The sequence below is a fragment of the Pristis pectinata genome, chromosome 30 (genome assembly GCF_009764475.1).
Source record: "Pristis pectinata isolate sPriPec2 chromosome 30, sPriPec2.1.pri, whole genome shotgun sequence".
Taxonomy (NCBI): domain Eukaryota; kingdom Metazoa; phylum Chordata; class Chondrichthyes; order Rhinopristiformes; family Pristidae; genus Pristis; species Pristis pectinata.
The window spans coordinates 9,140,652-9,346,535 of NC_067434.1; the positions used below are offsets into that span (position 1 = coordinate 9,140,652).

The following is a 205,884-nucleotide window of genomic DNA, read 5'->3' on the forward strand; positions in this document are numbered from 1 at the left end:
GGAGGGATTGAGTAGGGCTAGAGTTTAAAAGAATGAGAAGTGAGCTCATTGAAATAAATAAAATTCTTAGAGAGCTTGCAGGGAGGACTGATCAAGGGGGGGGGGGGGTCACTCTCTCAGAAAAGGTAGGCCATTTAGGACTGAGGGGGAGACGTTCCCTTACCAAGAGGGTGATTAATCTTTGGAATTCTCTACCACAGAGGCGGTGGAGGCTCAGTCATTGTGTTTATTCAAAATGGATGGGTAAATTTCTGGATATTAGAGGAATGAGAGATAAGGAAGGAAAATGCTCTTGAAGTAGAAGATCAGCCATGATTTTGTTGAATGGTGGAACATGCTTATTAATCCAAATGGTCTGTTCGTGATCCTATTTCTTCAGTTGTTATGCCAGTAAGATCTACTCCATTGAGAAAATTATGTGGGACTTGGTTTGGATGGCATGGTGCTTTTACTCAGTCCATCCACCTTCGAGCTCAAACCCAGCCTTTGGGTGATGTGATGAAATCGTTTTATCCCCCAAGAATTGTTTGCTGCAGTTCAGAGTTTTATTCAGATTTTCTAAAGGCTCAAAATAGTTTTAAAAACAGATTAATTAGCCTAATAATTTGTGTCAGGAAATGTATGATTGCAAAAGTCAATCAAATCCCAAATTAGAGAGTACAGATATTTTGAGGATGCAATGGATGTCCAAGATAATCAGGTGTTGAAAATTGGAACTGAATATGCCTTTAGGTGAATGCAAGATCTCCTTAGTCAGCTGGACTAACGCAGAGGACTTTGTTTAATTGTTCTGCCATCTATTTTAATTTGGTGCCATATGAAAAGAAAGTCTCCAACTTTTTTGGCAAAATTATCCTTCGCTGAGTTGTTGTGAGGAGAATAATGGGTGGTCCTATGGGAGAGGGGTGGGGGATATTTGTTGCCCAACATCATTCCTTTCCACCCTACTGCTTCTCTTCACCATCACTTTTTATTTATTTTACTTTGGAGAAAGGAGAACTGGAGCTTCAGGAATCCAAGAAAATTACACCAGAAAAGAAAGAGCTTGGACAACTTCCCTGGAGAGCCGGTACCGATCCAATGTATAGCCTTATGTCCTCTTTGACCTTTGGTATCTCCTCCACAACACGACATCCTTCCTCGTCCTCCTGGGAATAGGAAATCAAATACCACCACAGCAGTTTGAGAATTAAACTTAGTAAAAGCATCTAAGATTTAAGAAATTACCTTTTGTTTGAAAAATCTCATCTGTTTTCCCTCACAAAGGTAAGGGCCAATTGGCCTCACCAAGTCTGATCCCAAGCACACTGAGAGGACAATCAGGTCTAATGCTCCCACCAACTAGTTGAAAGTGATTGATTCAGAACAAGGAGAGATGACTGTGCATGTTGGAGGCTAGTGATCTCAAAATAGTTGCTTCAGGAGTCCCTCAGGACATATCATCTTTAGCAATATCTTTTACTCCATATCATAGCCAGAAAAGGTTAACTACTAATGTCTGCCCATTATTTAAAATGTATTCATTTTTTGGAATGAAGGCAAGGGTAAGTATTTATTGTCCATCCCTATTGCCCTGAAGAAGTGGCGGTGTACTGTCCACTTGAATCGCTGCAGTCCTTCTGATGAAGATGTTCCCATGGGGAGGAAGCTCCAGGATTTGGACCCAGCAATGATGAAAGCACAGAATAAAGGAACATGGAGGGAAACTTGTGGCGGGAGGGAGGGCTGTTCCCATGAGTCTTAAGACTTCTCCCTTTTTGGTGGTGAAGGTGCTGGATTTCAGAGGTGCTGTTGGAGTAGCCTGCATGTGTAACTGGAGGGTGTTTTGTAGATGGTCCACATTGCAGCCACAGTGCACGGTGGTGGAGGCATTGCATGTTTAGCATTGTGGGTGGGGTACCATTCAAGTGAGCTGCATTGTCACAGATGCTGTCAAGCTTCTTCAGAGTTGTTGGAGCTGCAGAGTGGAGAGTATTACTTTACACTCCTGACATGTGTGGTAGATTGTGGAAAGAGTTTGTGGTGTAAGGAGCTGAAATGTTTGCTGCAAGATATCCAGACTCTGACCTGCTCTTGTAATCACAGTATTGGTCCAATGGAACTTCAGTGGTAACCCCGGGATGTTGATGGTGGGATACAGGAGCCTGAGGGCACGTACCAACAGACTTAAGGACAGCTTCTACCCCACTGTGATAAGACTATTGAACGGTTCCCTTATACGATGAGATGGACTATGACCTCACGATCTACCTTGTTGTGACCTTGCACCTTATTGCACTGCACTTTCTTTGTAGCTGTGACACTTTACCCTGTACTGTTATTGTTTTTACCTGTATTACATCAATGCACTCTGTACTAACCCAATGTAACTGCACTGTGTAATGAATTGACCTGTACGATTGATATGCAAGACAAGTTTTTCACTGTACCTGGGTAATGCCAAGGAATGTCAAGGGCAGGAAGTAAATTCCCCATTGATTATGCCTGGCACTTGAGTGATGTGAATGTTTTTGGCCCTTATCAGCCATGCTTGAATGTTGACCATGTTTTGCTGCATGTAGGCATGAAGTGGCTCAATTGCTGATAAGGTGTGAATGGAGTTGAATGTTGCATAATCGTCAGCAAATATCTGCATTTCCAACCTTATGAGAGAAGCAGCTGAAATGGTTGAGCTTAGAACACTGCCCTGAGGTACTCCTGCAGTGGTGTGCTGGGATGGGATAACGGACCTCCAACAAACACAACCATCTTCCACTGAGTGACATGTGAAGTGAACTATTGGAGAGCCGTAGCCCCTTGAAGCCCATTGACTTCAATTTTAACTTGGTTTCTTGATGTCACACTCAATCAAATGCCACTTTGCTATCAAAGGCAGTCACTCTGGCATCACCTCTGATACTCAGCTCTTTCAACCAAGGTGTGATGATGGCTAGAGAAAAGTGGACCTGGCAAAATTCAACTGGGTGTTGGTGAGTGGGTTATTGAGGAAGAAATGTTGCTGGATCACACTGTCATTGAAACCTTCTGTCATTTTTCAGTGTAGATTGACTGGGCAGTAATTAGCTGGATTGGATTTGTCCTGCTTTTTGTGAACAGGACTACCGGACAATTTTGCACACTGTTGGGTAGGTACCAGTGTTGTAACTGGAACAGCTTGGCTGGAGGTGCAACTTGTCTCAAGTGTGGGTCTTCATTCCACAGCCTTTCCTGTATCCAGTGCTCTCAGCCCTCTCTTGATATCACATGGAGTGAAATGAGATTGACTGGTTTCTGAGATGATGGGAATGTCAAGAGGAAGCCAAAATGAATCAGCTACTTGGCACTTCTGGCTTAACATGGTTGTGAATGATTTAGCCTTGTCTTTAGCACTCATGTGCTGGTCCCCACCATCGCTGAGACTGGGGATGTTTTTGGAACCTCCTCCTCCTGTTAGCTGTTTAATTGTCCGCCACCATTAATGACGATGTGGTGGAGCTTCAGAGCTTTGATCTGATCTGTTTATTGTGACCTTAATTAGGGTAATTGCAGTGTTAGTATGCATGTAATCCTGTGTTACAGCTTCACACAGTTGGCACCTCTTTCTTAGTCAAGTCTGGTGCTGCTTCTGGCCTTCTGCACTTTGTTGAATTATGGTTGATCCCCTGGTTTGATAACTATAGAAAAGTGAGCGATATACCGGGCCTTGAAGTTACAGGCTGAGGTGGTCTACATTTCTTCTGATGATGATGGTCCATAGCGCCTCGTAGATGCCCAGTTTTGAGCTGCCACAACAGTTTTGAGTCTATCCCATTTAGTGTCACAGGTATAAAGGAGGGTACCTTTTGCCTCCACAACTACTGTACGATGGTCACCACTAATGCTATTCAGATGAAAAGAGTCATAGAGTAATACAGCACGGAAACAGGCTCTTCGATCCAACTCGTCCATGCTGACCAAACTGTCATCTAAGCTAGTCCCATTAGCCCTCTCAACCTTTCCTATCCACGTAAAATGTTATGATGCAAAAGCCACAGTTTATATGAACTATTTTTAAAAAAGAACTGAATACTCAACTTGGCATAGAGCAGAGCTTTGAATTTGGACATGACACAGGGAAGTTGATATTACAAAATCGCATGAACATAGGGGGATGTGCCAGATTTGAAATATTGTCCCACTGGTTAATCGACCAGAAAACTCATACTCAGTCATGCATTTCGCTGAACACCTCAAACTCCTGATACCCTCCACCAGCTTGACAGTTTCGACTGCCTCACTTTCACCATGGATATCTTCATTCATCTCCTTTAACTTACATTGTATCCAGACAGATCAACTGTGACTAAGAGGCCTTCAGCAATCTCCCTCAGCCAGCACCACGAGTTATTGTGTAATTTAGTCTCTCTTGGTTTCCACCCATCACATAGACTTCCTTTGTTCTCTCCTGGTTCTCTACAATTTTAAGTATGCCTGTTTCCTAACTTTTCCAACTTCCAATGAGAGGTCATTGATCCGAAATATTAACTGTTTTACTTTTCACTTATGCTGCCTGACCTACTCAGTATTTCCAGAAAACACCCTTATCACTGTTTCTTGGGATGTCCTATCTCATCAGAAGACAGAGCTAGCAGAACCAGTGACAGGCATTGACTCGTGAATTCTCAGTTGGTCAGGATAACAGATCAATTGTGACTAACAAACCTGGGCGTGGAAACCTTTCAATTCCACCTACCACCCACCTTTACTGATGTGTCAGTACCTTGTTAGACTTTGATTACTGATGTAACCCTGAATGACATAACTCCCAGACTGGGAATGAGGTGAGAGAGCCAGCTGAGGAGAAGGAAAACCTATTTTACCTCCAAGTTATCTGCCTGTGACGGCATTGTAGGAGTGTACAGAACACCGCACAGTCAATGAGAAAATAATTGCATCGTAAAACTAATAATGCCTGATATGTTGTGTGGCGCCATGAACTAGCTAGCTTTTATTGATTCAGAACAATATCAAGGAAGCTGATTGTGTCTGTTGAAGGTCAATCATCTTAGTTCCAAGACTTTGCTGCAGGGATTTCTCAAGGCAGTTTGAAGCACAATCACCTTCATCTGCTTTGTCAAGAACCTTCACGGTGCTAAGTTCCTTTGCAACCCTCCGATGCAACAAAACCAGCAAAATGCTCTGGTTTGGGATGAAAAGAGGTACTGACATTCATGTCACACGTGGGGCAACGATAATCTCCAACATTATTTTCTACCTGTCCCCTCTGACATTCAATGGTGTTACCTTTGCGGTATCTCTCTATCAATACCTAAAGGATTCACCAACTGGACAACCCACATAAATACCTTGGCCAGAAGAGGTCAGAGACTGGATATCCTGCCCTGTGATTTGCCTCCTAAATCTCCAGTTCCACCAGCCTCAAGGCACAATGCACACCCACCGCCCCCCTCACAACCCTCCCCTGCATTATTCCATGGCAACTTCTATCAGTTAGGAAGGGGAACTAAAGATGACTTGTAATGCATTAATTCTACCTCCCCCTCCTCCTTTGTGGGAAGATTGGAAATAAAGGAGGTGTGTTTACACTTTGTCCCAGTGATTCAGTTGGGATCAAGAATTCCAGGTGAGTAAACATACCACTGAATCCAAATCTTAATACTGGAACCTTTCCTGCTATAATATTTTAAAGATATGGTTCATATCTTACTCTTTCATTTCACACGTATAGTAACATTTATCAAAGCTACTCAGACTTTTCTATGAGCAACAGGCAGACTGCTTGGCCGAGTCATTCTCTGAATTGGCTGAGAACACATGTAAATCACAATGCCACTAGAATAGATTCATTCTCAGACAGATCTGCGGAGACAAGATTCCTGCATCCATTCTGTTGTGTAATTGGCTGAGTAATTAGTATCACAGCAGTAGCCGAGTGTTTGAGTCTGACTCAGCTGCTGCCCCTCCCTACTGACAACACAGGAAAAGCACTGCGAGAGGTGAAGGAAAAGAAACTGTGGATGCAGACTTTTGAATTGACTGGAGGTTTGATACACTTGTGGAGTACATTTTATTAAAAAAACTGAAATACAGCAACAGCCACAAAATAGTAAAGGTGGTGCACTCTCGACACAGCAGTCTCTATTAAGTCCTTACATCGGGAGCTCCAAATTCTGGGCCCTTGACACACATTGAAAATAAGTTTATAATCTGAGTTTAGGCACAAGTGTAGGAGGTAGGGGCCTTGTGAGTTTAAAGAATGCAGGAGAGAGGCCCCAATGGGACCAAGGAATGGGGTCCTCTGGATCCAGTGACTGTGCAGGAGACAGAGCCCTTTCCTTACATACATATGGTAACATTTATCAAAGCTATTCAGACTTTTCTATGAACAGCAGACAGACTGCCTAGCCAAGTCATTCTCTGAATTGGCTGAGAACACACTTAAATCACAATGCCACTAGAATGGATTCATTCTCAGACAGATCTGCAGAGACAAGATTCCTGCATTCATTATGTTGTGTAATTGGCAGAGTATTTAGTATCAGTAGGGTGTTGTAGAATCTGATTCAGCTGCTGACCCTCCTTGCTGACAACACAGGAAAAGCACATAAACAATTTATGTTTATGTTTTTCTTGTCAATGCTGCTTATATGATAATATGTACCTGTGATGCTGCTGCAAGTAAGTTTTTCATTGTACCTGTGCATACATTTATTTGTGCATATGCCAATAAACTCTACGTTGACTCTATGGGTCTATAGACAGAGAAGGAATCAGGCCCTGTGAGTCTATGGACAGTGCAGGAGATGGATCTAGGGTCAGGGAACATGCTGAGTGATGACAAAGCCGAGCAAGATGCTTCTGTTCTCACAGAATGAATCTGCCTTCACCGGCTGAGAAACGGGGCACTGGGACCCAGCAGCCCACCTGCAGAGCACCAGGACGCCCCGAACTGTCAGCACCAGGAGGGTGGGCGAAAATTCTCTGGAACTTTAAGGCAGTTGGGCGTCTACGCAAAACCACAAGCTCTAGGGAAGGTGGGGCAGGAATCAGAGTCATACAGCACGGAAACAGGCCCTTCAGCCCAATTCATCCCTGCTGACCAACATGCCCATCTAAGCTAGTCACACTTGCCTGCGTTTGACCCATATCCAGCTAAACCTTTCCTATCCATTTATCTGTCTAAGTGTCTTTTAAGTGTTGGTATTTTACCCACTTCCACCACTTTCTCCAGTAGATTGTTCAATATATGTACCATCCTCTGTGTGAAAAAGTTGCCCCTCAGGTTCCTATTAGATCTTTTCCCTCTCATCTTAAACCTATGCCCTCGAGTTTGATTCCCCAACCCTGGGAAAAAGACCATTTGCATTCACCTAAATGTGCCCCTCATGATTTTGTACACCTCTATAAGATCACTGCTCAGTCTTCTATGCTCCAATGAATAAAGTCCTCACCTGCCCAACCTCTCCCTGTAACCCAGTCCCTTGAGTCCTAGCAACATCCTCGTAAATTCTTCCTGTATTCTTTCCAGCTTAATGGCACCTTTCCTTTAGCAGGGTGACCATAACTGAACACAGTACTCCAAGTGCAGACTCACCAACATCTTGTATAACTGCAATGAAACATCCCAACTTCTATATGGGTGGGGTGGAGCAATCAGTGGTCAGATAGATTTCCAGTAGCAAAGGTTGGTGGGTGGCCTCACCCATGGACAGCAAGTACCTGGCTGTGGAGAGTGAGTAGAAGCCAGGGTGCAGGCAAGGAGAAAGCAGGGGAAACCAAGAAGGGGATTGAGTTAGGGGGAGGATGTCGAGAGGGAAGATAACTTAGACATTGAGGACACTGAAGGAGGGGGCAATGCATGTACCTGCTCCCTGTACATCAGAACCTGATCTTTGGTCATCTTGGATTCATTGGCATTGGATCAAGCATGTTTGATACCAAGTGTTTCCTAGTTCTAAGGAGAGATCATCAACCTGAAACATTACCCCTGGTTCTCTCTCCTGTAACGTTACCTCTAGTTCTAGTTCTGAGCCTGGTGAATATTTTCAGCACTTTTTTCATCAGATTTTTGTTTATTCATCACTGCAGCTGTAGTCACTGAGCTGCAGTACATGAAGGATGCCAACATACACACAGGCTTGAACTATCATTGCCTGTCATCCATCTGTGAGTTTGGCTCAGTTTTTCTCTTTCCATTAGAATATCCTGGAGTGCTGGGTATGTCCCATAGCCCTGCAACTGGCAACATGTAACACAGACAAAACTGCATGATGTGCTTCCAACAGCCACATTAACCCATTTGGTCTCAGTGATATTCCCTTTGTTCTACCCATCACACCCTCTGCTACTCAAAACCAACTTGTTTTCTCCCTTTCCCAGCTTTTATGAAGAGTCTTCAACTTGAAACATCAACCATTTCTCCTTCCACAGGTGCTGCCTGACTTGCTGCAATTTTTGGCTTGATTTCAGATTTTCAACACCTGTAGTTTTTTGTTGATTTTGAAATACCAATGCATTCCACTCCACTGACATCTGCATTTAACATCTGCAATACCCTGAAGAGGAAGGGACAAGATCATTAAACTGGTCACACACACCACACACACACACACACACACAGTTTTCAGTTCAGCAACAGGAACTCATTGTTGAACTATACACCCAAGCAAGAGAGAAAACCTGCAGAGCAGGAGAGTTGTCCAAAAACATATACAAGAAAGACATAGAACCAAAGTGGAATTAGGTAGAAGCAGTCAAGAATTTTATTTTCTAAAAGACAAGCCATGACCTTTGACCCACACAATACCAGCAGCTAAAAGACAGTAAATGTCAATCAAACTTCACCATATGCAAACACAATAAGCAACATGCTGGGCATCCCCCAAAAATAAAGCCTACCAGGTCAAGCAAATATAGGACATTTAACTTTTCCATTCTCCAATTGTTAAGTGTTAAAAAATTGCTGTTTTTCTCTCTTGTATAAAAATGCTTTTTGTTTAGACAGAATTTTTAATGCAAAGATTATAATGCAGAGTAGTTTGGAAGGATCAAAAATGTACTGTTTATCCAGACATTATGGAAATACTGACTCAAACATGAAATGAATTGGCAAATTGGTTACAAATTTCAGAATCCAAATTGCATTCAACCAAATGCATTACCTCACAAATTACAAATGTCACCCTCACCTTCGCCATACAGAATATAAATAAATGATGATGAGACTACACGGATAATGCACCATATTCAGTCTCAGAGTCATGGCCTTGTTGTAAAGCAGTCAATCTGCTTCAGTCATCTTCATCCTTTCCACAGAGTCGCAGCAAGATCTTCCGATAATCACCTCCCACGTCATCCTATTGGGAAATGAAGTCACGTTACCATCTCTTGGTCATCACCTACTTGACACATTTAGACAATCAAGCCATATAAACACAGATCAGTAGGTACTGACAACCACTTCTAAACTTTTTCCAACTGCCTCCTAAACCCAATCTTCTGCATTATTTTTGGTTCTGCTTTACTTGCACAAAAGCTGGACCTAAAAATATAACAAGCAGGTACATTGCCAAACCTGTTTCCTACTAGGCTGAGCATGGAGAAATCCCAGTGCTTACACCGGCTGTAACTTTCTAGGGAAAATAATGCATTATCACAAGCCTTTAATTTGAGCTGTGCCATCCTGAAACTACCAACTCAGCCAAAATAGGGAAAGGACTAGGCAGAATAAAGAACAGAGACCAAAATGCTCATAAAAGTTCGAGTGAGTAGCCAACTTCTCAACTACTTGAGCTTTGGAACCAGACGGAGGCCCAAGAATGAATGACGGTCACTTTGAAAGTGCACTGATATGGATGATACAGTAATCAAAGTGAGATTGAACACCAGCTTTACAAAGTTAAAATAAGCCAATTCAGGTGTCCCTACTTCATTGCCCTTTCTACAATGAACACAATCTAGCATGGTTCACAGACACCCCAGAGCACGACTATTATACAAATGAGCCAACCTTCATGAAGCTTGTTCATCTTAGTCCCCAGATCCTGCTCTGACATTGGCTGAGCTGGAGTATGTTTTGGGCCCAGATCAACCTCATTCAAATTTTCTTTTAGCTGGAATTTTGCACAACATGAAAGAAGCTGTGAATAAGTTTCAGCCTCTGTGCATTTCAGAAAATATTTTGCAAGTGTATTGTATGGATCCTATGCAAGGTCACACCTCCTTGCAAATTTCCTGTTATTGTGATTTTATATTGTTTTGCTTGCCATGACTCTACATTGAAACTTCCTGAATTTTGTAAATAGTTATTATGGTACAATAGGCATTGCAGATCAACCCAATCTTGTTTTCATCTAATGTCCCATCTGTTCTGATAAAGGGTCTTTGACCTGAAAGATTAACTTTGTTTCTCTTTCCACAGATGATGCCTGACTTGCTGAGCGTTTCCAGCAGTTTGTTTCCATCTGCATAATACAACCTTGGGAAAGGTGGGAGGGCCAATTTATTATGACTTCTAGCCTCTCGTTCTTCAGCAATTCTCCACACTGATTAAGTCCAGTACTAGATAAGCACATGCACAATCAAACAGGAAAGCAGTTGTGTAAGATATTGTTAATGCAGAAGTAAATTACACAGAACTTGTTTTACTTTTTTGTCCATGCTTGGGTAGCCTGGGGCGGTGTAGCACACCATGTTCCCTGGTAGATTTGATGCCCTCGTCAATTGCTGTACAGGGTCTGGAATGCTTTGGGGACACTAGGAATAATTTTATAGATTTCTCTTTGCAATCCCAAAACAACAGTCCACAAAATCATTGTAGATCGATATCTCATTTCTTGGCCACTCATTATACAGTTGTTGCACTAATAACTAGAAATGTAGTTTGCGTGGTACAGCAGTGTGCACGGCCACAAACACTGAAGTGTGTGGATAGAGAATACAGAATCTTCAAAAGCTTAATACATTGTCCTCTACTTAGGGAACAAGGAGAAGGAAGAGAGAACATTGCTCAAGTTTATAAGATGTCCTCAGTTACTCAGTCACAGAGTACAACAATGACAGAGCTAGTATGTGGTTTTAAGAATATATCAGTTTGGAACATACCTCAATGTATGAAAATAATGATTTTCCATAAAGTTTGGAAAATTCAGTTTTGATATCCATCATGTCTACTTCACTCCGAGAGATTACGATTCGAATGAGGCCTCTGTCGTCTGTACCAGCGCCCTGGTGGAAACAGAATAGTTAAGACTGGCTGATTTCAGTGGTTAGCATGGCCAGATGAGACAAACACACATAACTAGACACAACCATTTGTGCTCATAGCAATGGGTGTTATTTGGTGTAGAACAGCTTATCTCGCAAAATAGATGGGTTAGCAGTAGGACAGAGATAGAAAGCTTTTAAAAAACCCTCAGACACAATCCCAATCTGTCTCCATGACTCAGTCCTTGATTCAGCAGAGGCAGGACAAGGTCAGCAAGCAGAGGCAGGACAAGGTCAGCAAGACAAGCCTTTCCATGAAGATGGTTAACATTTAAATATTTCGATGAACCTAGCAGCCTCAGAAGTAAAATAAAACCAGAAAGTGCTGGAAATATTCAACAGGTCAAGCAGTATTATGGAAGGAGAGAGAGTTAACCGTTCCATGTGATTACTTCGTAACCTCAGGGTGGAACGGCAGCACAGCAGTTAGTGCTGCTCCTCACTACAAGGACTCAAGTTTGACCCTAACCTCAGGTGACATCAGTGGGGAGTTTGCACATTCTCCCTGTGACTGTGTGGGTTTCCCTGGGTGCTCCAGTTTCCTGCAACATCCCAACAGACATGCAGGTAGGTTAACTGGCTGCTGCCAATTACCCAAAGTGTGGATGGGTTGTAGAAGAATTAGTGGGGTATTGATGGGCATTGGGAAAGTATAGTTTACATGAAAATAGATGGGGGGGGGGTGGGGGAAACAGATGGGAATACCCTGAGAACTGGCATAGACTTGATGGGCTGAATGGCATCCTTCAACATAATGAGAAAATTTCAGAGATGCAATTCTTTCCATGGATAACTATGGAGTATTCAGTACTTTTTGTTTGAACTTAAGATTGCCAGCAGTCACAGCCTCAGATTTAACCAGTTTTACCTTGATGATTGCCAACTAGATGACAGGAAATCAGCATTTTCTGCACAACAAGAGAAGCAATGTATTCCTCAACCTCACCACCCTTCTCTATTGACTGATAGATCAGAGCGACCTGTTGCTGTGGCCTGCTCCATAATGTCCTCCCAAGGCTAGAACCCAAGTCTGACATACAGGCACACCTCAGGCAAGAAACATCACCACTGTAGAACATGCAGGGAGACTGATAACTCTAATGTAACCCACCTATTAACATCTAAGCCCCCACATTGGTACCAATGACTCTCTAGTTGGTAACCCCATAGTTAAGTAAATCATGACTTGTCACCCCCATAACTTGCAATGGTCTTAATCCATGCATGCCACCTGACAGCATAGTTCTTTCAGTTCCCAGTGTAACCATGAATCAGATGTAGCACTAGGTAATTTGGGATTGCCAAACATAGTTCACAGAGTCAACATAGGCTATATTTAAACCAAATGTCTATTGCTATAAGTCAACCGAATGGAATGACAAGTCTAACCCACCATGCACCTCCCAACAAGTCTTTGTAAACACTGTTTGTAGTGATAATGTTCAAAAGGTCCCAGAATCAACCTACTGCCTGTAGCCATGCCTCTTAAAATGTACACACTGGAAATAGAACAGGGAGCATAGAAGCTCGTTTGAATTTAGGAATATTTACACAATTGACATTTGATTATTGAAAAGGCACTTGATGAAATTAGAGGATAAATTTTTTTTTCTTCTTCTTCATCATCCATCCCGCAGGGTCCCGGATGACTTGCTTCCACTCTATTTTGTGGGTTTGGAGGTGGTTGATGAGGCCGATGTGAGAACCACAAACTCTGTCTGAGGCAGGAGTTGCTAAATCATTTGGGCAGGTGGTTAGGTAATTTGGGAGGTGGTGTGCTCTTTCTATTGTTAATCTGGGCTTCTGCATGTTCTCAAGAGAGACTTGTGGATCTCAACACCTTCCTAAATGCTCCTTCTTCATTATGGGGTCAGGGATTCCCATGTGTCAGTGGCAATGATGCACCTTCCCCAAGAAGGCTTTGAGAACATTCCTGAACAACAATAACTCTCCTGGTAATCCCTTGCCATGATGGAGCTCAGAAAAGAGTGGCAGTTTTGAACATCTGGTGTTGGGTATATGGACATCATGGCTGACAGAGTGTAATGTTCAGTGTTGGGGATGTTGGCCTAAGAAAAGGCACTGACAGTAGTCTGCTGCTCCTGCCAGTGGATTTAGAGCATTTTGCAGAGGCTGTGTTGGTGGTATCTCTCTGCTTCTGTTGAGATTCCTGCTGTAGATAGTCCATGTCCCAGAACTATACAAGAGGGCACAGACCACTGCAGATTAGTAGACCATGAACTCAGCGCTGGGTTTCTGTTCTTGATCTTAGAACACACTTTTCCTCAGATGGCAAACAGCTGGAGATGATGTTTCATTACCAATGCCCACCTTTTGAGTATCATGCCCATACCATTGCAGAATTACTACAAGATAAGGAACATGGTCCATCTTAGCCAAGATCCCGTTGCAGTTGGGAGGGTAGTGTTGTGTAGATGTTTACTGCAAGGCCCTTCCTTTATTAAACTTCAGGGAAATAGTTGATGACGACTTGGGGCTTGGTCTTGTGGTCCTATACAAGCTTTGTCTCTATATACCAGCTCAGAGACTGAAGTTGGAGTGACATTGGTTCAGGAGTGATGGTGAATAGATTGAACAATTTCCCATTTGTCATTGTAGATTAGCTCATCTCCAGTGGGAAACCATGAGAAAGAATGATAAAGCAATGGGCTAATGATGCAGCCTTGTTCGACACAAGTCAGCACAACAAGTCTGTTGTGGACCCATTAGGTAAGATTACAGCACACATGCCATTACGGTGCAGATTTGAAGTAGAATTTCAGGGGACAGCCAAATCAGTTAGGTATGCTCTGCAGTCCCTGTTGGTTGGCTGGGTCAAATGCGTTTGTGGGTCAATAGAAAGGCCATGTATAGTGTTTAATTCTGCTGCCTGGCTTTGTCTTGGAGTTGTCATGCAGTGAAGATCATGTCCAATGTGTCTTTAGATGGAGGGATGTCACAGCTTTTAAATGGCATTCTAACAAGGACATTTTACAGATTTATAAAGCAAATACTGAAGTTTAAAATTAGGTTGTTCAAGACAAACTCTAGAACAAAAAGAAGGTCCCACTGTCTTTACTTGGCTGAGCTGTATAACACAAAGAAAAATAGTCAATCGTCTGAAAGGCATAGTTCTGAGATGTGAATAAATACTCCGGGGAGGTATTCCAGAGCTCTCCTTGTTGACTTTCCATCTCGTCAGAGTATCTGCTGCCCTTACTCTACAACAGATTGAGCCCTGCTTTCAATACTCCCATACTTTGACCTATAGTTGCTCAGTCAGAAAAAACTTAAAGTTCCCATCCTTGTTTGGTATTCCAATCCCTCTACGGCCTTACCCCAAGATATTCACCTTTCACCCCTACATCCTCAGTTTCTCTAAATCTCTCCTCTTCTGCATCCCCCAATTCCCTTGTCTGACTTTTAGTAGTTATGTCTTCAGCCAGTTACACCTTAAATTCTATAATTTCCTCCCTGAACTAGGAGTGTCTGTATTCCTTTGTAACACTATTTAAAATTTACCTCTTTGACCAAACTTTTTGCAATAATAACTCTAAGTGAGAATTTTTGTTTGTTAATGCATGCGAATTACACTGGGATGGTTTTACATGTTAAAATGTGCAAGATAATTGCAAACCATTAAGTGCAGAATAGAGTTTCTGACAACATATTTATGTCGTCACCAAGTCTGTCTATATCAATCACTAGGATATTGCCTCAGCTTACCCTTTGTGAAACATCAGAGAATAAGAAACAGAGGCAGGAGTAGGTCAGTGAGCTCCCTCTGCCTGTCCCGCCACAAAATGAGATCATGGCTGATTTTTTTTTAAAAACCTCTATCATTTTCCTTCACTAATTTGCAGTCCTCGATTCCCTGATGTGTGCTTTTGTAATCGCTGTTTGGCTAGTCCTACATACTACCCTCAAATAGAATCAACACACTGAAGATCCTAGAGGGTACAACCCAACATTATACCCTCTGTAAATCTGAGATAATTCAGAACTCTGCTTCCAGTACCCCTATTTGCAACAATTCTCATTCCGTCATCATCCTCCAGTTCATAAAGTTAAATTGATTTTAAAAATCTCATTTCAAATTCCCCACTCCCAATCTTGGGCATCTCATCCAACCCTTTAGACATATTTGTGCTTTTTCATTTCTGACCATTTGAGCATCCACAATTTTAATCACTCCATATGGATGGCGTATCTTTAACTGTGAAGGGATTCCCTAAATTTCCCATATCTCTCCTCTTCTTCTTTAGTTGGTCCATGCCCACCTCCTATCTTCCTGATGGGTCAACTGCTCTAACAACACCTTACATGGATATTGCTTCTGTGAGTTGCCTTGGTATATTTGACTTATAATAACAATGTTATTTAACTAAAAATTGTTGTTAGGATTCATTTCCAAAATTGTGAAAGCAAAATAATTCTAAATTTCTCTCTCATTCCATATTTTAATAAAAAATGTCCACTTGGTTTATCAAACTAAATTACTGGACAAATACACAAGTGCAGAATAGTCCTCCTCACCATTACTCAACTGGCATCCATTTCTACCACCTATTGGTCCAGGTACCAAGAGATCTCCATCGTTCTCAGGGCAGCTGGATTCACTGATGTAATGGTAATATTTGCATTACTGTTCTCATTTCCTGCCCACTGCCTCCTGCACAATTGTATTAACTAATAATGTAAACAGTGTCGTCATTAGGATTTTTCACATACACAGAAAGTGTAAAGATAATTTACATAATACACAATCAACTGGATGCACATTATTTGAATTGCTGAGTATATTGTTTTACATATTATGAAATTTGACTGCAAGCCCAAGTCAAATGAGCTTTGTTTACATTTATTTGTTCATGTGATGGACATCACTAACAATGCTAACTTTTACTGGCCATCTACAAATGGTCCTGAAGTGGTAATTAAGAGTTTAACAACACTGGTTTGGAGTCAGTGGCAGAACATTAATGAATCAGTTGTTTTTTTTTAAGAAACAGAAATTCAGTTGGCTTCATGGTCACCTTTACTGATACGAGTTTTTGAATTCATATTTACTTAATTACAGGTGTTCCTCGATTTACAATCAGTTGATTTACAGACTTTTCTTATGACTTCATTGACTCAGAGGACATGCGTCTTTGGTTTATGAAGTTTTTTTGCTTTAACTAATGACTCTCCATGTCAGAATTTCAATAACGCATTTTGCCCAGTTCTATCCATTATAACATTTCACAAAGTGAAATGTTTTCTGAGGCATTATCCCTTTCATAAATCAAAGAATGGCTATGATGGAATTTAAATTCCACAGCTGCTGTGTAGGATTCAAGCTCCAGGCCTCCAAATACTAACGCAATTCTTAACCAGTGTTGCTGTATCCATAATAGAATCATTCTGAAGACCTGAGATGTGGCCTCGACTGTGATAATTCAATTCTCTTCAACACTGATATTGAAAGAGGATGAACAATTGAAACTGGGACAAGTTAGTCTGGCTGAAGATTCTACTTCAACCATTATTTTGATGCTTTGCAGTTAGTAAATCCATTTATGGTTCATTTGTTCCACAAGAATCCAAGTTTAAAAAAAAAGTATACAAGTGTACACAAATGCTGATTGATTTCAACAATCCACCAGCTTGCATGTAAATGTTATTACAGCATGCAATTTATAGTAATTCCAGTATTTATTCCTGCAAATAATGCTATTATTTAACTTATGGGTCACTATTCTCCAAGCCCAAAAAGATTCAGTTTCCAATCACAGGGAAGGCAGCAAATTCACAGGAACTCCAAAATTGAGAAAATGATCTTACAGGAGTCTAATAAATGGAAGTTAAATAAAAAAGATCTTTCTTTGATGCTTACCGACATGGCTTCATAAAGCTTATTTGCAAAATAGGCAGCTGGATTCTTCGCATATTGAACTGCAGTGAACAAAGGTGAAAATGCACAATCACTACTATGGAAAATATACAGATAATACAAAGCTTTCGTGTATATGGCATCTCTTTGTGTAACTTTATGTTCTATAGTGGGATTGGAGATTGCAAAAGATCAGCAAATTTAATCAGTACATTTACAGCCCAAGTTGGCATTGATCTAAAAGGTTGGAATGGGACAAGTGGCCAGGATTGGAGATATGCAGATACTTGCTAGGTTTAGAGAGCTTCAGTAATGAGGAGGAGGAGGAAGAATTTTGAAGCAGAAAAGAATTTGCTGACATAGGCATAATGTAATGTTTGAACAGGAGATGGTAAGGGTTAAAAGACAACCAGTGGAATTTTAAGTAATGTCTTTTTTCTTAGAGGATGGATAGTAGGCCAGCCAGGACTGCATGGGAAGAATCAGGTCAAGAGGTAATAAAGGCACAGGTGAAGACTTCAGCAGTAGATGAGGTGAAGCAAGACTGAGTTACACATTTGTTTGCTATGGATCTGAAATTTGGTGGCCTTAGTGGTGGTCCAGATAAGTGGTCAGGACTTAATCTTGAGACCACATACAATGCCAAGGTTATGAAGAGCCTGGTTCAGCTTCAGTCAATTGTTGATGAGAGGGATGGAGTTGATGCCCTTAGCATTGTAGCTGAACACAAAGAATTTTGGATTTCTCAATATTCAAATGAAGGAAATTTCTGCTCATCCTTACTGTATGTTAGACATCTACCTTCCTGCAAAGATACAGTCTTATGGATCACAATTTTACCCGAGTTTGTACCATTTACAATTATAGACATGGCATGAAATAAATACATCCTTACCTAGACCCAACATTCCCATTTGAAATGTACCAGACATTTCATCCTTAATGCTGTCTTCAACATCTTTGTTAGTTATTTGATAATATTCTTCAAAAACTATAAGCAAAGAAGAATCCTTTTAGAAATTTGGAGTGAAGTCCTTACTCTCACATCATGGAACAGTTATGCTATTGCAGCAGCAATGGTGAAGAATAAATGCATTTTCAAATTATCCAAGGATACATTGATAGAAAGAGCACCAAGAGAGTAAATTTTACAAATTGGCACTCACAGCAAGAAGCCTTAAACAACAAGTGCACAAAATGAGGAATCACCTGTAAGATTAGCATTTAGTACCCAATTACAACATTCTAAGGAGTGGCTGAGTTAGGGCAAGTATGGAAGAGGACAAAGAAGAGATTACAGATTTTAAGGCTCAAGCAACATCTTCCAATGGTGTAGAGGTTAACATTGGAGATGTGCCAGAGTCCAGAATTGAAAGGCACAGAAATCTCTGTAGACTGCTGGGCTAGGGTAGGTTACAATATCAGGGAGACAATTAGAATGTAGGCAACTGTATTAGTATAGTGTTTCAGAATTCAAGGATTAGTTCTCTGTCTGAAACTCAGGAATATAACAGAAGAACAGAACAAGTAGAAACAGAAATAGAATATTCCACCCCAACTGGCAACACAGAGGCCTAGAAGTGTGCTTAAGTGACTCCAGCCGCACCTCATGTGGTTAATCCCCAAAACACTGAGCCAAGCCACTTAACTGTAACAGCTATTTTTCCCAAGGGCAAACAGGGATGGACAATAAATGCAGGACAATGCCCAGATCTTCCCCAAATAAATAAATTATATAGAAAAAAAAGAGTTAAAACTTCAAGGTCAGCCACAAGCAGTCCTGTGGGTAAAGAAACTGTAAGAGTTGACAATATTGTGTCAGATACAGATTGCTAAAGTGTAGGGAAGACAAAAGACCCAAAAATTATGATAAAGTAAACATGATGCATTCATGTTTTAAAACATGCAACTTAAAAAGCCAAAAATGAGTATAAATATTTTGCTACATTTCCTTACACCACAAGATGTTGTTTAGTTATCAAGTCTACACTGGCTCTCAAAACAATTATACAAATCCCATGCCCCCACATTTCACTATAACGTTCTCACACAGCCATCAACCGTGCACCCCCGCTTCTCACAAATCTCCAGTTCCCCCCACCAACCAACTAGTGGCCAATTAACTTACCAACTTGCACAGGGAATGTGAAAGAATATGCAAGCACCAGAGGAAACCCACTCAGACACAAGGAGAGTATATGAACCCCACACAAATGAACCACAGAACCTGGCTCACTGGAGCTGTGAAACCTGCACTCTCTGCAGCACCACTGTGCTGCACAAAGGACCAGAAGGATATAGATGGCAAGAGCTGGTATACTTGGAGTGGCTCTATGCTAGTTTTGGTTTAGCAATGAATCTTTTGTCTGATCCATTCAGACAAACCCACCTTTGTCTCAGATCACATTCTCACCCCAGAATTTGCTTTGCAAGACTTAATTAAATTGAATGTTTTTGGAAACTAACATATATTATTGCTATCAAGTACTACAGAGCCTTCATAAAATACCAGGCTTTGTACTTCATAATACTATGGAGAGATTGAAAAAAGTCTCTATAGGTTCTTGAGCACAGGGGCCGGTTGCTAGTTAGAATGCAGCCAGTAGTTTTAGCTGGGCTTGTTTATAGTCAGATTGTTTGTTCCCATGATCTGCCCATCGAACTCTCTCCTCAATTTTGACACGTTATCCTGAGATCAGCAGTTGGGTTTTTAGAAGGCTTTTGATAAGGTCCCACCGAGAAGGCTACTGAACAAAGTTAGAGCATGAGGAGCTATGAAGGTAATAATTGCTGACTAGCAATTACCCATCTAGAGCACTTTTTAAACTTTCTATGCTTTAGTGATTCAAAGTCAGAGCCATAAGGTTGTACAGCACTGAAATGGGCATTTTGACCCACCACATCCACACTGACATATCCCTCCCCTCCCCCCCCCCCACATTAATTCCATTTGCCTGCATTAGAACCATAACCTTCCATGCTTTATCTATTTAACTGTCTATCAAATGCCTCTTAAACATAGTGTTTGTATCTGATTTCACCATGTCCCCTGGCAGCATGTTCCAGCACTTGTTTAGATACTTAATTGTTGAGAACATCCACTTTCACCACCCACAGTGTGCTCCAGATTCCGGTGACCCGCTGTGTGAAAAAAAATTCTTCCTCAGTTCGCCTCTGAACCTCTTATTTCTCACCCTAAACCTATATCCTCTAGTTTTTGACAACTCTTTTGGGGGGAAAGTTTCTCTCCATCTACCCTGTCTATGCCCCTCAATTCTGCATACCTCAGTAAGGTTCCCCATCCACTTCCTCCACTCAAAGGAACACAAAGTGGTGTTGTGTTCCTAAAGGCAGTGCATATGCTCCTGTTTACATCAATGATGGTAAGGTGGAAAGGGTTGAGAATATCAAGTTCCTAGGAGTGAACACCACTAATAGCCTGTCCTGGTCCAACCACATAGACACCATGGCCAAGAAAACTCACCAGAGCCTCTACTTCCTCAGAGGCTAAAGAAATTTGGCATGTTGACCCCCACCAATTTTTAATCGATGCACCAGAGTAAGCATCCTATCCATGTCACTGTCAATTTACAATTCTACACTGTCATAGTATTACTAATCACAAAACACATCAAAAGCACTTACTACTCCTTGAAATGAGAGTTATCTACTTATATTGGCAAACATTCCAGCCAATAACTTCCCTCAACAAGGATTCTGCTGAAGTTCTTGAGGTTGAGTGGTATTGATTTGAGGAAACTTCTGGCAGGTAGAACTTCTGTTTTTGTTTTAAAAATTAAAATGTGATATTTTCAGGATACACCATATAGTTATATTACATTGAAAATAAGAACTTTTGATATTTAAAGGACAAGCTCTGTGTTTTAATTAAAAAGTTTACATCATTTAGAACTGCTGTGTAAAGATAAATATGTATGATTAAAAATATGAATCATTTGACATTAGCCTGTTTGATGTCCCTTGGTAAAGCAGCAGAGCATCAACTTAACTACCTCAAACCAAACCTCAGGTTTTAATCTGAAACCTGCTTATCCAGGGATAAGAACAAGTTCAGCTACTATCAAAGCAATGTCTTATGGATTGCCAGTGGATGTATTAACCTAATATTAGCACCTTGAAACTACAACCTGGACAATGTAGACAGGACAATATTTTTGGAAACTTTGAAGCATTACAATCAGCCCTTTGTAAAGAAGTCAACTTAGTTTGCGAACTGAAGTTTAAATTCTCCAAATTTGGTTGGTAGTTGACTTCCTCAAAACATAAATGAATTGCCAATATTTCCACCACAATTAAAATACTTTACCAGAAAAGTGCAGTCCCTGTTTATTATGCACTTATTTTAAGTAATTGGTTAAAATCTTGTGACAAGATGGGTTACATAATGATTAGGAATCACTTTCATTGTCAGGCTCAGTAACTCAGAATGAATAGAAAAAGCACTCTATAAAAGTAAGGTGGAGTGAGATCAAAGTTGTGACCTCAAACTAATCTATTTCAGCTACTGGGGTTCAGTTGTAAAACTCACACAGAAAACCTAGCAAATTTAGCTGTAAGGAAAGAATATGCTAACAGTGTGAATCCAATAACATGGCCCCTGAACACTGCCAATACTTCTCAGGTGCTATATGTGCCACGACTACATGGGCTGACCTCATATTATTTTCAAAAAAGGTTCTTTGGACGCATCACATCTTGTAGTGAGTACATGCTGCTTTGTCAGGTGTCAGAGGGAAACATTTAATGAAAAGCATTAAGATAGGTAACAAGTCAGTTGAACAAGTTAATCAGTTTCAAAATTCAGCACACTGCACACTACCTCTTTGTAGATGAGCAAAGTTCCGCCTGCAGAAGACCTTAATGAATTTTGTCTCATCAGTTCCCCACTTGTCTTCTCCTGCGGCAAACAACTCCTAAAGCGAAAACACATTGATCATTTACGCAGTATGAATAGCATAATTGTAAATTAATCCATGTGATCAAATCTCAATCATAAGATCGTTACAGGAAGAACAATTTGCTTTTTATAAAGGTTTAAATCTTAACTGTGAACTTGGCTTCGATAGTACTTCTACATCTGAGTCACAAAGTTCTTGGAATAAACATATTCAGGAATTTAAACACTAATGTAATATTTTCAATCAGTAACTATGGCTGAACTGATCAATGACCCTTTGACCATATGAATTCTGCATTGTTGGACGTGTCAGATTTTAATAGAATTAAAAAAAAGTTTTCAGGAGAGCCTAAAAAATGATCTGGATTACTTTCTAAAAATAGAGCAGAGAGTACTATTGTAATCCTTGCCAACATCAATCAGTCAAAGAGTAATACTGCCATTTGTTCACTTGAGCTCAATGTGCACACATTAGCAACAGCAGTTGCCTCACATCAGTTCATGAGTTTAATTTTAAAAGCAGCAATTTCTCCTGGAAAGAAAACACCAAACTTTAAGAGGATTAAGAGAATAATGAAAAAATATCAGGTCTATACACTGCAAGTTTTAATCTTTTTTTAAAAAAAGGTGCAAGTCACAATTTTATATTTAAGGAGATTTCATAGCATGCACTCAGTTGCTGATGAATTTTTGAAAAATTCACCCTTCTGCCTGTGACAATGACTGCATAATGCTTTGGGAACTCCCAAGGAATAAGGTGGTATATAATTTCCCTCTTCATATTCTTTGACAAGTATTAATGCATATTTTCTAGAGTTTATAAAATGATGCAATATTAGATCACTAATGCAATCTGACAGGTTTAATCCTGTATTCTACAAAACATTCCAGTTGGAGCTGTGCGAGTACATGAAAACAATGAGTGAATGGATATGACAATGACAGAACAAGATAGTTAAAACAAGTTCAGAGTAATCCTGGTGGTGGACTAGGAACACGTTCTCCTGGAAACAGTTAGTTCACAAACTTGGGAAGATGGGCAGAAACTCATTAGGACAAAATTTACAATTTTAGGTCAGCTCTAAAACTGAGCAGAAATAAGGAAAAATGTAGAAACTTTTTACTGAGAATAATGAGTATCTGGAATTAATGAATATTCATCATTCAGGATTGTCTGTCATTCTAATACCTTTCTAGTGAGTATCTGAAGGCAGAGAACATTCAATTGTATTATTACAAAATTAATAATCACTGGAGTACTTTTAATGACATTCACTCCATTTCTGTTTGCATCATTGAAAAGATGTTATTTGGATCAGCTGTCTGTCCACAAGTAATACCTTGTTTGTGATTTAATACAGCTACAAATAGATTCTTTAAAAAAAAAACATCGAATTTATATGCTCATATACATTTACTCTTGACATCAGAGTTCATAAATAGATTTGACTTTCTATTCACTTTTAAATGTCAAAAAGACTTGTGTTGGAGGGCACCTTTTGCCATCTGAGAGTTTGTTCTTGCAACCTATTTAACCCACATTTAATCTGAACTTTGATGTAAAATGTGCAGTGCTTACCTGAGCATCAACCTTTGCAAGACTTGCATCTACGTGTCCACTTTCATCTCGTTTTCCCTAAAGAAGCAGATCAGTTAGAGTGGCATCTTAATACACAAATAAAACAAAATCATAGCACAATTATTCAAGGGACTTGCGTCACCATGTAACAACACAAAGTGGTGTAATCTGTTAAATCTCCAAGTTGCTTTATCAAATTTTGTTCTCCTTTAATGGCACGTGTTCACACCTGAATACCAGACCTTCAAAGTATCTCAACCAAATATCCATTGTTTACAGAGGAGTTTGGAAACCAATAGCTTACTGAATGGCATCCCAACCAAGCTCATGTCTGTGCTTTCTGTTGACTTATGTACCTATACTGATGTCAAAGGGTTACTTTATCTAGCAAGAGCAATTGACCTGGCTGATCTATTCCTCCCCAATAGAAGAGCGTTGAAACCAATTGTCCCAGTTTGATTGGCCAGTCACTACAAACTATGCATCAAATCTCAGACCTTATAGCCTGGCACTAAATTATACCTTTACACTATCTGATACCTTTTCAGTCTTCCTATCAGGAGAGGAACATACTAAGATTTAATGTTTTGTTTTAATATGAAGCTATATGGGCATTGCTCGCATTTATTGGTGGGATTTGAACTTCTGTCTCCTGGTTATCTTCAGGCTTTGGGATTGTTATACCAGGAAAATAACCACAGTGTTACCATACCCTTAGAGTGAATGTGGCAACACCCAGGTTGTTGGCGTTAGGGAATTTGTAATGGTAACACATTGAATATTATGAGTGATTAGACTTTCTCTTGCTGGAAATAGTTCCCCAATAGCTGTGACGTCCAAAAGGTCTCACAATGCAACATTTTCCTGATACTTAGGAGACCTGACTTTTCCCTTTATTGTAATGAAATGTCAAAATAATGCGAGAACACAGTTCCATGGAAATGACATGAACACAAAGCAGACTGACCTTTTGCAGGGACACAAGAAGATGTTCAAAGTCACCAGCATTCTCACTCTGGAGGGATTCCTTTAAACTAACCCCATTCTCTATCAGAAAGAAATAACACAAATGTTGCTCACATTCAAAAAGTTTCTTTTCCTGCCTTATAAATTCAGAATACACTTTTAGCTTAATCCACTTCAGAAATACGTTATACACCTGCAGTAACGCAAACACTAAATTTGAACAAACTTAAGAGCACATTAAAAATTGATGCAACATACACATTTCCTTTCCATAGGAACAGGCTGTTAAATATACACATTTTATTTGACAGTGGCGTAATGGAATATTGGATAACACTTCCAACGTAACCCCCCATTACATTGGGGGAACACAGACTGGGCAATCGCTTTGCTGAACACCTGCGTTCAGTTCACAGGAATGACCCCGAGCTTCTGGTTGCTTTGACACTTTAATTCCTATCCCACTAGCACTCTGACCCATTTGTCTGTAGCTCCTGTGTTGTTACAACAAGGCCCAACACAAGCTTGTGGAACAGCATCTCATCTTCCGTCAGGGCACGTTGCAGCCTTCAGGACTCAATATCAAATTCTCCAATTTTAGATAACTCACTTTTTCTGTCTGTTTGCATCAGAACTGGCCATTTCTGCCCATCGTTTTGGCTCAGTTTTTCCCTTTTCTCTCTTATGGCTGGACATGTCCCACAGCCTTATCATTAGTAACACATTACACAAAGAAGCTTAATCTGAACCACTTTAAAACTGCCACATTAGATCATCTGGTCTCACCCCAGAGGGATTCCCTCTGTTCCATTCCCCCCTCCCCCCCAAACACTTTCTCTGCTACGTCTAACTAACTTGATTTCTCACTTTCCCAGTAGTGATGAAAGGCTTGGATCTGAAACTAACTATTTCTCTTTCCACAGATGCTGCCTGACCCGAAGAGGTGTTTCCAGCATTTTCTTGTTTTATTTCAGATTTCCAGCATCCACAGTTTTGACTTTCACAATAATAGCAGAGTTGATGCATTAAGTAAAAGTATACATTAGAATTATCCACTGTACATACGTTGTTAAATGGAGAAATTACATTGAGGAAAAGTACTGTTGCAGAAACTTAAAGAAATTTGGATTGTGTCATTCTGTGTTTTATCTAGAAACAGTTCCCAATGTGATGGATAGTATAAACTCTTAAACTTGGGCCTTAAGGTAACAACCCAAACCCACATAATGTGATAACTACAAAGACAACAGAAGCTATCAAAATACCAGTAGAGTAAGGCCTCTGATCACACGTACACGGCAGTGCACAATGAGGATGCAGAGTAGGAGCATTAACGATCACTGTCACCAGCCGAGGAATCATTGATCTAGTCAGCAGGCTTGAGAAACTTTATTTGGCACAAAACTGACTATCTGAGAAACATTTGCACACAACAACTATCAGCTAATGTGGGATCTGAGAGAGTTGGTAGCAGCTCAGTGATTTGAGAGATGAGGAGAAAAAAAAATTGTGGTCTTAAAGGAAAAGTGAGTTACAACAGAGTATTGATAATCAGTCTCAAAGCCACAAAGTAAAAGATTCTGGTTATAAATCTGCAGAAGGGCCGAGACAATCTCAGATTCCACAGACTGGTGAGGCAGCCAAGAGTTTGCATTTCAAGACAAATATTGGAAACCAGAAGCTCTTTAAGGAGAGGAATGTGCATAGGATATCAGAAGGAAAATGCAACTGTTGAAATTGTATCAGCAGGTTGACAGGAACTCACTGCAAGGTTGGAGAGAGGATTGAAGAGGAGAAAGTAATAATTAACCTGTCACTGAAGGATTTTGAAGGAGAGACAAGAGAGCACTGTTCAGTATTTACAGTGCAAGTACCCAAAAGTGCAAGGAATGGCAAAGAGAGTGTGAGAAGTAGAAAGCCAATCACCAAGTGAAGGGGATAATGAAAAGTCGGTTTTTAGGGTTCTACAGAACTAAAAAAACATGAACAGGGCAGGAAGGAGGAGCGCAAGAAGTAAACTGTAGAACTGAAAGGGCAGGTCCAGCAGCACAGGGGAGTGTAATGGGAAGGAACCCTGTGGAGTTTGGTGATTGACAATTTGCTCGATGGGGCAGATGATGGAATGGAATAATGGGAATGCCTATCCACACATCAACCTGATGCAATATTGCATGCACGCTCTAGGGCCCGTACAGAGCTGATCTGTGCTGCCATATACCATACTTCAACTACAACAGTTTTCAGAAAAAAACTCAATGGAAATCAGAGACATTTCTGGAAACAGAACTTGGGCAATGCGAAATAGCAAAAGAGGCAGGCAAATAGGATTAGTGTAGATGGACAAAACAGTTGGCATGGGCGTGGTGGGACAAAGGGCTTGTTTCTCTGCTGTATTACTCTACGACTCCAAAAGAAAGCAAGTCATGTTGTTTTCGCACCCAAGGTATTTGGGATTGCTGGCACTGACAAAAGGAGGAGGGAACATCTCCCAAGGTCTAAAGGACCAAGTCTGAGGAGCAAGTGCCGAAAAGTCCTTTAGCAGAACTGGAGAAGACTCACCAGAAACCAGGAAGAGAAACTCTGAGTGTTTATGGACCACCTGTGGGATCTGTATGAACAACCACAGGGAGAAAAGGCAATGAGTAATGGTCCACAGGGATGCCCTTAAACAATTGGCTTAGAACCCATTTGCCCATTACCTCCAGTGGAGGTTGGGGGGGGGGGGGGTGGAAAAATAAAGGAACAAGAGACCATAAGGGGCCATTTGGCCTATCAAGTCTGCTCCATCATTCAATTCTGGCTGATTTTTTCAACACCATTCTCCTGCCTTCTCCCCTGAACCCCCCTTACCAATCAAGAACTTATTAATCTCTGCCTTAAATACACCCAACAACTTGGCCTCCACAGCACTCTGTGGCAATGAATGCCACAGATGTGCCATGATGAAGAAATTCCTCCTCATCTCAGTTTTAAAAGGTACATCCCTTTCTGAGACTGTGACCTTAAATCCTAGGCTCTCCTACTACTGGAAACATCCTCTCCACATCCACTCTATCCAGCCCTATCAGTATCCAGTAGGTTTCAATGAGGTCCCCCCTCATTCTTTTGAACTCCATCGAGTACAGGCCCAGGGACATCAAACGTTCCTCATATGTTAAGCCTTTCATTCATGGGATCATTCTTGTGAACCTCCTCTGGACCCTCTCCAGGGCCAGCACATCCTTCCTTAGATATGGGGCCCAAAATGGCTCACAATATTCCAAATGCAGTCTGACCAATGCCTTACAAAGCCTCAGCAGGACATACTTCATTTTATATTCTTGTCCTCTTGAAATGACTATTAACACTGCATTTGCCTTCTTTACTATCAACTCAACCTGCAAGTTAACCTTAAGGGAATCCTGAACTAGGACACTCAAGTCCCTTTGCACCTCCGATTTTTTAATTCTCTCTCCATTGAGAAAACAGTCTACGCCTTTACTCCTCCTATCAAACTGCATAACCCCACACTTCCCCACTTCTTTGCCCACTCTCCCAACCTGTCCAAATCCTTCTGTAGACTCCCTTCATCTATGACACCACCTGTTCCTCCACCTACCTTGGTATGTCTACAAACCTGGCCATTATGCCATCAGTTCCTTCATCCAGATCAGCAGAGGGGGTTTAAGGGATAAAACCGAGCTTTGCTTCAGTCTTAAGAATATAAATGGCATTAAAGTTATTGCTGTGGAAGGATATAATGTGAAAATGAAAGGGTAAAAGGAATCCACATTCAATTAGTGTGAAACAGGTTAGTACATGAATGTCTACCTGGGCGTTCCTTCTGTGAATGTACATCTTCAAAAAGTACCTGCTGCTTGTACTATGTCTCGTTAACTTTTTGTACAATTACTTTTGTTGTTGGAAGTGTTAATTTCTGTGTGCATACATTTTTTGAGATCCTCTGTCACAATTTTGGTCTTTTAATCAACTTAAGTGGTATGAACATTTAGTGGGCTCACAACCTCAGATATACCTTAAAAGGTTGATACACCCATGAGCTAACCTATTACATGGATGCATCTTCCTCATTTAGAGATATGACCAAAATTCAAAGTTTCTGTGCCTAATTTAAATTAACTGAGCTTTAAAGGTTTAGTTCCACCACACTCAAGAGATTATTTTTCTTTCACGCAGATTAAATTAAAATGCATGGTAGTGTTTAGTATACTTCAAAGATTCATTAAAATACAGTTCAATTCAATTACTGAAGGTTTTCAGATTAACTCCTACACCCATGTACCAGGATTTTAATCAAGCAAGAGGAACCTTAAACTTGATTGGGAAGGAGAAAGATGCATGAAGTGAAACTGACAAAGAGATAAGAAAAGTATTGTTCCTTTCCAAAGATGCAAGTCAAAGAATTTCTTTTACATTTTAAGGGGTTTTCTTTCTAAATGTTCCCACTCTTTCCAAAGAGTCCACAAGTTGTCTGAAGTTAGACCCCTTTTTTCCAAAATTGACTTATACAATGTTGAAGGTCTTATTAATGGAACAGTTTTCTTCAGTTTCATTTGTTTTATTTTCTAATTATCTGAAGAAGCCAAAAATCTATCTGAAGAGACAATGGCAACATACTGTAAGTTCTGAGTTTGTTTACAGGTGCAGGCAACCTCGGCCTTACGGGGGGGGGGGGGTGAAGAGAGGTGGGAGGAAGAGGTTCTTTCTAGAAAATAGTTCATATCACAATTTTCCGTAACACGGTCAGGTCATCTGTGAATGTGTCAAGAAATGTGAGTTGAAGCATTAATAGATTTTGTGCTGATTTGTTTCTTCCCCACCCCCCACATAAAAATTCCATGAGGGCAAATTTTAATCCGAATCTCAAATTTTTGGGTAGTGATTTGTGAATTCTATAAAGATGAATTTCCGTAACCCAAAAGGCCATAACTTGGTGGTCACCTGCACGTGCTCTGTATCTCTGTACTTGTCATTCTTTCCTAACTTTCTATCTTAAATATATAAACCGTTAATGAATATTGATCTGATTTAATAGAAGATGGAATATGAACCCCATGATCTTTGTAATTCCAATCTGTGTTGAGAGTTATGTACAAGTTTCTAAGTTCAGATAAGATTCCCACATTTTAAAAATCAGGAACTGTAAATTTTTAAATTGGCAATTTAGAAAATATTTTGGGAAGAGCTGGAGCATAATCTTAAATATTATCTTCCTTAACAGACAAATGTGCAATCTTCCTATGGGCAACACTGTAGAGCTGGTAGAGCAATTGCCTTACAGCTCCAGTGATCCAGGTTTGATCCTGACCTCTGATGCTGTCTGTGTGGACTTTGCATGTTCCCCTTGGACCATGTGGGTTTCCTCCATATATTCCAAGGATCTGTGTGTTGGTAGGTTAATTGTTCACTGTAAGTTGTCCCTAGTGTGTGGGCGTGTGGTAGAATCTAAAGCATTAATGGGAATGTGGCGAGAATAATATGGGATTAGTGTAGCATGGGTGCTTGGTCAGTGTGGACTCATTGTGCTGAAGACCATTTTATACCGTGTCACTCTACGACTCTGAAGTATGCAGTAAAAAGCACAGGAGTGGATCAAAGTAAGAACACAATGCTGAAGTGTGTGGTTTCTATACCAACAGTTATGACAATAAACATCTTTAGTACTGTAGAAATCAGAGAGCAATTCCCTTACCTGCCTGGTAGGCTTCAGTCAATTCAAAAATTTGTTTGTTTGTCCTTGTAGTTAAAATCTCTGCAAGGACGTGTTCATCAGTTCCAGCACCCTATTAAACCAAAGAATTCAAAATGTATCCACCCAGATTTTAATAAAATTTAGAAGCAGAAATTATGCTTCCATCCTGAAACAGCATGCAAATATTTTTGACCCATTATCTCTGCTAACTACCATGATATTTAGGCAAAATGAAATTCATTTAGTTTTTTGTGGTAATCCAGAAATAATATTGTCAATCATTCAATGAGGTTCATAACTTACAGCCCTTGGTAATAATATAGCAAGAATTATTCAAGTATTTATTTTCCCATTGGCTCCAATTCATACTGTGGGAATATTTGTACTCACATACAGGCACCACTCACTAAAGTTTAATCTGGATTTGCAACTGACAGGTGTCCATTGAAGTTTGTCTGATTCTGTCTTTCGGCTGCTCACACATCCACATCTTCATTAGAGAACAATCAAATCAGAGGGGGTACATTTATCCCTCTGTAGGTTGTACAGATTTAATGGAAGAATTAGTGTACTTGAAGAGCACAATGGATTTTTGAAGTTCATGCCTTCTCTTCTTTTAGATTTAGACCAAACATGTGGGCCTAGAAATTTGAGAACACTTATTTTTGAGCATTCTCCCTCAAGCAAGACTTTCTTTTTAAAGAAAACACAAATGGAGACGTCTTAAGATCCCTAGGCACTGTCTTTCACATTCAAAAATGCAGTGCTGCTAGGAGGGGCCCTAGATGCGTGGAGGAAGACAGGCCTTCAGCAGGTGCTGCAGAGACGTACGGATAATTCATGGCTTTAGAAGGGCAAAGGAGATAGTAAGAGGTAATATCAGCCTCCCAGAGGTCTCTGAGGTCAAGATTCTCAGGATGAAAGTGGGGCTGGCACAGTGAGAAGTTGTGATAACTGGAGCTGGAAGAGGATGGTGCAGGGGATGACTTATTAGGTGGTTGGGATGAACACATCTGCTCCTCAAAGTACACATTCAGAAATAAGTGGCTATTTTGTTTTGTACAGACATTTTCACTGATGACTGCTTCATGGAAAGTCAGTCTAGCACTGGAGAGTTTGACCAAGCACTTGGTCCTTGTATGTGCAAGGATGTCACCATTTGCTTCTGACAATGGCAAGGGATGTCACTTATTAAATTTGGCAGATGCACACCTCATAATTTGTCTTCATGACACAGAAAGAGGCCATTTGGCCTGTCAAGTCAATGTTAACTCCAAGCATTCCCATCAATCGCACTCCACCATTTATTTCCCCATAATCTATTCTCTCTCACGTGCACATCAACACCAGCCACCCGCCTACACCAGGAGTAATTTACAGGAGCCAATTAGCATACCGGCACATCATTAGAATGTGGAAGGAATCCAGACTGCCCAGGGGAAACCCACATGATCACAGAGAGGACAGGCAAACTCCGCACAGGCAGAACCCAAGGTCAGAATTACACCCAGGTGGCTGGAAGCTGTGTGGCAGCAGCATTAGCTACCATGCCACTAGTTAGAAAGTTTGTGATTGAGGACTTCTGTGCAGTTGATTTTCAAGCCATGAAATTTTTCCTGCAAGGAGGACAAATACGAGTGTGACTCACCTCCATTGCATATGCTAGTTGTTGTGCATCAAATTTTGCAGGAGTCAGCATTAATCCCTCAACCACAGCTTCAAAATTCCCTCTGAGCTCCGACTTCAGTTCATCAATTAGGTTCTGCATCATAATAATGCATTAATCCAAAGTTTTGTTTTAAATTGTACACAATGTACGTTCAGATAAATGAACTAGAAAATATTACACAAAGGTTGGTTTTGGGCCACAGTTGCAGTCAAACATGGAATGGAATAACTTTCATAATATTCTGGCATATCTAACAGCAGGTGCTGTCAGCACTCTGTTCTTCCAACCATGGGGATGCACATTCTGTTGCTTTGTTCCCTCTCCAATTTGCCAAATATTTACAGCTAACCACCAAGTCTTTGTTATCTGCTGACATTATCAGTGGATCCATTTACTCAGGAGGTCGAATGTGTATTATTTGGAGTGTTGGCATATATTACATGTCCCTTCAGAGCCCTGTATTGTACTGTCTGGTGCATCCTGTTTACCATGAAATGGATTGCACATGATGTCTTGTGCTGCTAAGGAGTGAAATATCAATAGTCAGTGTGCAGTTGGAGCTAGGGTCCAGATTGTAGGCTGGGTGAGGGGCTGGAGCCAGGGTCAGGAACAGGAGCACCAGGATTCAGGAATGTGGGCAGTTTTATGGCTGAAGTGGGGGACTGGACTGCTTGTTCTGATAAGGTGCAACATATGTAAACATCGTTACATGCATAGAGGGGATAACTGTTGTATATTATCATAGCCTTAACTTCATTGACAGCAGCCTGAGTGATATCTGTGCTTTTATATTATCCGGAGGAAGTCCTTAACTCACTGCTTCATGAATAATGACTTACTGTAATGTGCCAAGGGAATTATCTAGAAAATTTATCCAACATTGGAATAATTTGAATTGAAAATAATTTTTAAATGAAGTGACAATCCCAACTGGAAGCACTTCTATTTAAAATAAGTGGTTGCATGTTATTGATAATATTTGTGGTATCTTTAAAGATAAACCAACAAATTTATAACCCCAAATATTGGAATTATTACTACCCAACAGCACACCAGACTTCTGCTGTTTTTGCACAAGAAAATGCAAGTACATTAAGAATTTTTTCATGCTGCCTCTACAATCCAGTACAATAACTATTTGTTTAACTTACAAAGGAGCCCCTATTCTAAATGTGGCATGAAGAAAATAGTCCATGATACAATTTAGCATGTGTCTATTACTATTCTATTATCAGGGTAAAAATTCCAAATATTTCAATATTTAGTGATTTCAGATCCAAAACAAAACTTTCAATTATAACCCTATATTTTAAAGATATTTTTCAGTATCAAGATTTAAAGGCCCATGCCTGTGACTATGAAGCATGCCACATCATTCCACAGGTCTTATATCTTCAAAGTTTACAGATTTGAAACAACCTAGTTAGTAGATCTATATCTATCTCCCTGGTAGTTGAAGGAGAATAAGTTTGTAAGCTATCAATGGTCAAAAGGCAAAACATGACAATACACAATATCTTATTGTTTCCAAATCTAAACTATTTCATCCATCTGAGGCAACACTTTCATTGCATTTATATTTGATGTGAAGGCTAAATTGAATTTGCTACTGATGCATTTGCAGAGAGCAAAAAAAAATCAGAGATACATCCACACAGATTTAATGTGATATATTAAAGACTAAATATTAAGACATTTTTATTACCTGATCATAAGCTGACTTGAAGGCTTGAATGATCTGTTGCCTTTGAAAATTGGATCTACTTGAAAGAAGATCAATAATGACATCTTCATCAGTTCCTATTGGAGTTAGTGCAAGAAAATTAATACTTCATTAAACACACCATGGGTAACTGCTTTAGCAAAGGCAACATCAACTTTCACCATCACATTCTGAGGAAGTTAGTTTCAAATTACAATACATCTCATCAGTCCTGGAGGTCCAAGTAATTCTCCTGCCCAACTAGGTCATCCAAACAGATAGCATTTATTTTTGTCTGGTGTTATTCTTCTACAGATAACTCTGTGGCTTGGACATTGAGCTACCTATCATACCCCAAGAATGACAGGCTATTCGAGCAGGAGTATGCCACATGGCAAACTGCTCAAGGATGAGTTAGCGGCATTCTTCACTATTGTCTGCACTGGGCACCAGGTCCTTGGGATGGCAAATATGGATTACAATTAATTTTTGCACAAAAACGTTAAAACACGTTAGGATCAGGCTCTTTCTTCTAGAGAAAATTGAGATGACCACAAAGATATCTTTAAAATTATTAAAAGGATGTAATAGAGTAGATGGTTCCATTTTTGGAGCATCCCAAAGCAGCAGCCTATAAATACAAGACAGTCACTAATAAATCTAATAATGAATTCAAGAGAAACTTCATTATTTAAAAAGTGCTGTGCTGTATAACAATCATTACAACTATGTTTTGGGGTCTGTCAGTAGAAGCCTGGCACAGCAATATTGTATCCATGAACCAAAGCTACCAGCTAGACTTGTTGAGTAAATGTGCACTTTCAGAAGAAGATTATGTTATGTGGTTGCTGGGGTGTGTGGTGTCTTTTACTTATCGCCATGGGCCCTTCTCAGATACTGTTGTGCTAGTGGGAAATCAGAACAAAAGTGGCAGCAGTACCCAAGTGGGTTGGAAGTGCGCATCATGTGACTGTGTTCTATTGACAGCAATTGATAGCAGGTCCAAATAGGGCTTCACTTCTGCGCCACCTGCTGTGGGTACGGTAGACGGTGGCCCTGACTCCTTTGCACCTGTGGTTCCTATTGCTCCTGCTCTTGCTGGAAGCCCTTGGGCAAGAGCTCTACATGCCAATTTGTAAAGTTGTGTAGTAAGCACTAGTGATGAAGGAGACCCTGTCTGTAAGGCAATTCTGCAGTGTGCTGTGAAACCTCATTTTGATGATGTCAATAGCAGTCTGCAGGAAACACCGTCTACCTTTGCTTCCACCGTGGTTGTGCTCAGCTGCAGCGACTGGACAGTGCAGAGTGAGAAGTCTTGTCATCCCAAAATCCAGTCACTGGGGCAATGTGCCCTCCAAAATATGAAAAGCAGTTGCCTTACAATAGAGGGGTCAGGCGAGCTGCCAGAACTCCTCTCTTGGGTGACCACAACCACCGTGCTCTGGAAAGGACTGGGAAGTCTTGCGATTCATAGACAGCTGAGGGGAGCCTGGAACCTCAGCAAATCAATGAGCCCACCTCACCTCTGTAGAAGTTACTTCTGAGTGTAGAGAATCATTGACCTCACAAATATAACAGTGAACAGTAAACTGCAAGCCATGACCCATCAGCCACAGTCACTGGAATACTCCCAAAGCCAGGAAGTGGTGACAGTAGCCTTGGTCTCAGTTGTCAGAGTTGCAAGGCAAACCTGGAGTCCAGGCTGTTGAAGGTCACATGATGTCACTCTTGATCAATCTTAGCCTCTGGATACATTGCTCCTCAGAGAGGTTATAATAGGACCATGGGTTTCTGTAAACCCAGGGTGGTGGTGAGGAGTATGCCTGGGATGTTTAATCTTATAGCTGAACCAGCAAGAACAACATGCATAGCATTGTGAGGAGTTGCCAAGTTCTGAAATGCTAGTGGAGATCAGAAGAAGCCCCAATGGTGTTTAGGAGTAAAATTCAGGATCCAGTTTTATTCAAGGTGAGCTGCACAAATTAAAGACTTTGTTCTTACTCTGGGAAACTTGAGAAAATAATCTTTTCACGTCAGCAATCTGTATAAAGTTCCAAAAGTAACAGTATTTTTTTATTTGCATGCTCTAGTCATAGGATTAATAGTAGTTATGACTTACGAACAGTTTTTTTATTATGGTATGTTAAAATATAGGATTATACTTCAACGGTTTAGATATACTGCATATCAAAACTTAGCGTTTAACTCTTCAAAAATTCTGTTTCTATCAGAAAGGGTATTATGTGCAAAGCACAGTGATCTAATTAAACAGAAGGCAAAGACATTTAATTTACACATACTAAAATCTTATTGTCATCCAAGTCTTCCAAATACCACAGATAAAATGTGGAACTTATTGTGGATATGGTGTGGAAAGTTACATTTCTTTCAATCTTCTGCTTGATTTCAAAACGGCCAAATGGCACCCATCATATTCCTTTATATTGAGCTGATGTGTCTGCAATATGAACAAGGACTTTTTAAACTTCAAATGTTGAATATCTTTCTAGTTGCTCACTTATTGGAGAGAAGGGAACCTAAAGCATAAAAGGTAGTGTGTGCAGTAATAGAAGATGATGTAATTACTAAATGAGAATGGAAATACCACAGACGGAAGATTTATGCTCTGGAGAATGAAAGACTCCTGACACACTATCTGATGCACCTTCTGGGATTTTTCTAAATCCTTTCATTATGTCTGACAGAATAATTTTTCATCTGGGGGTGGGAGATTTAAAAGGTATTTTAAATACAAATGATCTACAAATCCATTTAAGTGTGAAATTTTATTCATTGTAATCCAATTGCTAATTAAGATATTAGTTTGTGAAAAAAAACAAAATATACCATAATTATCAATCCAAATGAAAGCATATTCTACATTCTCAAGTAAAAATAAAGTCTCATTACTGCATTCCTATTCTGACAACCCAGGGGCAGTGAGCAATCATCTTGACCAAGGAATGCTTGATGTGATTAAGTCATTATTTTAAGTAACATAAGGATTCAATAATTGAAACAAGATTTTACGGTCAAGCTGAAACATTAACTCATCTTTAACCCTTTTAGAAACTGATCAACATGAGCCTTTTCCAACAGCAACATGCATTTATATTATGCCTCTAAAGTCGAAATGCTGTTCCGGAATGGATCCAAACAAAATCTAACTCCAAGCCAAAGGAGACAATATTAGGGCACTTTCACTAATCTCTAATGATTAATCCAATTTTGCTTTATATAAAGTAGCCATGTTTTTAAAACTGTAGCAAAGCTAAGCTTAACATTGGAATTCCTATACCACATTCTCATAGCAGCCTGACTTGAATAGAACATATCTGGCATTCAAGCAATGAAGAATAGGAGAAGCTTCAAGAGCAGTTCATGGATCTTTGAACATACAGCCCAGAATGAAGATAAAAACAAGAGACACTAAAACAATCTCTGAAAAAAAAATGTGCCATTGAAAATCCAGTTTAACCTACAGTACAACCTTCTGTGTTGGTTTCTAGATGGTTCAATGCCAGTCTTCATTTTTTAGTTAGGATTTTTGCTCTCCTGGCATTTCCCCCCCCCCCCCCCGGCATAAAATTCCCTTAAATAATCCAACACATAAAATTTTGGTCTGCAACTTTTAACCTCTCTGGTCTGAGAAACAATCCTTATTTATGCAATATTTACCCAATATTTATTGGGCCTTGCTACTTAAAGGCCCAATGTTCAAATTTCAATGTTGTCCCCACTGGGATCTGTGACCCTACACGGGCTCATATACAGCCTCTCATGTCTTAACTGCATTACCCCAGGTGCTGAGGATGACAGTGACTCTCGAATACATGGCAGGATCATCCCAGGCTGCAGCTGCTGACCTCTGCCACCTCTCAGTTTGCTGCTTACTGCTGCATTGAGAACAGCCAAACTCCACACACAGGGAAGAGATGTCATCTACTTTCCATTTGGCCCACAGGAGCAGACAAGAGCATGTGTGGGTATTTACCTATATTCTGTAGGCATCAAAATACTGCACTTATGTCTTTACTGAAACTTCTATGGCAAATTCCCCAGAAGTTTCTACTGTAGCCATAGAGGGTCTCTGCAGCCTCCATGTAAAGGATATCTCCTCCTGGCATTATTCTTCAATAGCCTGCCCAAGTTCCTCTGAACGCTGGAAGAACACTTCCATTCCTTCCAAGACTGCCCTAGTAGACCCATTGTTTCTACTTGCTCTTGTGAACATCTCTGCATACCTCAACTCCCATCCTGTCCCCCCCCACCTTGTCCAGTCCCTTCCCACCTACATCCTGGACACCCCACATGCCCTCTACCATTTTAACAACTTGCAATTCCCTGGCCCCCACATCATCTTCATCATGGACATCCAGTCCCTGTACACGTCCATCCTCCAGCGGGAAACCTTGGGGCTCTCCACTTTCTAGAACATAGATCCAACCAGTTCCCCTCTACCAACACTCTCCTCTACCTAGCAGGACCTGTGCTTACCTGGAACAACTTCTCTTTAGATTCCTCCCTCTTTGTAGAAATCAAAAGTGTAGCCATGGGCATTCACATGGGCCCTAGCTATGCCTGCCTTTTCATTGGCTACATGGAGCAGTCCATGTTCCAAACCTACCCCAGCACCAATCCCCAACTCTTTCTCTGATGCACTGATGACTGCATTGGTGCCACCTCCTACACCCATGTGGACCTCTTCAATTTCATCAACATCGCTATGAAATTCCACCCAGCCCTTAAATTCACCTGGCCCATCTCTGACACCCATCTCCATTTCAGGAGACAGACTATCCACTGACATCTACTACAAACCACCACCCCCGACTCCTACAGCTACTTAGACTACACATTCCCCCCCCCCCCCCCCACTGTCTTTTGTAAGGACACCATTCCTTTCTCTCAGTTTCTCTGTCTCTGACACATCTATTCTCAAGGTGAGGACTTCCACTCCAGGACATCTGAGATGTTCTCCTTTTGCAGAAAACGGGGTTTCCCCCATATTGTGGGGGTGGTCCCCCCCCCAGGCAGATCAGGGATTAAGTTCCCTTGGTCATTACCATTTACTCCACTAACCTATGCATCTAGCACATGATTCTTCAACATTTCTGCCAGTTACAATGTCTCTTTTTTTCCCTCCACCCCTTCACTTCATTGCAACATCCATTTGTTTAGTGTTGACACTCCCTTATGGATGTTTGTAATGTGATACATTACTCAGACCTGCCTGTAAAGATTACATCTGCAGTGCTAACAACAGCAAGAAATTGCAACACATGAAGGGATATGCCATCCCGATACAAAAGATCTCTTTCTTTATGAGACTTTCACAAGCACAGTACTGTATCTATACAAAGAAAAGTACAGTTATTTTGAAGGGAGCTTCAAAGTTGTGTCCTACATATTCCCTTTCACTGTCAACAGTTGGCAGGACTGTGGCAGCTTGGTGCCCGTCACTCTCTGCTGAAGACCAACCAGAGGAAGCCAGGGACTCCCCTGCCTTACCCGGTCCCTTTCAGTTTCCTGTATTGTCACAGAAAAATTGATTAAATGCTTTGTAGTTACCTAGTCCTTTCATGGAATTACGAAGATTCTCTGCATCGTGATAAGCATTAAAGCCAGGACATGGTTTGACAGTGCCTCTTGCCTAGAAAATGAGAAAAATAAAATTAAAATGTTAACAATTATTTCATTTTCAGAAAGTTAAAATGCTTTAGAAGCTTTTTCATGCTGTAATAACTTTTAAAAACAGATTGCATATTTGTGCATGGCTAGGAACGAAAATTTTCTGGAGTGTGTCACAGATTAGAGTTTTAATCTATTTGTGTCCTGTATTTTCATTATGCTATCTGCATATTTTGGTTCTTAACATATATCTCTTTGCTAACTTAGCAATATTTCACTTCCAAATCTTGATTTGTCCGCAATTATAGTAGGAGGCTTTTGAAACCCTTTCATCTTTTTGAAGACAAATAGCAAAGCCAAAGCCAAAGCCAGTTTTGTTACACAATCCAAGTGAAATAATATACAGAAAGTAATGATGATTCAATAAACAAAGCTCTTGCCGTGCTATCAGCAATTCCTACTTCAAGCAAATTATGGATCATGCCACTTCAGAATGTGGGTTGCATGAAAAGATCCAACTTACTAGGCCTGCTATCAGGATGTCCTGCTCCACAAAATGCTGGTCCAATGTGCTTTCCAATTACAAGCAAGCATGGTCAGAAGCTTTTAGACTACTGCTCATGAAGAGCAATTCAGAAACCCAATTTGGACAATGCGACTAGAAATATCATATGCCCATCAAAGAACCAATAACTTCAGTTCAAAGACTTATTGCACCACTTGTAGTTAAATGAAGAAGCAAACACCAAGTTAAAGCCAGCCAAAATAAGAGGAAAGTGCTGGAGATATTTAGTAGGTCAGGCGATATCTGTGGAGAGAGAAACAGTTGTGATACTTCACATCAATGTGACCAAGGATCATCGACCTGAAACATTACCTCCACTGCTTACTTAGCTGCTTGAGCTTCTGAGTATTTCAGCATTCTCTGTTCCCTCCAGATTTGCACAGTATTTCTTTAGGGAAAAAGTTATTATTGATTCTTAATCCACTGAGGTTGAATAAAAATCATACTGGAGGCAAATTTTAAACATTGCCTTTCTGTTGAAGTAATTTGGAGGCACCATTATACCAAAAGTACACTGCAAACGAAACTCTCACCAAAAATTCAGGACCTGAATTTCCCAACAGTCACTGACACTTCCAGAAATGGGTGCAATATTGTTCTATTCAGGGCTGCTGATTTTTAACTGCACATCATTACTCTTTTTGGATTTGTGCATAGGAAATTGTAGGCCATTTTGTGCATTCATATACCTCTTTCATGACATCATGATGTCACAGAGAGCTTTACTGCCAAAGGAGGACTTTAGAAATGCATTTCTCCCAAAAAGGTTTTATAGGGAAGCAAGTCAGCTAATTTGTATGTAGCAATTCCCACAATTAGTAATTAGCTACAAGATTTGATCATTTATTTCAGTGATTTTGCTAGCAGATAAATATTGGCCATGTTGTTGGGAGACTGTACTGCATTTTTACAAATGGAGCCATGTATTTCTCACCTTGTTTAACATCTCTTCTAAAAGGACAGATGAGTACACTTAAATATGATCTCAATGTCAATTCACTTTGAGAAAACAAGTCACTTAAAAGGCACAAGAGAGACTGCAGAAACTCTGGAGCAACACACAAAATGCTGGAGGAACTCAGCAGGTCAGGCAGCATCAAAGACGTTTTGGGCTGAGCCTTCATTAGGACTGGAAAGGAAGAGGGCAGAAACAAGAATAAAAGGGTAGGGGAGGAGCACGAGCTGGCAGGTGATAGGTGAGTGCAGGTGAGAGGGGGAAGATAGGTAAAAGGGAATGAGGTGAGAAGCTGGGAGGTGATAGGGGGAAAGAGGCAAATGGCTGAAGAAGGAATTTGATAGGAGAGGACAGTGGATTGTCACAACCTGCCCACCTCCTTCACTTTATTCCATGATCTACTGAACTCTGTCAGATTCCTACTTCAGCTTTTTGCCTCTTGCACCTATCACCTCCCAGTTTCTCACATCATTCCCTTTAACCCTACCCAGATACCCTCCCCCTCTCACCCATCACCTGCCAACTTGTGCTTCTTCCCCACCCTTTTATTCTGGCTTCTGCCCTCTTCCTTCCCAGTCCCGATGAAGTGACTTGGCCCAAAACGTACACTGTTCATTTCCCTCCATAGATGCTGCCTGACCTGCCGAGTTCCTCCAGCATTTTGTGTGTGTCACTCAAGAGCCAGCTTGATATTACTAAACCATGAAGGTATTACAGACCCAAATATTATGGAAGATGTATAATCACTCAGGCAAGTTGACAGCCATTGGCAAATCCTATCATAACTTAGTTAAGATCTTTGAGGAAATAATAAAAGCAGTTTAAAACTTGTTCTATTTCCTAATTTTTAGAAAGCCTTTGTTAAAAGTAGCACAGAAAAATTTACTGGGACATTAAAATGGTATTGGTAACCAAATGGTATACTGGATAGAGAACAGTGGGAACCCCTGGTGCAGAAGACCATGATCAGAGGTGGGAAAGTGGTAAATATGCAAAGTTTGAAATTGGGTCCATTCTATTCATTGAAGTACTTATTTCCCTCTATTCATCCTGTTACGGACTCAGTGAAAGTCCCTTTAAGATAGAGAGTGTGTGTGTATGTGTGTGTGGGGCGTGCTTACGTCAATAGAAGATAAAGGATGTAATGACGTTGTTGAGGGGGGGGGAGGGGGGGGGGAGAGAGAAGTCTGCTAGTTTTCTCTATCGATGGATGAGAAACAATAACTGTGTCTGCCACTGAAATCCATGTATGGAAGTTGGAAGTAATCCAGTGGAGTTCACTTTGTTGCTGACCTGTAGAAGGAAACAGGTATGTGTGTGGACGACCACGATTCGGATGCTTTTCGGGGTGAGGAAGTCACTACCGAGTAAACACTGAAGTGTTGCTTGGGTTCCATCGTGGAACATTTGGATTTCGTATTTACTCTCTCTCTCTGTTTCTCTAGGTCTACGTCTTATCTTCAGACAACGGTGGTTGTTGAAGAAGCCCTTGCTCATGTTTCACCTTATGGCTTGCGGAACTGAACTTTAAGAACCATTCCCTGAACTTGGAGTTTGGGACTTTGCCACACACACACGCACGAAGAGTTTAGTTTTGGGGTTAACGTTCGAGGTTTAACATTTTTGAATTCCAACATACTAACATTTTTACTTTTATTTTACGTATTATCATAAGTAGTGATTAATAAAATAGTTTTTAACACTGAATCATGCTCAGTGTGTTTCTTTTGTTGCTAGTTCGTGACAATCTGAATAAATCTGTTGCATTCACAGAACAGGGTAGTGGTATTCTCTCACAAACCAAATATAATTCTTTTGTGCATTAGATTTCTATATATTTATGACAAATGTGCATAAGAGTTGACTCTGTAAGAAATCAACAGACTTTACAAATTACATAAGAATCCCTGCATGCATACTTTTTGTTAGAGAAAATGCAAAACACTCATTTACCAAGAGAAATGGCAGGTGTGCCATATCCCACATGCTTCATTAATAATGCGCCACGGCAGGGGCTCCCACCTCTGAATACTTATACAGATATACATCCAAGTCTTAAAAAAAACCAAGCTGCTGGATGGTCCCCTCCTCACCTGGATCCACCTATTGCTTGCTGGCTCCTGCCTCACTCCTCACTTCTTTATTTTGGCTATCCCAGTCCTGATGCAGGGTCTCAACCTGAAATGTTGACCATCCCTTTGCCTCCACAGATGCTGCCTGACCTACTGAGTTCCTTCAACAGCTTGTTATTTGCTCCAGATCCCAGCATCTGCAGTCTCTTGTGACACACCCAGGTCCCTTCATTCCACCAGACCATCTCCCTTGTTCTTTCTGCTAAAATGTTTCTCCTTACATTTCTCTGAATTAAATCTGATCTCCTGTTGTAACACATTCCCACAATAGATACGGAAGTACGTCCATGCAATTCATTGACAACACACCGAAGTCCCTTAACACCTCCACTAAAAAGATCAGTGCGATAGCACACAGATCCATGTACAAATACTCTTTACACTTAATTTTTTTTTGCATTAGGGTGTGTCAATGAAGGAACTTAACCTGATTACTTACAATACAAGTCGTAAATCCAGTTTTTAAAAAATATATTGCACCCAAAAGGCAAACAAAAAGTCAATCCGGTTTGTTTAGGCCCAGTGTGGAAAAATTCATTTCCGTGAGCGTAGTTGTCAGACACTCAACAAAATCCTGGTTACAAACCATGCAGAAGAGAATTGCTAAAACAGTTTTCCATCTACTTCCTGATATTATCACGCCCAGAAGCCAGCGTAAGCAGATCTTTCTGAAACTGTAAACCTACAGATTGTCCTAGTACTGTCCCCTCGACAAAGGGACGCTTTATAAAGGAGTTTTGGTGTCGCTAGAATTTAGCGCTACTTAAACAGTTGAAGATGATTTTACATCGTATTTCTCCCTGACGTGACACGCCCCAAAACAAATTATCTACATTAAATAAGAGAACTGGATTATTTGTCATATTGATACAATGTTTCCCTCTACAAGATAACAAAATGATTGATAAGAGAATTGAGACAATTTGTGAAACTTGTTTTCGGCTAAGTCAGTAACTTGAACAACATTTTACTCGCAAGTATAATTCACAAAACACCCGAGAAACATTATACTGGGAGTTTGCACTCGCCGCACTATTTACTTACACCATATGCCCCCCAAGCAGCCATTCTCTCAAAATGGGAAATTCCAGGGGACGAAGGGTACGGAGAACCTTACTCTGTACCTTAACCAGCCAAATGAGGTATAATTGATGCAGTGAATGGTAATTCACTGAATAGTAGGTGTGTCTGTTTTACATATTTTATTCATGGCTTTGTTGCATAGAACGCATTCTGGGAGTTACCAGTCCTGTCTGACGATATCTTCCTGTACACCAATGAAAAGACGAGTATTGCTCAACATCGGGGTATGAGCCATTGGCGCCCGGCCAAGGAGACCCGGACGTCCAGGTACCATTCCCTTCAGCTTCCAAAAGCCGTATGTAAATATCCAGCACATCTTTCTTCAACATTTCCGCCAGTTACATAATCCCACTACCAGTCACAGCTCCCCACCCCTTTCTACTTTCCACAGGGTCCACTCTCACCATGGCTCCCTGGTTCACTCATTCCTCCCCACCCACTGTCCTCAGGCACTTTCCCGTGTAACTGTAGGTGGTGCAACACTTGTCCCTACACCTCCTCCCTCACCACCATCCAGGGATCTAAACAGCCCTTCCAGGTGAGGTAGAGATTTTCATGCGCCTCCTCCAACCTCGTCAATTACATTCGGTGCTCTCCATGTGGCCTCCTCTACATCGGTGAGACCAAGCATAGAGTAAGCGACTGCTTTGCTGAGCACCCGTGCTCCATCTGCCACGGCCATCTGGAGCTCGTTGTAAACTATTTTAATTCCCCTCCCCAATACCACACCTCACGTTGCTCTCGGAAAGTCCGCAATCCAACAGCATGAACACTGAATTCTCGAACTTCGGGTAACCTGCTCCCCGTCTATCCCTTTCTCTCTCCTTCTGATCTATCCAGGTCCTCTCTCACACACCCTCCTTTCCGACCACCAGCTCCCTATCAACCAGTTTCTTTCCTCTGCCCCACATATTGCATCAGCCCATCCCACCTCTTTTATATGGTTCCATGCTCCACCTTCCTTTCTATCAGATTCTATCATGGACAGTCCTTTGTTACCTCCACCTATCATCTCCCTGCTCTCTGTCGCTATCTCCACTCTATCCTCCCCCACCTGACACCATCTGCCAATCACCACTCCTCACCTGGATCCACCCATCGCTTGCCTGCTCTTGCCCCACCCCTCCCCCTCACCCCTTTATACTGGCTATCTCTCCTCTACCCTTTCAGTCCCGATGAAGGGTCTTGACTCGAAACATCAACTATCCATTTCCCTCTGCAGATGCTGCCTGACCCACTGAGTTCCTCCAGCAGCTTGTTTTTTTTGCTCCAGATTCCAGCATCCCCAGTCTCTTGTGTCTCCACTTCATAAATTATTGACTTGATTGTTATAACATTTTTCGTTAATTAAAAAAAGTTACTCTCTGGTTCAGAAAGATAAATGTCTCCTCGTTGACTCTCATCGAGAATCACAAGTTGCCTTCCATTCTGTCAGCTTGGAAGTCTAGCAATTATGGAGAAAATAAAGTCTTTTTCAATGTTTAAGTGTGTAATCAGAATCTGCCGTTTCTGCTCGCAGGCCTTCTTTGCCTGTTAATGCCTATTTTTCCGGAGGTGGGCATCTCTGGCTCACTGCCCTTCTGATGGTGGTGGGTCACCTTCTTCAGTTGCTGCAGTTCTTCTGCTGAATGTACTTCAATTGTGCTGCAGGGTAGGATGTTCCAGGATTTAGAATGAATGGGAGGAAGGAATGGTAATACATTTTCAAGTCAGGGTTATGTTGATTTAAACCCCATAATCTGTCTACATCCAGTTGCAGACTTACTGTGCCCTCTTCACCCTATCACCAGTCATTGTATTAGTGATAAACTTGGATACAATATGCTCAGCTTTTTATCCAACTCATTAACTGTAAAAAGCTGTGGCTCAAGGATCGATCCATGTGGCATCCCACAAGTTACAGCTTGCCAAGCTGGAAATGATCAGTTCATCTTTATTCGTTATTTTCTCTCAGGTAACCTCTTCCCTCCTCCATCTGCCGATCACCCCTCCTCACCTTGGTCCACCTATCACTTGCCAGCTCTTGCTCCACCCCTTCCCCTCACCTCTTTATACTGGCTATCTCCCCTTTATCTTTCAATCCAGATGAAGGGTCTCAACCCAAAAGTTCAACTGTCTATTTTCCTCCACAGATGCTGCCTGTTCCTCCAGCTGCTTGTTTGTTGCAACCAATCCCTATCCATGCTTATATATTAATCCCAAGACCATAAGTCCTTATCTTATGAAGTAAGTTTTATATGGCACTCTATTGAATGCCTTTTGGGAATCCAAATGCACTGATACCACACTATCCACTTTGCTGATTACATTCTCAAGGAACTAATACATTTGTCAAGTGCAATTTCCCTTCCACAAAACCACGTTGCCTCTGTCCTGATCTTCTGCGTGTCTTCTTGTGACTTTCTCAATAATGGACTAAAGTATTTTTCTGACAACAAATGTAAGGTTAACTGGCCTTTAGGACTCTGTTTACTCCATCCTTCCGTAAATACTGTGATTTTACAATCAGCCATGACTTTACCAGAATCTTGGGAATTTTACAAGCTCACAACCAATGCATCCACCATCTTGCAGCTACTTCTTTTAGAACTATGGGGTGCACACCATCAGGTCCAGCAAATTTATCAGACTTTACCTCCATTATTTTACCTAGTACATTTTCTCTACTGATAATGATTGTTTTAAATTGGTCCCTTCCATTTTCTTCCCTATTTGTTAAAATTTGTGGTATGTTTTCGTTGACTTCTATTGCAAAGACATATTCAAATCATTGTTTACTGTTCTCCCATTTCTGTATTCTCTATTATTAATTTTCCTGTCTCAGCCTCCAAGGCACTAATGTTTGATTTTCGCTACAAAATTGTAGAATAGTGAAAAACCTGTGATTACTTATATTCAATAATATGATTAATGAATCCCAAAACCAATTTCCTATTGTTAGGGATTCAGGAGTTATGGAATTATGTGAATTATACCAGTCTTTGTTCTTGATGTAAATTGCAAGCAATAATCAGTTTGAAATTAAAAGGGCAGCTTTTCAAACAAACAGTTCTGTCTATAGAGCATAGGCTACTAGTCCACAGCAGGAGGCTGGCTGCTCGAGAGATATGGTTTGTAAGTTGACATGATTATGAGACATTCTCATATGCATCAGCCAACATAAGACAATGGGGGTTATGTTAATTGGCTTACATCAAACCAGGCAATACAGGCTACGTTATTTTGCACCATTGTGACTGAGATCAAGGAAGCTTTTGATTCTGTCACTTCGCACATCAAACATGGTCTTAGGCATATTTGCTCTATCAATAATTGGGATATCTGTGTACTCAGAGAGTCAGCCCTCACAACACCGATCTTGGATGTCTGGGTGCTCTGTCCTCAGAGGCTTTTAGACCATCCACGTAAATTACTTTGTCCCAGCAAAGGTGTTTGAGCATTCAGAGGTGTCTTGTCAGTTACAGTGTGCTCCCATTGTAAATATGCAATTCAATGGAACCATTTGTCAGACTGAAAATATTAAAGTAAATGATGTAATTGTAGCTATTAATATTGCATTGCATCACCTGCTGTTACCTTTGTTCTTAAGAGTATAAAAACGATGTACTTTGAGTTTGAGGAGACTCTACTGAGAGGGTCTCCAGGAGGATCTCTGCTTGCTGTGATGAATAAAGACCATTTATATCAACCATTTATATCTCTCCAGGGACTCCGTTCACAGTCACCACATTTGGGAGCAGTTCCAGGATATGTTCATGGACCATTATGTGGCCAGCAACATCAGCAGTCTAAGGGGGTGAGTATTTTTAAGTGCAGCACCCCATTATCACGATTACTTACTCTTTTATTCCAAGGTTTTCAATTTTTTTAATTAACTGTTTTTATGGAACTTCATCAAGCACCTTCTGGAAGTCCATATAAACTTGAAACTCCATATACAGTATATCCAAATACCACAAATCCATTTCACCAAAACTCAATCTGGTTATACAAACAGGACTTGCCTTTACTATCTATAATTTCTCACTGGTTCTCCTTTATTAATTCAAATGAATCCAAGTGACAATTTCTTCTATTTATCGTTTGTAAAAAGCTCACCTGGCCCAAATCTGAGGACTTATAATTTTTCTGACAGGTCTCAATAGACTTGGATCAGATAGCCAGGACTTAGTTTCAAACCAGGGAAGCATCCTCATAAAATTTTCCCTGTTAAGCATTCTCAAGATCTTGTATGTCTCAATGGGATTACTTCTCATTCTTCTAAAGCCCTTAGAGATTTTTCATGGTAGGATGACCCCTATGGTTCTAGATTATCCAACCTTTGGTGCACCACCTCCAACATAAGTATATTCCCTTTTTTTTAAATAGAGACCAAAACAGTAGGGCAAAGTCTTGAAAGTCTTCCCAACTCTTGCACTCTGTCATCCTTGCAATAAAGTTAACATTCCATTTTGCTTTCCTAATTACACACTGTTCATGCACGATAACTTTCAGCATTTCTTGTACGACACATAGATATCATTGAACACCAACATTTTATAGAGTCACATAATATAGTAAATGATATTCTGTTTTACTAATCTTCTGACCAAAGTGTTAACCTCACATATTCTCGAATTACTCTGCCAAATTTTTGACCACACATTTTACCTAATAATGTCTCTTTGCAGACTTTTTGTGGAATACTTATAGAGTCACAGAGTTATATAGCATGGAAACAGGCCCTTCAGCCCAACTCATCCATGCCGACCAAGATGCCTATCTAAACTAGTCACATTTGCCTGCATTTGGCCCATTTCCCTCTAAACCTTCTCTATCTATGTGTCTGTTGAAATGTGTTTTAAACATTGTAATTGTACCCACCGCTACCACTTCCTCTGGCAGCTCATTCCATATACCCACCACCCTCTGTGTGGAAATACTTGCTCCCTCAGATCCCCTTTAAATCTTCCCCCTCTCGTCTGAAACTTGTGCCCTCTAGTTTTCGACTCTCCTATCCTGGGAAAAAGACTGTGACAATCAATCTCATCTAGGACCCTCAAGATCTTATAAACCTTTATAAGGTCACCCTTCAGCCTCCTTCCCTCCTGGAAAACAGTCCAACCTATCCTATCTCTCCTTATAACTCAAGCCCTTCTGTCCAGGCAACATGCTTGTGAATCCTTTCTGCACCGTCTAGCTTAATCACATCCTTCCTACAGTGCAGCAAATGGAGCCTCAGAACTTGCCTTCACAACTATTACTGTAAGATCAACAAATTTCAATTCATTGCACTCAATATTCTCATCCAAGTAATTAATATATATATGATAACCATCTGAAGCCCTAGCACTGATCTTACTAGTTATGACTTGCCAACTTGTAAACCACCAGATTAGCTCTACTCTCTGTGTGTTAACTAGTCGTATACCTAATACTCTCAAGCCATGAAGCCTTATTTTGGACAGTAAATTCATGTCAATTAATGCCTTTTGAAAATCTAAATACATTGGCTGCCTTTTACCTTCCTTAAGAACATTTTTACCACTTAAAAATCTTACATCCTTAAAAATATTTCCAACAGCTGATTTAGACTAACTGGCCTGCAGTTCCCAGTGCCTTCCTTCCTGAGCAGCAGTATTACCTTTGCCATTGTGCAGTCCACAGAATCCATAACCTAGGGAAGTTCATCAAATTACCAAGAATGGATTCATGGTTTCTTTATCCTTAACTCATGATAGTTTCTATTGTATTTCTTCTTCAATGCAATTTTTAAAATTCCCCACTTTAGTTCCCTGCTATGTTGGTAGGCTTTTCATGTCTTCTGCTTTGAAAACAGGGGAGAATATTTGATTACAGCCTCTGCCATTTCCTTATTCTCCACCTTTATCGTTCCTTTTGCTGCTCTTCTTTTTGCAGTCTTTGGAAGCTCTTATAGTGAGTTTTTACACGTTGCTAACTTATTCCCATGTTCCATTTTTTCCCTCTTTATCTACTTCCGGTTAACTATTTTTGGTGTGTAAAATTCTCCCAATTATCAGGCTTACTATTATTTCTTCACAACTTTGTAAGTCTTTCCTTTCAATCAAATACCAAACTTTACAGCTTTCAATAGCAACAACTTTATTCTTTTTTCCCATGAAATCTTTATTTCTCAATAGCATTCATGTTTATTGAGAATTATGAAACCTCAGTTGCTGCTTATCTAATCTTTTAATCTAATTTCCCAATCTACCCAATACCTATGTTTTGCCTTTGTTTCTAAGATTCTAGTTTTGCACAATTTGTCATTCTCAGATAGGAGATGAGATTCTATTGTATTTTGATCATTCTTCTTCAGAGCATTCTTTACTGTGAGAATACTAATTAATTCCACTGCAATTCACATGTCAGATCTAAAATAACCTGCTCTTTGTTTCAATCTACAAGGTATTGTTTCAGGAAATTGTCTCAAATACATTTTCCTGGACCTTTGCTATTTTGACGAGCAGCTTTTGAGGGTTAAAGTTATTCAGGGATATTGTATTATATTTGTTAAAGCCCTTTCTCTCATTGCTTTAAAGTCTGCCCTGCTCTCTCTGGCTCTTGCTGCTTTAAAATCTCAGCCTGCACTCTTAGTCTCCACTGCTTTAAATTCTCAGCTTCTTTTTGAATGTCTTGCTGCTTTAAGCTCTCAATCCATTCTGTCTCTCTCACTGATTTAAACTCTCAGCCTCTACCCCAGTCTGTCTCTTTAGACTCTTGGCCAGCTCTGTCATTCTCTCCCTGCATTAAAATCTTGGCCACGTCTCTTACTCATCACTGGTAATAAACTCTCAGCTCCTTGTGTTGCTGCAATAAACACTTAATTCTTTTTTTCTCTCTCACTACTTTAAACTCCTGACCCATTCACTTGCTTTTACACTGCTTGTAAGCACTTGGCTTCATCCCTCACTACATTTAACTTTTGGCTCAGTCTCTTGCAATCTTATTCCTTTAAACTCTCAGCCCATTCTCTGCAACCTACGTGCATCTGCCCAGTCAAGCCCTGCCAGAATTTTGTATGTAGAGTATAAGGACATAAAAAATTGGAATAAAATTAGGCCAATTGGCCCTCAAGCCTGCTCCACCATTCAATAAGATCTTCTACCTCAACACCATTTTCCTCCTATCCGCATATCCTTTGATTAATTTAATATCAAGAACTCTACTAATCTCTCTTTTGCATGCAATCAATGACTGAGTCCTTGCAGCCCCCTGGAATAGGGAAATTCCAAAAATTGACCATCTTTTGAAGAAATTTCTCCCCATTCCAGTCCTCAGAACCTTCTCCCCTCCATCACGCTCAATTCTTAACATCTTCCTTAATTCTCCATTAACTGTTGGTCTCCCCTCAATCCCCCATTTAATAGTGTCCTCCTCTAATTCTCCCCAGTTGATTTGTGCCTTCTCCTCATTTCCACATTTACTGATGTCCTCTCCTTATGGGGATATAATGGTAAACAGAGGAAACAGAACGAAGTAAATTGTGAATAATGGTCAAATAAATGTATTATGTTGATTATTCCACTGGCTGAGAATGAGTTCTATGGTTAAAAACAAAGCTAAATATGTTGCAAATGCAAATCAAAACAGAAAATGCTGGAAAACACTTTTCTCTTCACATTGCATCTCTAGACATGAAAAATTAATTCTGTCACTCTCCCCATAGATAATAAAGACAGAAAATGCTGGTAACACTCAGCACATCGGACAGCATCAATGGAAAGAGAAACAGAGTTAAGTTTCAGTTCTAAGACCCTTCATCAGATCTGGAAAAAAAGAAAACAAGTTTGTTTTAAGTTGTACCTAGGCTAGGCGATGGATGGAAAGGACAAAGCTTGCTATGGGGATAAGTTGCTAATGAAATAACCTGGTTGATTAATTAATGAGGATAGTTACATTTACTGATTTATTCATCAGTTTATTTCAGATTTTACTTTTGTTTTGCTAGTGTATAAGCAGCCTAAATTTTTAATCAGGAAAATAAGAGTAGGATCATCATAATTTTTACTTTGTTTCATCTTAACTTCAGTGTTCATGCTTGAGGAAGTTTCAAGCAGGATTTAGTGAGCAGACAGCGCCTCCTAGAGACTATTTAATGATATTTCAAATCTTGACTATTAATTAATAAATTCAGTATCAATCAATTAACATCAAGCAATCCTGACTGAATTCTAATTGCAATAATTTAGCACTTTATTCAATCTATATCTTCAAAATATACTGCTAATTGATAAGGAATATTGTATTTTTCATTTAGAATATTGTATTTTTCTGTCAGAAGTACATGGATATTTATTGAAAATGTACATCAATAGCTGGAGTGTAACATGTTGCCGGAGCTTCAAACCAGACACTCAGTTTTTGCATTCTAATTTACTGAAACAATAATTTTCCTGAGCCAGTCATTGGCTGGAAGTCCATCTTGAAATTAAAAATGCAGTGACAGTTAATCAAAAGTATAATTAATTAATATAAATCAAATGAATATATCTGTCACAGTCATCAATGATCTTATTGATTTGGTCTGAAGAGGACACAGGGAAATAAATGGGGAATGGGACTGGTGGGATTGCTCTGAGAAATAACATAGGCTTGATGGGCTGAATAGCCTCCTACGTTGTAAGGAAATATATGAGAGGAGGGGAAGGCCAGATGGAAGAGGTACAGGTCAATACACAGCATTGACAAACCGGCAGCAAGGCAGTAATTCAGTTTAACAAGAAGAATGTCTGCTGAATGAACTAGCAATTCCATAAGGATGACTTAACAAAGCCAGAATGAAGCCATCTTGGCCTTCACCAATAAAATGAAGAACAAAATAATTAGCTAAATTGATGAAGAGTTACCTCCTAAACTTTTCTAGTGTCCTTAAATCAGGGAGTCCTCAAGGATCAGGACAACAGTGTACTCAGTGAAACCTTATTGCTGGAGAAAAGGTTCTGTATGTACAGTATGTATTAAACTCCTTATGGAACTAGGAAGAGATGGAATGTTTCATCAAGGCTTACAAGGAAAGTCTGGGCCTCAGCTACCCTGAATGCTTGAAACTTATTTCCCATCCTGTGCTTTACATGAGTGTCAGAAGATAGCTCTGATCGCAAGTCATTAACTCTTAGCAGTGAGTTAGCAACTTCTGTCCACCCTATACAATTAGTAGCTGGCTTTTGCTGTATCTTCAAGGCAGGTTTCTTGTACCCTATTGGTTTCTTATCCAGGGTTTAAAGCTCCCCCTCATGGATTTATAAACATCTGCCAGCTTGCCTTCAGCAAGGCTTGAAATGAATTTTTGGTGTATGACCTCAGTAAAGCACAAATTAATGCTCCTAAGCTAACTGAAAAATCTATTGGCCAGTAAATTGGTTTCAGAAGTATCCCCATGGATTGAGGATGAATGCTAACAAGAATTGTAAATAGAATCTGTTTTGCTTTGAGACGTATTCAAATAAATGAATCACATAGAGAATTGTTGCTGCAGGAAAAGTATACTGTCCTGTAGTTAATTTAATTACATTATAGTTTGCATTTAGTATCTTAGGAATTATTTAAAAGCCATGAGGATTTTAAATAGGAAATTAAAACTTGGTTCCATTATGCTCATCCCCGGGAATAAGAAAAATATATTTATGAGCAATCTCTTGGAATAGAAAAACTGACTACCCACTTAATTATTGGTTAAACTGCCTTTCAGTAATCTTGTTAGTGCCATGACTTTCTACATTTAACTCAGAATGCAAAATATGAAAAATTGCTAAGTTTTGTATTAAATTTCTGCTATAAATTGAATTTTTAATCTCAGGAAATATTTAAAATAATTTGCTTGATCTTAAGGTCTAAAATGGTGCATCTTTAAAAAGTTCATTGTCCATAAAAAAGGATGTGAGCAAGAACAGTACATTGGTGTCCGTATAAAGCATTCACAAGATAATAAATGATCGATCATCAGTGAACTTTGCACTTCTGAGCTGATTTCAGAACAGCAGCTTTATGCTTGTTTTATGTATATAGCTGAGATTAAGAAAATAATTTAATAGAAAAATCATAATCTGATTTTTTTTGAATCCAAAAGTTTTATCAATGGAGCTTTGAAAGCCTTTGAATCTGGAAAAATAAGGCACATTCACCCTCTTTCTTTATCTGCAATGGCATTCTGCACTGTGTATTTGTCTAAATGTGATAAAGAACACTGTAAATGTTAGATTTCGTTACAAGGACATATTAACTTTGGTCAGTCATTTGCATTTGTCCTAAAGTAAAATTAAAAAGGCGCAGTGATTTACTAGTCTGAGGAGCAGTTTGCAGTTGACTCATAGCTATTTTTTTAAGTATAAGGGAGAACAGAGTTATTGTTGAAATTTGATTTTAATTATTGTGAAACTTGAAATTCTTGTTTTTAAAAATAATATCGCTACATTAGTTGTGAGTGATACATTGTGAGGTCATGGTTACGCATGATCAGAATTAACTAAATGGGAGAAATCTATTGATTGACCAATGAAGTCCCAGCAGAACTTAAACAAAATATTTCACAATCAGATTTTTTACTATATATTGTATTGTCATGCCATTTAATCCTGAATTTTCTCACAATCTACTGCCATAAATTCAATAGGAAATTATCTGAAATGCTTATCCCTGGTCACCTAGCCAAGAGATTGTTGAATCCGTCACCTTACAAGCTGTGGAGCTTGCTGTGCACAAATTAGCTGTAAAGAATGTTAGGTGTCCTTGGTTATGAAAGGTACTACATAAATTCAAGTCATTATTTTTACATCAGTTTTCCATAGTATTTGATGATCTTCTGCTGAAGTTAGTGTTGACAATTGGAAGGACTCTTGCTAAATGTTAACCAGTATTTTTGTTTCACCTCACAGTGTGTGTAAGATGTGGTTGTGAGATGCCAGTGCCCCTTAACTAACCAACACTGAAAGTCAGTCATGTATCATTGCTTTTATTCCTTGCATTTAGGAGTATCCAGCTGTGATACTCAGTTACAACAGAATTTAATCTTGATACTGGGCCACTCTAGGTCATCAAGATATTCCATTATCTGAATGTAGCGCAAGTTCATAGTATTTACAGTAACCAATGACAAAGCCAAGGTGACACATTCTTATAGTTTGTAGTTAAAACACATAAGTTGCAAAATTCATGCATTAAAGCCTGAACATAAATTGTCAAAAATCATTTTTTAGTTTGATCTCTCAAGCTTTAGGTGTAAAATACAGTAAGCATAGGAACAGGCCCTTTGGCCCATGAATGCTTTCATTAAAAAAATATTTTTCATGGAATATTTGTTTTTATCAAAACATGGTTTGGTATTGGAAAACAGAATCAACAGTTGGTTTAAATCTCTGACTATGTGAAGCTGAATCTTCTGGAATCTTTATTCTTTGACTATATATAAATTACATGAAAGTGAATATTCCTAACAATATAAAAGAATTAGTTATGCAATGTGATGATTTAGAGTAATCTCGATGAGTTATAACAAATAAGTGAAGTCTGGAATATTTTTCAAAGACATTTAATAATAACTCAAAATTAATTACCTTAACTTTGCATGAATCTTTGACAAAGATATATTTTGGATTACTTCTTGCAATTTATTTGATTCATTCACTCTATACTGGTGTTGGTGGCAAGGCTAGCATTTATTACTCATTCCTAATTGCGATGAAATGAATGGATTCAGAGACCATTTCAGAGGGCAGGAAGGTCTTGGTAAGAATGGTAGATTTCCTTCCCTTCAGTGTATTAATGAACCAGATATGTTTTTAAATAGTCTCATGGTCACCGTTGATGATTGGCAGCTTCGTAATTCCATATTTATGGAATTAACTGAATTTAAATTCCTCACTTCCTGTTGTAAAATTCAAACTCATGCCTCCTGGCCTATGGATTATTGGTCTACTGTGAGACTTTTGAAGACAATCTTCAAAATACAATTCCTTCGATACAGAAAAAGGTTAATTTCTTAAAGCACCAAATTATGAAGAGAGGCATAGTGAGCAGAGTTTATTTTCATTTTAGAGGTACAAAATATCTTTGCATGAAAATGTCAACAATTTATTCAACCTCAACTGTGATCATGAGTATTTGTACAAAATCAGTACTGACACAGTATGTGGACAGGCTGTCTAGAGGAGAGGCCATACTGGACCTAGTACTGGACAATGAACCTGGCCAGGTGACAGACCCCTCAGTGGGTAAGCATTCCAGAGAGTGACCACAATTCTCTGACCCTTAGCACAGCCATGGACAAAGATAGGAGCAGATGATATATGAAAATATTTAACGGGGAAGGGCCAATTACAATGGTATTAGGCAGGAACTTGGAAGTGTAAATTGGGAACAGATGTTCTCAGGGAAATGTACAGCAGAAATGTGGAGGTTGTTTAGGGACCACTTGCATGGGGTTCTGAATAGGTTTGTCCCACTGAGATAGGGGACAGGATAGTAGGGTGAAGGAACCATGGGTGATAAGAGAGGTGGAACATTTAGTCAAGAGCAACAAGGAAGCATACTTAAAGTTTAGGAAGCAAAAATCAGACAGAGCTCTTGAGAATTATAAGATAGCCAGGAAGGACCTTAAGAAGGGACTTAGGAGAGCTAGAAAGGGACAAAAGAAGGTCTTGGTGAGTAGGATAAGGGAAACCCCAAGGCATGCTACATGAATGTGAAGAACAGGAGGATGACTAGTGTGAGGGTAGGACTGCTCAGGGATAAAGGGGGAAACATGTGCCGGGAGGTGGTTGAGGTAGGGGAGGTCCTTAATGAATACTTCGCTTCAGTGTTTACCAGGGAGAGGGACTTTGACAAATGTGAGGTCAGTGTTGAAAAGGCTAATGTGCTGAAGCATGTCGTGGTTAAGTAAGAGTTAGTGCTGGAGCTTCTGAAAAACATTAAGATAGATAAGTTCCTGGGGACAGATGGGATATACCCCAGGTTACTATGGGAAGGAAGCAAAGAGATTGCTGGGGCATTGACGGTGATCTTTGTGTCTGCCATGTCCACAGGAGTGGTACCAGAGGATTGGAGGATGCTAAATGTGGTTACATTGTTTAAGAACGGTAATAGGAATGATCCTGGGAATTATAGACCAGTGAGTCTTACATCAGTGGTGGGTAAACTATTGGAGAGGATTCTTAGCGACAGGATTTATGAGCATTTGGAGAAGCATAGTCTTATAAGGAATAGTCAACATGGTCTTATGAGGGGCAAGTCATACCTCACAAGCCTAATTGAGTTTTTTGAGGAGGTGACAAAACAAGTGGATGAAGGTAGACTAGTGGATGTGGTGTATATGGATTTTTGTAAGGCATTTGACAAAGTTCCCCATGGAAGGCTCATCCATAAAGTCATGAGGCATTGCATCCATGGAGACTTGGCTGCGTGGATTCGGAGTTGGTTTGCCCACACAAGGCAGAGGATAGTAGTAGATAGAGAGTTTTCGACCTGGAGGTCAGTGACTAGTGGTGCTCTGCAGGGATCTGTTCTCGGACCCCTACTCTTTGTGATTTTTATAAATGACTTGGATGATGAAGTGGAGGGGTGGGTTAGTTAAGTTTGCAGATGACACGAAGGTTGAAGGTGCTGTGGATAGTGTAGAAGGTTGTTGTAGGTTACAACGGGGTATAGACAGGATGCAGAGTTGGGCGAAGTAGTAGCAGATGGAGCTCAATCCGGAAAAGTGTGAAGTGATACACTTTGGAAGATCGAAGGCAGAGTACAAGGTTAATGGCAGGATTATTAGCAGTGTGGAGGAACAGAGGGATCTTGGGGTCCAAGTCCATAGATTCCTCAAAGTTGCCATGGAAGTTGATAGGGTGGTTAAGAAGGTGTATGGTGTGCTTGCCTTCATTAGTCAGGGGATTGAATTCAAGAGCCGCAAGGATATAATGCAGCTCGACAAAACTCTGGTTAGACCACACTTAAAAGTACTGTTCAGTTCTGGTTGCCTCATTATAGAAAGGATGTGGAAGCTTTAGAGAGGGTGCAGAGATGATTTATCAGGATGCTTCCTGGATTAGAAAACATGTCTTATGAGGAAAGGTTGAGCGAGCTAGGGCTTTTCTCTTTGGAGCGACAGAGGATGAGAGGCGACTTGATAGAGGTGTATAAGATTATGAGAGGGATAGATAGAGTGGACAGCCACCATTTTTTTCCCAGGGAAGCAATGGCCAATATCAGAGGACATCTGTTTAAGTGAGTGGAGGAAAGTTTAGGGGAGATGTCAGAGGTAGGTTTTTTTGTTACACAGAGAGTGGTGGGTGCCTGGAACGCACTGCTGCAGTTGGTGGTAGAGGCTAATACAATTGGAACATTGAAAAGACTCTTAGATAGGCACATGGATGTAAGAAAAATGGAGGGTTATGGGCTGTGTAGGAGGGAAGGGTTAGATTGATCGTGGGGTAGGTTTATAAAGGTCAGCACAACATCATGGGCCGAAGAACCCATATTGTGCTGTACTGTTCTATGTAAAATCAACAGACTTCGCATAAAACCAGAGAACGGTGAAATCCTTTTGAGATTTTATTTAAGGAAAAGACTCACAGTAATAGTTAAGGAGTACATTTCTTGAAAAAAAATTTAACTTGGTTTCATTTGTTGCAAAAAAGCCAATGAGAATCAAAATAATCACATGAGGTGGACATGATCCCATTTTGACAAAGTAACACACAAATCTTTCTGTTCCCCCTTTCTCCAAACCAAGAAAGGGATTGCTCATTTAAAACCATGATGAATTTTTTTGAAAGGAACTGGATTTGTTAAATTAGCTGACGTAACAAAGAAAATCTAAACTTTCTGTAGAACATGAGTCAAGAAATTGGTTAGCATCTTCAAAGGTATGGTGGTCAGCCAGTTTGCAGTGGGCCAATGAAAATTGATTTGTGGCCAGAAGCTGTGAAATCTAATTGATGAGGCCCAAGATGTCATCCCGTACTGAAGAGGCCTTGCACACCAATGGGCTTTTTCTTCAAGTGGTTCGCCATTTGCCAAGAGTGCAATGGAAATCAGATAATATTGGGCATCAGAAATGGTGAGTAGGGTTGGTGGACAGAGGAATTGAGAGAAGGGTCAGCTACCAAGAGTTAATGAGGTGGTAGACTTGCAATAGCGTTGGTAGTCAGGGGATATAGTTGGTGATTGAGAGGTCTATTGATGGGAGTTGAGGATGATCATTGGGGTTCGTTAGTGTTAATGGAGAAGATTGGTAGTGGGATCAGTACATGGGTTGGATTGCATTGGGTGCAAGACTGGGAAATGTTGAGAGCTTGGGAGTGGAGATGGGGGTATTTGAGAGTTATTGTAATCAAGGGAAGAGATGGGTTTCTTATTGGCTTCACAACGTTGGCCTGGGACCTCCACAGACAAGTCCTTTTAAGTGAGGCAGAAACAAACCTCACTGGTACTGTAAAGGCCTGCTTCTACATGAATATCCCACAAATGGCACAAGCTACACTTGGTACATGGAAAATCTTAGAAGTAGCAGTAGATGTGTATGAATGTGTTGGATTCCACTGCGCATGTCAAGGTTGCTTATGTGTCTGATGTGTCTAATGTGTCTGAATCAAGGTGAATTTGAAATAAAAATAATAGACCAATAAAGTTCCCAATTTTCAATTATGTTCTGCTTTTCAGTGAATTTGTCTAGTCCTGTACCTTCTATTCATTCTTTACATCCTATTTTTTCAATAAAAGTGTGACACTAAGTGATTCAGCATCATGGTCAATGACTCCTATGCTTCTATAACTATGGGTCTGTAATTTGTGGAAAGGTACCTGCCAATGTTTGTTGAATAATATACACTTCAAAAAAAGGTATATTTAAACAGAACTCAAAAATTTATTAGACTAAAGGTGGATAGCTTTATGAAATAAAACAGCTTCATGGAGTCAGGTATTCAGGGAATTCAAAATATTGTTGGCCATCAGTTTGGATAAATCAGAATAATAAGGGAAATAGTTTCTCATTTTTTCCTAATCTTCAAGTACTTGGAAACATGCACAGCCAGTTTAAGAAGGTACAAATAAACAGCCAACTTGAGGAGGAGGCTGTAAGAACAATTCCTATTCTTAATAAAGACAAGGTCCAGCAGGGGCATGTATCCATCCACCATTGGAACACAAGTACTGCAGTGTGTGCCATCTACTAAATATATTTCAGTTACCCATCTGGGCTATTTCAACTGTATCTCTCAAACCAAAGTGTGCCCTGACTTGAAAATATACTAGGCTAACCCCGGAACTTCCTATCCCAAAGCACATCCACAAACTCTCCTGCAGAAGTATTGCAGCATTTCAAAAAGGCTGCTCTCTACCATCTTTTTTTTAAAAGAGTTAGATTTAGTTAATGCTCGTATCCGTATACAAATAAAAAAATTCTCTGACTTCATTGGAAATAGCAATTCACTCAGTCCTACAATGATGAGAGTGTTGGGTTAGTGTATATGGGTACTAATACCTGAAAGCATTGTAAAGCATGAATATGGTAAGTAACATACCAAGAATACCAGATACACAAGAGACTGCAGGTGCTGGAATATGGACCAAAAAACAAACTGCTTGAGGAACTCAGCAGGTCAAGCAGCATCTGTGGGAGGAAAGGAATTATCACCGTTTTGGTCGAGTCCCTGCAGGGGCCTTGACATGAAATATCAACAGTTCCTTCCCCCCCACACATGCTGCTCAACCCACTGAGTTCCTCTGGCAGTTTATTATTTTGCCAAGAATGCCAATTGATCTTGGCTGCATAATATAAACTGGATAATCAGAAAAATGTATAATTCCATTATGTGGCTTGCTGTTAAATGTTATTTGACAGTTGTTCCTATGAAGCAGTTTACTGTGTTAAGTGTGAGATTTAACTGTAATAGATAATGCTGGAAATAAACAGCAAATTAAGCAGCATATCAGGACAGGAATACAAAGGTCAATAAGCTTCCATCAAGTGCCCAGATGTTCATGAGGAGCACTTAGCATGTAAATGAGTTACATCTACATAATGTTTTTCTAATTCTGCACTCTATGTTGTGTAAGCAGGATGAGTTAGCTTTCCTGGCATGCTCATTACCTGCCCTATAATTTTGATAGTTTAGATTACAAAATATTCAAACTATCTGGTTTTAAGTTTGATTAAGCACATTAATTATGTGTCTAGTTCATAGAGCCAAATGCTCTGGAGGAATTTAAGCCTTCTGTTCTTAATTCCTGCCAATAAATTGTTAATTCCATATTTAAATTCTCAAATTTTGCTTTCAAAGTTCACATGCAATAACTGGCTTGCATATAATTTTTTCAATTAGCAGTACTTATTTGCTGCCCACAGTCTGTCCCACCCTCCTTCTCCCCAGTTGTATGACCTGATTTTCCACATCAGGCACTGGAGTGCTGAGGCCTCCGCAGCAAGTTGGCCTCAATGGGAAACAGGTCTCTGCCCCCATACTAATGAGGTACCCCCCATCCCCGAATCCCAACTTCAAAGTCCCCAACAGTCTTTGAGAAGGCAAGGTTGAGTTAAGTTTCACCTCTGGTCAAAGCTAGTATGCATTTTGTTTTTAAAGGGTTTTTAAATATTTCTGATATTGAGATATTTGAACTAGTTAAAATTGCTGTAAATAATTGAAAAAACAAAATTGATTATGAACATTAAAACACAAGATGTAATTAAAAACATTAAAATAAGATAAAGAAGTGAAAAAAGAAACAGACCTTTGTCTTTCTAATCTTCAGGCTGAAAAGCCTGATTCAAATATCTGTGAGCCTTTGCCTAGTCTGGCTGGTAATGATCAGAGAAGCAATGCCAACATCATGCTGGGAAATCACATGGCATTTGATGTCCTTTGCTGCACTCCATATAGAGTCCAGTGGAGCAGAACTACAGATGCTTCTGTATTGGTCACTCAGTTTGTCCCAGACATTATGAGACCAATTTAGTCCTGCAAGTTTTCACCTCTAAGCTGGCAGTTTCTTTAAACTGATGGCCATAGTCACCATGATTTTAATGTTTATAGGATGCACGTCGCAAGATGGGAGCAAATGGAGAGCATGAACTTGATATTCCCATCCTTCTGTTGCATGATCTAGGGACATTAGTTAGAAAATATAAGAATTTAAGCAACTGATCCCACCTTGTCTCTGACCAGGGACTGAAATGAAATATAACCATCATAGAGGAGATAGGGTGAAACTTGCATACAGTATATTCTTTGTAATCATGATTGTTGTAGTGCATACTGCCATTTAACAGATCCTTCAGATCTGACAGCTACCATTATACAGAGATCCTAGTTGTGGTGGCATTGCAAGTGTAGACCTATCCAATTCTCAGAATTCCCTCTCTTATGAAGGCAGTGCATGTTTATGTGGAAGACCAATAACTCTCAATGGTAATACTGTTGTTTTATATTAAACACTATGCTGCTTCTCATAGACATTGAGAAAACTGATTCAATACTACACCTAACCTAATCACATCTCTTTGGAGAAAAAAAAAGTCTTCACTTCAGGACAGCACCACATGCCATGTCATTTCAAAGTATAGTACCAGTGGACCACAGAAGATGATATCAGGCCGCCAAGATTCATCACAAAGTAACTCCTCGTCAAAAGCAAGGTGCCATGATTAAAGACCATGAGGGTGGTGGTTTGGGGAGTTGTGAAGGTGAATGACATAGGTAGCCAATCTGTGTTTTTAAAACTGTAGCCCTATGGTTGAACCTATAGAAGAATAGAAGAGATAAAAGAAAGAGAAGACATTACTAGGGAAAAGTAAGTGGGGTTGGTATTCACATTTAATATTAATGTAACAAAACTGAAAATGCAATAACATTATGCTTTCCTCTTCACAAATGCGAGGGTCATGTTCAACAGGGTGCATTTATTTAATGCCAACTAATTGGTGTGATCTTAACTGATTAGATTGTGGGTGGATAGAGAGCATTCGTCACTTACTGCTAGTGCTCTAAGCCTGAGGCATGAACTACCTGACATACCTTTTTAAATCAGAGGCATTTCTTTCGCCAGCAATCAGTCCTCAGGCACACCCTCCATATCTAATGGATGTGGCCAAAACCTCTGTCAAATCCTCTGAGATTTTGTATAATGTACCAGCTTTATATTTTTAACCTATTATATTGACTTATCTGTATAAGGATAGATGCATAATGTCAGAAATTTTTAATAATGTTGGTACTAAAATAGATTAAGGTTTATTATGTGTTACCGTTTAAGAACAGTGATTTTGTTTCAATAATGCTTAGTTGGCTACAAATCACTTTGATACATCTCATTAGCTACAGAGAGAGTAGGACCACTCAAGGATAAAGGAGGGAATTTATGCTGGGAGCCAGAGTTACAGGTACTACTTGAGGTACTAAGTGAGTTCTTTGCATTGATATTCATCAAGGAGCAGGACATGGAGGATAGTAAAATCAGAGTGGGGTATGCTAATGATCTAGGGCATGATGAAATCAAGAAGGAAGTGGTGTTGGGTCCACTGAAGAACATTAAGGTGGATGTCCCAAAGGGCCTGATGGGATCTTTCTCAGGTTATTGAGAAAGGCAATAAAGGAGATCGCTGGGGCCTTGACAAAGGACTTTGTATCATCTCTAGCTACAGGCGAGGTCCCAGAGGACTGAAGAGTAGCCAATGTTGTTCCTTTGTTTAAGAAGGGCAATAGGAATAATCCAGGAAATTATAGAACAGTGAGCCTCACATCAGTGATAGGGAATCTATTGGAGAGGATTCTTAGGGATAGGATTTACTCACATTTGGAAAAGCATGGCCTTATTAGAGATAGTCAGCATGGCTTTGTGCGGGGCAGGTCACGTCCTACAAACTTGATTGAGTTTTTTTTTTGAGGAGGTGAGGGAGATGATTGATGAGGGTAGGGTAGTGGATGTTGTCTGCAGGGACTTTAGTAAGGCACTTGACAAGGTCCCTCATGGTAGGCTAATCCAGAAGATTAAGATGCATGGGATCCATGGTGACCTGGTAGATTGGATTCAAAATTGGCTTAACCATTGTAGTGGTGGAGAGGTGTTATTCTGATTGGAGGTCTGTGACCAGTGGTGTTGCACAGGGATCATTGCTGGGACCTCTATTGTTTCCTATATACATATATAAAAATGACTTGGATGAAAATGTAGATGGGGTGATTAGTAAGTTTGCAGATGACACAAAAATTGGTGGAATTGCAGATGGTGAAGAAGGTTGTCAAAGGACACATTCACATATAGATCAATTGCAGATATGGACAGAAAAGTAGCAGATGGAATTTCATCCAGCCAAGTGTATGGTGTTGCACATTGAGATGTTTATCAGGATGCTGCCTGGATTGGAGAGTATTAGCTATAAGGAGAGCTTGAATAAACCCTTTTTTAAAATAAAAGAGTGGTAGGTGCCTAGAACATGCTGCCAGGGGTGGGGGTAGAAACATACATAATAGTGGCATTTATAAGGCAGTTAGACAGACACATGACCATGCAGGGAATGGAGGGATATGTATCATGTGCAGACAGATGGGTTTGGTTTGATTTGGCATCATGATGAGCCCAGACATTGTGGGCTGAAGGTTCTGTTATGCTGTACTGTTCTAAATTCTATCTTGAGACTATGAAAGGCACAATGCGAGTGCAAACTCTCTTCTATTATCCCAATATTGTTTTTAAGACTGTGCCTTTATTGACTGACTCATTCCTTGTTTAACTCTTTGTTAGGATTATTGTAAATCTCTTTGTGATGTTTAGAAGTCATGGAAGGTACATAAGAGCATAAGTAATAGAAGCAGGAGTCAACTATTTGGCCCCTTGTATCAGATCTGCCATTCAATAAGACCATGACTGAACTTTCACCATTAATGGCACTAATCCAATATCCCTAGAAATCTACTGATCTTCATCTTGAATATATTCAGAAGTGAGCCTCAGTCCACTTATTGTATGAATGAGCTGGGTGCATGTAACCCATAGAAAGGGGATTATCATCAAGAAGCAGGGGGGCTGGAAGTTCTGTTAATAGCAGTAAGGATTTATTTTTATGGAAGCTCGAAGCTCTGGGAGATAATGTTCAAAATCACCAGGCCTTGGTAATCTTGGCATTATCCAGGGAGTGCACAAGATGAGGCGCCTGGTTTAAGAGAGAGAGAGAGTGTGTGTGTGTGTATGTATGTGTGGGTTTGTGTTGGTGGGGGGATGCTCAATGGGTGGGTAGAATGATGTTAGGGGAGCAAAGGGAAAAACAGCACTGGTGGTGAAAAGAAAAACTTGCCTGCCTGGCCCCAATGCTTAAACCATTTGGTCACATACCTGCTTGGGCAAAATAAAAACAGAAAATGCTGGAAACACTCAGCAGGTCAAGAAGCATCTATGGGTAAAGAAACAAGCGTTAACATTTCAGATCCTTAGTCAGAAACCTCACCCAATCAGGAATATTCCCTTTGTCCTATCCAACCCTCTCAACAAATTAAAATTAACTTTTCTCCCTTTCCCACTTCTAATGAAGGCTTCCCAAACTGAAGCCGTTTCTTCTGCTTGAGTATTTCAGCATTTTCTGTTTAGATTTCAGGTTTACAATATTTGCAGTTCTTCCCCCCCCCCCCATTTCACTATCTGTCCGGGCGACTGAAGGCGAGGTCCCTAAAGGTTGGTGCCAATCTGTACCCAGCATTTAGAAACATAGAAAACCTACAGCACAATTCAGGCCCTTCGGCCCACAAAGCTGTGCCGAACATGTCCCTACCTTAGAAATTACTAGGCTATAGAAAACATTTGAATAGTTATCCCTCGCAGACAGCAGCCATTTGACCACGGTACCAGCCGGGACTCATCTGGGACACTGGCACATGGCAAAGTCACCTTGGTCTCTCTTGCTCACCTGAAAACTGTTACTTGTTCCTCCCCCCCCCCCTTTAAATTACTCCCATTGACTATATTTCGTTAAGTATAACCATAACGTTCCTTATAGCTTATCCCGGAGCCGGATGGTGCGCTATCGGGGGTGCTGAATGGGCGAAGTTTGTCTGTGTGTGTTGTGAATGGACACTTCCGCTTCCGGGAGGGGCGGCTCCGGCTCCAGCTCCGGCTGCAGGTTCCCCTCACCGCCTCAGTCTGTCAGGGATGCGCTGCCGGTCAGCGCCAACGTGAACCGAGCGCTCGCCCGCCTGCCCTTCCGTCATCTTCAGAGTCGCGATGCGGTGGGGCAAGGGGTGGGTGAAGTGAGGAGGGGGGAGGAGAAAGCCGGTGGTGGCGGCGGGGGACACGGCGGCGACATTTTTCCCCCATTTACCTCACGACACGATGAAGAAGTTTTTTGATGCTCGGAGGGAAGGCGCGGCCGTCGCCGCGGCAGGGGGAGGCCAGTCTGGAAACGCCGGCGGGTGGTCGTCCTTCCAGGGGAAGGTGTACACGGTGGGCCGCTACCAGGTCACGGTGGAGGAGTTGATAGCCGAAGGTGAGAGGCAGGGCGGAGGGCGGGAAGCCAGCAGCCGTTACCCGGGCGGCGCGAGGCGGGCGGGCGCGCGCGTTTAAACCCCGCCGACGTTCCAAATCCGCGTTCTAGAATCAGGGGTCGTTGGGTGTTGTCATGGTGGCGGGGGCGGGCAAAGCCGCGACCGCTGTCAGCACTGACCACTCCCTGCTGCCATCAACGCCGCTGATGGTCGCACATGGAGTGCAAGAAACTGACCAGGTGTACTGTTTGTATTTAGGAATAGTACAAGGTTAACGAGTGACCTGGTTGAGGTCTTTTGAGAGGCCAGAGAAAGTGTTCTTATTTGGTGGAGCAGAAGAGGTGATAATCAAATCTGGGGTCTCCTGATTAAATCCAGCAAATTTCGGATAAACTACTTTAGAATATGAAACTTACTACCATAACCAGCAGTTGAGAGGTAGTTACAAGGAGAATGTGCTGAGAGGGTGAGGTTCGGGTAAACTGCACGTAAACAATGAACCAGACTGTTTCAGTGCTGTGAATTCTATATAAGCTTTGTGCATTAAATATTGCCTTTTTCCAAGCTTAGAATCCCTGAAGTGATCTTTTTTATACTTAATGATACTTTCAAAGATCTATTTCTGTCCTTTAATGCCACTAGCTAACAGTATTTATTGGTGCGAGTGAAAACAACTGTGCATTTTTGTCAAAAAAAGTAATATTAATAAATTCAATGGGAACAATCCATGCCTAAGGTGAAAGGGCAGTTTAAAAGCAAAAACTGGAAATGCTCAGCCTGTCCTTGTAACCAGTGTTTGACTGAAGTTTGCATTTTAACTTCATTTGTTGGGCTCCAGGTGGTTCAGTGCACTTTCCTTTTGCTTGCCTGCTGCTTTACTGATTGTGGTTTTATTTTGTGTAGCTGCCACAAAAAAGTTACAACAAAGAAAATGGAGTCTGTAAGCACATGTGATACCACATACAACTATGACAAAACAAAATTAAAAGAAAACTGCAGGTGCTGGAAATCTGGAACAAAAACAGAAAATGCTGGAAAAACTCAGCAAGTTGGGCACCATCTGAGGAAAGAGAAAGTCGATGTTTCAGGTCTGCGATCCTTCACCAGAACTCTGTGAACTATGACAAAGGGTTGCAGACCTGAAATGTTGACTTTCTCTTTCCTCAGATGCCATCCGACTTGATTAGTTTTTCCAGCATATTCTGTTTTGATTTGCATTGACATAGCCCACTTTTGCAACTATAGATAATCCACTTCTTTACAGTCAAATACTGACTTATGAAGTATAGTTAATACTGCATTAAAGAAAGTGCATCATTAGCAAGTTGCCATTAACTGCATTGTGATGATATCCAACTAATCTTTTAAGCAATTATGGTTAAGAGGAAAAATACTGGTCATTACACAGATGATATTTTCCCTATTCTTCAGAAACAATGCCATTGGATCTTTTGCATCCATCTGCGAGAGCAAGTGTGATCTGTCTTTTAACATCTTATCCCAAAAAAAGACAGCTCTAATCAGTGCAACCAACACTCCCTTGGTATTACATTGGAAGTGTCAGCCTAGATACTTGTGTTTGTAGGGGGACTGAAGCCACGTAAATCTTGAGTCAGAAGCAAGAGATCTACCAACTAAACCATAGCTGACAACTGGAAACCAAATCCAAAAATTGACCAAACTTGTTGAACACCTTTTATTTTGGACTATCAGATATGCTGTTAAAATAGTGTTTTCGTTAATTTAAAATTTGTGAAATAATTGTTGAAATCTGAAATTTGGGAGCATCATTTTTAACAGGAACAGGATCATGTTTGTGTTATAAATTACTTTCGCAATGTTTTTGAGAATTTTTTGCGATTATAGAATCTAGTAAACTAAATATCTTCACATTTTCCTCATAAAATATTAACAATTCAGCATTATTTTTTTCTTGGGTAAATTCACAGCTATTGTCACCAACAATTGCTTTTTATTATTTACGTTATTGTTAATTGCATTGCTTACGATAAATGTGTAATTTCACAAGTATGAGAATGTGGATTTTAGCAAGTAAACAAGAAACACACCCTTTCAGTTTGCCACAGCAGAATAAGTTAATGGTGACTGTTAACTGCTAATGAATGTTTCAGTGTATTTGATCAGCTCACTTTCTTGTTCCAACATGGAAATGCTGAAATATCAGACCATTGTTTGAAGTTGCATTTACCTTGCCTTGCTGCCTTTATAAGGCCCTCCTATCTCTTGGGCAATTTAGAACCATGTTAAAATGGTTTCTCCAGGATGCTTGAGAATAATAATTTAAACAACAAGCTCTCTTGCCAATAGTAGGCCAAATGCTCAGTTCTCTTGCATTACTCAGCGATTGTCCTTGCACACTTGGCCCTTTGCCTGGTAGAGATAACAATTGTTTTGGATTTAAACAATAGTTTGTTGCAGCTGTGAAACTTTGTTTCATCGCTTCCTGTCAGGCAATCAAGATAACAATATTGGTGCTAGATAGGCAAGGTCAGTAAATTATCTTGGAGGGTTCCCCTGTCAGATGAAGGTCCCAAATCATTGATCCAGTAATATGCTAGTTGACGCAGGGCAAGAGAGAAGATTTCATATCCTCTTTAGCACTGATACTCAAGACAATAAAATTGAATGCAAAGGTTATTCTATCAAGCATCCCTAAAGAAGTACTTTTCAGTCAAAATCTGGCAACTTCATTTTTAACCTTTGATATGCTTCCCCATTTGTCCCCATTCTTTCTTTCTGGTATGTCTGAATTTTATGTGGTAGAGAATTGAAAAAGATTGCTGGTGCACTTATGCTTCTTAGTTTCAGGAGAACTATAAATGCTATAATTGGACTGTTTTCAAGAAAAAAAATGTTCTTCATAATCCCTGGATATCCCAAAGAACTTTATAGTCATTTAAGTACTTTTTGAAGTGTAGTCATTGTTGTGAGGAAGGAACAGTGACACAGGCTCCCTTAAACAACAGTGCAAACAAGATCAGATAATCTGCTTTAGTGATGTTGATTGAAGGATAAATATTGGCCAGAATTTTGGGGATAACTCCTTAGCACCTCTTTGAGATGGGCATAGAACAATCCATACCACTGAGAGCAGATAGGGTCTGTCATAATGTTTGTTAACACTCAGAGTCATACAGTACAGAAGCAGACCCTTCAGCCCACCATGTCCATGCTGACCATCAAGTATCTGTCTACAGTGAAACTCTGATAATCTGGCATCTGTTGTTTGGAAATCTTGATTGTTTGGCGTCTGGTTGACTCATTAATCTGGAGTATGAGCCAAGGGTCCAAAGTGTGAGTGAGGTGTGCAGCTGGAGCTGAGGTCTGGAGTGGTTGTATGTTTCCAGCTCCCTCTAAACTCACTGGGTTTATTGGGAAATTTATTATGTTACTGTGCAACATGTAAAAATAGTGAAATAATAGGGTGTCTGGGTGTTAATAGGACCACAACTGGCACAATCTAGTGGTCCATACTGTCCAACTCAACACATGCATTGCCTATTACCTTGAACTTGTGCTGATCCAGATGTGTCTTGCTGAGACTTGAAGCTGAGTAGTGAGGCTATGTGTGGCTCATGAGCCTTGAATCAATGTCCTTCTGGATGCCTTTGACTGATACCAATGCCAAGCCCCAGCTCGGCTACCTGTTGAGGTTTTCTAATGCTCTTGAATATTACGTTTGTACGTGGGTGGATACCTGCAGTATTGTATAGAATTGTTGGAAATGCTCAGCAAAAGCTTCACCTAGTCTAGATTATTTTCGAGTCTTCTTTAGAACCAGGATGTGCTCATGGTTAAAATTATCCTATTCAATTTGCACCATCATTACAACTTCAAAATTGCTCAATTTCTCAAGGTATTCTACAGAGCCAATTAGGTCATAGAAACTTGAGAGTTGATGGAAGATGATCTGCATGAAAGAGATTTGTAATGATTGAATTGTGGGTTAGAGGCAAGAAGAGCATTTTATGGTTCAGTCTCCTAAAATTCTGTTTAACTTGGTAGCACAAATGTTGTTGCATTATTAAGCAAAAATACTGCTACAAAAAAAACTTAAGTACTTTTGTTTTAAGCCCTGCATTGCGTGTATTGGACTGGTTGCTGTCTTTGAGGAAATGCCTGGATGAAAATATCACAGCCAAGTAATTGAAATGGTTTTTAACAATGTTGGTCCATAGGATCTTTGAACTTCTGTGTTTTCCATTCAGGTCACGTTAACTTCATTAGTGATATTGCCATTGCAACCTTGTAGGAAGGAAACTTGAAATAGTGAGATTTTTTTATGACTTATATTGTGACTTGTTTTAATGACTTTTTTTGTTTTTGAATATTTCTGCTTGGTTTAGGGCATACAAGTATCAAGTATTTGATCTTTTAAGTGTTGTTGGACTAATTTGTCATGAATGAAACCACAGCTGAAACTGGCTTTGCTTCACCCTATCCACTTGTCCAGCAATTGCTTCATCAAAGAAATCCTTGAATGAAAAGTACAATAAAGCAGCACAATTGAGGGATCAAACACTCCCTGGAGAAATAAACAGAACCTGCTGGGGAAAAAAAACTCAGGAGGTTAGGCAGCATCTATGGAAAGAGAAACAGTTAATATTTCAGGTCCAGGATCCTTCATCGGGTCTGAGAAAGAGGAGAAAGTTAGTTTTAAGCAGCAGAGAAAGTAGGGGAAGGTGACAGGTGGAATAATAGGAATTTCTCTCGCAAGGTGAAATAATAGGGCAGTTAAGATCAGGTTAAGCTTTTGTCAGTGACATGCCCTGCAGGGCAGACCCTACAAAATAGGTATTTTTTTTATTTAAAAAAAAGGATGGCAGGCAAAAATGTCCACTTCTCATACAAACAGAAAAAGAGCAAGTTAGTTGAAATTACACCGAGTCCTACAGGCTGTAACATGCCCAGATGGAAGATGAACTGTTGTTCCTTGCACTTGCATTGGGCCCTGTGACAGCTTAGGAGGCCATAAATAGAAAGTTCAGAGAGAGGGTCGGATAGGATATCAAAGTGGTAACTAACCAAAAATTTGGGATCACTCCTGTGGACTGAGCGCAGGTGCTGTGCAAAGTGATCACCCATTCTGCGTTTGATTTCTCCAGTGTAGAGGAGGCTACACCGTGAACACCAAATACAGTTCATTAAATTGGAAGAAGTGCAAGTGAATTGCTACTTCACCAGGAAAGTGTTTGGGTCCCTGGATAGTAGGAAGGGAAGAGGTGAAAGGGCAGATGTTGCATCTTTTGCAGTTCAGCACTTGCATGGGAAAGTGCTGTACAATGGGGAGTTGCAAAGGGAGTAATCTATTTAAAATATAGTAAGGCAAGGGGAATATGTGCCTGATGGTGGAATCTTGTTGGAGCTGGTGGAACTTAAGAATGATCTATTGAATGTGGAATCTGGTGGGATGGAAGGTACGGAACAGGAGTATTCAGTTTTTGATCTGTCCAGGAAGATTGAGAGCAGAGGTGTGGGAAATAAATGTGGTCAAGGGCACTGTGATGGAGGCAAACCATGGTTAAGGAGGAAGGAAGACATTTTGGAGAGTAGGACTGAAATAAAGACTGTTTCACTTGTGCATGTCTTTTAATGGGATAACTTGGGCCCATGTAAGTGCCCATAGTTGCACTTTGAACTGGACAAAGTTGATTTTAAGAAGTTGTTTAATGCGAAGACAAATACAACAGTCTTGGATAGTGCTGCCTGGATATTAAACGAGCTATTCTTATATGGAGAAATAAAATTTAACATTTTGAATAAAATGTTATATTTGTTCTGTTTGGGATACTGAAGGATTACAAAACAAACATTGTTTCCTTTCTGAGGGAAATAGTTCATTTGACTTCTTCTAGAAACCTTGCTTTAGCAAGAATAGGAATGCAGTACAAGGTAGTTAATGCTATAATGTGATAGTTGTGTTCCTAAGAAAACTTATGTTATAGAAAATTGTGCTACAAAAGCAATTGTGTCAATGTGAAAAATGGGTTAGCAGCTAGAGAGTTTCAGATTTGCAATAGCAAAGTCATTTTTCTCAAGATTTTCAAAAATAAAGGTTTTTAATAGCCATAATGTTCTTTTGTTACTGCAAGCTAAAAATACTAAAGGCTGTATATTACATTGTATAATAGTATGTTTCACAAGTGTCAATTGAAGCAATTGCTTGTCAATTTCCACTGGCCTCCCCTGGTGAAACTAGCAGCCTGTGTTCTTTAGAGACAATGGTGTCTGATTACTGTGGGACGGTTACATGAAAAGTTTTTTTGTCCCCAAGACTCTTTTTCCCCCAAGCCAGCTTCTTTTCTGCTTGTCAATTTCCAAAGTAATTCGTAAGTGGTTCTCTGGTTCCCAATCTAAATCATGTTATAACCAATTAAGCCCATGTAATAGAAATAGTTTTCCATAATTCATCAATCACAATGTATCCAATTTGTGTTATGGAAACTCGTGTTATAGCAGAACTACCAGTATTATTAAAATGGAGACTGGTGCCTTTGTACAAGAAAAGTTACCCTACAGGTTTAGCAGGTGATTAATAAGGCAAATGGAGTGTTGGTCTTTACTTCAAGGAGAATGGAATGCAAGGATAAGGAAGTTTTACCACAACTGATTTAGTGGGTTAGCCTTATCTGGGGAAGTATACTTGCTTTGGAGGCTGTCCAGTGAAAATTTATTGGGAGGAGGGAGATATCTTATGAAGAATAATTGAACAGAATAGATACATAATTGTTGGTGTCGGGATAAACAAAACATCCCATTTAAATGCAAGGTTCTGAGATGACGTGTCTGGATAGATGGTGTTGAAAGGATTGAGGCTTTGAGTAAAATACTGAAATGAGGAACGATTCCTTATATCCTCTATCCACAGAGCTGTGGATGTTGAGTCATTAGATATAACCAAGGCTGAGATTGATCTTTGGTTTCAACTCCATTTTCCTTATCCCAGAACCTCAATTCCCAAATATCAAATTAGCCATTATCTTTAAGTAGGAAGTATAGTTAAACATATCTTTTGTGACTGTGTTCATGTAACCTTTCTAATCAGGTTCACAAAAGTATAATTGGACTATTGATCTGGATTATTGTAGAATTCTGATAATCCAGCATACAATGCTTCAGCATCTGGAAAGTGAGTCAGTGGTCCAGAGAGTAGGTGGGGTATGCAGCCACGGCCAGGATCTGGAATGTGGCTGTGACTGAGGTTTGTATTGTGGGCAAGTGTGCTTTTGAAGTCAGGGTTGGGTACTTGGACCCAAGTAGTCAAGAACCAAGTTCTGGAGAGCTTGTATATTTCTTGTTCCCTTCAAACTCAATATGTTCACCAGAAATTTTATTATCTGACTGTGTAACGTGGAAAAAAGTGAAATAAAAGTGTAATTTGTATTAATAAGAATAATATCCAATAGTCTGGAAAATCTTGCTAGTCTGGCACAACAAAGTCTCAAGGGTGACTCCAGTAAGAAGGTTGTGTTGAACTTGTATAAAACACTGTTTAGACTCCAACCGAAGTATTGTTAAATTTTGGTCACCTAAGCTTAAGAAAGATGGGAAGGTCCCAGAGAGGGTGCAGAGAAAAGATATTAGAAAGGTCTAATATCTATGGGGATGAGATTTCAGCTGAAAAGTTAAATTGGACAAGTTGTAGTTGGAGCAAAGTAGGTTGAGGGGACATTGGATAGTGGTGTGTTAGAGAAAAGTTTTTCCCATTAGGGTATTGTTCAAGGACATGGTGTGGGAATAGGTGGACTTGTGCCTGCTTCTGGTGGTGGGCTTGTATGGATTCAAAATCTTGACAGGACGTAACATTGTTATATGAAGTGTAATTATAAGCTGCAACTTAATGCCTCTAAGGGTAATTGAAACATAACCAATCAGAGCTTTCAAAAGGGAATAAGTGAGGCTGGACCTCCACCTGCTATTAAAACCAAAAGAGAGCAAGACAGATGTTGGAGTCAAATTTGAGAATTTCAATAATTTTATCATGTTTGTTGAGGATTAAAATCTTATCTTGACTACATCAGCCCATTCTCCTGAAGCAAAAAATTGTGACATGGAAGAATTCTCGAGTATTGAGAGAGGAAATTGCATGTAACCTCATTTATATTGTTGTGAATGTAAATTGGAAGACTGGAGTGTAACTTGTATTAGCTGCTTGTCAATTAGAAGAGAAAGAATACAATCCTTTTCAAATGAATGTAGGTGACCTGGAGAGGATTTATTTGAATAAATCAATTATTACATTTTGCAGTCTTGTTTATTGGCCTGTAATATTCTCTAGATGAACATTAATTTGTGCTGTGGTCTCCTTGATTTCAGAACAAATGACCTCCTACAGAAAATGACATTGAGATAGAAAATCAGCCATAACCTTATTGAATGGTGGAGTAGGTTTAGTGGCTTCTTTGTGCCTCTTGTGTTCTTGCATGTATACTTGGAGCACAAATCACAGTTGGCTCAAAGGGAGAAAAATAGCTCTTGAGACACCAAGCACATTACTCAAAACTTTTTCCAGATTTTGTCAGTTGCCATATTCATCAACCCCGAGCAGTAATCATATTACCTATCTACCACCACCTGCCAGCAGCTGTATAACTACTGACTTGTCTTGAGAAATACTATGAGAGCTGCTCATTTTGTAAAAAGCTAGAGTGGACTATGTACAGAGTAGTCTAAGTGAAAGTTTTTGATCTTCCAAATTCACAGGAAAGCAATCTAAATCCTAACAATATCTGTGGACGTTAATTTTTTTCTTCTGATAGTTTAGAGTGATCATCATTAGCACCAACTAGATACTCTGATAATTTATTGCAACAATAAAAGGCTCTCTGGTTTTGTTGGGGTCATAATTCTTCTGAAAACTTGGTAAGGTATTTATGTGGAACAAGACTTAAAACACTAAAGGTTAAAGTTGTTACAAACTATAGATGACACTGAATATGTGACATTACTGGCACAGATTTAGCTGAGGTATTTTCCATGCCAGTTAAAAGGCAATTGTTTGAGGCATATCAACATTTTAGAATGGTGCAATATAAATTCAAAAGTTTAGTCACTTTCTGTAAAAACTCATCTTGTCATGTTTTGTCTTGTTTTTATGCTCTTTTAGCCATTGAATAAATCTCCTCCCGCAAAGGGAATCATAAGTTTGTATTATGCTTTTAGCTTAAAATGTGTAGCTTTTGTGTTCTCTTTCAATCAATCAAGATGTTTTCTGTGAAAACTGTTACTGTGAAAAATAGCCTGGCTTCACAAAACATGCTGAAAATATGGTGTTTCAAATGCTCTCACTGTTAAGAACAGTAATCTAAGTAGAAGTATGCATGACCCAATTGCAAATTTAAAAGTGGCTGCATTGGAAATCAGTAATGGGGGTATTTTGGGTTGAACACAACCACTCAGGCAAGAATTGAAGAAGTGTGTTAAAGTTAATGGAAGTTTTCATTTTGTAATCTACTTTTCTTTCAGCAGAATGGAATGATATGCATATTTAATAGTAAGCAGTTGCTGCACTTTAATCCCATTTATAGCTTTCTAAACAACATGCTTTTTTCTATTCTTGATATCAGATTACTTGTCCAAATTGTGGCTAAAAACAGAACTTTCCCACCTGAATATAAGTAAAATCAAAGTGGTTTTATTATGCTTCTGCTCTTGGCTGCTACCATGTCCTTTCCTGTTTACTTTGGTTCGGCATGCTGCTATGCAACCAGAACTATTCTTCAAACCCCACATCCTAACCATTATCAAATTGGATATTTCTGCAATATTGCTCAACCTCCTGAACAAATTTCACAAAAACTCTCATCCATTCTTATGCTCTCTAAATGCTCTCAACTTCTTGAATGCTCTCCACATTGACCTTCCTGAGCTTTCTCTCCAGCAAACTCCAACTTTCCCAAAATCGTTCGTGTTTTCATCTGTCGTTCAATCATGGTTATCATTTTTATCCCGCCCACTTGTCCCTTTTCTCCCAAATGTTTGTAGAATCTTTGGTCCTTGGCCTAGTCAATGGTGAAATAAATGTTTTACTTCTACACAAACCCCAAAGCGTGCACTTTTTTTACTTTTGGAAGGCTGAAAATTAAATAAAATTGTGAATTAAATATGAAATTGAATGTGGCAATTATTTTAAATAATCTACTTATAGGTTGTGCTCATTCCTCCTATATTTTCCCCAATCTTCAATCGGTACATTCTGACTTAGTAGTGTTATGAACTAACTAACAACAACCTGCTTTTTAATTATTTTTTAAATAATGGAAGCAGCAGTTTGAAATATTTGTTTCTATGTACTTTAGCTAAGCCCATTGGCTGTTGTCAAAATAGACAATAGTCTGTTTATGTGGTTGACTGTCAGAGGTAAGTGTAGACAAATGTAAATTGCAGCTTTGTGTGTGGAAGATTCAATAGTAAGTGACCTTTACTGTGAACTCTTTAGCAATTTATTTAATGATATATCTTCATAGAACGGGTAATTACCACATACTGCCATCAGGCTTTCACTGGTGACAACCTGCTGTCTTGGTTGTTTTTGTTGGATGGTTCTTTGGGGTTTAGGATAATTTCCACTTCATTTCTGAGCAGTGGAATGTGCCTATGTTTATTTTTAACATGTGTGACTGTTGTATCTCATTAACCACATGGACTGGACAGAGAATGGTCTTGGTTTAATAGTAAGGAGGTCAGCTGATCAAGGAGATTCATCCTATGGGAGCATGGATATTTCACTTAGCAGTCATTAGAAGTGGACGCAAGAGACTGGAGATGCTGGAATCTGGAGCAAAAAATGAGCTGCTGGAGGAATTCAGCAGGTCACGCAGCATCTGTGGAGTGAAATGTACAGTCGATATTTTGGGTCGAGGCACCATCTGGATTGAAAGAGTAAAGGGGAGATGGCCGGTATAAATAGGTGAGGGGGAGGGGTGGGGCAAGAGCTGGCTAGTGATAGGTGGATCCAGGTGAGGAGGGGTTGATTGGGAGATGGAGTCAGGTGGGGAAGGAAGGGTGGAAATGGCGATAGACTGGGAGGTGATAGGTGGCGGCAACAACGGGCTGCAGATGTTGGAATCTGATAAGAAAGGAAGGTGAAGACAGGAATCAAATAAGGGAGGAAAGATGGGCAGATAGGAACAGTGGGGGGAGGGGACAGGGCATCAGTAGAAGTAGTGTGTTGGTGATGGGCAGGTGGAGTAGGTGGGGAGGTGTTGTGAGAAATCCACATGGCTGTCATGTGACAGTAATGCCAATGACCCCCGCTGACCAGAGGACAGCATTGCTCCTCTGATCGGAAGTGATACTACTGTCAGTCAAGGTGCGGCTCCACCCACCCCTCAGGTGTGAGAGTACCTTTTGTCTCTGAACCTGCCTGACCATTGGCTGTGGCAGGAACCTTTGTCTTTGACTCCCACACCATTGGCTCATTTAAATCACAACAGTGAGGCTCCACCCAGCCTCCTAGCACCATAAAAAGGGCTGCATCCCCTAGCCCTTCCTCTTTGACGACCTCAGGAGTAGTGAGACAACGCTGCAGAGATCATTGGTAAGAGTGCATCACCACATGGTCAGGGAGCGTTTCACTCATGCTCAAGGAGCGTTAAGGGCCAATGCTAGTGTGGGTCAGGCATTGAAGTGTTATATCCTGAAGTTGTACATTGTTATTGTGTGTTTGTTTGTATCAGTGTGTGTGAATGTATTTTACCCCAGTTGCGATTCCCCTCTCATGTTCGTGGTATCCTGTGCGTGAGTGAGTGTGTGTCTGTTCCCATCCATTCTGTCCCGCGTTTGCCTTTGTTATTAAACTAGTTTTGGTCTACAAAGCTTGTGTCCAGAGTCCTTGATCTTTAAGACAGTAAAGAAAGATTTTATACGACAGGAGGGGACAGAGGTGGGGAGGGTTGGAAAGAAGGATGTGTGTAAGAGGACCTTGAGTAGATCAGAAGGAAAGAGAAGGGGAAGCAGGGTTCCCTGAAATTGAAGAATTCAATGTTCATACCATTGGGTTGTAGACTACCCAGGCAGAAAACAAGATGTTGTTCTTTTTTGTATTTGGCTTTGCTTTGGTGGTGGAAGAGGCCAAGGACAGGTGTGGGAATGGGAAGGGAAATTAAAATGGCTGTTAACTGGGAGCTCCAGATGGCCATTATAGACAGAGCACAGGTGATCAGCAAAGCAGTTGCTAATCGAGGACTTCCAGAGAGAGTGGTCCTTGCAGAAAGGGATGGGTAGGGGAAGATGTGACTAGTGGTGGGATCGTGTTGTATCTGGCAGAAAACGTTGAAGAATGACTTGCTGGATGTGAAGGCTGGTGGGGTGATAGGGGTCATTACAGGTTCTGGTGTCTGATTTAATAGTAGATACTTTGACTGCTGGTGTTCCTATGAATCTGGTTGTCCATTGCCTGGACTGCAGGTGGAGGACTGTGTGAGGTTCTATTCACCAAATTATACAAAGGATATTGATGCACTGAGAATGGTTCAAGGAAGTTTTGCAGGAGTGATACAAGATTTGTGAGTTAACACTTGTTCGGTAAGAATGAAGAGGCCAATTTTTGTTCCCTTCCTAGGGAAGAGATGCCCAAGAAAGTTCTTGTAGATTTTTTCAAAATGCATGGGGTCGGATGGGGGGGAAGAAGAGGGATGTTAATTCTGACTTTTTTTAATCTGACAGCCTACTTCCACCCAACAAGTATGGTGGATGTCAGAAATGTGTTCTATCAAGGAGTAATGATTACTAAATGCATTTTGGGGAAATTGTGAAACTAATATGGTTTAGCTACCAAATAAACCAGTACAAATTAGATTTTGTACATGTGGTGATTGAATACTTAGATTAATTGCTGTTTTTACATGCTTTTTTATAAATCAAAACATTCTTTATTTCCCTTGGTAAATTTCCTGTAATTACAGTATACCTGGTCTCATTCCATCTGCTACAAACCAAATGAGAATGTACTTTTCCTCTTTGTGCCTCTTTTTAGTCTGGTTTAAATCTGGACCTACTTAGGGGTTTATTTGATGCTTCCCAGAAGTATTGTAGTAATCCCACTGCTTTGGGAGTTCATTTACTTGTACCACTGGTACAAATATGCAAGCGATGAGCAAATCACTGGCAGTTTTCAATTCAGTTTGTATTTCAAAAGTCTCGGAAAACTGCTAAACAAAAATAGTATTTGAAAGCTGAATTTGGCTGCATAATTACTAAAATGTTAGTTGGGTCTTGGTTTCATTAGAGAGGGATGGCCCGAATATTTTTGGTGTCGGCTGATGGTACTGTGTTGAAATTCTTCTTAATCTGACCTTAATATACCATATCTCAGAGCTAGTCTTATTCCTAATGTGTACATGTTATGGAAAATGGAAGGAAGGAGTGGCACAGTGGTGCACTACCAGAGACCCACCTTCAATCCTGACCTTGGGTGGATTTTGCATATTATCCCTCTGACTACATGGGTTTGACCTGTGTGGTCTAGTTAAAATCCACATCCCAAAGACATGTAGTTTGGTTGGTTAATTGGCCACTGTAAATTTCCCTTGGTGTGTAGCTTGGTAGAATATAGAGGGAGTTGATGAGAATATAGGAAGAATTTAAAACAAAAATGGAACTGCTGTAGGATTAGTGTAATTGGGTGGTGGATGGTCAGCATTGACTTGGTGGGCTGGAGGACCTGTTTCTGTGCTGTTTCACTCAATGACTGTGTATCATTGCTTGTTTAATGAAACAATTCCCTTTGGTGGAAAGGTCCATAATTAAAAGGTAAAATGCCCCAACATTTAACATGTCTTTTTAAAAAGTGTTTTTAATGGGGATTTTCCTTGAATCTCATGTTGAATCTCTGGAGCAGTGTGGAATACTGCTAATTTATGTGAGCAACATGGACGAGAATGATGGCTTGAGATGGAGTGGATGGAACATGTAGAAATGATCATTAGACAGATCAGTATTGCATTAAACTTTTAACTCCTCTCCATAAACTTTAGCTTTTTGTTGTGGGCACATGACAATGCCTTAAGGGAACAAGAATAATCATCATCCTGGCACTGACATTAAAAGATCAGTTGTTATTTAACCAGGTTGGGGAACGAGTGGATCACATTTCCTCACTGGTTGTTCCTGCCAAACAACCTGTTTCTTCATACATCTGTAAAGCTTTTTTTAAAAAAAATCCCTTTTGATTTAACTTGGTGTGAGCTAGCATTTAAAGTTTGCTAACTAAGTAATTGAAACCTGAGCAATGAATTGGTAATTTAAATTTTTGTAGTCAGATTTAAAGATTGCTTTATGATACTGCAGTATGTAAGGAAACATTGATGTTGGTAATAGTTTTCAAATATGCAGGATGTTTACATAATGTTCCTTTGTATTTGAATAAAGCTATTGAAACAATTATATGGCTTGCATCTAATTCATGAGCTGTACAATCAGTAGTTTATAAGCAAAATTAGATAAATGAACTTTGCCTATGGTTATTGTAACTGTTTACAGTGAGGTTAAATTACTTGGTATTTTCAAAGGATAATTTCTGTTTCCTAGGAACTGTACAATAGAGTAAAAAGGGTGATTACTCATTTTGTATGGGGATAATAATCTGTATCAGAGAATTATACTCAAGGGTGCTTTTTTTCCTCAAATCTATGCAGTTGGCACCTGGTCTGTTTTCATATAATTTGTATTGTTTATTACCTGAAAATTTTTAAGAAAAATAATCCTTGAAATTGGAATTTTAATGGGATGTTTAAGACGAATGTGGATAGATAATCCATTTTGGAATTGAAGCAGTGATACATTGTTAGAGATGCTGTTTCCTTTTAAGATTAATTCTACTTGTTCAGTGGTAAGATGGCATGAAACGTGTGGAGCAGGAGATTTGTTTTCCACCTGGGCCATCTCAATCACTTGACCACACCTCCCAATGTTCTTTAATCTCACTACGAGTACAAAAATCCATTTGTAGTACAAAATAACAGGTTCATTTTGTCACCAAAGGGCATTTCATTTCAAAATATGAAGTGTTTTGAAGGGTTTGAGCAACCCGAGGTGCTATGTAAGTGCAATTTTTCCGCAGCACTTTAATCCTTGGTGTTTTAGCAAGAATGTGGGTTAATGTTACCACAGCCTCGAGTGTTTCTTCACTTTGGGGAAATGAAGTAAACACCATTGAAGTTCCATTACTACTTGGCTCCTTGTTGTATGAAACACAGTTTTGAAGTGATCCATTGGACAGTATCCTAATTAGTTTAACAATTTAGTAATTAAGCACTGTCCAATGCTTTGGCAATGCCAATTAATATTCCAGCACCAGTCTGTTATGTACATGTATTGGTTTATTATTGTCACTTATACCGAGGTACAGTGAAAAGCTTGTCTTACAAACCGATCATACAGGTCAATTCATTACACAGTGCAGTTACATTGAGTTAGTACAGAGTGCGTTGATGTAGTACAGGTAAAAACAATAACAGTACAGAGTAAAGTGTCACAGCTACAGAGAAAGTGCAGTGCAATAAGGTGCAAGGTCACAACAAGGTAGATTGTGAGGTCATAGTCCACCTTATTGTATAAGGGAACCATTCAATAGTCTTTCACAGTGGGGTAGAAGCTGTCCTCAAGTCTGGTGGTACATGCTCTCAGGCTCCTGTATCTTCTGCCCGATGGAAGAGAAGAGAGAATGTCCCGGGTGGGTGGGGTCTTTGATTATGCAGACTGCTTCACCAAGACAACGAGAGGTAAAGACGGAGTCCAAGGAGGGACTTATTTACAAATAAGGAAAAGAATGTTTGTTTTTTTTATTTCTGGCATATTTTGTCTGATACAATTTGCCCAGATAGCCAGTATCTGTCCAGTATGTTGGGTATTATGTATTTTGATCACTGGACATGCATTTAGTGAAATGAATGTATTACTTATTATATTATCATGGTTACTTTCTTAGACTTCCTGAATGCCATAACATTTTCAGTTGTTTTTGTTTTAAAAACATTTGTAATTCAGTTTAAATAGGTAGAAATGATACAGTCTAAAATGTGTATGTATAAGACAGTTGGTGCAAGATCTGTTCAAATATTTGGATTTTCCTCATTGTCCCCAAAGCAAATGATGGAAGTGAAATGTTATATCGGAAAGATCACTTTACCCAGATAAGTACTGCAGAAATGATTTCAAAGAAGCTGGTGGTTTTTAGAAAAAAACTCTTGAATAAACAACAGAGAACACAATTAATACTTGGTATCTTTTGAGGGAGAAATAGCCAGCATTTCAGGTTATTGACTTATAACATTGATTCTGTTCTCTGTCTGTAGATACTGCTTGACCTCGTGAGCAGATCTAACACTTTATTTCAGATTGCCAGCATTTGCAATTCTTGCTTTTCAGTGTGCTTGAGTAGCTGTAACTGCTCAAGTAGATTGAAAGTGTAGTTATTCAGAATTGTGGCAAAGCAAATGTGGGCAACCATAGTTCTATCAGTACTACTTCAGTGCCAGGCAAACTTAGTAGTGAAGTTTGGAAAACCTGGTAAAACAGCAATTAATAGGGAATCAGAAAGAAGAATGCACAATAATTTTCTTCTAAAACTTGCTGTTTTCTCTTTTTACTATTATAATACGACTTAGTTGGCTCTCTGTATCTACTTTATCATGGACCAAACAACATATTTGTAATTAAGTTTTTCTATTCCTATTCTGTTTCAACAGTACATTTGGTGCATGTGATAATAATTGTTTGAACTATCTTGAGTTCTCTGCTTCCCTCTGTGGGGAAACCACAAATTATATTGATAAACTTGTACATCTGCCCCCAGTGATAATGTCACTTGGCTAGTTGAGTAACTTTCCTGCAAGAGAAATAAAAAATCTTGGGGCTCTTATACTTCTACCTCATTTTCCTGTTTTGGCATGATCTGCCTTTGAGATTCAGCTTGGGGTAAAGATTAGCTGTTGCATCTGCTGATGCTTCTGCAGGATTATCTGGCTACATGTAAGTGAGACGGTTTGCAGAAAATGATTGCTGGACAACTTGGCTCTTATTTTTTGCTTCAGCTGTAAGGGTTAGATGAGCTTATCTGGTGGACAACTCATTGAACCATTCATCATGCTCTCATTGCACCACTTGTGTCCTGTTGGGTTCCTTCCCTCTAACAAAGTCACTCATCTCTTTTCTCCAATGTTAGGTATGTCCTGAAATTGTTCTCTCCTGCTATCTTCATCCTTGCCCACTGTAACATGTGATAAGCTCATGAATTACTCTTTCATCGAGATTGAAACCCACTTGGGTGTGGTTTCCTGCCCCTGTACTTTGCTTTCCAAGTTCCTGAGCAATTTGTCACTGAGTCACGAGGAATTATTAGGAGCATATCAGCAGAATCTTTGGGATCTGGCCCTAATATCTCTCTTTGTGGCTCAGTGTCATACACCAATGGTGGAGCAATTTTAAAATGGGGGATTTCTTGGAGATTACGTATGCTAATAATGCTCTGCTCTACTACATCACCTCTAACATCTGCCTTTGTTTCATGAAACATTCAGTGTCAAATAAGCCACAATTACCTTCATTTTGGAGAAACTGGTTTTGACCTCTGCATACTCCATTCATTTGCCACAAGTTTCATCCCTGTCCTTGGCCATGATCTCAGTCTCAACTGGATTGTTTTAATTTGGCACCATATTCACTCCTAGTTGAGTTGTTGAACTTGTACCCTCCATCGCATGTCAAAATGCATCTCAGTGATGGTGCGTCTGCCTGTACCTTGGTTCATTTGTTGAAATTCTTACCTATGCCTATTGCCACTTCCAGATTTCACTATTCAAAAACTTTCATGATCTTATGACCTGCAATTTAAAAAGGGTATGTAAGATTCTGTCAATTAAATCCAATACCACACCAAGTTCTGCTTGTGTATCATCTGGGTATTGACTCTGAGCCCCAACTGAGGTGTAAAAATTCAAGATAACTTTCTAGGTTTACGTCTCATCACAATCTTTGATGTTTCCCTTGGCCACTCACCAGCACACATTCTTGGTTTTAGTCTTTTGCATTCTCGTGTTGTATGAGCTTCTGATGCTTGAATTTCAGTGCAACTTGCTAAGAAACTGCAATTAATGGAGCAATTTTCTGAAATTGTGACATTACCAGGCTATTCTTTGTTTTTAACATTATATGGCATGACTGATCCATTTTTAAAAATTTGCTCCTGACTCCATTTGATGGTCTTCCACAGTTTGCTTTGTTTTGGGCTTCAATAAACCAACTGTTATCCCTCTGAAGGCTGGAAATACAATGGTCAATTGGCAATGGAGCTAATGTTTGGAGTGGATAGTTCTTGGCTGGGGAGACAGGCTTTTGCCACTGCTGCTTTATAAATCATTTTGTTCATGCTATACTGATTGCAAATAAAATGCAGTAAATTTCTGCTGGAAATGTGGTGTATTAGTTTGTCTGTTTGGTACTATACTGGAATGGTAAGCATGCAATTTTCATTCTAGTTTTTTAAAATATTTCTCTGAATAATCTTTTGCATTAAGCTGACCTAGAGATCCTATTGGCCATAAATTTGGCATATCTATAGTTGCAAGATTAGGTGTACGTAGCTGCAAGGAGGTGGTGTTTGGTGGGGAGGGGGGGTGGTTTGAGGGGTGGAAGAAGAGCAAGGGCAGCATATGAACATCACCATCTGCAGGTTCTCAGCCTGACTTGAAATTAATTACCCTCCTTTCATCATCCCAAGGTCTAAATCCTGGAACTCCCTACTCGATTTAAATGTGGGAATACCTTTGCTAAAAGGACTACAGCAATTCAAGTAGGTGGTGATCCACCACTTCAAAGTTAATTAGGTATGGTCACTTATCGCATGCCTTGTGCTTGATGCCCACATCCTGAAAACAGGAAAAAAAATGTCAGTGAAAACAGGAAATGCTGGAAGCACTCAGCAGGTGGAAAGAAATGGTTAATATTTCAGGTCTGGGATCCTTCATCGTAACTGGGAACAAGAGAAAAATTAGTTTTCATTAGTAGAGAAAGTATGGGAGATATGGGTAGAACACTGGAAATATCTCTGATAGAGTGAGTCCAAATGGGTTAATGGTGGCAGTTACATATACATTGTGTTGCTTTGGTTGTACCATGTGGTAATAGTGAGGCTGTGGGATGTGTCCAACAAGTGTATTTAAAAAAAAATTGAGCCTGTTACTTTCAATTCTTTTCAATAGTTGCTGGAGTATTTTCATTAAGTGTGGAAATAGAAGATGGGTATTTAATTTCACAGATTATGACTGACTTGGATCTTGGCTCCAATTACCAATGAGCATTAAGCAAGACTATCAAGAGACTTGGAGCAAAAATATATCAATTTTGTTCTTAAAAATTTGGGTTGATCATAATCCATTGCCATTTTGGGGAAAGTTCCAAATTTTCACTTCCATACATCAGTGCTACAAGATTTATATTAACTAAAGTACCAGGTTGCTTTCAAGACTGATGTATTGCACAAGGGTGCAGTATACAATGGAGAACTTTATGTAAAATCCTTTTCATTTGATGAACTGTTCCAAGATTGTATCTAATTGAAAAATTCATTGCATAGGAGGTTGAAGAGCTTTAATCAAAGCACTAGGCTTCTCTTTGCTGTCTTATTGTCTGCCTACACTGCCCTTTCTCTGTAACTGTAACACTTGTATCTGCATTCTGTTATTGTTTTCCCTTGTACTACCTCAATGCACTGTTGTAATGAAATGATCTGTATGGATGGCATGCAAGACAAAGTTTTTCACTGTACCTTGGTACATGTAACAATAATAAACCAATTTGCCACTTAAGTGTTCACAAGTGAAATGTATTTGTAAGGTATCATAAAACAATTTTTAAACCTTTCTTTGTCCATTGAACTTGTTTGGAGAGTTCTATTTTTAACTGGCAGGAGTAACATGCAGGTTTTGTTATACTTAAGTTCCCTGAAAAAATATAGATATTGTTTTATTCCCCCCCCGCCCCCCAATAATCATAAAGGAATTGTGAGATTTAATTAAAACTGTTTGCTATGGTAATCTATTTAATATCTTGCAATACATTTCCTTGATATAGTACTTAAATCAGTGTGTTGAATCTGGGACAATAAATTGAAGCACGGCACAAACATCCAAGTGAAAGAGATTCCTGATCGAATATAGTAAAACTGAAAAATGCCATGTATCTGCAAAATAAAAACACTGAAGTTAATTTTTGTATTTTTTTTGTTTAGGTGGATTTGCTGTGGTGTTTTTAGCCAAGACTCCCAGTGGTGTAAGATGTGCTCTGAAGCGAATGTATGTAAACAGTGAACATGACCTCCAAGTTTGTAAGCAGGAAATAGCCATTATGGTAAGGAAAATATTATATAGTTTAGACTAAAATAACAACCTAGCTTGTTCCAGTTTTTTTTGCTTTGCATTTTGATGCAGATGCTACAAGTTGCAGCACTGAGACTTTGTATGAAATTTTCTGTCAATTCCAATACAGAAACAAATTCATTAGGATTCTTTGGTTGTTGTTAAAATATCTTTGCATGAAAAAAATAGTTGACTTATTGAAGCATTTGATATTTAACAACTGAACTGATTCTCGTGGGCTCTAATTGTCTACTGCAAATGAATGATAAGCATATATTGCATCTTGTCACAGATGTCCCAAAGTGCAGAAAGAAGGCAACAATTTGTGCAAATGTAGATGATAAGAAAGCAAAGGAACAGCAATCTGCCAAATATCTTCTAATGAATTTAAATGAAAATATCACCTACACCTCCAGAAAGGAGGACAAAATTATTTGTCAAGGTTAGGCTGAAGATTAAAATAAGGAGACAAATAATTGGTGAAAATTTAACAAAAGCAAACTTAATTGAAACAAGGATATATTTGGTGGAAAAAGATGGATTTGTACAGTTTTTCCCCCTCATTGCCTTTTTCACTGAGGAGGAAAGGGAAAAATCCTGTCCTCGGTTAAAACTCTGAAGTGACATTGAGTACAACAATAAGGTAAAATTTGAACATAGTTTTGGTGAAAGTGAAAAATGGCTACCATGTGATGAACTGATTCTGATCTATAAGTTATAACTCTACTTGTAAATCCTTCAATTACGTGATTTAAGCTAGTCTCTGAAGAGGTTTTACTGGGTTCACCTTGATGAAAGATACCAATATTACGCCAGTCCCTCATCTACCTGGCTTAATCTGCCCGTCATCCTTTACCCCTCCTCAGTCCATCAATCACCCGTTGGTCCCTGTCTCATTACTCCCTCTTTCTTTGTACTGACTACCTTCTCTCTGTCCTGATGCAGGGTTTCGACCCAAAACATTGACATTTCCTTCCTTTCCACCGCAGCCCCACACACCACCACCCCCCCCCCCCCCCAAACAGATGCTGTGTGACCAGCTGAGTTCCTTCAGCAGTTTGCTTTTTGCTCCAGATTCCAGCCTCTGCACTCCTTGTGTCTGCCAATATTAGTTAACCTGGTTTTCAGCTGGCTGAGGGTAAATAGAAAATTTGGCATTTGCTGTTTTTTTTAAAGAACGTCTTAAAGCTTTTCAGTATTTTATGCATGTCTGTATTCAATAATACAAAACTATGTTGTTGTGTTTTGTCACATTTTTATCAAGTTTCTTGATATTCTGTAGTACTAAGTTTCAGGACTGGTAATACCTTGAAGGATATATGTGTAGCTAAATGCAAAGTGGATAACTACAAAACTGTTATCATACCATCACAAATCTCTTGCTGACTTGCATGTGAATTTTTAGAACATTCCATTTTTAGCTCTAACTTTGAAAATGGAAATGAACAAACTTGCATATCCAAATTCAGCTCTTTAATGTAATCTAGTAATTACATTGCTGACTTCTTTCCTCCACGCTGCCAGTGTGGGGATGTAGCTTCGCTCTGTGTTCACCCTTCACAGCTACAGCAAGTGTATGTAAAGCAACACAATATGGGAAGCTATAGAAAATGAACATTCCTGACGTGGAGAAATCAGCTTACGAGCAGTTCTCAGGAATGGAACCTTGTGTCCTCCAAGCACTTCCTGTGTATACATTATTGAGACTACATGTCCATTAATCATTATCAAATTTTCCATGGTGTTTATATTCTCATTGTAGAATGGCACTGTATATTACTAACATTATCACAATTTATTCCAACTAGGTTCTATGCTGCTCCCTCCTATTGCCCATCCTTGTGCTTCTCTAGCAGCAATACTAGATTGTTACGAGTAATGGATACTGTCTAAATTTCCCTGTGGACAAATTAGTATATATTACTGAGACTGATGGGTGGGGAAAGTTGCAGCAAAAGATGAATGAGGGGCGTTCTTTGAACTCGATCCAGAAGAACTAAATCTCTCCTCAAAAATCACAGATTAAACAAATCAGTTTAGTCTGAATTACCTCCAGAAATCCATTTGATGTGTTGGATCAGAGCTTCCTACCTTGACTTGTTTTATGAACTCAAGTATACTAGTCCCTTGTGCATCAGAGATTTTTAACTGGTCCTGAGCAGTCAAATGGAGTATTAAAGTGCTTTGATTATTACAGTGGGTCTGAATAATTACTGACACCCTTTTCATAAAGGACTGATTTACAGGGAGCCTGCATGACATTCCCAGTTTTGTCTCGGTGTTGATTGTATTTCACATTGTCCCTTCTGCTTTTCAACTTAATGTTAAGTGAAAGCCCAGTGGTCCAGAGTTTCTGGAAAAAGTGGTGAGTTAATGGTAACAGTGAACTAATTGCATTTGCACATTTTTTTCGTGTAGATGATTGTGCCTTGCTCTCTAGTCTTGTTGTAGACTCTTTTTCTTGACCAGTAGCCTACACTGCTGACCTTGAAAATAATGGTGTTACTGAATATAATATGATAAAAATACTGTCCTATTTACAATGTTTATGGGAGGAATGAAACCATGGTCCATCAAAGCTGACATTAAATGTGGTCTACTAAAGCCTAAAATGAACATTAACTACAACCACCTTGATAATGTTTATTTGGGTAAAGGGATTAAAAAGCATACTCATTTCAAATGGGTAAGATTTTTTAAACTGGTGTACAAGCTCTTATTTTTAAATTCTGTTACTTAAATTTAGAAACTCTAAAACCATTTAAAATTTTTTGTGGCAAGGAGAGATGAGGAGAATTTTCTTAAAGGATATAAAATCACTAAGATTTTGGTTTTAAAATTGTTTTGTTCAAACGCTATCTCTGCAGAAACAAACCATAGTCAACCTTTTGACATGTGCTATAAATGCTGTTAGTAATATAATGCCTTTTGAAGGAATATATGCATATAGTTGAAGATCTGGCCAGTTTCATATATGATGTTCTTTTAACTGCGTAGTTTTCATGGTCATTAACAAAATCCAGTAAGATGTGTTTGGTTCAAATGTGAACAAATTAGAGAGGAAATTAAATAATTCTAGTACCCATTGAGACTGCAGTTATTGCTGCAAAGCAGTTGCAGTAATAACATTTATTCCACTGTTAAGATCCAGATTTGAAAGAACAAGATAGTTTATTTAAACTGCAGATAATGTCACTCATTGACAAAAAGTTGAGAAAAGACATGGTAATTGTTATGTGCTACAGTAGGAGCTTGTCAGTGACACAGTCCATTTCTGGAAATAGCCTGGAGAAACTGCTCAAAAACAAGTAGCTTCTGTCCTAGATAATACAGTGCCATAGCTATTTATAATGTGAATTTTTGTTTACCTTCAGTTTAAAACCTTAAGAGATCATTGTACAGGTCATTTCTTCACAGAGTTGGCACTTTACTTCAGGATGAAAAATGTCATAAAACAGTCGTATATGGCAAGATTACTTGCCCAAATCTTTCAGTAACTGATCACAGATAAATCTTCAATTTATTTAGAAAAGAAACTAAATAAGATTGGTTAAATCCAAATTAAACCATGCTTCAAAACTTGGTTCACTAGATTTTGGGTAATATAAACAATAGTACAGTATTGCCAACAAATAGGACAAACCTGCAACTGGTTTGGGAACCACACCCATTCCAATTTGCTAATTTGCGTTTCATACTTTGCCTGCCTTCATGCCGGCCACTTTCCTGATCACACCTCCATCAATGGTATGGCCTTTTAACTGGAAACTTCACAAGAGACTGTAATGATACGTGGCATAACCAAGTGGTAACTTCTCTGATTTTTATAAGTGCAGTTATATCTGACTGGACTTGATTGTTGAGTTTAGCTCATTGGAAAACTCAACTGAAAATTAGTACAAACAGAGAATATAGGAGGTCAGGAATTGAATGAAGAGCATATATGGACAAATATACAAAATCAAAAGATACATTAGCTAAAGGAGGAAGCAATGATGTCTTCATGCATGTATTGTTAACAAATTGCCTTTTTTATAAGTCTATACTGAAAAGGCTTTGACCAGCCTTCTCATTTGTATTTTATGTAAGTTTATTGCCAATGGGGTGATTGGAATTTTTTTAATATTTATAGTGTGCTTGGGGAAATTTGTGCTTAATAATTGTGAACAAAAAAAACAACTGGTCTGAAATGTGAACAATACCTATCTAATTATTTTGGAGGAAGGAAATCGACATGTTTGCTATGCTCATGACACATGAAACCAATATTCTGTGTAGCAGGTTTGATAGCCTCACATTGGACTGCAATTTTTTTTAAGCCTAAGCAAAGCAGTTTCAGATCAGCAAGCCTACCGTGCCAAACAAAAATTAAACACTTCAGGTCACAAATTTTCTGTAGAAATTAATCCTTCTGATCCATGAAAGTTTCAAACCAGCAGTATATTAATACATTTTATTTGCATTATAGTTGGTGTATCATCTGATTTGCATGAGTAATACTTTTTGAATGCATACGAATAAATGAGTATGCAGTAAACTGTCACTCAACTCCTTAACCAAACTCCTCTCCAAACACTTAGACCCAGGACTCAACACCTACCTTTGCAACTGGATCCTTGATTTCTTGACCAACAGATTGCAGTCAGGAAGGATAGGCAGAAATACCTCTGCCACGTTCATCCTCAATGCTGGTGCCTCACAAGGCTATGTCCTTAGCCCTCTACTTTGCTCCCTATACACTCATGACTGTATGGCCAGATTCTGCTCTAACTCCATCAACAAGTTTACAGGTGACTTCACCATAGTGGGATCTAAAATATCAATGAGCTGGAGTAAAGGAAAGAGAGAGAGAGTCTCTTGGCATGGTGTTGGGACAACAACCTTTTCCTCAGTGTTAGCAAAACAAAAGAGTCAGGAAGCTGGGTGGAGTACATGTCCCCATATGTATCAATGGTGCTGAGGTGGAGATGTTTCCTAGGTGTAAACATCACCAATAGCTTGTCCTGGTCCAGCAATGTAGATGCTATAGCCAGGAAAGCACACCAGTGCCTCTACTTCCTCAGAAGGCTAAGGAAACTTGGCATGTCCCCGTTGACCCTTGCCGATCTTTATAGATGCATGGCTGAAAGCATCCTATCCAGATGCATTACAGCTTTGTATGGCAACTGCTCTGCCCAAGACCGCAAGACACAGCTCAGGCTATCATGAAAACCAGCCTCCCCTCTATGGTTTCTGTCTATACTTCTTGCTGCCTTGGAAAAGCAGCCAGCATAATCAAAGACCCTGGACGTTCTCTTCTCACCCCACCCCCCACCCCCACAGGTCCATCGGGCAGACGATACAAAAGTTTGAAAACGTGCATGACCAGGATCAAGAACAGCTTCTATCCTGCTGTTATAAGACTCTTGTACCTCTTATATGTTAAAGGTGAACTCTTGACCCCTCAATCTACTTCACAATGACCCTTGCACCTTATTGTCTACCTGCACTGCACTTTCTCTGTAACTATAACACTGTCTTCTGCATTCTGTTACTGCTTTTCCCATGTACTACCTTAATGTACTTGTGTCTTGGAATGATATGTGCGGATGGCTTGTTTAAAACTAAGTATTTCACTAAGTATCTTGGTACATGAGCAATAATGTACCAATTCCATTTCCAAATCCAATTGTTGTAGTGCATATTATTATCTAACAGACCTTTCAGATCTGACAGCTACCATAAAACAGAGATCCTAGTTGTGATGGCATCAGTAGTTTTTCCACTGTCTCAGTACATGTGACAATAATAATCCGATTCCAAAAGGAAGCAGACTGTGGTGCCACTGCTTGCATTAAGTCTGGTGATACTTTACAAATAAGATGGCAGAGGGTTTTATTCTTCAGTTGTAAGATCCAGTCGTGTGATTCAGTTTTGTCGAAGGATCACTTTCTACTTAATAAAAAGACAGGGAAATTGTGTTTTGGTTGAGTTTGAATGAGAATTTCAAATGTTTTCTTGGATCAGGTGGGGAAATCCAGTTTAAAATACGGAATTGAAATAATGCTTGAAATGTCAAGCATTGAAGAGATGGAATAAAGTTTCAGGAGCAGACTGTTGATTTGAGATTTCTTTTCCATATGTAAATATGTATACTGAGTTTGTTTGCCTTTTGTGTTTACTGCTTAAAAAAATGGCTTTTTTGGGCAGTTGCAATATTTTGATTTACATGATGGAATGCATTATTTAAAACTAGTGTTGAATGATCTTTTTCTACTGTTGCTGAAAGTACTTTGCATTTCCTTTTTTTCAAACAGAAAGATCTCTCTGGGCATAAAAATATTGTTAACTACCTTGACTCCAGTGTTACCTCGATGAATGTTAGTGATGTATGGGAGGTCCTTATTCTAATGGAATACTGCAGAGGTTTGTTAATTTTACCTAATTTTTATGTACAAGCATGCATAGCAATGTATGGAAGCAATATGATAGTGACAATTTCTACTGATTATTTTGTTGATAGTTTAACATACAGCATTTTTAATATTCTATAAACAATGATTAGTAAATATCAATTTGGAATGTGTCATTCAGATAAACAAATTCAAAATTTTGGTCATTATTTTCTCCCCCCCATGTCTTGATTATAATTGCAGTCACCATGAAGATTTGTAATATTAGGTATTCTGCAATAATGATTAAGAAACTTCCTTTGTGTGTTTGAGCATCTTTTATTTGATATTATTGGAAGCCTTTGCCATCTCAACATTGGGATTAGTATAAATATTCTTTAAAGAATTGTATCTGAAGATGAGGCCAACAGAATCTTTGCCTGCGGTTCCAAGCATGGAATAATCTTGTGAAGGATTGCCTAAAAATATTGGACCGTTTGTGCCAATGTACTCCCTGTGATCGCATGGGTTTCTTGACGTATTCAAAATATGTGCGCATTGGTAGGTTATTTGGCCACTGTCAATTGCCCCTAGCGTGTAGGTGATTGTAGAATCTTGGGGGTGGGGAAGAGGGGTGGTTGATTGGAATGCGAGGAGAATTAAATGGGATTAGTGTAGGATTGTAATGGATGGTGGGCCAAAGGACCTGTTTCAGTGCTGTATCATTTCGACTCTTAACAAACACTTTTGCATCTGTTATGAAGCATTTGCACCGTTTTCTACCGAAGTCTACCCGTTGGGAAATTGGAACAATTACTTGCATTTGTGATTCACCCTAATATAGGTTTCATTTCCACAATATATTTTGTGAATGTGGTAATTAATGACCAAAAGTAAATCTGAATTGAATTTCAACCTTTAAATAGCTCACAAAATGGGGAATACGTCATTCGTCAAAATGAACTCTGTGTGAATTTGCATATTTAAAAAAAAATGACCCCAGTGCCTCCAGCTTTCTAATGTTTGTGAACTAGTGACTGCAGCTCACACCCTCAATGTATCAAGCTGATGAGTCCACTGATTGCAGGGGCTTTGGGGCCATTTGTGGCCATTGTGCGCAATTAGGCTTGTTCAATTGTCAGCAGTCTCCCTCGCTATCATGAAGTGATCTCATTTAGCAAGACCCTCCTCCCATGGATCAGCATATGGATGATGCAGCACCTATCTGTCTGGAAAGCAGCTTAAGTCAGTAAAACACCTGGGTCAGTTTGCATCATCACCCTTAAAGGGCAACAAACCATGATAATCAATATCTCAAAGCAAATATGTCCCAATTCTGAGAGTTTTGTTTTGACTTTTAGTTTGGTATTTGAGCCAAATGGAGCATCCGCCAAGTGCACCAAAAATGCCTGAAGTTCAATTGCTAGGGAAATCACTCGGCATGCATCTGGACATTTTACCACCTGAATAATATTTCTGTTTTTAATCTTAGAAGACAGCACAGGAAATTGCAGGAGAAATAATATCCTGTATCACTGTAGAAATTTGTAGCGCACAAGGATGCTGAAGACCCATGTCCATTCCCTTATATTCCATTAGTGAATATTGTGGAATCTTATGTCCATTTTAGTATACATGAAGTGAAATCTAAAACATCTGGTACAAAAGCTAGTTTTCTTGGATCTTTTGTCAAAGGATTTGCATTAAATGTGTAGTGTTTGAGGATGAAAATGACCCTTGAATAGCCTACCTCTGCAAACATCAGACTGTCTTTAGGGGTGATCACAACCTCCACTGTCTTGGGCACTCCCTCAGGTTGATCCTTGCATATTGTTTTGTTCTTTTATAAAATTCTGTCACTCCTTTACCTCCTTTACACTGAACCATTTAATTACTTGGTGTTGGTTGATAGTTAATCTCGTGGTTGCCGAATGTAGGACTACTAGGTGATAATTAACCTTGCCCGATATTGTCCAATTCTACACTCCCTCCTGTGTTGTTCATGGTACTTTATCAAATTGTAGGTAAACTAACCAGTTAATGATTTGATTTTTGTTCTAGAAACTTCACAGTTCAAAATGTATTAATTAAAGTAATTTACCCGTTTTCACATTTGTTTTGCATGTTGGGAAACAATGTTAGTATAACTTTAGCATCTGTTATTTCTCCCATCTGTAAATTATATGAGATACAGATGTATCCATGTTATTTTAATATTTGACTGCCGATTGGACATTAATAATCACCATACCAAAGAGATGAGCGGTGTGGCATGTTTGTACCATGATTGTGCCTTGAAAGTTTCCTTTGTGACAATGACCAAAGTTCAACAATGCTATTAAATTTGTTTACAAGGATGCTGCAGTTCGAGGGTGATCTTTTTCAACTTGTTTCTACTGACCTGGCAGTATTTGCCTGCTGATTCAATGATTTAACAAAGTGTTTTACATAGTTTGGATTGTACTTTGCTGTGCCTCATCACTTTCTACTGCACCTTTATCACCCATTGTTCATTCCAGTGTGTAATGTTTATGATTTGTCTTTATTAAATTGTATTTGCCATTAAAATATCAATTGAACAGACTTCATCAAATACTTTTGAATCAGATATGTTTCGACTGTAGTGGAGTTTAACTTCACCTGTGAATTTGACTTCTTGTTTCTAAATCCAAGTAATTCTTAAACTAGAAACCAACTGTGATTTATAAATCACATTACTTAGCTCCTTTTTTGTTTCTACAATCATTATTTATTAACATATTGTTACTTTCTTTCCTAAAACCTGTTCCTTATCAGTCTAAATATAGTAAAATAGTTATTGAACCAATAATTCAAGGTCTGAATAAATCACGTGTAGTTATTCAAATCCAGTACATCAGCCAGGTCATTTAAATCTGGAATCTACAGCCAGTAAAAGTTGCCATACACTCTGAAAGCTACCAAGATGCCAATACAAGTAATAGTGCATTCCCATGAAAGTTTGACGATAAATTTACACAGCTTTTCATTTAATTAGCCTTTTAGGCAATACATTTATTGAAACATTTTAGAGTTGAAGTGCATCACATCGTTTGGCTTTTTTTTGTAAAAGAAATTGATTAATAATTATGTTCACTTTTTCTGGCCTTATTGGCTATTGTTTATACCTTTTGTTAATCCAATGCACACTTATTCCTGCTCTGTTTCATTATTTTACTAAATGTTATTGCTATATTTATCTCCTTGAAAAAATGTAACAGTATTTGCTTCTAACTTAATCTCTCCAATACTGCACAATTCCTTCATGGTTATTTTTGGCATTTAACAAATGTCATCAATACACCGTCTAGGACTCTGGGATGGATAGCATTTACATTAAGGAATTTACTCGTATCTAAACTAGGCTAGAACATTTTCTTCTTGTAGAAGCATAGACATTTGTATGGATTATTTTGGTTGGTGCAGAATATTTCATAACCAGGGAATAATTAATAATTATTTTCTGCTTATTTCATCCACATGTAATATCTTCTGTTACTGGTGTAGTACTGAGAGAAGTTTTTGCTGTTCTGTTTTAGCACAAACTTGAGTTTCCAATACTACTTACCCCTCCTAAAAACAAAACTCTTTAAAAGCTTGAAACGGCAATGTTGACTGAAGCTGAGGTGCAAAGACCTTAAACTATAGAGGGCAGTACTTTCATGGTTGAGTTTTAGTAGGTAAATCAAAAGTGCGTTTTTAATACATTAGATTTGTATGTTCTCCAGGTGGTCAGGTTGTTAATTTGATGAACCAACGGTTGCATTCTGGCTTTAGTGAAGCTGAAGTGCTGCAAATATTCTGTGACACTTGTGAAGCAGTGGCCAGGCTACATCAATGCAAACCTGCAATTATTCATAGAGATCTTAAGGTGAGAATTACTCAAAACATCAAACCAAAACTTCTCGCACATGAATGCATTGTTGTGTATTCAGTCCACTTTCTGTTCTATGCTAGGTTGAAAACCTTTTACTTCACAATAGTGGAAACTATGTCCTCTGTGATTTTGGAAGTGCTACAAACAGATTTGTATGTCCTCAGATTGAAAGGGTTGATGTAGTTGAGGAGGAAATAAAAAAGTAAGTTTTAATTAAAATCCTATATCTGTTGGCTTGAAAAAGCTTTAGAGTTAAATGGCATTAGAATTTGCAAGAAGTTATGGTAGTGGCTGTCTGCTGATCTGGTTGTGACTTCTATACTGCATGCTAGTTTTCAGATTTTTTTAAAGCAAAAATCTCTACAATTTTTTCCATTTGTTTTATGTTTTTATTTGGTTTCCACAAATATCAGTAAATATTTCAGAAATCTGTTAACTTTAAGAAGAAATTTGGTGGTGAAGTATCATTTTTAAACAAGCTTGATTTGTACTCTCAATTTAGTTGTTCCCCCTTTGGATTAAAATGCAGATATTCTGCCATATGCTTTGGGGAAAATTCATGTGATCTGCATACTTTATTGTAGCTCTCTTAAAGCTTGAGATGCAGACTAGAATGTGGTGGACAACTAATTTAGTTTAATTAATGTTTAGTGATTGCATTAACCTTTAGCCCTAACCATGTCTGCTAAAACCATTCAGTATTTCAGGATCAACCTGGAATCTCCACCATGAACTGCCATTTTAACTATCTACTGCCAACCAGGTCGATATTCCATTGCTATTTGTGGGAGCTTGCTATGCACATATCGGATGCCTGGTTATGTACATTATACCAGTGACCATTCTTTAAAAATATATTGGCTTTGGAGCACTTTTAGATGCCTCTTTTTTTTCTTTGAAAAGAAAAGAAAATGGAAGGTGCAGTGTAAATGCATACATTTGTTCCTCCACCCCTGACTCCAAGTGCCAGGAGGTCATGTGCAACTTTGTCTTTAAGCTGGAGACCATCAGATCAGCTACCTCTTCCATTTCTCTCCCCTGCGCAACAGGACAAACATCTCAGGTTTCCTTATGGACTCTTTTTTTTAAAAAAAAAACTTTTTCTCTGGTTTCTCTCTTATCATCTGGTGTGCTTGCTTCAAAATCACCATTTTGTTTGTGACCCAACTTGATGATCTTGCTAGATTTTTGACCACTTAACTTTCCTTCCTGGCCCCCATGTTAGCTGATGACTGTTTAATGGGTCTGTCTCGATGTACAGTTCTGTGCTATATTCGCAGGGCCCTTGGGAGCATTAATATACAGAGGGATCTTGGGGTGCAAGTCCATAGCTCCCTGAAAGTGGCAACAAATGTAGATAGGGCAGTAAAGAAAGTGTGTGGCATACTTCCCTTCATCGCTCGGGGCATTTTATAAAAGTAGGGAAGTCATTTTGCAGCTGTATAAAACTTTGCTTGGACCACATTTGGAGTATTGTGTGCAGTCTGGTTACTGCATTTATGGGATAGGTATGGAAGCTTTGGAGAGGGTGCAGAAGAGGTTCACAAGGATATTACCTGGATTAGAGAGCATTAGGAGAGATTGGTCAGACTTGGTGTTTCTTCTGGAGCGCTGGAGGCTGAGAAGTGACTTGATAGAAGTGTATAAAATTATGAGAGGCACATAATTGATAGCTGGTCTTTTTCCCAGGGTTGAAATGTCAAATACTAGATGGTCTCTGATCTCCTGTATTGGAGAAGCAGAACATTTCTTTAACTAAATATTTGAAAAACAATTGCCTATTAACTTTGGATCTTGTCAAAAACTGATTCCCAGCCGCTGTTTCCATCCTTCTCTCGGGCACTGGGATGAAACCATCCACTTGTAAGCTGCCTGTTCGGTTTAAATCATGAGCTGAGTTTGCAAGCACACAGTCCTCTCCATTACTTAGATGGCCTACTTCTAACTTTAATGATATTGCCACTTTGTCTTTTGCTTCTCTCTCGTTTGCTTCAGAAGCCCCTGTCCATGGCCTGTAACAGCTAGACACACAGATGCTTTCCTGGATGGCTTCCCACTGGGCAGCTCAGTGGTGTAACTAATTGATCTGCTCCAGCAAATGGGTTCAGTCCGGACCTTAGGTGCTGTCTGTGTGGAGTTTGCATAATGTCCCTGTGACTGCATGGGTTTCCTTCAGTTGGTCTGGTTTCCTCCCACATCCCAAACATGAGGGTTGGTAGATTAATTGGATACTGTAAATTGCCCCAGTGTGTAGATGAATGCTAAAATCTAGGGGAGTTGAAGGCATAATAAAATGGATCAATGTAGGATTAGTATAAAATGGTGCTTGATGGTTGGACTCAGTGGGCCAAAAGCCTGCTTATGTTTTGATGACTCTGACACTGACTCTGATAACTGTCTTGGCTCTGTTGTACACTGCTCCCTCAATCCTATAAACACAAAATACTAAGTTCCTCACTGACTTAAAATCCTCCAAGATTTCTGGCCTCTTGTATATCACTAATTTTTATGCCACCATGCAAATGCTGTGAGTCTCTGGACATCTCTGCGTCCCTTGGCTCTTAAGAAAAATCTGCTTAAAACCTATTTTTTGACAGGAAGGCACCTGAATTATTATTCTTTGGTCTGAAACTTGGTTTAATTATGATGGAGTGTCCTGGGACATTAAAGGTGTTATTTAAATGCAAGTTTTAAATAGACTTTTTTAAATGTATGTACAACCTGACGTATTGCAAAGCCGTACAAATATAAAAAAGGACTCTTGTTATAATAAGCAGCCTTCACTTTGCATAATTGTTCTCGTGCTCTAATTTTCAGATACACAACACTGTCATACAGAGCACCAGAAATGGTTAACCTTTACAGCGGAAAGTCTATTACAACTAAAGCTGACATATGGGTACGTGAGAGTTGATCTGTTTCTAAGCACACAAATAAGTGGACTGTATGTATTCCTTAATGCTCTTTATATCTCACACTTGATTACTCGGGGATTTATTTTACATTTCTATAATATCTTTAGGCACTTGGATGTTTACTTTACAAACTTTGCTTCTTCACTTTACCATTTGGAGAAAGCCAAGTAGCCATCTGTGATGGAAGTTTTACAATTCCAGATAATTCTAGGTACTCTGATGAAATACACAGTTTAATACGTAAGTAGTCAACTTATGTGAATTTAAAGTTTTCAGATTAATTATTTGTTTGTTTTCCTCATTTACATAAATGGATAAATGTTCTTTTCTTGTAGGATATATGCTTGAGGCTGACCCTGACAAGAGACCTAATATTTATCAGGTTTCTTTCTTTGCATTTAAGCTGTCAAAGAAAGTGTGTCCTGTTAAGAATGTCAATGTAAGTATGTTGTTGCTGAGTTTCATTACTAGCTTCAAAATAATTCTGTGTGGAACCCATTTTTGGCTATTTGAGTACGTGGTGCAAACTGATGAATGCAGATGATTTAAAAGTTTTAAGATTGTTTATGCAGAGTGTTCAAATTAAGTAATCAGTACTTGGATTCTTTTAATTTAGTCACATTCACTGGTAAATATTTTCAAAGCTGAAACAATCATACCATTTCTGCAGACCGATTACTGTGCTGTATAGACTGCTAATATAGCACTGCTACATGATAAAATTTGATGTGTCACTTTATATCCCACATTAAATGCCAATTTTTGTTATGCAATTGAATTTGACAATTGGAATGGCTTAAGTACCACCAGGTTCAAACACAACTTCTATCCTACTGTTTTAAGACCCTTGACCAGACTTGTATGATAAAGATGAACTCTTGATATCATGATCTACCTTGTCATGGCCCTTGCACTTGTCTACCTGCACTGTACTTTCTCTGTAACTGTAACCCTATATTTTGCATTCTGTTTATTTTCTTCCCTCTGTACTACCTCAATATACTTATATGTATTGGATGATTTGTCTGGATGACATGCAAACAAAAGCTTTTCACTGTATGTCAATACATGTGACAATAATAAACCAACTACCAAATTTGGAAAATCAGCTTTTGGCTTCAACCAAAAGTATTTTAAAGAATCTTAAAATTAGAATTGGCATTGATGAGGATGCCAAAATCATTATTTCTTATGTAATGATTGTGAATGGTAAGAATGCTTTAGGAGCAAGTTGATCACATTCTGATCAATCATGAGTGAAAATCTTCAATTCCTGACAGCAGTGAAGGGAATGGCCAAGAGGCTGCTTCCCATTGTGAGAGGACTTGTCAAAAAAATTGGAGAACTAAAACTTTTCCATCCCTTGATGTGTAGTTGTAAGGCAATGATCTTAATAACAATGTTTCAAAAACACAAAGTAATCAAGATGCCTCGTATTGGACCACAGTTGTTGAACAAAGGAGTGATTGTATAAGCTGATGAAAGATAAGTTCAGAAATGGTGCCAGGTTTGGGCAGGGGTGAGAGAAGGATATGGCAGGGGTATATGGAGTCATAAGCTTTATTAGGAGGGTGTTCTAACCAATTCTCATATGTCCTTCCTGTATTTTGTAATTTTAACCAAAACCCCTTATGCTTTTTATTTCACTCTGTTTTGACCAGAAATCTTTGTAGTGTGCCTTTTTGTTGCAGTAGTAAAGGTGGTTTGTTGGATATGCATTAAAACAGTAGAAAATATAAACTCTGAAATGTAATATTTTGATTAACCTTTCCATAATGAAAGTTTAGTTCTGAAGTTGACAATTTGTATTTTATCCATTTTACGTAATTTGAACATAAGCTCATTTATCATGTCCTCTTGTTTCCAGAATGTGCAGATTCCAGTGAAAATGCCAGTACCAGTAAAAGCTAGTGAAGTTGTTGTTAAAAAGTCTCAACCACGAGCAAGGTAAATTGGTATTCCAGAAATGTGTTCCTTTTGGGATTGATATAGCAAAATTAAATTGAAAACTAATTTCCTGTTGCTTTTTAAACTGTAGTCCAAAGTTTTATGTTTCAATTTTACGTAAAACAGCTTTTCTTTCCTTGCGTCTGTACATTATTTTCAAATGAACCTTTTTTAGGCTTACAGATCCAGTACCAACTACAGAAACCTCGATAGCACCTCGCCAGAGGCCTAAGGCAGGCCAGTCAACTCCAGCTTCGAGTGTTCTGACAATTCAGCCTGCTGTGACTCCAAGGAAGAGATCTGCCACACAGTTGGTTTCACAGCCAACAACCTCACAGGTGGTCTCGCAGCCAGTAACCGCACAGTTGGTTTCACAGCCAGCAGGTGTGTATTTGCACAGTTAATAAACTTTTTTTCCTAACAGCTTTTAACTGCTTGTTTGTATCTATTTCCTTCCTCATAGCTTCCTCATAGAAACTGGTCTATTTTGCAACATTTTTAATTGGTAGCATTGAGCCATCAATTTTAAAATAAGTCACTTGACGGAGCAGCGGTTGCAGATGCTTCCTCAAATTGTAGGTGAATTCTTGATATGTTGGTATCCTTATTCATTCAGCTGAAATGGTATCACGTGAAGAGTTTACATAAATTGCCTGAAGTACAGTTGTGACTTTAAGGGAAAATATTTTGAAAAAGTTAGATTTATGTTGCTTAATAAATTGTACAGCATAATCCATAGTCTCTGGGAAACAATATGCAGAGCCATTTGGTGATGTCAGCCTTCTGCTCCAGTGCACTACTGATTGGAATTTAGGACCAAGAAGGATGCTTATTGTACAGAATTGGACAGAAAAGCTTTGTACCCAACTGGCTACTGTAATGTTAATGATTTTCCAGTCCTCTGACTTGGCAATAATATCTTTTTAATTATCTCCACCAATCACCATTGAACTCCCAGAGCCATCTGCTAGGATCAACTGAGCAACTTTCATACATTTAAGGCCTAATGTTCAAAATGCAGATTGATTTAAGCTTACAAATTTAAGTCAACTTTTTGTTTTAAAATGTATGATACATTGCAGTAATTTATCTTGCCAATCTGAACTTGTGTAGAAGGCAGAAAACGGTATTCTAATAGCTTGCACAGCTCCAATGAAACTTCAGTAGCCCCTTTTATTTAGCTTGTTCCAGTTACTTCCCTTTTTCCAGATTATGTTCCTTGTATGTTAATACCTAAGAACTCTGAAGTAATCAGTTGCTGAAGTCACTGCCACGCATTCAATGGGGTCCAGCTTGAAGGAAATATGGCATGCAATTCTGTAATTCTAGTGATTTAACCCACAGTCCCTGGGAGTACAGGGTTAGTACATGGACTTTGCAAGTCATTCTGAAATGCAAGGGTTTCCATGCTTTAATTTTGTTTTCTTTTAAATATTCTGATTTCTTAAATGGGCTAGATTTTAGGATTATAGTCATTCTGCCGTTCCTTTAATGTATTGAACATGGATCTTAAATTTGGTGGGGGGGGGTGGTGGGTGGAGAGAGAGAGTTTCACAGTTTAATGGTGTAAAATCAGTAACAAAACAAAAACTGGAGGAGTTTAAATTGGGCCTCCAGTTTGATAGGGCAGCAAAATAGCATTGATACTTCTACCTTCTGTTCTACATATCCCTCCTCTAGGGAGGTCATTTGCAATTAACAAGCCTTTACCACTGTCTTTCAAAGGCTAGCATCACAGTTTGCATCAGAATCTCTCTTGGCCTCTACCCTATCACACACATTCACCTTGCTCTCTTAACCCTTCCTACTTCTCTAATTAAAAACATGCTTGTTCCTTGGCTTTGCCAAGTTCTGGTGAAAGATTATTGACTGGAATATTAACTTTCTTTTGGATGTTGCTTGACCTGAGTATTTCCAGTGTTTTTTTTTGTTTTTATTTAAAATTTTCAACGTGTAGTTTGTTGCTCCAATCTTTGGAATGCTGCTCTGTTGAAGACCACCAAAATTGCAGTATGTCAATGTATACTGTGCAAATAATTGCTATTATCAGCCATAATGGAGGACACTCTTGCGCCCGCTCTCGCACCCTAGATCTTCAACTAACATCTTTTTAATATTTCAATTTAAAGCTTTGGAGAAGAGGGAAGCCTTTGCAGGTAGCCTGATTTTTTTTTAAACCTGAACCTCAGATGCCATCATAACCTGGATAACCTCAGAGCAGTTACAACAATGAGATTCTAAATATTAATACAATATCTGCTGAATCAGGAAAAAACATTTGGTGTAAACTTGAGTAATACAATCAAATTGTATTTTATTTGATGTTTGTAAATCAATCCTGACTACTACAAAAATACAAAATAATTAAGGACCCACTTTACTGAATTTCAACGGGCTCTGTAGGTTTGTACAATACAATGTTCAAGTCACAGCTTTTGTGCTGAATGTGAATTTTTTTTACAATTAAAAATCTGCAGGAACAACCATCAGAATGTAAAACGTTTGAAATTTTTGGTTTACGCAGGAGCCACAGCTGCAAGTAATGGGCACATTGGTCAGTTACATGGTCAGCAAGCACAAATCCTGCCAGCACATCCTCAGCATCTGCAACCGAAACCACAGACACATCTCTTACTTCAACAGCATTGTCTGCTGCACCAACAACAAGCCTATTTCCAGCAGCAGCAAATGCTTCAGACAGCGCAGGTATGCTCACTTGCAATGTTGTTTTTCTTTCTATACAATCACCAAAAACAGACGGTGCACTGTTGATACCCATCAGCTTGAATTCTCTTCACTTAACTACAATTTATCAAACTTTCCAGAAAAAAATACGATAAACCCACTTTATTTCTTGCCAGATTTTGATCAAATTTAAACATAATAAATTTATTACACGAGTCCAGATGAAGGGTTTTGACTAGAAACGTAAACTGTCCATTTCCCTCCATAGGTTCTGTCTGACCCGCTGAGTTCCCTCAGCCTTTTGTGTTTTGCTTCTTAAATTTATCCTCTGGCAGAGGGTTCCTTTAGACACTCTCCATATTTTGAAGAATCTGCACGTCCTACTCCTAGATACGAATGAATAAATGTTGAATCAACATGTACTAAAATTTTTTGAAATCACAACTATTGCATCAATTTTCCAGGGAAGAACAGGATTTCAATTTCTCCAAGTGAACAGTCCCATTTTAAGCCCTGCAAAATTTGTGTTGTTTTGCCTTTTTACTGTTCTTTTGATGCTGTGGTTTGTTCAATGGAATTTTATAATTGATTTTTATTCTTTATTTAATTCAGCATGTGTTTCTGCAGAAACTTATTTTTACTTTACACTTTTTTTTCCTTTTCAAGTTCTATCATACTGTGTCTCATGCAGAGTTTTGCTGCACTGAATCCTTAAGATATGATCTTTGCTGGTTGAAGCTCGTTTTGATCAATATTTGTGCCAAGAACTGCAAATGGTAATGATGTTACTTTGTATTTGTGTTCTTGCGAGTTGCCAGCTTCCAGATGCTAATCCTTATCACAAAATAACTTGATTAGCTGACCTTCATTGAGTAATTGTGATGCTATTTTTTCAAATTGTTGTGATATTTAAAAAAAATGCAATCTTACAGCATGTGGGTTTTGCTGGCAAGGCAGCATTTTCTGGCCATTCCTAATTGCTCATGAAAAGTTAGTGGGGTGCCACCTACTTGAATTGCTGCAATTGTTGTGGTGAAAGTTCCTCCAAGTGCTGATGGGAAGGGAGTTTCCAGAATTAAAACCAACAACAGTAGGGGGCGAGCAGTATATTTCCAAGTTGGGTTGATGTGCGACTTGGAGGAGATCCTATACGTAGTGAGGTTTGATGCACATGCTGCCTTTGTTGATAAAGATCACAACTTTAAGAGATCCTGTTAGAGGAACAATTAGGTGGGTAGTTAGTACAGTTGGTAGATGGCATATACTGCAGCCATGATTCCTCATTGGTGGAAGGACTAAATGTTTAGAAAGGGCAGTTTTGTCCTAGATGCTATCAAGGTTCCTGAGTGTTAGATACAGCACTCATCCAGACAGCTAAAGAATATTTCATCACACCGATAAAGGAACAGATATATAGGCAGATTATGGAAAGGTGCAAAAGTTGCAGGGTTAATGTAGTGGATGACTTTAATTTCCCCAATATTGACTGGGATTCCCTTAGTGCCAGAGGCTTGGATGAGACAGAATTAGTTAGGTGCATCCAGGAGGGTTTCTTGACATAGCATGTAGATAGTCCAACCAGGGAAGGGGCCATACTAGACCTGGTATTGGGAATTGAGCCTGGCCGTGATTGGAGTTTCAGTGGGAGAACATTTTGGGGACAGTGATGGATAAGACTAGACCTTGGGGGGAAAAGTGCTAAGTTGGGGAAGGGCTAGTTACAACTTTATTAGGCATGAGCCGGGGAGAGTAGATTAGGAGCAGTTGTTATTGGACAAGTCCACATTTGACATCCAGCTGGTCAGAATTCAGGACCAATATCTGCCTGTGAGCAATAATGACAAGGAAAGGTTCGAGAACCTTGGATGACAGGAGAAATTGGAATCAAAGAGAAAGGAAGTAAAGTTTAGGAAGCTGAAATCAGCTAGAGCCCTTGAGGGTAAAGGAAGCATGAAAGAATTTAAATGATGAATCAAGAGGGCTAAAAGGGGCCATGAAATGTTCTTGGTGAGTAGGATTAAGGAAAACCCCAAGGCATTTTATGCATACATTAAAAACAAGGTAGCTAGGGAGAGGGTAGGACCACTCAAAGACAAAGGAAATTTAGGCCTGGAAGCAGAAGAAGTGGGTGGGGTACTAAATGAGTACTTTGCATTGGAATCCACCAAGGAGGACTTGGAGGATAGCGAGTTCAGGGAAGGGTATGCTGATATTCTAGGGCATCTTGATATCAAGGAGGAGATATTGGGGCTCTTGAAGAACATTAAGGTGGATGTCCCCAGGGTCTGATGGGATCTATCCCAGGTTATTGAGGGAGGCAAGAGAGGAGAGTTTTATATCCTATTTAACCATGGGTGAGGTCTCAGAGGACTGGAGAATAGTCGATATTGTTCCTTTGTTCAAGTGGTAATAAGGACAAATCAGGAAATTGTAGGTTGTTGAACCTTGCATCAGCAGTAGGGAAATTATTGGAGAAGATTCTTAAGGATAGGGGCTACTTGAAGCTAGAAAAGCGCAGACTTATTTGGGATAGTCAGCATGGCTTTGTGGAGGGGATGTCATATCTTACAACCTCGATTGAGGAGGTGACAAAGATGATTGAGGGTAGGGCAGTGGATGTTGTATACATGCTCCTTAGTAAAGCAATCTATAAGATCCCTCATGGTAGATGGATCCAAAAGATTAAGGCACATGGGGTCCATGATGACTTGATACATGGATTCAAAATTGGCTTGGCCATAGAAGACTGAGGGTAGTGGTAGAGGTGTGTTATTCTGACTGGAGGTCTGTGACCAGTGATGTTCTGCAGAGATCAGTGGTGGGGCCTTTGTAGTTTGTGAAATAAAGAAATGATTTGGATGAAAATGTAGGTGGGCTGATAAAGTTTGCAGATAGCACAAAAATTGGTGGAGTTGTAGATTGTGAGAGAGGTTCTCAAAGGATACTGCAGGATATAGACCAGTTGGAAATATGGGCAGAGAAACGGCAGATGGAGTTTAATCCGGACGTGTGAGGTGTTGCACCTTGGGAGGTCAAATGTAAGAGGAAAGTACACAGTAGATAGCAGGACTTAAGAGCACTGACATAGAGGGATTTGGGGGTGCAAGTACATAGCTCCTTGAAAGTGGCAACACGTAGATAAGGTGGTAAAGAAGCCATGTGGCATACTTGCCTTCAGTCTGGGCACTGAATAAGAATGTTGGCAAGTCATAATTGCAGCTATATAAAACTTTGGTTAGGCCACATTTGGAGTATTGTGTGTATTTCTGGTCACCCCATTACAGGTTGAATGTGGAGGCATTGGAAAGGGTGCAGAAGAGGTTCGTCAGGCTGTTGTGTGGATTAAAGAGTCTTTTGGAAAAAGGAAAGGTTGGACAGACTTGGATTGTTTTCTCTGGAGTGTTGGAGGCTGAGGGGAGATCTGATAGAAGTATATAAAATTGAGAGGTGTTCTCCCGCCCGTGCCCCCCCCCCCCCATGGTGGAAATGTCAAATATAAGAGGGCATAGATTTAAGGTGAGAGAGGGGATGTTTTTTTTTTTAAACACAGTGATAGGTGCCTGGAACATACTGCCAGGGGAAGTAGTGGAAGCAGCTACAGTAGGACTGTTTAAAAAGGCATTTAGACAGGCACATGAACAGACATGGAATGGAGAGAGAGAGAGACCGTGTGTGGGCAGATGTGCAGTTTATGGTCGGCATAGATATTATGGGCTGAAGGTCCTATTCCTGTGCTGCACTGTGCTTGTGTTTCCTGGACAGTGGAAAGGAATTGGAGTGCTAAGAAGTGATCCACATAGAATATCCAATTACTGATCTGCTCTTGTAGTAAGAGTATTTCTGTGACTGATCCAAGTTGTTTCTAGTCAATGGTGACCTCTGGAATGCTGATGGTTAGGGGCTTGGCAATGGAAATGCCATTCAATGTTATGAGTAGGTGGTCAGATGCTGTCGTCTTGGAGTTGGTCATTGTCTGGGACTTGTGTGGCTTGGAATTTACTTGCTACTTACAGCCCATGACTGAATTTGGTCTTGCTGCATGCAGACATTGACCGTTTCATTTTCTGAAGACCTGTCATGGTAGCTTAAGTGCAAGAGGAGTTGATGCTATCCAGTGTTGAGACCTTTGTCGGAGGATGCCATAATTTAGCAGGGAAAAGATGGTACCTCATCTTAACTGCTCTTGGTAGACCGATGCCTGATGAGTATTTCTGTTATCTTTCATGATGTGGGCATCTCTGGTATGGGCAGCATTCATTGCTGTTTCCTGATTGCAGTGAAAAACTTGAATCACTGTAGTCTACTCTTATAGTGCTACCAATTTTAAGAAGTTCCAAGATTTTGACTCTGCCACAGTAAAGAAAGGTGATATTTTCCATCAGGGTAGAATGGTGGTAGTGTTGCTTTTATCTTTGAGGTGATATTGTGAATGTTCTGATGGGTGAGTGAGATGCATCCTGTTGATAGTGCACATTGCAATCAACGTACCAGTGGTAAAGGGAGAATATATTTTGCGTGGGGGATGGGATGCCACTCATGAGTCCTTTTGAGCTGCTGAATGTTGGAGCTGCATTTATTCAGGTAAGTGAAGATTATTCTGTCTTGCTTGTGGTATCATGATAGTGGAAAGGATCTGGGGAGTTGGGAGATGAGTCTCAAGCCACAGAATAGCAATCCCCTGCCCTTGTAGTCACAATATTTGGGGAATGCTGCTAGTCAATGGTCACCGCTCCCTCCTTGCTCCTTGCTCCTTGCTCCTTGCTCCTTGCTCCTTGCTCCTTGCTCCTTGCTCCTTGCTCCTTGCTCCTTGCTCCTTGCTCCTTGCTCCTTGCTCCTTGCTCCTTGCTCCTTGCTCCTTGCTCCTTGCTCCCTGCTCCCTGCTCCAGCACGGGCTGTTAACAGTGGGAGAGTTCTGCAGTAGTAATCCTGATTACTTGGATCAAGTGAAGACCAATTGTGCAGCAAATGACTGGATTGGATTTGGCCTGCTTTTTGTGGATTTTGTGCCAATTAATAGGCTTGTCATAAGATTGAATGCCATGAAATAAAAGGGATTATAGCTGCATGGATAGTAAACTTGGCAACTCACAGAAAACCGTGGTAGTGAAGGGTTTTTTGGACCAGAACGGTTTGCATAATAGATATCCCTGGGGGCAGTATCAGGACCACTGCTGTTCTTGATATAAATGACTTGCATGTTGAAGACACAATTTCACATGTGCAGATGACAGAAAACTCAGATGTGAGGAGGATAGGGAATAAACTTTAAAGAGAAAGGCAGACTGGTGGAATGCATAGATAGGTGGCAGAAGAGATTTAATGCTGAGTAATGTGAAATGTTGCATTTTAGTAGGAGGAATGGGAAGAGCTGATGGACACCAGAGGGCTTGATTGTAAAGGGTAGAAGAACAGATTTACAAGTATATGGAAAGTTCATTGAACAAGACAGGCAGGTTGAGAATGCAGTTTTAAAAGAAAGATAGAAGGTTGAGCAAAGAGCAAGGAATGATGGGTGTTGCTGTGCTTAAATGCTGAAACGTAGATAAATAACATCAGTTCATTGGACTCTGAGGATACAGAGCATAACAAGCACTAGTTTAGATCTCTTGACCACAGTAGATAAAATGTTAATTGCTTTGTCAATTCACCAGTAAACGACTTGGAGCCTTGATGTGTGAAGCCCTTCTTCCAAATGTTACACTTGAGTGATCCTATTTGGGGGCTTAAAACCATACTCTGGAAGACAGTTTTAAGTTGTGGTAAAGTTGAATTCTGATAACTTGAGCTCTTTCACAGTTGCCGAAAATCTGGCATTGATGCTGATGTAGCTTTATCTGTGCCCAAAACATATTGTGAATATTGGAGTTGGCTAGTTTCTTTCCATCTTGGAAGAGGAAATTGTTCATCTTTCACATCAGAGGAAACTTAACTATTGTATTCCTACTCCAGTGCTTTGATCTAGAAGGAGCTATGATGTTCATGCAGCAAATTGGAGCTACCCATTCATAGTGAGGTTGTAAGATCTCTATTTAAAAATAATCTTGCCTATTGGGCACATAATTGGAATATATACATTGATTATACAAACATATTTATAGGGGAAAGTCCTCACAAGCAAATGATGAAGATTATATAGCCTTGGTTTTGCATCTTGCAGCTCCTTAATGTGACCCTGCAGAGGAAATTCTCTGCTGCTCAAAAGATGCAAGTTTTCCTATTGTTGATCGCAAAAAATTAAGCCAGAACTGACACAATGAAACCTAACTATTTGGAGGAGAGGGAAGGAAAGTAAGATTTGAGTTTGTACAGAAGGTCCTTCATTTATTGCTCTTGTTTCAGCTCAGTGCAAACTAATTAAATTAGATTCCCTGCTGGCGCAAGGCCTTTAAATGAAATAATTATCATCCAAGCTGAACTTTTTAAGCATATTGAATCAAAAACGCATCTGCCTGTAAATTAGAATCGTCAAAAAAAAAGTCAATTCTGGATCTGGAGGTTCTGCATCTTTAGGCCCATTCTTTTTACAGGACCTTCAATGAAACTGCTCACAGGTTATAGCAGAAATGGAGAGATTTTGTATAACACAAGGCATCCCCTGAGAGAGAATATTATGAAAGGTGAAATTCTGAGCATAGATCACACTGAAAATGGATAATTACTCTTTGTGTCAAGGGTAATGAGTAAAACTACCCATCATGTTGCCTAATTGCCATGTGCATTAATTTCAAAAGTAAACTTTGATAGAAAACGGTCTTGATTATTAGCTTGAACTTCTAGCCTTAATTATTGACATATTACCAAAGGTAATTTCTAACTCTTCAAAATATTGTTTGAGACCATCTTTAAATTATGCTTAAATGCAATTGTTAGCTTTGGCTCCAAAGCATATTTAATGCATTTTGTTCTTTGAAATAGTAAAAAGGTTGAGTTTTCTTGAGAGATCATCATATAAATAGTAATTGGGCAATACTGTTGGTTTAATTCACAGTTGAAGAAATTGAGATTTTTTTTTCATCTAATGTAATGTATTAAGACAACAGCCAGCCTTTGAAGTTTAGGATAGTTGCTTTTAATTTCGGATTTTAAAAATTAGAGGTGATTTTTAACCCTACCTTCCCAACATAAACTAGGTTGAATGGGCACTTAAAATTAATGATGACTTACTTGCCAATGTCCCTGTGTTGTACTTGCCAATTTAAAATTTCACTTTCAGATCTGAAAGGTGAGTACCTTTCTCACCCAAATCCTGCTCAGTTTTGTTGTTCATATTTACCACTTCTATAAGAGCTCACTGATAATGATCAGGATTGGAGAATGTAACCCTTTATCATTTGTTTCTCTTTTTCCTACCAGTGGCCCAGTTCCTTTGATGTACAAGGCGATATTGGCACTTGGACATTGTCGCGCTAGTAACGATACACATTTGCTGCTTCCTTATTCCAGACTTAGACTAGCAATATGTGTTCCAAATTAATCATTGATAGCTGTGCTGAGTTTGTTCCCAAGATCTTGGAGGTCTAATAACATGCAGCTGTGAATGAAACCATGGTATAACAAGTGCTATTTTTGAAACATGAATAATATGTTATTGCTATAGTTGAGGAAGCCACCTTGTAAAAATAGTTATTGATGAAACTTCTTATTTTTAACCCTAAATTTTTTACCAAATCTGTGCTGTATATTGAAACAGCGCTACCAAATGATCCAGCAGGCTCAGCAGCAAATGATGCAGAATTACTATCTTCAGCAGCAGTATGCAACAGTCATGCAGCAGCAAGCAGCTTTGCGGCAGATGATGGCACAAGGATGCATTCAGCAGCAGATGACACTGCAACAACACCCACAAACTCTTGTAAGTACTTCAATTTATTTTTGATTATTCTCTTAAATGTTCCCTCAATTTTTTTGTAAACCTATACATCAATTCAAAAAGTATCTGAACAACGAGGCTGAGAGTTGCATCACTTTCTTTTTGCATGTTTTTCTTCAACAACAGGGGTTGAAGAAAAGGGGTAGCATGGTAGTGTAGCGGTTAGCGTAATGCTATTAGAGTGCCAGCGATTGGGGTTCAATTCCCGCTGCTGTCTGTAAGGAGTTTGTACATTCTCCATGTGACTGCGTGTGTTTCCTCCCGCATTCCAAAGACGTGTGGGTTAGTAGGTTAACCTGGGCGGTGGCATCAACATACAATTGTACACTAACTTTAACAGATTTTGCGTTGTAATCAGGAACAAATGGAGCCAAACAGTGAGATATTAGGCGTGGTGAACACAGTATGTCTAGGAAGTGGATCAGAAGGAGGGTTTGGGGAGGAAATTAAATTTGAAAGGGCCAGGATGGTTGAAGGTATGGCTGCCAATGGTGGAGAAGAATGCATGAAAGACCATAGAGGAATAGAGTTGGTGGAATGGTTGTAAGAGTGAGGTTTCAAAATTTAATTCTAGTAAATGTAGACTGCCTGGGGGGGAAACTTCATTTTGTTGCAGCTGAAACTGCACTATTGCCCTTCCAAAACTGAGATGGAGGTGATGGTTGATCTTTTCAAGCAGCTGAGACTGATTAAGAGAGTTAAAAGCACTCACTGGTGTGGAATTAGAATCTGATTTTTTTAAACTGATTAATGTTCAGTTCCTTCTCTGGTGTGTTTCAGTCATCATTTTGGCTTTGTGTCTTAATTTCAGGATTTATTTAAAATGTTAAGTCTGTGTCAATGCCATGGTGAGATTTGAGCTAATGCCCTCTATTTGGATAAGTCACCTGTGATACAGGCTGGTGGGTTTAAAGGGATGGTGGGGAGGCTAACGTTTAATGATTTTTGGAGAACAAAAGGGTTTGGATGAAATCAAATGGTAGTTAAGAGAGGAGATTTTGAGGATTTGACTGATGTAGGCAACTTGCATGTTTTGCTCATTTCTAATGTTCAGTGTTCTAATACAGTATTGATTATGAAAGCTTTCTGCGCTGTACGTGGAATGCGTACAAAGATGTTTAAATAGCACCTTTTGCATCACTTTTTTTTGGTGTTCCAAAGCACATTAGACCAATGAAATGCTTTTGAAGTGTAATCTCTGTTGAAATGTAGCAAGTTCAACTAAGTTGTGGATGGAAGCTCCTTTAAGTGGAACTGTGATGGCAATATTTCATTCAGTGAAGTTGAATGAGAACTGCAAATGGGACAGAAAATTGAGGAGAACTCGTAGGGCGACTGTATCCCTTTTGCCCACTTGAGGGATTAGTTGGGACTTTGGTTTAACATGTTAACTAAAATTTAGCTTGGAATTCAATTTTGAATGTAAAAAACATTGTAGATAAAATCTAACTTGCAACGGATGCCCACTTCACACAAAATAAATTCTTAACGCATACAAAGACACGTTTCAGGAAGTGGAGATGGGCACCGTGCTCTGCTTTTCAGTTCCTAAATACTTGAATATTTTATCCTCATCAGTCTTGGTTTACAGTAATGCTGGTGGTGAAAGCAGTAACTGATCAATTCTGCATTTGTATTTGGTGCTCTGCTGTAAATTGTGAGCTTTCTCTGTGCATAGGCGATAATCTGCTTCCAGCTGATTCTTTGGACTATGTTTTCTTGCAGTTTTATCAGATAAGAGATGAGGTGTGTAAATAAGAGTATTTTTAATTTAAACATAAATATATTCTTGCCCTATGGGAGACCAGAGCACTTGCCCTCAATCATACTACCCTAACAGAAGACTTTGAGGGGAAAAAAGATGATTAGTACATTAAACAAATCTGCATATTTCCCCACAGTGCTTCATTTTACATCTTCTACATGCCTTTGTGCTTAACTTCTCTCTTGTCCACCCCACCCCCTCACCCGTAAGTAACTTATCAACCAGATGACTTCATCTACAGTTTAACTCTGTGGCAACCTACTCCTTGCCCTATCAAAGATGTGTGTTTGTCCTATTCATGCCTACCCCATCCTCTTTGGAACTTAAACCTTGCATTTACTCTCTTTCCTAGTTCTGACAAAGGGTCTTTGACCTGAAATGTTAACTCTGTTTGTCTTTCAACAGATGCTGTCTGACTTGCTGAGTGTCTCCAACAAACTTTCATTCAGATTTCCGCAAGCTACCATTTTAATTTTCCAGATTAATTTGTGCTACACTGCCCTCTAGTGGATAAGAAATGAAACATGTACAAAAGGCTGTTGATCTGAAACACGGCTGCCTTTAAATTTCAGTCTACATTTTCCACTTGGGTTTTTGGCAAGTTTTTGTTCAAAATTTTATTCTCATTACACTATTATGCTATCATTGCAGTCATGGAAATGTGAATGGGGGAAGGCAGGACTAGCAGCTTAATCTGGCATATGGAATTTCAGATATGGAGGGGAGTTGCACTACTTTTTATGGAGAACATCATGGCAATACTTGGAGCGGGTATCTTGGAGGCCAAGAAGGCCGTTTGAGTAGAACTTGGGAATAAGAGCAGTGATCACATTTCTGGGGTTATAGTATATGTCTCCCAATAATCAGTAGGAATTGAAGGATCAGATAGAACATAGAACAGTATAGCACTGACAGGCCATTTGGCCCATGATGTTGTGCTGATCTTGATGTCAATTTATACTAAATGTCCTCCTATGTATTATCCATATCCCTCCATATTCATTCATGTGTCTATCCTAGAAGCATCTTAAACTCCTCCAAACCGCCTGCTTCCACTACTACCCCTGGTGTTTGACATTTCTACCCTGGGGAAAAGATTCTGACTGTCTACCCTATCAACGTCTCTCATAATTTAAAAAATCTCTATCAGGTCTCCCCTCAGCCTCTGCGCTCTAGGGAGAACAACCAAAGTTTGTCCAACATTTCCTTATAGCTCATTCCCTCTAATCCAGGCAGCATCCTGGTAAAGCTCTTGTGCACTCTCTCCACAGTCTCCACATCCTTCCTATTATGGGGTGACCAGAAGTGCATGCAATACTACAAGTGTTGTATGACTAAAGTTTTATACAGCTGTAGCATGACTCCTTACTCTTATACTCAACACCCCTACCAATGAAGGCAAGCATTCCATACACTTTTTTTTAACCATCTTATCCACTTGTGTAGCCACTTTCAGTGAACTAGACCCCAAGATCCCTCTGTACCTCAATGCTGTTAGGGGGTTGACCATTAACTGTGCACTTTCTCCTTTTCATTTGACCTCCCAAAGTGCAACACCTCACATTTGCCTGGATTAAACTCCATCTGCCACTTCCCTGCCTGTATCCGTAAATAAACTATATCCCATTGTATTCTTCAATAGTCCTGTACACTGTCCACAACTCCTCCAATGTTGGTGTCATCTGCAAACTTGCTAAATCATCCGTCTACATTTTCATCCATATCATTGATATACATCACAAAGGACAGAGGTCCCAGTACCAATCTTTGCAGAACACTACTGGTCACAGACCTCCAGCCAGAATAGCAGTCTTCCACCCCTACTGTCTTCTATGGGCAAGCCAGTTCTGAATCCAAATTTGCAATTTACCCTGGATCCCATGCATCTTTATCTGAATCAACCTACCATGAGGGACCTTGTTTAAATGCCTTACTAAAGCCCATGTAGATAATGTCCACTGCCTTACCCTCATTAAGCTCATTTGTCACCTCCTCAAAAAAAAACTTTATCAAGTTTGTAAGGCATGACTTGCCCCGCACAACTGTCCCTAAGTCAGATATGCAAGCAAATTGCAGAAAGATGCAAGAGCAACAAGGCTGTAGTAGTGGGGCATTTTAACTTCTCCGATATTGACCAGGATTGCCTTAGTGCAGTGGTCTAGATGGGATGTTAAGTGTGTCCAAGATGGGTTTTTTGAAACGATATATAGAGAGCCCTATTTGAGATGGGGCTGTACTTGATCTTGTCTTAGGAAATGAAACTGGGTAGATAATGCAAGTGTTGGTGGGTGAATGCTTGGGGAACAGTGACCATGCTTCTGGAAGTTTCAAGGTAGTTATTGGAAAGGAGCAAGGTTTGTGCTCAAGTTAAGATCCTAATTAAAATGGCATAAGAGAGGACCTGGTGCAAGTAGATGGGGAGCAAATGCTTATGGCTAAAACAATATCTGATGAGAGTTAGTAAGAGTTTAGGGCAAGCATGTTTTGGTAAGGGTGAAAGATGATGGCAAGATTAGGGAACCTTGGATGACAAAGGATATTGAAGGTTTGATCAAAGGAAAAAAGGAAGCATATGACAGGTATAGGTAACTGGGATTGAAGGAGTTTCTTGGGATCCCAAGACATTCTGTAAGTATGTTGGGATTAAAAGGGTAACTGGGAAAGAGTGGGTCTCTTTAGGGACCAAAGGGGTAATCTACATTTGGAACCAGGAGATGTTGGTGAAGATTGGCTGACTGGCAGAAGGCAAAGAGTGGGAATAAAGGGGGCCTTTTCTGGTTGGCTGCCAGTGACTAGTGATGTTCCACAGGGGTTGGTGTTGGGTCTGCTACTTTTCATGTTGTATGTTAATGATCTGGATGATGGAATTGATGGCTTTGTGGTCAAGTTTGTGGATGATACAAAGATAGTTGGAGGGGCAGGTAGTATTGAAACAGGGAGTCTGCAGAGGACTTGGACAGGTTGGGAGAATGGGCAAAGAAGTGGCAGATGGAATACAGTGTAGGGAAGTGTATGGTCATGCACTTTGATAGAAGGAATAAAGGTGTAGACTATTTTCTAATGGCTAATTTTCTCATTTCTAAAAGCTACAATAGGATATAGATCAGGTGGAAAATTAGGCAAATCATTGGCAGATGAAAACTTAAGTCCAACAAATGCAAAGTGATGCATTTGGGAAGTCAAATAAGGGAGTAGGAGATGGACAATATATGGTAGGGAACTAAGTGATATTGATGAATAGTGAGATTGTGAGGTTCAACTTCATTGTTCTCTGAAAGTGGCAACAGAAGTAGGTAGGGTGATGCATAGAATGTAAGAGTAGGGGCAGTATGTTGCAACTTTACAAATCACTGATTCGGCTACTCTTGGGAGTACTGTGTATGGTTCTGGTCACCGCAGTATAGGAAAGATGGATTGTGCTGGAGAGAGTACAGTGGAGATTCACCAGGACTTCATTTATGGGGAGAGATTGGATAGGTTGGGCTTGTTTTCCCTGGAGCAAAGGAAGCTGTGGAGTGGCCTGATGAAAGTATATGAAATTATAGAAAGGGTAGAGTCAGTTTCCCATAGTAGGGATATCAAAAACAGCAGTTTGTGAAAGGAAAGAGTTTTAAAGAGGATCCAAGGGGAAAAAGTATTTGATAGATGTTGATATCTGGAATGTTGCCTGAAGAGGTGGTGGCATTAGATAAAACATTATGTTTAAGGGGGATTTAGACAGGCACTCGAATAGCCGTGGCATAGAAGGGTATGGACCTAATGCAGGCAGATGGGGCAAAACAGTCGCGAGGATGTGCTGGGCCAAAGGACCTGCTTCCATGTGGTATGACTCTTGACTTTTCCTTTAGACAAAATATTATTTTTGACCTGGAGAGAATGTTGTGCCTGTTTTTAGTATCACTACTGATTTTCACTTGGATGTTAAATACAAAAATATAGTTTCAACCAACTAAAATCAATTATGATGAGATTAAATACTATTAAGATTGTTTGCAATTTTATTCATTGTTTTGAAAGTGAAGATGTACTTATTCTTTCTCAAACCAGTTTGATTAATTTGAGGATATTATTTTTCAGGATTTAATACCAATGTGATATTCTATGAATAGTATTATATTTCAAAACTGGAATTTTACCATTTTAGATAATATATTTGTGTTAATAATGTGGATCAAGATGTAATGGACCCAAGGCTAGGTACTGCTGCATGAACTCTCAGGTTGATTATTCACTCCTTTTTGGGGCCAATGTATGGTTTTAGGGTACTATTTATTGCATGACTGGTTACCACAGAATTCTTTCTTGGCCAGTAGCCATTTAAAGTTGGCTCTCTGGTAATGTACCAGGTGTCCTATTTATTTTAATGCAAGTTTTTATGTTACTGTCAGCAGACTTGCAATATTAATTATTTTGCTAACAATATAAACCCTGGAACATAACTGATTTAAACTATTCAAATTCAATCAAATTCTGTGCTTCAGCTTTTTAATTCTATTCCTTTTGAATTGGTCAAAACCTGTTGCTAAGAGATTGCAAAAATGGCCTGGAAGTAGCTTCCACACCCCTCGACTTTTATAATTGCTGTTTGAAACTAAACACGTTGGGGAATAGTAATTACCTTTCCATCATGTTTCCCAACGTTCTATTATAATCTTTAATTATATGAAATGCAATGCACATTCAAGTAGGTTTTTACTTGCTGCAACTTTTCTTTATTGCTATGAGTCATTTTAAAAAAAAAAATAAATTGCATACATGATCACTACTTGTATTCTCCCAGTGTAATGTAGTGTAGAACATAGCACAGGAACAGGCCCTTTGGCCCACGATGTTGTGCCAAACTAATTAAATGACTAACTAAATTGATCCCTTGTGCCTACACAAGGTAGGCACCTATCCCTCCATTCTTTGCACATTCATGTGTCTAAGAACCTCTTAAACGCAAATGTAGTAGAATTTTGATATCGGTTCAGTGGGATTTTAGTGGAGTTCAAAAGTACCCAATGTGTTTCAAAGTTCATTTTTGATTTAAATTTCCACTACATAATGAGTGAGTACTTTTACTCTGAGATTTGTCCTTTTGCATCCCTCCATTTCCCACTTTCTTTCTGCTGCTAATATTCTCCGGTCATGTTTTCTAGTTACCTCTCGGTGGAATTAAATCAGTCTGCCTCATTTGTAACCAAATATTTAAAGATGTATTTTGGAAAAATGGCCATTCATAATATCCCATTAAGGTTCATTGATTTTTAAAAAATGACTTTTTTTAACTATTAGTAAGTAGTAAAACTATTGGCAGCAAAATGGTGCAGCTAGTAAAGCTGCTGCCTGATGGTCCTAGTAACTCTGGTTCAATCCTGATCTCCAACAATGTCTGACGGGAAGTTTGCACATTCTCCCAGTGACTGCATGGGTTTCTTGTATCCCAAAGGGTATGTATTTGGTCTTTGTCGGCGAGTGTAGAATTTCCTCTATTGTGAGGAAAACAAATGTTGTTACTATCTGACAGTGACATTATAACTGCAAACTGAGATTTTGTTATTTTGTATAAGTTTTCTTAGTTATTTTGTTCAAGATGTAAAAGGCATCAGTGCTTTGGCTGCACCATTCTGATATTCAAGAATGGCTTTTGTCTTTGTTTTATTATTTTAAAGCAACCTTGAATCTAGCAATTGTTTACAAGTTAGCAAGTTAATTGATAAAAATTTTGGAATAGAGCACAGCATTTGACCAATCCTAGTGGTTTTCCATTGGTGCTATCACAGACTAATTCAAACCTAATTGACAGGCTCGGCCACTGGATGGCCAGGACAGTCAGTGGGCCCAACCCCAGGCTTTACCTATTTTGTTTTTAAAGATGTCACGTCGATAAAATTTTGTGATTGACTTGCAAAATAAAGTGCTAAACAGCATGAAAATAATTTGAAAATAATGAAAATAAATAATGCTTCTGAAATGTCATCCTCCTTCTGGAGGCATAGCTTCCCCTTCTGCCATGATTGATGGAGCCTTCAAATATTTTCCTCCATTTCCCATGTCTGCTTTGAAACCCCTCCCCAGGTAGAACAGCAACAGAATTCTCTTGGTCCTTTGCCTTTTCACCCCACCAACCTCCGCATCTGATGACACATCATCCTCTGCCACCTCCAACACAATCCTATCACCAGTCAAATCTTTCTCTCCCCTTCTCCCCACCCCACTTTCCCCCCCCCCCCCCGCCCCCCAAAAACGTTCTGCTTTCTGCAGGGACCACTCTCCATGACTCCCTAGTCCACTTACCTCACTCTCTGTCATACTGCTATATGCTTGCAATCTTTCCTATTCCCTCAAGTCGAATACAGGTTCTCAACCTGAAACGTCAGCTTATGCCTTTTGTCTCCACAGATGCTGCTTGACCCGCTCAGTTCTCCTAGCATTCTGTTGTTCCACATTCCAGCATCTGCAATCTCTTTTGTCTACAGTAACTTAAACCGCTGCCTAAGTAGTGGGAAATATAAGAAAGTCTCTATTCACTTGTTCGGCTCCTATGTTATGTTATGGGACTCCATAAAGTATCCCAAAATTAGCGGTAAGTTGACCCCAGTCAAGCAGGATGTCTGACTCTGCTTGAGAATCCCAAGCTTTCATCCAGTTTAAAAAGTGGCAGCACAGAGTGGAATTGTCAACAAGAAGTGGCCCCTGCTAATTTGGAGCTAGAACATTTTTTAAATAGTTTCTAGCTGATGCTAACTTCCAAAGCTTACCTGCTAAAAGGTATCATCGGACCTGCGATTAAGCAAGCCAAAGATTGGGTGGAGAAGTAAAATGTGCATTTTTTTTTGGTGGGGGAGGTGGTGATCGAGATTGTGTGATAAACTTGCTCTGGATTTTAGATTTGTGCTCTAGTGTTACAGAACCATCCAGTTCTCCACTGAGTATAAAGGATGTCATATTTTTCTCAGAATTCATTGTTGTCTTGCACACAAATGAACAAGTAAAACATAATTGACTTGTGTACATTTGCAGACACACATGCAGCAAAAGCTTCAAGTTCACCAAGCTCCACCCCCACCCCAGCAGACAGCCAAACTGTTGTCACTAACGCCACCATCTTCACCGAAAGTACAACGAGCTGGCCACAGGAGAATTGTCAGTGACGTCCCTTTCAGCAGCGTATTTGGAGTGCCCGCAAGTCATTCCTCTCAACAACTGGCAGAAGCTGCTGCTGAGGCAAACCTTTATAAATCTAAGTGAGTTCATTGATGTACCCTTTACTGGCTAAAGTTGTACTTTATGACATTAATCATTTTCTGTGCATGATGATATGCCTCTATCTTGCAGAACAGAATTTAATAATTTACCAATTTAGTAAGTTTAAGATTTTCCATGCTGACAGTGTTGACACACCTCTATAATGGTACTCGTGTTAATTTATTGGAATCAAGTACGAGAACTAAAAGGACTCACTGCTACAAGATTCTCATTAAAACCTAATAGTCTTGGATGCTGCAGCACAAATTTTAAAAGTGACAATAATATTAATTGAAATAGATTTTGATTCCTGCAAAATAAAACCAATTTGGATGCATTGTTGCTCATTGACTTGGAGTAGAATGGCCCAGAATTTGTTGTGACCTATGAAGTAATATTAATTTTTTAATGAAATTTTAAAAATTTATACTAAATACAAATTTTTTCAGGGCATTTTACACCTTTTGTAAAAAGCCTAAATTTATCTACTTTGAAATGAATTCTGTGGCACAGTGGTGCACCGGTAGTGTCAGTGCACCTTTGTGGCATGGATTTGAAAAGACAGTGTCCTTGAGCTCCAGTGCTGTCTGTGAGGAGCTTGCATATTCTTGCCATGACTGCATGAAGTTCCCTGACATGCTCAGGTTTTCTTCCCACATCTCAAAGGTACTTTGGTAGATTATTTGGCTACTAAAAGTTGTCCTTGGTGTAAGCTGTGATAGGAGAATCAGGGGGTAGTTGATGGGTGAGAGAGAAAAGTTTACAGGGAAATAAGAGGGGGAAAGGGTTGAAGGGATTGCTTTGAAATACTCAGAGCTGGTAGACAGGCTGAATGATGACCTGGGGCAGTGTGGAATATGACCACAGCAGAGAAGCCTGCAAACGGCACAGCCTTTTATGGCTTGCTGGATCATGGGCAGTGTGTTTGGGACTTCTTCATCAAGCTGCACATGAGCAAAAATCCCATTTTTTGCTGTTGGTTGCAAAGAATAAATGCCTGCAGACACTGGTCATTTACCTTTTGCTGCTGCAAAATTAAGGCCGGTATTTCATTTCATTTCTGGTGATGAGAGAAATCGGTGAGTGATAGCTCTGATTTTGTTGGCCTGCGCTCCTGGATTCCATCTTGTGAGAGTTTCCCATTTGGGACATTGCCTTTGCTTTTTGAGGTATATATTAGTCATATTTGATTTATGAAAGGAACATATTCCTGGAAAACATTTTTGCTGAGCATAATTTTGTAAGTCAAAAGGGCTGGGCAAAATGCATTATGGGACATTTGGTAGTCTGCACTCCTTGCATAGAAAGCAATGTGCCATTCTTTATAGTGAAAAATAGCTTTGTAAATTGAAGGTGTACCCCAAAGTGTTGGCGGTGTTGTAGTAAAAATTTGTAAATAGTCTTCATTAAGGAATACCTGTTTAGTCAAATCTTATATTACTGAGTGATTACTGCATTTTCTACTGTTTTAACGTGGATTTTTCTATTCTAGGTCAGCCTCTACAAGTCCTGCAGTATCCCCCAAAACTTCACAGCAAAATATTTATAATCCACCAGATATCTCTACGTGGAATCCATTTGGTGATGACAATTTTTCCAAGCTAACAGCAGAGGAGCTTCTAGATAAGGAGTTTGCTGAGCTACGAAAGGGTGAGTTTGTTCTGTGATTCAGCCCAGTCTTCACAAATGGCTTCATGTCCTCTGCATATGGCAGGACAGGTGAACCATGAGTGTGCTACATTTGGAAATTGTGGCACCATTCATATTTTATGTTATAAGCTTCATTTGGTTGCTTTCCATAGTGGGTCAAGCTGTTGGGTGGAAATTTTGAGTGGATTTAAGTATTGGACATCTGTTGTACATGGAACAGTACAGGATGGAATAGACACTTCGGCCCACCATGTCTGCACTGACCATGACATCAATCCAACTAATTCCATCTGCCTGCATGTGGTCTGTGTCCCTCTATTCCCTGCCTGTTCACGTTTGCTTCATGAACATTATTATTGTTAACTTCTATCACCTCCCCTGGCAGCATGTTCCAGGCACATAACACTGAAATCTCTTGCCCTACTGTAAGAAAAAACTTGCCTCACACATCTCCTTTAAACTTTCCCTCTAACCTTAAACTTATGCCCTCTAGTATTTGACGTTTTCCCCCCAGGGTAAAAGACTGTGATTATCTACCCTATCTATGCCTCTCATAATTATATGGTATATACTTCTATCAGTTTGTCCCTTGGCCTCCAACACTCCAGTGAAAACAATCCAAGTTTATCCAACCTCTCCTTGTAGCTAATAATCTCCAGTCCAGGCAACATCCTAGTGAATCTCTTCTGTGCCCTCTCCAAAGCATCCACATCCTTCCTGTAATGTGGCAACCAATACTGCACCTAATACTCTAAATATGGCCCAACCAAAATTTTATACAACTGGTAACCTGCTTCCAACTTTTATATTCAATGCCCCGATCAATGAAGGTAACCATTCTGTGTGCCTCTTCTACCACCCTATCCACTTGTGTGTTTCGATAATTCATGGGCCTATATCAGATTTGCTTTCCTGATTTGAAAGTTTCTCAGTTTATCCATTAAGGATATTTTCATTGCTTTGGAAAGTACATTGCTTTGTCTGATTTTGGAGAAACTTATCAGGAAGTTTTGTTTTATTTCAAAAATGAATTTTATTCAGAATAAAAAATATATACAAAGGAAGAAACAGTGCAAAACCAAAACCCTAACATTCATGGTTGTTACATTCAGTAGTATAAACTTTAAAGAGAAAAAAAACACACAAACAAATGTACTGGAGTTGAAATCATTGATCGAAATGAGTCCATACTGCAAATGTAAAGCCTCAATACTCTACTAAGATGTAGCTGGACCACATCAGCAATAAGGTGGGAGTGGGGAATTGTCACTTAGCAATGTTACACCAGTTCACTGAAATCTCTCACCACCGTCCCTTTTAAAATGGGAATCAAGAGTCATCCACGGTAACTAACCACTTTCATTAAAACTGTCCTGACAGATAAAGATGTAGAACTGAAGAAAGTACCAACTGAAAATGTAGCTCCAGGGTTTCCTTCTGGCATGACTCTGCCCCAAACAGACATGTTTGGGGCATCACCCTTTGCATCAGGGACAGGTTTGTATTAATATTTGTATAATTAATTAGCAGCTGTAGACTCCCTACAATTTTGCCATTGTTTGGTTGCAAATCAGTGTTTATTTGGCAAATCTGTATTAAATGCATAATGTAAAATTATTGGCAACTTGAATTATTTCAAGTGAATTAATTTGATAGAGAATTTAAGCCCATTGTGAAAGCTTTTGAATGAATCTACCTAACCTTTGTAATACAGTAATATACTTTCAACTCTTATCACATATGTAGCTTGCCTACTAAAATGCATGAAATTCTCTCTTCTACTTATACTGTTTTCTTTCTTCCTACTTTTTCTTTTATAAGAAGCTAAAATATCAATGGAAACATTAGAGTCTAGTTCATCAGCAGCTATTTCTGATCCTTTAATACATGTGCCACTATCTGACTTCCCAGGTAAGGATCAATAAATAATGAGGAATTTTTATTTCCTTTGAAGAGTATATATCAAGAAATTCACAACCTATGCAGATCTGCAGATGTAGAATTAAGAGTGTGGATATTTAGTTAGTGAAGTATATTTATTGAGTGTTTCAATGAGTTAGTGTTACAAAACAGAAGAAACTTGTGAATTTTCAGAAGGATTTAAAAATTGTAATTAAAATCACTATTACTATTTCCCTGATCTTGTCTGGACAGATATCTTTTATTTTACATAAATCTAATGACTTCGATGCACAGAGACACAATCACTCTCTAGTATTTCAGAAATCTTCAATTTAGAATTTAGTTTCCCAAAACAGAACTGTACAGCACAGGAACAGGCCCTTCCGCCCATGATGTTGTGCTGAACTAATTAAGCTAATATGCTTAATTAAGCATCCCTTCTGCACCTAATTAAACATCCCTTCTGCCTGCACATGGTCCATATCCCTTCATTCTCTGCATATTCATGTCCCTTTCTAAGAACCAGTTAAATAACTATTGTATAATATAGCAAAACGTTTTGGTACCCTAGGGACTTCAGTGCTGAGCCAGCAGATTTTCTAGACTTTAGAATATTACCCCTATTAACACCCCAACACACTTTCAGTTTGCCCTTTCTTTAGATGTCATTAAAACAATAAGTTTTCTCGTGAGCTGGTGTGTTTGAATTGAATGCAGGAAACGGAGAGCTGGTGTGTTTGACAGGAATGTGGGAAAAGAGGCCCTGATGACTTTATAGGGAGTGCTGGATGCAGGGCCCTGGCATGTTTAAAGGGAGCTCAGGAAACGGGGCCCTGGTGAGTTTAAAGGGAATGTCAATACTGAATCATCAGTTTTACTGTACCTCAGGACAGTAGTGTAACAGTTTAATAACTTGTATGTAGGAGAGGTGAATATGAGAGCCGGGCATTATTAAGTTTGTATGATACTATGGTAAAAATTGAGAAAAGTCTTGTCTTTGCAAATCTTGGAGTGGAGTGACACATGTCCTTGTGTGATAACAAGTGAGCACTCATTATGTACAGGTGACTTTGTGTATCATACAGAAGGTAAAATAAGTTTTTAATCTTCTTTATGCTGTCAAACAGTTGACCTGCTGATTTGTTTTGGGAATGGTAAGGAGATCCTTTGCCTTGTGTAAAATATAACAAAAATGGATGGTCAGCATGATTCAAAGTTATCAACAGCTTGTACTAATCTGTGCCACACACACTGCATGACATACATTCCAAAGCTTGCTTAATGCATGCCAAGTAATACATTGCCTGGGTCTATAGTTGTAGTCAGAATTTTCAATATTCTGTTCACTCAAAATAGACTTGCTTTTTCAAATATCTTTTGGGAGAAAAATATTCCTTTTCTTTTTCACTGCAGTCACGAGCTTGCTGGATTAATAATTTATTTGTAAAGTTTAAAGAGTCAGTATTGGTAGATGATTTGACAGATCTAGTTGCTGAGCCCCATCATTTATGGATACATGCACATTCCCAGTAGAGTATGTCCCACCCCAATCAGGAGCAAGAGCTCTGGGCAAAGTTTCTCATGGCTTCCCAGGATTATCAATTATAGCAAATTTACTCTTAGCTATGTCACCACAAACCAGAAATGATCCGTGGTATTTCATCTATGTGAGTCAGTTGCTCATTAAATAAATTCACTATGTTTTTAGGGCAGCTACATGTTCTCTGTCCATTACCTTTTAAAGCAAATCATATCTTGTAATGACTGGATATTGAATGTTTTCTTTCATCTTAAATGGGGGAATTCCCCTTGTTTGCATTCTTGAAAAGTTTGTTGAAATTTGATCTGTTGGTTACCAATAGCTAACTTTGCTGGATGTTTTGGGGCTAAATTTCAATTGTAAATTGCTTACACATTTTTATAGAGAAATTTCAAACCTAAAAATAGAATGTAGTAATTGCACATACATATGCTTTGAGCTACTTTCCCACAATAGACTTGGATAACTAGATATGACTTTAATTCTGTTACCTGAATTTATGTCAAATTCTGCTAAACACGATTTAAAGAAAATTCTTGTTTTGCATGTACTGTTGCTGTATTTTTGCTGACTTTTCTGTCCTGCAGCCTCTCCTGAATCATGTTCTTTTTTCCCTCTGCTATTCCTATTGCACCTTCTCAGATAACTCTGCTGGGCGTAACTCAGCTTCAAATCCTAGAATTCCTGCTTCAGCTGACAGCACTGACCCTTTTAGCCCTGTTATATCTTCTCATCCGACTGGTAAGAGGAAGAGGCAGATGATACGATTTTGTATATGGTGCATACAATGAACACAGGACACAAATCACTTTTGGGGTAATTTGCAAAAATGTACACTAGAAACCCAGGATATAATTGGATAGACGCTTAAAAATTGTTTTGCTGATTCTGCATTAATATGAGGTACAACTACCACAGAAGATAAGGTTTTCCGTAGTATTGAGAAGATTTGAAGTGTTAATTAATTATCTAGGTTGACTGAAGGGTATTGCATCTTGTTACAGAACTGTTGTCAAAAATTTACTTCCCCCTCCCCCTCACCCTCCCAAGAAAGATTCCATTGCTAGTGGTGTGAGTGCAGTTAGAGATACTGTAAGATTATTCACAAAATCCAGGCATATGTTGCATTAGAATAACTTAGTAAAGTGATATTTTTTACTTTTCTAGGTGGTCATTCAAAGAACCGCAGTGGGAGTTCAGAGAACGGTCTTCCTGGTTTAGCTAGGTCTTTACTGCTTGTGGATCACCTTATAGACCTTTAATGCCACTTCCAATAGACTATCTGCGTTTAAAATTACCTGAACCTTGCAGTAGAAATCAATCCAAAGAAAGCATGGTAAAGTCAGTAGCATACCTCAGTTGAATGCAACGCCACCGAGACATGATTGTAACAAGATGCAGTGGAGATGCTACTAAAAAGACCGTTCCATCAAGGCTTTCCTTTACCTTCTATCTGCCTGTGCACCGTTAATATGCATATACAAGAAAAACTGCTTGGACTTCCCTCGAATTTTCAAAACCTGCTGAAATCCTCTTGCATTGAAATGTTACCCTGCAGGACCTTGGCTCGATATACCTCAGCATTTTTGACCTTTTGTATGGTATAACTGCACTGCTGCAATGCCCTTTACTTTTGCAGAGTGATCAGCTGATTTGGAAATGAGCTTTAGCTTCTTTGAGTTTTTTTTTCATTTGGTTTTGTAGCTTTGAAACAATTTAAACTAACACTGCCTGGATTCTACTACTGAATGTTGTAGTGGCATTGAGGTCAAATTGTTTTCTCCTGTGACAATTACATAACTAATATGGAAATGTGCTGCTCATTTTGCAATGTAATGCTTTAATTGCTTTGCCTTAGTTTGCAATGAATTAACTATGTTCAGTTACTTGAGCATTTTTGATTTTATCTTTTTCTGTTAAGGTACTCCATTTTCATTTTTGCATTGGAAAAACATACAAGTTGAATGTGGATAGCAGAACATCACCTATTTAGCTATTTCAGTTTAATTCCCTTTTGTTAGCAGTTTTAACTTGAGATGCCTGTCTTCAGTGGTGTTCAGACACATGGGTGAAGTGTCATCCAATCACATAGGGCTAGGCAGCAGTGAGTATGAAAGCTCAGTGTTGTGCACAAGTAATCTTCTGTAACAGGATTTAAAATTTGCCTTTTATTTGCAGCAAGCCACTATTTTCTATGAATGATAAAGTAACTACAGTTAAATTTCTAAAATGTGTGTGTTATATGCTCACTTTGTCTAATTCTGCCTTTCTTGAATTCTCTTTGTAATCACATTAATGAAGGGCTTAGGATTTTTTTTAGCCTGGGTGTAACTAAACCCTTAATTTATTGCACAACTGTTTAACAAGAAAGGAAATTATTTTGTCTTTAATTTGGTGTGGAATCTGGCTTCTAATTTCAGTAGGTTTGGAAGTGATCACATTTTATAGTAAAGCTTTTTTTTTCAATTTAAATAAGAATCAACTACGATTAACTTTTCATAGAATCATTAACCAACGTAGCTGTAAACAAGCTCCAAAATAGAAAATTAATCATCTAAATCACAGGTTTTGTGTATCTAAATTGGGTGGTGAGCTGCTTCATAATGTAACTTCACTGATTTTAACAAAAAAAAGTGAAAGCAAAGTTACAAACTCTAAGCTACAGGGTTAAGATAATGATGGAATAGTTACTTTCCGGATGTCTCTAATGCCTAATGTGAGGACTGTTATGTGTCACTGTGCACAATGTTGACTATTTAATAAATTGCTTTGTTTTGACAGGGATTTCAGAATATTAACCTGTGCACTATATTTTTTCATTCTGTTTAAATCTCGGGAAGTAACCTGCTTCCCTGTTTATCTCTCAGCCATGACTGGAATAGTTGCATTGTTTCTCTACTAATTTCGAATGTCCTACCTTTTAGTGTGAATGACTGCAACCAACAGATGACTATAACATGATTATTTAAAGCACTGTAAATAAATTTTAAAACATTTTCATGTTTACACTAAATTGTTTTATTTTGTATGTTCAAAAGACCTTAGTTACAGAATTTTCCTTTGTATAAAAACAAATTTGAATGCAAGGTATGCACCTTTAGTGATTTTTTTTCAATATATGGGGATTCCAATTGAAAAATGTGTTTTGGGAGAGCATTTTAGCTTTTTAATTCGTTCTCTGTAAATGGGATTTGCTAATGAGACCAAATGTGTCCTTGCCCTTGATGAGCTACTGCCTCAAGCAGCTACAATCAATGTGAGTGCACTCTGCACAATGCTGGTGTGTCGGGAATTCCAGGATTTTAACCAAATGGCAGTGGAGCATTGGCAACAGTTCAAATTCAAATCAAACTGTGCTTCAGATGGAAGAGTCTTGTTTGGCAGTTAACAGATATTCCAAGTTCCAACAGACATTTAATACTAAACAGTTAGACTTTACCATTTTATTTCAATAGAAAAACAATTCAAGCTATTGCAATTAACTTACTTGATTTCACAAAGAGAAAATGTTCAATGTTGAACTTCAATTAAAGGAGTGAAGTAGGATGAGAAATGGTACTGAGTTTAAAATCATGATGGGGGTGATTTTAAAAAGTGGACCCAAATGTTACCTTGTTGAAACTTGTCTCATCAGTAACTTGGGATGACCTTGAATATAAAATGTCTTTGTAATTTGTTTAGAACACTTAAACAAAGGACTGTAGAGCATCACTGGTGAGCAGATCTTTTATTTCAGGTAATATTGTAAAGTAAAAGTAATATACAGTATAACATGTCAAATTTTCCAAAATGAGCCAATTACTTTGATCAATCCATTGAGCCTTCTGTGAGTGACGTTCATTTGATACTTTTGGTTGCACTCACTCACCTGATTTGATTTCAAACAGAAATGCCATATTCTGTGCAATTCTGGCAACTGAATTCCTCAAGTAGTTTCTGTGTGTCCTCAGTATTTTTTTTCAAACTAATTTGTACTGTATTCTGCAATTTCCAAGGAAGATTAAATTGAAATAAAAAAGAGAAGGACTTGCATGTTAGAGTCCATATTACTGCAGATAGCATCTGCTTTGGGTAGTCCACAGTACTTTATTTCCCAGACAAAAAAAAACAAGAAACTTGACCTGAAAATATTTTTAAAAATTCAAATAGAACAAATTTGGAGTTACTTTAATCCAGTGCCATTGACAAGTTTTTTTGGGTCAGCATTTTAACTTGGCTGTGTCGATGGAGCTTGAATTTTAAACTCGACTCCACAAAAGCATAGCATTTAGTTTGATTTGTGTGGCACCAGTGCTTGTCAACAATGGTCTCCTTGGGCAGTGTTAAAACTGGGGCCTTGTTTACCATTTTCATTATGTTAAATATTACATCACAATTCAAAGAATGATGGAATTATTTTGGCCTAACCAACATTTCCCCAACAGCTACTAAAGATAGATCATTGTGCTGATGGTTGAGGGATCTTTCCTTGCAGAAAATTACTGATGAATTAGTGTCTTTAAAACCATCAAAAGTTCAAGAAACTCCAATACATTATGAAAGATTTTTTTATTCCACTACTTCAATTGTTTTCTCCCCAGTGATGATTATTTAACATTGAATCCTACTACAGCAGCAGCAGTAGTAGGATGACCTGCACTGTTGTGTGGTGGTGGATGAGTTACTAATCATGTGGGCTGCTTTGCCTTGGATGGTGGAATTGGTGTCTTGAGTTACTGGAGCACACTCATCTAGTGGAGAGTTTTAAATCACAACTCTGCCTTGTGCTTGCTGGATGGTGGAAAAGTCTTGGGAAGTTGGAAAGTGAGATTGTTTGCCACAGGATAGAGTGACTGACCTTTTCTACTAAGCCTCTGCATGTGGGATTTGGTGGGAGTCATGTTGTGACTGTTACCTGCCACATTAGCCAATGCCTAGATTTCTAGGCCTCTTCTATTTTCAATTTCCAGGTCAATGCATGGAGCTATGGACTACTTTGTTTTCTGAAATGTGAAGGGAATTGAAAATTGTTCTATCATCGGTTGTATTCATATCCATTACATTGAACATCTTCCATTTTTTCCCCTCCCTAACAAGCAAGTTCAATTACTCAATGTCCTCACAAGTTTTGATTGTGTTTTCAGGCTGTGGCAGTACTGTCTCAGTGAAACATACAAAGCAAAACCCTCCACCTGTTGTTGTGGGAGGTATGGCAGAGGATAGAATTGATCTGAGTTGTGGTGAAGTGGTGCATTTTATAGGACGTTGTTTATCAGCATCCCTTACTGAGGAACATTCAAGTGACCTTGCTCCATCGACAGAGACTTTTCACAGTAGTGAGGAAGATGAATCTAATGAGATCAAGTTTGAAGATTGTGAAGATGCTACACCTATACTCACTGACACACTGCATTCTGATCCAGATGTAAAAATTGTGATCTAAACCTGCCTGAGTGCCAAGGAAAGTATACACCCAAGATATTTCTGTAGGTAATCACGAATGGTGTAAAATGGGATTATCTGATTTGAGTTCTAATATTCAAAGCACTGAAGATTTCCAAAATTCCATTGCGGATTACTTGGAAACCAAGACTCTGCCTTTTACATCACCTGACTTACCTGTTGAAACATTTAATGGAGCTGAAGAAACAGATGTATTTAAAAATGCCCCATTTGCACTTAAGGTAAACTTTGATACTGATGGTGATCTTCAGCCTTCCACAAATATGCTCTCTGGAAGTGAAATAGTGTCAGCTCAGCTTGATCCATACACACAATCCATTGATTCAGTACAAACTGATGCATTTAGCCACATCCCTTCAGAAAAGGGTCCTGTTAAAAGTAGAAGGTCCTCTGCAGAAACCTGTCACTTGAAATTGAATGAAACTGGCTCAAGAGAAAGTGTGCAGTCACCTGGAGGAGGAATCACTTGTGATTTAAGCAAAGCAGGACAAGTTGGACAGAGCAGGGATCAGAAAGAACTATCAGAGGATTACAAACCAGAAGATGCTTGTAATTTAAGGAACCATAGGAGTCAGTTTTCGAAAGCTTCTATTTTAAATCCTTTTAATGGATATTGCTATTCTGAAAACTCAGGCTACAATACTGAAGTACACACAACCAGACAAAATTGGACCATGGGACAGATACAGTCTGATGCACTGCCCAATGCAAACCATCTTGCACGTTCAAGTTCACAACAAACAGATGATGATCCATTTTCTGCTGCACCTTTTCCAATGAAAGGATTAAATAAGTATTCAAACAGATGCCTCAAGGAATAAAAATGACACTGCCTTTCACTGACATTCTGCGATTTGACTGAACCTGAGAAATGAGGACAACTACCTGCAAATAAACAAGTAACTTAATGATTCTGTGTAGGCAGATTCAGAATTGTATGTTTCTTAATTTAAGTATTCCTTCTTTACTGCTAGCCAACATAAAAAAAAATTAGCCCTGCTCATCTCTACCACTACATCAGCCTATCTGCTTAAACATTAACACATTCCTAATATTTCCAGATTCAACTTTTCCAATGTGGTGATCACAGCCCTGCATCCTGCTACGTACCCATCAGGGTTCTAATGCATTACCTCTTCATCTTGTATCTCAGACCTGCCTACCTACCTCCAATTTTTTTCAGCACTAATGGCCCTTTTTACCCTCTGTTCTGATGTGTATGGCCTTTGATCATCAGATTGCTCCATGTGGCCTATCACCAAATTCCTGATCACCAATTCTAATAATATACTAATTATCATCACTGGAATAAAAGTGTACAGGAGCAAATGTCAGCCCTTGGTTACAAGTGAAGGCAGAAATACTAATTACTATAGTTAGGCTGGTATAACCCCAATTTTACCAAAAATATGGCCATGTTAGCTGTGCTATAAAGCTCTTGTGTTGATTGGTGGTGAAATGTTGATCCATAAATTACTGACATTCATGCTGTACTGTGGAGTTTCACATTTTGTTTTCCATTGGTCTAAGTCAATATCGCTCTACAATAGAGCAAATTAAGAATTGAGGCTGATTTGCTGTTCTGTCATGCCTACATTGAATGAAGATGTATTTTAGTGGAATGTAAAACAGTTTCCAAATTAAATTTCAACTTTCACCACAGTATTGATGAATCCATCTCCATGCCGAATTAACACAAGTCTAAGATTCAGTCATGGTAAATAGTCTGAAATTTGTTCTTGCAAGACACAGCATAAATAAAACAATATGTCAACTAAATTTACCACACAATGCTAACATCAAAATTTTTTTTATTGAAGATGCAACATTCAGGATTATAAACATTTTCAAACAATGCTCAATTATCAAAGGCAAAAATGGTTTAAATTGCAAAACAAAAAGCCATGTTGTATTAGCAGATACACTAGGGCAACTTAGTTGGAAGAAATAAGGTGACTTTTAACAGACTGATTGCAATAGCTGGATAAATTTGGCACAGGGACCATTGCAATAAAACACTAAGCCAAATGAAAAATAATGGGGTACAACTATCCCTACACTCAATTTACCAACCACTTAAAGTTCAGTTCAGAGGAAAGACTAACAGCAAGATTTAACACTGGCGCAAAACTGTAATCATTATCAAAATGACTATATCTTGGTGACTGCAGTGACAAAATGGATGCACTCAACAGGAGTTTCATGATAATTACAAAAAAACTGATCTTATTCATCTGCACAATTTCTACTGCAAATCAATGGGTAACCACATCTTATTACTTGGGAAATGGTCAGCTATGTGTAATGAATCTGAAGAGTCATCACAAAAATCAATGAATTTTTCAAAATTAATTTCTCTAGAAAACAATCTTGCATAGCATATTAGATTTAATCTGCACCACTTTTACAGTAAATTGGCACAATAATGTAATGGAAAAATGATATGTAGCACTTAAACAGGCCAATCAGCTAATCATTGAAGTGTTCTGTCCTGCTCCAGAACTGAATCAATGAGAAAATTCAGTCTTCCATTGCACAAGACGACTGCATTGAGTTTCAAGATGTACGTCACATTCCTATTTTGTATTAGACTTTCTAATAAAATTCACATAATTTATACCCCTATATCAAGAGATTAAAACAAGTCCTAAGTTTTATAGTAATCATTTCACAATTTAAGCTTCTTGTTCACTTGCTCATAATGTAAATGGGAAAATGTCCTGTGTATTTAATGGTTCCTTAATTAAAATTTCTGATACTTACCACACATGTCCAGGACAATATTTGAGATAACTGCATTACCTCAATGGTGTTCGGTATAGATTATCTACAGATTGACAATGAGATTCCACATTTAAAAAAATAAAGTTTACTAGTTTTGCCCTCCGTAAAATTTGTTACATTATCTTGTAAATACTATATCTTTTAAGTTACGAAGTTGGTCTTCTGATTTTAGAAAATGTACACTGGCTGTTCTAAATTAGTTGATTACTTCACAACAAACCAAATTTAATTATTTGAACTTGTAATCGTGGGTTAAGTATCAGGACAAATACTATTATTTGGGCATGAGTTAGGCATTGTAAACATGTTATTCTGCATGCAATACCATTGCTTTTCTGTCCTTTAGTTATATTAAATTTGCAGCATACATATTACAGTACATATTAAATCATTTCTATAAAATGTAGACTAATTGACAAAGCAGGCATTATAATGCACTAAAGACATGTGAATAAATACAATTTGTACTTTACAAATACATGCAGTGACTTTGTTAAAAGGCATTTTAACATAGCTGCCTTTACAGCACCTTGAGTTTGTGATATCCGTTAGTTACTGGCACAATCCGAATGTTAGAAAAGTGGCCGACAATTTGGCTCATTAGAAAGGCTTCTTCATGCAACAATAAGTCTGAGGAATCGTTGAGTAGGTGTCACGGTACCAGTATTTACCACAGTACAAATCTTCAAACTTACAGCACATGACCGAGACACATTCAGTTTTAAGTACATTAGAAGGCAATCATGCAGTTGGTTAGAAGACTCAGCTGTTATGTAGCCAGATTGCTGTTTTTACTTAAATTGGAAAGCAGTCCTCTTCAGGCAATGCTGGAAAACTTGCAAATTAAAAGTTTACTTTATTTTTAGACATGGCTGCTCATGTCTATAATGCATTATGTGTACAGCAGTCTGATGCCACCAATAGAACATTAAAACTACCAAGAAATGCCACCACTGGTGACTACAGCCAAAGTAATTCAAGTATCCACCTAGAAAACAAGAACCCTTATTAGAATGCAGCAGTGAAAAGGGAAGGAGTAACCCACTATATTGATAATATCAAAGATCAGTTAATGCTTTTTTTTCCCTTTAGTTTCAAAGAAACACACCCTGTTGTGACTTTATCAAATATTGTTACTACTAATAAATTACTAAATTCTGCAATATTTTCTTATCACAATATCCAAAATAAGTCCCACTGGAAACAACACCTGGAGTTGGTGGTTAAATTTAGCACCAATCATGTTTCAACAAAAGGTTTCAGTGAGATGTTGCCAATTTCTTTTTTTAACCTTCACTGCTACTTTTCTCAGACATTGGTTTATCTTAGATTGGTATAGCTTTACACACAGAAGACCTCCAGTATTTAGCACAGCTTTACCCTTTGTGAGCAAGTTCTTGGGTTTGCTAAGTTCTTTTCACCCATTCTCCCTCTGATATGAACATCAATTCTACTGTAGAGTCTCCCCAGCTGACCTAGCAGAGATTGGTTAATTCATTACATATCTATACTAGTATGTCATACACTCTTTTAAAGAAATATACATTCAGTCGAATAATCACAAAATGGTACATAACACTTTTCCATCAATCAGTACAAGTTCTCAATGTGCTACGTACTAGGTGTAAAGTTTGTGTCTCCCTAATCACATATACCTGCATTATGTCTACTTTGTTATGTTGAACAATTTGCCGTAGTGCTCAGACTGTTTGGGCAAAGCCAAAGTGGATACTCCCTGTTTAAAACCTTTTGCAGACAGGCCTGCAATGCTACCCCAATCAATAACAGAAGAGATGACTTATTATCGACCCAGCCAACATTCATATGTACAACCTTGCTCCAAACTAGTCACCAAACTAAGAGGACTAAAAGATTTTGAGGGACAGTGTGAGACCCATAGACTCTGTGCCAGTTTGGTTATTTGAATTTTGCAAATCTCACTTTCTTGGTCTACCCAAAGTCCTGTACTTCAACATCCTCCTTGCTTTTTCACTCTCATTAAGTACTAATGACTTCTCATTACAATTTCCCAAAATGGATTCTTCATTGTTCACAGGATGGTGGTGTCATTGGCTGGGCCACCATTTCTTGCCCATGCCCAATTATTCCTGGACTGAGTGGCTTGCCGGGCAGTTGGAAATGGGCCACATGTCTATGGTCTGTCACATAGGCCACACTAGGTAAAGGAATTTTAATCAACTAAACAAGATTAATAGTAACATGGGGGAGCACGACGGTGCGGCAGTTAGCACTGCTCCCTCACGGCTCCAGCAACCCAGACGCTGGGTGCTGTTTGTATGTAGTTTGCATGTTCTTCTTGTGACTGTGGGTTTCCACCAGGTCCTCTGCTTTTCTCCCACATCCCAATAAACATGCTGCTAGGTTAAATGGCCACTGTAAATTGCCCCTAGCTTAGGTGGGTGGCAGGTGAATTGGAGAGAGTTGATAGACGTGTAAGAAAGAATAGATTACAGGGAAATAAATGGGGGGGGGTGGGGGTGGGGGAAGGGGTCTGATGGGAATGTGCTGAGTGGGCAAAAACTTGATGAGCCAAATAGCCAACTAGGTTGCAAGAACATGGAAAAAAATGTCTCTCATAGTGACCTTTACTAATACCAGCTTTTACTGCAGATTAATAGTTTAGATCTCTGATCACAGTACTAGTCCAGTAACTTGATCATTGTGCTCCTCTACCCAGCACGGAAACTTTTGCTTAACCAATCTAAACACCAATTTTAAAAAGATATTCTCTCAAGTTTCTCTGTTCTAGGAGCACGTCCAAGAAGGATTTCCTCATCATGTTTCAATCATTATCCAGTTGAATCCGGAACAATGCAGTTGTTTTACTGTTTCAAACTATACCAGCAGCACATACTCAAGTACAAGTGTATGTAAATAAAGTCCTAAATAAGGCAACCTTTCAAGTTTATATTAAAGTCATGGAGAACTGAGGTAATAATTTTGCACAAAGCATTGGTTAGTGGATAATTATTACCTCAGTGATCAAAGACCAAAGGCTTTAATACAAACTTGAAGGGTTGCCCTATTTAGGACTTTGGTTACATACAATCATACTTGCCATTAATTACTTATTTGAATTCTGTCTTCACCCTTCAGTCTGTTCACTGACTTGCTCTACTTGTTTTACTGATTGGGCATTACCTTATACTTATCCATTAAAATGTACCTTGCTCTCACCTCCTTGTTCTACCCTCCTAAGTCCTCGTTATTTACCAAACTCCCCACAACTATACAAGAATAGACCTGTTCCTCCAACCCCAGCTCTACCTTCTCCATCTCATTCCCTGGATCTCAAAACCTCTCACAGCCTTGAATCTACTCAACAATTGAGTAGCTACTGCTCCCTGAGGTAGACAAGGCCTTCAGGCACATCAGAACACTATTAATTGCAGAAACTCCTCAGTGAGTGAAGCAGTCAATTCCTGTGTGCAGTAAGACCTAGACCAGGCACAGGTTGATAAACTAAGTAAAACTTGCGCTAGATAACATCCATTTCTAACAAGAGAGACTAACAATTTACTCTCGACATTCAAGGTATTACCATCAAGTCTGTCCTCACCATCAACAGCCTAGGTGCCACCACCACTCAGAAACTCAGCTGGATCAGCCACATAAATTATGCGGCTACAAGAACAGGTCAGAGGCTGAGTAACTGCAGCAACTGACTTGTCCCTTAATGTCCCAAGGTCTTTCTGCCATCTATGAGGCACAAGTTAGGCACGTAATGGAATATTCTCCACTTGCCTAGTGTGCAACAACAACTCTCAGGGAGTTTGACACCATCCAGGGCAACCCATAAGCTATGGCTACAGTGTGTTCCCATCTGCAAAACATTCTGCAGTTACTCACCTATACTACTCCGGAAACACTGCCCAACCCCACAACCTCTTCCACCAAGAATGACAAGGGCAGAAGCTGCATGGGAATATCTGTAGGTTTCACACCAACCTGACTTGCAAATATGTGGCCATTTTTTGATGGGGGCTGGGTCTAACTCCTGGAACTCCCTACCCAACAGGCATGCAGGAGCAACTTCACCAGAAGAAATGCAGCAGTTTAAGGTGATGGCTCACCAGCACCTTAGGTATAATTAGAAATGGACAATAAATGCTGGCCTTGCTAGTAATGACTTCAACCTGAAAAATGAATAAATAAAATAAAATTCCAAACATTCACAATCCTCTGACTGCAGAAATACCTCCTCACAGTTATAAATGTTTTTGCAGAAAATAAAACTGCAGATGCTGGATTTAAATCTCTGTTCTATTCTCAGTCTGACCTGTCTTTAATCTTGTACACTGTTCCAACTAAGCCAAATGCAGGCTCAAGGATCAGTCCCTCTGGACACACTGCAACCCTCAAGTCAATACTGAATTCAACAATTTCAGGTAACCAGCTTACATTTTGTCTCTACAAACGCTGCTGGATATCTCAGCATCAACTTGTTCTTTTGCATCTTTTCCTTTTACGACTGCTAGTATTTCAATTGTTAACTTGACAACTTTGATCTATACCCCAGCACAGACATCTTATCTGTTCTCTCCACTGCTCCCCCTTCCTGCAACTTAAAACATCCATTGTTTTCCCACTTTTCCAGTACTACCAAAGGTTATTGACTTGAAATATTAACTTTGTTTTTCTCACTTCCTGAGGACTTCCAATATCTTTTGTCATTGTAATTATTTGATCCTTATTTTGTTTCTATGTCCCTAAGTTCTAGGATCTCGTGCCAAGGGAATCAATTATTTCACCACCCACAATATCATTTAGTATTGGGCATGTTTCAATGCCAACAGCTCCCATTCTTTTAACGTCGGTCCACTCTGTACAATCTTTTTTCTTACGAGAGCCTTTATCCCAGGACTCAGTCTGGTACCTTCACTGCACTACCTCGAAGTGAGCATATCTTTCCTTAGGAGAGCAAAACTTGCACAATAACCAGCAAAAACTCGGGAACTCGGCCTTTTCTCCTTGGAGCGACGGAGGATGAGGGGGGACCTGATAGAGGTGTATAAAATGATGAGAGGCATTAATCGGGTAGATAGAGGCTTTTTCCCAGGGCTGAAATGGTTGCCACAAGAGGACATAGTTTAATGTGCTGGGGAGTAGGTACAGAGGAGATGTCAGGGGTGAGTTTTTTACTCAGAGAGTGGTGAGTGCGTGGAATGGGCTGCCGGCAACGGTGGTGGAGGCGGATACGATAGGGTCTTTTAAGAGACTGTTGGATAGGTACATGGAGCTGAGTAAAATAGAGGGCTATGGGTAAGCCTAGTAATTTCTAAGGTATGGAAATGTACGGCACAGCTTTGTGGGCTGAAGGGCTTGAATTGTGCTGTAGGTTTTCTATGTTTCTAAAACCCTGTGCAACTGGAATAAGACCTCCTTACTGCAAACCCATTGCAATTAAAGGCCAACCAGTCCATTCGGATTTCTTGCTGTACCTGCAGAGTGACTTCCAGTTTTGTGACAAGAATACTGTGGCCCCTTTGCTCTAGGGTATGATATCGTTTTACTGGACATCTAACAGGATCCAACGATTACTTTCTACAGGAAAAAAAACGAACCAATAAAATCCGTGCAGGAGGAAGAGTTAAAATATTAATTGCACAACTTTTTTTGTCTCATCAGCCAGATGTTAGATGACCATCAGCTGGTCTGAAGTGGGCATAACCAGGAGTTTGTGTCTCAGGAATATTCTTATTCATATTAAAAAAAAAGTACAGTGATACTCCAACTTAAAGCATAAATTTGAGGGTGTACGCTTACTGGCAAGGCCAACAGTTATTATTCACTCCACAGTGAGGAAAGAGGAGCAAGCACTAGCACGAGGTAAGCATCAGCTGGAAAGGTTGAATCCGGGAATGCAAAAGAGTGAAGAAATGGGAGGGAAAGGATGAGGAAAATGAGACAGAAAGAAACTAGGGGAGGGAGGAAGGGAGGGATACAAACACCTTGCATCATCTTAAAGTACACTGCAACTAACTCAACACTTCTGAACGACAAACATTGTTTCAGTCAACGTGCAGACATTCCCAGTGAGGAGGAAAGAGGTTCCGCTGCTTATTTTTGTAAAGGATTGCACTAGGGTGTGCACTGTTTAAAATAAGTGTGACATCATGATACAATGTATAAATAAATCTTTCTGATGTAGTGTGTCTGACTTGCCTCTAATGGAGACACAGATGACAGTTAAGCATTAAACTAATGTGCAGCAGGATAGGTGGACTGTGAATTCTGTGGTGACTCCCACCCAGCACTTTATCACCTCAACTACCATGGCACAGTCAGCGGGTACAGTGGTGAAAAACTGCTAACTGAAATAGTCAGGGCAAATTACACCATCCCCATTGGAAAACAAAACTAAGATATCCTGTGGTAAAGCAGCTATATTGGAAGAAAGATTACAAGTTTTCTGGGAATTCTGATAGTCTTAATACTAAGTAAAGCTGACCTATACTAGATTCTATGGTGTACATAGGAAATTACTCCAAATGAACATGAAAATGCAGAAGACGGGGAGAATTTAAGACAATGATGTAGCAAACATTGTGCATAGGAATACAGGTATTTTGTAGTCAGGATTTGAGTCATATTTGCACTGATCCAGTTATTAAAGTAACGACACAATAACAAGCTGCTTAACCTAAGGGAGTGGACGTGGTGACTACTTTCACAGGTACTCTCTGATCTTATTTTCAAGAATGAAAACATATTGTTCATCTTTTTTGGTAGTAAATTTAAATATTCCGTTTCCACAAGACCCAGGTGCTTGGATCTTACACAGAGAGGAATCTCATTGTGCCTTCAGTGACAGATATCCATTACGTGAACATGAGCACTCCGCTGACTGGCCAAACAACCTGCATTTATACAACACCTTTACCAAATGAAGGTGTCACAACTGGACTGTTGTCAAAAAAAAAACCTGACACCAAAACACACAAATCAACATGAGCACGGTTGCCCTGAAACTTGTTTTGAAGAGCATCTTACAAGGAGGAGACGGAGGGATGAAGGGAGAAAGGTTAGAGCTCTGGGATGGAACCAAGCTCTCACCTTTCTCCCGCAGTGTTCGCCCTCAGCTTTATCTACAGTTTGCTGAACCAGAACAAAGGTTATTGGCTCTCTCAGGTTAGAGCACTTCTACATCAACTCTTTGAATCTCATCACCAGCACAGAGACCAGTGAACAGAGGTACCTGAATGCTTAAAGGTATAATTCCACTTCCGCAGTTCACCATAGCATTAAAAACACATTACAAGAAGTGGTACGATGGGCATCAACAAGTGGGTTGCAGATCCTAACCAAAGGGTAAAGATGGACATTTACACCCGTACACCTTCAACAACAACTCTGATACACCTCAATTATTTTTCATTAAAATGCTGGTAGCCAGGAAGGCAGAAATTTATTGAATGATACAGTGGGATAACAGAATATGAAAGCAGTGATGAGGGAGAAGTAACGATAAATAGGAGAGGAAAGAAAGATGAAAAACAGAGAGGGGGAGAAAAAAAGAGAAAATAGAGGGAAAAAGGATAAGATGGGGGGGAGAGAGAGAGAGAGAAAGAGCAAGAGAGAGAGAGTAGAAAAGAAAAACTTACCAGGAAAATACCTCTCAGGTACTTTACTGTAATAAAACAGAAACGCCAAACTTGCTAGAAGATACATAATACCCACTCTGGGGGCAAACACCTGGGATAAAAGGAAGAAGTTTCAGAAAACGTGGAAATATTCAGGATGAGTGGATTAACTCAGCACTCTACCGTACTCGAATATCGTGGTTTTAACCCGGGGTCAGTATAATTAAGTTCCAGCACGTCAGTAATGTAATCCCCGCCCTAGTGCACACTTAATCCATAACAACCAGTAAATGAGTGACACCGAACACCATTATTTCCCTCCTGGTGACGAAAACTTTCTGATGTACAAAACACTACCTGGAAGCTGAGTTTCTTCAATGACCCGTCCAAATTAGCTGCAGCTACAGTTAAAATAAAAAAATCCTCAATTTAGTAGATTAAACATCAAAGATGATTAACACTGGAAGTACTTATTTCATTAGCAATTCTCAAAATAATAAAATTGCTTTGAAATATCAAAATTCTGGAAAAGTGCAAATAGAGACACTCTCTCAAACATTTTCCACCCACAAGAATCGATTAATACTGACCAACTTATTTGTAAATTATTAGTTAAGGCTCTAAATTGGTGTCTCAATACCTTCATTCACCAGGATGCACATGCATAAGGCTTGATTACTCATCAAATATTTCACTGCTCTAAGGATCAACTTGTCCTTTGGCTAAGGTGCCATTGACTAATCAAAAATCAATTAGCTGTTTATCAAATAGAGCCCTCAATCAGAGAATGAGCAAAAAGATGGCTCATTCTTCTTGCACTGAATATGGATTACTCATCAAGGACTACCATACTTAATGTAGGTTGCTAAAAGCACAATACACAATGTGGCTCAATTTATTTACCCATCTATAAAATCTCTAATACCTTACATTATAAATATGGCCAGATCAGTGCCACTTTTTAATGTTTACATGCAGATGATTTCTCTGTACATTTGTCTACTTCAGCATTACCGCTAGTTCCTCTGGGTAATAGCGATCATTATAAAGCTTACATTAATCATGGAGGAGGATAATGAACAAACTGGAAATACCACTCTGGAGCAGAGCTACTTTCTTCGAGTTGAGAAGGGACAGGAACTGGATAAATTGGAATCAAAGACTGGTAGGTGGAAATATAATGGGGCAATTAGTGGAAGGGTGTGTGTGATAACAACATTTGGACTCTGTGACAGGATATAGATAGAGTCACAGAGAGATACAGCACAGAAACAGGTCCTTTGGCCCATCAATCCCCCGTTGACTATCAATCATCCATTTACACTAATTCGACATTAATCCCATTCTCCCTACATTCTATCAACTCGCCCCAGGTTCTACCCCTCACCTACACACTAGGGGCAATTTACAGTGGCCAATTAACCTACCGACCAGCCCACACATCTTTGTAATGTGGGTGGAAACAGGAGCAGCTTGTGGAAACCAGCACAGTGACAGGAAGAATGTGCAATCTCCACACAGACAGCACCAGAAGTCAGGATTGAACCCGGGTTAGTGGCTCTACCCACTGCAAACTTAACTGTGCATCCGTGCACTTCGGTAGGAAGAATCAAAAGGCAGACTATCATCCAAAGGGGGAGGGATTACAAATAAATGCAATCCAGAGGGATTCAGGTGTTCTTGTGCATACAGGTGTAGCACGGATTTAAGAAGGCACATGACTTATTGGTGTTTGTTGCCAGGGAATTGGAATATCAAAATAGACAAGTATCGTTACAATTGTACAGGATGTTGGCGAGGTCACGCCTGGTGCAGTGTACAATTTGCTTGCCTTCTTTAAGAAAGGATGTACCAACGTTGGAGACAGTCCAGAAGAGATTCACTAGGTTAATTCCTGGGATGAGAGGGTAAAAAAGTTAGATCTGTTTTCTTTGCAGCTTTGAAAGAGGTGATCTTATTGAAACATACAAGATCCTAACGGGCATGGCAGGATAGATGTTGAGATGTTTTCATCAGTGGCAGACCCTCAAATGAGGGGACTTAATTGCAAGATGGGGGGTGGGGGTGTCATTTAAAACTAAGGAATTTCTTCTCACAGCGGGTGGTGAGTTTCCAATTCTCTCCCCCGGGGGTTGTGAAGCCTAGATCATCAGAGATATTTAAAGAGGCAGTAGATAAATTTCTGAACGATCAGGGGATTGAAGGATATGTGGAACCGCCGGAGGAGAGGAGCCGAGACCTACAGCGGATTGGCCGTGATAGCAATGAACGGCAAGGCAGGCTGGCAGAGCCTACTCCTGCTCCTATTTTCTTGTGTTTGGACACAAGTTGGTTCAGGTTCATTTCCACAAGGAGCATTGGGAGAACACCAAGCCTGGAGATCCCTGGATAATGAAGGAGTTAAGAGAGTGGAATGAAGCAAAAAAAAAATGGCTGACGTCAACTTGATAACACAACAGAGGGCATCAGGGTGAAGATAAAATGTAAAGTGAGAGTCTTTTAATGAATTAAAGTGGGAATAAGAACAGAAAAGTGGTAGACAATATTTAATTATATTGAAAGTAAAATAATAAGAAGGATGGTGGACCAATTAGGAGACAAAAGATGTGGCACTGATTCTCAATAAGTACTGAAATGGTGTTTAGTAAGGAAGATGACTTGCCAAAACTAAGCAAGGAAATTGCTTGGGTACTGGATGAGACAGAATTCGATAAATGGAAGGTACTGAAATAGCAGGTAGTCGTACTTAAAGTGGACGTCATCTGATCTGTTGCTGGTGGAAACAAGAATAAAAACTGCAGTGGATCTGGTACAACCTTCCAGTCCTCCTTGGAGAGATACAGAATCAAAGGGCTGGGGAATTCCGTTTTGATTACAAGCCAGTAATTACAAGTAACAATCCAGGAATTATGCCTTAGAAAAGCCTGGCCTACTTAAGGAAAGGCAGCATGGATTTACTAAGGGGAATTTTGTTTGACTAACTGGACTAAGTTTTTTTCATGAGGTAACTAAGGAGGACTGGATGAGAACAGAGCAGTTTGAGGTTGTGCATGTACACTTCCAAAATGCATTTTATAAAATCTCACCCATTAGATCTGTTAGTAAAGTTGAAAGTCATAGAATGAAAGAGGCAGTGGCAGGGTGGATGTAAAATTAGCTAAAGGATAGAAATGAAAAGTTGTGTGAAAGGCTCTCTTTTCCACTGGCAGTAGGTCCAGGGTTCAGTGCTAGGTTAAGTACTGCTCTAAAATACCTTCAGGACTTGGACTTGGAGCATGAGATATAATTTCAAAATAAGCAAAGCAAATAAAACTAGATAGTGTGGAACATGGTGAGAAACTTCAGGTGGGCAGCAGCTAGTAAAATTCAATGCAGAATTCAATGCAGAAAGGTATAAAATGGGAGAAAGAACAAGGAGGGGCACCCTTAAAAAGGGTGCAAGAACACAAAGACTTGGGGGGGGGGTGTAAAAAGGAAATCTGAGGATAGGACAGGTTAATAATGAAGCTAGGGCAGTGTATAACATCTGGGGCTTCATAAATAGTCGCTAAGTGAAAAGCTTAGGCAGCTATGCTTAACCTATATAAAAGACGAGTTTAGATACATTAAGTCTTATGATACATATTAAGAAGAATGCAAGAACTTTGGCAAGGTTTCATGATAAAATACTTATTAGAATCAAGCATCACTGGCAAGGCCAGGATTTATTGAATTTCAGGGATGGTGATGTTATCGTCTTAAAACTGTACTCCTTGCCAGTATGCACAGTGCTGTTGAATGAGAAATTGCAGGTGTTAGACTCGATGATGAAGGATGACATATTCCTAAAGTTATATATATTATCCCAAGACCATACATCTCCAAGCTTGTGACTTGCAGATGCTGGTGTGATCATTTGTTGCTGCCCTCGGTTTCCATGGTGGAAATCAGAGGTTAGAAAGCACCAGCAAACATGAAGTTATCCAATAATTGCTCTTCAGTTGTGCATTTTATAGTCACAATGTAGCAGTAATGGAGAGAGTGAATGTTCAGGGCAGTGAACGGGATGTCAATCAGCTGTTGATTTGTCCCAGATGACATCAAGATTCTTCAGATCAGTGGAAAATATTTAATTAAAATCCTGACCTGTGCTTTGCAGATGGAGGAAGGGCACTGGGGAGTCAGGAGGTGAGTCACTCGGTTGTTTTATAACCTTCCGGACTCAGTACCGAATTTTCCAACTTCTGATAACTTGCTTCGTCTGGTCATATCAGACTGGCCATTTTGCTTGAGGTCATGTGTCTGTGATACTGGTTCAGTTTGTTTCCTCCCCATCAGCACACCCTGACCTGCTGTTTGCTACACTCTCCTCCGTCACCTCTAATGCCCCACATTAACACTACCCACTCCCCTCCCACACAGCAGCCCGAACCAACCTCTCTGTTTTATCCATCCATCCCCCTCTGCAATTTCACTTTTTTTCCTTTTTCCCGATTCTAATGAAAGGTCTTCAACCCGAAATATTACCTCTGTTTCTCTTTCCACAAACACTGCCTGACCTGCTGTGTTTTCCCAGCATTTTCTGTTCTTATTTCCTCACCTCCAGAATTCAGCTCTAAGGCTGTAAATGCAGTCTGGAATCAAATGGTCCTGCTGAAACCCTAAAATGAGCTTAACGAGTAAGTTATCGGTGAGTAAATGCCACTCGACAGCACAATTGAATAAATTTTCTATCAGTTTGTTGATGAGAGTTGACTGTGTGTTAACTGTGCAGCTTCAACAACACTCAAGAAGTTCGATATCATGCAGGACGTTAGCAGCCCACTTGATAGGCACCCCATCCACAACCACTCACTCCACCCCCGGCACACAGTAGCAGCAGTTTGTACCATCTACGGGATGCACTGCAGCAACTCACTAAGACTCCTTAGACAGCACCTTCCAAACCCGCCACTACCAGCTAGAAGGACAAGGGCAGCGAAAGCTCAGGGAACACCACCCCCTGGAAGTTGCCTCCAACCCACACACCATCCTGACTTGGAAATATGTCGCCGTTTCTTCACTGTCGCTGGATCAAAATCCTGGACCTCCCTCCCTAACAGCACTGTGGGTACACCCGCACCTCAAGGACTGCAGTGGTTCAAGGCAGCTCACCACCACCTTCTCAAGGGCAGCTAGGGATGGGAGATTAAATGCCAGCTCAGCCTGTGAAGCCCTCATCCCTTGAATGAATAAAAAAGTAACGAGTTGTATTTGGCACTCCCTGCTTTTTGCAAACAGCACAAGCCCCAACAATTTTCCATTTAATGGGGGAAAGCCTGTGCTATAGCACAAAGGATCAGCCTGGCTAGAGGTAGGACTCGGTGTAAAATGTGCCATCAGCATTGCAGCTGGGTGGTTTGTCTGGTCCCTTCGTCTTTACTTTCTGTTGTTTCTTACAGAGAGAATTAAAAAGGCTGAAGACCAGCTTGCGTGATGGCAGAAGACTCAGAAGGAAGATAAAATGGATTACCCACTCTGCACTTCTGGCTGAAGGTAGGTCCACATGCTTTAGTGGAGATACAAGAGACTGCAGATACTGGAATCTGGAGCAACACACAAAGCGCTGGAAAACCACAGCAGGTCAGGCAGCATCTGTGGAGGGAAGTGGACAGTTGACGTTTCGAGTCCTGAAACGTTGACTGTCTTTGTGTGTTGCTCCACATACTTTAGCCTTGTTTAATGACACTCATGAACTGGGTCCATTTGTGACGATAGGGATGTTCTTGGAGATTTACTAGAATAACTCCTCAGGGAACGGAATTGCAGATTCCCAGTCCATTGGAGACACTGGATTGTCTTTTAAAGCACAGAAAACTGAGAAGATATTTGACGGAGATACTTAAAATTGGGAGGGATTTAGATTAAAAAAAAAGGGACTGTTAAAATGGCTAGACAAACAACAATGATCTAAGGAGACTGGCAAAAGTACCATTGACAGCATAATGGAAACTTCTTTGTAAACAGAATAAAAGGCCAGGATGTCGGATGCACTGCTTAACAGGAAAGTGAATACAGATTGAAAGTAGCTTTCATTAAAAGAACTCAGAGACAACAAAAATAGCAGAGAAATTAGGAAAGAGCAGGGTGCATGGAATCAAATGGATTGCTCTTCCAAAGACCTGGTACAAAATTGATAGGCCAAATGGGTTCCTTCTACGATGTGCTATTCTGTGATTTTATAGAAGATGGCCTCTATTTGCACTCAGAGGAAGAACAGTAATATTTACACAAGGGACTGCAGATGCTGGAATCTGGAGCAACAAATAAGCTGCTGGAGGAACTCAGTAGTTTGAGCAGCATCTCTGGGAGGAAAGGAATTGTTAACATTTTGGCTAAATGGTCAACAGAAATGTTTACTTGGTAACTTTGCTCAGCCTCTAAAATGACAATTCTTGTATTCAGGTTCCTGGAATGCGTTGCCAAGGGTGGTGGTAGTAGCAGACGCGATAGTGGCATTTAAGAGGCATTTAGATGGGCAGAAGAACATGCGTGGAATGGAGAGATATGGATTACGTGCAGGCAGATAGACATCATGGTCAGCACAGACACTGTGGGCCGGAGGGCCTGTTCCTGTGCTGTACTGTTCTATGTTCATACATTTGGAGGCACGTTGTCTACACAGATCGTGAGTTTAATTTCTGCTTTTAGTTCATCTGGTTTCAATCACAAAAAAAAACATTTGTTTCCAGTCTTTAATACTTCTAATGCATTAGATTCCGATTTCTACAACCCCTCACAACCTTTACAAATTCACAAGGTTGTATGCAATGCAGAATGCACCTTCTTTCAGGGACATGAGATAATGATCTCTGGAGTCCAGTGCAATTGAGACAGTGCAAAACAGAACAAGAGTCTTCCTCTGTAACCTTTTGGGAATGTCCCATAAATAACAAGCATAAAGTAAACACAACGGTTTGGATTTTGCAGCTGCCCTTGAAGAAGGCTGTGCGCTAAGATCTGGTGATCACCGTGGGGTGGATTTCTTTCCCCCACCCCAACATTAGTTTCATTTTGTCATTAGATTGAATACATCTACAGCAGTAACGCCTTTGAGAAGGCTAAGCAGCCAACCAGACTGAAGTTAAGTTCTTCCTGACAACAAACAAAGTATAAATTCTAATGTTCAGCTAATTATTCAGCATTTTACAGAGAACAATTTTAAGATTCAGGTACGTGTATGAATACAGAAGAAATTGAAATATAAATTTTAAAAACAAATTTTAAAAATTATTTTGAAGAATTATTCAGAGGGATTTAGACTTTACAGGTTAAATTCATTTCTTAGCAGCTGAAGAGATGATTGACATTGTCTTAAAAATATTATAAAATTCAACTTTTAGCAAGGGTTTTCAGAGTGAAAATATTAAATAAAAAGTTGAAATTTTTGTTCATCCAGTGAATTCAAACAGATTTCCACCTACTACAGACTTAAAAACCCATCTCCATTTGAGAAGGGTAACACCAACAGAAACTTCTGAAATTCAGCTCTTTACTATACATCCATTGCTCTGAAGTTGCTGTCATTTTCACAATGTAATGTAGCAAATGCTGACAGTTTCATCGTCATTACAACTGTAAAAACTGGAGCTTGGCTTGTAATCACAATGCACAGAGCAACAACAGTTGGAACTGCTGTAGAATCCTTCCTACCTTAACAACTGGTTCCCCAATGCCACCATTCTGAAATATCCAGTGGATGGTGGGGATTACTCCATAGGCAGCAATGAAACAGAAGAGCAGAATGCGTAGCTTGTGGCAATGTTGAGAGGCATACTGCGGATGGATTTGCGTGAGGAACATCACAAAAATCATGGCCAGCACGGTTATCAAGTACACTTGTCTCCAATACTGCTTTGAGGAGGCAAGGAAAAGCATATAATTACAGAGCCCAAGAGGCTTTATCATTTTAGTAAACTCTTTAGCCATTTACAAGTGACAACTTTCCAAAATTTTCCTTTTACACATTACTAACCTGTCATTAATATTACCAAAGACAGGAAAAAAACTAAACATGTGTTTAGTAGCCTATCACTTTCATAATATCAATGATTACAAAACAGAATCTGATCAGAGCCCATGTATCCGTGACAGAAATTTAACCAACAGCTTCACAGATTTAGCACTCAAAGTTACTTTGGTTACCTCCCTGGTGGGGGAATCAAATACAATTACTAATGCATTCTGAAGATTACTTCAGTTGATGTACATCTCGTACTTAGCCAGCCTGTTCAGTATCTATCGCCTTTGCTCAAACAGCACTCTCAAAGATCTGCAATGTTTAACTTTTAAAAGGATTGATTTAAATAGTTTTAATACAGTCAGAGAAATCATAAGAGGGGTTAGTATAGGTACGGGAATGCTTAACTTTGATCAGTAGTACTGGGTTGTTCCGATCTGCTCTCCTCTGCACTGAGTACATGTACTGGACATGTATGTACAATGATGTGAAGCAAGAACTTTGCACTTTGTCTCCCCTTTCTTTCTTTACTCCTGTCGCTAATCTGATCTCAAAGTCAAGCACTTTGTCCACTCTATAAAGTGACCCTCAATTCAGTTTTGAATTAAATTCACCAAACTGATTTAACTATGATCACCACATCGAGAGTGAAGACCTTTAGGATGAATCATAAAACCACCTTTCCATAAACCAAAGGGTAGTTTTCACAGTGAGCTTGTGCCAATGAATTATGCAAAAATAGTTTCACATTGAACTTTTGCAGTTATTGTATGTAGAGAACTTTTCACTTCACCAGTCTGAGCTGGATTTGAATCAAGTTCATAGTGGGGAAGAGGTCTGTACATCATTAGACATGCAAAGGTCTAATTTCTCTATACTTACATGTCCCATTTACTACTGGAAGCTTACTTACAGTTTGCACTTTTTAAAATCCACCAACATTTCTGATTTAAAGGACAGCTACTTACCTCAGCACAATAAAAGGCATAAAAGACTCCTGGGACATAACATCCCAACATTCCTACGGAGACACCAGCATAGTCGAGGGCAAGCCACTGCTGGCTGGTTTTCTCGGAGCGGTGACAGCAGAAGAGATGGTATCCTGCCGAGCAGAGCATGCAGAACTGCCGACGAAACCAAACCAATCAGTAGTGACACACAGCTAAATGTCAGAGAATCAAACAGCGTGGGAACACGAAGCCCTTTGTCCCGAATCCATGCCGGTCATCAAGTTACCAATCTGTACTCATCTAGTTTTCTAGCACTTGACCCACAGCTGTCCATGCCATGGAGTTTCAACTGCTCATCTAAACACTACTTAGTGTAGTGAGAGTAGCTGCCTCCATCACCCCACATTCCAGATTTCAACCACCCTCTACATGAAAACATTCCCCCTCGACTCCCTTCTAAGTTGCTTCTCCTCACCTTAAACCTATGCCTTGTGGTTATAGACACCTCTGCCAAGTGACAAGCTTAATACGCGATAACTTGTGATCGGCAAAACACCAATTATCACAGCTTTGTTCAGTTTCAAAGACCCATTGGTCATTTAAGTACAAATCAAGGATTGGCAGAATGACACACATGTCCCACACATGCGAGTTTAGTCAGTTGTGTTTAGAACAACTCAAGTTTGTTACATTGTCTCGGTCAATAAATGGAATCTCAATGACCCAGAACACATCTGTTTTATTAGGCACAGAATACAATTAAAAGTAAAAGTAAATAATTAGTTCAAATAATGTTACTCTATAAATTCTGGGTCTATCAGATAGAATCTCACTCCATAACCTGGTTATTACTACTTCCCAGCACAGGACCATCTACTGATAATGACATAAACATTAAGTAAACGCGTAAGTATATAACATGAATGGGGCCTTGACTCTCCTTAAAGCCTAGCAGCTCCAGTTCTAGTGTTTCAATGTACAGGCTTCACCTGAACTATGCTGGGACCAGAATCCTGGTGAATCGCATAACTAAGGCTGTAGATAGAGTTTTAAACTAAATAGTGTGGGGGGGGGGGGGGGGCCCGGGGTTTAAACGGCATGGAAAATTGTGGAAGAAGTTAGTCTCCAGAATAAAATAAGACAGAGAGTTAGAAGAGGTTAGAAATCTAACTTCAGGCAACACGGGGACAACTTGAAAAAGGGGGGGGGGGAGTGGTGAATACAGGACTGAGGGTGTTGCATTTGAATGGGTGCAGTATACAAAACAAAGTAAATGAGTTTCTAGTGCAAATCAAAATTGGCGGGTACGATGTCGTGGGCGTCACGGAGATGTGGCTGAAAGAGGCTCAGAGCTGGGAGCTAAACCTCCAAGGATATGCATCCATCGAAAAGTCAGGCAGGTGGGCACAGATGGCCATGTTGGTAAAAAATGAAATTCAGAATCAGAATTAGATTTATTATCACCGTCTTATCTGACATGAAGTTTGTTATTTTGTGGCAGCAGTACCATGCAAACTGACAGCAAGGGGCGATATAGGATCAGACAGTGTAAAATCTTTGCGGGTGGAGTTGAGGAATCTCAACGGTAAAAAGACCCCGATGGGAGTTATATACAGGCCTTTGAGTAGTAATCAGGATGTGGGGTACGAAGTATACCAGGAGATAGAAAAGGCATGTAAGAAGGGCAATGTTACAGTGATTATGGGGGACTTCAATATGCAGGTAGACTGGGAAAATCAGGTTGGTAGTGGACCGCAAGAGAAGGAATTTGTGGGATGTCTACGAGATGGCTTTTTAAAGCAGCTTGTGGTCGAGCCCACATGGGAACAGGCAATTCATGTTGCGTAATGAGGTAGACTTGATCAGGGAGTTCCAGAGCATGAGGGAGGGGGATCTCATTGAAACCTACCAAATACTGAAAGGCCTGGACAGAGTGGACATGGAGAGGATGTTTCCATTTGCAGGAGAGTCTAGGATCTGAGGGCACAGCCTCAGAATAAAGGGACGTCCCTTTAGAACTGACACGAGGAGGAATTTCTTCAGCCAAATGGTGGTGAATTTGTGGAATTTGTTGCCACAGAGGGCTGTGGAGGCCAAGTCATTGGGTGTATTTAAGGCAGAGATTGAAAGGTTCTTGATTGGTAAGGGGGTTAAGGGTTAGGGGGAGAAGGCAGGAGAATGGGGTTGAAAAAAAAATCAGCTGTGATTGAATGGTGGAGCAGACCCAATGGGCCAAATGGCCTAATTCTGCTCCTGTATCCTTTGGTCTAATACAACAAATTTGAACAAACTGAGGACGGATGCAAGTCAGAGCACAGATGGAGGCCTCAACCCCTGCTGCCAGCTCCTTGAACAAGTTGTACCAATTACTCGCACTAAAATGCTTCACTCCCATAAAGCTTCCCTTTAAAATGCACTCCCTGTTGATTTTTCCGCCATTGCATTCCAGAAATAACAACTCATTCCAAAAACATTTTGTTTTCAGCTGGTTCTTTCACCAACTATCTCAAATCCATCTCCTTTTATTACAGAGAATTTTCTCCCCCCATCTACATTATCATGGTTTTGAATATCACAACTAATTCTCCTCTTAACCAACTCACCCCGAGCAGAACAATCCTAGCTTCTCTACTGAGCTCTGTCCGTGGTATCAGCTGAGTACATCTTCTCTACACCGACATTGTTCCAAGGTCATGGCATTTTTCTCTGGTGCCCAGAGATAGATCAGTACATTGACACTGAATGCGGTATTGTAAATCTGCATCACGTCAGAATTAACAGTGAAAGAGTACAGTAACATTGCAGTGTCAGTGCTAGGAAAGTAACCCATTTTCCCCTGTATAGCCTACCATTCAGCATGCTGGAGCTGTGTGGTCAAGACTGGGGATCTACATATGGACGTACGATGTATAGACATGCAATTTATTTTACCTTTAGTTAAACAGAGACCTACCTGGAAACAGAAGCCAAAAATAATAAAGACGACATAGTCATCCCGGGTGCTGTTTGATGCCGGCAACAGGAAGCAAGTGTCATGTAGACCCATGAGGAAGAACAACAGAAACCCCAGCAAGTGGCTCCATATATTCACACTCTCGTTGGACAAGACAAAGAGGCTATTTTCAATAGGGAGCAGATTGAAAACACAACAACGTAAGTGAAATACAAGCTTGTTACATTTGAATGTTACAAAATATAGATTAGATAGATGCATAATGTGGACATGACAGATACTTTGTATTCAAACCACCCACATTCTCAAATAAATGACACTGGGGAGAACAAATAATTAAAACTCCCTTGCGATGGCACTAAATGAAATATTAGTCATGCTGCATAGAACATAGAACAATTACAGCACAATTCAGGCCCTTCGGCCCACAGAACTGTGCCGAACATGTCCCTACCCTAGAAATTACTAGGCTTACCCATAGCCCTCTATTTTACTGCAGCTAAAACATCCAGTAAATTGTCTTCAACAGAGCCAAGATTTGCAATTCCTTCTTGGAAGGGCCCATGTGTGGATGAGGACTGGGCTAGTTTCATAGTGATTACTATCTGCAGACTTGTGCGCAACAGCTGAGCTTCGTCACTAATAAGCAGAAGAGAAGTGTAGCCTTATTTTGAAATAATAGGGATCTTAGTTACTGCAAGTTCTTTCCCTAATTAAAGCTTATGATGCTTATTTGCTGCTCCTATGATGCTCTATGCCTGTGACATTGCTGCAAGTAAATTTATCATTGTACCTGTGCATGCATGAACTTGTTTATATGACAATAAGCTCTTTGGCTTTGGCTATACTTGGAAAAACATTAATGGTCTTTAAGGGGTATCAAGTTCTGCAAAAAGGACAGCATTCTACAAATCCAGCATCAGAACATGAAACACTTTGGTTCGGGATTCACCAAGAATGTACCATCTACAAGATACACTGAACCCCGTCCAGAACAAAGCAGCCAACTAGACTGATATTCCATCCACCCCCTTAAAGATACATTTCCTCTAGCACAGTGGCTCAGTGTGTATCATCTACAAAGTGTACTGCAATTATTTGCCTAGGCTAGTCCAATAGCACCTCCCATACCCACACCACCAAGGATTCGGGCTTTGGGCTCATGAGGACGTCACTGACTGAAGCTTTTGTTCCAAGTTGCACACTGTCCTTATTTGGAAATACATTGCAGGTCCTTCATTATCATGGGGTCCAAGTCCTGGAATTCTCTCCCAAGTGCAACGTGCAAGTACCTTCAAGGAGGCAGTTCAACACCACCTTCTCACGGGCAATTAGGGATGGGCAGTAAGTCTCGACCTTATCAGCAACCACTAAAAATGAATTTATTAACAAAAACAATGATTGTTGCACTGCTGAATAAAATGTTAAATTAGGAAGCTCTATCCCTGCCCTAGTGGTCCAGATGAGAGATAAAATAAAATTTAATAAAGATCACCAAGGACTAAAATTGCTCCTTAAACCATACCACAGAGTTTTTCATTTCAATGCAGATTAAATGTCTTGACCGGAAACTTGGACTCCTGCTTCTTTTTCCAGCTGTTCTTTCCAGCAATTTGCTTTCAGTTCAGATTTCAACATCTGCAGTACCTTGCTTCATTATACAGGAAAAGCTTTGCTTCCTGGCATGCTCTGGACTTGTCAAATTCCAGTTAATCAAATATGGCAATTAATCAGGAGTCAGCCTGGCCTCTTCCACAGCCCTGTCCCTCCAACATCCTGCCCCTCCCCGTGAAATACAGCTTTCTGGAGTGTGCCAGTTTGTAAAATGATGGATGACTAAGCTTTTACTGTATTAATTTCACCTATTCATCCAGTCTTATGATATGCAATAACGCATAATCTTGTGTACACAAGGCAATGCATTTTAAATTACTGAGTCCATACAAAGTTATACAGCACAGAAACAACCCCCTCAACCACTGCCCCAGCCATCAAATACCTATTTACACTAATCCTAATCACATTTTATTTTCTCCACATTCCCATCAATTCCTCCCAGACCCTACCACTCACCTACACACTTGGCACAATTTACAATGGAGAATTAATCTACCAGCCCACTCAACCTTAGAATGTGGGAGGAAACCACAGCGCTGAGGAAACCCACGTGGTCACGGGGAGAACATGTGCAGCCTCCACATGGCCAGCACCAGAGGTCAGGATTGAACCTGGGTCGCTGGAGCTGCGAGTTAGTGGCTCTACTCGCTGCACCACTGTTCCTATGTATCCAACAGCTGTGTAAAAGTGCTAAATTGATGAAAATCTCGCAGTGTCTCCCTATCCAGAAGAAGCTGATGAAACAGAGGTTTTGTTTAAGAGGCAAAGAAAAATTTGTACAGCAGGAAGGGGGAGTATTAGCATCCAAATATCTGCTGACAGGATGTGGCTGGGTAGGTGGGGGTATGTCAAAGATTAAAGAATATAATCTCAAAATAACACAGTAGACATTCAGAGACAGTGGACAAAGGCAACCAGAGGTAGTTTGTTTAGGAGATAAAGGTGCAGGTGTTGACAATTAATAAGAGTAGACTGAGTGGATTAAAGAAACTTAGTTACTTCAGTAAGCTTCTTGTTCTGTAAATTTCTTGTCAACTTCAACTGTGAATTCTCACTCACTCAGTTTAAATCTGTAGTTTCACATCAATATTTCTGAAAGTTGTGGCTACATACCTTCTGATACACAAACTTGATGGCAAGTAAGCCCTATATCCATCAGTAATGTAGGGATTGCCTTTTAAAAAGGTTGGGATTTCTTCATAGCTGTAAAGACGAATTCCAATTTGCGAAAAGAGTGGCCAGTAGTTGTATCCACCAAGTTCAACTCGATGTAAACTCTTCAGGATATTGTGAGTCATTTTGTGTTGACAACCTAAATCTAAAAAAGAAAGCTGGGTTACTTTTGTTGAATTAATATCAAATCCAACCAGACAAATCTCCAAGATAAAATTGGAACTTCAAAATATTGTCATTGGATCAGGCAACATCTGTGGAGCACGATTTAGAGTTAACGTTTCACTTTAAGATCTTTCATCAAGACTGGAAAAAAAAGAGAAAACAAGCATGTCTTGTGTTACATAGGGAGGAGTGGAGAGGTGAAGGGAATATCTGATAAAGGAGGGACAAAGAATGTCCAGGTGACACAAATGCTGTTGGTGCCATCCAAAAATGGGGCAGAATGCTCCCTCAGGAGGACTGCCAATAGAGGAAGATGAATTATAGCAATAGTGGAGATAAAAATAAATGCTGGAACTGAGAGATTCAGAACACAGCAATTGCTGAAGATCAGAGAAAAGAGAAAGTGAGGAAAACTTGACAGATCAGGTAGCATCTGTGGTGAGGGAAAATAACTTAGTTAAATGTTATAGGTGAATGACCTTATATCAAAACTGGCCAGTTCTGGCTCAAACAAGAAAGACTGGTTATCTGAAATTTTTGAATTCAATATCGAGTCTCGAGGGCTACAACGTGCTCAGGGGGAAGATAACGCACTAATCCCTGAGACCTCATCTCAAAGAGTAGTGCGTTATCACTCACAGTTGTTAGAACATTTTCAAGGAACAGACCTCATCTTCCATCAAGGCATGTTGCAACCCGGGGACTCAATACAGAGTTGAACAATTTCAGATTACCAGCCTTTGGGTCAGAGCTGTCCAGTTCTGATGGAAGGTCATCTACCTGTAACATTAACCGGGGTTTTCCCGCACCAGATGCTGGATACTTCCAACATTCCCTCATTACCTACGGCTGCTGTGTTTTGCACCTCACAGTTCCAGCACTTTTTTGCATCCCTACTAACCTCATCCATCTCCCTCCATTTGCCCTCTTCCATACAGAGAAGCCATGATTAACAAACATTTAGCACTCTCTTAGATGGCGCCAACAACATTTTGTCACCTGGACAATCTTGGTTTCTACCCTATTGCAGTGATTTCCCTTGTTCTTTCCACCCTCCCCCTCTCTATAATTTAAAACATGTTTGTTTTCTCACATTTCCAGTTCTGATGAAACAACCATTGACCTGGATAGCACCTCTCCCTCCATAGATGCTGCCTCACCTGCTGAGTATCTCCAGCATTTATTGTTCCAGTTTTCAGTTCCAGCAACTGCAGATTCTTGCTCTTTGAATTATTACTTTCTGTTCAGCTAATATCATGATCCATAATGAAAAGATACAAAACTGTGATAGGAATCTTCCAGAATATTCTTTATTGAAATACTTGAATTTTCCCCAATCTCTTGCATGAACTTGAGACCTGTGACAAGTAGTTTGCCTTAGCATTAATATATAATTCATAAAGCTCTAGCAAGACACTGCTCAAATTTTGAATGACAAAAAACCTACATTAGTTTATGTTAACCATCAGAATTCCAGTAGTACTGGCCTCACCCACAACTGTACAAGCATTTAAGGGATGGAATGTTGCCTGCAATAATTCATAACACCAGTGCTGATAATAGGATGCATACTTTTGGGCTTTCATTTGCAAGCCAAGGACTTCTGCCATCTATTGATTGAACAGAGCCGATTTCAAGGTCTCTGGAGCATTTATCCCAATTAGAAAGAGGGATTCCATGAGAAAGATGAACCATCCTTATGGAAACAAAGGAGGTCAAGGAAAATATTACATTAAAAATTAGTGCATACAAAGTAGAAAGGGTGAGTGGTAAACCAGAATACTAGGAATTATGCTGGAACTATCTGCAAGAGAATAAGAAGTTAATAAGGAGAGAGAAAATTGATGAAAGAATACTGGCAAGTAACATCAAAACAAACAGCAAGCGCTACTAGATATGTATACATAGGGAGAAGGTAGCTAAGGTATGTGTGGGACTGCTGGAAGGTGAGACAGGGAAAATAAAATAGGAAATGGAAATGGCAGGTAATTTAAACCACTACGTTGCATCAGTCTTTACAATGGAGGACATGACAAATATCCCAAAGACAACTGATGGGCTAGTTTCAAATAGTATGGCACAGTTTTTAACAATTCCTATCACAGGGGACGTGGTATTAGAAATAGTAATGGGACTAAAGGCAGACAAGTCACTAGATCTCAATGGCCAATATTGGGGGGTTTTTGAAGAAAGTGGCTGCAGAGATAATGGAGCCATTGGTTGAATTTTTAATCAAAACTCAGTTCTATGAAGGTAGCAGTGGATTAGTAAAACACAAATGTGACCTCCTTGTTCAAGAGGAGAGAAAGATAAAAGGTAGGTAACTATAGTTCTGTTAGCTTAACATCCATTATTGGCAAGATGCTGGAGTCTATAATCAAGAACAAGTAGCAAGTCATTTAGAGGAGCTCAATGTAATTATAGCAAGTCATCATAGTTTTGTGAAAGGTAAATTATGTTTAACAAATCTGCTAGGGTTCTTCGAGGGTATAATAAGCAGTCCATGGAGGGGAACCAAATATTTGGATTTCCAGAAGGCATTTCACAGGGTGCCACATCAAAGGCTGGTGAATAGAGCCCATGATATTGGGGAAGCATGTTAGCATGGATTAAGGACTGGTAATCTTAAGGAAGACACAGATCTGGAATGAGCATCTAGCTCTCTTTCAGGTTGGAAGCATGTAATAGTGGAGTACCCCAGGAATCAGTTTTTAACTCTTATTTGCCATTTATATGAATGACCTGGAGGAGCAGGCAGGGTGCAAGGTACTCAAGTTTGCCAATGACATGAAAAAAAGGTAGAACGGCATGTTGTGATAAGGTTATTTGGACTCTGCCATACACAGAATGTAGATGGGTTAGTAAGTGGGCCAAAAATTGGCATGAAGTTTAATGTGGGAAAATGTGAAGTCAAGCACTTCAGGTAGAGGAATCTGAAGGTAGATTATTATCCAAACGGAGAAGGATTGCAGATGTGTGAAGTGCAGAGGGATGTTGGTGTTCTTGTTTGTGAATCACAAACTGTTAGCAGGCAGGTGCAGCAAGGTGAATGAGGAGATGTAGATACAAGATAAGGAGATTCCCTACCCCAAAAGGTTGAGGAGGCAAATTCATTGGAGATTTTTTTACAGAGATAGATAGATAAACTTTTAATTAAAAAAAAACAGGAAATTTAGGACTGGGAAACTACCATAGATTAGGGGTTCTGGCCTGTGGCTAATCAGCCAATGATCACATTGAATGTCTTGGCAGGCTTGAGTGACCTATTCCTGCTCCTATTTTCTTATGTTCTATCAAGCAATCCAAAACCTATATTTATCTGATGAAAATATATAATGGAAACCTCCACATTACAGTAAGCCATCTGTGAACTACTCCGATAAAGCCTGAAGTATTCTATGTGGCTGTACAATAAAACAAACAACACCACTCTCTGAACAAAGTTTGAACTAATCATAATTCTTAAAAGGTTTTCATGATAATATTGCACATACAAAATGTGAATATATCCAACAGTTTACATCATTCTGCAGCCAGACTTAACATGAAACAAAAATGTTGTTTCAATTTTAAAAAAAGATTTTGCAGTTCACAGAAATAAAATGTACATTAAGGTGCATTAAAGGTCGCAGCTTTGAGTATGATGGACAACTTTGCAGCAGTATAAATCCATGAATTTTACTCAGCATACAAGCCACTTGGCCCAACAAGTCCCTGCTGGTATTTGTAACATACAACAGCTTCCTCTCACCTCTCATTTAGCCCCATCAAAATATCCTTCAGTTCCTTTCTACGATCTATCTGCACCTTAAACGTATCTACATGGTTCACCTTAAAAACACCCTCGAGAGTGAAATTCATATTCAAACCTCTCTCCAGGTAAAGAATTTTCCTGTTGGATTTGTGTAAAAATCCCGACCCAGATGGTGCAGTCAGCAGCAAGGTGACAGCATACACAACTGACCTGGAAAAAACTACACATATAAACCCAGGTGATTTTGCTACATGGATTTCACTTGTCTGCCATTGATTACTATCAGACATCCTGCCTAAGTGATCTCTGGCGATCTGGCAGAATAAGCAGCCAAACCCAGTGAAGAATTTTTTCAGACAACAAACCAGGAAGTAGAAAAGCAGCTTTGAGTATGATGGAAAACTTTGCAGCAGTATAAATCCATGAATTTTACTCAGCTTATGTTATATTATTATATAATACTTTTTAAAGCATTATATATTTAAGAGCCCAAAATAGAGATTAAAAAATAGTTGGCACAACCTCTGGACTGACAGGTTTGACTGTGCATGTGGGTACTCCAGAAGCTGCTGTTGTAATGGTGATAAACACCGACAACTGCACAATCTGAATGCTATGTTTGTGGCCCCTGGCTCTAGCCTCCTCACACTGGAAGCAACCAGGTCTCTACAATTTATTCCTTGTGTCACCTCAAATCATCAAATGATTTGCATTCTTTTACTCCCCCCCCCCCCAAGAAAAAAAAATCAATGGTATAACTTCTCATTTCCGATTCTAGTAAATCACTCTGCACCTTCATGAGTGCTTCAATATCCTTTTTATAATACTAGCCTAGAGTTCACATTAACCCAAAAGTGATCTCTAACCAAGCTTTGAAAAAATCTAAATATCAAATAACTCACACCTGGAGAGAGGGGGATTCCCTGCAACAAATGGTCTGGGGTTGACACGACACCTGCAATTATATTAAGATGCCAAACCAGGTTTAAAGAAAGTTAGAGTCCGTTGAACCTCATGTAAATCGACCTACAGGTAATCTAAATGCTTAAATAGTGATGAGACTCCTGCCAATGCTCTTGAAATATTTATGTATTAATTTCACAGGGACGCTCTTGTGAGCAGAACCAAGAAAGTGCAGAACTCTCCCTTGCCCAGTGTAAAAGAGTTATTGCTTTGCTGGAACAGAAATGGCAGGCCTTGTTCCAAGTGTATTAGCCAGAATACAAATTTAACTTTGAAAATATTCACCATTCATTCCTGATTTTATTGCCTGTCTAATTGTATTCTTCCTCCTCCAACTACTCACATACTGAGGTTAGTTGGTGAATCATTATTGAATATCCTTCCTGTTCAACAGCTCCTACACATCACTGGAATTCTCTTACATACAGAAAAGCTCAATCAGTGAAATCATTTTGCAAATATATATTTCATCTTTCTACTCTTTCAACACTACATTCATAAAGATCACTCACAAGTTTTGAGGTCCTGCTCACTGTTGGAATAACAGTACTCCATTGTTCAATCTCTGCTTCAAGCACAGAAGTACAAAGTGTCGACTTTTGTCCGATTACGTTTTGATGAAGTACCATGGATGATTTGCCATGTTAAAGCATTATACGAATGCTCATTGTTGTTAAAGACAGTCTGAGAACTCCAAGATCATGCGTTTTCTGACTCTCAGGACTCACAATCCTTGCAAACTGTGGTCTCTGTGGTATAGGATGTTTATTAATTCTGTCCATGTATAAAATGGCTGGGACATTATCCAGTCTTGTATGAAATTTTTCATTGGACTATGGTTAAGTCACAAGATGAGATTAGCACAAATCAGAAAACAGTAACTTCTTTCATAACATAAATACTGATTACAACAGTGAAACTGGGAAAACTTAAAATGAAGCTGGATTTACCTACACTTAATGATTGTTTCAACATCTAAAATGGAATACTATTTGTAAAATAGGGGATAGCAGCCATGACCCAGCAGTGAAACGAGGAATGTCCTTACCTGTAGACTTGTTTAGCAATGACTACATTTATTCATTTGCTTTAATCTATGCCAGATTTAAATTAAAGCTGCATTTTTTGCACAAAGTATTCCAGGCTTGGCTTTAATTTTCTGCATTGATTTACTACACCAAATTGATTATCCAACAATTCCATTACCTGTGCACCTGATTAACCATAAAAACATTGCAGTAATTGCACAGAATTGTCATTTTCTTGAGGCTTCAGTACCCCATTTTATCCCCTTAATTAGAGGGCAAGGAAGAAAGGGAGCAAGGGCATGAAAGGTTGAGGGTAGAGTAGCAGAGTGGTGAGGCAGTTACAGTAACTCAGAGAGCCTTCAGTTTCAGAACCTGGAAGCAATGGGAGTGGAGTAAAAGAGGTGACAGAGTTGTAGAGAGATACAGCACAATAACAAGCCCACCAAGTCCGTTCAGACCATCAACCACCCATTTTTAAACTAATCCTACACTAACTCATTTTATTTTCCCCTCATTCCCATCAATGTCTACCCAGATTCTTCCTCTTACCTACACTCTAGGGGAGATTTACAGTAACCAATTAACCTACCAACTTGCAGATTTTTGGAACCTGGAAGGAAACTGGAGCACCGGGAGGAAACCCATGGGGTCACACGGAGAACATACAAATTCCACACAGACAGCACTGGAGGAGTGAAGGAGCTAAATGGTTTGACTTGGTTTGTCAAGATCAGGGCAAATCTAAAGTTGTTTTTTTTGGTAAGTTCAGTTGACCCTTGACCTCACAATCTTCCTCATTATGGCCTTGCACCTTATTGTCTGCCTGCACTTTCTCTGTAACAGTAACACTTTATTCTGCATTCTGTTATTGCTTTTGCCTTGTACTACCTCAATGTACTGACGTGATGAAATGATCTGTACGGATGGCACGCAAAACAAAGTCTTTCATTGTATCTTGGTACATGTGACAATAATAAATGAATTAATAGGTAGAAGCATGACAGGGTACTTCTGCTTTGATGAATGCACATCCAGTTTCAAGTGATGACTCCAGGACAATTCTCATGATCAAGGCAACCACATTCAAGGAAGTGGCACTTCAGATGGAAAACGGAGGAAGCTCAGGCTCTGGCACTTGAGCAGATTTTGCACTACTGCATGCATCAATGAAGCTGTGAGCTCCGTGGACAGCACATTTCAAGAGGCAGTCACCCCATTGTTCAGGACCATGCAGGCAGAGATGGAATGAGCAACCAGAAGGATCTGACAGACTGTCCTGAGTGTATTACAGGTAGTTCTACTATAACATGTTTCCATCATGCAAATTGGATATAATGTAATTGATGAATTAGGGAACACTATTTGTTTTACGTGGGCCGAATTAGAACATAGAAAACCTACATCACAATTCAGGCCCTTCAGCCCACAAAGCTGTGCCGAACATGTCCCTAGCTTAGAAATTACTAGACTTATCCATAGCCCTCTATTTTACAAAGTTCCATGTACCTATCCAAAAGTCTCTTAAAAGACCCTATCGTATCCACCTCCACCACCGTTGCCAGCAGCCCATTCCATGCACTCACCACTCTCCGAGTAAAAAAAAACTTACCCCTGACATCTCCTGTATACCTACTCCCCAGCACCTTAAACCTGTGTCCTCCTGTGGCAACCATTTCAGCTCTGGGAAATAGCCTCTGACCATCCACATGATCAATGCCTCTCATCATCTTATACACCTCTTATCAGGTCACCCCTCATCCTCCGTCGCTCCAAGGAGAAAAGGCCAAGTTCACTCAACCTGTTTTCATAAGGCATGCTCCGCATTCCAGGCAACATCCTTGTAAATCTCCTCTGCACCCTTTCTATGGCTTCTACATTCTTCCTGTAGTGAGGTGACCAGAACTGAGCACAATACTCCAAGTGGGGTCTGAACAGGGTCCTATATAGTTGCAACATTAGCTCTCGGCTCCTAAATTCAATTCCATGAATGATGAAAGATAATACACCATATGCCTTCTTAACCACAAAGTCAACCTGTGCAGCTGCTTTGAGAGTCCTATGGACTCAGACGCCAAGATCCCTGTGATCCTCCACACTGCCAAGAGTCTTACCATTAATACTACATTCTGCCATCATATTTGACCTACCAAAATGAATCACTTCACACTTATCTGGGTTGAACTGCATCTGCCACTTCTCAGCCCAGTTTTGCATCCTATCTATGTCCCGCTGTAACCTCTGACAGCCCTCCACACTATCCACAACACCTCCAACCTTTGTGTCATCAGCAAACTTACTAACCTATCCCTCCACTTCCTCATCCAGGTTGTTTATAAATTGATCAGGAACTAACCCCGCAGTAATCAGATACCACGGTCTCTTAAGAACTCAAGCTGCCAGTTTCACTGCAGGAGGCCATTTAAGAGAGTTACTTTGGAAAGTGACAAGCAATCACTTCTATTGATACTTGTGCAACGATACTCTATTAAACAATGCAACATATAGCCTCTTAACTTGCAGAAATAAACATACAGCTATTAAAAACACCTTTATTTTTGAGAATCCTGTGGGAAAAGTAATTTTGTTATTGCGAGTTTGAAACTCACTAGCCCCTAACTCCTTTTTTCCATTAACATAATTGTTTTTATGACATGATTTTCTATAATGCGTACCCAAGAAACCTCACAACTATTGTGTATTAGCAGTACTATCTGTATTTTGCTGATATTTAGTTCTGAATTCTGGCAAACTTGATGATTTTTCAAAGGACAACTGGAAACAACCTGTGGCACTGTGAGCTCAGCTGTACTGGAATCGGCGAAAGTTCAGAAAAGCAAGTGAGAGGGGATTTCTAACGTGGTCCTAACATGGATATCCTGAAGGCCTGGTTAGCTGTTCATCTTCCTCCACAGGTCAAAAAGCTTAAAATGACATGAACTTAAGCTACTTACAAACTTTTCTGCTGTCAAGTATTCTGAAAATATTATGCTTTATTGTATGAGGTCCGAGTTTTTAAATGGCATAATTAGTGCTTGACAAACATTGCAGCCATAAAAAATACTTTAGTTTCGTAAAAAGGAATTTCAATTCCATGAAAACATTTCAAATTATAATAGATACTAAAAACATTAAAACTATTCTCCAATCTCCACATCAATCATAATTATATATTCCCTTTTTATTTAATACTGTGTAAACTGCTGAAAAAAAACATTCCAGCCCTACCTCCCCATATCCCTTCAGCTGATTTTTAACAATGTAAACCTTAAAAAGTAACTTTGCCATTGTAACTAGCTACCTCTGAAGTCAAGGAAAGAAATGCTGCGTCGTGATTGACTACAGGTTGTGGGACAAAATGTTAAGGGCTCAATAATTCAAATGTGCTGCCATTGACATACATCCTGTATGTGCCCTTCACATTTCAAGTTAAATACATTGACTGATCACAATGGAACATAATTTTTCAAACCAACAGAAGTCAAGAGAAAGAAATCCAATCTTTCTTCTCTAACCTGAGATAACCTGATCAAATTGTTGGAAAGCAGAGGATAGTTAAGTAACACCAATGCATACAAACTTCCAATGTTTGACACATTTTCTGACTTGCTAAGTACTACCCAAGCAAGAGACTTTGAGGGAAAAATCTAGGTTAGCAGTTAAAAAAACCAACAGTGATTGAGACTAAAATCGATTAAACAGCAATGCATCTCACAATCAATTTTCAGCATTTACAAAAAGGTCTATACAGTAGGTAAACAAACAAAAAAAGTACTAGCTATATATTTTATGCTATCAAATTGTTTTTACAGCAGTTTCCTATGTTCTTATCTCAGAAATTATTTGCTGCACTGCAATCCACAGGCCTAAACGATATTAAAACAGTTTAAGAGATTTTTATGACTTATTGCTTCAGTTTGTGGAAATCAAGTTTTTGCCTATAGTTACCCAGGTACACAAATATAAATAAATCAAGTACGTTATGTTTATTTACACAATGTTGCACATAGATCTCTTAAACGATTGCAATGTAATAGAAAGACTGTTCACCTGTGAATTATATTTCACAGTACAAATTAGATGCCAGGGTTATATAGCATTGAAACAGGCTATTCGGCCCGTCAAGTCCACGGTGACCATCAAGCACCTATTTACTCCCATGCCCGAAATTCAACCACTCACCAACACCAGGGGTAATACAATGTGGCCAATTAACGTACCAAACCTCATGACTTTGGATGCGGGAGGAAATACAAGCGGTCACAGGGAGTAGATACAAATACACAGACAACACCAGGGGTCAGGATTGAAGCCGGAGTTACCGGAGCCCTGAGACCAGTTGCGTCACTGTACCGTCCACATTCCGTTAACTGCTCTCAGGTTTTGTAAAGACATTGTCCACAAAACATCACTTTACATTACAAATTCACTTTACCTACCTGATGTACTGGAGACTGAACACTGACAACACAGAAAATGCAATATTCCAACTGTTTAAAGTGCTAAGATAGGATAATGCATTTCTATAAAATGTTACGTTGTGAGAAGCTGTAAAGATACTGTTGCATTTACTACTTACTGAAATTAATGAAAAATGCATGAATTCTATGTTAAGAAGTCCAGTTCAATCACTGTTTAAAAATGCTGCTAAAAGGACTGTAGCATCCGATTCCCACATTTCAGCTGTTTACTTTTTAAAAAGAAAAACATCAAGTAGCAAATCCTTTCCCCACCCACAGACACACTGAATGAATGACCACATGACTGACGGGCGCGCTGCCGGCGGCCGTGTACGCGCATGCGTGTTGCGGCCGGCAGCCGGCGACCCCCCGCACGCTCCTGAGCGGGACAACCGACGCGTCCGCCAGGCGCGTGCGCGTTGCCGCCGGCCGCCCGACGTGCGCGTGCGCGTGCGCGGTGCCGTCAGCCGGTACGCGCCCGCACATCAATTCAGCATTTCTCCCGCTTATTGCAACCTCACTGCCGTTTACGCTCCTTTTTCTGTTTGCTTAACAAAAATTCCAACAGAAGAAACCCAAAGGTACAAAATAATTCAGATTTACCCGGTGCATTTTGCATTTTTCCATTCACCGTGCCATTCTGCAGCCCCACTCTGGCGCTCTCCTGCAGAGGCAGGAATCCAACGTGCCTGTGGGCCTCGCAGCTTTCCGAGTCGGCTCCGGTGTGCCTGTTTACTTTAGGTGAACAGTTTTGGGTTTTTTTTTCCCCGAAAATCTTTTCTTTAGATTTATGAAGTCTTGAGAATGGATTATAAGGCGGTTGTTGTGGTTCCGGTATTTTGTTTGGGTGGGGAAGCAGGCAGTGTGCGAGGAGCTGGTGGTGCGGGCGGGGGGTCCTTGCTGCAGTCGGGCGATGGCGGCGCTGGGCGGCGGGAGGCTGCGGCTGCTGCTCAGGCGGTGGCGGCCGGCGAGCAGGTGTGGAGCCGCCGACCCCCCCCCCCCCCAACCAACCCCGACACCCCCACCCCACCACCCCCTCACCGAATCAACCCCGACCCCCCCTCACCCAACCAACCCCGACACCCCCACCACCCCCCTCACCGAATCAACCCCGACCCCCCCTCACCCAACCAACCCCGACACCCCCACCCCACCACCCCCCTCACCGAATCAACCCCGACCCCCCCCTCACCCAACCGACCCCGACACCCCCACCCCACCGACCCCCCCTCACCCAACCAACCCCGACACCCCCACCCCACCACCCCCCTCACCGAATCAACCCCGACCCCCCCTCACCCAACCAACCCCGACACCCCCACCCCACCACCCCCCTCACCGAATCAACCCCGACCCCCCCTCACCCAACCAACCCCGACACCCCCATCCCACCACCCCCCTCACCGAATCAACCCCGACCCCCCCCCTCACCCAACCAACCCCGACACCCCCTCACCCAACCAACCCCGACACCCCCTCACCCAACCAACCCCGACCCCCCCTCACCCAACCGACCCCGACACCCCCACCCCACCGACCCCCCCTCACCCAACCGACCCCGACACCCCCACCCCACCGACCCCCCCTCACCCAACCAACCCGACACCCCCACCCCACCACCCCCCTCACCGAATCAACCCCGACCCCCCCTCACCCAACCAACCCCGACACCTCCACCCCACCGACCCCCCCACCCAACCAACCCCGACACCCCCACCCCACCACCCCCCTCACCGAATCAACCCCGACCCCCCCTCACCCAACCAACCCCGACCCCCCCACCCAACCAACCCGACACCCCCACCCCACCACCCCCTCACCGAATCAACCCCGACCCCCTTCACCCAACCAACCCCGACACCCCCACCCAACCGACCCCCGACCCCTCCTCACCCACCAACCCCGACCCCCCCTCACCCAACCGACCCCCGACCCCACCTCACCCAACCAACCCTGACACCCCCAACCAACCCCGACCCCCCCACCCAACCAACCCCCACAACCCAACCGACCCCGACACCCCCTCCCCACCATCCCCTCACCCAACCGACCCCCCTCACCCAACCAACCCCACCCTCCAACCAACCCCGATACCCCCAACCGACTCCCCCTCACCCAACCGACCCCGACACCCCCACCCCCCCAACCGACCCCCCCTCACCCAACCGACCCCGACACCCCAACCCCCCCCACGACCGACGATCCCCACGAACCACTGATCCCCGCCCCCCCCCCCCAATCTCTCAGCCTAATGAGCTCCCTGTCTGTGGTGGGGTCTCGCTGGCTGATGATTTATGTTTGAGAACTGAAACCTTTTGGAAAGTATTCCCCTTACACTTGGCCTGGTCTCTGTTATAGCAGGAGGGAGGGTGGCCAGCCTGTGGAGACCATCTTTTCATTCTGGAGCTGCCATCTTTAATTTGCTTACTGATCCCAAATGCATACTGTCCCTACTGAGTTTCCAGTTGCGGGTTTTGTTTTTAAACCTTTGTTATTCACTAAGTATTTTGGGAATGTAGCACATGTGATCAGTGACAGCTACATTACTACAACCATCAGATGCTGCTCGATCCGCTGAGCTCTTTCAGCAGATTGTCAGTTGCTCCAGATGCCAGCATCTTGTGTCTCCAGGTTCTCGAACCCACCTGCACAACTTGCACTACTATGGACTTGTCTGTGATTGTATCTTTTTTTTGCACTGAGGTCTTGCTTTTGCACAGTTTTTACTTTTATGGATAATTTATGTATCATTTATATTCTGTCTGTTGTCTGTACCTCTGTGCTGTTGCTGCAAGCAAGTTTTTCATTATACCTATACCTCACTACTTGTGCACGTGACTATAAACTCGACTTGACGGAGCTGTCTATTGATTTAGACACAAGAGACTGCAGATGCTGGAATCTGGAGCACAAAACAAACTGCTGGAGGAACTCAGCGGGTCAAATGAGTCCTGATGCAGGGTCTCAACCCAGAATGTTGACCATCCCTTTTCCTCCACAGATGCTGCTTGACGTGCCAAGTTACTCCAGCAGTTTGTTTTGTGCTGTCTATTGATGTGTTTTTATTTAAATAAAAGTGCATCTGATCTTGCCAACATTGTATTCCAAACTTTGAATTCCAAATGATTCACTCCCCTTCTTCAGAAGGGTCGCAGACCTGAAATGTTTCCACAGATGTTTCCTGACCTGTTGAGTTTTCCGAGCATTTTCTGTTTTTGACATTAATGATCAACTCCTTCTTATTGACCAACTTCAGTTATATAGTGCCAATATTATAACGCAAGTTAGCTGTACTGTTGATAGTAATTCCATTCATTTACTTACTTAATAAGATGGATTTGAAAAAAGTCATCTTCTATTTGACAGTCCTATTCTTTTAACTATTGCATAATCTTTCTTAATTGTAACTCTGAAGATATCAGGTTGTGAAAACAAAATCTTTTCATTCCCGGTCTTTATGTGACTTCAGACCCACTGAAATGGTCCACCCAAGCCACTCAGTTCAGAATAATTAGAAATGCATTCCCAGTGACACCCACCTAATCAAACAAATATGACAGCTGTTGTCTTCAGGAGATGAGAATATTGCTGTTGTGCACAAGTTTATGCACATAAAGTGGCTTTTACGTTTTTGTTTCTAGAAAGTCATGTACAAACTCACTCCAGGTCTTTTAAATATGTTCGTGAAAGGTTAAAATTATTTTTCTGCTTCCATTCCTAAGCTATCCAACTGGAAAAAGTAATGCAAGAAATGTTATTTGCTAGTGAGATAAAACGAACTTTCAAAAGCAACAAGACACTTAACTTTCTTATCTTTTACACCCTCTGTGTTCTAATGCCTTGGCTCTTTTGTAATAGTCTACTGAAGCAGCTTTGAGGCATGGTATTTTGACATAATAGTTCTAACATGAAAGCAATATTCATAAAATGATGTAAACAATTACATTTTGTTTGTTTTAAATTGTAGCCTAATCTTCAGAAATAATCTGAGAAATGTTCATTCTGCCTTGAGTTCAACTTCAAGATGTGTAGAGAGACCAATGTTTCTGATTCCACCAGGAGCTGAGTTTGCCACGGGTATGTTTGTTGTAAAATCTTTGAATTTTTGTCATGCATGAGGAAGGCAGTCACGGTTATTCTTGACACAGTGCTGCAAATCCTGGTTGAACTGTGCTTGAATCTGTTATGTCTGCAAAGGTATATTGATTGAAATGTACTCCATTCCATTATCAGGTCTACAAAGCAACAAGTAGCTCGTGTTTTTTCTGAGAACTGTCAATGGATGCATAAACAAGATGTGTTTGTGTTTTTGCATCTCTTAACTCCTTTTGTAGTGAACTCCTTAAGTCAATGCTTAAGTTTTAATATCAGGCAGATTCCTCTACCATTTCCATTGAAATTCTGAGCTTGTTCCTGTTCATGTTTTTGCAGTTAAGAAATCTTCCCCTTATGTTAAATAAGATTGTTAGATTTTGCTTTCTATTTTAACGAATCTGCAAATTTGAAAAGAGTAATGAAAATTCAGGCAATACTATGATTTGGTATAGGTCCATCTTCATTATATCCCTTCAAACTCTGTTAATAGAAAGAAGAATGCTGTGGGCTTGAAATCTTTTGCATTTCATCTGGAAGAAGTTGTTTTTCCACATGTTTGAAGATATCCTTCAAGGATGGTAATTGTGAACCATACTGGTGTAGGATATCTCTAGAGATCAGATTTGAGAAATTTTAGAACAGATATACAATGCCAGTTAAGTTGTATTGCATGCCTTCCAGTCATAAACTTGGGTAATCAATGAAGTATTTGTTCTTTATTTTAAAGATGTGACGTATAGTTAGAGGGATAAAATTCAGAAAACAGATATGGTGTTGAATTGCAAGATTTGCAGTGGTAGTCTAGTGCAGCAAATATGAAGCACTACAATTTTGTAGAAAGAATGAAGAGGTCAAAATGGGTGTGGACCTGAGATCAGAGTACAGAAAAGGCTGCAGCGCAAATTGATATGTCTGTTTAGAACAGGTGAATCTGGTACTGATGCCCTTAAAAACTGAAGGGATGTGCATTGAGGAATTTTAACATGCAAGTAAATTAGAGCAAATGATGCCAGTCATAAAGTTCAATTAGTGATGTTGCATAGGAATCAAAGACAAGGAGGTTGTAGCTTAACATTTATAAGTCATTATTTAAACTTCAGCTGTAATGTTGTAGCTATTTCTGAGCATATAACTTTAGGTAGTTTAAGTAGGATATCAAGGTCTTTAAGAGAGGTTGCAGAGGAATAGCACAACACCAGAGATGCTTATGTAGAGAGGCTAGAAAAGCTGGAATGGTTTTCTTTAGGACAGTGGAAATTTAGTAGAAGTGTTATCATTTGAGTAAATAAGGAGAGATAATGTCTGGTCACAGTGAAGACAGAGCTAAAGAAATAGAGGTGAGAATTTATTTATGTAGTGAGTTACCACAGTCTGGAATGCATTGTGTAAAACAATGGAGGAAGCATTACCAATAGTAACTTTTTTCAATGTGGAATTTTCTGGAGGAAGGAAATTGATCCTAATGACATTGATCCTTTTAAAAAAAAAGCAAGTTTACTTGGATAGGAACAATAAGTCTTTCCAACGTTGTGTAAGTGGAGAGCCAGTCAAGCAGTATATTATTGACGTATGGCGTAAATAACACATATAATGAAGTGTAAGTAGCATATGCCAGAAATGTGCACCATTCCAAAGGTGTTGTTGCTTTCTCTGCAATGCTTCGATGTGAATTTCCTGACAGAAAAGGAGGGAAAAATAAAGTGGTTTTGCTGCTGGTGTAGTTGGGTTAAAAATGCTACTACTGAGATTGCCAGTTAATGAAAGTTGTTAGATAATTATGGCAGCTTGTAGTCCAGTGGGATGCATCTGTCTTATCAAGGTAAAAACCAAAGGATTAAACTGTTGCTGATGTATTTACAGTACATGTATTAACATTGATGGAATAGTTCTGTATATCAGTGATATACTGAAATCATTTATATTATCAGTGAGATAGGAGCAGTTATATTCTATTGTGAGAACCTGATTTTACCTTCCGCAAGCAGAATTTTCAATTCTGGTGGGCTGTTTGGAAATATAGTGCAATCACATTTTAAGAATATGGAAGAATTTTGAAGGCATTAGTTGCGAGAGATTAAAACACCAGGACTACATAAATTGCATTATCTAATAAAATTAAAGTAATGAAATCCTATTCCTTTTTAAGTCATCTAATGTTCGCAATAAATTTTCCAATATAACAGCACCAATACCATAACAGCACCATACCATGAAACATATCAAAGTCGTGATTTTATCAGTATATTGTTTCCAGTGCACAATATCTCCCAGAAGGTGCATCTGGCACCTGCACATTGTGTTTTCAAGAATAAAAACACAATTGATCGTTTTAGAACATAGAACAGTACAGCACAATACAGGCCCTTTGGCCCACAATGTTGTGCTATCCTTTCAAACCTCGCCTAAGACTATCTAACCCCTTCCTCCCACATATCCCTCTATTTTAAATTCCTCCATATGTTTATCTAGTAATCTCTTGAACTTGACCAATGTACCTGTCTCCACCACCGCCCCAGGCAGCTCATTCCATGCCCCAACCACTCTCTGGGTGAAAAACCTTCCTCTGATGTCTCCCTTGAATTTCCCACCCATTACTTTAAAGCCATGCCCTCTTGTATTGAGCATTGGTGCCCTGGGAAAGAGGTGCTGGCTGTCCACTCTATCTATTCCTCTTAATATTTTGTACACCTCCATCATGTCTCCTCTCATCCTCCTTCTCTCCACAGAGTAAAGCCCTAGCTCCCTTAGTCTCTCCTCATAATGCATACTTTCTAAACCAGGCAGTATCCTGGTAAATCTCCTCTGCACCCTTTCCAATGCTTCTACATCCTTCCTATAATGAGGCGACCAGAACTGGACACAGTACTCTAAGTGTGGTCTAACCAGAGTTTTATAGAGCTGCATCATTACCTCGCGGCTCTGAAACTCGATCCCTCGACTTTTAAGAAATGTTGAAATGAATAAACCAGAAACAACAGATTTTTTTCTGTTTCAATGAGTTGTTCTTTCTAGTGTTCTGCCTGTGTTTTCCTACATGTGAATTATTTGATAAGTAAATTGGTCTGTATACAGCAAACTAAAACTATGATACTCTCCTTCACTGCCCTTGCCAATTTTCTGGCCAATCTTTCCTGTCCCCTGGCCATAGATCCCTTCACTAGTCACCTGTAATTATCTCTACAAGGAGAATTTTTTAGCTTTAAATTTGCTTTCTCCTTTTCCATAACAATATTAAGCCAAATTCTCTTATGGTCACTATTGTTGAGACGGGAAACACTATTTCTAATGCATTTGAGAATAAATAGTAGTAAAGTCAACATAAAATCAGCACTAAATAAAAAAGGAAATGAAATGAAACCACACACTGTAATATAACTTCTTGCTGCAAGCAAGGAATAAAATCCAATGGACTAGTTTAATTACAGAATATAACAAAATTTTCAGAATTTTCTTAAAATGTGTTTTGTACCACACTCTATGCAGTGTAATTTATATGTGGATATATGTATATAGCACCATATATACTATTGGTAATGATATTGCATTCGACTCAACACATTTTTCCTCCCCTGCACTTGAAATCTAAACAAAAAAAATCAATACAGCAACTCCTTAGTAGTCTACTATCTGATTGTTCAGAAATCGTAACTGTTTGGTATCTACATCTCTAGGTCCAGGGGTTCCTGACTTTTGTTCATCACACTGGAGCCCAGGGTTCCCGTGGTCCCTTTATCACACCACTGCCACGGGTTCTCATGGTTATTTCAAGTGCACCAGGACCTGAGGTTCCCACAGTTCCTTCAAACACAGCGGGCTCCAGTTCCTAGGCTTCCTTTAAATCCAATGGGTTCTGTTTCCTGTACTCCGTTATTATTGGGTTCACAGGAAAATGTATTATACAGTTGAAACTCTCTAGTCTGGTAACCTTGGGATCTGACTAATGCTGGACCATAGAAAATGCCTCCCGAGCATGAAAACTGTTCTTTATATTCCCCGGGTTACGAAAGTGTTCCAAGAACTACCCATAACCTGAAGTTTCCATAGACCAAGATGTGAAGCAGTTGAGATTTCTGATCAGATGGTGGATTATCAGGGAGTTGATGTAATGATTTTTGTTTTGCTTAGGTTTCATCAGGGTAATGCTTAGGGACATTCAAGAGACTCCTTAGATAGGCACGTGGATGTAAGAAAAGTGGAGGGTTATGGGCTATGTAGGAGGAAAGGGTTAGATTAATCGTGGAGTAGGTTTATATAGGTCGGCATAACATAGTGGGCCGAAAGGCCTGTGCTGTGCTGTTCTATGTTTCAAATGCAGGTGAGGAAAAATGTATTGAGTTGAATGCAAGATCATCATGGATAGTAAATATTGGTTCTATATACATATATTTATTCATAAATTACACCACACAGAGTGCAGTGCAAAATATATTTTAAAAACGTTCTGAAAATTTGTTTATATTCCTGTAATTAAATTAGTCCATTGGATTTTATTCTTTGTTGGCTGATATTGCTATTGGCTGAGATTGCAAAAGTTGCACTGGTAGGTTAAATAGCTATAGATTAGTATAGATCTTGTTAATTTTAGACGTTAGTTAGAATTAGTTAACTAGTACAGATCTGTACAACAGATTCAAAACATACTGGACCACAGGAGTTGCTGGACCAAAGGGTTTCAACCTCTACTGCTATGGAGCATCTTAATAAAAAGTGAATTAAAAGTGTGTTGCATGCACTTAACAGTCCAACTGCTGGTATGTCAGTCCAATGCCACCAAAGTCCTGAGCATGCTGGATTATCTGAGTTTTACTGTAGTTAGTGCCAGGGGCAGCAAGATTCCAATGACTGAAGGTTTTTGATTTCTCTTGAGTAATTCAGTAATCTGAAACACAGTAGGTTTTAAGAGTAAGAAACTGTCAATAGATTGCTAGGTTTAATAAAGCACAAAAAATGTAACTGTTAGTATATTTTCTCATTTTTTTCTCAAGTTTTCTTATGGCATAGAAGGAGTCCATTTGACCTACTGGGTCTATGCTAACTGTCAGAGCAATGTTATCAATCCCATTTCCCCAGAACTTTCCTTATAATTTATTTCCAGATCAAAGTCCAAATTTATTGTCATATCCACAACTACGTGTGTGCACAGGTGCAGTGAAAAGCCTACTTGTAGCAACATCACAGGCACGTTGCATCAGAGATACAACATTCACAAGAAAAACATAAACACAATTTTTACAAGAAAAAACAAAATCCATTGTCGTGCAAAGTGGTCATAATGTTGCTATAGTGATTAGAGTTGTGCCGGTTGGTTCAAGAGCCGAATGGTTGAAGGGGAGTAGCTGTTCTTGAACCTGGTGGTGTGGAACGTCAGGCTTCTGTACCTTCTGCCCAATGGTAACTGCAAGAAGGTGGGATCTTTGATGATAGATGCTGCCTCTATCTACATGATTTATTCATATAAATATATCTTCAATATTCATTGGCAGTCTGGGACTGAGTTTATTGTGTTTTTCCATTATTTAATGTATATAGACATTCATACTTGCCTCACTGAAACTCCTCTTTCTTAGTTATAAACATAAGGTTATAAATGTTATTCTGTTCTCCATTTGACTCCTCAGATGGATTTATAGCTTTTGGTGCTGAGTCCATAGTGAATCAATCTTACTTTACCAGATAATTGATTTCCCTGGGCTGATTGAATCACTTGGCTTCAACACCTGAGATTAACATTCAAATGCATTATAAAATATTGTAAATTGGTAAATTAGTTTACTATTGTCACATGTACCGAGGTACAGTGAAAAAGTTTTGCTCATGTAAAAAAAACTTCAATTACACATTGCTAATAATCATCTTGAGGTTATTCTGTATTTGTAAATAGAGTTTATTTTTTGTTAATGTGCCACCTTTAATATAACAGTTGCAAATCTCGAAACTTGCTAAAGAATAGATACAATATATTTCTCTGTTCCGAATAATGTATTAATGTTGAGAGAAAACCAAATTGAATCAGTTTCTATAAAAGCTAATTAAAAGGCTGTACTTTATATTTGTTCTTAAATGTTACTTTTGTTTCATTTGTTTATTTTGAAACATGATATGTGCCTGTGGCACAAGATGTGTGCTGTTTATGTATGGATAAGATGAATTCTTAAATAATTGAATACATTAAATCTTACTACATAATAGCTAAGATTATATTGTAACCTAAAATAAAAATTGCCATTTTGAGATGTATTTTAAGTAGAACCCCATCCTGTTGGCTTTAAACAAGCAACTTCTGTTGAAAACCTCATTTATCTTGGTAAACATCAAACCTTAATGAAAACTTCCAAAGAGAGTTAAAATGCTGGTGAGGTTTATTGACAGTCTGTCATGGGATCTGACATCCATGTTAGTCAGCACACAGCCTTTGCTATTGAGCTGTCATGTGCACGTTACCATATTGGTCCAAATGGCAGCAAAATGCCAGCAGATATTTAAAAGAACATTATTTTTCATTTATATGTTCATTAGTTGGCATTTACCCTTTGAAAGCATGAATGATGCCCTTGGTTAAGATTCAATGAAAGCCTCAGTATAACACTCAAGAGTGTTAGATTTAATTGATTTTGACTGATTTTATTGTTCCACTGTACCGTGGCAATCCTGTGTCTGTACGAGATGATATCCTGACTAATCATCAACATGCTTTCTTCTTATTACTTTTTCAGCGGTGTGTGTTATTTCTGTCAATGTGTTAAGGGACTTGTCTCTCCTAAAGCAACTTATCATACATCACAGAAGTGTTCGTTGATGAAGTAAATCTCTTTTCAGTACAAGGCTGTCAATTTGCATCAGAGAGGCTGCAGATCTTAAATACAACTTAATTCTTTTACCGTTTTCATATTCAGGCGCTTGAAAGTGCCGTGTTTGGAGTTAGTGTAACTAATCATTCAGGCAATATTGCAAATTCAAGTGTTTTGTTGTACAAAAAGTTTAGCTTTAAATTGACACATTTAAAAATAACAACTACAGATTTTTCATTTGTTTTTTTATACCTTCTATATATCGAAAGCATATCTTGCAAATGCTTTGCTGCAATTTTTGCTCTCCAAGCATTTCAATGAAGTTTCTGTGTTCTAAGTATTAATCTGCAGGTATGGTTTCAGCCACTAGATGGGAGACAAAGCTCGTCTTGTCAATGCATTACATTTATATGCAATGCTGGCTACTTGTATCTTAATAGAGTTTCTGTAGTTTTATCTTATTGGTGGAATCTCACAATGAATTCTCCAGTGTTTTCAATATATTGCTTATCTTTAAATGACTATCTTTACCTTTTAAGTATATCTTGGTGAATATTGTTAGGGGCGAGGAACAAAAGGTTTGGTTAAAATACAGCCAGACAAATTGGCATTAAAAAATTGCATACATGAGGCAGAGACCATGTACATCCACTTGTACTGCTCTGGTAATTAGATTTTCATGTATAAATAGCATGCTTGACTGCCATAAGTACTTGTAATTGTTTTCAACATTGCATGGGTGAGCTGCAAAAATATTCTACTAAATACTCTAATATAAAATTTTAGAAGGAAAGAGTGTATTAGGCACTTTATAGCAGAAGAGATTGCTCGGACTTGCTGTTTCATAAAGTGACTTTTAACATAATCTAAACATAGAAAAATTGTTTAATTCTTTCCCGTCATACCCAGCAGCAGGCAAAGAGCAAGGTGGAATGGGAGTTGATTTCTTTCACTTGTTTAATACTTAAAGAAATGTACATCTTGATTATGAATGAATTGACTAAAATGACTGAATTAACTAAAATGACTGAATTAACAGAAACACAGGAGATTCTGCAGACGCTGGAATCTGGAGCAACACACAAAATGCTGGAGGAACTCGGCAGGTCAGGCAGCATCTATTACTTCCCTCCATAGATGCTGTCTAACCTACTGAGTTCCTCCAGCATTTTGTGTGTGTTGAATTAACAGAAGATTACAATACCCCTTAAATCTGTCTCCAGCTACAAAATGATAAGAGAGGAAAGACTGACCTTAATGATCGAACAGCATAAGGCAGGGTGGAAATAATTGGTGTTCTTAAAAGCTGCCATTGGTGGCCTAGAATAAATTATATTTCCATTTATATAGAGCCTTGTTAGAGTGCAGCACAATGAAATTACTTTTCACTGCATATAAACAGTCATCATCTCTATTTTGCTTCAGTGATGTAGAGAGCCAGATTTACAATGGGTGGCACTGGTAAAAGACGATGACTTTCTTCACATTAACATTAGTAATTAGCAACCTGTGTGCAATACTAAGGGAGTGCATGATTTCACTGAAGGCAGTAGTATCTCACGGGATGTTATATTAAGCTAAGACTGTTTTTTGAGTGCATGTTAAAAATTACAGAGCATAATTGGAAGAAAGGTGGTTCTCCTCATGGCCAATATCTTTAATCAGTGTCATCTAAAATATATTATCATTCATTAGTTGCTCCTAAGCAGGCAATGTTTCAAATTGGCTGCTAAATTCATCTATCTTGTGGGTGAGTTTTACAGGGAAGTGGCTGCAGCTCTCCACGACTACTAACATTTGCTCATGTACATCCATGAACGCAGGAGTCCTGAACTTGCTGGCAGCAGTGCACTGGCAATTGCATGACTCCACTGTGACGCAGGGTTCCTCATGGAATCTGATGTTGCAAAGTTGCAGCATTTCCCAGCACTTACAGTGGGGAAATTCACTCAACAAACCCGCATCAATTTAAAGCTGGTACTGGGTGTTCAATCGAGTGAATTGTTCCAAGGAATTAAAGTAATACTTCTCAGTTTGTTTTGTTGTTTGAATTTATTTGTAATGTTTTTGTTTTTCTAAAAACACAATTCTTTTATTTTGATTAATCTTCAATAGTTTTGAACGTTTTTGAATGTCGGAAATATTGGGTGTTTCACGGCTTTGACACCCAGCTAAGTTGGGGTGTGCATGACTTAGCAATTTCATTGGTGATGCTTGTTCTGCCATCTCCTTACCCCACACGGCAGGATTTGCAGTGCGAACTTGCTGCTGAGCTTTGCACTAAGTTCTTAATAGGGGATGTGACAGAGTTAATATTTTTTCCCCTCCATCGTAGGGCAGCTGTAAACATGGGTGGCTCACTGCAAATTCAAGGCAAGTAGTAATGTCATAGTTCTATTGCTGAGTTACTTTGCTGAGCTTGACATCAAATGTAAACTTGAAACCAAAATTAACAGAGAGTTGGCAAGCCTTGTACCAGATTTGCTTTTATAACTTTGATATTGATTTTTGTGAGCTGAGTAGGTAATGTTGCAATGTCTGGACCTCAATTCCGATATTATGGCAGAAATTATGTCATTGAGAATTGAGTATACCATTTTATGACATTAAGAATGTTGCCAATTTTATAGGCTCTTTAATATTGTATTATGGGTCCTGATAAGACACACTAACTCCTGGAATTTGCATGAGAAAGTACAGTCCTAAAAGAAAGAAATAGAATCAGGCTTATGCCCTATGACCAGCCTCTTCCCCTAACCCTCCCACCCCCACCACCCCTCCATCCAGTTGACTCTGGAATTCAGTAAGATTGTGGCTGACAATACACATCAAGTCCACTTTGCCACCTATTCACCATATCCTCTAATTCCCTTGGAATCCAAATATCTATTGATCTCAGCTTTGAATATGCCTTAGTGCCTTAGTGAATAGATTGCCTAGGATAGTCCAGCTAGTGCACATGCAGAAGCTACTGAAGTTGTGTGTTTTTTTTGTTTCCTGTTAGTACGACAGGAGAACATTCTCTTGCTGCCAGACTATACAATTACCCACTCAGCTTTGACTTGGGTGTTAAGTATTGTCCAAATTTTAGTTACTACTCATTGCACTAGTGTTATCAATTCTCAAGATGCAGATTAGGAACAAAATAAAGTCTCCTTATATCTTGTCTGCCACCCTTATTCTCAGCATTAGATCTGATTGTAGCTCCAGGATCTGGCAGATTCCATGCAGATCAGAAATTCTGTGGATTTTTGTGTTGCCAAGGGGTAATTTGCATACAAACATATGAATTAGGAACAGGAATAGACCACTTGGCCCCTCAAGCTTGTTCCACCATTTACTAACATCGTGGTTAATCTAACTGTAACCTTAACTCTGCATTTCTGTCCTCAGGGTAACCTTTCACCCCTTTGCTTAACAAGAATCTATGCCTCAAAAATATTCAAAGACTTAGCGTCTACTGCCCTTCGAGGGAGAGGAAATGTTGCCTTATCTCAATCTCAAAAGGGCAATCCCTTTTCAAACAGTGACTTATAATTCTAGATTCTCCCACAGGAGAAAACACTTTCTCCATATCTACCCTGTCAAGACCCCTCAGCTTCAATCAAATCCCCCCCACCCCCCCTCACTCTTCCAAACTCCAGTTTGGAACAAGCCTAGCCTGTCCAACCTTTTCTCATAAGGCAACCCAACCATTCCAGATATTAGACTAGTAAAGCTACTCATTCCTTCCAATTCATTAACATCCTTCCTTAAATAAGGACAGCAATACTGTACACAGCTCTCATCACGCCATATAATGAAGCATAACTTCCCTGCTGGAAAGTCATCAGTCAATTTTGAGGAGAGGAATTAAGATTAACCTGTTCCCATCACCAGAAAGGGGAGACAAGAAACTGCAGATGCTGGAAATCTGGAGCAACATACAAAGGAACTGTAGGAACTCAGTGGGTCAGGCAGCATCTATGGAGGGAAATGAACAGTTGACGTTTCGGGTTGAAACCCTTCATCAGGCCTGGAAAGAGGGGAGACAGTCAGAATAAAAAAAAGTGGGGGGAGGGAGTGGAGCGAGAGCTGACTAGTGATAGGTGGATCCTAGTGGGGGAGAGAGGAGAGTGGGAATGATGTAAGAAGCTGGGAGGTGATAGGTGGAAGTGACAAAGGGCTGAGGAAGATGAAATTGATAGGAGAGGACAGTGGTCCATGGAATAAAGGGAAGGAGTGGGGAGGGGAACCAATGGGAGGAATGTATAGGTGATGGGCAGATGGAGAGAGTGGGGGAGGGGAAAGAGAGAGTGTGATGGGGGACAGTGGGATCAAGATGATTTTAATGATTTTAAAGAAAGGGGAAGGGACAGAGGGGAGTGGTTAACAGAAATTAGAGAGATCGATGTTCAACAGCACCTCGTATTCCGCCTTGGTAGTCTCCAACCTGACGGCATGAACATCGATTTCTCTCACCTGCCAGCTTTTGCTCCACCCTTCCCCCACCCCTCCCATCTTTATATTCTGGCTATCTCCCCTCTTTCCAGTCCTGATCAAGGGTCTCGACCCGAAACATCGATAGTTCATTTCCCATCATTGATGCAGCCTGATCTGCTGAGTTCCTCCAGCACATTTGTGTGTTGCCCTATTGCTTGAAATAGATTTTTTAATGATTTGAGTAAATCATTGTTTTTTTTTTACTATTCAATTACAGGATGTCAATGAGCCTGGTGTTTATGCCCATCATTAATTGCCTTTGTCTAGGCATTGGTTGCCTTCTTCAGTCATTGAAGTTCTTGTGGTAAAGACACACCAGAATGCCATTTGGAAGGGAGATCCAGTATTTATACCTGGTGATAAGGCAACAATATATTTAAAACCCTGGAGAGTACATGACTTGAATGGAAGAGTGTAGGTGGTTTATTTGGAGGTATTTGTTGTCCTTGACAATTTCACTTATAGGAGTTGTGACGGTGCATTGCTGAGCATTATTTCATGCCATGCATGTACTATATAGCCATAGTACACCAGTGTGAAGGGAATGAATGTTTATTCATGAGTACATAAATTGCCAGTCAAGTGGGCTTGCTTTTGGATGGTACGAAGCTGCTTGAGAATTGTGTGAAGCTTCTTGCATGTTGTCCTGGCAAGTGGAAATTATTCTACCACAATCCTCGCCTGCCTGACAGATGGTTGAAAAGTTGTAAGGAATCAGAAGGTGATTCACTTGCCAGAATTATCAATGAGTGGGTTATTGGAGAGCAGGTGTCAATTGACAGCATTGCTGACAATAATTTCCATCATATTGCTGATGATTGAGAGTGGAGTTTAATTATAGTGATTGAGCAGATTGGTAATTATATACTTAGTTTGGTATTAATTAAGTGTAGATGTGGTGTAGCATTAATTAAGAATAAACATCTTGGCACATTGAATCTCTGACTTTTATGCAGAGAATAATGGAGCCTGTAATGGATGTGGTACTTAGTGCAGATGTTGTTTCCTGGAAAAACATTATCCTCATCATTACTTTCCCAGTTGCTTCAGGAATGAATTCTCATATATCTAAATAAAAAAATGCATCTCAATCTTTTTCATGATTTTGTGCATGCACCTGCTCTACTGAAGAGGGTGGCTTCTGCTGAGGACTCAAATGCTTTTCCCAAATCAACATTGAATCTGACAGGAAAGATCAACTGGGTAACTTATCAGACTCCAATCTCTGGCTTTTTTTATGCATTAGTTTGCCTTATTTTGCTGGGTTCTTCCATTGAACGTTGTGGGTTTGAGCCAAATCTTAAGACCTGAGCCTGTAATTCAGGGTGGCTTAAAAGTGCTCCATTGGCTGTTGGGATATTTTGAAGAAAGATGCTAAATGTGAGCTGCTTAGTTACTTCTAAATGTTAAACTATAATAGCTTTCTTGTTTTAAGGCTACTTTAGCAAAAGGTTGCATAACATAATATGGTTAGAAAAGCGGGCATAAAGAGCTGCACATTTGGCTCAAACCCACACTACTAGAGTGAAGAGCACAGTTAACCAAGCCAAACAGATGTGTACTGCTCAGAAAAAAGCTAGAGATCGGAGTCAATTAAGTAACTAAAAGTTTAACCTTTGTAAAGCACTGTTGAATTCTCCCCCCCTCAGTTGTTGGGCATTTGAGGGATATTGTGATATGGTGGTAAAGTGAACTTGATGCATAGGATCAGTAATGTTGAGGCAGGACGTGCCTGATGGGTGGGCAGGTCAGTTGTTTATGATACCATGTGCTCCTTCTGCCATTTACACAGTTCTTCACATTCAACATCCTGAATGCTGCTTCACCACTTGAAGCGGTCATGGCCAAACAATTCTCAGGAGTCAGTAGAGGTGTTACATTTCTTCAAGGAGGCTGTAAACACATCCTTCAATATTTTCCTCTGTTTGCTTAGTAATCTCTTACATGACAGAACTTGGAATAGTGTGTCTATTTCAGGAGTCTGGTGTTGGGAGTGCAAATGACATGACCTGACCAATGTAGCCAACTAAGTGTAACTGGAGCCTCAGCCGTAGGGCTATATGCCTAGGAGTGAACACAGACCTGAGGGGGCTTTTGGAGTATTTTGTGGAGACAGCATTGGTGGTGTCCTTCCTGTGCTGTGAGCGGCACATTTACCAGTTCCCTCACAATATAGCTGAGTCAAATCTTTGGTCTCTTTCTGTTGCACCTTAAAGTACAACTTTATCCTGAAAATTCTGAAAAGATCAGCAGATGATTGGGCAGGTGATTAAAAGTGATTCATCTGTAATGAACGTAAATGCACTTGAATTTACTATTGACTCATGCTTGTATATTGGGAAACTGGTGGGTACATATGAAGCATAATTTAAAGCTCTATTGTAGGAAATACTCTGAAATATAACATTTTTCTCTTATAGTTCGATTCATGACAATACAGACCCTGGACACACCAAATCCTAACAGCTTAAAGTTTCTCGTTGGTCGTCAAATAATAGAATCGGGAAGCATTGACTTTCCAAATGTCAATTCAGCTCTCTGCTCGCCTCTAGCCAAGTAAGTGTAACAGGTTTACATGTAAATATGCACATTAGGAGCAGGAGAACACTACCCGCCCTGTTGAGCTTGTTCCATCACTTGATAAGGTCATGGCTGATCTAGATGATTTTAACGTCATCACTTGATTCCTATCTTCCCCTGATAACCTTCCATTCCATTGTTGAGCAAGAATCTATCCAACTCTGCCTTAAAAATATTTGAAGATTCTACTTCCACTGCTCTTTGAAGTAGAGAGTTCCAAAGACTCTCACCTTTCTTAAAAAAAACTCATAATTGTCTTCAGTGGGCAACCAAATACTTTTAAGTTCTAATTCTAGACTCTCCCACAAGAAGAAATATCCTCTTGCATCCACCTTATCAAAATCCCTCAGGATGTTGTACATTTCAATCAAGTTCTCCCTCACTTTTTTAAACTCCAGTAGAAACACTTAGCATGTCCAGCACTTCCTCATAAGACATCCCACCTGCTTTTGCAGGTATTAGTCTGGTTTAACTAGGTAGGCTTGCAAGATGTTGGTTTTGAGATGCTATTGTGAAAAGAAAAATGAGTTTTGATAAATTGGCTCTTATACCACCTCATAATGTTGCAAAGTTTTTTATGGCTAATTGAATCACTGCTGCATTGAGAAGAGATCTGCCAGTCAATTTGCAAACAACAAACTCTCAGTGAAATAAATGGCCAGATATTGACAGCAATATTAATATTGATAACAGTATTGACCAGAACTCCAGAAGTGTTGGCTAGCACACTGAGGATAACAACAGCTTCTCTATATCGGATCTTAATGACCACTGTTTAACTTTTATCCTGAAAGATGGCATGTCCAACAGTGTAGCACTGCCTTAGTACAGGGTTCAAGAATCCAGCTAAATTACCTGCTCGAGTCTCTGTAGTGGGACCTGTATCCATAATCTGAAGTTAGAGTATCCTGTAGATCGACAGTTCACATGTGATGTTAACCCACCAGTCATAGATCTTCGGGTTGGAAAGCATATGCAAATGCAGGTATATACTGTATGCCCTGGAGAGTATCCAGCAATTTTCAGAAAATTCAGGTACCAGTGCCCAAGGAAATGGAGGTTCTCTGAAGCTTTCTCATAATATTTCAAAGTACAAGTTCCTTTTGGGAAGTCTGACACATAACATTGCAACAATAAGAACATTTAAAAGACACTTAGACAGGTACATGGATAGGAAAGGTTTAGAGGGATATGGGCAAATGGGACTTGCTTAGATGGGCATCTTGGTCAGCATGGTGAGTTGGGCCAAAGGGCCTGTTTCCATGCTGTATTACTCTACCACTCTATAATTCTACAAGTTCTAAACTGTTCGGTATCTAAACATTCTGGTATGTCTACTTCTTTGTTACCTTTGTTGCAGCCTTTAAAACATGCGAACAATGACAGTCACACTTTCAATAGATGCAGTTCTGAACTTTTTACATTTTTTCAATTCTTACAACTGCATATTTCAGACACAGCGTGGGATACCAGCATTTTGCATGCTAAATGATCAGAGCTGCAGCTTGTAACTGAAGAGTTAAAGTTATAACAATATGAGTGTAATAAGCAGAAGCATACAAAAAGAGTTTAATATTGATAAGGAATGGAAGCTGTTCAGGAAAGAGGACTCACTTGGCTTTCTTTTTCAGGCAGCTGTTCCAAATAGAAGGAGTTAAAAGTGTGTTTTTTGGGCCTGATTTCATTACAATAACTAGGGTAAGTGTGACCATAATCCATATTTTTGTTTTGCTTTGTATAAAATATTGAACATAGTGCAGGAGAATAATTAAGAAATTAAATACTCACAGGAAAGTCAAGTGGAATGGAACGTTCTTAAGCCTCAAGTTTCTGCTGTCCTTGTGGATTTCTTTGCTAGTGGCCTTCCTTTAATGACAGGTGTGCCACAACCAGATTCTGGTAAGGATTTCCCTTTGCACTTCATGGTTGGTATTGAAATTAGATTGAATGACACAAAAAGAACTGAGATCGATAGCAAACCTGCTCAGATGATTAGTCCAGTGTTGTATTTTGTCTTGTCTCAAGCACATTATTAGAGCCACCTAACTGAGATTAGAGTAAATTTTTAAGCATGTCAGAATTTTCCATGCAAATATACTTGTACAATTTGGGAATTCCCTGTGGGTATTCATAAAGAGACTACTATTGCCTATGGTCATTTTCATTGTTTTAGTTTGTCATTCTTTTCTCTCAAATGTTCTGTTCATCAGCAATCTCCTTCTCATCATTCATCACAAAACCCTAAATGTCAATGCTGAGTTGGAGAACTTGGAGTTCCTGTTTATTAACAATAATAAACTATTTAAGGAACATTGGTTGAAGTGAAAACATCCTGGCCGTTAAGTCCTGGCTGATAAGTCCTCCCACATCATCAATGAGGCTAGATGATGCAGCAGGTCATACAGCAAACTGGACATGGTCTTCAGAATCCTGATGGAAGCAGTAAGGATGCCAAGCTGTGCAGTGTCTTCAGGTGGACGCTGGTGGCAATCCACTGAAAACAGATGGCTCAGTCTAGTCTGGAAAGATTTCCTCTTTGTCTCCCGAGCACTCTGGTTAGATCCACACTGATGTCATGTCTCTGACCACTGCCTCCTGCTGGCTGACTGTCATCTACTGGTAGACCAGAAGGCTGGCAGGGCAGACATGGAAGCTGAGTGTTAAATTGCTGACTCCAGAAAACATCAAGGAATTTAAAAGGCATTACACAAATTGGAGAACTATGAAACGCCTCTTTCACTCCCTGATGCGCTCATGGGAAGCAATTAAGCTGAACATTAAGAGGATCTTCATCCTCTGAGGTGTTCAGAATGTGAGAGAGTCAGAAGGAATTGTCAACTGCAGAAGAGTATGGAAAATTTGCTCCTGCTGCTGTTGATGTGGGTGGATGTGGAGAAACAACTGCAACAAAACAAAAACAAGCCTTCCTTTCCAAATTCTCCAAGATCATTTTCCAATCCAGAGTCAGTTATGTGGAACAGGTTGAGATATGCTCACACTTCTTCAGAAAGGTTCTCGGAGGAGCTTTGTGATCAGCAGCCTTGAGGAAGAGGACTGCTCGGTAATGTCCTTGGAGCTGGACGTACTGAGGATCTGTAAATTCTTCAAAGCCAGCCTATACAATTGGAAGGCCAGAGACAGCTCCAGATAGAGGACTGGAACTTCCTGTCCTCTATCTTGGAGGTTTTAGATCACAGCAAGTGGGGAAAGTCCAGACCCACCCATAGACCCTGAAGGAGCTGACAAGCTCAACCCATTCTTTTGAGACAGAGAAAACTCCTGGAAGTGGTGGCTGACAGGTGACTTTTTACATGGCATGTTGAGACTGGCTGGACCCAGACTTGTCTGAATTGCACAGTTCTCTGCTTCTGATGGCAGTATATCAGAATCCATGAGGAAGGGCATCATCACCCTCATCTACAAGCAGCAGGGAGAGGAGGAGGGATTCAGAAATTGGTGATCTTTCACACTGTTGACTGTGAGTTGCAAGATTCTGTCCAAGGCCATCATCAATCAAGTTGTTTGCTCTGGGGCAGGTGATCCATCTGCGTCAGGCCTACACCAAACCCAGCAGGAAGAGCTTTGAGAGCCTTTGACTGCTTCGGCATACGATTGGTTATGTGGAGGACAGGTGGGTGGGCAGAAGGAGAAGGCTTTTGATGAAACATCATATGTGTGCTTGATTGACATGTTCTCCAAAATGGCCTTTGGGTGAATCTGTATTTGGATACAATGGCCCTGCAGAGACATAATGGAGTCCAGATTAATGAGTGGGAAACTGGGACCTCTGCTTTTCATGATTTTTATTAATGACTTGGATGAGGGGGTAGAAGGGTGGTTTGGCAAGTTTGCAGACGACACAAAGGTTGGTGGTGTTGTGGATAGTGTGGAGGATTGTCCAAGATTGCAGAGGGACATTGGTAGGATGCAGAACTGGGCTGAGAAGTGGCAGATGAAGTTCAATCCGGAGAAGTGTGAGGTGGTACGCTTTGGAAGGACAAACTCCAAGGAGGAGTACAGAGTTAATGGCAGGATTCTGGGTAGTGTGGAGGAACAGAGGGATCTGGGGGTTCATATTCCACAGATCACTGGAAGTTGCCTCACAGGTGGATAGGGTAGTTAAGAAAGCTTATGGGATGTTAGCATTCATAAGTTGTGGGATCGAGCTTAAGAGCCACGAGGTAATGATGCAGCTCTGCAAAATTCTGGTTAGACCACACTTGGAGTACTGTGTCCAGTTCTGGTCGCCTCATTATAGGAAGGATGTGGAAGCGTTGGAAAGGGTGCAGAGGAGATTTACCAGGATGCTGCCTGGTTTAGAGAGTATGCATTATGAGGCGAGACTAAGGGAGCTAGGGCTTTACTCTGTGGAGAGAAGGAGGATGAGAGGAGACATGATGGAGGTGTACAAAATATTAAGAGGAATAGATAGAGTGGACAGCCAGCGCCTCTTTCCCAGGGCACCAATGCTCAATACAAGAGGGCATGGCTTTAAAGTAATGGGTGGAAAGTTCAAGGTAGATATCAGAGGAAGGATTTTTACCCAGAGAGTGGTTGGGGCATGGAATGCGCTGCCTGGGGCAGTGGTGGAGGCAGGTACATTGGTCAAATTCAAGAGATTACTAGATAAGCATATGGAGGAATTTAAAATAGAGGGATATGTGGGAGGAAGGGATTAGATAGTCTTAGGCGAAGTTTAAAGGTCGGCACAATATTGTGGGCCAAAGGGCCTGTATTGTGCTGTACTGTTCTATGATTCTATTCTATGAAAAAGAAATCTCCCCGTCAGATCTGGAGCCAGTAAGGCTGCCCTCTCTGCTCTGTCTTGTTTGTGTTGTATTGAGCCTTTTGCCAAATCCATCAACAAGGACTTAAGTGGGGTGACGATTCCAGGCAGCAGGGGCATTCATAGAGTCATAGAAATGTACAGCAAGGAGACAGGCAGTTGGGTCCACTGATTCTGCATCGATAATTGTCAAAGCCTCCCTGTATAGGGACGATGTTGCCGTCTTCTCCTTGGACGCACTGTCAGTCCACAGTTTAATCAGCATCTGCGAAGAGTTTGAACTGGCCATGGTAGCCAGAGTCATTAGCAACAAAAGCAAGGATGTGTTCTTTGGCAACTGGTCCGGCTGATCCTTCTGTTCTGTCACTAACAGATCTGATTATCTGAAGGTGCTGGGTACCTCTTTGGAGGAACTGGGCATGGGGCAACAATTGTGCGGAGTGAATAGACAAGATAAAGCAGAAGTTGGTAATGTGGGAGCAGTGCTCCTTCTCAATAGTGGAAAAGAACCTGGCCATCAGGTATGACATGTTCGTAGTGTTGCTGCATGTGATGCAAGTGTGGCCCATACCCTGCTCCTGTACCAGGCAGACACCCAAGCCATCTTGCATTTCATCTGGAAATTCAAACTAGTGATGTATCAGTCTCCAGAGAAATGGGGGAAGATGCCTTCAATGTGGCCTTCATCCTGATGGTCTCCTTTGTGTTGGCCTGCATCAAGCTGTCTGTAGAACCCATGAAACTAAACACCAGTTGTCACTATGGACCTGGCCTCATTGCTGTGGAAAATTCCATTCATTTGGACTGTGCTGTTGCACCTGTCTCTTGTAGAAAGGTTTCTGCAGTTAAACATTTTTAACCAAAAGTCAATTAGGCAGTGATCTGCATGGAATGTCCTGAAGGCCCTGCCAGAGAAGGAGACAGTGGATCAATCCTGTAGAGTGGTTCATCACCAAAACATTCAACAAATCTTTCCTGGCTGGTGGTGAAAAGGGCCCTCCCCGTCACACTATCCATGCACAGCTGGAGCCTCAATCCCAGTCCACATTGGCCTAAAGATATCTGCACTCATCCACTTCTTAGGAACTGTGATTGCTGAAGGTTTGGAAAGGATGCAGTGGTCTTTGTTGAGGTTCATCGAAAGCAGCTGGCATAACACAGGACCTTCTGTTCTATAGACTGCTTCCAGGGACACAGACTGAGTCAAACAACAACTGCTGCTGGAAGATCATCCAGCTTGGTGAAAGACGCACTTTGGCCTTCCAGTGTAAGCAGATACGTATCTGCAGAGGAATGCTGCTGAGTGGCATGTTCCAAGTTGCAGGAGTGCTTGCTGAGGAATGGACTGAAGCTTGCTGCAGCCACTGGAAAGGCTCCAGGGAGGACCACAGTCTAAGGTCCTCCCCCACTGGACACTGAGGGGCTGAGTCCCATGTAACAGTCTCAAACACAGATACAATGCTTCAGGATGAAACATCAGTTGATGCATTATAAGTGAGTGTATTGAAAAGGCTTTGTAAAGTGAATGAAGATAGTGACATGTTTCTATGGTTTCATTGAATGTTTTATGAATATTTTGGGGAAAAACAGAAAATGTTTATTTTTCTCACCATTCTCCTAATTGAATTTCACACATCTGCCAGCCTCCATAGAGTGTACTGAACTCATGTAAAATGTGGAATATAATCAAATAAGAAATAAAAATACAGGAAACGCTGAGGTAGAGAAAGAATGTTAGGATTATTGTCTTGGGTTGATCCTAATGATTTGTAGCTTGTATACTTATTGTTGGCAGGACAAAGAATACAAAGGCATTTTGGACAATGTTACAGCATTGACTTTTTGATGTGTATAGAGCTGTGAATCCCAATCATCAATTTGCACACACAAAGGTTCTTTAAACCCCAAAGAGATAATTGAGCTGATAATTTGTTTTACTGATGCTGGCTAAGGGATAAACTTGATCTGAACACTAAAATCCCTGCTTCTTTTGCATCCATCGGAGTGGGTGGACAAGGACCTCTGTTTAACTTATCATCCAAAAGCTAGTGCTTCTGGCTGCCCTCATTGGGGGATTAATCTATTGGATCAGGAGGGTTACTGCTGCAGCGGTGTTAATATGTGCTACAGATATAGTCAGGCCAGCATATACCAGGTATTCTCAGGCTCCATGTACAATACTGCTCTAGATTTATATAATATTCTTTTTAAATATTTGAAAGCATTTACTAAAGCTTCATGGATCTTTTTTTTAAAATTTCCTCTGCTGTTTCGTTGTATTTTTATTACATTTTATAACTTGACATTTTCTCTTGAACTTTTCTCAGTTCATGTTCAGGGTGAATTACACTTATTAAAAAGTATATTTTTGCATCATTGCTAGGAGAAATGTTCTTTGCACTGATGATATGCATTTCTTTACCCATAATTTTGACACAGACAGGCAGCATCTATAGAGAGAGAAACAAGTTTTAAGTTGTAGAGAAGTGGGAGGGGTGGAGAGAACAAAGGCAATGTGTGTGACAGGGTAGAGACCATGTCACATTGAATGACGTATAAGGTAGTGGCAGCAACTAAGAGAGCCTTGTTTGTCATATCTGATCTGGCTGGGCAAGTTGTGAATAGAAGATTAATTAGGACAGAGGGAAAAAATACTGAAACTGCAGTTGCTGGAAATACCAAGAAGTCAGGGGGTATTTGTAGAGAGAACAAAGAGTGAATTAATGTTGCACCTTTCATCGGAACTAGCTAGTTCAAAAACCAACTGTAAAGTCTGGTTTGCTGAAATTGTCGAATTCATTGTTATGGCTTGAGGATGGTACTGTGACTACAGGAATATAGAATGTTGTTTTTCAAGCTTGCATTAGCCTTCATTGGAATGGCGAAAAGGTCCAAAGTCTCAAAGGTGCTTGGTCCACAGTTCCATGATCTGTCCTCAAAGACCTCAGCTTCATCCCCATCTCAATGAATTCCAAGCCTGACGTGATGATTTCTTCTGCTCTAATGATGATATTTTCTATGTCTTCCAAGATGCCTTCCGCTTTCCTTAACAGTGGCAACCTTTCCACTACAGTTGACTGGATTCTCAAAGACATTTATTCCATTTCTGCTGTCAACCACTCTTTTCTTACCCAGAGGTAGGATAGAGCTCCCTTACGCCTACTGGCCTTAATATCCAATGGGTCATCCCCTATAATTGAAAGCTGTTGGAGAGAGAGTTCTCGACTCTACATGTGCCTGCACATGGCATAAAGCAAGGATCTCAGAATGTGTTGAGAACAGTGAGTCAAGAAATGCAGGAAAGCCTGCCTGTATCTGTAATCATGGGTGGATCATAACGTGGGTGAAATTTCAGTTGGAATCAATACGGACTAAGTTGGACCTGATAACATTTGGGGAAGAAAGAAAAATGGATACGAAAATTACCTTTGGCCAGTATCTCATTAAAACAAAAACGTAAACTATCTCTTCCTTCTCCTCCATATAAATTAGCTGGGTTTAATGAGCCTCGCCACCTTCGCTCAGCCAACACTATCGTATTTTCTGTCAATCAGTCTCTTTTGGTCTCTTATGATTTTGTTCCCTCCCCCCTTTACAACTTACAATTTGTGGCATTTGGTTTTTATTTTGGATTTCCAGCATCTGGATTTTTTTTTACTTTTGTCATCAGAAATATTTGTTTGATTTTAGATGGGATCGTGTTCCCATGCTGAATAAAAGGATTTTTGTCATAATCTTCGATTGTATGTCATTCTTTGTTGAATGTGGGCTCAGATATCTTTCTGGTAGCTGTTACGTTACATGCATTGCTCATGAAACACTGGTGGTGAGCAGCTTTGAATGCCTGTAATCTTGTTGTGAATCTATTCCCATGTTGCTGTTCAGTTGAGAGTTCCAAACTTCAACCCAATGATTATGTAGGAACCATGGTACATTTCCACACCAGGATAATATTTAATTTGAGGGTAAACTTGAAGCTGGTGATGTTCCTATGCAGTTGCTACCTTTGTCAATAGTCAAGGTGACTGGATCAATAGATGCTGTTTAAGAAGCCTTGGAAAGTTCATGTCCAGATAGTAAAGGGAATGAATGTTCAGGATGGTAGAAGGAAAGCCAACTTGGCAGGTTAGTTTGTCATGGATAGTACTGAGGTATATGTTACTACAGCTGCAGGCATCCAGGCAAGTGGAGAACTTTCCATCATATTCTGCCTGTGCCCTGAATATCTGGAAAGACTTAAGACAAGTGAGTCTTCACTGCAAGATACCCAGCTTTTGTTTTGCTCTTGTGACACTGCCTTTATTTAACTAGTCTAATTAAGAACCTGTGTGTCTTTCCTTTAGGATTTTGAAAGTAACTGTAAAATTGAAAAAAAAATACACAGTGAAATAAAACTTCTAAAGTAAGAGAATAAAGTAGGCAGAGCAAAAAGCAGCTCTTGCATTCGCACAGCTTCAAGTGACATTTCCTGCAACTTTGTTTCACATTAAAGAACACAGTCTTCCACTTAATCACATATTATTCCCTGGTATGAAACTGTTTTAGACAGAATTTGGGATTAATTGTAATTCCATCTCAGCTGAGACTTAACAAATACCTAACAGCTTTTTCACTTCCTCATGTGCTTACATACACTCTATCTCTCTCTCCCCACTCCTATATGAGTCAAAAGGAACTCAAATTTGCCAAACCCTCTGCAACATTTTAAAACCCGGTATTCAAACACTTTAAGTCGGTTTAAAAACAAAATATGACGTGCTGCTGTGGGTTGAACAGGGAGGATAGTTAAAACACATTCCAACACAGACTTGTAAACTTTAAGGCTTTAAAGCAAATGAGTTTTGTAAATTAGGTATTATAGAAACATATATAGTATATTCAAAGTCCTTCACGTTAATTAAAACTTGAACAGTCTCCCAAATTTTCTCACTTTTTCAATCTCTGACCTGTGACAAAATTCAGTTTATAAGACCTGTTAGCCCTACAATCCCGGGTCATACATCCACAACTAAAACTCTTTTCTCCCAGGGAGACCCTTTATTCCAGATCACTCATACTTCCATTTATACATGGGTATATGTTAAACATTATGGTTTTGCTCCTAATAATCATTCCATTTGGATGAACTTCCACTATCCGTAGGAGTTTCTGATCCCTTATAGGTGTTGATGGGGACATGTCCTACTTTTCTTCCCTCCCCACCCCCCCACCTTGGACTTTGTTTGCTATTCTCTGTAGGGCTCTGTAAAGGCATGAAGGAGACCAACTACTGCCTGCCACCATCAGGATTTTCAAAAGCATCTGTGACTAATTATGTTCATCTGTACTGGCGCTGAGGCCTCAGGAGGATTAATGGCTCTTGAATCATCAGTATAGCAAGCACCCTCCTTCCTGAGGCTTGCCTAATCCGCATAATCTCTCTAATCTACATCCCACCTTAGTTGGATAAAGTCACGTATCACCACTGCTGTAGTCTGTTGTTTGCCTAGCCCCTCTTGTCGTTCTAAAATCCCGAAGTTACACAAAAAATGATCCGTGTGTCATTGGGTTGCTTGATGTCTTCCCCGAGTGGAATTTCTTTGAAGCCACACCATTGATATTACAATTTAGCACCCGACATTAAGGAAACACACCCGTTGGCAACACAGGTGGAGGTCGACCTGTGGAAGTCGTGTGCTGATCGGGAACTGGAATCTCCAGTGCATCATTTGTTCCCTATTGTGTAATGGTGTCTCATTCAGATATTAATTGTTTTCCCTCGAAGATGATGTTGGTTTCTCTTCTGTATTAACAATATGTAGCAAGTGACTGTTAGTTGGAGGTCAGTTTGTAGTTATTTTAAATTATCAAATTAAGCTATTGAAAGGTGGTGGAGGTGTACTATTTGAACTGCATTTTATCTATTTTTATCATCTAGCCCCCTCAGAGAGTGAGGAGGATGATGAAGTGGTTGCAATGATCAGGGAACTGCTGGATACAAGAATAAGGTATTTTGTTTTCTAATGGTTACATCTGGTTTTAATTGAGATGTGCGCACCATATAGTACTTATCCCCAGTTCCCCTGAGAGGGTGACGGCAGGACTTAACTGGCTGTGGTTGTCATGCCATGCACATAGTGTTATGTATGGAAGTCCTGGATGTTGATGCAAGGGCATTGAATCTTTCTTCCACTTTGTTACTCCGTCAATGTCCAATATCGTCTTTAACAGAGTCCATTTGATTCCAAGGCACTAGTGGTCAAAAATGCCATAGCCATTGAAGACCCTCATGTAACCTGTTTTACTCAGTCCTGGTCAGCATCTCGTGTGAGTTGAGCCATTATTTACAATTAACGATGGCTGGTCTTATTGACAGGGAAAATTTTGTCAAAGTGGCCTTGGTGATTATTTGACATCCAGTGGGAATATAAGCCATTCAGCCTTTTAAGCCCTTTTCACTATTCAGTGAGATCTTGGCTGATCTATATCCTCACACCAATTTTTCACTGCATATCCCTTGAAGGTATCAGCCGGCAACAATCTACTAAACCAAAATTTAAAATTATTCGTTAAAACCTACAACTTTCTCTGGGGGTGCTTCACACTTCTGCCACGAAGAGTGTTTCTTCTTTCTCAAATCACCAGGATCTAATTCTTAAGGTTTTATAGAAAAAGTTTCTAGATGCTCTGTCAAAATACTTCAGATGTAAATTATGTCACTCCTCAACATTTTTTTAGTTGATTTTCATTTGAGCTCCAAAGTCTCATAAAGTAGAAATGAAGTATTTTCTGTATAAATGCAAAATTGATAATTTTGAGCCTGTATTCCCCAGTTCTAACAGTCCCAGACATAAAAGTTCGCAGTTAAAGTTGTACAGCACAGGCTCTTCAGTCCACCATGACAACCATCAGTTACCTATCTACACTAATCCCATTTACTGGCACTTGCCATAGCCTTCTATGCCTTGGCAATTCATCTGTTTGTCTACATATTTAAATGTTGTGAGAGTACTTGCTTCCATCACCCAGATCTCCATATGTATCGCATAGCATTTGCCAAAAAAAATGAACCTGATTTCTAGTAGTGTGCAAAGCTGAAATATTTTGAAAAGCAGTTTCCCACCAGAAGTACCTAAAGATAACATTGAGTGGAATGGAGAAGAAATAATGTAAAACATTCAAGGGAGAGGTTAAAAGGCCAGGCAGAGAAAGATATAAGAAGAAAAAAAAGATATTTTACAACATACAAGATTTTCATAGTCCTGAATGTTTTGCTTTATTCACAGAACCTCTGACAGATTATAGCTCCCTTGAGTTTGATTTAATTTAAAAAAAACATATTTAACAGTAATATTCAACAGTTGAGTGCCAGAACCTTGCTGCGATTCTTTTTGATTTAGTTTCATACTGTACAGTGTTCAAATAAGTCAACAGTTGTAGCATCACATTAAAACATTAAGTTGTCATATCTTGTTTCACCTTTCCAGGCCTACTGTGCAGGAAGATGGAGGAGACGTCATTTTTAAAGGTTTTGAAAATGGTGTTGTGAAGTTAAAATTATTGGGGTCTTGCACTGGCTGCCCAAGCTCAGTCATTACTTTAAAAAGTGGAATACAAAATATGTTACAGTTTTACATTCCTGAAGTTGATGAAGTAGAACAGGTAAAGTATGAAATAACACAAGTAGAGAATTGTTAGAAATTAGTTGCTCAGAGTCTAAAGCAAGAATGGCACAGATAAATGTGCAAACATAGACCATATATTTCCACTTCCATTACTTTATTCAGCTCAGTAGTTCATCAGCTGAAACCCTCATTCATGCCTTTGTTACACCTAGACTTGATTATTCCAATGCACTCCAGTGTGTCATTCCATGTACTCCTCCCCGTAAGATCAATGTCTTCCAAAAGCCTATGCTCTTACTTTGTTACCCATCACTCCCTTTGACATTTGATCTTTTCTTGCTTCTGCAGTTTATATCCTGGACTACATATTCTTTGCATCAATCTGTCTTATGCGTTTCATTCAATTTTCAGCACTATTTAATATTTTTGGTTGGTCTTAAATTTAGCTTGGGCCAGATCTAATCCTTTAACCTTGCTGTTGCCACTGCATCAATGTTTTTATTTTTCTATTTTTTTTCTTTGATTGTTTGTAAGTGTGCTGAGCAGCTTTGCATCTTCATTTTTTTTATCGTTGATTCTTATGATTGATGTTAATTGTCTTGTCATCTATTATTTTTATGTATGATCTATAGAAAGCTGTGGAATGAGCATGGTTTAAGGGAAACTAATTGTTTTGAAAAGAAAATACTGAAAATTAAACTCTGCTCATATGTTAACTATCTTCAGTTGCTTTCATATTTCTTATCCTTTTTTTTCTATTAGTATAGTTTTATCCTTCAGTTTTAAAAATATTGCCAGGTTTCCAGCATTTTGTTCTTGTGTGACATATTGGCTTCAAGTCCTCTCTTCCCAGTTTGAGTTTGATGTTATTCAAAATCTAGTTTATTTACCAGAAAGTTAATTTTGAATCTTGTTCAAAATTAACCCCTCCCTCTCTCTGAAGCTAGGCAGTCTGTTCTCAGCAAAGGCCTCCCCTTCATACCTCTACACCCCCACCTAACTTGCAGCCTAATGGCATGAACATTGAATTCTCCCACTTTAAGTAATCCCCACAACCCCCCCACCCCACCATACTTCTTCTAGAACATAAAAACTACAGCACCATTCAGGTCCTTCGGCCCACAAAGCTGTGCTGAACATGTCCCTACCCTAGAAATTACTAGGCTTACCCATAGCCCTCTATTTTACTCAGCTCCATGTACCTGTCTAACAGTCTCTTGAAAGACCCTATTGTATCCGCCTCCACCACCGTTTCCGGCAGCCCATTCCACGCACTCACCACTCTCTGAGTAAAAAACTTACCCCTGACATCTCCTCTATATCTACTCTCCAGCACCTTAAACCTATGTCCTCTTGTGGCCACCATTTCAGCTCTAGGGAAAAGCCTCTTACTATCCACCCGATCAATACCTCTCATCATCTTATACACCTCTATCAGGTCCCCCCTCATCCTCCGTCTCTCCAAGGAGAAAAGGCCGAGTTCCCTCAATCTGCTTTCATAAGGCATGCTCTGCATTCCAGGCAGCATCCTTGTAAATCTCCTTTGCACCCTCTCTATGGCTTCCACATCTTTCCTGTAGTGAGGCGACCAGAACTGAGCACAATACTCCCAAGTGGTCTGACCAGGGACCTATATAGCTGCAAAAATACCTCTCAGTTCCTAAATTCAATTCCCCGATTGATGAAGGACAATACACCATATGTCTTCTTAGCCACAGAATCAACCTGCGCAGCCGCTTTGAGCGTCCTATGGACTCGGACTCCAAGATCCCTGTGATCCTCCACACTGCCAAGAGTCCTACCATTAATACTATATTCCCCCAACATATTTGACCTACCAAAATGAACCACTTCACACTTATCTGGGTTGAACTGCATCTGCCACTTCTCAGCCCAACTCTGCATCCTATCTATGTCCCTCTGTAACCTCAGCCCTCCAAACTATCCACAACACCCCCAACCTTTGTGTCATCCGCAAACTTACTAATCCACCCCTCCACTTCCTCATCCAGGTTGTTTATAAAAATCACAAAGAGTAAGGGTCCCAGTATAGATCCCTGAGGTACACCACTGGTCACCAACATCCATTCAGAATACGACCTTTCAACAACCACTCTTTGCCTTCTGTGGGCCTGCCAGTTCTGGATCCACATTGCAATGTCCCCTTAGATCCCATGTCTCCTCACCTTGTCCATAAGCCTCGCATGGGGTACTTTATCAAACACCTTGCTGAAATCCATATACACTACATCTACTACTCTCCCTTCATCGATGTGCTTAGTCACATCCTCAAAAAATTCAATCAGGCTCGTAAGACAGGACCTGCCCTTGACAAAGCCATGCTGACTATTCCTAGTCATATTATACCTCTTCAAATGTTCATAAATCCCGCCTCTCAGGATCTTCTCCATCAGCTTACCAACCACTGAGGTGACTCACCGGTCTATAATTCCCTGGGCTATCCCTACTCCCCTTCTTGAATAAGGGAACAACATCTGCAACCCTCCCGGAACCTCTCCCGTCTCCATCGACGATGCAAAGATCATCATCAGAGGCTCTGCAGTCTCCTCCCTCGCCTCCCACAGCAGCCTGGGGTACATCTCATCCAGTCCCGGTGACTTATCTAACTTGATGCTTTCCAAAAGTTTCAGCACCTCCTCTTTCCTAATATGTACATGCTCAAGCTTTTCAGGCCGCTGCAAGTCCCCACTACAATCCCCCAAATCTTTTTCCGTAGTGAATACTGACATAAAGTATTCATTAAGTACCTCCGCTATTTCTTCCAGATCCATACACACTTTCCCACTGCTGCACTTGATAGGCCCTATCCTTTCACATCTCATCCTCTTACTCTTCACATACTTGTAGAATGCCTTGGTGTTTTCCTTAATCCTGCCCTCCAAGGCCTTCTCATGTCCCCTTCTGGCTCTCCTAATCTCTTTCTTAAGTTCCTTCCTTTTAGCCTTGTACTCTTCTAGATCTCTAACATTTACCTCTCTCTGTACCTTTTGTATGCTTTTCTCTTCCTTTTGACTAGATTTGTTATAGCCTTCGTACACCACAGTTCCTGTATCCTCTCGTGACTCCCCTGTCTCATCGGAACATGTCTATGCAGAGCTCCACACAAATACCCCCTGAATATTTGCCACATATCTTCTGTATTTTTCCCAGAGAACATCTGTTCCCAATTTAATCTTCCAATTTCCTGCCTGAGAGCCTCATAATTCCCTTTACTCCAAGTAAACACCTTCCTAGTCTGTTCCTATTCCTCTCCAGTGCTAACGTAAAGGAGATAGAATTATGATCACTATTCTCTTCTTCCCTTTCCTAGCCTATCTCGCTATTTTTCTCCCCCCCCCCTTTGTTCCTTTTTCTTCCTTTCTCTCCTTGCCTTTGACCCATCCCCTGGTGGATCAGCTCTCCCCTCCTCCCCCGCACCTACCAGTCACCTTGTGCCCACCCTGCCATCCGCTCTTTTGTCCACCTATCACTGCTCTGCTTTTCCCTCCTATATATTGGGCTCCCCCTTTTCCTATCTTGTCCTGACCCAAAACGTTGACCGCCTGCTTTTCTCCACGGATGCTGCCTGGCCTGCTGAGTTCCTTCAGCGTCATCGTGTTTTTCATCCAGATTCCAGCATCTGCAGTCCTTTGTTTCTCTTTGAATTTTGTTCATGCTTTGGGACAATTGCAAAAAATAATTTGATGACTAAAGAATTATGAAACGTATCTTTTATTAAACTTTTGTATTTATGGAAGTGTATTTTCAGGAGTAAGTAGATGTTTATCCAAGATGGTTTAAGAAATCCATGGATTCTTTTGAGACTTCTCATTGGATTATTTTTCATTGCAGGTCCAAGATGAATTAGATGAAGTAAACATTAAAGCCTTTGAAGAACTAGAGAAGAAATTAAAAGATACATAAATTATTTATCAGAAATTTTAAGAAATGTATTGAGACCTATTTATTTCTCACAGTTCTCCTCTTGTAATACAAAGTCAAATTGATCTCACATTACCTCTCTCATTATTTGTTTTATGTGTAGTTTATATTATTAGAAATGCTGACTGTGGTATGAATTGTTGCTTTTTCTTTGTCATCTGCATTCCCTGTAAATGTCTGAATGGGAAAATCTAGGCTAATACCTCTCGTATACCAATCTGTGGAATAGAAATACTATTACCTGGATCAACATCGATCATCATGAAGGGAATAATGTATTTGATATTTTGCTCAGTTCTCATTGGAACGGGGCAGGGTGAGTTCCCTATTGTGGGTCATTCATTTGTAGTACATCTTAACTTAAGTACATCTCAACTTTAGAACTCTAGAATTCGGAATGATGCCTGTGCAGTCTAAATAATAGTTTCCATTTTCTTAGTTAGCCTTGAACTCCACACAACAAATAATGATGAAGAACTTAAAATATCTTTATCACCTATCGATGGGGCCCACCAGTACTTTAGTGTTATTCAAACACTACCTTTACTGAGCATCATATAAAATGCCATGGAAGCAGGATGTTTTATAAAGTGTAGCTTTACAAGCACCTCTGTACATTTATAAAAGAAATTTAACAGAGTACTTTTTATGTTTGAGCTACAGGGGGAAGGGGTGTATATTTGAAGAATGTTGGAAGAAAAATAGCTATTTGTAATGTTTAATGAAAGATACTGGGCGCTATGCCATTGATATTTAGCTAATGTACTTTTTCAGGTACATACTAAAATGTAGAAGTGAAAACTTTTAAAGATATCTGCTATATTTCCACTAATTATTTTAAAAGTGACTTCTTACTTTTGTTGTCAAATAAAGCAACAGCAATACTTCCTCTTGCAGCTGCTACCGATCCAGAGGCTTTTTTTTAATTTAGGTCAACAACCTTAATTTTGCCAGTTTGTATGTTTCTAAGTGAATCCCCTTCAGTATAGAACTTGATGCTTTGGCCTGTATAAAGTCTTAATCTGCTTGACATCTGAATGGCAGTGCTTTAACTTGGTCACATTGAACCTGGATTGTTGAACTGAAACAAACTTCCATTGATCTACTACTGGTGAAGGTTTAGATTGTTCACTGTACAAATGATGTATTTTATACATTGTGAATATTCATAATCACTTTTACAGATATTGTAATAAATGGCAGGGGTTGGACACATTGTAAAGTAGCTTGTACAATGAAACTAAATGTGTTAAAGCCATTAAAGCAATTGAAATTTATCGAAAGGAAATTCTTCACTTCTACTGTACTCAACCATTGGAGGGAACTTCATTGACTGCATTGGTAATCCCAGTATAGCATATTGTTAATTTCTGGACTTCATATGATACCTTTCTTTTGATTAAAGCATCAGTGCCTTGATATAATTGTCTATGCAAAGCAATTCAGAAGAACCATATCTATTATGGAATGCAGCCATAATCGAAATTCACATCTCACTTTATTGACACTTTGGAGTTGAGGTGATGTCTATCCATTACTGAGGCAAATTCTAAGGCAAAAGAAAATATTTTCACATTAGAAAAGCTGATGAAGTTGTACTTACAACATTAACTGATTGGGTTCAGAGTGAACTTATTTATCCAATCTGGGGAGCAATTTGACCGTTTTAGAAGCAGTTGTGCTGAAAGATACACTCCCTGACCTCGGAGGAACATGGCATGGCAAACTATCAATTATAGAGTCATAAAGCACAGAAACAGGCCCTTCAGCCCACCAAGTCCATGCTGACCCTTAACCACCCATTTACACTAAACCTCCATCAATCTCATTCAACAAACATTCTGCTGGAGAAACTCTGGATTGAGCAGCATCTTTGGGGGAGAGGGGGAAAGGAATTGGTGTTTCAGGTTGAAACCCTGTATCAGGACTGGTGAGTCTCCATCAATCTCAGTTTTTATTCTCATTTATTCCCTCTGGATTTGATCACTCACCTATACATTAGGCAGTTTACAGTGGCCAATTAACCTACCAATCTGCACGTCTTTGGGATGTGGGAGGAAACCCATACAACTACAGGAGAACGTGCAAACTCCACACAGCAGCCAGAGTCGGGATTGAACCTAGGTCTCCGGCGCTGTGAGGCAACAGCTTGCTTACACTCCTTCCTCAGTAATCTGCTGTGATCTGACCATTCCTTCAAATTGAAGACAATGACAAGGATCGTAAACCCAATTCTTAAATGCTGTCAGGACTGAATGCGTTAAATGAGTTTCGAGGAATGATCGCTGGTCAAAGTGAACTCCATAGCTATTTTTGAGAGGGTTGACTGATCCCAGCACCAATGTACTATTCTTGTGTTCTTTTGTATCACTGTTTAGTAACAAGGATAGAACTTCAATTGGCCACGAAATTCCCCCTTGTGTGTAGGTGAGTGGTAGAATCTTGGGGTGGGAGGAGCCTGTGGTGATATGGGGAAAATAAAATGTGATTATATAAATGGGTGCTCGATGGTAGATGTGGACTCTGGCAAGACGGCCTGTTTCCATGCTGTATGACTCTACACTAGCAACCTTTATGAGAGTCTGTATTGCGAGAGCATAGCAAAACAGAAGGGTAAAATGCATGTGAAAAATGGGCTGATGGCAGAGACTTGGTACATCAGGAAAATTGGTGAATATGGCAGAAAATGTTGAGCATTTATCTTAAACAATTGGATATAACTTCAAAACCAATAACCCCTGTAAAAGTTACAGGCAAGCATTCTGAAGATAAAACTTACTGCTGTGCTTTTTTTTCAAATATATATTATTTATAAAAAATATACAGTTATATAATCAGGACATTGTATAATCTTCATTCACTGAATCCTTACTTTCACTTAAAATATTTACAACATGCCACTTGTGTTTCATTCAGAATCATTCCAGCACTGAAATATTAGAGCGGACCTGGTCCTTCAGTGTCCAGTGGTGGGAGGACGCTGGACTGTGGTCTTTCCACACAGAACCTTTGCAGTGGCTGCACTGAGCTTCAGTACATCCCTCAGTATGTAGTCCTGCACCGCGGAATGTGGCAGTCTGCAGCGTTCGGTTGCAAATGCCTCCTTTCACTGGAAGACAAGCAAGCTTCCAGCAGACATAAGTGCATTTTTCACCAAGTTGCTCTTCCAGCAGTGGGTGATTTTTATCCCAGTCTGCATCCCTGGAAACAGCCCAGAGAGCACAAAACCCTGTGTTACGCAGCCACTCGGTAAGAACCTTGAGGCCACTACATCCCTTGGCAGAAGTACGGTCCACAAGGAAATGGATGCAGCCACACTGCAGCCACCTGGAGGGCAGCACACAATGGGACTGAGATATCAACAGCACATGAAGGATCTGACAGAGAGGGCCCTTACAGTCAAGCAAGGTCAACTGCCTTGCCATATAGCCATACAAAAGAGAAGAGCTACAATACTCACATGGTACATTCAACATTGCAATAGTTAACTGTGCTCAAACATGCCTTAAGATAAAAATGATCCCACAGATCTTAAAACACAACACGCACACTTGTACACGCATACTCCAGGCAACATTAGCTAGCATTTTGGCTTGACCAATGACCGTAGTCAGAACTGGGATGGTTGCCTTCACTGCCAGGGTTGGAGATTACTTGACAAATGCACAGTCCACAGGAAGGCGAAGTACTGTTGCAACAGCACTGAAGCCATCTCAAGGACTGTATTTAATGACATTCATCTTTTTATATCTTTTTTCAATTTGCTATTATTAGACCAGTAATTAAAAACAGAAAATGCTGACAAAAACCCAGGTCAGACAATATCTTTGGAAAGAGGAATATAAGACTTCTTTATTAGTCACATGTACATTGATACACACAGTGAAATGCATCATTGCAATAGAATGTTTTGGGGGCAGCCAGCAAGTGTCGCCACGCTTCCGGCGCCAGCATAGCGTGCCCACAACTCCTAACCCATACATCTTTGGAATGTGGGAGGAAACCAGAGCACCCGGAGGAAACCCACACGGTCACAGGGAGAATGTACAAACTCCTTACAGACAGCAGCGGGAATTGAACCCAGGTCACTGGTGCTGTAATAGCGTTACGCTAACCGCTACGCTACAAT

General features: G+C 39.8%; 4 protein-coding genes across 9 annotated transcripts; 2 read left to right on the top strand and 2 right to left on the bottom strand.

Moving 5' to 3' along the window:
• Positions 1-8,718: 8,718 nt before the first annotated feature.
• LOC127584660 (annexin A4-like) lies at positions 8,719-44,110 on the bottom strand. Of its 2 annotated transcripts, none has more exons than XM_052041513.1 (12): positions 43,973-44,110; positions 39,217-39,298; positions 33,649-33,743; positions 31,923-32,036; positions 30,275-30,365; positions 24,584-24,663; positions 23,617-23,673; positions 21,960-22,053; positions 18,015-18,110; positions 17,123-17,181; positions 11,083-11,205; positions 8,719-9,335 (listed from the first exon to the last, which is right to left on the bottom strand). In XM_052041513.1, exons 1-12 carry the CDS (start codon positions 43,994-43,996, stop codon positions 9,270-9,272), a joined length of 981 nt encoding a protein of 326 aa, XP_051897473.1. In that variant the 5' UTR covers positions 43,997-44,110; the 3' UTR covers positions 8,719-9,269. The 2 variants fall into 2 exon arrangements, with proteins under 2 accessions (XP_051897473.1, XP_051897474.1); XM_052041514.1 differs by lacking the exon at positions 43,973-44,110 and adding an exon at positions 43,368-43,498.
• Positions 44,111-65,955: 21,845 nt separating this feature from the next.
• Positions 65,956-129,606, top strand: LOC127584734 (AP2-associated protein kinase 1-like). Its single transcript, XM_052041647.1, has 16 exons — positions 65,956-66,467; positions 86,714-86,832; positions 93,137-93,245; positions 96,958-97,100; positions 97,187-97,308; positions 99,924-100,005; positions 100,129-100,261; positions 100,357-100,460; positions 101,889-101,968; positions 102,144-102,352; positions 104,493-104,674; positions 112,344-112,505; positions 121,294-121,517; positions 123,011-123,168; positions 124,549-124,665; positions 127,778-129,606. Exons 1-16 carry the CDS (start codon positions 66,314-66,316, stop codon positions 127,870-127,872), a joined length of 2,193 nt encoding a protein of 730 aa, XP_051897607.1. The 5' UTR covers positions 65,956-66,313; the 3' UTR covers positions 127,873-129,606.
• Positions 129,607-133,874: 4,268 nt separating this feature from the next.
• LOC127584683 (progestin and adipoQ receptor family member 3-like) lies at positions 133,875-167,736 on the bottom strand. 5 transcript variants are annotated; one of them, XM_052041557.1, is made up of 7 exons: positions 167,598-167,736; positions 157,052-157,256; positions 154,322-154,484; positions 151,387-151,542; positions 150,112-150,312; positions 142,462-142,552; positions 133,875-135,824 (listed from the first exon to the last, which is right to left on the bottom strand). In XM_052041557.1, the coding sequence occupies exons 2-7, from the start codon at positions 157,234-157,236 to the stop codon at positions 135,688-135,690; spliced, it is 933 nt and encodes a 310-aa protein (XP_051897517.1). In that variant the 5' UTR covers positions 157,237-157,256; positions 167,598-167,736; the 3' UTR covers positions 133,875-135,687. The 5 variants fall into 5 exon arrangements, with proteins under 5 accessions (XP_051897517.1, XP_051897518.1, XP_051897516.1 ...); XM_052041558.1 differs by lacking the exon at positions 167,598-167,736 and adding an exon at positions 167,458-167,591; XM_052041556.1 differs by lacking the exon at positions 167,598-167,736 and adding an exon at positions 167,239-167,271.
• Positions 167,737-168,371: 635 nt separating this feature from the next.
• On the top strand, positions 168,372-203,032 carry LOC127584684 (NFU1 iron-sulfur cluster scaffold homolog, mitochondrial-like). The gene is made up of 8 exons (XM_052041559.1): positions 168,372-168,453; positions 171,446-171,555; positions 185,264-185,399; positions 187,055-187,121; positions 187,214-187,322; positions 196,127-196,196; positions 197,676-197,850; positions 201,666-203,032. The coding sequence occupies exons 1-8, from the start codon at positions 168,392-168,394 to the stop codon at positions 201,735-201,737; spliced, it is 801 nt and encodes a 266-aa protein (XP_051897519.1). The 5' UTR covers positions 168,372-168,391; the 3' UTR covers positions 201,738-203,032.
• Positions 203,033-205,884: the final 2,852 nt, after the last annotated feature.

Excerpts from the sequence above, each read along its gene's own strand:
- LOC127584734 (XM_052041647.1), top strand. The coding sequence starts at position 66,314 with ATGAAGAAGTTTTTTGATGCTCGGAGGGAAGGCGCGGCCGTCGCCGCG. Across the intron at positions 86,833-93,136 it reads AGCAGGAAATAGCCATTATG|AAAGATCTCTCTGGGCATAA; the intron begins GTAAGGAAAATA and ends TTTTTCAAACAG. Across the intron at positions 102,353-104,492 it reads GTTGGTTTCACAGCCAGCAG|GAGCCACAGCTGCAAGTAAT; the intron begins GTGTGTATTTGC and ends TGGTTTACGCAG.
- LOC127584684 (XM_052041559.1), top strand. The coding sequence starts at position 168,392 with ATGGCGGCGCTGGGCGGCGGGAGGCTGCGGCTGCTGCTCAGGCGGTGG. Across the intron at positions 168,454-171,445 it reads CGGTGGCGGCCGGCGAGCAG|CCTAATCTTCAGAAATAATC; the intron begins GTGTGGAGCCGC and ends TTTAAATTGTAG. Across the intron at positions 185,400-187,054 it reads CTCTGCTCGCCTCTAGCCAA|GCAGCTGTTCCAAATAGAAG; the intron begins GTAAGTGTAACA and ends TTTCTTTTTCAG.
- LOC127584683 (XM_052041553.1), bottom strand. The coding sequence starts at position 162,548 with ATGGAGTACTGTTATTCCAACAGTGAGCAGGACCTCAAAACTT. Across the intron at positions 151,543-154,321 it reads TTTTTGGCTTCTGTTTCCAG|TTCTGCATGCTCTGCTCGGC; the intron begins GTAGGTCTCTGT and ends TTTCGTCGGCAG. Across the intron at positions 135,825-142,461 it reads ACCTGAGAGGTATTTTCCTG|GTGGATACTTGAATTACTTT; the intron begins GTAAGTTTTTCT and ends CTTGTTTTCTAG.
- LOC127584660 (XM_052041513.1), bottom strand. The coding sequence starts at position 43,996 with ATGGCTGCTTGGGGGGCATATGGT. Across the intron at positions 32,037-33,648 it reads TCAAGTCAGCTTATGATCAG|AACCTAATTGATGAACTGAA; the intron begins GTAATAAAAATG and ends ATTATGATGCAG. Across the intron at positions 30,366-31,922 it reads AACTAGCATATGCAATGGAG|GGTGCTGGAACTGATGAACA; the intron begins GTGAGTCACACT and ends TTGGTTTAATAG.